Source organism: Neofelis nebulosa, chromosome 15 (genome assembly GCF_028018385.1).
Source record: "Neofelis nebulosa isolate mNeoNeb1 chromosome 15, mNeoNeb1.pri, whole genome shotgun sequence".
Lineage (NCBI taxonomy): Eukaryota > Metazoa > Chordata > Mammalia > Carnivora > Felidae > Neofelis > Neofelis nebulosa.
Window position 1 is genome coordinate 72,477,731 of NC_080796.1, and position 287,146 is coordinate 72,764,876.

General features: G+C 44.7%; 10 protein-coding genes, 3 long non-coding RNA genes and 1 pseudogene across 18 annotated transcripts in view; 3 read left to right on the top strand and 11 right to left on the bottom strand.

The window, feature by feature from the left end:
- Positions 1-2,503: 2,503 nt before the first annotated feature.
- Positions 2,504-4,168, top strand: LOC131496398 (uncharacterized). Its single transcript, XR_009254474.1, has 2 exons — positions 2,504-3,193; positions 3,332-4,168. It is a non-coding gene; the product is annotated as an uncharacterized LOC131496398 (long non-coding RNA).
- LOC131496387 (T-cell surface glycoprotein CD1e, membrane-associated-like) lies at positions 3,697-7,246 on the bottom strand. The gene is made up of 6 exons (XM_058701907.1): positions 7,054-7,246; positions 6,491-6,787; positions 5,575-5,853; positions 5,079-5,357; positions 4,571-4,664; positions 3,697-4,446 (listed from the first exon to the last, which is right to left on the bottom strand). The coding sequence occupies exons 1-6, from the start codon at positions 7,187-7,189 to the stop codon at positions 4,272-4,274; spliced, it is 1,260 nt and encodes a 419-aa protein (XP_058557890.1). The 5' UTR covers positions 7,190-7,246; the 3' UTR covers positions 3,697-4,271.
- Positions 7,247-20,698: 13,452 nt separating this feature from the next.
- LOC131496394 (T-cell surface glycoprotein CD1b-like) lies at positions 20,699-24,222 on the bottom strand. The gene is made up of 6 exons (XM_058701921.1): positions 24,076-24,222; positions 23,561-23,827; positions 22,745-23,023; positions 22,260-22,538; positions 21,925-22,018; positions 20,699-21,001 (listed from the first exon to the last, which is right to left on the bottom strand). The coding sequence occupies exons 1-6, from the start codon at positions 24,134-24,136 to the stop codon at positions 20,983-20,985; spliced, it is 999 nt and encodes a 332-aa protein (XP_058557904.1). The 5' UTR covers positions 24,137-24,222; the 3' UTR covers positions 20,699-20,982.
- Positions 24,223-32,412: 8,190 nt separating this feature from the next.
- On the bottom strand, positions 32,413-36,643 carry LOC131496389 (T-cell surface glycoprotein CD1c-like). The gene is made up of 6 exons (XM_058701913.1): positions 36,382-36,643; positions 35,711-35,974; positions 34,811-35,089; positions 34,325-34,603; positions 33,889-33,979; positions 32,413-33,758 (listed from the first exon to the last, which is right to left on the bottom strand). Exons 1-6 carry the CDS (start codon positions 36,614-36,616, stop codon positions 33,737-33,739), a joined length of 1,170 nt encoding a protein of 389 aa, XP_058557896.1. The 5' UTR covers positions 36,617-36,643; the 3' UTR covers positions 32,413-33,736.
- Positions 36,644-51,153: 14,510 nt separating this feature from the next.
- Positions 51,154-166,339, bottom strand: LOC131496388 (T-cell surface glycoprotein CD1a-like). 4 transcript variants are annotated; one of them, XM_058701910.1, is made up of 6 exons: positions 166,142-166,309; positions 53,684-53,950; positions 52,730-53,008; positions 52,253-52,531; positions 51,835-51,925; positions 51,154-51,691 (listed from the first exon to the last, which is right to left on the bottom strand). In XM_058701910.1, the coding sequence occupies exons 1-6, from the start codon at positions 166,200-166,202 to the stop codon at positions 51,595-51,597; spliced, it is 1,074 nt and encodes a 357-aa protein (XP_058557893.1). In that variant the 5' UTR covers positions 166,203-166,309; the 3' UTR covers positions 51,154-51,594. The 4 variants fall into 4 exon arrangements, with proteins under 4 accessions (XP_058557893.1, XP_058557891.1, XP_058557892.1 ...); XM_058701908.1 differs by lacking the exon at positions 166,142-166,309 and adding an exon at positions 58,914-60,004; XM_058701909.1 differs by lacking the exon at positions 166,142-166,309 and adding an exon at positions 54,498-54,959.
- Positions 60,083-82,311, bottom strand: LOC131496390 (T-cell surface glycoprotein CD1a-like). 2 transcript variants are annotated; one of them, XM_058701915.1, is made up of 6 exons: positions 82,140-82,310; positions 81,301-81,567; positions 80,336-80,614; positions 79,857-80,135; positions 79,434-79,524; positions 60,083-60,601 (listed from the first exon to the last, which is right to left on the bottom strand). In XM_058701915.1, the coding sequence occupies exons 1-6, from the start codon at positions 82,198-82,200 to the stop codon at positions 60,556-60,558; spliced, it is 1,023 nt and encodes a 340-aa protein (XP_058557898.1). In that variant the 5' UTR covers positions 82,201-82,310; the 3' UTR covers positions 60,083-60,555. The 2 variants fall into 2 exon arrangements, with proteins under 2 accessions (XP_058557898.1, XP_058557897.1); XM_058701914.1 differs by lacking the exon at positions 60,083-60,601 and adding an exon at positions 78,746-79,289 and having other exon boundaries at positions 82,140-82,311.
- LOC131496397 (uncharacterized) lies at positions 107,099-108,304 on the top strand. Its single transcript, XR_009254473.1, has 2 exons — positions 107,099-107,259; positions 107,903-108,304. It is a non-coding gene; the product is annotated as an uncharacterized LOC131496397 (long non-coding RNA).
- LOC131496393 (T-cell surface glycoprotein CD1a-like) lies at positions 109,078-112,840 on the bottom strand. Its single transcript, XM_058701919.1, has 6 exons — positions 112,414-112,840; positions 111,582-111,848; positions 110,626-110,904; positions 110,149-110,427; positions 109,726-109,816; positions 109,078-109,582 (listed from the first exon to the last, which is right to left on the bottom strand). Exons 1-6 carry the CDS (start codon positions 112,472-112,474, stop codon positions 109,519-109,521), a joined length of 1,041 nt encoding a protein of 346 aa, XP_058557902.1. The 5' UTR covers positions 112,475-112,840; the 3' UTR covers positions 109,078-109,518.
- On the bottom strand, positions 109,078-240,663 carry LOC131496392 (T-cell surface glycoprotein CD1a-like). 2 transcript variants are annotated; one of them, XM_058701918.1, is made up of 7 exons: positions 240,300-240,647; positions 239,482-239,748; positions 238,522-238,800; positions 238,038-238,322; positions 237,620-237,710; positions 237,022-237,475; positions 109,078-109,168 (listed from the first exon to the last, which is right to left on the bottom strand). In XM_058701918.1, the coding sequence occupies exons 1-6, from the start codon at positions 240,358-240,360 to the stop codon at positions 237,430-237,432; spliced, it is 1,029 nt and encodes a 342-aa protein (XP_058557901.1). In that variant the 5' UTR covers positions 240,361-240,647; the 3' UTR covers positions 109,078-109,168; positions 237,022-237,429. The 2 variants fall into 2 exon arrangements, with proteins under 2 accessions (XP_058557901.1, XP_058557900.1); XM_058701917.1 differs by lacking the exons at positions 109,078-109,168; positions 237,022-237,475; positions 237,620-237,710 and having other exon boundaries at positions 237,733-238,322; positions 240,300-240,663.
- LOC131496391 (T-cell surface glycoprotein CD1a-like) lies at positions 193,183-196,981 on the bottom strand. The gene is made up of 6 exons (XM_058701916.1): positions 196,834-196,981; positions 195,727-195,993; positions 194,763-195,041; positions 194,290-194,568; positions 193,865-193,955; positions 193,183-193,719 (listed from the first exon to the last, which is right to left on the bottom strand). Exons 1-6 carry the CDS (start codon positions 196,895-196,897, stop codon positions 193,641-193,643), a joined length of 1,059 nt encoding a protein of 352 aa, XP_058557899.1. The 5' UTR covers positions 196,898-196,981; the 3' UTR covers positions 193,183-193,640.
- Positions 216,216-220,300, bottom strand: LOC131496396 (T-cell surface glycoprotein CD1a-like). The gene is given in 6 exon segments (XM_058701923.1): positions 216,216-216,759; positions 216,904-216,994; positions 217,327-217,605; positions 218,024-218,290; positions 218,977-219,243; positions 219,810-220,300. Coding segments are annotated over 6 exon segments (1,065 nt in total). The 5' UTR covers positions 219,874-220,300; the 3' UTR covers positions 216,216-216,662.
- Positions 240,664-257,472: 16,809 nt separating the features above from the next.
- On the top strand, positions 257,473-261,107 carry LOC131495589 (deoxycytidylate deaminase-like; annotated as a pseudogene).
- Positions 261,108-278,943: 17,836 nt separating this feature from the next.
- On the bottom strand, positions 278,944-280,665 carry LOC131495647 (uncharacterized). The gene is made up of 2 exons (XR_009254041.1): positions 280,328-280,665; positions 278,944-279,371 (listed from the first exon to the last, which is right to left on the bottom strand). It is a non-coding gene; the product is annotated as an uncharacterized LOC131495647 (long non-coding RNA).
- A 5,133-nt stretch (positions 280,666-285,798) lies between these two features.
- Positions 285,799-287,146, bottom strand: part of CD1D (CD1d molecule) — a 3,324-nt gene continuing 1,976 nt past the window's right edge. The window contains exons 3-5 of the mRNA XM_058700696.1: positions 287,090-287,146; positions 286,280-286,367; positions 285,799-286,169 (exon numbers count right to left, since the gene is read on the bottom strand). The exon at positions 287,090-287,146 is cut by the window's right edge and continues 222 nt beyond it. Coding sequence (XP_058556679.1) covers positions 286,148-286,169; positions 286,280-286,367; positions 287,090-287,146 — 167 coding nt within the window. The 3' untranslated portion in view covers positions 285,799-286,147. The remainder of the gene's footprint in view (positions 286,170-286,279; positions 286,368-287,089) is intronic.

A 287,146-nucleotide genomic window follows, 5' to 3' on the forward strand; every position in this document is an offset into this window, starting at 1 on the left:
AAAAATAAATAAGTAAACGTTACAAAATGATAACAAAATAAAGCGAAATGGGAATGACGGTGCCTACCTGAGAATTGTCGTGAGGATCGCGTGAGTTAATATGTATAAAGCATGTAGGAGAGTGTCTTCTCTCCAGCAGGATCCATTTAAATGTTTATTATTTTTCAATCAGTTTTAACCATACCATAAAATAGCTACTTCTCCTATTTGCTGTAAGAATTGAGCTTATGGTCAGTGTGTGGTCATTAGCACATTATCAACAACGGGATTGTTAACTTACATTACATTTTGTTCACACTTGGACCAGGGTCATGGAAAGGGGAATGGCATGTAAGAGAAGTCATAAAGAAGGTTTTGCTGCCTCACTGTTCAGGAACAATGATGAGGCAAAGAGAAGAAAGTTTAGATCTTAGGAACCAACAAACGACGGGCCCATTTACAGAAGAAAGTGAGAGAGGGGGAGGAGTCAACAAAGAAAAGATCATAAACTAATTTTAATTCCTTAGGGGCAAAGTCCAAGTCCCCAAAATCTATAGGTCCCTCCTGTGGGTAACCCGAAGAAGCCTTCAACATGGCCTCTCCCCCCGAACGCAGGCTCCAAAGCAGGTTGTGCACAAATACCTTTCTTCCCCCGCAGGGGATATTCTTGGAGACTGGATCTCTGTCCCACTTTACCTCACTCCACTTAATCAAGTGGTGCACATGCTGACCTTTCTCCATGCATTAGGTGAAAGATGGAAGATGGGCATCCTTTCAGTCATGGTTGGCCGAGGGCATATGACTCCTGAGCTCCGCCAGGCCTGGCCCAGCATGTACCGATCCCTCCCGTCCTACTGAAGCTCCAACAATCGCTACCGCTTCTGGAGAAGTCAGTAACAACCCAGAGTAGTGCCTTCATTTCTTTTTTCAAAAGATCACCTAGTGTTTCTACTGCACTTGTGCGCATAACAGAATACAGTAAGCTCTGGGTTTGTACCAACAGCAAAGCAGATTTCCTTCCTGGTTTCATAGCTCATGGGATGGAAAGTGTTATCCTGAACTATTGAAAACACCACCCTGGCCCTTTATAGAAATAAGCTTATGTTCCAGGGTTTCAGCCAGAATGACACGGTTAATAGTACTAGGTGACAACTCTCGTCTGGGGTGATTTAGTGGCACACTTTGGTCTTGGATACTAACCAGATCCTCACCCTGTAGCTTAAATTCTATTAAACTACCCAGCCCAAAGGTCTACACCACAGGGGTGACACAGAGCTTTTCTGACAACCTCCTGAACCAATCCTTAAAACCTCCCTAATGCCTGGCATTTCTGGCCACGTGGTCATACACCCTCAGGGCTCTCTTTGAACCCACTTATGCCAATTTGGGGGAAGAGGATGCATGTGTGTAGGTGGCCCAGATCCGTCTTCTTTGGGGGTATATCTTGTGCCTCACCCAAATATACACTCACTTCTCAACTACAGTATCTTGTGACAAGTAGAGCGAGGACATGTTAGGGTATCATGTTCAGGACCCCAGAGTTTCCTGAAAATTGCTGTGTTCCACAATCATCCTTCCCTAAGAGATTCCCTCAGCTTCACTACAATTCAGCAGCAGAGAAACCCAGAGCAAACCTTTGTGGTTAACGGGGGTCTTTGCCTACAGTATAAAGGACTCTGACCAGATTTACTGATATCTCCTCCCTCCTTCCTTCCTTTCTATCGGCAGTTTAGGGTCTAGCCACACTTATAAAGACAATAACCTGAAAGAAAGAGAGAGCTTCCAGTGACCATATTGCCACAATATGTAATATATCTTACCACGATATCAATTTGCACAATATCAATGATCAGTCTGCATCCTTCAGCGACACCAGCACAATGGAAACATGTCAGTTCCTGAAAACCTATGGCCGAAATAGGGAACTGGCGTCTCTAAGATGTTTCCTGGAAAGCCAAAGTTTATACCATCTGTTCACTCAACAAAAATAATTTTGGTCACCCACTATATGTCTAGCTACAATCTAGGCATTGTGACACACATGTGATCAAGACAGATAATACACATGATGTCACAGTGCTCACATTTTAGATGGAAAGGACACTAAGACCTAAAAGCAAATGAGAGAATTGCAGCCAACTCCAGTATTCAAAACAAATAAAGAACGTTCAACTAGAATGTGATGGAGATAAAGTGGCCACCTTGACCACACTGACCGCAGAAGTCCTCTCCACGAAGGCAGTGCTTGAGCTCAGAGCCAACAGCTGTCCCAAAATCATCCATAGGAGATCACGGTGAATGAAGAATGTCCCGGGTGGAGGAAAGAGTAACTATAACGGCCTTGGGCTGAGAAAAAGCTCGGCTCAAGGGAAGGACAGAAAGAAGAAATGTGTCATGGAGGCACAACACACAGTTGGGTGAAGATTGGGTGAGAGGCCAGGCAAGTTAGCCCAAGGCATCGTAGGAGTTCAAGAACTATTGTGACCACAAAATTAAAGTAGTGGAGAGTAGTCCTCCCAGATAGGAAACATCGGAAATACAGTAAGACCTTGGTTTGAGAGCATAATATGTTCCAGAAACATGCTTGCAATCCAAAGCACTTGTATATCAAAGTGAATTTCAAGAACCAATGGGCTCAGTTGTAATCATGTGACGTTGTGGCGTCCTGTACTATTCATATTGCAAGACATCACTCTTTTATCAAGTTAAACTTTATCAGAAATGTTTGCTCACCTTGTGGAACAAGTCACTAGCAATCCAAGGTTTTACTGTATATTTATTTGCACCGTGCACTTGAGCTAGAAACTGACAAGTCCTTACATGAGCCTCTTCGTTTCAATAGAGGCCACCGCCTATGGCCTTCTGCCATGTGAGGGAACCTTGAAGTTCATCACAGAGGGCTCCAAACAGCCCTGTAAAATTCTGCCTTCCTCCCCAGACACTTGGTGTATAAGCCGTCTGAGCACGCGATGCAGAAGGTGATGGCCTGACCCTGAGACCTTGTTCATGGGTAAGAGTACAGCCTGGGCACAGGGTCACAGAACCCTGTTTCTTAACCTGAAAATGCCCCCATATAAAGAGAGACACGTGTCCACTAAGAAATCTGCACAATCTGCTCAATTACCTACGGGAAGGTGTCGGCCGGACATCTGCGTGAACTCAGTGCCTGAACAGCTTCCCGCATCCCAACGGGCTCGGCCACAGGGGTCTCAAAGTAAGTAGATAATTTTAAAATCCATATTTTAAAAAGTGAGGGGAAAACTGTAAATAACAATGACAATAATTATAAGCCAAACTAATAAAGAAAACTAAACACGTAGTGTCTGATCACTCTCTTCCTTCTCTACCTTAGCTCTGCCCGTCCTCGGTCCCCATGTCCTCTTACTGACCGACCACTCAAAGTGGGAATTTCTTCCCTGGGTACATACAACACGAAGACACACGTAGTCACAACACAGTCTCCGAGAAATGGGAACCACAGGCCAGCCCCGCCCTCATTCTGACGGGAGACATCTCCTGTGTTATTATTTTCTTGAAAAATCTCTGAAGACGCACAGACACCCCAATCACTGTGAAGTCTGGAGCCCTCGCCTGCCTCCCTCAGCTTTGGTGAGAGACACAGGGAGACAGAAGGAGTTTTAATAAGAACATGGCCAGGCGATGCAGTGATGTCAAAGGGGAATAGATTAAGAAAGCATCATTCAACTTGACAATGGATTCATTTCAATCAACATTTACTGACAAACATCTTGCTCTAAACCAACTACATAATTTGTGGGGCCAGTACAAAATGAAAATACAGTCTCTCCAAGTTTTACTAAGGATTTCAAGACTGCAACGCCCACGGAACGGGCCCTGAATTTTGGTCACAGGTACCAGTACAAACACCTGTATCCTGCTTTCAAGCAACTGAGGAAAAAAAAAAAAAAAAAAAAAAAACAGAAAAGCAAAAGCCTCAGTAATCACTTTTCAGAGCAGGAAGAGATGAACGCATTTGGGTCCATCTTTCCAATCCTGGAAGATCTTTCAATTGGGCAATCTAGGGAAACTTCCATGAGAAAGAAGCTTCTGAATTAGAGTTTGAAGAATCCAAAGCAATGAAGACACGGCCAATGCAGAAAAAGATATTGCTGGCAGACGGGAAAAAGCAAAACATAAAATAAAATAAAGATTTCTGAAGGGGTCAAGATGCCCGCCACAATAAGCCTTTTTTTAATCAAAATTATGCTTTGTTTATGGGTATGAACCATGCATAAGAAGCAGCAGAAACGGGTTTTCTGTGGGAGGGAAAGCTAACGTCGCCAGAGTGGGTTTAGGCTTGCTTTCAGTTTCTTGAAAAGTCTGTTCTTGATCCAGGATTCCCGGGGCACGTGGAGCTGGCGTCCAGAAGTTCCGGGTCCCCGGGCGCTGGCCGCTGCAGCGGAGTCAGGACTGGGTGCACGGGGCGCCACGGCTTTCCCATTTGAGCTGTAGGACAGGAAGAGGGTATTGATCCCGATGAAGGGAAATCCGAGAGAAAGAGGGGAGGATGGGGGCAAGAAGAATGGGTTGACAAGAAGGGGACGAGACAGCAGGAGAAGAAGAGGTTCACCTGAGCTTTTTAAGCCGGGAGCACAGGACCAGCAGCAGGAGCAGGGTGACCAGCACGGCGAGACACATCAGCGTCAACGGGGACCATTCTCCACCTCGTTGGGGGTAAAACAAGGACGTCAGTCGCAGGCCTCGGGGTTCTCTATGCAGCGGCCACCGTGGATGCCACTCATTCCACGGGGCCGCGGGGGCGCGGTCCTTCCTGAAACTTCCCTCTGCATTTTCTGGAGCTCTCAACTCAGCTCCTCCTACGTCTGTGCCCCCATCGTCCTGCCACATCTCTTCCCCCAAATCGCCAGGTCCTTCTTTGTCTCTTGAGCGCCTCAAATTCTCTACTTCCATTTTGCTTGGAATTTAACAGCAGCCTTTCTCTGCCCGGTTTGGATCCATCCTCCTGCTTCTGTTCTCTTGTGCGTGGCATCCCCACCTGTCTCCCAAGCACCTCACTCAGCGGCCCCAGGACCCGGGGACAACTGTCACTTCCCAGCCAGGCCCCAGCTCCTTCTCACCCCAGTGGATGATTATGTCCTGGCCTCCTAGGCTGCTGTGTCTCACTCGGCAAGACAGGCCGGCCGCCTGCCCGGCCGCCACGTCCAGGGTCACCCGAAGATACCACGTGTCGTCAGCGTGGGGCAGGACGTCGCCTCGCCGGGTGCCCCGTTGCTCCTGGTCACCCCGCATCCACATGACCCACACAGGCTTCGGGTGGAAGCCGGACACATGGCACACAAGGAGCAGACGGCCAGGACCGGGACTGGGGCCACTGGACAGCCAGGCCTCGGGCTTCACTAGAGAGAAGATAAGGAGACGTGGATCTTAGGGGGCACCTGGGACCCAGCTGAGCGACTCAGTGGTCGTAGCAGGTGGATTGATCACTTCCTTCTCTCGTCTGGGAAACAACCTGAAACCCACATAGCCTACTCTCTAGCCTCTTGTCATACGTTTCGAAGGGACGGTAAAGAGTGCAAAGTCCCATAGGAAGCTCTAAGCCCTGGGGGTGCTCACCTTGTCGTCCCAGCTCGGATTTCCCTGCTTCAAGGATTCCTGCCAGAAACCGGGGGCAGGTGTGGCTGAGAAGGCTCAGCACGATCTCCTTAATATCTCGGTAGCGGTTGAGCACGGCACAGACCTTCCGAGCCCGACTCCCTGCTCCTGGAGATGGCTGCCAGGAGTTTCCTTGGAAACTCAGGAAGTCTGAGCCTTGATAGGCCCCGTTGAAGAAGCTTCCCGAGGGCTTCCCGGCGTGCCATGTACAGCCAGCTAACACCTGGAGCTCGAAGGGGTCTGGGGGTGGACAAGGAGGACAGAGTCTATGTGGAAAGCGTCCCAGGGAGGAAGCGTAAGCCGTCTAGAAGTAAAGGGATTCAAGGGAAGGGGAATCTGCTGGGGAATCACACGGCACACTGGAGTTGGGCCGGGGAAGGGAGGGCAGTTGTGGGAAGAAAACGTGAAGGTGAGAAGGTCTTGAGGAATGACGAACGTGCAGGTGCCTGATGGGCAGGTGCTGGAAGTTGGGGGCTGGGCTGGGAGGGCTCACTTGGAAGGGGTTAGATACACCCGGGCCTGGTGGACTCTCAGGCCAGAGAGAAAAGAGGGCAGAGTTCTGGCTGGGAAAGTCTTCTGAGGGTGGGGGGTGGGGGGTGGGGATGGGAGGGGTGTAGGGCAGAAGATCACAAGGAGACAACCATCCAAGGAACCAGAACGCGAAGGTGTGTGCGGTGGGGGGACGGGCTGTGTCCTTGCAAGGCGTCAGGTGCATACGGCGGGGGGGGCACAGAAGGGAGAGCATGATCCCCCCCCCCACCCCTGGGGGGAGGGGGCAGGGATAGGGAACAAGTCTGGAAGGTCGGAGGAGGTCAGAGCCCCTCTGCAAGGGGGCCGGAGCCTTGAGGCAAATCCCGGCTGGGAACCCCGAACTCACATTCAAACTGGAACTCGTGTGCAAAGGCCTGAACCTCAATGGTGACCCCGCGGAAGTAGAGCCGGAACAGGCTCTGGAGGTTGTTCAGCTCCTGGGTGCTGAAGTTCCCCCGCGACCAGGGCCACAGGAAGCGGATGGTGCCCGAGGCCGTGTCCCAGCCGTGCGTCTGCACGTCGCCCAGCCAGCCCGAGCCCTGCGAGTGTGCCCAGCTGTGGTTGGCAAATGAGGAGGCCTGGAGTACGTGGAAGGACAGCGGCTCCTCTGCGGCGGGACCAGGGGGACGCGGGGCCTGGGATGCTGGGGATGGGGATGGGGATGGGGGGGAGGGATGGAGACCGTTGCACGGATGGCACGCACTCCCTTACCCCAGCCGCTCTTGGGCCAACCAGCCCTCCCCAAAACCAGAAGGAGAGAGCGAGGTGGGGCAAGAGAAGGTGTCAGGAGCCAGCCTGGCGCGCGGACGCCCAGGGTATCTTGCGGGAGCACAGGCCCCACCCGCAAGGCCCCCCAGAAGGTCACCCTGCAGCCCCTGGCCCCTGGGGTCTTCCCAGGGCCCTTCCTACCCCCAGTGCCTGCTGCACGGTGGAGAAGAAGTCCCTGGAAAGTCAGGAGCAGCGGGAGCAGCATTGCGGCGCGGCAGGAGAAGGATGCCTCAGCAGGACCCGGATGGCACTGCCCTCCAGGCCCTCCCGCCTTCATCTGACTTCCCCTGCCGCCCGCACAGGCAACCCTCACCCTCTGCCCACTTCCCTGTCAGAGAAACCCTCCCGCCTCCCCACTGTGGGCCCACGGGGCTCTCATTTCCCCTCCCTCTCTGCCACTCTCTGGCTTCCAGATTTTTCTCCCCGAGTTCCCCACCCCTGGGCACAGCCACGGTCACAGGACTCCAGGCTGCAGCCTGTGGTCCCACTGGAGAACGTAGACCTTTCCGGCCTTGCAGAAACCCAGTCCGCACTTGGGCTCTCTGTGTCCCCCCTCCCCGCCCACCCCCGTGGAGAGAGGGCATGGCAGGTGATCTGAGCGGCCGTGGCCTTCAGCCCTTTGTCCTGCCACTGCAGCTTCTCCCTCTTCATGACCCCCGACCCCCATCTTCTATTAACCCCGGTTTCCCCTCTCCAGTCTGCTCTCGCCTCTCTTGCTGCCCTGCTTGGTCTCCCTTTCTGTCTCCACCTTCCGCTCTTCTCAAGCCACTGTCAGAAGACACAGGGCACCTCGGGTGCAGCTGTACCACCACCATGAAGAGGGGCATCAGTGCCAATGCAGGCGACCCAATAACCTAAGAGAAGTCCCTCGTGCTCGGCTTCCGCCATCAGACCATTGGTGGCTGTTGGCGGGGGTCTGAGGGTGGGCTTGCCCTGGCACTGGGGAGTGAGTGGGTCTGGAGGGAACACACAGGGGTCTTGGAGCCCTCCCACACTCCAGATTAGTCTACAGGTCTGTGGCAAGCCTCACTCTGGGTGTGAAGGGCTCTCAGCTCACGGCCTGGGAGCACTGGTGATCCCTGGGAGGAGTCTGACGAGAGCAGGGAAGGAACGCTAGGGGCCTGGCGTGTTGCTGGGAGAATTGACTACCGTGTGCGGTCTCTATTTTTGTTGCCTGCATTGGTGCTTGCTGGGGCAGCCTGGAGGCAGTTGGAATTCTGTTCTTTGTTTGGTTTTCCTGTATTCGCCAACTGACTTTATGTCAGAGCCCAGCTGGGGCCAAGAAATGTGCCAGGCACAAAGATGTTGGAGATAGAAGTCCTTTGGAGGAAACAAAACAAACCCAACCTAAAAGCTCTACTTTTCTTGTAGAGAGGACCAGAGAATAGTCGCCAATTATTGGAAAAGGCCCCCCCACACACCCCCCTTTCATCCTGGTATTATTTCTGAATTCTAAGGGTGAAGAAAAATCTGGCAAAGTTTCAGACAAAATGCTCGCCACTTTCATAGAAGAATCGTCCTGGCTTCAGATACGTCACATGCGAGGCCACGGGGAAATACTTCAGAACTCTGAGGTAATAAGGTCACCCAAAAGTTTTTTTTTACTCAGGTAAATTACCATTCTCTGACAAGGCCAAAACTAACCCATATTTCAACACTCAAAAACACAAAAAATATGCCACATACTCCTTTCATAAAACCAGTTGTCTGAGTAAAACCAAAATCAACCTGAATGGAAAACCCAAAAAATCATGCAAGACATACCAGTGTCAAAGTGTGTTAAAAATATATACTGAACTTTAAATAATTGCTTAAAATGTAATTGCAAAACTTAACACCTCCGTGGAATATTTCAGAAAAAAAGTTGGTAATAATCAAAGGATCAAGTTCCATATTACCTCACCAAAACCGGGACAGGGAGATGAAAAGAAAGAGAGAAACAGGCTTATTTCAAATCATATCTTATTGGCCAAGAGCACAATGCAAAATGGAGTCAGAAAAGTTGGGGAAATCATGACATTTATGGGAAACTAGATTGCGTCGAGTGGCAGGGAGCACCAACTCTTAGCTCCTAGTCCCGAGACACTTAAAATGTTTAAAAAATGTATGTAAGGAGAAGACACACAAATCCATTCCCATGCTGGAAAATGGTGAAAGGCCCAGCTTCCGAAGAGAAACTTGAAAGTCCGTCGAAAAAGAAAGCAAGAGAAAAGGGTTCAACATGCCAAGCCCAAGACACACACGGAAGAAACACAACACACCCGGAAGAACGTGTCTGCAAAATGTAACAAACACAGGACTTGATCGTACTTGACAGAGAATTACTAACACCAGCCTTCTTGAACCTTCCTGCTGGAGAAGCACTTGGTCGTAGGACAGTGACCCAGGACCTGCTCTCTTAGCGGAGCCACGTGTCCACCCGGGGAGGCGCAGGGGCACCGCACAAGCCCGTCGGGGACAAGGGTAACTAGACCCCCCCATCAGCAGCTCCTTTGTTCTTTCAAGAACCCCAAAGATCTGTTGCATCACAAACGCAGCAAAGTGGAAATTGGTGGGGTGTAATCTGAGTAGCAGCCTCCTCGTTCTACGGAAAGTCAGGTGGATCTGACAAGTTTATTTTAAATTTTATCGTAGGGGCGTCTGGGTGGCTTAGCCGGGTAAGTGTCCCACCCTTGCTTTCGGCTCAGGTCATGATCTCACGGTTAGTGAGTTTGAGTCCCGCACTGGGATTCTCTTTCTCTCACTCTCTGCCCCTCCGTCTCCCCCACCCCCCCCCACCACCCCACCAAAATAAATAGACATTAAACAAATTTTAATAAATTTTATCTTAAAAAATAAAAATGTAAGATCCTACGGGCGCCTGGGTGGCTCAATCGATTAAAGAGCCAACTTCGGCTCAGGTCACGATCTCACAGTTTGTGAGTTCAAGCCCCATGTCAGGCTCTGTGCTGACAGCTCGGAGCCCGGAGCCTGCTTCAGATTCTGTGTCTCCCTCTCTCTCTGACCCACCCCCACTCACACTCTGTGTGTGTGTGTCTCTCTCTCTCAAAAATAAAATAAACATTAAGAAAAATTTTTTTAAGTGTAAGAGCCTACATATTTCTGCTAAATAGTAATGAAGAGCGTATTTGCCTTACCACACAGTAGCACATACTAGAAAGTTAGCATCAACACAGATGTATAGAAATGTGTTCCATGAGACAGGTGGGTACTAACAGCTTGGGCACCAAAGGGCAAAAGGAGCCAAGCCAGCAGTCGTTGGTTGGTAAGCCCCTATGACGTGTGCCTCACTGAAGATCTGTCTCGTTTCTCCAGCAAGGGAAGGATTTTGAATGCGACAGGGATGTGGTTGAATGACATTTAGGAAAATTCCCTAAACCCCAATGAGAGTCACAGGAGAGTGTATCAGGGCCTGAGGCCACCACAATGGCAGAGGATGTCAGTGACCTGAACACAGGCAGGAAGAGTGAGTATGGAGAGGCGTGGGGATAATAGAGATAGCCTGGGGGTGACAGGATTACCCAAACCGGGGATGTGATCGGGAAGAGGGAGATAGTGCCATTCACGAAGGCAGACGACGCAGGTGTGACGGACCGTGTGGAGGTGCACAGTTGAGTCTGGGGCATGTGGAGACTGAGGCTCGGGACGCAGGTGCTGGGGTGGCTCACAGCATGTGCCTTGTTGCACAGGGCAGTTTCGGACCTCACAAAACCTGCTGACCGTGTGCCGCCATCCAAAGAGGTGTAGATGTCTAGAAATCTGTCCCTCTTTCAAATTATATCTTGAAGTTAAATTTAATGAGTGTTATTATCTGTGTCTTAGAAGATCTTTTAAGTCTCGGGGCGCCTGGGTGGCTCAATCGGTCAAGCGGCCGACTTTGGCTCAGGTCAAGATCTCACACTTCCTGGGTTCGAGCCCCGCATCGAGCTCTATGCTGACAGCCCGGAGTCTGGAGCCCGCTTCAGATTCTGTGTCTCGCCCTCTCTGCCACTCCCCTGCTCATTCTCTACACCCCCCCTCTGGAGCCCACTTCAGATTCTGTGTCTCCCCCTCTCTCTGCCACTCCCCTGCTCACTCTCTCTCTCTCTCCCTCTCTCTCTCTCTCTCTCTCTCTCTCTCTCTCTCAAAAGTAAACATTAAAAAAACAATTAAAAATAAAAAAAGAGCAGGAAAGCAAGTTATCACCTCCTTGTCCTGGTAGAGTTTAGTGTGAATAAAAGACTCATACAAATAAATCTACTTCTGAGAGATTAGAATGACATGCCAACTACCCGTGTTATGAGTAACTGTACTAATTTGAGGGATTTTAGGATCACTTACAAAGTAAAATGAAGCAAAAATAAGTTAGAGATAAAACAATTGCAATATCCCACTGGAACTCACAGTTATGATGAGGGAGCATAAGGCAAGCTGAGGGCCAAGCACAAGCTAGCCGCCCCCCCCCCCCACCCCCAGGAGGGATTTGTGACATTCCTCAGGCTCTCCCAGCTGCCCAAGAACAAAGGAAAGGGGGGAAAATGGTTAGCTGACAGAGGTCACAGTCATGGGGGACAGGAGTCTCCATCAGTTCACAAATATCTTAGTAAATTACAAGAAAAAGGCGATCGTATCAATAGCCAAATCTCCAAGAACTTATAGACTCAGTTCCCTGGAGCCCCAACATCGCCCTCCCCTCCATAGTGTTGTGGGGAACAAAGGCAAGAAGGAAATGGCAGGCGAAATTAAATTTCTTTAGGACCTGCAGCCCATTGACAAATACTTGAGGCAAATACAGAGTATAACATTTCTCCAGGAACCCCCTCTGGTCTTAATGTTAATGCCTCACTAGAGGAAAACCAACCTTAGCTTGACCACAGCAAGGCCCCGGGCATCGTAAGAGTCCTCTTTAGCAGATGAAGGTCCTTCTGGAGGCCTCCTTTTGGCCTTTCTTTCCCCCAACTCCATAGTAGGTAACTACTTACTCCTCACAACCCCAGTGCAGCCCTTCCCGCCCAGGGGTCCTGTCCCCATACTTGAATAAAATCACCTTTTTTATACCACGGACATCTCAGGAATTCTTTGTCGGCCCTCAGCTCGGGGCCCCACCACCACTCCAGAACCTCATCAGTTACATGGGTGAAAATAACCACAAACCAGTCTGCAATTTGAGGGTTACCAAATCCACAAGTCACAGCAATGGACCGAGCATAGCAGAAGTAAATTCCTGATAGCAATCCAACAACAGGTAACAAAACGATCAAGGAGATTTCCTCTAAACTGAAATCATGCAGGAGATAAGTTCCGCAGGAAAAATATCTAACATTAATTTTATTTTGGGGCTACATAAAATGGTATAATTATTTCCTCCTCGCTTGACAAAATTTCCTTAGTGTGTAACCACAGTTTTTGACTAAAAACACTTACTGTTTGTGGCCAGGTCCCTTTTAAGAAGAAATTTCCCCTCCTACACTTCTGTCTGTCCCTCAAACTCCCAGATCCCTTTTGTTAACCTTCTTGCCCAAACTGAAACATTCCCTTGAAGCCATAAGATGTGGCTCTAGACAAATTAATCTTCCTAAGTAAGAAAATGGTTGGAGGGCAGCAGCGGGAATCACCTAGAAATGATTTAAAATAGTATTTGGGAATACATTTGTGGAAATGTTAAATCTACTCTGGAAACTCTGCCAACATCTGATGACCTTCCTGTTTTTCCTGCAAAGAAGTCTGATTTACAACTTCAGTGATTTTGGAATCAGCAATGCAAACTTAAGAAAACGTTGACAGAAAGTATAAAATAACATCAATTCTTACTGATGTCTGTCGCCACCCACAGTTTTGTGTAACAAAATCTCATCTTTCCATCCTGAGGGGCTGCCTTTCCGTCCCAGCTACAAGAGGAAGGTGGACCAGGGTGCAGACTGCCCTAGATGGTCACTTAGCTAAGCCTTTCCTGAGCCTTCTTTACCTATAAGGTATCAGCAAACGCTTAATCTTCTAGCTGCCCACACAGCCAGCTCCTTCCGATGGCTAATTTCCAGGAGGTTTATAGCTTACAGCTCTTTTCTTCCCTAATCTAATTCTAAAGCCCAGGGACATTTTCTCTCTGAGTCTGCTTCTTTTTCAAAGAGAGTCCCCTAGATAGCAATTCCATTCACATGAACTGAGGAAGCCGACATTGTCTCAGGTAACCGCAGTTAAAAGGACACGAAAAGGACCCTGGCCGTATTCATCCGCATGGCTCAGATCCCTGCCCTTACCTCTTGGTGCTGTGCCTTCAGGTCTCCCAAAAGCATGGTGGTGATTTTCTGTGAGCTCACCAATGTGTCCGCGTAGCCCCCACATTTTGAAAACCTGGGCGCAAGCTCCTCAGCCCCGTCATGTGCCAAGACAGTGGTGGCCGTTGACACGAACTGGGCTCACATGCTCCAAAGGGCAGTACACCGTGAGGCCCTCCAAGTGCTCGCTTCAAATGGAAATCTGTCTTTCTCCACACTTTCAGTTGCATTCTACTGATGCATCTTAAGAAGTCTTAGGTTATGCCAAGCACCTCTTACAGCCGTGGTCTCTAATAGAACTACCTCCACAATGGCCGTGTTCTGCTCTGTGCTATCTAGGACACCACGTTATCTGATTTCACTCTGGAAAGTGCAGTTTTAGGGTCTAAAGTACAAAGTAAGATTTTGCAGGTTTTATCCACATCGCTATGGCTTTCAGTGATTCAAAGGTGTCCAGCTCACAGAACAACCAGACCTTCCCCTCACGTCTGAATCCTGAATCCTGCCACTGTTCAGCCCAAACTGGAGCCCCCTGAAGACAGGCATGGGAACTGATGAGGGACCGTAAGGCAGGCTGAAGGCAAAGCACGAGCTAGTACACCCTCCCAGTCAGATGGGATACACATGACATTCCTCGGGCACTCCCAGCTGCCCAAGAACAAAGGAGAGCAAAGAAAACAAATGGTTAACTGACAGAGATCACAGTCATGCAGGAGACTCCATCAGTTTGCAAATGTCTTGGTAAATGACAAGAAAAAAGCAATCTTATCAATAGCCTAATCTCCTGGAACTTATAGACTCGGTTTCCTAGAGCCCCAACATCACCCTCCCCTCCATAGTGATGTGGGAACAAAGGCTAGAAGGAAATGGCAGGTGAAGTTAAATTTCCTTCTGACCTGCAGCGCATTGACAAATACTTGTGGCAAATGCAGAGCGTAACATTTCTCCAGGAAGCCCCTACTGTCGTAATGTTAATGCCTTCCTAGAGGGAAAACAACCTTAGCCTGATAATAGCAAGGCCCCTGGCATCCTATGAGTCCTCTTTAGCAGAAGAAAGTCCTTCTGGAGGCTTCCCTTTGGCCTCTCCCTCCCTCAGCTCCACAGTATATAACCAGTCACTCTTCACAACCCCAGTGCAGCTCTTTCTGCCCAAGGGTCCTGTCCCTGTACTTTAATAAAATCACCTTTCTGCTCCAAAGACGTCTTCAAGAATTCTTTCTTGGCTGTTGGCTGCAGACACCCCCCACCCCACATCACCCCCAAACTTAACCAGTAACCACAGTGCTTCATTTAAGGAGTCTGGAGGATTCATCACCACAACATCCTATATTTCTCCATCCCCACCACCAAGTTCATGATATCTCATACTCTATAGATAACGATGACTGTTTCTTCACCCCCTGCACAGTTAGTCAAGTAGAGTAGAAGACAGAGTGACCATTGCATAAAGCTGGCTTTTCGTGACCCTGCTTTCGTTCCTGCTTCTCTGACCATCTCCAGCCAGGACAACCGATACTTCTCAGTAGGCTCATGAACACTTCCAATGACAAAATTTCATTCATTTATTTATTCTTTTTTTTAAAATTTTTATTGTTTTAGTGCTATTTTATTTTACATTTATTTATTTTTTTGAAAGACATAGAGAGACAGAGCACAAGTTGGGGAGGGGCAGAGAGAGAGGGAGACACAATCCGAAGCAGGCTCCAGGCCCCCGAGCCATCAGCACAGAGCCCGACGCGGGGCTCAAACTCACAAACCATGAGATCACGACCTGAGCCAAAGTCAGACGCTTAACCGACTGAGCCACCCAGGCGCCCCTGTTTTAGTGGGGTTTTTTTTAATGTTTTTTCACTTTTGAGAGCAAGAGAGAGCAGGGGAGGGGGAGAGAGAGAGGGCGACAGAGGATCCGCAGTGGGCTCTGCACTGAGAGCCCTGTGCGGGGCTCAAACTCACAATCCACAAGATCGTGATCTGAGCTGAAGTTAGATGCTTGACCAGTTGAGCCACCCAGGTGCCCCTATTTATTTATATTTTATTTTATTTTTTTTATTTTATTTTTTTTTAAATTTTTTTTCAACATTTTTTATTTATTTTTGGGACAGAGAGAGACAGAGCATGAACGGGGTTGGGTCAGAAAGAGAGGGAGACACAGAATCGGAAACAGGCTCCAGGCTCCGAGCCATCAGCCCAGAGCCTGACGCGGGGCTCAAACTCACGGACCGCGAGATCGTGACCTGGCTGAAGTCGGACGCTTAACCGACTGCGCCACCCAGGCGCCCCAATTTATATTTTAGAGAGAAAGAGAAAGAGAGCATGTTAGTGGAGGGCAAGGACAGAGAGAGATAATCTTAGGTTTCACACTCAGCACAAAGCCTGATGCAGGTCTTGATCTCACGTTTGACATAAACCAAAATCAAGAGTTGGACACTCAACTGACTGAGCCACTCGGGCACCCCTCCAATGACAAAATACTTGAATAACAGGTTTAATACTGAATTTCAACTTGTGTGGTTTTTGTTCCAATTAATTCAATGTGTTGTCCATCTATTTCTAATTTAAATTTTTCTTTTTACTGGTCATGCTTTAGGAAATTTTTTTTCAGTTGTTCTTAGTTTTTATAACCCAGAGTATATACCCTCTCCAAGCAAGTGCTATTTCATGAGACACTTACACTTGTGTAAGACATCTTATCAGTGAATATACTTTAGGAACTGAACTCTGGATTTCTCAGGGCTTTCCTAAGACTGTACTAGAACTTTCTTTAATGTTTTATTTCAGAATAATTTCAGATTTAATGAAAAGGTGTAAAGATCATATGGAGTGTCCCTATATATCTTTTACCTGTTTTCCTCTAAAATGAGCATCTTACGTAACTGTGGTAAATTTGCCTAAACTAAGAAATTAACCTAATTAATTTCCCAATTAATAAAGGACAGATTTACTCAGATTTCACCAAGTTTCCCACTAATTTCTATTTTCTGTTCAAAGTTTCAATCCAGGGAGCCACACTGCATTCAATGTCACATCTCCTTAGTCTTCTCAGACTGGTCTTGTTTTCACGACTTTGATGATTTTGAAAAGTACTGGTCAGATTTTGTAGAATTTCCCTCACTTTGGGAATATTGGATGTTTTTCTCGTGACCAGTTTGGGTTTGTGGGTTTGAAGGAAGACTACCACAGAGGCGGCATGCCCTTGTCTTCACGTGATCTTAGAGGAAATGCGCTATCAACTTGACTTGTGACTGGTAATGTTCACGTTGATCACTTGACTAAGGTCATCTGCCGGGTTTTTCCACTGTAAAGTTACTCTTTTACCTGTCCACACTCTGTCCATTGGAAGTGAGTCCAGCCCATGTTCCAGGGCAGGGAATCAAGCCCCACCTTCTGGAAAGGAAATATCTACATAGATAATTTGGAATTCTTCTGGAAGGAAGATGCATCCCTTTTCTCCCATTTAAAATTTTATTCATAACTTGTTATGTTTCTGGGCCTTGTGCATATTTATTTTGCACTTTGGGTTTCACCAGGAATTTTTCAATGTTTATTTGTTTATTTTTAGAGACAGAGCATGAGTGGGGAGGGGCAGAGAGAGAGAGAGAAAGACAATCCCAAACAGACTCCATGCTGCCAGTGCAGAGTCCAAAGTAGGGCTCAAATTCATGAACCATGAGATCATGGCCTGAGCTGAAACCAAGAGTTGGATGCTTGACTGACTGAGCCACCCAGACACCCTGGGTTTCACTAGGATTTTTAAGACCTACTATCACCTCTTCTCCTACCCATGTCAGTGACCACTCCTGTCTCTGTTATCCATTTCCATACTTTTCCTTGTAAACCACCTTCCCAAATTGAGAGTGATTAAAGCTCTAGAACCATCTCTATCCTTATTCCAATCCTACATTAAACATGTTGTAAGTTCATCTTTTCCCCAAGAGTCATTAAAAAAAAGAATTGAAATAAGAGAATTATTAGGCCATCTTGCTCTGTGTGGATGTAACGTGAACAAATTGCACAATTCCGTGAATTACAGCATCCACACGTGAAATGAGAACAATTACATTACTGCCCTCATAGGGCTATTATAAGGATTAAATGAGGAATGTGGGGGGCAAAAAGCACACATGAAACAATAAAAATTATCAGGACCCTCTTGATCATGATCATGATCATCACCATCACCACCATCACCACCGTCACCATCATCACCATCATCATCGTCGTCATCACCATCACCATTATCATCATCATCACCATCATCACCATCATCATCACAATCACCATCATCATCACCACCATCGCCATCATCACCATCATCATCATCATCACCATCAACATCACCATCATTATCATCATGATCACCAACATCATCATCATCACCATCACCATCACCACCATCACCATCACTGTCACCATCACCATCATCATCATCGCCATCATCATCATCGCCATCATCACCATCATCACCATCGCCATCACCATCACCACCATCACCATCATTGTCACCATCATCATCACCACCATCATCATCACCATCATCATCACCACCATCGCCATCATCACCATCATCATCATCATCATCATCAACATCACCATCATTATCATCATGATCACCATCATCATCATCACCATTGCCATCATCACCATCATCATCATCACCACCATCGCCATCATCACCATCATCATCATCACCATTGCCATCACCATCACCACCATCACCATCACTGTCACCATCACCATCATCATCATCACCATCATCATCATCACCACCATCGCCATCATCACCATCACCATCACTGTCACTGTCACCATCACTGTCACTGTCACCATCACCATCATCATCGCCATCACCATCACCACCATTACCATCACTGTCACTATCACCATCATCATCATCGCCATCACCATCACAATCATCATCAACGATGATCTCTGCAGCTTGAGAAAACAATAATGTCTCCCCCAAATGTGCTCATGTCATGAATCAATCAGTTTCCATTTGCTTCCTTGATTACTAAATCTTTATTCTTTCAAGGTCAATCCTAACCAATTTTATTGACTTCTAGAATAACACTGGCAATGATGAGTTATATTGTTTGGGGAAAATTACCCTGCTCATAAGAACAGCTCATAAGACAGATTTTGAAAAATATAATCTATTTAAAGACATCTGAGAACTCTCAAGACAGTGAAGCATGGAAAGACTATGATCCATGAAAGGAAAGAAGTCCTGGGAGGTAAACCCAGCATTCGGGACCATTGTCTTCTCCTACAAGTGTCATACCCAGAGGGAGGTCAATCTGCAGGCACAGCTGATCTGGTCTTTGGCCCTGTTTTCATTGCTCAGTTTTATTTGTGAACTTCAACCCTGGGCCAGCCTAACTTTGGGAAGAAAACTCCATTGCAACCTTGAGCTTTGCAGGCAACGTACCATCCAGACAAAGAGAGAGCCCCTCTTCACTCAACCACCAAACAGAAACTCAGGCTTCAGTTGGATTGGATGAAATTAGGTCACATACACACTATGAACCAATTATTTTAACTAAGCAGGGGGATGAAATTGTATTCATTATCTTAGACCTCGGTTCTCATCTATAGTCAGTTTTGCCCCATAGGAGTCATTTGGCAATGTCTGAAGATGCATTTGGTCATTAAAACATTGAGGGGATTTTTTACTGGCATCTACCCAGTAGAGGCCAGAGATGGTAGTAAAAGTCCCACCGTACACAGGACAACCCTCCATAACAAAGAATTATCTGGCCCAAAATGTCAATAGTGCAAAGGTTGAGAAACCTTTAGAGAAGGATTTTTCAAACTTAAATATATACACCAGAATAACCAGAAAGGCTTGTTGAAAATACAGATAATCTGGTTCCCATTCCTGGCTTTGCTGATTCAATAGATTTAGGGTGGGTCTGAGAACCTCTTTTGCCTAACAAGCTTATAGGCACTATTCCTGCTGCTGATTCACAGTCCACACCAAAAACACATGCATCAGGGCCCTGGGTGATAGCTGAAGGTGCCTCTGCTCTAAGGTGAGGTAAGGTTTAATGCATTCTGGAGAAGTAACCAGTTGTGCTAAAGGAGAGGAGAGAAAGCTATATACCTCAGCCATTTCCTATCTTTGCTCAATCCTAAAGTTCGTATTGTCCTAACATTTCCATATGGGAGAATTGCTTCCAGTACCTTCCACTTCGCCAAGGTCTCTGCTTGCTCTGACGTCCCCTCCCAAAGTCCTAAAAAAAAAAATATATATATCTCCTTGGGGCACCTGTGTTGCCCAACCTGTTGAGCATCTGACTCTTGATTTTAGCTCAGGTCATGATCTTGCAGTTCATGAGATCGAGCCTCATGTGGGGCTCTGCACTGACAGCTCAGAGCCTACTTGAAATTCTCTCTCTCTCCCTCTCCACCCACCCCACTCACGCCCTCTATCTCAAAATAAATCAATAAATAAACATTTTTTTAAAATATCCTCGGGGCACCTGGGTGGCTCAGTCAGTTGAGTGTCTGACTTCAGCTCAGGTCACACTCTCACAGTTCATGCATTGGAGCTCTGCATCTGGCTTGTGCTTTGACTCCTCTGTCCCTCTATCTCTGCCCCTTCCCTGCTCATGCTCTCTCTCTCTCTCTCTCTCTCAAGAAAAAATAAACATTTAAAAAATAAATAAACATGATAAAATAAAAATATCCTCAAAATCTCCCCCTCCTCCTCCTGCTGTTTTAATCAAAATGAGTTTAATCTTTTTCTTAATGGAGTTTCTTGAAAACTATGGAATAAGCAAAAGAATGAGTAAGTATAAAAGTAAATAGAAATATGACTAAATTGCGACAGCGCAGGTATTTTTTAAAAGCCCTCTTGATCGTTTTGCATGAATATTTAACAGCCCCTCTGTGCTATTACCCTCCCCCCATCCTGCCTAATCATTCTCACTGGAAAATCGAGGAGCAGGATCCTGTCCAGATGAAGCTTTGCCAGTGGGCTATAGTCACAGCAAGGGAGCAAGGGGTTTTCTCTAGAAGGCTTCGGCACAGATGAGAGGATTGCTCAGTGAGAAATATCTTAGAAAGAGGGAAATCTAGAATATTAACTAAGGGGTTGTGGACAAGCATGGGGAAAAGACCATCAACGTGGCAGTTATATCCACTTAGGCCATTTTTACTGAGCAAATGCGTAGGCACAGAAGAGATCATGCCAGAGATCCATCTGGAGCAAGCCCTTCTCCCAAAGAACTCACAAGTAAAGGGGAAAGAAAACCAAAAATAACTCAATGTTGTGGGTACAGAGTGAAATAGGTCACTGCATGACACCACTCCACCGCTAAGGAAAGCTTCCTAGAGGAAGAGACATCCCAGCTGGACCTCGAGGGTTAGAAAGTCATCCAGGCAGAGACAGAGAAACGGTGTTAAACATGCTCAGCATCTCTGCAAATACGATGATCTCAGCATAATTGTAGTTAGCTTCCTTTGGCAAATGACATTTCAGCAGAAGCAGAAAAAAAGTTTTATAATAGGAAACCAAAGGGACGTCACCGTAAGGGGTATACCACGTGTCATTTATTCTGAAACACATTCTTTCCCACGTCTCACATGTAGGAGATCAGGGTGAATCGTACTATTGACACCATCTCATAATAAATTTGTGGTTTTCTATTATTTGTCTGTCAGTTATGAATAGTGATTTATCTCGCATCGTACGGGAACTCTGATGTGACCAACCAAGAGGATTATTTGATGAAATATGACGCGATCATCTCCCAGGCTGACAACTTGAGCTTCTGGGCTTCTGAGCGTTTATTCCAAATGGAAGAGGAGTCCATTAGATACTCTGATACGACCTATGAAGAACACAACCAAAACTTAGCTCTACGTGAGAGGTACTCACACTCCCATGTTCATAGCCACATTGTTCACCAGTAGCCAGAACGTGACATCAACCCCCGTGTCTGTCGACAGATGAATGACAAACAGAATGTGTCCTGTTCGTGCCCCAGAACATCATTCCTCAGCCTTGAAGAGGAAGGAAATTCTGACGCGTGCAACCACACGCATGAACCTTGAGGGTGTTGTGTTGAGAGAAAAAAGCCAGTTACAAAAGAACAACGACTAATGACTTCACTTAGGTGAGGTCCCCAGAGTCACCAAATTCATAGAGACACAGCACAAAATGGTGTTTGCCCGGGCCTGGGGAGCAGGCGCTGAGAAGGGCTTGTTCATTGGGTAGAGGTTTCATTTTTCAAGGTGAAAAGAGCTCTAGAAATTGCTTGCACAAAAATGCGAGCACACTTCATACATTCTAAGCTGTGCATTTGAAGACCGTGAAGAAGGCAGATTTCTTTTAAAATTTTTTTTCTTAATGTTTATTTATTTTTAAGAGAGAGAGAGAGAGAGAGTGCAAGTAGGGGAGGGGCAGAGAGAGAGGAAGACACAGAATCGGAAGCAGGCTCCAGGCTCCGAGCTGTTGGCACAGAGCTCTACGCGGGGCTCGAACCCAAGACCTGTGGGATCCTGACCTGAGCCGCAGTCGGACGCCAACTCACTGACCACACCCTCCCCCCCCCCCCGCCCCCGGCGTCCCGAGAAGGCAGGTTTTGTGTCGTGCACATTTCACCACAACTTAAACAATGGATTGACATAAAGGAGATGGGACTGGGGAGAAAGGGGAGGGTCTGGTGGAAAAGAACTGAGGCTAATGTGTAAATCAATAAAATGGGAGGATGGACAGATGCACAGAAAAGAAAGACTAAAAGTAAAAACTCACCGGCGCCTCAAAAACCACAATGTAGGAACTGTCAAAAGGATGAACAAGGGCACTATTATCGCCAAAGACATCAAGCTGATGGAGAGGGGGTTTCCTGAAAATGGGGGAAGGACACAGGACGTCCCTTGAAAACCCATTCTCTGATTCTCCTGACCTTCCTTTGCCTACTTGATGGTCACGTGCTCCTGATGCTCAAGCCTTCCATGCCTCCCCCGCCGTGTCCCTCCTTCCCTCTCCCTCCTGGTCATGGATCAAGCCCCACCCCCAGCCAGTGCTTCCCTCTATGCCTGAGGACCCTCTTCTCCGGGCCCTGCGGGGCACCAGCCCTTTCTCACCCCAGTAGAGGACCATGTCCCGGCCTCCTAGACTGCTGTGTCTCACTCGGCAAGACAGGCCGGCTGCCTCCCCGGCCGCCACGTCCAGGGTCACCCGAAGATACCACGTCTCGTCAGCGTGGGGCAGGACGTCGCCTCGCCGGGTGCCCGGCTGCTCCTGCTCACCCCGCATCCACGTCACCCACACTGGCTTTGGGTAGAAGCCGGACACATGGCACACAAGGAGCAGACGGCCAGGACCGGGACTGGGGCCACTGGACAGCCAGGCCTCGGGCTTCACTGGGGCAGGAAGGAACAGGGAGAGCAACGGATTATGACTCTAGTCTAGAGGGATTTGGAAACTCAAGTTTGGACGGTGGCCCTTTCTTCTCCTTTGGAAACCAAATAATTTATTAAGCCCTCTCTTGGGTACATCCTACTCCTGAACTTAAAGAAAGTGGTGGCAGGTGAAACAGAAAAGCCTCAGTGGGGGGGACAGGACTAACCTTGTCTCTGCAGTTCTGCCTTCCCCACATCAAGGACACCCAGGAGATACTGAGGGCAGGTTTCAAAGAGGAGCTTCCCCGCGATGTCCCGGATGCCCGCGTACTGATGGATGAGCGCACAGATGCGCTGTGCCCGGCTTCCACCCTCCGGGGCGGGCACACAGGAGTAATTCTTGATGCTCAGAAAGTCCACTCCTCCTAAAGCTCCCCGCAGGAAGCTCACCGTGCCCCCACCGGAATGCAGACTACAGCCTGCTATCCCCTGGATCTCAAAGGGATCTGGAGAGAAGGAAAACAGAGAAGAACCTGGGATTTGCGATTTGGGTGGGGCAAAAGGTGTGAGGCGTAAAAGGATGAGCCAGGGTCTCGGAGAGCTTAGGACCAGGGAGAGGCACACGTGTCACCAACGGTGGAGAGGCAGTTGTGATGGTGTGTGTGTGAACAGGGAAAGGGGGGCAGCTGGGCAGAGTGAACGGGAAGAGTGCCAGGGAGGAGGCAGGAGGCTCGAGGAGAGGGATTGCAGGTAAAGATGTCTCAAGCATCAGGGCAGGGAAGTGGGGCTTCTTGCTTGGGGTGTGAGAAACGCAAGTTATACCCAAGCCAACCAGGAGATGTTGCAAAGGGGACCTTCACCCATCAGCAGAGCGTGTGAACGCTCTGTGGGGTGTGGAATCTGAGGCTGTGGCTACTCCAGGCCAGCTTGTGGGTGCAGCTGGGCACCGAGGGAAGGAGGGGCAAGGTCAGAGGCAGTAGTGGCCTACAACAGGAGAGAGACAAGTCGTTGAGAACCTCCCTCGACGAGAGCCCCGGACTCACATTCCATCTGGAACTCATGGGCATGGTCCTGTACTTCCAGGATGAACCCGTTGAGGTAGACCTGGAACACCTCCTCCAGTCCGGTCACCTCCTCCTCACTGAAGTTGCCCTTGGACCAGGGCTTCAGGAAAACCGCCCTGCCCGCGTCGCTGTCCCAGCTTTGAAGCTGTAAGTCACCCAGCCATCCTGAGCCTTGGTTCTGCGCCCAGCTGCTGTTGGCAAAGGACGAGATCTGGATGACGTGGTAAGAGGTGGGCCCTTGAAAGGCTGTGGGTGACGGAAGGTTAAGAAAAGTGAGCAGAACGGCAGAAGCCAGGGACAACGAAAGAATGAAACTTGGAAAGATCCGGAGAAAAGGAACCCGGAGTCTGAGGAGCGACACAGAGCCCGAGACCTTTGCCCCCAAGGCCTTGGGCGCCCACCCCCCCTCCGGATGGGGGGAGCAGTGGTGCTAGGATCACCCGACCCTCCGGGGCTTTATCCACAGCCCCTCCTGGTGCTGGCCAGTCGCCCACCTGCCTCGCCGCCGCCCCCCGGGCAGAGGACCACAAGCCACAGGAGCCACGGAAGCAGCATCTCCCCGGGGACCCAGCTGCTGCTCTTCTGGCTCTGGCTCAGCAGTTTCGCTCAGAGGTGACTTCCTCTGTCTCCCAGCTGGCAGATCTCTTCCTGGTCCAGGCTGCCCAGCAGAGAACAGCCGCCCCTCCCGCAGCCCCGGGCCTCCCACTCACCGCTCGTTTTCACCCCAGCCGATCTGATGTCTGGTTTCTTGTCTCCTTGGCCCCCGGGGGCCAGTTCCCTTTCTGCTTCCTACCTCGGAAGACCCCCACCCCCATGTGGTTCTGAAGGGCCGTTTCACCTCCCCACGCAGGTCCTTCCACGGCATTAAATAAGGGGGAAATGGCGGACAACTCCTCCGGCTCGCCTGGATCTAGAAGGATGCTTTGGGTTTAGCCACCCCGCTGGACCTTGTCCCGCCTCCCTGCTCTGCAATTCTGTCACTGCTCCCAGCATCCTCAGTGGTTCCTGTGGCTCATCTCACCCCCCTTGTCTGGACCCTCTCACCCACATTCTCATTTCTGGGGTGCTGTATATATTGACAGTCATTTACAACAAGGCAAAGCATTGAAAACCCCACCCGGGCTGTAGTGCCACAGACCCAAATCCCAGAATCAAGTATGATAAATACTGCCGTTTAAGAATCCAAACAAATTTGTCTTATGCCACAGCCATTTTTCACGGGTAAAGATGACACTTTCTACTGGCATATGACCTTCTTTTCGGTGGCGCTCAGGCTTTGGAGTTTAGAGTAACAAATCTTCTGCATGGAAACCAACTTGACAAGAAGTTATATTTAAAAAAAATTATTTAGTTAAAAAAATAGAGTAACAAAGCTTCTGCATGGAAACCAACTTGACAAGAAGTTATATTTAAAAAAAATTATTTAAATTTTTTTTCAACGTTTTTTATTTATTTTGGGGACAGAGAGAGACAGAGCATGAACGGGGGAGGGGCAGAGAGAGAGGGAGACACAGAATCGGAAACAGGCTCCAGGCTCCGAGCCATCAGCCCAGAGCCTGACGCGGGGCTCGAACTCACGGACCGCGAGATCGTGACCTGGCTGAAGTCGGACGCTTAACCGACTGCGCCACCCAGGCACCCCCAAAAAAATTATTTAGTTAAAAAAAATAGAGTAACAAAGCTTCTGCATGGAAACCAACTTGACAAGAAGTTATATTTTAAAAAAAATATTTAGTTAAAAAAATAGAGTAACAAAGCTTCTGCATGGAAACCAACTTGACAAGAAATTATATTTAAAAAAATTATTTAGCGAAAAAAAAATAGAGTAACAAATCTTCTTGAGCCCAGGAGAAACTGGGGAGTCTCCTGTGTGTAGCTTCAGTCTCAGAGACAGATTTTTGTAAGAGGGTCCCAGGCCAGAGAGCGTCCTTCTTCTCTCGCAGCATCTCACAGCCTCACTCTACCTTTCGGCATTTCCGACAGCAAATAAACGATTGCTAGGTGAGCAAGGAGCTTGTCACTTTTCACCAAAAGTTCCAAGATATGGGTCCTGAGTTGTCATCCCCTGTCTTCTCTACGAATGCCCTTGGCACATCGCAACAGTACATTGAGCATCCACAGAGGGAAATATATGGGCGCTAGTCAACATGTTGCCCGTTACGATAATTCTTGGATTTCCTCCAATCAGGAAAACATGACCCACTGGCATAGATCCACGTATCATCTAGCAGAAACGGGGTGGTAGAAGATTCCAAGCATGAGGGGCTTTCACTCACCGATCTTACGGCTGTCGATAAGCAAATCCAAAATGAGGGCTGTCACCATCTCTACGCCTGGAAATCAGTGGCTCCCGCCACGAAGAGTGGCCTTTATCTGAGCCTGACCTCAAAGTCCGAATTGTGAAGTATGTAAGTCACCGTTTGGGTGACAGCCAGACGACAGCAGAGACTGGACACCTCCCACCATTAACATGGTGGGTTTTTTATTTCTTCGTGAGCCTTGAGTTTGAGGGAGAACACCCAAGACTCCATCTGCGGGATGTGGTGTTGACTCGCTGACCGGCCCAAATGGTAAGAACTTAGTAGGTGCGTGAGCGCAGTGAGTAGATTAATTCTCCCACACAACAAACATCCCGCTGACAGCGATGTGGCAGCACCGAGAGCCGGTGGAGTTGGCCTTGGAGGGGACCCTGGCTGAGCAGTGTGGGCCGATCGGGATGCTGGCCCACGGCGTCCTGCGTGGACTCAAAGAGAGACTGGGAACGGCAGCCTCCGTTTCCGGGTCAGACACCTGACAGGTGCTCTCGTGCCCTCTTGTCCACCGTCACGGTCGCCGCCACCACCACCCCTGCTCGGATGCAAACCCGACCGAAGGCGCTACCGCACCCGCTGGGACGGGAGGTTGGCGGCCGTGAGGAGGCACCTGCCACATCAATCCACCCTCCGGCCGTAAAATCCCCTCTCCCAAATGTCCCGCACCTCTGAGACAAAAGCCTGAGTGGACACAAATCTTCGGACACCCAGATGACTCCAACCAAGAGACTCAGAAGACAGGGTCCTGCCTTTCCTGGTAAAGAGGAGAGAGAGCAGGATTAACGGGTGAAAACGTCCCTGATTCCTCCAAGATCCCAACAACAAGAAATACAACAAAGATCCTCAAGTTCCACCCCAAAAGCAAAGAGCACAAACACCTCGGCGGCAAACGTGAGATGTCCGCAGACCCGGGGCCAGTCGGGGCCCCTCCACCTAAATGCAGGCGGCGGCCCAGCGAGCTGGCCTCCAGCAGCCGCCTGAGGCCCAGCGCCGTCCGCTTCCCGCAGCCCGAGCCGAGGTCACGGTACCTGCGGGCCGAAGCCGGGCAGAGGAAGCAGGCAAGTGAGCGGCCCGTAGCTGTATTGCTTTCTTTCAAACTTTGCGATTTTAACCGAGGCATAAAAGTTAGCAACAGATCCGAAAACGGCAGGCGTCTTGCCCTACTCGTTCATTTATCCGGCGAGTATTCACGGGGCACCTGCCATTCGCACCTTTTTCAGCTCTGCGGTACCTGTTTAGCATCCAGACTCTCTTCCCCCAGCCCACCTTATCCCAAACTTGGAAGTGAGTTCACAGACTTCCTTTTAGCTCAGGAACCTTGGCTGGCTGAACTTTGCCCAGAACACACAGGTTCTTAAGGGCCACAAAGAACCTCAAATTTGAGCTGGAAGGGGCAATTTCCAGTGAAATGTACCTGCCTCCCCAGTACTGGGACACAGAGAGGTTGAAACTTCTTTTTTTTTTTTTTAGCATTTTAATTTTTTTTTACTGTTTATTTTTGAGAGAGAGAGAGAGAGAGAGCGATCAGGTAGGGGCAGAGAGGGAGGGAGACATAGAATCTGAAGCAGGCTCCAGGCTCCGAGCTTTCAGCACAGAGCCCGACGAGAGGGGCTCGAACTCAGGAACTGCAAGATCATGACCTGAGCCTAAGTTGGATGCTTAACTGACTGAGCCACCCACGTGTCCCTCTTGAGAGATTTAAACTTCTGAGACAGACTGATTGGAAAACCCGCTGCATTTTTGACTTAATTGGTCTTTGAATCCAAACTATATGTTTTGGGGTTTCAATTTTTTTTTTGTACACACCTTTGTTCCTGTAGGTTTACTTTGCTTTTTGTTGTTGTCTATCTTTTATGAGTGCATATGTTGGGGTCCGTACAATCCTTCTATCTATAGAGCAGACAGAGGTCCCAGTAGGTCTGGATTTCAAATTCTAGTGTCAAATTCTAATTTACTATTTTCCCACATCTACTGTTGAAAAGGAAACGTCTATTATTCTATTTGTTATTACCTTGTAGGCTTTTTTTTTTTCTCCAAAGATTTTCCATCTTTCCTTCCATTCTTTTCCAATGGAACATCTCATACTTAGACTCCAAAATTTCGGATTATCTAATTGCGTATCTGTTTTGCTGTTGAGGTGAAACACAATATAAAACAGCCAGCTCAATGGAATTTAGTACATTACAATGTTGAGCAACCACCAGCTCGAACAACTTGCCCAAAATTTATATTACCCAAGGGACTATCCCATAGCCATTATGCGGTCACCTACCCCCCACCCTTCCCCCAGGCCAATCCCCTATTAGCTCATAATCCTCTTTCGGTCTCTGTGGACTTACTGTTGTATTTCATATGAACAGAATTACGCAACCTGGTTTCTTTTCCCCCAAACATCATGTTTTTGAGGCACATCCACGCTGTGTTATTTTTCATTCCTTTTTATGGCTGAATGATGTTCCATTCTGTGTATCTGCCACATTTTGTGCAGCCATTTACTCACCGATGGGTATTTGGGCTGTTTCTTCCTATTCACTCTTCATTATTGCGAATAGTGCTGCCATGAACTTTTGCGTACATTTATCTGAACATCTGTCTTTAGGTTTTACGGGGATATACCTAGAAGTGGAAGGTCTGCGTCATATGGTTAATTCTACGCTTAGCTTTTTGGGGAAATGCCAAACCATTTTCCACAGAGGCAGTGCCACTTTGCATTCCCACCGGCGATATGAGAGGGCTGAAATTTTACATAGATAGATACTCTACTAGAAGTAAGAACTAATGCATTTTTATTTTTAGTGTTCTTTTAAAATTTTTTAAGTGTTTATTTATTTTAGAGAGAGAGAGGGAGGGAGGGAGCACAAGTGGGGGAGGGGCAGAGAGAGAGGGAGACCCAGAATCCGAAGCAGGCTCCAGGCTCCGAGCCACCAGCACAGAGCCCGATGCGGGGCTCGAACCCACAAACCGTGAGATCGTGACTTGAGCCGAAGTCGGACGCTTGATGGACTGAGCCACCCAGGTGCCCCTGATTGTCAAATTTTACGCGACTTATTATCTCTAATCGCAAAGTGAGCTGGTCAGCACCCACAAAGAGCTCTCATGCCTTTGACATCTTCAGCCTTCTTTTTTGTTTGTTTGCTTTTGCTTAGTTTCTTTAGAATTTCTCAATCCTTCCAGGTTGTAATCTCCTAAAATTTTAATAACAATGTTTCCAAATGCCGCACTTAAACTTTACATTTTAACCGTCCCTTCATACCATTATCTGTGGAACACAGCATCACCTGTCCCCAGCACCCCCACCCCTGGCCCTGAGGACGACTGTCCCCGCGTGGGGGCCATGGGGCTGGACCACCGCTCTCCCCATAAGCCGCTCACAGGGAGCACCCCTCACGTTCCCTGCTCCCGGCCTTCCTGCAAGAACACGCTTGACCAGCTGCCGCTCTCGCTCATAATCTTGAAAAATAAAAGGTGTTTGTGACTTCAGAGCCTGGATTCCTGTCGGCCACTAAAGCTTGAAGGGAGGGGTAGTTGGTGTTTCTCTCTTTCCCCAAGTGACTTTAACTGTCATTTTAACCCAGGGGATTAATAAAAGTCCTTCCAGCATTCCGTTCTAGGACCTTCGCCTTTCGCTGAAAGGGGGGCCTCCGCACACAGACTATATTTTTGCAAAGACCCTGGTTTGAGCCACTCCTTGCCTGATGGCAGTTGGGGACAGCAGCACATGCCTTATTTCTTTGAAGACATACCATTTGTGACACTCGCTTCCTGGCCTCTCCCTTACCATCTGCCCACTCTGTGTCTGCCGTAACCCTCACGGTTCAGACCAAAATGTCTGTTCTGGGAGCCAATCCCGTGGCTACACGGGGGCCTCTTAAAATCGTCCTGTGGGCTCCGAGCCCCCGGGTATAAAGGACGCTGACAGTGACGTTCTTACAGCTTCCCCTCCGGATAACAACACAAGCTTTGCTGGTTATTCTCTCCCCTCTTGGTTCAGAAGGAAGAGGCAAAGCGGAGGCCCGAGAAGTTCGGCTTCGCTCACCGCATGCTCTGATTCTACGGGAGGTAGGGGGGCTCAGCCTGGAGGTGACAATGGAGCAGGGGCTGCCCTGACTTCACGCCCAGCTGTGCAGTTTGCCAGAACGGCTACTTGTAACGAATGATCTCTGCTAGGCCGACGGAAAGCTGTTTTCTGGTTGGCCATTTTCTTATGTCTCGACATTAAAAGATTGATACGTGAAAAAAAAAAAAAGAATACCATAATGAGTTCACATTTGTATAAATTTCATTTCAATTCCAGAACCACAGAGTTTTATTCCTTTAACTCATAGCAACTTCTTCTCCCACGAGGAAAAACTGGCCGCCGATGAACCAACACAAATACGTCCTCACCCACCCCACTCTATGCTACATCCCATAAGACCACACACGCAAGATGGTCTTAGGACAATACCAACACCATCATGAACAATATGATTACCGGAAACAAGGTAAGAATTGTTTTCTGACCCTGGGGTAGATCCCCTGTAGATAAGTAAACTGTTATGCTTTAAAAAAATTTTTTTTAAACGTTTATTTATTTTTGAGAGAGACAGAGACAGAATGTGAGTGGGTTAGGGGCAGAGAGAGGGAGACACAGAAGCAGAAGCAGGCTCCAGGCTCTGGGCTGTCAGCACAGAGCCCGACGCGGGGCTCGAACTCACAAGCTGTGAGATCATGACCTGAGCCGAAGTCGGACGCTCAACCGACTGAGCCACCCAGGTGCCCCAAGTAAACTGTTATGCTTTAAAGGAGCTTGAAATGGTTCTAGACTTACGGCTTGTCACCATCTTACAAGTGGTTATGAGTAGTGTTGCATTTTGCTTTCAATGGTTAGGAATGGAAACTCTTGCTTGTTTGATTTATAATATTACACAGGGAGCAAGGTGTTCAGAGTGGCTGGGTAAGGGGCTCAGCACGTTCTTTCCCTAACTATCGGTGATAACAAGGGACATGATTTTCTAAATAGGCAATTTCAGAATTCTGGAAAATGACTGAAGGTATACAACAGATTGAGAAGTACTTACTCCAGAGCTACCTTACCCTCAGCAAGAACAACAGAGTGACTGACGTCGGGCTGCTCCCATCTCTCCCCTGGCTTGGTGATTCTGGAAGCCGAGGACCTACGGTTTTGCTGTCACCGGAAGGGTGTACCCAACCTGGAGCTCTGCAGAGAGGCCTCATGCCCAGGGAGGTTGTAGGAAATAATAACAATGGGTGGCAAATATCAAAGGTCAACATGACCGCTGCCTAGGGCTGCAATACCCGTTAAGGCAAAGAATAGAGCGGCCAAAATTTAACAGATATCGGGGAAATGAGTCAGCCATGGTGGGGCCTGATGAGCTGCCATGTATTCCTAGAAGTGTGGAACGTTGCACACCTACTAAGGAGAGAGCAAAGCGGGCCACAGTTCTCCGCTTATCCCTGGCCAGACACGAAGCTTTGCACAGAAAAAGTAGAGGCCGGGGCAGATTTGCAAGCTGCTTGAATGGTAAATGTGTGTGTGCTCCAATCCATATGTGTCCCCTCGACAAAAGATGTAACCCTTACCAGTGCTGCTAACACACAAATTTCAACCAAAAGAATTTGAAGATGTAATCGGCTTTATGAAACGATTCATGAATCGCGCAGCATCCCATCTAGGAAGTCGAGATGGGAGTGACTTCCAGGGAGGCAGGAAGTAGGAAGAAGGACAAGAGGGGAGGGAGGGAAGGAAGGAAAAGAGATCTTCTTGCGGTGACCACTTTGCAGTGTAGACAAAGACCCAAGGATTACATTTTACGCCTGAAACTAATATAACACCAGTTGTCAGCTCGATAAAAAAGCAAAGTGAGGAGGGCAGCCAGAATCCACAGAACTAGCCCAGGCAGGTAATGAAATAAACAAAACCACAATCAAAGAGCCTCGAATAACCATCAAAGAGTGGATGAATAAAAAAAAAAAGATAGTATATTCATACCAGAGATCTATTGAGTAATAACAAGAAATATGGAATGACTTACAACCATATACTAGGTGGAAAAAAAAAAAAGCCCAGATACAAAGAGTACATATAAGTGATTCCGTTTTTTCCTTTTTTTAATTTTTCTTTTTTCTTTTTTAATTTATTTTTGAGAGAGAGAGAGCTAGAGAGGAAGTAGGAGAGAGAGAGGGAGGGAGATAGAATCCCAAGCAGGCTCCACACTGTCAGCACGGAGCCCGATGCTGGGGCTCGAACTCACAAACCGTGAAATCATTACCTGAGCCAAACTCAAGACTGAGCCATCCAGGTGCCCCTTTTCCTCTTTGTTTTAAGTTAAATTTAATTTTCTTAATATACAGTGTCATCTTGGCTTCAGGAGTAGAACCCAGTGATTCATCTCTTACATAGGACACCCAGTGCTCATCCCCTAAAGTGCCCTCCTTAATGCCCATCACCCATTTAGCCCATTCCCCCCACCCACCACCCTACAAACCCTCAGTTTGTCCTCTGTATTTAAGAGTCTCTTATGGTTTATATAAGTGATTTTATTTTAATAAAATTACAGAAAAGACAAATCAAAGCTTAGCCATATCAGTAAGCATACCAGTATTTGCAAGGATTCCTGGTTGGCGGTAGGTTTAGCTGCCAGTGGGTATGGGGGTAACTGGGGTAATGGGATGTGCTGTATCTTGACGGTGGTCTTGCTTACATAAGTGTATATGTATGCCAAAACGAATAGAATTGTATGCTTAAAATAGATGCATTTTATGGTATGTAAATTACACATTCATAAAGTTGATTCAAAATTTCTAAAATGAAACCAAAAAAATGTACCGAGTACAAAGGGCATCGACAGACTGAAGAAGGTGGGCATTGCATCTCTAGTCAAGTGGATACGGTCCCCACTGTTTCTTCCTCGACCAGTTCACGAGTGTGCCTGTCCCGTGTTTCACGGTTTGACAAGTGTTACTTGCATTAGTGAATGAGTCTTGAAGAAAACAAAGTCCAGACAAAGGTATCTGAGAGAGCGCCACCCTCGGGGGGGTTTGTCTTCCATATACATCCTGTGCCTTGATCCCACCCCAATCCCGGGGACTGGCTCTCTTGTTCCGTTTTGTTAACCATCCGCGACACGTCTGCCCCACTGCACACGTGGCCTGCTCACTCTTTCTCTCTTCGTGTTTGGAATAAGTTGGAAAGAGTAGCATCGTTGTATTTGGGGGGCGGGGGGAAAGCTTGGCAAGGAGCAACGCTGCATTTTTCCTTAAGAGTTTAGGGAAAAAATGAGGGCGCTAAAGGGATATGGGATTTGGGGGCCACTTAAGAAACATTTAAAGAAAAAGGGAAACACCAATCCTTCAAAACCTATAACCACGTCAGGAGTAAACATATGAGGAGAGACTGTCAATAGAACAGTGAGTCCAGCTTGGATATGGTTTGTTTGGGTTTGATTTTCACTGAGCACGTCTTAGCCGCAGAAAACACATCTTCATCATGATCACCGTCCTAGAGGAGTTTGCATATTGGAAGGGGAAGAACGACCTAGGGAGCCGCTGTGCAGGGAGAAATGAGATGCACACGGAACGGAGTTGAAGGGCTTCCCACCAATGGGTCAAGGAAGACTCTGGAGGCTGTGAACCATAATGGGCTTTGAAAGTTGAGGACTATGGAACGAATGGAGATTATAAGGGAGGCATTCCATAGAGGGTTACACAACTAGACCGGTTTGTGTGAACTGATGATCGTAAAGCAGAAACAGGAAAAACAAATTCAACGGAGGGTGGAAAGAAGGGTATCACTCTGATGTCCTAGGCTCCCGGGCCCTTGGGGGAGGCGTGGCGAGGAAGCTCACGGGATGTCTTGATAGGAGCTGTGGAAGACAGATGGCAGCCTCTGGGTGCATTGGAGGAGCGAGGAGTCAGGAGACAGAAGCTAAGACAGGTAAAGCTGGAATGTGAAAGAAGAAACTGGGGAGAGAGGAGGAAACCCGGAGAACTCACCGGCGCTTCTTAAACCACAATGCAGTGACTGTCAGAAGAATGAGGGGCACTATCACAGCCAACAGGATCAAGTACATGGAAAGGTGGTGTCCTGTGGGTATTAGAGAGGCCCAACAGACGTCATTTTTGACCCACTGCCGGTTCGACTCTGTCCGCTGATTCCCCATCTCGACAGGTGCACCGGATATGAATGCCGTCTTCAAACAACCTTGTCACTCTGTTCTCACGCCTGCCCGGAGGAGGGTGCCTCATCTCTTCCCCAAGCCTCTGGCATCCGAGCCCCCCTCGTGGTCCACCCTTACTTTCCTGAAATCACTTGTATTCATTCTTTCCTGATACCGCGCTCCCCTCGTTCTGGCGCCACGAAACTTTCCTCTGCCCAACCCTCTAGGCTCCAGAGCCACCTTCTCACACCTACAGGCTCTACCTTACTCACCCCAGTGGAGGACCATGTCCCGGCCTCCTAGGCTGCTGTGTCTCACCCGGCAAGACAGGCCGGCCGCCTCCCCGGCCGCCACGTCCAGGGTCACCCGAAGATACCACGTCCCGTCAGCGTGGGGCAGGACGTCGCCGCGCCGGGTGCCCGGCTGCTCCTGCTCACCCCGCATCCACGCCACCCACACTGGCTTTGGGTAGAAGCCGGACACGTGGCACACCAGGAGCAGACGGCCAGGACCGGGACTGGGGCCACTGGACAGCCAGGCCACTGGCCTCACTGCAGAGGGCATGAAAGGTATTCAGACGGAGACTCTAACACACAGCTCAAGGGGGTAACCGCATCAGTATGTACATATTATCCTGCCCTAGGAAACTTGTACCCAGAAAATCCTAACCTCCTTGAACTCGTCCTTGTCTTAACTTTGAAAGGGACGGCGGGAAGGGGCATGTATAGAAAAATCTTAGAGGCAGGGGCCGTCCAAACCTTGCTTCTGGAGATCCACCTTCCCTGCATCGAAGAGACCCAAGGCAAATCGGGGACAGGTGTTTGCGGTGAGGCTGTGCACCGTTTCCCTGATGGCTTCATACTGGTTCATGAGGTCACAGGCGCTCTGGGCTCTGCTATCACTCTCTAGAGATGGCACCCAGGACATGTTTTGGAAGCTCAGGAAATCTGATCCTTGATAAGCTGCCTGTAAGAAGCCTTTTGCAACGTCACTAGAATGTAGCTCACAGCCAGCTGCCACCTGTATTTCCATGGGATCTGGGAAGAAGGAGGAAGGAGAAAGACAGATTTGTGGGTGGGAAAATGAGACAAATGACATAAGGGCTTGATTGAAAAGTGGAGCTGGAAGGTTTCGTAGAGGTGTGGGCGTCAGCCAAAGATGTGTTTGATCAGGAAGAAGGAAGAGAATTCGGGGGATGGGGAAGGGGCCATAGGGATACATGCCAAGAATTAAGAATTTGATTTGAAGAAGTCAGGGAAATGATAGTAAAGTGGAGGTCAGAGTCCACGCGAAGGGTCTCCCGCAAGTAGAGGGCACATGACACGGGTCGTAATGGTTGCTGGGCTGTAGCATAAACCTTGGAAGCGCCTGCATGGAGGAAGAGATCACAGTTTAAGGGAGTCAGGCACAGAGGGGCACGACTATGTGTCTCTGTGTTTTAGGCCGCAGAACAGAGACCACTGAGGAAAGCTAAAAATGAACAAGAAAAAAGGAGTCAGAAGAAGAAAGAGTCTAGGAAGTCTTGAGGAGCCCAAATCCGGAAGGACCCCCGAGTTGATTCATGAAGATGTTTATCCTGGGACAGGAACAACAGGCAATGGTCCCGAAGGGTGTGCGCATGCTTCCTGGAAATCGAAGCACCTTCTGAGGGAACTTACATGTTAAGTGCAATTGATCGGCATACTCTTCAGTCTCCCGAGTTAATCCGATGAAGTAGACGCGGAACAGAAGCTCCAGGTCGATCAACTCCTCGTTGCTGAAGTTGCCTTTAGACCACGAGCGCAGGAAAATTATCGTTTCGGACTTGCTGTCCCAGCCGTGAGTCTGCATGTCACCCAGCCAGCCTGAGCCCTGATGCTGTGCCCAGGATTGGTTGGCAAAGGAGAAGATATGGGCGACATGGAACGAGAGGGGTTCCTGGGCTGGTGTGGGTAGTAGAGCATCAGGTCGTTTAAGAGAAAAAAAGAAGCAAGCAGGAAAGAGAAGTTGGGAAGTGAAGCAGTAGTGAAGGAGGAGAGGAGAGACAGAGAGGGCAGGGGGAGAGGGAGAGGAGGAGCGAGAGGAGGGGGTAGAAGGAGGGAGAAAGAGGGAAAGAAGGAGAGGGAAAGAGGGAGAGAAGGGGAGAGAGGGGCAAGCCACAACGAGGTTAATGATGACATTTCCCTGACTCGGGGCCCCACGCTCGCCACCTGTCAAGGAGCGGACCTAACCCGGGCTGGGACCTCTCAGGGTGCGGACGCTCCAGCCACCTGAGAATCCCGATCGTCTTGGGAGAGGCCGCCGGGCTCTGCCCGGAGCTGGGGACCGGGCGGGCGGCAGAGGCTCTTACCTCGTGCACCGTGACCTCCCAGGAGAAGGGCAGCCAGCAGGGTGACCTGTAGAGACACCATGTCACCTGGAGAGGTTTCCCCACTCCCCTCTGTTTTCAGCCAACCTGCCTGGCACTGTCTCTGCTCTGACTTCCTTCTTCCACCGACAAGCCGTCCTCCCCCCCAACTGCTGATTGAAATAAAAAAGCTCTGCTGCTCCCTCTCCAGCCTCCAGCCTCCTACGCGGGCTCTCATTTCCCCTCCAGCTCCCACCAAGACTGTCCCCCTGCCTGGCTTCCAGCTCCTCTCCTTGTCTCCACCCCCCCACCACGCCCGCTTCCCTCTGCCAGGATCCTGCAGGGAGTTGTGTGTGACACTGGAGCGTCACCGCGCCTCCCTGGGACTCACGTCTCATCGCTACAGCAAAACACAGAAACCGCACCATTTGGCTGCGTCCTGCTTGTTCTAACAGATCAGGGGTCCAGCTCTGCCTCTGTCCCATCCAGCCCCCTCTCTGGATGGTCCATCCCTCTCCTCCCCTTTCCAGAATCTTCAGAGTCTGCTCTTTCCCGCCTCACCCCGTATCCCCCCACCTTTCTCCTCCCCTCATTCTCGCAGGCACCTTTGTAAGTTGGAGGATTTGTGTTCTCAGGTCTGCGCCACCTCCCCAGGCACCTTGATAAGCCATCGCCGGCTCCCCCTTCCCCCGAGAGAGGAAAGTGCAGCCACCCCAGAGTGCACAGGACCATGAAAAGTGTAAAGAATTTGCCCGCCTGTTGAATCTAACTCATACATCCATTCACCAAAAAGTCACTCAACACATGCTTGATTCCAAGCATCTTAACGGAGTCGTGAACGGATAGAGCCTGACAATGCGTTCAGCCAATGCAGAAGTGTATTTTCAGCCAAGAATTGAATTCGGGGACATGTTTGTCAGCATTGATAACAAGGCTGGAAATCACACTCAGTGAGTTCTTTCTTTCTTTCTTTTTAAAGTTTATTTATTTGTTTTGAGAGAAACAGAGACAGCGTGAGTGGGGGGAGAGGCAGAGAGAGAGAGGCAGAGAGAGAGAATCCCAAGCAGGCTCCCCACTGTCAGCACAGAGCCTGACTTGGGGGCTCGAACCCGCGAGGCCATGAGATCATGACCTGAGCTGAAACCAAGAGCCGGACGCCTAACCGACTGAGCCACGCAAGAGCCCCTCAGTGAGCTCTTTCTATTACGGCCACAGATACATGGCGATTTCCACATGCCACCAACTTCCAAGAGCCACCGTCCACAATTTCAGCCCCAGCCAGATCTCACTCACGTCCCAGATCCTGTCATCGCCCAAATCTTCTTATTAATGGCAAACTCTGGTTTTAGGAGGCCACAGTCCACATAATGCTGTGTGGTTATTACGTTTTTTCCCACGGGCTCGTAGGAAAACTACAGCTCCCTGCTTCCTCGCCTTGGAGCTGGGGCCGCTGAGCTCTGGGCATGGAATGTGTTGTGCTTCAGACGTGGCCTCTGACCACCTTCCCTGCAGGATTCTGAGAACCGCTGCCTCCAATAGGAGTTTCCAAGGCAGAGGCCACGGGCCATTGGCTGGCATCAGAAATCAACCGTGTTGTATTTGGTCTCTAAGATTCTCAAGTTCACTTATTTTTTTTTTAAAGTTTCTTTCTTTTTTTTTTTTAATTTTTTTTTAATGTTTATTTTTGAGACAGAGAGAGACAGAGCATGAACAGGGGAGGGTCAGAGAGAGAGGGAGACACAGAATCTGAAACAGGCTCCAGGCTCTGAGCTGTCGGCACAGAGCCCGACACAGGGCTCGAACTCATGGACAGCGAGATCATGACCTGAGCCGAAGTCGGCTGCTTAACCGACTGAGCCACCCAGGTGCCCCTACTTTATTTCTTTGACAGGGAGAGAGAGAGACAGATGGCAGGCAGGGCAGAGAAAGAGGGAGAGAGAGAGGATCCCAAGCAGGCTCCGCACTGTCAGCACAGAGCTGGAACTCTTGAACGGCATACTCTTCAGTCTCCCGAGCTGGAACTCTTGAACTCTGGAACGGGGCTTGAACTCACGAGCTGTGAGATCATGACCTGAGCAGAAGCCCAGAGTCGGACGCTTAACCCGCTAAGCCACCCAGGCGCCCCTCTCACGTTTACTTATCACTGGGACCCAACCTGGCCACAGCGGTTAGTATTATAGAACCTGTAACCCTGGAACTTGCCCCCCTCCCGAACTCAGAACAAAGTGAGGTAAAGACACAGAGCGTAAGATCTATCGATCAAATCGTCCACATCACTTCTGATGAAGCTTCTAGAGAACTTCCCTTACGCGTGTAATCCAAGTACTCTTGGTGGCCTTGACCTCCAAATGAAGTGGTCTTACTGTTATAAACCGAGTACTTGTGTCCCCTCCCCCACCAAATTCATACGTGGGAGACCTACCCTCCCCCTCCCCCTCTGCAGGGTGGTCCTATTAGAAGATAGGGCCTCTAGCAAGGCAGTCATTGTTACACAGGTGCTAACAGGGTGGCCTTACAAGGAGAAATGCCAGAGAATGAGCTCGATCTCTCTCCCTCTGTCCTCACGCACCAAGGAAAGGTGATGTGAGGACACATCAAGAAGGCAGCCGTCCGCAAACCAAGAAAGAGAGACTCCGCCAGAAACCAAACCCTTGCTCTTCTAGCCCCAAGAACTGGGAGAAAGTGACGGTGTGGGGGTCAGGCCCGGGCAGCCGAGCTCGCCCAGTGCGGACCGAGCCCCCGTGCAGAGTGAGCACAGGCCGGAGGAGAGCAGACCGAGCCTGTGGGCGTGGGACAGGTTCTACCCTCGCTTTTTCTCCCGGAGTCACTCGTGAGACAATCCACGTGATTGCCACGGGAAAGAGCACAGACTGATGAAAGAAGGGAGGAGAACGTGGGAAAACTCGGCCTCAGGGGAACGAGAAGAGCAGGGACAGCCCAGCCCAGGATGTGGCCGTGCCGGGCCAGTCACCCCAACAGAAGCTGGAAACCCGTGTTCCTGGGACCCGTCCTCTCCTTGCTCCCTGTCACTTGTCTGTGTGACCTGCATAGTATGCCTCTTCCCGTGGGGGCCAGGGGCAGCCGTGACCCCCGCTGCCTCCCGCAGCCCACGCCCCCTCCACATCTGCTGGGCACTCTGCCTCAGCGGCCCCATAAAATGTAGACCTGATTACGTCAGGCTCGTTCTTAAAATATTTCGGTTACTTCCACGAAAAGCCAGCTAAACTCATCCTAAATTGGTCAGTTTTATGCCCGGAGGCTCACGTGGCTGGCACCCCAACAGAAAGGCAGGGGGGGTGGGCAGGGGGCTCTGTGAGGAGGGGACTGAAGCTATTTGCAGTAGTGAATGCTCAGGAACACAGACCCCAGGGTCTGGAGTCTGTAGAAAAGGCATCGGGGAGAGGAAGTGGGTACAGGTGAGCCTGTAGACACACACAGCCCAGATGGGATAATCTGACAGGGGAGCGGCCTCCTGAGATAAGAAGGTTGTGGTTGTGCTGCGGGCCCCCTGCTCTGCCTCTGGCGACAGCCTTCCCCAGGCGCCCTCTGCTCGCCCGGAAGTCCCGGTCCTTGGTCCTCCCAAATTCACCTCCATGGGTGATGTTTGCCCCTCAGAGAGCTCTCCTGGGTTCCCTGTGGTCGCGGCCAAGTTCACGGGACCTGCCCCCTGCCCTGCCATCCCCTGCCTGGTAAGCCTCACCCTCTGCCCCGTTCCCTGTTGGAGAAACCCCACAGCCACATGCCCTTCCTGGCCTTTTCACTTCCCCATCAGCACGCCTGCGGGCTACCCCCTTCCTCCGGGTCCCAGCAGCAGCCCTGCCCCCTTCCCCGTCCTCCACCTGCCCCCCACCCACAGCACTGAGGGCGGGATAGTCCCCCAGGAGGACCACCTGCAGAATGCTTCCCCCACAAATAACTTCTCTGATGGAGGGGAACTGACGTTCTCTAGCCCGCCTTCAACTGCAGCAGTGTCTGACTTGATCCACGTTCACATCCATTTCTACTTACAGAGTCTTTTCTTTCTCTGTTTCCTGGGTCTCATTTCTTACTTTTCTAGCTTGAGTCCACATTGTCTTCTACTCACCCTCATGTGAGTTCCCAGGCCCTCCTCTCTTTTACCACCCCTGCTGCCTTCCCTCCTCATCCATTCGTTCAAAGACCCACCACCCCTTGGCTAAAATCTGAGAGCTATGGCATGACCTTATCACGTTGACCCTTAGATTTCTGTGTGTAATTATATATGAACCACGTGCTTTTTTTTTTTTTTTTTGCAAGACAGAAGTAGATATTTTTTGCAAGGTGAAGGTTTGCATAATCCATTTTTACAGTCCCACACTCTCATGCAAAGCAAAGACTGACTATACCACAAGATTTGGAGTCAAAATTTGAACAACGGCAATTTGTTGGCATTGACGACATCTTCTTATTGATATCATAACTTCATTTTTATTTTATTTTTATCTTTTTCAAATTGTTTACTTCATTTTTCTTTTTAAAAATCCCCTTAATCCTTTGAAACTTGCAAGGAATTAAGTACATTCAGTTGGGATTCGAATATCATTCTGCGTTTACTAAGTTTACGAAAATGTCGTGCCACATTAGGACTGAGGGCGTCAACGTAAAGGATATTTGGAAGCCCACGTTTGGCTTTTGTTTTATTAAAAGTTCAAATTAGCAGTATCTTTAAAAATATACGGTTGTATTTCTGTCCCTTGAGAAAAAAACTAGAAGTAGGCAGTTCAGGGTGGTGGTGGCATTTCATTGCATCAGGGGCTTGGGTGCTGGTTTCCTCTTTTGTTTGGGGCTTTTTTTTTATTATTTTTTGTTTTACCTTATTTTGTCCTATCATGGTCTTCACCACTCCAGGTCCTCATTCTGAAGGTCACCCCATGCTCCGAGATGGTTGCTGAAGGTCGTTCCTGCAAACGCACCTTTCCACCAGCCATCAGGAAAAAAGGAGGGGGCTGGGCACACCCACCTCCTGCTATCTCAGCACACTTCACGGAGGTTGTACAGTCCATCGGTCAGAGCACAGTCACGCAACCACACCAGCTACAGGGTGCCTAACGGTTGCAGCCTTTCTGCTGCCCAGCTAATAACTGGAGGGTTGATTTATTCCAGAGAAGGTAGAGAATAGATTCTAGAGACAACCGGTGGTCTCTGCGAGGAGCCCAATCCACCTATCCATTTAGGCACGTAGGTATGATATATGGTTGGTCAATAGTTTGCTTGAGTAATGCTGCTCAAAGCTCAAAGACCAAGCGTTCTTTTCTCAGGACACGTTATGCCCAAATTAGGGATGGTACTGGCTCCTGTCGACAGTCATCTCTGGCTTTCTTGCTGAAGCAGAATGTGTTGTGCTCTGGGAATGGAAGGAGTCATAATCAGGCCAGCTGGTGCCTCTGTCTTAGAACAGAACCAAAATTGGGTCTCAGGAAGAATCTTCGTATTCCCTGTGGACGCTCTCAGTCCCCTGGGAGCAAATCCCGGATTCAAGCGACAGTCTTTGACCAGATCTCCAAAAGCCACGAGAAATGTCCAGTTCCTAATTCTACCCACAGCTCAACTGATTATTGGCTACCGCTCTGCATTTAGCAGGTGATATAAAAATTGTGGCACATGAGGTGGATGTTAGAGTACATAGTCTAAAAGTCGCTGCCGCTCAAGTTCAACATAGGAGGTATTTACAAGAGACGTAAAGTATGCTCATTCCTACAGATAATGGAAAATCAAGCCTTGAGTTTGCCAGAGCGTGGGAGACCTACACGCGGGCCCGGATGCTGTCATGTTGTGTAGGGTTGTCTCCTCATCTTTCACGTAGCCTGATATCATCCCCTTACGTTAAGAGACTTAGCAAACTGGTGAAATTGACCGAACAAATTTCTCGAGAACGTTGTTCACCGCACCACATAGGAACTGATGGGAGAAATTTCCGTGTGGCCTGAGGACCAGGAAAACCTATACTTATCCTGAATGACTCACCTTTCTATATCTTCTAGGCCCTTCTAGACCCTGCCTCAGTCACTGCAGAGTCCTCCCGTGACTTAAAACTCACAGCCAGTGTTTAGGAGGCCATCATGATGCTTTTTTTAAATTTATTCCATTCTTGGTGTCATCTTACTCTACCAGCCAAATATTCCCTTGGATTCTATTCCCGTGTTACTGTTGATAAACTTTTCATCTTATATGCATGTTTTTACAAGTAATTCCAATGACTAACTAACAAGTTAGTGTGAATTTAAGCGTGGGGTTTGTAAGCCACTTGTTCCTTCAGGAACAAGGACACAGAAATTTTGTTTTAATCTCCACTGCCACCCAGAGGTAAAATATAGAAATTTATCCCAATCTGTAGCCTTGGGCGATTACAAAAAACCCTCACATTTCTAACCAGAGGGTTTTGATGTTGCACATTTTGATTCTGTGCTTACAAATGAAAGTACTTGATACAATATTTTATATTTTTATGTCTTTTTTTCCCTGGCGTTTTATCCATGGTGCAACCCATTATCCCAATTCAGTCTCTTTATTCTGTAGAACATGATTTTAAAACGTTTTCCAATATTTGTTTTGTCCTGTTGTGTTTTGCCTGTAGAATCGTAAGCGCAGATAGTTGAGCAAATATTCTCCTTCATTTGTAGCCCCCGGACATTTCTTGGTCTGAGCAGACCACCTCTGTAAACTACCTGATCTGTTCATCCCCCTACTCCCTTCTCGCCACATTTTACTGTCTTGATGGGCTGTCCTTCTGTTCCTGTGTGTTCTTAGAAAACGTGGTGTTTTTTGACGTATACAAGTTCAATTTCCACAAAAGGTATTAAACTGTATGCTTTATTTACTAGCATATCTCATTGAGCACTGTTTTAAAGACGTTACCACAGTGCTCTGTGTACATGCGTATTTTATTTTTAGAATTCCAAATACTTCTTTCAGTCGTCCACCATTAATTCTGTCCAGTGTATACTTGGTGGACAAGAAAGCTTTGATTTTGTAAAGGAAAATGCAACAGTGTTTACTTTTTGTGTATTTGTTTTTTCAAAAAGCCCATCCATTCTATACACTTCGTGGTACAGAAGCAACAATTTGCAAAACAGCGAAATCGTCCGTGTTGCCCCCACTCCTCCTGGACAGGCCCGTCTCCTAAGGGAGGAGAACCCAGGACTCTTGCCTGGCAGGACCCCCCCTTAGTTCCGGGTCCCTGGGAAGGACCAAGCCCTTGGAGCCTGCCCCGCTGCTGAATGGGGGCCGTGTACATGTATATGGCAGGCGGGTGAATGACCACCCTGGGCCATTTCTCGCCAAGGCTCTGCAGCCTCCAATTAGGGAACTTAATTTAAGAAATAATTCCTCACCAATAGGTCATAAAAATATTCTGCCTTGTTCTATGCTGCTAACTTTGTAGTACTGTCTTTTACATTTATGACTTTATTCCATTGCGAATAAATCTTTGCTCTACTCTTTCAAATCTATTTGTAGTCATTTATTCTTCCATATAATATAAAAATTAAATTGCTATGTGCCTCCAAAAATCCAGCTGGAATTTTAATTAGGAATTTACTGATGCTATAGAATAATTTAGAGAGAAGTATGCTTTTTTATAATGATAACTCCTTCCATCCAACTCTGATGAATTAGAAATACTGTTAGGATCTTTAAGCGTTTTTATAATTTCTCTGTAGAATTCTCATATATTCTTTCTTTAGCTAATTCTTGGCTATTTTATAGATTTTGTTGCTATTATAAGTGGCATTTAATTTTACCTTATTTTCTCTTGTTGCTTATATAAAAAATGCTGTTGACTTTTTAATATTTATTTTGTGGCTAAAGAACTTGCTAAATTTTTTAAATCTTTTTCTATTTTTTTTTAATTTTAGAGAGAGAAAAGAGCGGTTGTGAGCAGGGGAAAGGGGCAGAGGGAAAGAGAGAGAGAATCCCAAGCAGGATCCACACTCAGCGCAGAACCCAACTCCGGGCTTGATCCCAAGACCCTGGCATCATGACCTGAGTCAAAATCAGATGCTCAACCGACTGAGCCACCCAGGCGCCCCAAGAACTTGCTAAAAAAAATTTTAATGTTTCTTTTTGAGAGAGAGAGACCGACGGACAGAACACAAGCAGGGGAGAGACAGAGAGAGACGGAGACACAGAATCTGAAACAGGCCCCAGGCTCCGAGCTGTCAACGCAGCGCCTGCTGCGGGGCTCAAACTCACTAACCGTGAGATCATGAGCTGAAGTCAGATGCTTAACTGACTGAGCCCCCCAGGGGCCCCAGAAATTGTTATATTAGCTCCAGTTGTTTACTTTTAATTCCAATTAAATTCCAATGCCTAGAATTCTAATTCTAGGTAGAAATCATACTATCTCAAAAAAAAAAAACAAACCCACCAAGAATAAAAAGATACTCATTTTCTTGAAATCCTTACAATTTTTATTTATACGTTAAATTTTTACCTAGCTAAGTTCCTAAACTCTCTTATTATTCCCATTATTTTGCTTATTTTTTAATTCTCTTGCATACAATTGTATGATCTGCAAATAATAATAATTTTTCTTCAATTTCTATTTCCATGCCTCCTTGTTTCCCTTGCCTTCCTGGGTTAAGGATGGCTTGTAGTATTCTACAGAAGAGCGAAGATTCCAGTAGGTGGTCATCTCGTCCTTGGTTCTCACTGGAATACTTTTAAACCTTCAGAAGCAAATAAGTGCCCTGCAGGCTGCTTGCACCCACATTCCCTCCATTCTGGGCTGGTCAGGTTTTATCAGAGGGGACATTTCAAGACATCAAATGCTCTTTTTGTAACTCTGGACGTGATTATTTTTTTTTATTTTTTTATTTTTTTTAAAAAAAAAATTCTTTTTAACGTTTATTTATTTTTGAGACAGAGAGAGACAGAGCATGAATGCGGGAGGGTCACAGAGAGAGGGAGACACAGAATCTGAAGCAGGCTCCAGGCTCTGAGCTGTCAGCACAGAGCCCGACGCGGGGCTCGAACCCACAGACCGTGAGATCATGACCTGAGCCGAAGTCGGACACTCAACCGACCAGCCACCCAGGCGCCCCTGGACGTGATTATTTATATAGATGTGGTTTTATTTTCTTCATCTGTTCAAGTAAGGGATTCTATGGAGAGATTTTTAACGGTAGACACTCCTTACGTTGTGTGGGTAAATCCCACTTCGTCGGGTGCTGGATTCCGTTTATAAATATTTTGAGTCTGTGCACCTAATTTCCCGGAACGTGTGCCTAAATGAGGTCAGCAGATAGTCACTATTTTAATATTTGTTTTATTGTTTTCCGGAAAAAGTCTCGCTGGCTTTGGTGTCACGCAGATTTTGCCTCAGGGGACCGGTTGCGGTTGTTTTCCATCTTTCCCTCTGCCTGGAACAACGAGCAGAGTTCCCCGCTGCGCCTGCAGTCTGCGCCCAGGACCCTGTGCAGCTCACAGGAACTGGTTGATGCTCCTTCCTTCTCTGTAGCAAGGACCACGCCCTCAGGCGTTTTCCCTCTTCTTGTTTCTCCTTCCTTCTCGCTCATGAGGAAGTATGTCTTTGTGGGCAGTCGTGCGCAGCCCCGGTTCAAGAAGAAATGCCCTTTGCCTCGTTATTCACTGCAAGTGCTCATTTCCGCTCTCAAGTTCCATTTCAATCTTCTTTTCAGAACGGAGACATTCTCTAGATGCTCGCAGCTTGCTGTGGACTTGGCCAGGTAAACTTCCTCTCATGTGGGAATAAGAAAAGGAATTTTGAAGGTCACCAAAACGGTTAAAATAGTTAAAAATGAAAGGGTTCATAATGAAATCATTATAAATAGTGAACATAAAGATTCATAAATGGGATCAGGCGGTGATCAGTTAACTCTTCTCTCATGGACAAAACTGACTGTAGTCATCTGGTCACATGTCTGGATTTCGGAAAAAGAAAAAAAGAAGAAGGAGGAGGAGGAGGAGGAGGAGGAGGAGGTTTTTACATGCCATTAAAAAGTTCTAGGTAAGTGATGAGTCACTTAATTCTACTCCTGAAACCAATACTACACTATATGTTAACTGACTTGAATTTAAAAAAAAATGTCGGGGCACCTGGGTGGCTCAGTCAGTTAAGCGTCCAACCTCAGCTCAGGTCATGATCTCACTGCTCATGGGTTTGAGCCCCACGTTGGGCTCTGTGCTGACAGCTCAGAGCCTGGAGCCTCCTTCTGATTCTGTGTCTCCCTCTCTTTCTGCCGCTCCCCAGCTCGTGCTCTGTCTCTCTCACTCTCAAAAATAAACATTGAAAAAAAAATTTTTTTAAGTTTAGAACAAGATGAAAAGCTAATGAATAAATTAGGAAAACATCAAATACTAACTAAGTTAAACACTTTTACTATGCAACACTTCACATTTTAAAACATCACACCTTTCAACCTGATCAAATAAATTTCGGTCCAGAAAGCAGGAGACGCACCTGGGGTGGGGGCACAATGCTTCTGCACAGTGGAAGCAAAATGCCACCACTCACTCATCTGCTCTCCCCATCTGCCCACGGATCTCATGGATTCTGCACAACAGCCCCTCCTTCCAACTGTCCAGGAAGTTTACTTTTCATTCAGCTTCTCCTTTCTCCCGTGTCCAATCACAAATGGAGTCACATTTGTACTACACTCTGGATCCTTCCATGAGGAGATTCTCCTAGCGGACACTTCCATCCCCTAAATATGAGCCCACTGTGGCCGAGGCAGAGCCACTATTTAGGAAACCAACAGGAATGCTTACAGGAAGAGAGGAAGGCTCTGTCCCCATCCCATGTGAGGGCTCATAAAGCCCACTGTAGACAAGATTTTTAGAGATTTTGTAGAGAATAACCTGTAAAGAGAAAAGTTGACACAGAAAGGCGACAAAGATTTCTGAGTTTTCACCTGGGAAATTAAAAACAGACATCAAAAAAGGACTGAGCTTGGAGGAAGAGATGATTCATTATATCTCTAATATCTTGACACACAGCTGCTCCTCAAGGGTTTTGGAACCAGTCTCAGAGAATATGGAACCGCACAAATAGTACAAGTTGAGTAAGAGGTGAAGGAATGAACTGATGTATTGGGTCTGGGGGAAATCCACTGAAAACGTCTTGCATTTCGAGTATTTAATGCCATTGCCACAACACTTCCTGGTTCATGATGGCTGGTGAGGCTTGTCCTCTGGTCTGTAGGAAAAACCTGTAGTGAATTTTTACCAGTCACTTATTCAGCAGCAGAATCAGCACTCGATTCCCGACCAGTGGTTTATTAGAAACCCACCAAAACACCCAGGACAGGGCCTGATCCAGATGTCAGGATTAACAGGCCAAACAGGTAGGAGTGTCACAAGATGAGGACACATGAAGAAAAGGGCAAGCAAGCAAGCAAATGAATAGACGAACATTTTCAAGAATTGAGGGAAAGGAAGACAGAAGTGAGGAAGAACATTGTAAGAAAGAGAGATATTAGCCCAGCATCCCCAGGGGCCATGGCCACATCCATTAGAGGGAGCACCCAATCACAAAGGACAGAAATCCACCTTTTTGGGCTGAAACCGTACAGGAAATGAATGGGCTGATGGAACTGGGGATCCCAGGGTTATTGGGGGCTCCAGTCCCTTCTGTGGGTCTGTGTGTCTGCCTTCACTTTTGTGATGCTTTGGTTTTGTTGTTGCTACTGTTTTCTGCTTCACGGGAATATGATGACAAATGAAAACTGTACCTTTGTACAGCATGCAGCTTTCCAGCCACCCAGGGAGGAAGGCTGGGAGGCACCACGGGCGAGACGGGCCTTCGCCAGGTCCAACAGGTGCAGCACAGCCTGTGATGTGACAAGAACAAAAGTCCTCCTGATGAAAGTCTTCCAACAACTACTCCGAGAGGACGGCCTGAAGAACGTCGGGGGCCCAGTGCACACGGCAGGCAGGGAGCTGCAGGTGACGCTCAGGTCCTGAGCTGTGGAGCCTCCAGTTTGACATGCAGCATTTTGAAGGAAAATGAAGAATTGGTCAAGAAAACCTGAATTCAAGCAAACCATGAAAGTGAATTGTTATGCTGCATTTATCACACATTAGAATACTTTTAATTGCGAGGCAAGAATTCTGTTTTCTTTAAAAACCGTAAAAGGAAATACACACTTGATGTTTGGTATATGTTTGGAACAAGGTAACATGATGCCACAATCACTCTTGGTAACACGGCCACCACCTCACACCCGGATCCTCTCCTTTCTCTTTCTTTCTTTTCTGTTTCTTGTGGCGAGAACACTTTGGATCTACCCTCTCGGAAAACTTCGTGTGTAGAATTTCTCTGCCTTCTTGTACGTAGGTGTCATCCTCAGGCTTGCTTCCCTGACGCTGAAAAATGGGTTGAAGTTGTGTCAGGCTTCATGCCCGACCTTATCATCCAAGACGATAGAGACCATCTCTTTCCTTGCCATCAACCACAAGAATCGGAATGCCTGTGACCCGAGCCCCCTGGAGCCAGTGTCTGGCCCCAAACCATCGCACTGGGGAAGGACAAGTGGCTCCTGTCTGGTGAGTGGCCTCAACTGGATGGAACCTGTCCATGCTTCATCCCGTCGCATTGTCAAGGGTGCTTTCTCCTGAGGGACTCGGGGTGATCAGAGCCCAGGGCCACACACAAAGCTGAAATCAACCAACCCAAACCCACAAGGTGGCCATGAGGTAGACTAGACCCTAGATAAGAAGCCAAGGGGTCTCATCTAGGGGAGAAATTTGGGGAAGTGCCATGATTTGCTCTCTCCCTCCCAATATTTTTCACCTTTGCCACCTCTCCCATCTCAACATTATCTCCCAGAAATGTCCCCATGTGCAGCAGTGGGAACCTGCATTTGTTCCCTCTGGACGTTCTCCTGCCCTGAGCCTCTCCTCTCTGACCCTGAACAGATTAGAACTAAGTCTCTTTCGCCATTGAACACAAAGAGCTTCCTGTACTAAGAAACTATTAGAAACAACAATTAAAACCTTAAAAAATCAAGAAAGCAGAATTTTCAAACCCCAAAGGCTATAATAACCTTTTCCTCCCCACTACCTTCCACTCCAAATGTCCCTGCTGCATGGTCAGGGCTTGAGAAAGGTTTATTGAGTGAATTAATGAAATCTACAGTAACTGAAGTCTGTCCATGGATGTTTCCACTGCCTTTGGGGTCATAAGTCACAAAGAGTCCATGTTCATTATTCACGGAGTCTGTCTGTGCAGATTGGTCCTCCTACTGGCATTGATTTGTAACCCCAGACACATGTGCTCATTGCTGTTCATGGACACATAGAGTGGCCGACATGTGTCCCACACCCCACATGTTCCCCAGTGAGGCTGAACCAGGTACCACTCTGCCTTCCTGTGTGAATTCCCACACTGCAAACACGTGCCCTATTCACGATCCATTTGGTGCCACACTTTCCTCACTTACATGCTCTTTCTTGGTGATTTTGCATTTAAAATGACCCTGAATCCCAGAGCTACAAGGAGCATGGGGGGTCCTAAGCACAGAAGGCGGGATGTGCCTCACAGACAAAAACACCTGTGCGGGTAAGGCTCGCTCAGGCTCACAAGGCAGAGTTGTGGGCCATGAGGTCAGTGGTAATGAATCAATAATACAATAAATTCAGGAAAGGAACAGAAAATTTGTGATGGCCATGTGGAGCCACTCTAGAAAGTACTAAAGTCACATCTAGGATGCTATGATGACACCACAGAAAAGGGGAAAGGAAACTATATTCGTGGATTCATGAGATGATGACCATTTCTTGTTTGTTTCTAAAGCATCATGGGCAGCACAGCTTTGGGGCTGCAAGCCAAAGACCCTGGATATCACAGTACCCATGCAGGGGAATATTACAAACTTCTGAGCTGGTATTTCCGTATAGGGAAATAGAGCATGCAATCAATTATTTGGAAATATATATATATATATATATTTATATATAATATATATAGATTATTTATTTATTTATTATTTATTATTTATTTATATATTTATTATTATTTATTTATATATATATATATATATATAAATAGAGCATGCAATCAATTATTTGGAAATATATATATATATATATATATATATATATATGAATAAACTCTACTTAAACACAAACACACGGGAAACAAGGCTGTGTATTCATCAGTGGGCAAGTGTTGCGGGCAGAGGCTCCCATGATCCCAACCCCCTATTAACTCCAGGAGCAACGGCTCACTGTGGCTGATTCCGTGTCCTCAGGGACTGGGACACAGCAGCCACGAATGTGAGGATGCTCTGTATGCCCTCTCCCTGCCGGACCCCATTCATTCCCGAGCACAACACTCTTCCTGTCTTTTCTGGACCCACTCGTTTCCCTCCAGGGACGCACTCACACTGCTACCTCTCAGGCACCACATTTATGCACCTGTGAATCCCCTGCTGGTTTTGCTAAAATGCAAATTGTGATGCAGTGAACCTCAGCTGAGGCCAAGCCCCTATACTGCCAACAAGCCCCCAGGTGACGTCTCTGCTGCTGTCCCGGGGGCCTCAAACAACCAGGACCTGCATCTGCCCTCCTCCTTTCTTCCACAACAGGTCCACTCCAACAGGTGTCTGTGTTTAAATAATAGAAATATCCACAGACAAAACTGTATTCTCCTCAGAGGCTCAGAGATGTTACCAAGGAACCATGACACTATCAAGTCTCCAGGCAAAGTGAAAAGACTTTTAACAAGAAGAACATCAAACGTCTCAACTACTACAAACACGACAGGAGGCAAAAGAAGAAAAACCTATGAAACTGGCATCAATTCAACACAGACTTTTATTGAGGACATATTCCATGCAGGCGAGACTCCTTGCCAAGGATACAAATATTAGAAAGACATGGACTTTACTCTCAAGAGGCCTAAGAATTAGGATGGAAAAGGGACCCAACTGGGGACAATAAGGGATGGGTAGTGAGTCATACGTTTGCCAAAGAGAAACTATGGACGTTGGAAATTCTCAGCAGGCAGAGACTGCTTCCCCTTGAAAATCAGGGAGGGCTCCCTGGAGGAAGTGACATCTGATGCCTGTGACCCAGGGAGGTACTCACGCTTCATTTTACTTGGAGAAAATGTAGAATTTAACTCCAAGAATCAGGTGAGAACAACAAAGCCCGCCAAATTATTCTTGGCCGATATTGACAACTGATCATCGAGCAGAAAGGAAAGACAAAAGTTGCACACAGAGACTTGCAAATCCATCACCACTGAGCTGGGTTTAGGTAAGTGCTGGAACTGGGGCTGCTGGGATCTCTCTCCGGAGGGAGGCCAGTGCACTGAGGTCTCCAGTGTGATTTCCTGGGAGGAACAGATTGGAAATGCTCTGCAGCAGGTGGAGGTGAGGACTCCAGGGGAAAGGGCATGGTGAGGAGGAGGGCTGAGGACAGACAGGAAGATGGAGACACAGTTGGGAAAGAGCAGAAACACGGTTTCAGACTTACCAGCGCTTCCAGAGCCAGAACGCAAGACCTGCCAGAAGCACCAGGGGCACGACCACGGCCAGGAAGACCAAGCCCACGGGGCGGTGCTGCTCTGTGGGTTTGGTGCACAGAGGGTGTCAATTCCCATCCACCCCGGGTTGACCTGCACCTACCTGGTCCTTTTTGCTCCCGTCACCCTCTGCCTCACCAACCACCCTTCCTCTTTCTCCTCTCCCATCCCTGCTCACAGATGGACCCTTCAACCAACCCTCTGCTTCCTGCCGTATCTACAGGACCCTCACACCCAGCTCTCCATTTCTTAGGTCACTAAATTTTAGTCCTTTATGGTCTGGAGTCCCTAGAATCCCAACTTTGTATCTGTCTCTCCTGCACTGCTGGAGGACCACCCTTTCCCTGCTGGGCACCAGCCCTTTCTCACCCCAGTAGAGGACAATATCCTGGCCTTCTAGACTGCTGTGTCTCACTCGGCAAGACAGGCCGGCTGCCTCCCTGGCTTCCACATCCAAGGACGTCTGAAGATACCATGTCCCATCAGCATGGGGCAAGACCTCGCCTCGTCGGGTGCCCTGGTGCTCCTGTTCACCCCGCATCCACGTCACCCACACTGGCTTTGGGTAGAAGCCAGAGACGTGGCACACGAGGAGCAGATGGCCAGGCCCCGGACTGGGGCCAGTGGACAGCCAGGCCTCGGGCCTCACTGCAGAGACAGGACAGGAATTCTCAGACTGAGAGGGAAGATCTTCACATCAGTTGAGATACATATATCGCTCCACCTCTAGAAACCTGTCAGCATCATCCCCTCTCCCTCCTGGACCCCTCTTACCCTGAAGCTGAGAAATGGTGCGAATTTATGAATGCACAGAGAGAATGCTTGGAGGTTGGGAGCAGAACTGACCTTGTCGCTTGAGATATGCCTTTCCTGCATCAAGAAGACCCAAGAGGAACTGAGGGCAGGTGTCACTGAGAAGTGTGTGTATAATTTCATTGATCACATAGAACCGATTGAATAGTGTGCAGACTTCTTCGGTCCTTCTGCCTCCCTTTGGAGATGGCCACCATGACGTGTTCTGGAAGCTCATGAGATCTGATCCTTGATATGCAATCTCCACAAATCCTACTGATGCTTCTCCAAGGTGCAGCTCACAGCCTCCTTCCAGCTGGACCTGAAACGGATCTGGAAAGAGAGGTTGTGAGATACAGGAATAGAGAAGGGAAAGTGTTGACATGAGGTGAGTGGAAGCCATGGATGGAGGAAGGAGAAGTTGAGGGTATTGGAAGGAATCAAGCAAAGTGTGCTTTGAGTGAAGGCTCAGAGAGAGGGGAAGTGGTGGTCACTGAGGCAGAGGAGGAGGTGAATGCGGAAGAAACAAATGTTGGAGGAGTGACTGGAAGGGTGTGGGCAGAGAACAGGGAAGGCCTCCACTGGAGAGCTTGGATAAAATCATCTAGGGTGAGAAGAGAGAAGTGGATACAGGGAACACATAGACAGAGCTCATTGAGGGGACTGAACAGGGAGAAAAGCACATTTCAAGGATCTGTCACAGAGTGAGGGAGAGGTGGACGTCTGGCTGCAGGCCAGGGAATAGGGTGGTCACTGAAGACATTACTGAAGGCCTCAGAGCACAGCCTGAGGTCAATGAGAGGAGGGGAAGGAGCAGAAGACATAAGGCTTTTCGAGAATTAGGGTCTGGCTTCTGCCCCGTGAACAGACAGGTGTGATTCAGTTTTACGATGGGGAATCGAGAGGTTCAGCAGCCAGTGGAGGCTCTTTCCTGGAGGAAGAAGGAACTCATGGCTACACACACACCGGCCACCTCCATCCCACCTGCCCTGAGGGACCTGAACTCACATTCAAGCTGCCATTGACTGACATGGTCCTGAAATACCTGAAGAAATCTAATGGAGTATGAATAGAATAACTTTTCCAGTTCCATGAACTTCTCATTGCTGAAGTTGCCCCTGGACCAAGGCCGCAGGAAAATGAAAGCTCCGGTCTTGCTGTCCCAGCCATGAGTCTGCAGCTGTCCCAGCCAAGCTGAACCCTGATTTTGTGTCCGGGCACGGTTGTAAAAAGATGAGGTCAGGATGATTCGAAAAGTGATTGGCTCCTGGAAGTCTGTGCCAGAAGAACAGATAGACTGAGAAAGAGGAGGGCAGAGGGAAGGAGAGAGAATCAGCAAAAGGGGCCAGGGAGGGGCACCGAAATCTGGAGGACAGGGAGCCGTAGTTCCCTCTGGAGACACGTGCTGCCCCAGAGCCCCGAGCTTGGCACCCACCATTCAGAAGAGCACAAGGCCCTGGGGTCAGGGAGGCTCAGGGAGGAACCAGGTGGACATGCCTCACTCCCCAGGAATGTGCTGGGGAACCCACACCATGTGTGCACGTGCGCACAGACACCAATGCACACATGTACACACACATTCAGAGTTACACGTGATATGCACACACATAGACACCGATGCAAACACAGACATACAGACACACACCCACACACGTGCACACACGCAGAAACACACAGGGATACACAAGCACCTATACACACATACTCATACACATATACACACATGCACACATGTACACAACAACATATGTGCACACATGACACACATCACACAAATGTAGACAAACACTCTTGCACCGACCAGGCAGGGCCACATCCTCACCATCGTCACTGTCACCACCTGGGACGAGAACCGTGAGCAACACCAGTTGCAACAACAGCATCTTATGTGCAGATGTTCTTTCTTTCTCTCGGAAAGTGGGTCTTTGGCGTCTGTTCTCACAAACCTCCCCACACTCAGCCTCTCTCTTCTGACTTCCTTCTTGACACACCCGCCTTCCCTGAGTCTCCGCGACAATGCAAATGGGCTCCGCCCTCAACCCTGGACACCTACTCAGACTCTCACTTCCCCTCCGGGTCTGACCCTCCTCTCGGCTTCCAGCTTCTCCCTGTCACCAGCCTCCGTCGTGCTCCCTGAGGCCCTGATTCAGGCCCTGTTCAGGCTGGGGAACAAGTCTCGTGTGGCATGGAAAAGGGACCCTACCTCTCGTGCCTTTTCTCCTCATCCAGACAGTAACCCATGAAGACACATGGCTCCCCAGGACCCAGCCCTGGACCCTGCTGTCACCTTCTCGTGACCCTGGGACACCCCACAAGGGCTTCCGTCCATGTCTCACCCCCACCCCAACCCATTCCCATCTATGCCTTCTCACTGTCTGCATTAAAATTCAAAATCCAGGGGCGCCTGGGTGGCGCAGTCGGTTAAGCGTCCGACTTCAGCCAGGTCACGATCTCGCGGTCCGTGAGTTCGAGCCCCGCGTCAGGCTCTGGGCTGATGGCTCGGAGCCTGGAGCCTGTTTCCGATTCTGTGTCTCCCTCTCTCTCTGCCCCTCCCCCGTTCATGCTCTGTCTCTCTCTGTCCCAAAAATAAAAATAAAAAACATTGAAAAAAAAAAATTCAAAAAAAAAAATTCAAAATCCACCAGATAAGTTTGAAGGTCACCTTCTTTTAATTGAGGAAAAGGGTCTAATCATGCATATGACTTCCTCTCTTGGGGGATGGAGAGGGTCCATGTGAGAGAGGTCCTCACTTGTGATGAACAGATAATTCCTCAATGACGGGGGAAGACTTACATTTCTGGGGGAGGTTGGACTGCACTTAGGTTAGGTGAAACAAGGTTTGGGGAGTTGGCCTGCCCAAGGCACCATTTTGAGTCCATGGGTTTCTTTTAACACTTACTCTATTCGCTTTTCCAAATTTCGCCATGATTGCCTGTGTAACAGTATCAACAACCACCAGTTCACCATTATTTTAGGGGAGAATCAGTTGCCATCAGAGAGACCACAGGATATTGAAACATCTGAAGAATACCTCCTCAGTCGGACTTGCATTAATATATATTCACTCACCAAACAGTCGCTTAACAGCTTCCTGGATCCAAGCACCTCACTACGCACATGACAATACAGTGTTCACAATGCAACCACTATTCAAGGAGCTTTTAGTCTACTTGGGAAGAAAATCACATCAACCAAGAACTAACCATTTTGGTGTGCTGAGTTTTCTCTTAATGTGCAGACTCTAGACTCTAACAAACCTGCCTGAAACAATATTTACTAAAGTGGTGACCTTTACAGGTGTTTGCCCTCTCAGAATCTTGACTCAGTTGTTGGCTCAGGTGTTTCTAATCCCCTGGAACCGGATCCCAAATCCAACAGGGCCTGGCAAGTGGTAGGCGCTCGATGATTAACTCTGAGTGATTGGATAATTCAGTTCAGGCATCAAATTATTCTTAAAGGTTATGGATTTCTTTGACATAAAAATGTTTTTAGTATCCAAAAGTATTAGTTGTAATCCTACTTGATGAAATCTGAATCTACACAGTTATCTTTTGGATTCAAGCATATGCTAATAACCATGAAGTTCACACCGATTGGTACGGCAAATCTACAACAAGAAATCCTGGGAATTTATAGTGTGTGCACTTAATAGAGTGTTCTGGAATCGTGTATCCAGATTCCCTTCCTACTGTTCCTGCTAGAATGTTCCATGCTTGTCTTATCGTGAGTTGGCTGTGCTGGACACGCTGACCTTCTACCTCCTTGGTGTTCCTAAGTGTTTAAAAGCCCTTAAGTATTTGTGCTTTATGTCATCTGGATAATGTGTTTGGGCTATTTGTCTTGTTATTTCTTGGATCACCAGTAAACTGAAATAAACTCAGGCTGTTGAGAGAAAGATAATATTTTTGGCAAGTTCAGACTGAAACATAGAAAATTGGAAAGAGCTCACTCCCACACATAAGATTTTGAAAAGCTGGATGGTCCAAATCACTTCTCTGGAATCCATCAAAGTTGAAGGGTGAGAGCATGTTGTCAACCCAAAATCTAGGGAAATACAGACTCCTCCAAGGAAATCAGGGATTCAGATGCCAGAGGCTTTATAAACCAGAATGAATAATTCAGCTACAATTGTTAACAAATGACTGAAGGCTCATTGAGGACTGGGAGGCCCTGAGAGTCACAGACTTAGCAAATTTGATATATCTCTAGGCTTTTGCCCATTGGCCTCCCAGGGTCCTGACAAACTGAAGTCCAGGATACAGACTAGAGAACTGGTTTCTGGTGGTACAAGCCTGACGTCTGACAGCAGCTCCCTCCTAAGAAGGGCAGGAAGACCACCATCCCCCACACAGGAAGGAGCCTTCACTGGGTGTGGGAAGGGCAGGGAGCCCCACTACCTCAGGGCACAGTGAGCCACTCTGCAGCTGGGGGGAGGGGCAGAGGGGGAAGGGACAGGAACACACCTTGTCCCAGACTAAGAAGTTCCATCTGCTGAGGCAAAGTGGGGAACTCTCGGAAGGCCCAGTCCCCAAACTGAAACACAAGACACCTGGCTGAGGAGGGGACTGGACCAGAGCAGAGGTAGCGTCCCCCTCTCTGTCCCAAGCAGACCAGCCAGCAGGGAACCAAGGGCAGCTCCTGCTGGTGGGGGTTCAAGACGATGAAGATACATGCCCATGAGCCACATCCTGTTAGAAAAAGAAAATCGCAGACCCAAAAGGATGTCATCAGCTGAGTTCCCACCCTGGGACTTCATACCCAATTGAACAAACTACAACCACCCAGAAATGTAGCCTTACCCAGTCATCACCAGTAAATTTTTCTTTCCATCAGAGCAATGAGTCTGTCACCTGGTTTCTCTCCAGCCCCCAAAGACAGATGAGGTCATATGCATGATAAGAGCCCTTACTCTTCCCCCAAGAAAGAGGCCTGCTTCCTGGAACAATCCTTCACTTTTGCTGCTATCTCCCCGGCCCCACCCTCCTTCTATAAAAACCTTCCATTTGGGGCGCCTGGGTGGCGCAGTCGGTTAAGCGTCCGACTTCAGCCAGGTCACGATCTCGCGGTCCGTGAGTTCGAGCCCCGCGTCAGGCTCTGGGCTGATGGCTCGGAGCCTGGAGCCTGTTTCCGATTCCGTGTCTCCCTCTCTCTCTCTGCCCCTCCCCCGTTCATGCTCTGTCTCTCTCTGTCCCAAAAATAAATAAATAAAAAACATTAAAAAAAAAATATTCTTTAAAAACCTTCCATTTGTACAACTTCTCTAAGTGCCTACCTGAGGGCCACATGGGGTGATGTGTGATTCATGGATCATTTAATAAAGCAATTATTGCTGAAATCTATGAGGTTAAATTTTCTTATTTACCAATTCTAAAGTTTGCTCTGGATGATTAAATGTACATATCAAAAAAAAAAGCTTGGAGGACAAGATTATTCGTTATGTCTTAAACACCTGTACACACAGCTGCCTCTCATACATTTTAGAACCAGTCTTAGAGAACATGTTTACCATACAAATAGGAAAAGCTGACTAAGTCATGAATGAATGAATGAATGAATGAATGAATAACAGAATGTACGTGTGAATGAATGAATGAATGAATACATGTGTTGGGAAGAAATCCATGGAAAATTTCTCGCATTTTGAGTATTTAATGCCATTGCCATGACAGCTCCTGGTTCATGAAGGCTGGTGCAGCTTACCCTTCCATCTCTAGGAAAACCCTGGAGAAAATTTTTACCAGTCACATACCCAGCAGCTGAACCAGCACTCGATTCCTGATCAGCGGTTTGTTAGAAACCCACGAAAACACCCAGGATAGGGACTGATCCAGATGTCAGTGTCAATAAGACAGGGTAAGAGTGTGACAGGTGAGGACATGTGAAGAAAAAGGCAAGCAGGTAAGAAAAAGAATAGAGGAATATTTTCAAGAATTGAAGGCAAGGAAGAGAAAAGTGAGGAAGAACACCGCAAGGAAGAGAGATATTATCCCAGCATCCCCAGGGGCCACGTCCACGTCCATCAGAGGGAGCATCCAATCACAAAGGACAGAAATCTACCTTTTTGGGCTGAAACCGTACAGGAAATGAATGGGCTGATGGAACTGGGGATCCCAGGGTTATTGGGGCTCCAGTCCATTCTGCGGGTTTGTGCGTCTGCCTTCACTTTTCTGATGCTTTGGTTTTGTTGTTGTTACTGTTTTCTGCTTCACGGGAATATGATGACAAATGAAAATTGTACCTTTGTACAGAGTGCAGTTTTCTACCCCTGAGGAAGGATGGCTGGGAGGCCCCATGGGCCACATGGGCCTTCGCCAGCTCTGACAGGTGCAGCAGAGCCTGTGATGTGACATGAACAAAGGTCCTCCTGATGAAGGTCTTCCAACAGCTTCTCCAGGAGGACGGCCTGAAGAACGTCGGGAGCCCAGTGCACACGGCATGCAGGGAGCTGCAGGTGACGCTCAGGTCCTGAGCTGCCGAGCCTCAAGTGGCATGCAGCATTTTGAAGGAAAACGAAGAATTGGTCAAGAAAACCTGAATCCAAGCCAACCATGAAAATTAACATTTTATGTAGCTTTCATCCCACATTTGAATACTTTTAATTGCTGGGCAATAAACTCTGTTTTCTCCAAAAAAAAACATAAAACGAAGTACACACTTGATGTACAGGGTGACGTGATGCCCACAACAACACTACCCCACCACCTCACATCTGGGTCCTCTCCTTTCTCTTTCTTTTCTCTTCTTCTCATTCTTGTGGTGAGAACACGTTGGATCCAACCTCTTGGAAAAATTCACATGTACAATTTCTCTGCCTTCTTGAATGCAGGTGTCATCCTCAGGCTTTCTGTTCTGCTGCTGAAAAATGGATTGTAGTTGTTTATGCTTCATACCCCGACCTTATCATCCGGGACAAGAAAGATCATCTCATTCTCTGCCATTGACCACAGGAACCAGAATGCCTGCGACCTGAGCCACCTGGAACAGGTGCGTGGCCCTGAACCATCACTCTGGGCAAGGACAAGTGGCAGCTGTCTGATGATTGTCATGAACTGGAGGTTACCCGTCCATCCTTTGTCCTGTCACATTGTCAAAGATGCTTTCTCCTGAGGAAGTCAGGCTGATTAGAACCCAGGGCTACACACGAGGGTGGAGTCAACCAACCAAAAACCACAAGGTGGCCATGAGAGCATGACAGGTGGACTGGACCCAACAGAAGCAGGCAAATAGTCCAATGTAGGGGAGAAGTTTGGTGAAGTGCCATGATTTGCTCTCCCCCTCCCAATGTTTTTCACCTTTTCCATCCCTTCTATCTCAACGTTGTTTTCCAGAAATGTCCACGTGTGCAAACATCTGAACTACTACAAACTTGTCAGGAGGCAAAAGAAAAAGACAAACCTATGAAACACAGGTATTTATTGAGGACATATTCCATGCAGTGGGGCTCCTTGCCAAGGATACAAATATTAAAAAGACATGGACCTCATCTCTAAAGTCCTAAGAATTAGAAGGGAAAGGACCCTAACTGTTGGCAACAAGGGCTGGGGGTCAGGAATAGATTTGCCAAGTGCAGGAAAATGAGGTGCTAATTCTCACCAAGCAAAGACTGCTTCCAGTTATGAATAAGGGACGGCTCACTGGAGGAAGTGATGTCTGATGCCTGTGACGCATGGACGTTGCTGGGACTTCATTATACTCTGAGATAATTTTGAGATTTAAGTCCCAGAGTCAGGTCAGAACAACAAATCCCCTTAAATTACACTTAACTCATCTTGACAACTGATCACTGAGCGGAAAAGAAAGACAACAGTCACATAGAGACTTGCTGGTCCATCACCACTGAGCTGGGTTTAGGGACGTCCTGGTCCCGGGCTGCCGGGATCTCACTCCAAAGGGAGGCCAGTACACTGAGGTGTCTTGTGTGATTTCCTGGGAGGAACAGATTGGAAATCATTCTGCAGCAGGGGGAGGTGAGGAACACAGGGGGGACGGCACTGGGATGAGGAGGGCTGAGGACAGACAGGAAAGTGGGGAGACTCTTCGGAAAGTGCAGAAAGGTGGCTCCAGAGACTTACCGGCGCTTCCAGAGCCAGAACGCAAGACCTGCCAGAAGCACCAGGGGCACGACCCCCGCCAGGAAGACCAAGCCCACGGGGCGGTGCTGCTCTGTGGGTTTGGTGCACAGAGGGTGTCATTTCCCATCCACCCCGGGTTGACCTGCACCTACCTGGTCCTTTTTGCTCCCGTCACCCTCTGCCTCACCAACCACCCTTCCTCCTTCTCATTTCCCATCCCTGCTCAGAGATGGACCGTTCACCCAATCTCTGCTTCCTCCCACATCTACAGGACCCTCACACACAGCTCACCACTTCCTGGGTTACTAAATATATGTACTTTTTAGTCTGGAATCCTAGAATCCCAAGTTTCTCTTCAGGCTCTCCGGCTCTGAGGACCTGCCACTGTCTTTCCCAGAGGGGACCCCGCCCTTTCTCACCCCAGTAGAAGACCATATCCTGGCCTTCTAGACTGCTGTGTCTCACTAGGCAAGACAGGTCAGCTGCCTCTCTGGCTTCCACATCCAAGGACGTCTGAAGATACCATGTCCCGTCAGCATGAGGCAAGACCTCGCCTCATCGGGTGCCCTGGTGCTCCTGCTCACCCCGCATCCACATCACCCACACTGGCTTTGGGTAGAAGCCAGAGACGTGGCACACGAGGAGCAGATGGCCAGGACCCGGACTGGGGCCAGTGGACAGCCAGGCCTCTGGCCTCACTGCAGAGACAGGACAGGTATTCTTAGACTGAGAAGGTAGATCTTCACATCGCTTTAGATACACACGTCTTTCCACCTCTAGAAACCTGTCAGCATCACCCCTCTCCCTCTTGGCCCCTTTTCACTCTGAATTTGAGGAAATGTTGCAAATTTATGAGTGCAAAATAGAGAATGCTTGGAGGGAGGGAGCAGGACTGACCTTGCCGCTGAAGATCTGCCTTCCCTGCGTCTAGAAGACCCAAGAGGAAACGGGGGCAGATGTCAATAATATGTGCTCGTATTCTTAAGTTGACCACATGGTACTGATTGAATAGTTTGGAGACCTGCTGAACCCTCCTTCCTCCTTTCGGAGATGGCCACCATGACGTGTTCTGGAAGCTCACAAGATCTGATCCTTCATATGCAATCTTCATGAAGCCTACTGATGATTCCCCAACATGTAGTCCACAGCCTTTTGCCACCTGTACCTGAAAGGGATCTGGGAAGACAGGCTGTGTGTTATAGGAAAGGGGGAGAGAAAGAAATGAAATGAGGTGAATATAAGTGAAAGGCAAAGAAAGCAGAGGGAGATATTGAGTGTATTGGAAAGAATGGAGCAAAGTTTGGTTTAGGTGGAGGCTCAGAAAATGGGTGGTCACTGGAGGCAGAGAAAGAGGTGAATGACTGAGGAAGGCACAAATGTGGGAGAAGATACTGGAAGGGTGTGGCAGAGAACAGGGAAGGTCTCCAATGGAGAGCTGGGATAAAATCATCTAGGGTGAGGAGAGAGCAGTGGGTACAGGAAACGCATAGATTCACTGAGCGATCTGGATTGGGTGAAAAGCACATTTCAAGGATCAGTCACAGAGTGAGGGAGAAGTGGGTACCTGGCTGGAGGCCAGGAAATGGGGTGGTCATGGGAGATACCAGTAAAGACATGACAGCACAGCCTGTGGTCAATGAGAGGATGGGAAGTAGCAGAAGACATGAAGGTTTTCAAGAATCGGGGTCTAGGTTCTGCCCCCTAAACACATGTGGAATTCAGTTTTACGATGGGGAGAGACATGAAGTTCAGAAGCCAGGGGACGCTCCTTCCTAGAGGAAGAAGGAACTCAAGGAGGAGGCCCAGAGTCCTCACCATCGTCAGTGTCACCACCTGGGACAACCGTGAGCAAGACCAGTTGCAACAACAGCATCATATGTGCAGATGTGCTTTCTTTCTCTCCGAAAGTGGGTCTTTGGCGTCTGTTCTCACAAACCTCCCCACACACAGCCCCTCTCTTCTGACTTCCTTCTCAACACACACGCCTGCCCTGAGTCTCCGCTACAATGCAGATGGACTCCGCCCTCAACCCTGGGCACCTACTCAGACTCTCACTTCCCCTCCAGGTCTGACCCTCCTCTCGGCTTCCAGCTTCTCCCTGTCACCAGCCTCCGTCGTGCTCCCTGAGGCCCTAGTTCAGGTGCTGCAGAACAAGTCTTGTGTGGCATGGAAAAGGGACCCTACCTCTCGTGCCTTTTCTCCTCATCAAGGCAGTAACCCATGAACATGGCTCCCCAGCATCCAGCCCTGGACCCTGCCTTCACCCTGCCTCTCCAGTCCTTGGGACACTGCCCAAGAACTTCCTTCGTGTCTCACCCCCAGTCCAGCTGATCAGTGTTAGTGGTCTTCTGTTTGGTTGTTGTTGTTGTTTTAATTCCAGTATAGTTAACATACAGTGTTGTATTCATTTTACGTGTACAATAGAGTGATTCAGCACCTGTACACCTTACTCAGTGCTCATCAATATAAGGGTAATCCTAATCTCCTTCACCTACTTCACCCACCTGCCACCCACATCCTCCTTGGTAACCAGCGGTGTGTTCTCTACAGTTCAGGGTCCAGTTCCTTTTGTTCTTATCTCTTTTTTTGTTGTTTGTTTCTCTCGTTTCTTAAATTCCACGTATAAGTGGAATCGTATGCTATTTGTCTTTCTCTGACTGACTTCTTTCACTTACCATCATATTCTCTAGATCCATCCCTGTGGTTGCGAATGGAAAGGTTTCGCTCCTTGTTACAGCTAGTGATATTCCACTGCATGTGTATACCACATCATATATGTCCATTCATCTATCCACAGACACTAGGGCTGCTTCCGTATCTTGGCTATTGTACGTAATGCTGCAATAAACATAAGGGTGCGTGTATCTTTTCAAATTGCTTTTTTTTTGTATTATTGGGGTACGTATACAGTAGTAGAATTAATGGATCATATGGTAATTCTGCTTTTAGTTTTTTGAGGAACCTCAATACTGTTTCCCTTAGTGGCTGTACCAATTTGCACTCCCACCAACAGGGTGCAAGACTTCCTTTTTCTCCACATCTTCCCCAACACTTGTTTCTTCTGTGTTTGAATTTAGCCACTCTGAATCAGGAGACTATAGATGCTGGAGAGGATGTGGAGAAACGGGAACCCTCTTGCACTGTTGGTGGGAAGGCAAATTGGTGCAGTCGCTCTGGAAACCAGTGTGGAGGTTCCTCAGAAAATTAAAAATAGACCTACCTTATGACCCAGCAATAGCACTGCTAGGAATTTACCCAAGGGATACAGGAGTACTGATGCACAGGGGCACTTGTACCCCAATGTTTATAGCAGCACTCTCAACAATAGCCAAATTATGGAAAGAGCCTAAATGTCCATCAACTGATGAATGGATAAAGAAATTGTGGTTTATATACACAATGAAGTACTACATGGCAAGGAGAAAGAATGAAATATGGCCCTTTGTAGCAACGTGGATGGAACTGGAGAGTGTGATGCTAAGTGAAATAAGCCATACAGAGAAAGACAGATACCATATGTTTTCACTCTTATGTGGATCCTGAGAAACTTAACAGAAACCCATGGGGGAGGGGAAGGAAAAAAAAAAGAGGTTAGAGTGGAAGAGAGCCAAAGCATAAGAGACTCTTAAAAACTGAGAACAAACTGAGGGTTGATGGGGGGTGGGAGGGAGGGGAGGGTGCGTGATGGGTATTGAGGAGGGCACCTTTTGGGATGAGCACTGGGTGTTGTATGGAAACCAATATGACAATAAACTTCATATATTGAAAAAATAAAAATTTAAATAAATAAATAAATAAATAAATAAATAAATAAATAAATAAATTTAACCACTCTGATTGGTGTGAGGTGATTTCTTGTTGTGGTTTTGCTTTGCATTTCCCTGATGATTAGTGATGTTCAGCATCTTTTCAGGGGTCTGTTGGCCATCTGGATGTCCTCTTGGGAGAAATGTCTATTCATGTCTTCTGCCCATTTTTTAATTGGATGATTTGTCTTTTTGGTGTTTTGTTGTACAAGTTCTTTACATATTTTGGATACTCATCCTTTATCAGATATGTTATTTGTTAATATCTTCTCTCATTCCATAGGCTGCCTTTTAGTTTTGTTAATTGTTTCCTTCACTGTGCAGAAGCTTTTTATCTTGATGCAGTCTCAACAGCTTATCTTTTCCTGTTGTTTCCCTTGCCTCAGGAGACATATCTAGAAAAACGTTGCTGTGGCTGATGTCAGAGACATTACTGGGCATGCTCTTTTCTACGATGTATATGATTTCAGGTCTCACATTTAGGTCCTTAAGCTACTTTAAGTTCATTTTCATGTATGGTGTAAGAAAGTGGTCTAGTTTCTATCTTTTACATGTAGCTGTCCAGTTTTCCCAACACCATTTGTTGAAGAGACTTTCTTTTTCCTATTGCAAATTCTTGCCTCCTTTGTCAAAGATGAATTGACCATAAGATCATTGATTTATTTCTGGGCTCTCTACTCTCTTCCATTCATCTATGTGTCTACTTTTGTGCCAATACCATACTGTTTTGATTACCATAGCTTTGTTGTGTAACTTGAAATATGGAATTGTGATACCTCCAGCTTTGTTTTTCTTTTTCCAGATTTCTTTGGCCATTTGGAGTCTTTTGTGGTTGCATACAAATTTTACATTGTTGGCTTTAGTTCTGTGAAAAATTCTATTGGGATTTAGAGTGGTATTGCACTAAATTTATAGATTGCTTTGAGTAGTATAGACATGTTCACATATTTGTTTTTCCAGTCCATGTGCATGGAATGCCTTTCCATTTCTTTGTGTCTCATTCAAATGTTTTCATCAGTGTGTTATAGTTTTCAGAGCACAGGTCTTTCGCCTCTTTGGTCAAGTGTATGCCTAGATATGTTATTATTTTTGGTGCAACTATAAATGGATGGTTTTCTTAATTTCTCTTTCTGCTGCCTCATTATTAGTGTATATAAATGCAAGGGATTTTTCTAAATTGAATTTGTATACTGTGACCATACTGAATTCATTTATTTTCTCTGGTAGTTTTGGAGGGATCTTCAGGATTTTTATATATAGTATTGGGTCATCTGCAAATACTGAATGTTTTTCTTCTTCTTGGTAAATCTGGATGTACTTTTTCTTGTCTGATTTCTGTGGCTGAGACTTCCAGTACTGTGTTGAATAAAAATGGTGATAGAGGATATCCTTGCCTTCTTCCTGAAATGAAGGGAAATGGTCTCAATTTTCCACTATTAAGTATGATGTTTGCTGTGGGTTTTTTATATATGACCTTTATTATGTTGAGTTGTGTTATCTCTAACTCTATTTTGTTGAGGGACTTTATCATCAATGGATGTTGTACTGTGTCAAACAAATTTTCTGCACCTATTGAAATGATCATACAGTTTTTATCCTTTCTCTTGTTATGTCATATATAATACTGATTGATTTGTAAATATTGGATGATACTGAATCTTAGGAATAAATTCCACATGGTCATTACAAATGAAATTTTTTTTTAATTTTTTTTTCAACGTTTTTTATTTATTTTTGGGACAGAGAGACAAAGCATGAACGGGGGAGGGGCAGAGAGAGAGGGAGACACAGAATCGGAAACAGGCTCCAGGCTCCGAGCCATCAGCCCAGAGCCTGATGCAGGGCTCGAACTCACGGACCGCGAGATCGTGACCTGGCTGAAGTCAGACGCTTAACCGACTGCGCCACCCAGGCGCCCCTACAAATGAAATTTTTAATGTATTGTTGGATTCAATCTGTTAATATGATGTTGTGGATTTTTGTATCTTTATTCATCTGAAGTATTGGACTGCAGTTCTCTCTTTTATAGTGTTTTTATCTGCTTTTGGTATCAGGATAATTCTGGCTTCATAAAATGATTTTGAAGCTCTGCTTTCCATCCAATATTGTGGAATAGTTTGAGAAGAATAGGTATTATTTCTTCTTTAAATATCTGGTAGAATTCTCCTGTGAAGGTTTCTGGTCCTGGACTTTTGTTTGTTAGGAATTTTTTCCTTACTGATTCAATTTCATTGCTGATAAATGGTCTGCTCCAAGTTTCTATTTCATCTGACTTCATTTATGGGAGATTATGTGTTGTTAGGAATCTATCCATTTCTTGTAGGCTGTCCAATTTGATGGTGTATAATTTTTCATAATAGTCTCTTAAAACCCTTTTTGTTTCTGTTGTGTCAGTTGTTATTTTTCCTCTTTAATTTCTGATTTTGTTTGAGTTCACTCTATTACTCGCTCCTTTTTTATGTACCTGGCAAAATGTTTATCAATTGTGTTGTTCTACTGAAAGAACCACCTCTTAGTTTCATTGGTCTGTTCTTTTGTGTCCTTTTAAAAATTTTTCTATATAATTTAAATTGTTCTAATCTTTATTCTTTCCTTTCTTCTGCTGCTTAAGGGTTTTATTTCTTCTTCTTTTTCGAGTTCCTTTAGTTGTAAGGTTAGGTTGTTTCTAGAGATTTTTCTTGCTACTTTAGGTAGGCCTGTATTGCTATAAACCTTCCTCTTAAAACAGCCTTTGCTATATCCCAGAAATTTTGGACTATTGTGTTTTCATTTTCATTTGTCTCCATGAAATTTTATTTCCTCTTTGATTTCTTGGGCTGATCCATTAATTGCTTAGCGCCATGTTATTTAAACTTCATGTTTTTTATGCTTTTTCCAGATTTTTTTTTCTTGTGGTTAATTTCTAATTTCATAGTGTTGCTGTCAGAACAAAATGCTTGGTATGATTTTCATCTTCTTGAATTTATTGAGACTTGTTTCATTGTGTAATATATGGTCTGTTCTGGAGGATGTTTCATGTGCACTTGAAGAGACTATGTATTCTGCTGTTTTAGGATGGAATGTTCTGAATATATCATTTAGATCTATCAGATTTGATGTATCATTCAAAGCCATTGTTCCTAGTTCATTTTCTCTTTGTGTTTGCTATTAACTGCTTTATGTATTTGGGTGCTTTCATGTAGGGTGCAGAAATATTTACAACTGCTGTATTTCTTGTTCCATTATCCGATTTATTAGTACATAGTGTTCATCTTTGTCTCTTGGTACAGTTTTTCCTTTAAACACTATTTGGCTTCCATTTCACATTCATTTGCTGGATAAATGTTTCTCCATCCCTTCCTTTTCAATCTACATGTGTATTTAAGTCTGAAATAAGTCTTTTGTAGTCAGTATAAAGATATGACTTGTTTTTTTCATCTATCTCATCACACTGTGTCTTTTTGATTACAGCATTTAATCTACTTACATTCAATGTATTTATTGTTAGGCATATGCTTACTCCCATTTTGTTACTTGTTTCATTGTTGTTTAGGTATTTTCTGGTCCTTTCTCCTCTTGGTCTCTTTTTTTGTGATTAGTTGTGTTCTTTACTAATATACTTGGATTGTTTTCTCTTTATTTTTTGAGTATCTACTATTAATTTTTTATTTGTAGTTATCATTTAGGTTATATATATCATCTTCTGTATATAGCAGTCAATATTAACTTATTGGTCACTTAACTTTGAAGTCATTCTTTATTCTCTCCCCACATTTTAGGGATATGGTGTCATATTTTACTTCCTTTATTTTGTGAGTCCTTTGACTCATTTTTATGTATATCCTTATTTTTACTATTTTTGTGCTTCCTTTCCTTTTGATCTTTCCTTTCCTTACTACTCACAGTTCCTTTCAGTATTTCTTGTATTGTGGGTTAGTGGTCATGAATTCCCATAACTTTTGTTTGTCTGGGAAACTCATTAATTCTTCAATTCAATTGCTGGGTACAGCATTCTTGTTTAGAGGCCTTTTTCTTTCTGCACTTTGAAGATATCATGGCACTCCCTTCTGGTCTGCAAAGTTTCTGATGAAAAATCAGCTGATAGCTTTATGGATTTCCTTTGTATGCAACTGTCTTCTTTTCTCTTGCTGGTTTTAAAATTCTCCCTTATCATGATTCTTTGTCATTTTCATTACTATGTCTTTTGGTGTGGACATAGTAATTTTGTAAGGTTCTCTCTGTGCTGTCTGATTCTTGATTTCTGTTTCCTTCAACAGATTTGGGAATTCTCCAGCTACTCGTTCTTCAAATAAATGTTTTGACCCTTTGCTCTCTTTTCTCCTTCTGTGATCCTGATAATGCAAATGTTACTATGCTTGCCTGTGCCTCTGAGTTCCATAAATCTATTTTCATTCTGTATTATTTTTTCTCTTCCCTGCTCAGCTTGATTGCTTTCCATTTACCTTATCCTCCAGGTTGCTGATCCATTCTTCTGCTTCGTATGGTCTACTCTTCATTCCATCCATGTATTTTTAATTTCATCTCTTGAGTTTTTCCTCTCTGATTCTTTCTTTTTTTTATCTTCTCTCCCCTTATTGAGGGTCTCATTGATGCCCTCCATTATTTACTCAAATCAGATGGTTTCCTTATGGTTTCCTTACTTTAAATTCCTTATCAGGTGGGAGTTAAGTTGGCAGAGTACTAGGGGAAACTTTGCCTCATTGCTCAAACATAGGTAGATGAATATCAAAACATTTTGAGTACACAAGAAATGATCTGGGTACTGAGAGAGCAAAACTGAACAACAATAGCTCAAAAACAGCCACAATGTGGCAGGTAGGAGCTTTGGGGGAGAAAAGAACTGTGGATACTGCAAAGGGGAGGGAGCCCTGATCACAGAAAGAGCAAAGAGGAGAGGGAGAGAGAGAGAGAGAGAGAGAGAGAGAGAGAGAGAGAGAGTTGGAGGGAGAGAAAGGGTGGATGCACACAAAGGGTATTTTACATTAAGAAATTTTCACCAAAACCACTGTGTGGAAAAAGAAGACAGACTGACTACCACATTATTTATAAGCAATGAAACACAAAGACTGAAGTTTTGGAGGTCAGAACAATCGCCAGTGTCCTGTTTGGTGGGCTTAAATGTGCTCTGGTGGGGAATAAAGGTAGAGACCCAGAAGCTGACAGCATGGTCTGAGGATCCCCTGGGTCACATGGGGAGAAACTGTTCTCCTGCTTGGAGTTCATTTGGGAGAGGTGGCATGGCCTGTAGGGGACAAAAGACCTGGAAGATGCCAATGTGCTGCTCTATTCACTGGCATAGAAATAGAGATGGCAGCTTAGGGTAGCAAACCTTGGTGCCAGGTTTTGGCTGAGCATTACCATATACTCCAAAACCTTGCATCATCAGGCAACTGATATCTGGGATGAACTGTCAAGCAGCAAAAAAGCAGCAAAACACTCTCCCAGAGGGTCAGAATGAATCTGAACCATGTGGATCTTTAAAATTTGGAGTTTTGAAACAGCTCTTCATCTGAGATAAAACCCAGGAGTACTGAGCCACCTGGCAGGCAGACAGCTTGGATGCAGGCAGAGTGAAGGCAGGGATCTGGAAGAAGCTGGGGACCCAAGATGGGTGATTATTTGCTCTTCTGTGTGGGCTTGCCGGGGAGCGGCAGGCTTGAGCTTCCCTTTCTGGGGACGAGAGAGCAGGGTAATGCCATTCCCACCCTCCCCCAGCATGATTGACCTCAGTGAGCAAAATAGCACCATCAAGTGGAGGTTGGAGCCTCTTACACCAAGCCCCCTCCACTGCACCCTGCAGGTACATCTCCACTAGGGCAAGTCCTCCAGAGAATCAGCAAAACCGGTCCAATCCCGGAAGACCAGCACAAACTTGTCTCACATACCAGATCTACTGATCATAGAATGCTGCAAAGAACCAACTGGAGGAGGAGCCAAGATGGCAGAACAGCATGGAAGTTTTTTTGCATCTCACATCCATGAAATACAGCCAGATCAACACTAAACCATCCTGCACACCTAGAAAACTGATTTGAGGATCAATGCAACAATCTGCACCCTGCACCACAGAACTCATCAGGTTCACGGTGCAGAGAGGTGAACTGGGGGAGAGAGAAGCCATGGAGGGCAGGGAGCTATTTTTGCTTGAGGAGAGAAGACGGAGATAGAGGGAGATTTCGGGAAAAGCGCCCCACCAAAAGCAGCTGGAGGGAAAGTGGAAAAGTGGAAACGGTCGCAGGGACTGAACTAAAAAGTGAGAAAGTAGAAAGGAGAGGGTTTAAATTCCATTAACACTCTGTAAACAGGGAGATCTCAGAGTCTGAAACTCTTCAGCTCAATACCTGGCAGTGCTCTGGTGGGAAGGGCAAATCTCCAGGAGCAGAGTGGGGTCTGGAAGGTTCTTGGGCCACATGGGGAGAAGTGGTTCCACTGCTGAAAGGACATTTGGTAGAGGTTGTGTGGCCACCCAGTCCCAGCAGACCCCAGAGAACAACCACATTCACTGGTGCTGGAACAAGGTCATTAAGGGTGAAGCCTGGTGCCAGATGTGTGTTGTGATTTTCCATAATCTCTGAAATGCTGCTGCTGTACGATCGCGTGAACTTTTTCTGGGGTGGGCACCCAGCTGGGCACCCAGCTGCAGTCTCTGGGCATCAACAGCAGCACCATCCCACAAATGTTCCCGGGCATGGCCGGCACCCAGCCACTGCTCGGTGAGACCCTCCTGCAGACGATCTGAATGGGTCAAAGCTGCAGTCCCTCAGAAGTGAGGGGTGGGGAAACACAGCCACATCTGAGATAAAACTCAGGAGAGAAGTGCCACCTGGTAAACTAATGGCTTGGTCACAGACAGTGTAAAAGCAAGGAGAGGATGGAAACCAGAGACAAAGGACAGGAGCAAGATTGCTAGTAGGGGAGAGCACTGGGTAGCTGGGTGACTCCATTTTCACCCCTTCTGCGCATGCACATACACACCTACAAGCACCACAACAATCCACCCCAGTAAGCTAAGCAGTGACATCTAGTGAAAAACACAGCTGATACACTAAGCCCCACCCAAGTGGGCCAATGTTGCTCTTCAGGAACACCAGAAACCTCTCTGCTTGCTTAGTCTATGGACTATAAAGTGCTTCATAGTTTGACTTCTAGGGGAAACTGATGTAATTTCAATCGTATTTCAGTCTGTTCACTGGTCCATTTATTCAATTTTCTTTCTTTTGTATTCTTTTTCATTTCTTTTCTTTTTCTTGAATACACAAAAAGAGAAATATCTATTTTTATTTTCAATTTTTATTAAAAATATTTTTCTTTATTTTTTCTACTATATTTTTTACTTTTTTGTAAAATTTTTATATTCCATCTTACTTCCATCATTTCATGTTATTCTATTTCATCTCAAATTTTCAAAGGTTTTCCTTTTTTCCCCTTTTTCTCTAATCTATCAAACTAGTTTCATTAACCAGACCAAAACACACCTAGAATCTAGCATCATTTATTTGATTTGTGTGTGTGTGTTGTTTTTAATTTTTTAATTTTAATTTTTTTTTACCTTATCAATTCCTTTCCTCCCTTCAAAATGATGAAACAAAGGAATTCACTCCAAAAGAAAGAACAGGAAGAAGTGACAGCCAGGGACTTAATCAACACAGATACAAGCAAGATGTCTGAACCTGAATTTAGAATCACGATAATAAGAATACTAGCTTGGGCCAAAAATAAATTAGAATCCCTCACTGTGGAGATAAAAGAAGTAGAAACTAGTCAGAATGAAATAAAAATGCTATAACTGAGCTGCAATCTCAAATGGATGCCACAGATGCAAGGATGGATGAGGCAGAACAGAGAATCAGTGATATAGAGGACAAACTTGTGGAGAATAATGAAGACAAAAAAGGAGGGAGACTAAGACAAAGGAGCATGATTTAATAATTAGAGAAATCAGTGACTCATTAAAAGGAGCAATAGAATCATAGGGGTCCCAGAAGATGAAGAGAGGGAAAAGGGGTTAGAAGGGTTATGTGAGCAAATAAGAGTGGAAAACTTTCCTAACCTGGGGAAAGACACAGACATCAAAATCCAGGAAGCACAGAGGACCCCCATTAGATTCAACAAAAACCAACCATCAACAAAGAACATCATAGTCAAATTCACAAAATACTCAAGCAAGGAAAGAATCATGAAAGCAGCAAGGGAAAAAGGTCCTTAACCTACAAGGTAAGACAGATCAGGTTTGCAGCAGACCTATCCACAGAAACTTGGCAGGCCAGAAAGGAGTGGCAGGATATATTCAATGTGCCAAATCAGAAAAATATGCAGCCAAAAATTCTTTATCCAGAAAGGCTGTCATTCAAAATAGAAGGAGAGATTAAAAGTTTCCCAAGCAAAAATTAAAGGAGTTTGTGACCACTAAACCAGCCCTACAAGATATTTTAAGGGGGACTCTCTGAGAGGAGAAAAGACAGGGGGAATAAAAGACCAAAAGCAACAAAGACTAGAAAGGGACAGAAAACACCACCAGAAACTCGAACTCTACAACAAGAAACATAATGGCAATAAACTCATATCTTTCAGTACTCGCTCTAAACGTCATTGGACTAAATGCTCCAATAAAAAAACACAGAGTAACAGAATAGATAAGAAAACATGATCCATCTATATGCTGTTTACAAGAGACCCACTTTAGACCTAAAGACACCTTCAGATTGAAAGTAAGGGGATGGAGAACAATCTATCCTGCTAATGATTGTCAAAAGAAAGCCAGAGTAGCCATACTTATATCAGACAATCTAGACTTCAAAATAAAGACTGTAACAAGAGATTAAGAAGGGCATTATATCATAATTAAGGGGACTATCCTCCAGGAAGACCTAACAATTGTAAACATTTATGTACCAAATGTGTTAGCCTCCAAATATATAAATCAATTAATTATTAACATAAAGAAACTCATTGATAATAATACCATAAAAGTAGGAGACTTCAACACCCCACTTAAAGCAATGGACAGATCATCTAAACAGAAAATCAACAAGGAAACAATGGCTTTGAATGACACACTGGACCAGATGGACATAACAGATATATTCAGAACATTTCATCCTAAAGCAACAGAATATGCATTCTTCTCCAGTGCACATGGAACATTCTCCAGAGTAGATCACATACTGGGACACAAATCAGGCCTCAACAAGTACAAAGAGATCAAGATTATACCATGCATATTTTCAGACCACAACACTATGAAACTCAAAATCAACCATAAGAAAACATTTGGAAAGATAGCAAATACTTGGAGACTAAAGAACATTCTACTGAAGAATGAATAGGCTAACCAAGAAGTTAAAGAGGAAATTAAAAAGTACATAGAAGCCAATGAAAGTGATAACACCACAGCCCAAAACCTCTAGGACACAGCAAAGGCTGCCATAAGATGGAAGTATATAGCAATCCAGGCCTTCATAAAGAAGGAAGAAAGGTCTCAGATACCCAATCTAACCTTACACCTTTAAGAGCTGGAAAAAGAACAGCAAATAAAACCCAAAACCAGCAGAAGACAGGAAATAATAAAGATTAGAGCAGAAATCAACACTATTGAAACCAAAAAACAAACAAAAAACCACAAAAAACAAAAACAAAACAACACAACAAGAACAACAACAAAACAGTAGAACAGATCAATGAAACCAGAAGCTGGTTCTTTGAAAGAATTAACAGAATAGATAAACCACTGACCAGTCTGATCAAAAAGAAAAAGGAAAGGACCCAAATAAATGAAATCAAGAATGAAAGAGGAGAGATCACAACCAACACAGCAGAAACTAAAACAGTAATAAAAGAATATTTTGAACAACTATATGCCAATAAAATGGGCAATCTGGAAGAAATAGACAAATTCCTAGAAATATATAAACTACCAAAACTGAAATAGGAAGAAATAGAAAATTTGAACAGACCCATAACCAGTAAGGAAATCGAATTAGTAATCCAAAATCTGCCAAAAAACAAGAGTCCAGGGCCGGATGGCTTTCCAGGGGAATTCTACCAAACATTTAAGGAAGAGTTAACACCTATTCTCTTGAAGCTGTTCCAAAAAATAGAAATGGAAGGAAAACTTCCAAACTCTTTCTATGAAGTCAGCATTACCTTGATTCCAAAACCAGACAGAGACCCCACGAAAAAGGAGAAATATACACCAATTTCCCTGATGAACATGGATACAAAAATCCTCAGCAAGATATTAGCCAATGGGATCCAACAATACATTAAAAAAAATTATTCACCACGACCAAGTGGGATTTATACCTGGGATGCAGGGCTGGTTCAATATCCACAAAACAATCAATGTGGTTTATCGCATCAGTAAAAAGAAGAACAAGAACCACATAATCCTCTCAATAGATGCAGAGAAAGCATTGGACAAAATACAGCATCCTTTCTTGATAAAAACTCTTAAGAAAGTAGGGATAGAAGGATCATACCTCGAGATCGTAAAAGCCATATATGAAAGACCCATATATCATCCTCAATGGGGAACAACTGAGAGCTTTCCCCCTAAGGTCAGGAACAAGACAGGGATGTTCACTCTCGCCACTGTTATTCAACATAGTATTGGAAGTCTTAGCCTCAGCAATCAGACAACACAAGGAAATAAAAGGCATCAAAATCGGCCAGGAGGAAGTCAAACTTTCACTCTTCACAGATGACATAATACTATACTCTATATGGAAAACCCAAAAGATTCCACCAAAAAACTGCTAGAACTGATCCATGAATTTAGCAAAGTGGCAATATATCAAATCAATGCACAGAAATCGGTTGCATTCTTATACACCAATAATGAAGCAACAGAAAGAGAAATCAAGGAATCGATCCCGTTTACAATTGCACCAGAAACCATAAAATACCTAGGAATGAATCTAACCAAAGAGGTGACAAATCTATGTACTGAAAACTATAGACAGCTTATGAAAGAAATTGAAGAAGACACAAAAAAAATGGGAAAAGATTCCATGCTCCTGGATAGGAAGAACAAATGTTATAAAAATGTAAATACTATCCAAAGCAATCTACATATTCAATGCAATACCTATCAAAATAACACCAGCACTCTTCGCAGAGCTAGAACAAACAATTCTAAAATTCGTATGGAACAAGAAAAGACCCCTAATAGCCAAAGCAATCTTGTAAAAGAAAACCAAAGCAGGAGGCATCACAATCCCAGACTTCAGGCTGTATTATAAAGCTGTAATATCAAGACAGTATGGTACTGGCACAAGAACAGACACTCAGATCAATGGAACAGAACCCAGTACCCAGAAATGGACCCACAAATGTATGGCCAATTAATCTTTGACAAAGCAGGGAGGAATATTCAATGGAATAAAGACAGTCTCTTCAGCAAGAGGCTGAAGTGCTGGGAAGACTGTATAGTGACATGCAGAAAAATGAACCTGAACCACTTTCTTACTCCACACAAAAAAATAAACTCAAGATGGATGAAACACCTAAATGTAAAATAGGAAGCCATCAAAATACTAGAGAAGAAAGCAGGCGAAAACCTCTCTGACCTCGGCTGCAGCAACTTCTTACTCAACTCGTCTCCGGAGGCAAGGGAAACAAAAGCAAAAATGAACTTTTTGGAGCTCATCAAAATAAAAAGCTTCTGCACAGCAAAGGAAACGATCAGCAAAACTAAAAGGCAAGCAATGAAATGGGAGAAGATATTTGCAAATACATATCAGATAAAGGGTTAGGATCCAAAATCAAAGAACTTATCAAACTCAACACCCAAAAACCAAATAATCCATTGAAGAAATGGGCAATAGACATGAATAGACACTTCTCCAAAGAAGACATCCAGATGGCCAACCGACACATGAAAATATGCTCGATATCACTCATCATCAGGGAAATACAAATCAAAACCACAGTGAGTTACCACCTCACACCACTCAGAATGGCTAACATTAACAACTCAGGCAACAACAGATTTTGGCAAGGATGCAGAGAAAGAGGATCTCTTTTGCATTGTTGGTGGGAATGCAAGCTGGTGCAGCCACTCTGGAAAACAGTATGGAGGTTCTGCAAAAAATTAAAAATACAACTGCCCTACAACCCAGCAATTACACTACTAGGCATTTATCCAAGGGATACAGGTGGGCTGTTTCGAAGGGGCACATGCACCACAATGTTTACAGGAGTGCTATCAACAACAACCAAAGTATGGAAAGAGGCCAAATGTCCATTGATGGATGAATGAATAAAGAAGATGTGGTGTATATATACAATGGACTATGACTCAGCAATCAAAAAGAATGAAATCTTGCCATTCACAACTATGTGGATGGAACTAGGGGATATTATGCTAAGTGAAATTAGTCAGAGAAAGACAAATACCATATGACTTCACTCATATGAGGACTTTAAGAGACAAAACAGATGAACTGAAGGGAAGGGAAACAAAAATAATATAAAAACAGGGAAGGGGACAAAACATAAGAGACTGTTAAATACAGAGAATAAAAAGAGGGTTGATGGGGGGTTGTGGGTGGGGGATGGGCAAAATGGATAAGGAACATTAAGGAATTTACTCCTGAAATCATTATTGTACCATGTGCTAACTAACTTGGATGTAAATTAAAAAAATAAATCAAATAAAAAATTTTTTAATTAAAAAAAAGTAAAATGTATTAAAATGAAAAATTAAAAAAAAAATTGAGAAACTGAAATCTAACCATGGACATCTCCACTAGCACTGCCGTTGAAATAATCAATTATCCACAGAGGCTGTCTGTGCTAATGGACCCACCTAGTGACATTGATTTGTAACCCCCAGATCCACCAGCTCACTGCAGTTCATGATGGCAGGGTGAGTGCTCTGACATGCGTCACCCATCGCATGTGTCCTATGAGGCTGAACGAGTTGCTGCTCTGCATTTCCATGGTAAGTCCCACACTGTAAACACGTGTCCTCTTCATAGTCTATTTGGTGCCACATTTTCTGCATTTACATGCACTTTCCTGGTGATTTCAGTGTTTCAAAAGGCCCTGAAGCCCAGAGCTGCAGGGCTGACAGGTGTTCCTAAGCACAAGAAAGTGAGATGAGCCTCACTGACAAAACTACGGTGCAGGTAGGTCCTGCTCAGGCTCGCGATGCAGAGTCCTGTGCCTTTGAGTTCAGTGGTAATGAATCAACAATGCGGTAAATCCAGGAAAAGGAAATTCTTGATGTCTATGTGGAGCCACCTAAGAAAATGTTAAAGTAACATCTAGGATGTTATGATGATGCCACGGAAAAGAGGGGGAAAGAGCTCAACATGAGGATTCATGAGATGATGATGATGATTTCTAGCTGTTTCTAAAGGCATCATGGGTGGCACAGTTGTGAAGTTGAAAGCCAAAGACACTGGGGATCAAAGTAACCAGGCCTGGAAACGTCACAGTTCTGAGCTGGTATTTCAGGATAGGGAAATACAACATACAATAAATTATTTGGAAGTGTGTGTGTATGTGTGTGTGTATGTGTGTGTGTAAAATAAGGTGTCTTTAATCAAAAACACACAGGAAACAAGGCTGTGTATTCATCAGTGGGCAAGTGTTGCAGGCAGAGGCTCCCATGATCCCAACCCTCTATTAACTCCAGGAGCAACGGCTCACTGTGGCTGACTCCGTGTCCTCAGGGACTGGGACACAGCAGCCACGAATGTGAGGATGCTCCATATGCCCTCTCCCTGCTGGACCCCATTCATTCCTGAGCACAACACTCTTCCTGTCTTTTCTGGACCCACTCGTTTCCCTCCAGGGACGCACTCACACTGCTACCTCTCAGGCACCACATTTATGCACCTGTGAATCCCCTGCTGGTTTTGCTAAAATGCAAATTGTGATGCAGTGAACCTCAGTTGAGGCCAAGCCCCTATATTGCCAACAAGCCCCAGGGAGACAGCCTGGACCTGCATCTGCCCTCCTCCTTTCATCCACAACAGGTCCACTCCAACAGGTGTCTGTATTTAAACAATAAGACTGTTCACAAACAAAACTGTGTTTTCCTCAGAGGCTCACAGATGTTCCCAAGGAACAATGAGAGTGTCAAGTCTCCAGGCAAAGTGAGAGAAGACTTTTAACAAGAAGAACATCAAACATCTCAACTACTACACACATGACAGGAGGCGAAAGAAGAAAAAACTATGAAATTGGCATCAATTCAACACAGACTTTTATTGAGGACATATGCCCTGCAGGTGAGATTCCTTGCCAAGGATACAAATATTAGCAAGACACGGGCTTTGCACTCAAGAGACCTAGGAATTGGAAGGGAAAAAGGATGTAAATCTGGGGCAAAAAGGATGGGAAGTGAGGCGCAGATTACCCACAGTGCAGGTTAGAGTGACGGAAATTCACACCAGGCAGAGACCGCTTCCTCTTGTGGATCAGGGAAGGCTCCCTGGAGGAAGTGACACAGATGCCTGTGACCCATGGAGGTACTCAGACTTCATTTTACTCTGAGATAAATTAGAGATTTAAGCCCCAGCATCAGGTCAGAACAAGAAATCCTGCTAAATTACACTTAACTCATCTTGACAACCCATCATCGAGCAGAGAGAAAAGACAAAAGTTGCACACAGAGACTTGCAAATCCATCACCACTGAGCTGGGTTTAAGTATGTCCTGACTCCTGGGCTGCCGGGATCTTGCTCTAAAGGGAGGCCAGTGAACCGATGTCTCCAGTGTGTTTTCCTGGGAAGATCAAATTGGAAATTGCTCTGCAGCGGGTGTAGGTGAGGACAGCAGGGAGAGGGGCACGGGGAGGAAGAGGGCTGAGGACAGAGAGGAAGGTAAGGAGACTCATGGGAAAGAGCAGGAAGGTGGTTCCAGACTTACCGACGCTTCCAGAGCCAGAACACAAGACCTGCCAGAAGCACCAGGGGCACGATCACCACCAGGAAGACCAAGCCCACCGGGTGGTGCTGCTCTGTGGGTTTGGTGCAGACGGTGTCAATTCCCATCCACCCCGGGTTGACCTGCACCTACCTGGTCCTTTTTGCTCCTGTCACCCTCTGCCTCACCAACCACCCTTCCTCCTTCTCGTTTCCCATCCCTGCTCAGAGGTGGACACTTCACCAAACACTCTGCTTCCTCCCACGTCTGTAGGATCCTCACCTTCAGCTCTCCATTTCTTGCGTTATTAATTTTATGTCCTTTATGATCTGCAGTCCCGAGAATCCCAAATGTTTCATCTCACTCTCCTGCTCTGCTTCAGGACCACCCACCCCCTTTCCCAGCTGGACCCCTACCCTTTCTCACCCCAGTAGAGGACCACGTCCTGGCCTCCTAGACTGCTGTGTCTCACTCGGCAAGACAGGCCAGCTGCCTCTCTGGCTTCCACGTCCAAGGACGTCTGAAGATACCATGTCCCTTCAGCATGGGGCAAGAGGTCGCCTCGCCAGGTGCCCTGTTGCTCCTGGTCACCCCGCATCCACGTCACCCACACTGGCTTTGGGTAGAAGCCAGAGACGTGGCACACAAGGAGCAGATGGCCAGGACCCGGACTGGGGCCAGTGGACAGCCAGGCCTCTGGCCTCACTGCGGAGACAGGACAGGCATTCTCAGACTGAGAGGGTACGTCTTCACATCACATTAGAAATACACATCTTTCCACCTCTAGGAACCTGTCACCATCATCCCCTGACTCTCTTGGCCCCTACTCCACCAAATTTGAGAATATGGTGCAAATTTATGAGTGCACGGAGAGATAATGCTTGGAGAGAGGGAGCAGGACTGACCTTGTCGTCGAAGGTCTGCCTTCCCTGCCTCAAGAAGACCCAAGGGGAAACGGGGGCAGATGTCATTAATATTTGCTTGTATTCGTAAGTTGACCACATGGTACTGATTGAATAGTTTGGAGACCTGCTGAGCTCTCCTTCCTCCCTTTGGAGATGGCCACCATGACGTGTTCTGGAAGCTCACGAGGTCTGACCCTTGATACACATTCTGCATGAAGCCTGCTGATGCCTCTCCAAAGTGAGAATCGCAGCCTCCTGCCAGATGTACCTGAAAGGGATCTGGGAAGAGAGAATGTGAGTTACAGGAAATGGAGAGGGAAAGAGATGAAAGGAGATGAGTGGAAGCAAAGGACAGAGGAAGCAGAGGAGAAGTTGAGGGCTTTGGACAGAATGGAACAAAGTTTGGTTTGAGTGGAGACTCAGACAGAGGGGAAGTGGTGGTCGCTGGAGGCAGAAGAAAGGTAAATTACTGAGAAAGGAGCACATGCTGGAGGAGAAACAGGAAGGATGTGGGCAGAGAACAAGGAAGGGCTCCACAGGGGAGCTGTGATAAAATCGTCAAGGGTGAGGGGAAGGCAGTGGGCAGAGGGAACACGTAGACAGACAAATGTCTCTGATGGGACTGAATGGGGAGAAAAGCACATTTCAAGGATCAGTCACAGAGTGAGGAAGAGGAGAGTCTCTGGCTGGAGGCCAGGGAATGGGGTGGTCATGGGAGACTCTGGTGAGAGACAGGAGAACACAGCCTGGTGTCAAGGAGAGGAGGGGAAATAGCAGAAGGCGTGAAGCTTTTCAAGTTCGGGGTCTGGCTTCTGCCTCCCGAACACAGGGGTGTGATTCTGTTTTATGATGGGGAGCCGAGAGGTTCAGCAGCCAGGGGAGGCTCTTTCCTGGAGGAAGAAGGAATTCATGGTGACACACACAGGCCACCTCCATCCCACCTGTCCTGAGGGACCCGAGCTCACATTCAAGCTGCCATTGACTGGCATGCTCCTGAAATATCAGAGGAAATCTCGTGGAGAATGTGTGAAATGACTTTTCTTGTTCCATGAGCTCCTCATTGCTGAAGTTGCCCCTGGACCACGGCCACAGAGAAATGAAAGCACCCGTCTTGCTGGCCCAGCCACGAGTCTGCAGTTCATCCAGCCAAGCTGAGCCCTGATTCTGTGTCCAGGAACGGTTGCAAAAGGATGTTGTCAGGATGGTTCGAAAAGAGATTGGCTCTTGGAAGTCTGTGCCAGAAGAACAGATAACATTGGGAAGGAGAGAGAATGCCAAAGAAAGTTGCCAGGGAGGGGCCCAAAAATCTAGAGGACAGGGAGCCGTACTTCTCTCAGGAGACATGTGCTGCCCCGGAGCCCCAAGCTTCATCCCCATCCTTCAGAAATGGGATCAGGGATGTTCAGGAACAAACAAGGCTGACATCCCTCACTCCCCAGGAATGTGCTTGGGAACCCACACCACAAGTGCACACATGCACACGCACACACACACACAGATAAATGCACATATGTACACACACACACTCAGAGTTGCATGTGTATGCACAAACATAGACACGTATACAAAGAGCCGTACGGACACACACAGAGACATGCAAACAGGCACCTATATGCACATGCTCATACCTGCTAACACTTGCATGCAGACACACAAGCACAGGTACACACATCACAAACTCGTGCACCCATGCAGACACACATGTGCACGCATGCAAACACACATGATTCACATGAGCACACACAGGTATGCATATGTAAGCGTGCATGCTTGTGCTCCCACAGGGCGTGCCCAGAGTCCTCACCGTCGTCAGTGTCACCACCTGGGACGAGAACCATGAGCAAGACCAGTTGCAACAACAGCATCTTATGTGCAGATGTGCTTTCTTTCTCTCCGAAAGTGGGTCTTTGGCGTCTGTTCTCACAAACCTCCCCACACGCAGCCCCTCTCTTCTGACTTCCTTCTCAACACACGCGTCTTCCCTGAGTCTCCGCAACAATGCAGATGGACTCCGCCCTCAACCCTGGACACCTACTCAGACTCTCACTTCCCCTCCAGGTCTGACCCTCCTCTCGGCTTCCAGCTTCTCCCTGTCACCAGCCTCCATCCTGCTCTCTGAGGCCCTGATTCAGGCCCTGTTCAGGCTGGGGAACAAGTCTCGTGTGGCATGGAAAAGGGACCCTACCTCTCGTGCCTTTTCTCCTCATCCAGACAGTAACCCATGAAGACACACAACTCCCCAGCACCCAACCCTGGGCCCTGCTGTCACCCTGTCCCTCGTGCCCTTGGGTCACTGCCCATGGACTCCCTTGCCTGTCTTACCCCTTCTGCAACCCATTCACATCTCTGACTTCTCACTGTCTGTGTTCAAATACAAAATGAAGCAGCTTGATTTGAAGGTCACCTTCCCTTAACTGGGGGGACAGGAGTCTAATCATGCAAATAATCTCGCCTTCCAGGGGGATAGAGAGGGTCCATGTGAGAGAGGACCTCACTTGTGATGAACAGAGAATTCCTCACTGATGGGGGAAGAGTTACATTTCTGGGGGAGGTTGGACTGCACTTAGGTTAGGTTAAACAAGGTTTGGGGAGTTGGCCTGCCCAAGGCACCATTTTGAGCCCATGGGTTTCTTTTAACACTTACTCTATTCGCTTTTCCAAATTTCGCCATGATTGCCTGTGTAACAGTATCAACAACCACCAATTCACCAATGTTTTTAGGGGAGAATCAGTTGCCATCAGTGAGACCACAGGACACTGAAACATCTATGAATACTGGTGTGAGGTGACATCTCATTGTGGTTTTGATTTGCATTTCCCTGATGATCAGTGATGTGGAGCATATTTTCAAATGTCTGTTGGCCATCTGGATTCCTTCTTCAGAGAAACTTCTATTCATGTCTTCTGATTATTTGTCCTTTTGCTGTTGAGTTGTACAAGTTCATGATATTTTTTTTGGATACCAATCCTTTATCAAACATGTTATTTGTTAATACCTTCTCCCATTCCATAGGCTGCCTTTTAGTTTTGTTGATTGCTTCCTTTGCTGTGCAGAAGCTTTTTATCTTGATGTAGTTTCCATAGCTTATTTTTTCTTTTTGTTTCCCCCACTTCCTGAGACATAATAAGTTAGAAATAAGTTTCTGTGTATAATGTCAGAGACATTACTGCCTGGATTTTCCTAGGATGTGTATGATTTCAAGTCTTACAGTACGGTATAAGAAAGTGGTCTAGTTTCTATCTTTTACATGTGGCTGTCCCATTTTCCCAACACCATTTGTTAAAGAGACTTTCTTTTTCCTATTGCATATTCTTGCTTTCTTTGTCAAAGATTAATTGGCCATAAGATTGTTGGTTTATTTCTGGGCTTTCTAGTCTCTTCCATTGATCTCTGTGTCTACTTTTGTCCCAATACCATACTGTTTTGATTACAGCTTTGTAGGATAACTTGATATCTGGAATTGGGATATCTCCAGCTTTGTTTTTTTTTTTTTTTTTTTTTTTTTTTCATTTTTCTCTCATGATTGCTTTGGCCATACAGAGTCTTTGGTGGTGGCATAAAATTTTATGATTGCTTGTTTTAGTTTTGTGAAAAATGCTATTGGTATTTTGAGACTCATTGAACTAAATCTGTAGATCACTTTGGGTAATATATCCATGTTCCCAATATTTGTTTTTGCATTCCATGAGCCTGGAATATCTTTCCCTTTCTTTGTGTTACCTTCAATTGTTTCATCAATGTGTTATAGTTTTCAGAGTATAGGTCTTTCACCTCTTTAGCTAAGTGTATTTCTAGATACGTTATTATTTTTGGTGCAACTGTAAATGGGATGGTTTGCTTAATTTCTCTTTCTGCTGCTTCATTATCTTTGTATAGAAATGCAAAGGACTTCTCCATACTGATTTTGTATCCTGTGACCTTACTGAATTCATGTATTGGTTCTTGTTGTTTTGGGGGAGGCGTCTTTAGGGTTTCTATATATAGTATTGTGTCATCTGCAAATCGTGAATATTTTTCTTCTTGGCCCATTTGGATGCCTTTTAGTCTTTCTCTTGTATGATTGCTGTGGCTGACACTTCCACTATTATGTTGAATGAAAGTGGTGACAGTGGTTAGTGGACATCCTTATCTTCTTCCTGACTTTAGGGGAAATGCTCTCAATTTTTCACCATTAAGTATGATGTTAGCTGTGGGTCTGTTACATACGATCGTTATGTTGAGTTATGTTACATCTACATCTATGTTGTTGAAGGATTTTATCATCAATAGATGTTGTACTGCGTCAGATGCTTTTTCTGCATTTTCTGAAATGGTCATATAGTTTTTATCCTTTCTCATGATGTCATATATCGTGTTGATTCATTAGTGAATACCGAATGACTCTTGTACAGCAAGAATAAATTCCACATCATCATGAGGAATGAATTTTTAATATATTGTTGGATTTGGTTTGCTAATATTTTGTGATGGATTTTGGATCTTTGTTCATCAGAAGTGTTGGCCTGTAGTTCTCTCTTTTTGTAGTGTCTTTAACTGCTTTTGGTATCAGGGTAATGCTGGCCTCATGGAATGAATTTGGAAGCTTTCCTTCCTCTCCTATTTTGTGGAATAGTTGAGAAGAATAGATATTATTTCTTTAAATATTTGGTAGAATTTTCTTGTGAAGCTGTCGTGGACTTTTGTTTGTTCAGAATTTTCTCCCTGCTGATTCAATTTCATTGCTGGTAATTGGTCTGCTCAAATTTTCTATTTATTCCCACTTCATTTGGGGGGATTGTGTGTTTCTAGGAATCTATCCATTACTTGTAGGTTGTCCAGTTGGAGGCCTATAGTTTTTCATAAAATTCTCTTAAAATCCCTTGTATTTCAGTGGTGTCACTTATTGTTTCCCGTCTTCATTTCTGATCTTGTTTGACTTTGCTCTATTGCTTGCTCTTTTTTTAATGAATCTGGCTACATTTTTATCAATTTGTGATCTTTTAAAGGACCACCTCCTGGTTTCATTGAACTGTCTTCTGTGTGTTTTTTTTTCCATATCATTATTTCTGTTCTAATCCTTATCTTTTTCCTTTCTTCCACTGCTTTTTGCTTTTATTTCTCCTTTTCCTACCTCCTTTAGTTGTATGGTTAGGTTGTTTCTTTAATAATTATCTTGTTTCTGGGGCGCCTGGGTGGCTCAGTCGGTTGAGCATCCGACTTTGGCTCAGGTCATGATCTCGTGATCTGTGAATTCAAGCCCCGTGTCCGGCTCTGTGCTGACAGCTCGGAGCCCGGAGCCTGCTTCGGATTCTGTGTTTCCCTCTCTCTCTGCCCCTCCCTGCTCATGCTCTGTCTCTCTCCCTCTGTCAAAAATAAATAAAACATTTAAAAAAATATTTTTAAATAATTATCTTGCTTCTTTAGAGAGCCATGTATTGCTATAAACGTCCCTCTTAGAACTGCCTTTGCTGCATTTCAAACTTTTGGGCCATTGTGTTTTCATTTTCCTTTGTCTCCATGTATTTTCTTTATTTCCTCTTTGATTTCTTGTTTGACCCATTCATTCCTTAGTAGCATGTTATTTAACCTCCATGTATTTTACGCTTTTTCCAGATTTTTTTCTTGAGTTTCATGTGTAGTTTCATATTGTTTATGTCAGAGAAAGATGCTTGGTATGATTTTGATCTTTTTCAATTTATTGAGACTTGTTTTGTTGCCTAATATATAATGCATTCTGGATAATCTTCCAGGTGCACTTAAAGAGTTGTGTATTCTGCTGTTTTAGGATGGAATGTTCTGAATATATCATTTAGATCTATCAGATCCAAGGTGTCATTCAAAGCCATTGCTTCTTTGTTGAATTTCTGCTTGGATGGTCTGCCCATCAATGTCATTGGGGTGTTAAAGTCTCCTACTAGTATTGTATTGCTATGGATTACTTCCTTTATTTTTGTTACTAGCTGCTTTATGTATTTGGGTACCTCCATGTGGGGTGCAGAAATATTTACAATTATTATATTTCTTGTTGGATTGTTCCCTTTAGTGGTCTATAGTGTCTCTCTTCGTCACTTGGTGCAGTTTTTATTTTAAAGACTATTCTGTGTGATACAAGTATTGCTACCCTGACTTTCATTTCGCATCCATTTGCTAGATAAATTCTTCTCCATCCCTTCACTTTGAATCTGCATGTGTCTTTAGGTCTGAAATGAGTCTCTTGTAGGCAGCATAGAGACAAGATTTGTTTTTTTATCTATCTCATCACACTATGTCTTTGGATTAGGGCGTTTAATCCACTTACATTCAATATATCTACTGATTGGTATGTATTTATTGCCATTTTCTTTACTCCTTTTGTGGTTGTTTTTGTATTCTTTGTTTCTTTCTCCTCTTGCTCTTTTCCTCATGATCAGTTGGGCTCTTTAATGATATGCTTGGATTATTTCCTCTTTATTTTTTGATAGCTATTCCTAATTTTTGATTTATACTTTTCATTCAGTTTCTACATAATATCTTCTGTATATAGCAGTCAATGTGAACTTATTGGTCACTTCACTTTGAGCCCATTCTTTATTCCTCTCCCTCTCGCAGCCCCCACTTTTTAAGTATATGGTGTCATAATTTACATCCTTTTATTTTGTAAATTCTGTGATTGATTTTTATGGATATCCTTATTTTTACTGCTTTTGTGCTTACTTCACTTTTGGTCTTTCCTTTCTACTCACAGTCCCTTTTAATATTTCTTGTACTGATGCTTTGTGGTCATTAATTCCTTTAACTTTTGTTTGTCTGGAAAAATCTTAATCTCTATTTCTATTCTGAATGATAGCCTTGGTGGATAGAGTATTCTTGCTTGCAGCTCTCATTCCTTCAGCAGTTTGAATACATCATCACACTTCTTCTGGCCTGCAAAGTTTCTGCTGAAAAATCAGCTGATAGCTTATGGGTTTCTGTTGTATCCAACTGTCTTCTTTTCTCTTGCTGGTTTTAAAATTCTCTTTTATCATGATGCTTTGTCATGTTCATTACTACGTGTCTTGATGTGGACCTCCTTGGGTGGATTTTGTGGAGGCTCTCTATGCCTTCTGATTCTTGATTTCTGTCTCCTTCATCAGATTTGGGAAGATTTATGCTATTATTTCTTCAAATGTCCTCCCCCGTTTCTTTCTCTTCTCCTTCTGTGATTTCGATAATTCCGATGTTATATGCTTAATGGTATCTCTGAGTTCCATAAGTCTGTTTTCATTTTGTTTTTATTTTCTCTCTCCTATTAAGCTTGATTGCTTTTCATTACCCTGTCCTCCAGGTTGCTGATCCATTCCTCTGCTTCCTATAGTCTACCCTTCATTCCATGCGTGTATTTTTAATTTCATGTATTGTGCTCTCTTTCTCTGATTCTTTTTTATGTTCTCTCTCTCTTTGTTGAGGGTCTCATTGAGGTCCTCCTCTATTTTCTCAAGTCAAGAGAGTATCTTTATGACAATTACTCTAGATTCTCTGTCAAGGAGGAGTTAAGACAACAGACTAATAGGGGAACCCTGAGCTTGCCTCATCCCTGAACACAGTTAGATGAATATCAAATCATTTGAATACCCAAGGAATTGATTTGAGAACGGAGAGAGCAACAATGCAGAAGTGGAGGTAGAAAAGTGACCACATCATGAAAGGTAAAAGCTGCAAAGAGTTGATTTGGGGGCCAAAACATCTGTGGGTATTGCAAAGGGAGGGAGCCCTGATCATGGAGAGAGGAGAGAGCAGAGAGAGTGTATGAGGGACAGAGAGAGAGAAAGTTGAAAGTCCCTGCAGGGGATTTCACAGTAAGAACCCTTCCCCAAAACCATTGACTGGGAAGAGAAGAGGGCTTGACCATCGCGAGTTTTTATAAGAGCAGAGTGTACAGTCTAAAGTTTTGGAGGCCCACACCATCTCCAGTGTCCTGCGTGGTGGGTTTGGTGGTGCTCCAGTGAGGAAGGAGGGTAGAGACCAGAAATGGTCAGCATAGTCTGAGTATGTCCTGGGGAGAAACAGCTCCCAAGCATTTGGGAGAAGTGGAACAGTCTTTCTGGGGACAGAAACCTGGTAGGCACCAATGTGCTGCCCTATTCACTGGCATAAGAACATAGACACCAGCTAAGGGTAGCAAACCTTAATGCCAGATTTTTGCTGAGTTTGATCATAAATTCTGAAATGCTACAGAGTCAGGCAACCGATATCTGGGGCAAACTGTCAAACAGCAAAAGCACAACAGACTCCCCCACAAGATTAGCACAAGTCCACACTAATCTCTAAACTTTGGAGTTTTGTAACCCAGCTGTGTGTCTTAGAGAAAACACAGGATGGGACACCTGGGTGGGTCAGTCGGCTAAGCATCTGAGTTTGGCTCAGGTCATGATCTCATGGTTCGTGTGTTCAAGCCTGGCATCAGACTCTCTGCTGTCAGCATGGTGCCTGCTAAAGATCCTCCATCCCCTTCTCTCTGTGACCCTCCTCTGCTCTCAATCTCTCTCTCTCTCTCTCTCTCTCTCTCTCTCTCTCTATCAAAAAGAAACATTTATGAGGAGGAGGAGGAGGAAAAGGAGGAGGAGGAGGAAGAAGAAGAAGGAGGAGGAGGAGGAGGAAAAGGAGGAGGAGGAAGAAGGAGGAGGAGGAGGAGGAAGGAGGAGGAGGAGGAGGGTGGAGGAGGAGAAGAAGAAGAATTGTGCTGTGACAGACAGACAGCTCTGACACAGTCAGGGTGAGGGCAGGCATCTAGAAGAAGCCAGGGGCATAAGAGTGGTGATTATTTGCTCTTCTGTGAGGGCTTCCCAAAGAGTGGCAGGCACCAGGTTCTCACTCTGGGGATGAGAGTGGGGCGATGCCATTCACCCCCCTTCAGCACTGTTTAGTCTCAGTAAGCAAAACAGTGCCACCCAGGGGAGGCTGGAGCCTCTGATACCAAGCCCCACCCTCCTGGACCCAGCAGATGCATTCTCCACTAGGACAAGTTCCCCTGAGAATCAACACAGATTGCCCCTTTCCCAGAAGACAAGCATAAATACCTCTCACATACCAAGTCTACTGATCATAGAGTGCTACAAAGCACTCTGTGAATCCAGCTTCCTTTTTATTGTTTTTTTTTTTACTTTTTTATTTTTTTTATTTTATTAATTTATTTTTCTCTTATTTTTTGATCAAACTTCTTTTAAAAAGAAGACCAAAACACACATAGAATATAGCTTCCCTTTTTAGTTTTATTAATTATCATCATTATTTGGATCTAGCTACTTTAGCAAGCAGACCAAAACACATATAGGATTTAGCTTCCTTTTATTTTTTTTTTATTTTTGGAATTTTTCTTAATGTACCCATTACTCACAGGAACAGAAATAATATAGACTTCATTAACAAAAAACAAAAAACAAAAAAGCAGTGACCCAGACTAAATGACAAAATGGAGTAATTCACCCCAAAAAGGAACAAGAAGAAGAAACAGCCAAGTATTAAATCAATACAGATACAAGTGAATCGTTGGAACCAGAATTTAAAACAATAATCATAAAAATTCTATTTGGTCTTAAGGAAAGTATAGAAGACATCAGAGAGTCTCTTACTGTAGAGATAAAAGAACTAAGACCTTTTAGGAAGAAATTTTAAAATGCTATAACTGAGATGCAAAGCTAAGTGGATGCAATGACAATGAGGATAGATGATGCAGAGAAACAAATAAGCAAAATAGAAGATAAAATTATGGAAAATGATGAAACTGAAAGAAAGTGGGAAATAAAGGTATTGGATCATAAATGGATACTTAGAGATCTCAGGAACATCTTAAAGCATAATATTCATATCATAGGAGTCCCAGAAGATGAGAAGAAAAATGAGCAGAAGGTTTATTTGAACAAAGTATAGCTGAAAACTTCCTTAATCTGGGAAAGGAAACAGACATCAAAATTCAAGAAGTGCAGAGAACTCCTATTAAATTCAACCAACCTGGCCATCACCAAGACATAGTCAGACTCACAGAAAACACAGACAAGGAAAGAATCCTGAAAGCAACAAGGGGGGAAAAATTCCTTAATCTATAAGGAAAACAGAGCAGGTTTGTAACAGCTCTGTACATACTAATGTGGCAGGCCAGAAGGGAGTGGCAAGATAAATTCAATGTGCTAATTCAGACAAATGTGCAGCCAAGAATACTTTATCCAGCAAGGCTGTCATTCAGAATAGAAGGAGATATAAAGTGTTTCCCAGACAGACAAACAAAGACTCAAAGATTCATGATCACTAAATCAGCCTTGCAAGAAATGTTAAAGGGGACTCTTAGAGTGGGGGAAAGGACCAAGCAACAAAGACTAGAAAGGGACAGAGAATACCACCAGAAACGCCAATTTTACAGGCAACACAATGGCACCAAATTCATCACTATCAATAATCACGATGAATGTAAAGAGAATAATGTTCCAATCAAAAGACAGGTTATCAGAATGCTTAAAAACAAGACCCATTTATAAGCTGCCTACAAGAGACTCATTTAATACCTAAAGACGTCTGCAGATTGCAAGTGAGGGAACGGAGAATGATCTGTCATGCAAATGGACGTCAACAGAAAGCCAGAGAAGCCATACTTATACAAGACAAACTAGATTGTAAACCAAAGACTGGAACAAGAGATGAAGAAGTGCATTGTATCATATATAAGGGGGTCTATCCATCAAGAAGATCTAATTTAACTACTTATGCCCCCACTGTGAGAGCACCCAAGTATATAAAACAATTAATGACAAACGTAAAGAAACTCACTGATAATAATACCATAATAGTAGGAGATATTAACACTCCACTTACAACAATGGACAGATCATATCTAAGTAGAAAATCAACAAGGGAATAATGACTTTGAATGACACGCTGGACCATATGGACTTAACAGATAATTCAGAACATTCCATCCTACAACAGCAGAACACACATTCTTTTCAAGGGCAAAGAGTACATTCTCCAAAAGAGATCACATGCTGAGTCACAAATCAGCCTTCAACAGGTATAAAATATTGAAACCATACCACGCATATTTTTAGACCCCAACACTATGACACTTGAAGTCAACCACGAGAAAAATTTTGTTAAGATCACAAATACATGGAGAATAAACAACATTCCACTAAATTTCCCAGAAAATTAAAGATGAAATAAGAAAAATACACAGGACCAAATAAAAATGAAAAGACGACAGTTCAAAACCTCAGGGATTCAGTAGTGGCAGTCCTAGAGGGTAGTATATTGCAATACAGGCTTATGTCAAAAGAAATAAAATACTCAAATACACAGCTCAATATTACACCTAAAGGAGCTAGAAAAGAAATAGCAAATAAAGCTTAAAGCCAGCAGAAAGGGGGAAATAAAATATATTAGAGCAGAACCAAACAATATAGAAACAAAGAAAAATACGGGTAGAACAGATCAAAAAAACTATGAGCTGGCCCTATAAAGAATTAATAAAATTGATAAACTCTAGCCAAACTTAGCAAAAAGAAAATAGAAAGGACCCAAATAAATAAAATCACGAATGCAAGAGGAAAGATCACAACCAACATCACAGAAATACAAACAATTATGAGACTACTATGAAAAATGATATGCCAACAAGCTGGACAATCTGGAAGGAATGGAAAGTTCCTAGAAACAAAACGGGAAGAAATAGAAAATTTGAACAGACCCATATCCAACAACAACAAAAAAATTGAATCACTAATAAAAAATCTTTCACCAGACCAAGGGACAGAGCCAGATGGCTTCCCAGGGGATTACTACCAGACAATTAAAGAGTTAAGACCTATTACCACAAACTGTTCCAAAAATTGGAAAGAAAACTTCCAAACTCATTCTAGCAAACCAGCATTACCTTGATTCCAAAATCACACAAAGACTCCACTGAAAAAAGAGAATTATAGGTCAATATCCCTGAAGAACATGGATTCAAAAATTCTCAACACGATAATAGCACATCAAATACAATAACACGTTAAAAGAATTATTAACCACAATCAAGTGGGATTTATTCCTGGGTTGCAAGGCTGGTTCAATATTCGCAAATCCATCAGTGTGATACAGCACCTTAATGGAAAAAAAGGATAAGAACCATACGATCATCTCAATAGATGCAGAAAAAGCATCTGACAAAATACAACATCCATTCATGGTAACAACCTTCAAAACAGTAGTGATAGAGGGAACATACCACATATCATAAAGGCCACATATGAAAGACCCATAGCTCATATCATCCACAATGGGAAAAACTAAGAGCTTTTCCTCTACAGTCAGGTACAAGACAGGGATATCCACCCTCACCATTGTTATTTAACCTACTAGTGGAAGTCTTGGCCTCAGCAATCAGATAGCACAAAGAAATAAATGGTATCCATATGGTCAAGGAAGAAGTCAAATATTCACCATTTGCAGACAACATGATACTCTATGTAGAAAACCTAAGACTCCACCAAAAGTTTGCTAGCACTGAATTCAGCAAAGTTGCAGGATATAAAGTCAATGTACAGAAACATGATGCATTTCTATACTCCAATAACAAAGCACAGAAATAGAAATCAAGGAATTGATCCCATTTACAATTGCACCAAAACCCATAAGATACCTAAGAATAAACCTAACAAAAGAAGTAAACAATCTGTTCTCTAAAAACAATAGAACACTTATAAAAGATATTGAACGGGGCACAAATAAACAGGAAAATATTTCATACCCATGCATTGGAATAACAAACACTTTTAAAATATCTATACCACCCAAAGCAATCTACATATTCCATGCAATCCTTATCAAAATACCACCAGCATTCTTGACAGAGCTGGAACAATCAATCTTAACATGTGTGTGGAACCATAAAAGACCCTGAATAGCCAAAATACTTTTGAAAAAGAAAAGCAAACTGGAGGCATCATGACACTGAACTTCACACTATATTACAAAGCTATAGTCATCAACACAGGAAGCTACTGGCACAAAAACAGACACATACATGAATGGAACAGATTAGAAAACCCACAACTATACAGTCAACTAAAGTTCAACAGAGCAAGAAGGAATATCCAATGGAAAAAATCTCTTCAACAAACATTGTTGGGAAAACTGGACATCAACATGCCAAACAATGATACTGAGCAACTTTCTTGCACCATACATAAAAATAAATTTGAAATGGATGAAACACACAAATGTAGGACAGGAAACCATCAAATCCTAGAGGAGAACACAGGCAGCAAACTCCTCTTGACATTGGTTATAGCAACTTCTTACTAGACAGGTTGCTGGAAGCAAGGGACAGAAAAGCTAAAATAAATTATTGGGACTTCATCAAAATAAAAAGTTTCTGTACACTCAAGGAAACTACCAACTAAAACTGAGAGCAGCCTAAGGAATGGGAGAGGATATTTGCAAATGACATATCTGATAAAGGGTTAGCATCCAAAATCTATAAAGAACTTATAAAACTGAACACCCATGAAACAAATAATTCAGTTAAGAAATGGAAAGAAGGGATGAATAGTCATTTTTCCAAAGAAGACATCCAGATATCTAACAGATATATGAAAAGGTGCTCAAAGTCACTCATCAGGGAAATACAAATCAAAATACCTCACAGCTATCAGAATGACTAAAATTAATAAAACACAGGAAACAACAGATGTTGGCAAGGATGCAGAGAAAGGGGAGCCCGCTGACACTGTTGATGGGAATGCAAACTGGCACAGTCACTATGGAAAACAGTGTGGAGGTTTCTCAAAAAGTTAACAATAGAACTACACCATGATCCAGCAATTGTACAACTATGTATTTGCCTAAAGGATACAAAAATACAGATTCAAAGGGGGTATTTATAGCATCATTATCAACAATAGCCAAATTATGGAAAGAGCCCAAAAATGATGAATGGATAAAGAAGATGTGGTGTGCGTGTGTGTGTGTGTGTGTGTGTGTGTGTGTGTGTGTGTGTGATGGAATACTATTCAGTAATAAAAAAAATGAAATCTTGCCATTGACAATGACATGGATGGAGCTACAGTGTATTATGCTAAGTGAATAAGTCAGTCAAACAAAGACAGATACCATCTGATTTCACTTGTGGACAAAACAGACATACATATGGGAAGGAAGAAAAAAGAAAAAACAGGGAAACAAACCATAAGACACTCTTTACGAAAAAGAACAAACTGAGGATTGATGGAGGAAGATGGGTGGGAGATGGGCTAGATGGGTAATAGGCATTAAATAGGGCATTTGCGATGAGCGCTGGTTGTTGTGTGTAAGCGATGAATCGCTGAATTCTACACTGACTCACCAAGTGTGCTGTTGCTCCTGCTGACCCCTATCCATGTCACCCACAATGGCTTTGGGTAGAAGTTGGAGATGTGGCACACCAGAAGCAGATGGCCAGGACCAGGACAGTGGCTACTGGGCAGCCAGGCCTCTGGCCCCACTGGAGAGACAGGACAGGTGTTCTCAGACTGAGAGGGAAGATGTTCACATCAGTTAAGATACACATCTTTCCACCTCTCGAAACCTGGCACCATCTTCTCTCCTTCTTGGCCTCTTCTCTTCTGAAGTTGAGAAAATGTTGCAAATTTATGAGCAGGGAGAGAAAATGCTAGGAGGGAGGGAGCAGGACCGACCTTGTTGCTGGAGATATGCCTTCTCTGTGTCAAGAAGACCCAAGAGGAGACAGGGGCAGATGTCATTGATGTGTGCTTGTATTCTTAAGTGTAGCACATGGAACTTATTGAATACTTTGCAGACCTCCCGAGCCCTCCTTCCTCCCTTTGGAGATGGCCACCATGACGTGTTCTGGAAGCTCATGAGATCTGATCCTTGAAACACAATCCACATGAAGCCTAGTGATGCTTCTCCAAAGTGCAACTCACAGCCTCCTGACAGCTATACCTTAAGGGGATCTGGGGAAGAGAGGTTGTGAGTTACAGGAAAAGGGAGGGAAAGAGATGAAACGAGATGAGTGGAAGCCAAGGATGGCTGAAGCCGAGGGAGAAGTTGAGGGTATTGGACGGAATGGAGCCAAGTCTGGTTTGAATGGAGGATAATACAGAGGGGAAGAAGTCAACAATTGAGGAAGGAACAACTGTTGGAGGAGAGATAGGAGAGGTGTGGACAGAGAACAGGGAAGGGTTTCACAGGAGAGCTGGGATAAAACCACCCAAAGTTAAGGGAGGGCCGTGGGTACAGGGAACACATAGACAGAGGCCACTGAGGGGATTAAATGGGGAAAAATGCAAATTTCAAGGATCAGTTACAGAGGGAAGGACTAGAAGGTATCTGAACGGAGGCCATGGAAAGGGGTGGTTACAGGGGACACAAGTTGGAGACATGAGAGCACAGCCTAAGTTCAATGAGAGGAAGGGAAGTAGCAGAAAACACGAAGCTTTTCAAGATCAAGCTCTGGCTTCTGCTCCCTACCCAGGCTGGTGTGATTCAGGTTTATGATGGGGAGACATGAGAGTCAGAAGCCAGTGGAGGTTTTTTCCTGGAGGAAGAAGAAACTGAAGGAAACACACACACACCTGCCACTTTCATCCACCTGCCCTGAGGGATCACAACACATATTCAAGCTGCCATTAACTGACACGGTCCTGAAATATCAGAGGAAATCTAATTTAGAATGTATGAAATTTCCTTTCATGTTCCATCGGCTTCTTGTTACCGAAGTTGCCATTGGACCAGGGCCGCAGGAAAATGACAGTGCCAGTCTTGCTGTCCCAGCCATGAGCCTGCAGCTCTTCCAGACAAGCGGAGCCCAGAATTTTGTGTTCAGGAATGGTTAGAAAATGATGTTGTCAACATGGTTCAAAAAGAGATGGGCTCGTGGAAGCCTGTGCCAGAAGAACAGATAGACCAAGAAAAGGAGGGCATTCGGAAGGAGAGAGAATGCAGAAGAAAGGTGCCGGGGAGGGGCACTGAAATCTGGAGGACAGGGAGCCATAGTTCCCTCTGGAGACATGTGCTGCCCCAGAGCCCCGAACTTGCCACCCATTATTCAAAAGACACAGGGCCCTGTGGTCAGGGATTCTCAGGAAGGAAGGAAGCTGACATCCCGCACTCCCCGGGTATGTGCTGGGGAACTGCACCACGAGTGTCCATACACACGGGCACAAGTGCACAAATGTGCACACACACTGAGAATCACACGCAAATGCATACACCTAGACATACATATAAACATGGAAATGCAGACTCACAGAGACGCACACACAGGCACCTACACACACATACTCATACATACTTACACACACAGGCAGACACATCACACACACATACACTCTCTGAGCAGGGCCACCGTCCTCACCATCGTCAGTGTCACCACCTGGGACGAGAACCGTGAGCAAGACCAGTTGCAACAACAGCATCTTTTTGCAGATGTGCTTTCTTTCTCTCGGAAAGTGGGTCTTTGGTGTCTGTTCTCACAAACCTCCCCACTCGCAGCCCCTCTCTTCTGACTTCCTTCTCAACACACGCGCCTGCCCTGAGTCTCCGCGACAATGCACATGGACACCGCCCTCAACCCTGGACACCTACTCAGACTCTCACTTCCCTTCCGGGTCTGACCCTCCTCTCTGGCTTCCAGCTTCTCCCTGTCACCAGCCTCCATTCTGTTTCCCGAGGTCCTAACTCAGGTGCTGGGGACCAAGTCTTGGGTGGCATGGAAAAAGGGACCCTACCTCTCGCGCCTTTTCTCCTCATCCAGACAGTAACCCATGAAAACACACAGTTCCCAGCACCCACCCTGGAGTCTGCTGTCACCCTGTCCCTCGTGCCCTTGGAACACCCCCATGGACTTCCTTCCCTGTCTCACCCCCGCCCCAGCCCATCCACATCTCTGACGTGTCACTGCTTGTGTTAAAAAACAAAACCAACCAGGTTAATGTGAAGATCGAATTGGTGGTATTGAGTGAGTCATTAGTCAGGCAGCATCTCATCTGGAAGAAAGAGGGAGGCTCCCAGAAGTTGTACAAATGGGAGGTTTTTGTCAGAAGGAATTTAGCAAAAGAAGAGAGAGCAATGGCTGAGGGAATGTCGCCTTCCCTTAATTGTGAAGATGAACTATACATTTTGGTGTGCTGACTTTTAGCGTGCAGACTCTAGACTAAAACAAATCTGCTGGAAACAATATTTACTCAAGTGGTGACTCTTGCTGGTGTTTGCCCTCTCACAATCTGGACTCAGTGTTTCTACCCGGATCTCAACATCCAACGGGGCCTGGCAAGTGGTAGGTGCCCAACGACTATCTCTGAATGATTGAATAATTCACTTCAGGCATCAAATCATTCTTAAGCTTATGGACTTCTTCGACATAAAGATCTTCGAAGAATCAAAAAGTGGTGGCTGTAATCTGACCTGATGAAATGAGAATCTTGCACATTTTCTTTTGGATGCAAGCATATGCTGATAACCATGAAGTTCACACAGAGGGTCCTACGGCAAATCTGCAACGAGAAATCATGGGAATTTATAGTGTGTGGACTTAATAGAGTGTTCTGGAATCATGTATCCAGATTCCCTTCCTACTGTTCCTGCTAGAATGTTCCATGCTTGTCTTATCGTGAGTTGGCCGTGCTGGACACGCTGACCTTCTACCTCCTTGGTGTTCTTAAGTGTTTAAAGGCTCTTAAGTATTTGTTTGTGCTTTATATCTTCCAGATAATGTGTTTGGGCTATTGGTCTTGTTGTTTTTTGGTTGACCGGTAAGCAGAAATAACCTCGGGCTAATGAGAGATAGGTAATATTTTTTGGAATGTTCAGATTGGAATGCAGAAAGAAGAGCTCACTCCCACACTTAAGATTTTGAAAGGCTGGATAATCAAAATGGCTTCTCCTGAGTCCATCAGAGCAGAAGGATCAGAACAACTTGTTAACGTAAATACCAGAGAAATACAGACTCATCAAAAAAATAGGGCATGCGAACCCTTGCTTACCTGGGACAGATGCCAGAGGTTCTATAAGCCAGAAGGAATAATTCAGCTACAATTGCTAACAATTGACTGAAAGCAAGCAGAGTCCTGGGAGGTCCTGAGAGTCACAGACTCAGGAAATTCACTATATCTCCAGGATTTTGCCCACCAACCTCCCAGGGGTTCCAGATGGAATGGAGACCAGGATACGGACCAGAGAGCTGCTTTCTGGTGGTACAAGCCTGAGGTCTGACAGCAGCTCCCTCCTGAAAAAGGCTGGAAGACTACTATTCCCCACACAGAAAGGAGCCTTCACTGGGTGTGGGAAGGGCAGGGATCCCCACTACCTCAGGGCACAGTGAGCCCTGCAGCTGGGGGGAGGGGCAGTGGGGGAAGGGACAGGAACACACCTTGTCCCAGACTAAGAGGCTCCATCTTCTGAGGCAAAGGGAGAACTCTCGGAAGGCCCAGTCCCCAAACTGAAACACAAAGCACCTGGCTGAGGATGGGACTGGACCAGAGCAGAGGTAGCGTCCCCCTCTCTGTCCCAAGCAGACCAGCCAGCAGGGAACTAAGGGCAGCTCCTGCTGGTGGGGGGACAAGACGATGAAGATACATAGCCTTGAGCCACATCCTATTTGAAAAAGAAAATCTCAGACCCAAAAGAATGTCATAAACCGAGTTCCCACCCTGGGACTTCATACCCAATTGAACAAATTTCAAAACCCCAGAAATGTAGTCTTACCCAGGCAGGCAGGAAAGTTTTCTTTCCATAGAGCAATGGGTCTGTCTCCTGGGTCCTCTCCAGCCCCCGATGATAAGACATGCACATTGTTCTTCCCCCAAGAAAGCAGGTTTGACTCCTGGAAGGCTTCTCATTTCCTGCTAATTCCCCGGCCCCACCCTCCCCCTATAAAAACCTTCATTTGTACAACCTCTCTGAGTGCCCACCTCTGTCCCAAATGGGGTGATGTGCGATTCATGGATCATTTAATAAAGCAATTATTGGTCAAGTTTATAAGGTGAAATTTTCTTATTTTAAGAGTTCTGAAGTTTACCTCTGGATGATTAAATATAGACATCAAAAAATAAATAAAATAAAAGCTTGGAGGACAATATTATTCATTATATCTTAAATATCTGGGCACAAGCTGCTTCTCATATGTTTTGAAACTAGTCTCAGAGAATATGTTTACCATACAAACAGGAAAAGCTGAGGAAGTCATGAAGAAAGGAAGGAAGGAAGGAAGGAAGGAAGGAAGGAAGGAAGGAAGGAAGGAAAGAAGGAAGGGAGGAACAGAGGGAGGGAATGAGGGTGGGAGGGAGGAAAGAAGGGAGGGAGGGAGGGAGGAAGGGAGGAAGGGAGGACAGGAGGAAGGAAGGGAGGGAGGGAGGAAGGAAGGGAGGAAGGGAGGAAGGTGAAAGAGCGGACCTACGCTGGTCAACTCCATCTTGTTCTGTGTCCTCCACCTTAAGTGACTATGTCCCCGACATGGCCCCCTTTCCAGGAAAATCGCAGAAACTTCAGACCACGCCTCCTCCCCTTGAGTAACCTCCTGCTTACCTGTTCAAACTTCCTGATCAAAACATGCCCAGCAACCTGCGTAATGGGACTCCGACCCTTCCCCAGCCAATCGGCTGAGGCCATGACCCTTCCCCAGCCAATCGGCTAAGGCCACAACCATTACCTCACCAACTGCCCCTAGACCCCTATAAAACCTTTGTGCTTTTGAAACTCGCTGGTTCTCTACAGCATCTCACCGCTGCGTCGGTGCAGGTAGGGGATTGAGCTCGAGCTAGCTCAAAGAAAGGCTCTTTGCTTTTGCATCAGACTCGGCTCCATGGTGGTCTTTGGGGATCGCGAATTCTGGGCATAACATTTGGGAGCTCGTCCGGGATCCCCAAGACCCCCGAGGGACCCCCCACCCGGAGAGCCTGACTGGCCACAGTTAGTGTATGTTCGTTCCATCTTTTCTGTGTGAGCTCATTTCTGAAATTCTGGTAGTGTCTGGCGTGGTCTAAGTGGACGCACTGGAGGACCACGGGCCAGGAGTTTCGGAAGACGTTCCAATCCTCCCTTCTGGAGGGATGTGGATTGCCCTCAAAGGTCTGAGACGAGACGGGTCGCTCCCGCCAGTCACCACGAGACCATCGTCTAGCTTTCAGTTTTGCTTCCACGGAGTTGGAAGACTGTCTGTAGGGGCCCTCTGTTTGTTTCTGTGTTTCTCTGTTTTGTTCTGTGGACTTACTGGACGGACGTTATGGGACAGACTCAGACTGCTTCTCTAAGTATTATGATTGATCACTTTAAGGATGTCAGAGGAAGAGCTAACAACCTCAGTGTGGAAGTCCGAAAGGGTCGGTGGCAGGTTTTTTGTTCTAATGAGTGGCCAGCTTTCAATGTTGGATGGCCACCAGAGGGAACCTTCGAGACCTCCCTACCATCCACCGAGTCAGGGATACCATCTCTCTGCCTAAGACTGGCCATCCTGATCAGCTCCCTTACATTATCACTTGGTGGGACCTTGTAAAAGACCCACCCTCTTGGCTTAAGCCCTTCCTAGCCCCACGCCCTCTGGAGCCAAAACCCATTCTTGCTTTGCAGGGGACAGAGAAGAAGGAAAACAAGAAAAGTTTTACCCAACCTTTAATACCCCTCTACCCTGTCTGACGGGGGGGAGGACTGAAGGCGAATTAATTTTTCCTCCCCCATATAACCCCCCTAGGATGCTGGAAGAACACCATCCTCCCCCTCCGGGGGAGGCAGACGCTGTTCTGAGAGCGGGAGGTGGAAATGCTCCAGTGGGAAGCCCGCCCTTTACCAGACAAAGGGCTCAGAGGGAGCAATCCGCCTCCGCCGCCGACTCCACTATTCTGCCCCTGCAAGCCACCAGACCCCCAGATGCGGAGGGGAATCCGCCCCATCACTATTGGCCTTTAGCCACTAGTGACCTCTACAATTGGAAAGCTCAGAATCCTAAGTTTTCCAAGAAACTGGCAGGGCTTATTGATTTATTAGACTCTGTTCTTTTTACTCATCAGCCCACGTAGGATGATTGCCAGCAGCTTTTGCGGGTCCTGTTCACAACTGAGGAAAAGAGAAAGAATCCTCAATGAGGCCCAAAAACTAGTTCCGGGTGCAGACAGGAATCCCACCACCAACCAGGCTCAGATAGATGCCTCCTTCCCCTTAACTTGGCCCCAGTGGGATTTCAACACAGCAGAAGGTAAGGATCAAAAAATACCCCATGTCTCAGGAGGCCCAGAAGGGGATCCAGCCACACAACCAGAGACTACGAAGCCTAGGGATACTAGTTCCTTGCCAGTCTGCCTGAACACCCCCCTACTGCCAGTCAAAAAGCCTCACACAAATGACTACCGACCGGTACAAGACCTCCGGGAAATAAATAAGAGGGTCACGGACTTACACCCAACTGTTCCCAACCCATATACTCTCTTGAGCCCCTTGGCGCCCTCCAGGGTCTGGTATACTGTACTAGATTTAAAGGACACTTTCTTCAGTCTGCCACTGGCACCCCAGAGCCAACCCTTGTTTGCCTTCGAGTGGCATGATCCGGAGGAGGGTTACAGCGGGCAACTCACCTGGACACAGCTGCCTCAGGGATTCAAAAATTCACCCACCATCTTCGACGAGGCACTACACGAGGACCTGGGTGAGTACAGAAGGGAGTACCCTGGCCTCACCCTCTTACAGTACATAGATGACATCCTGATTGCTGCCGACACGGCCAAAGACTGTGAGCGAGGGACCCAGGACCTGCTGGCTACCCTGGGGGCCTTAGGGTACCAGGCATCCGTGAAGAAGGCTCAGATATGCAGGGAGAGGGTAAGTTACCTGGGATATATCCTGGAGGGTGGACAGTGGCGGTTATCAGATGCCAGAAAAGAAACTGTCCTAAAGATCCCTACTCCCACCTCCTGAAGAGAAGTAAGAGAATTCCTAGGATCGGCCGGCTACTGCCGCCTCTGGGTTCCAGGTTTTGCTGAGATCACCAGGCCCCTATATGAAGCTACCAAAGAGGGGGAAACATTTAAATGGGCTGAAAAAGAAGAAACTGCCTTTAATCGGTTAAAAAAGCTCTCCTAAGTGCCCTAGCCCTGGGCCTGCCAGACATTACGAAGCCCTTCCACCTCTTTGTAGACAAACATAAGGGAATAGCAAAAGGGGTTCTAACTCAAGCCTTAGGCCCCTGGAACCGCCCAGTGGTTTACCTGTCCAAGAAGATAGACCCAGTGGCTGCCAGCTGGCCGCCATGCCTAAGAATTATTGCGGCAACAGCACTCCTAGTCAAGGATGTAGACAAACTGACCCTAGGACAGGAGATCTGGATCACTACCCCACACGCCATTGAAGGGGTCCTGAAACAGCTTCCTGATAGATGGATGAGCAACACACGTATGACTCATTACCAGAGCCTCCTACTCAACCTTCCGTGGGTGTGGTTCCACCCCAGTGTGGCCCTCAATCCTGCAACCCTGTTGTCCGATCCTGACCTAGGTGCTCCACTACATGACTGTGCGGGAATCCTGGAACAAGTACATGGATTCTGGACGGACCTGACCGACTGGCCCCTCCCTGATGCCGAGGCTACTTGGTTCACTGATGGTAGCAGCTTTGTACGAGCCGGACACAGGTATGCGGGTGCAGCGGTGGTCACCAAAATGGACACCATATGGGTGGAGGCTCTACCCTCTGGAATGTCAGCCCAGCGAGCAGAGCTCATAGCCCTCACCAAGGCGCTGACGCTGGGAGCTGGAAAATGGCTTAACATCTACACAGACAGCCGTTATGCGTTTGCCACAGCTCATATTCATGGGGCAATTTATCAGGAGAGGGGGTTACTGACAGCAGAAGGACAGACTATAAAAAATAAACAGGAGATACTTGACCTGCTTACGGCCTTATGACTTCCTGCCAAGCTAGCCATTACCCACTGCCAAGGGCGCTAGAAAACTGATAACCTGGTAGCTAGAGGTAATCAAAAGGCTGACCAGGCAGCCAAGGCAGTAGCCCTTACTTCAGTCCCCACCATGACCATACAACTACCAGACCCGGGAGACCCAGTTTTACCAGACCAGCCCAAATACTCCCAGGAGGAGTTACAGCGGATCAAGAAACTCCCCACGGCCCAGGGGATAAAGGGATGGTCGTATACACCTAACAAGGAGCTCGTGCTGCCAGACCAGCTCGGAGTCTCAGTATTAGAGCACATGCATCAGTCTACTCACATGGGGGCCCGAAAATTAAAAGACTTAATCCAACATGCCAGAATCAAGATGCACCAACAGGACACCAAAATAGAGCAAGTTGTATCTGCCTGCAAGACCTGCCAACTCACCAACGTGAAAGCCACATCAAATAAAAAAGGAACCAGGCTCAGAGGCACCAGACCGGGAGCCCAATGGGAAGTCGACTTCACTGAAGTCAAACCAGGAAAGTATGGTTATAAATATCTTTTAGTATTTACAGACACCTTCTCTGGCTGGGTGGAGGCATACCCAACCAAGCATGAAACGGCTCAGACGGTGGCTAAGTAGCTACTGGAAGACATTTTACCCAGGTATGGTTTTCCTGCCATGATAGGATCAGACAATGGACCAGCTTTATCTCGCAGGTAACACAGGCAGGAGCCAAGGCGGTGGGGGCAAACTGGAAATTACCTTGTGCTTATAGGCCCCAGAGCTCAGGACAGGTAGAAAGAATGAATAGAACCCTAAAAGAAACCCTTACCAAATTAACCATGGAGACTGGCGGGGACTGGGTGACCCTCCTACCGTACACCCTTTACCGGGTTAGAAACATTCCTCACACTCTGGGTTTTACTCCCTACGAGATCATGTTTGGCAGGCCACCCCCTATTATTCCCAACCTTCTTGCTGAGTTTAAAGATCAAGAACTTTTTCTTTCCTTGAGAGGGCTCCAGAGGGCGCACGAAGACATTTGGCCACGCCTCCGTGCCATCTATGAGGCTGGCCCAACCCCGACACCTCTTCAGTACAGGCCGGGAGACTGGGTCTACGTCAAGAGGCACCATCGAGAGACCCTCGAGCCGCCCTGGAAGGGACCCTACATCATGGTGCTGACAACCCCCACTGCTCTCAAAGTGGACGGCATCGCGACCTGGGTCCATCACACCCACGTTCGGCCAGCGGACCCCTCCTCGATCCGGAAGGACTTCGTCACGCGATGGGCTGTCAATTGGGACCAACACAACCCGCTCAAGCTCAAGCTACAACGCATTCAACCCACCTAATTTGGTAACTCTGTTAGCTCTGTTTGGCACTGCTCATGCTGCCGAGAGTCCCCATGCCCCCTAAAACATCACCTGGCAGATCATAGACACCAGCTCAGGGACAATACTTAATCAGACTTCCCAGAGCCACCCCAGGGACACTTGGTTCCCAGAACTTTGTGTAGATCTCCAAACTCTGTTCCCCTTGTCACCATATGCCCCCAGATTCCATGCACAGAACCTTTATTTCTATGTCTGCCCTGGCCACTCTCGCTCGAGCACATGCAGGGATGTGGCTGACTATTTTTGCGCCCCCTGGTCATGTGTCTCGATGGGCCACATCTGGTGGACCCCACCACGCACCAGAGATCTCATCGTGGTAAAGCAGCCCAGTGGCCCCCAACCACCATATGTCTGGGAGCGCGGTAATCCCATAGTTATATCCTTTAGAAGCCAAGGTAAAAAAAACAACAGGATGGGAGAGTGGAAAAACATGGGGACTCAGGATATAAGACCGGGTTAGGTCGGGAGCCAAAGACAAGGGAGCATTATTTACCCTCTGAATGCAAGCGAGTCCCCTTACCCAGCAGTCCACCACGAGGGTAGGACCCAACCAAGTACTAGTTCCCCAACCTGCCCCCACCCGGACGGCCACTCCCAGAAACACCCAGGCCCCAGCCACACGGCCCTCCACATCCCCTGTCCCTACTAGAGAGTCACCTGCATCTCCTGCCCCGGGTCACAACTTACTATCTGATGCAGACCTCCTGTGGAGCACGGTTGTCAGAGCATACCAGGTACTAAACACTTCTAGGCCTGACCTGACCAAGGCCTGTTGGCTCTGTCTAGATGTCTGGCCCCCATATTACGAAGGTATTGCCGTTAAAGGCAATTATACAACAGCCTCCAACTCTAGCTCCTCCAGATGGCAGCAGGCTACTGCAAGACTAACCCTCCAGGCGGTAACGGGGCAAGGCACTTGTATAGGCCACGTACTCCCCAAGCAGTCACATCTCTGTAATGAAACCCAAACAGTCCCCAGGGAGACAGTGTATCTACTCCCCCCCGAAAATGCATGGTGGGCCTGTTCCAACGCCCTTACTCCCTGCGTCCACTCCCAGGTCCTTAACTCCTCGAAAGAAAGCTTCTGCATACTCATGCAGTTGATCCCCAAGTTAGTGTACTATTTGGGGGGAGAAATACTTAACAGGTTAGGCTCTGCTAACCCCCAAAGTAAAAGAGAGCCTATTACAACCTTAACTCTGGCTGTGCTCTTGGGATTGGGATTAGCGGGTGCGGGGACCGGAATATCCTCACTCATCATCCAGGACAAAAACTACGGAACCCTAAGGGCAGCCATGACTTAGACATAGAAAGAATTGAAAAATCAATTTCTCATTTACAGGAATCCCTTACTTCCTTATCAGAAGTAGTACTCCAAAACAGAAGGTTATTAAACTTATTATTCCTGCAGCAAGGAGGACTATGTGCAGCCCTAGGGGAAGAATGTTGCTTCTATGTTGATCACTTGGGGAGTCGTAAAAGAATCTATGGCCCTCATAAGGGAAGGGCTGCAAAAACGGAAGTTAGAGAGAGAACAATCTCAGTCCTCATACGAGTCTTTGTTCAACTGGTCTCCCTGGTTAACTACCCTCATCTCGGCCCTTGCCAGACCCCTCGCCATCCTGCTCATACTAGCAACCCTTGAACCCTGTATAATCAACAGACTGGTCCAGTTTGTCAGGGACCACGTGGAGTCCATCAAACTAATGGTCCTCCGTGCTAAGTGCGAGCCCCTAATAACAGAAGAGGACAAAATAGAAATGCAGCCAGTCCCATGATTGGGTCGGTAAGCTACATGATAAGGGGGAATGAAAGAGCGGACCTATGCTGGCCGACTCCATCTTGTTCTGTGTCCTCCACCTTGAGTGACTATGTCCCTGACATGGCCCCCTTTCCGGGAAAATCGCAGAAACCTCAGACCAGGCCTCCTTCACTTGAGTAACCTCCCGCTCACCTGTTCAAATTTCCCGATCAAAACACACCCAGCAACCTGCATATCGGGACTCCAACCCTTCCCCAGCCAATTGGCTGAGGCCACAACCCTTCTCCAGCCAATCAGCTAAGGCCACAACCATTATCTCACCAACTGCCCCTAGACCCCTATAAAACCTTTGTGCTTTTGAAACTCACTGGCTCTCTCCAGCATCTCACCACTGCGTCGGTGCAGGTAGGGGATTGAGCTCGAGCTAGCTCGAATAAAGGCTCTTTGCTTATGCATCGGACTTGGTTCCCTGGTGGTCTTTGGGGATCGTGAATTCTGGGCATAATGGAAGGAAGGAAGGAAGGAAGGAAGGAAAGAAGGAAGAGAGGAAGGGAGGAAGGAAAGAAGGGAAAAAGGGAGAGAGGAAGGGAGGGAGGGAGGAAAGGAGGAAGGGAGGAAGGGAGGAAGAGAGGGAGGAGGGTAGGAAGGAAAAAATGAACATATTGTATGTAAAGGAAATCCATGGAAAATTTTCTGCCCTTTGAGGATTTAACTGCCATTGTCACAACATTTCCTGCTTCATGGAGGCTGGTGCAGCTTGTCTGTCATCTGTAGGAAAACCATGGAGTGAATTTTTACCAGTCACTTACTCAGCAGCAGAACCAGCAATGGATTCCTGACCAGTGGTTTGTTAGAAACCCATGAGAACACCCAGGATGGGGCCTCACCCAGATGTCAGGATTACCAAGCAAAACAGGGTAAGAGTGTGACAGATGAGGACACATGAAGAAAAAGGCAAGCAGGCAAGAAAAGGAATATTTTCAAGAACTCAGGGAGAAGAAGAGAGAAGTGAGGAAAAACATTGCAAGAAAAAGAGACATTAGCCCAACCTCCCCATGGACCACATCCACATCCATCAGAGAGGAGTGTCCAGTCACAAAAGACAGAAATCCACCCTGTGGAGCTGAAGACATACTGGGAATATATCAACTGATGGAACTGCGGAGCCCAGGGTAGTTGGGGCTCCAGTCCCTTCTGTGGGTCTGTGTGTCTGCCTTCAGTTTCCTGATGTTTTGGTTTCATTGTGGCTGCTCTTTCTGGCTTCAATGAAGTATGATCACAAATAAAAATTGGGGAGGGGGGGTGGGGCGCCTGGGAGGCTCAGTTTGTTACGTGCCTGATCTCAGCTCGGGTCATGACCTCACCGTCCATGAGTTTGAGCCTTGTGTCCGACTCTGTACTGACAGCTCAGAGCCTGGAGTCTATCTCGGATTCTATCTCCCTCTCTCTCTGGTCCTCCCCACTCAAACTTTGTCTCTCTCTCTCTGTCTCTCTCTGTCTCTCAAAAATAAATAAAAAATATTTAAAAACGTTTTAAATGAAAATTGTACCTTTGTACAGCATGCGGCTTCCTGACCAGCCAGGGAGGAAAGCTGGGAGGCACGATGGGCCACGTGGACCCCCGCCGGCACTAACAGGAGCAGCAGAGACTACGACGTAACATGAACAAAGGTCCTCCTGATGAATGTCTTCCAACAACTTCTCAGAGACGACGGCCTGAAGAACTTTGGGAGCCCAGTGCACACGGGGCGTGTCGGGAGCTGGATACGAATGCCTCCGTGCTTAGCTGCAGAGCCTCCAGTGTGCCATGCAGCATTTTTTAAGAAAATGAAGAATTGGTCAAGAAAGCTTGCATTCAAGCAAACCATGAAAATCGATATTTTATGTAGCATTCCTCCCACATTTGAATACTTTTCATTGTTGAGCAATAAACTCTGTTCTCTCTAAAGAGCATAAAATGAAGTACACACTTGATGTGTGGTGTGTGTGTCCATGGTGACACGAGGCCCACAAGCACAGCAGGCAACACAGCCACCAGCTCCCATCTGGATGCTCTCCTTTCTCTTTCTTTTCTTTTCTTCTCATTCTTGCCATGAGAACGCTTCGGATCCACTCTCTTGGAAAAGTTCACGTGCGCAACTTCTCACCCTTCTTGCATGAAGGTGTCATACTCAGCCTTGCTTCCCTGATGGTGAAAATTGGGTCGTAGTTGTTTCAGGCTTCATATCCCCACCTACTATCCAGGACAAGAGACACCATCTCTTTCCCTGCCGTTGACCACAAGAGTCATAATGCCTGTGACCTGAGCCACCTGGAGCAGGCATCTAGCCCTGAACCATCACTCTGACCAAGGGCAAGTAGCTTCTGTCTTGGCCTGAACTTGATGTAACCTGCCCATCCGTCATCCTGTCACATTGTCAAGGATACTTTCTCCTGACAGACTCAAGGTGATCGGAGCCCAGGGCTACACCTGAGGATGGAGTCAACCAACCAAACACCGCATGGTGGCCATGCGAGGGTGACAAGGTGGACTGGACCCTAGAGAACCAGTCAACAAGTCTAATTTAGGAGAGAAGTTTGGGGAAGTCCCATAATTTGCTCTCCCTTTCCCAATAATTTTCACCTTTGCCACCTCTCCCATCCTCTACGTTATTTTCCGTGAATGTCCACATGTGCAAATGTCTCAACTACTACAAACATGTCACGAGGCAAAAGAAAAAGAAAAACCTATGATATTGACAAAACTTCAACACAGATTTTATTGAGGGCATATTCCATGCAGGGGAGATTCCTTGCCAAGGATACAAATATTAAAAAGACATGGACCTCATCTCTAAAGTCCTAAGAATAAGAAAGGAAAGGACCCTAACTGTTGGTAACAAGGGCTGGGAGTCAGGAATAGATTTGCAAGTGCAGGAAAACGTGGGGCTAATTCCCGCCAAGCAAAAATTTCTTGACTTGTGAAGGAGGGACGGCTCACTGCAGGAAGTGGCTCATGGAGGTTTCTGGGACTTCATTTTACTCTAAGATACTTTTGATATTTAAGCCCCAGAATCAGGTCAGAACAACAAATTCTGCTAAATTACACTTTCCTTGTCTTGACAACTGATCACTGAGCAGAAAGAAAAGACAAAAGCTGCACACAGAGACTTGCAAGTCCATCATCTGAGCTGGGTTCAGGGACGTCCTGGTCCTGGGCTGGCTGGGAGGCCAGTGCACTGAGGTCTCCAGTGTGATTTCCTGGGAGGAACAGATTGGAAATGCTCTGCAGCAGGTGGAGGTGAGGACTCCAGGGGAAACGGTGTGGTGAGGAGGAGGGCTGAGGACAGACAGAAAGGTGGGGACATAGTTGGGAAAGAGCAGGAAGGTGGTTCCAGACTTACCAGCGCTTCCAGAGCCAGAACGCAAGGCCTGCCAGAAGCACCAGGGGCACGACCCCCGCCAGGAAGACCAAGCCCACGGGGCGGTGCTGCTCTGTGGGTTTGGTGCACAGAGGGTGTCATTTCCCATCCACCCCGGGTTGACCTGCACCTTCCTGGTCCCTTTTGCTCCCATCACCCTCTGTCTCACCAACCACCCTTCCTCTTTCTCTTTTCACATCCCTGTTCAGTGATGGACTTCACCCAACCCTTTACTTCCTCCCACATCCATAGGACCCTCACCCTCAGCTCTCCATTTCTTGGGTTCTTACATTTCTGTCCTTTATGGTCTGGAGTCCCTAGAATCCTAAATGTTTCATCTCACTCTCCTGCTCTGCTTCAGGACCACCCACCCCTTTTCCCAGCTGGACCCCTACCCTTTCTCACCCCAGTAGAGGACCATGTCCTGGCCTCCTAGACTGCTGTGTCTCACTCGGCAAGACAGGCCAGCTGCCTCTCTGGCTTCCACATCCAAGGACGTCTGAAGATACCATGTCCCATCAGCATGGGGCAAGATGTCACCTCGCCGGGTTCCCTGGTGCTCCTCCTCACCCCGCATCCACGTCACCCATACTGGCTTTGGGTAGAAACCAGAGACGTGGCACACAAGGAGCAGACGACCAGGACTGGGACTGGGGCCAGTGGACAGCCAGGCTTCTGGCCTCACTGCAGAGACAGGACAGGAATTCTCAGACTGAGAAGGTAGATTTTCACATCACTTTAGATACACACATCTTTCCACCTCTAGAAACCTATCACCATCATCACCTCTCTCCCTTGCCCCCTTCTCCCCTGAATTTGAGGAAATGGTGCAAATTTATGAGTGCAGAGTGAGAATTCTTGGAAAGAGGAGGCAGGACTGACCTTGTCGCTGAATTTCTTCCTTTCCTGCATCAAGAAGACCCAAGAGGTAACGGGGGCAGGCGTCATTAATACTTGCTTGTATTCGTAAGTTGACCACATGGTACTGATTGAATAGTTTGGAGACCTGCTGAGCCCTCCTTCCTCCCTTTGGAGATGGCCACCACGACGTGTTCTGGAAGCTCACGAGATCTGATCCTTCATATGCAATCTGCATGAACCCTACTGATGGCTCCCCAGCATGTAGCCCACAGCCTTTTGCCACCTGTACCTGAAAGGGATCTGAAAAGGGAGGCTCTGGGTTACAAGAAGGGGGAGGGAAAGAGATGAAATGAAGTGAGTAGAAGCCAACGATGGGTGAATCAGAGGGAGAAGTTGAGCGTATTGGAGGGAATGGAACAAAGTTTGGTTTGAGTGGAAGTTCAGACAGATGGGAAGTGGTGGTCACCGGAGACAGAGGTAGAGGTAAATTACTGGAGATAGAACAAATGTTTTAGGGGAAACAGGAAGGATGTGGGCAGAGAACAGGGGAGAGCTCCGTGGGAGAGCTGGGATAAAATCATCTAGGGTGAAGGGAGAGCACTGGGTATAGGGAGCACGTAGACAAAGTTTGCTGACGGGATTGAATGGGGAGAAAAGCACATTTCAAGGATCTGTCACACAGTGAAGGAGAGGGATGTGCCTGGCTAGAGGCCAGGGAATGGGGTAATCACAGGAGAAGCTAGTGGAGAAACTCGAGCACAGCCTGAGGTCAATGAGACGAGGGGAAGTAGCAGAGAACATGCAGCTCTTCAAGATCAGTCCTAGTTTCTGCCCCCTGAACACACGGTTTGATTCCATTTTATGATGGGAATATGAGGTTCAGAAGCCAGTGGAGGCTCTTTCCTGGAGGAAAAAGAAACTCAAGACACATACACCGGCCACCTCTATCCCACCTGCCCTGAGGGAACTGAACTCACATTCAAGCTGCCATTCACTGACATGGTCCTGAAAGATCAGAGGAAATCTGATGGAGAATGTATAAAATGACTTTTCTTGTTCAATTAGCTCCTCATTGCTGAAGTTGCTCCTGGACCAGGGCCGCAGAAAACTGAAAGCGCCCGTCTTGCTGTCCCAGCCATGAGTCTGCAGTTCATCCAGCCAAACTGAGCCCAGATTTTGTGTCCAGGAATGGTTGTAAAAGGATGTTGTCAAGATGGTTCGAAAGGAGACTGGCTCCTGGAAATCTGTGCCACAGGAACAGATAGACTGAGGAAGAGAATGGCATTGGGAAGGACAGAGAATGCAGAATTGAGGTGCCAGGGAGGCCACCAAAATCTGGAGGACAGGGAGCCATAGTTCTCTCTGGAGACATGTGCTGCCCAGGAGTCCTGAGCTTCATACCCTTCATTTAGAAGGGCAGAGGGACCTGGGGTCAGAGACGCTCAGGAAGGAACCAGGCTGACATCCCTCACTCCCCAGGTGTGTGGCGGGGAACCTACACCACAAGTGCACACACAGGTATGTGCACAAACGCACTGACACACTCACACACTCAGATTTATACATGTATGCACACACATAGATAAATATGCAAACAGACATACATACATGCGGACACAGAGACTCACACACAGGGACCTATACGCACACACTTACACACACATGCAGACACACAAGCACACACATGCACACATGTGTACACACTTGCACAGGACGCACAGACTTGCACACGTGTGCACGTATGACACACATGCGCACGCGCACACACACACACACACACAGACACACACTCCCACCGGGAGTCCTCACCGTCGTCAGTGTCACCACCTGGGACAAGAACCGCGAGCAAGACCAGTTGCAACAACAGCATCTTATGTGCAGATGTGCTTTCTTTCTCTCTGAAAGTGGGTCTTTGGCGTCTGTTCTCACAAACCTCCCCACACGCAGCCCCTCTCTTCTGACTTCCTTCTCAACACACACGCCTGCCCTGTGTCTCCGCGACAATGCAGATGGACTCCGCCCTCAACCCTGGACACCTACTCAGACTCTCACTTCCCCTCCGGGTCTGACCCTCCTCTTGGCTTCCAGCTTCTCCCTGTCACCAGCCTCCATCCTGCTCCCTGAGGCCCTAATTCAAGTGCTGGGGAGCAAGTCTTGCATGGCATGGAAAAGGGACCCTACCTCTCGTGCCTTTTCTCCTCATCCAGACAGTAACCCATGAAGACACATGGCTCCCCAGCACCCAGCCCTGGAGCCTGCAGTCACCCTGTCCCTCGTGCCCTTGGGTCACTCCCCATGGACTTCCTTCCCTGTGTCACCCCCACCCCAGCCCATTCACATCTCTGACTTCTCACTGCCTGTGTTCAAATACAAAATCAAGCAGATTGATTTGAAGGTCACCTTCCCTTAATTGGGAAGATAGGGGTCTAATCATGCAGATGACCTCCCCTCCTTGTGGGATGGAGAGGGAGAGGGTCCATGTGACAGAGGACCTTATTGGCACTAACCAGAGGATTCCTCACTGATAGGGGAAGACTTACATTTCTGGGCAAGTTTGGAACTGCACTTAGGTTAGCTGTTCAACAAGGTTTGGGGAGTTGGCCTGGCCCAAGCCGCCATTTTGTGCCCATGGTTTCCTTTTTAACTCTTGCTCTATTTGCGTTTCCAGATTCCCCCACCATTGCCTGTGGAACAGTGTCAGCACCCATCAATACGCCATTATTCTGAGGGAGGAACCAGTCGCCACCACAGAGACTGTAGGACATTGAAACATCTAAAGAATTCCCTGTCTGTGTGATTTGCATTAATATACTCACGCGCCAGGGGCGCCTGGGGGACTCAGTCAGTTAAGCGTCTGACTTTGGCTCAGGTCATGATCTCAAGGTCTGTGAGTTCGAGCCCTGTGTCCAGGTCTGTGCTGACAGCTCGGAGCCTGGCACCTGCTTCAGATTCTGTGTCTCCCTCTCTCTCTGCCCCTCCCCTGCTCGCTCTCTCTCTCTCTCTCTCTCTCTCTCTCAAAATAATATTTTTTTTAATTTTAAATAACAAAATTAAAAAATGTATTCACTCACCTGCCACTTAGCACCAGCCTGGATCCAAGAACCTTGCTGCACTCATGAAAATACAGTGTTCACAATGCAATCATTTTATTCCTGGAGCTTTTAGTCTACGCTGGAGGAAAAAACACATAAACCGAGAACTATACATTTTGGTGCGCTGAGTTGGTGTTTTCTTTCCCTTTGGTTGGTTTTTCAAAATTCCATTGAACGTACAGTGTTATATTAGTTCCAGGTGTACAATATAGCGATTGAAAAATTCTATGCATTACATAGTGCTCATCAATATAAGGATAATCCTACTCCTCTTCACCCATTTCCCCTGTCCCCCACCCACCTCCCTTCTGGTAACCAGCAGTGTGTTCTCTATTATTAAAAGTCTGAGGGGCACCTGGGTGGCTCAGTTGGTTAAAAGTCTTCGACTTGGGCTCAGGTCATGATCTCGGAAGTTCATGAGTTCGAGCCCTGTGTCAGGCTCTGTGCTGACAGCTCAGAGCTTAGAGCCTGCTTCAGATTCTGTGTCTTCCTCTCTCTCTGCCCCTCCCCTGCTTGCACTTTGTCTCTCTCAAAAATAAAATAAACATTAAAAAAGTCTGTCTTTTCATTATTCCCTTTCTTGTTTCATTTGTTTTGTTTCTTAAATTCCACCAATGTGTGAAATCATAGGATATTTGTCTTTCTCTGCCTTATTTCACTTACCATCATATTCTCTAGCTCCATCCATGTTGTGGCAAATGGTGAGATTTCTGTCCTTTTTGTGGCTTAGTAATACTTCCTTGTGTATATATATATTTCCTTGTACATATATATATACACCACATCTTCTTTTATTCATCTATCCATGGCCCCTTGTGCTGCTTCCATATCTTGGCTAGTATAAATAATGCTGCAGTAAACTTCAGGCTGGATGCATCTGTTCATTATAGTGTTTCACATTTTTGAGTAAATTTTCAGTAGTAGAATTGCTGGATCATATGCTAATTCTGTTTTTAGCTTTGGAAGAACCTCTATACTGTTTCCATAGTGGTCCCATCAATTTGCACTCCCACCAAGAGTGTACCAGGGTTCCTTTTTCTCCACAATCTCGCCAACACTTGTTATTTCTTATGTTTTTTTTTTAATTTTAGCCATTCCAACAGATGTGAGGTGATATCTCCTTACGGTTTTGATTTGTATTTCCCTGATGATGAGTGATAGTGACCAACTCTTCATGTGTCTGTTGACTATCTGGATGTCTTCTTTGGAGAAATATCTGTTCATATCTTCTGCCCATTTTTAAAAATTTTTTTTAACGTTTATTTATTTTTGAGACAGAGAGAGACAGAGCATGAACAGGGGAAGGGCAGAGAGAGAGGGAGACACAGAATCGGAAGCAGGCTCCAGGCTCTGAGCCATCAGCCCAGAGCCTGACGTGGGGCTCAAACTCACGGACCGTGAGATCATGACCTGAGCTGAAGTCGGACGCTTAACCAACTGAGCCACCCAGGCGCCCCTCTTCTGCCCATTTTTTAATTGGATTATTTGCTTTTTGGGCTGTTGAGTTGTACAAGTTCTTTATGTATTTTGGATACTAACCCTAGATCACACATATCACTAGCAAATATCTTACTCACATTCAATGGATTTTCTGTTAGTTTTGTGAATAGATTTTTTTACCTGTGCAGGTTTTTTTTTATATTGATGTAACCCCAATAGTTTGTTTTTGCTTTTGTTTCCTCAGGAGACATATCTAGAAAAATATTGCTGTGTTTCTCTGCCTGGCTTATTTCACTTACCATAATACCCTCCACTTCCATCCATGTTGCTGCAAATGGCCAGAGTTCATTCTTTCTCATTGCCAAGTATTACCCCATTGTATATATAAACCACATCTTCTTTATCCATTCATCAGTTGATGAGCATTTAGGCTCTTTCCATAATTTGGTTATTGTTGAAAGCACTGCTATAAACATGGAAGTACATGTGCCCCTATGCATCAGCACTTCTCTGTCCCTTGGATAAATTCCTAGTAGTGCTATTGCTGGGTCACAGGGTAATCCTAGGTTTTAATTTTTTTAGTAACCTCCACACTGTTTTCCAGAGCAGCTGCACCAGTTTGCATTCCCACCAACATTGCAAGAGGGTTCCCATTTCTCCACATCCTGGCCAGCATCTGTAGTTTCCCAAGTTGTTCATTTTAGCCACTCTGTGTGAGGTGGTATCTCAATGTGGTTTTGATTTGTATTTCCCTGATGATAAGTGATGTTGAGCATTTTTTCACGTGTTTGTTGGCCATGTGGATGTATTCTTTGGAAAAGTGTCTATTCATGCCTTCTGCCTATTTTTTCACTGGATTATTTGTTTTATGGGTGTTGAGTTTAGTAAGTTCTTTATAGATTTTGGATACTAACCCTTTATCAGACATGTCATTTGCAAATATCTTTTCCCATCCTGTTAGTTGCCTATTGGTTTTGTTGATTGTTTTCTTTGCAGTGCAGAAACTTTTTATCTTGATGAGGTCCCAATAGTTCACTTTTGCTTTTAATTCCCTTGCCTTTGGAGATGTGTCGAGCAAGAGATTGCTGCAGCTGAGGTCAAAGAGGTTGTTGCCAGCTTTCTCCTCTAGGGTTCTGATTCTTTCCTGTCTCACATTTAGGTCTTTCATCCATTTTGAGTTTGGTTTTGTGTATGCTGTAAGAAAGGTGTCCAGTTTCATTCTTATGCATGTTGCTGTCCAGTTCTCCCAGCACCATTTGATAAAGAGACTGTCTTTTTTTCCATTGGATACTCTTCCTGCTTTGTCAAAGACTAGTTGGCCATACATGTGTGTGTCCAATTCTTGGTTCTCTATTCTATTCCATTGGTCTATGTGTCTGTTTTTGTGTCAATACCATACTGTCTTGATGCTTACAGCTTTGTAGTAGAGGCTGAAGTCTGGGACTGTGATGCCTCCCGCTTTGGTTTTCTTTTTCAATATTACTTGGGCTATTCAGGGTCTTTTTGTGGTTCCATGCAAATTTTAGGATTCTTTGTTCTAGCTTTGAGAAGGATGCCAGTGCAATTTTGATTGGTATTGCATTGAATGTGTAGATTGCTCTGGGTAGTATTGACATTTTAACAATATTTATTCTTCCAATCCATGAGCATGGAATGTTTTTCTATTTCTTTGTGTCTTATTCAATTTTCTTCATAAGTTTTCTATAGTTTTCAGCATATATATCTTTTACATTTTTGGTTAGGTTTATTCCTAGGTATTTTATGGTTTTTGGTGCAATTATGAATGGGATCAGTTTCTTTATTTCTCTTTCTGTTGCTTCATTATTGGTGTATAAAAATGCCACCAATTTCTGTTGCCCCCTTAATGTCCTGCTCTCACAATATAGTCACATCCCTTTTTAGGCTAATCTGTGTCTTTCTCATCATAACCTTCTTTTGGTTTCCTCCCTCTGGGACCATGCAACATAAGGATGGTTTTCCTGGAAAGAAATCTGTTCATGGCTTTCCTGGATTATTTCCTTTTTAGAATCCCTGGCCTCAATATTTTTACTCCTAATTATTGGTCTGCTACTATTTAACCTTTTTGTTCAACTTGTCTCTTCTAGAATCCAACATTTCCACATTCGAATGATGGTTCAACAGGGATTATACCCCTACCATCAGAGAGCTCCCTCCCCCAAATACCATGAACCTGACCACCAGGGAATATTCAAATCACCTATCAGTATGTTAGTATAATACCATACTCTGGTATATAATTGCACAGAACCCCTTGTTCAACAGGAAGAAACACACACACAAAAATGAGACCTCTCCCAAAATGTCAAAGATCTGTCGTTGTGGATGTGTCAGGGGGAAGGTAGAGGCCACTCTGGGTCAGCACCTGGTGTGTGGAAACCTGAGTAAGAAAGGCCCACAGTGACCCCCTGGCTGAATGCCAACTGGCCCACTAGGAGACCCACCTCAAAATACCCATAAGCCCATCTGACCAATGGGTTACTCATGCCTGAACACAGGTACCAAAAACGTAAAATTCCTTGCATTCCCATGCCTGCTCATCTTCCCCCTTAACTACAGCCCCCAATGCCACCGCCTTCTTGCCGACCATCTCTCCTGTCCTGCTCCCTGCCCTCTTGCAGTGTATTTGAGAAACTTCTATGTCCTTTGTTCTACCTTGAGTGAATTCTTTCACCACCGGCAATGCTGCCTCCTCCTGATCAGGTCACCCCCTGTTTCGCAAATTCTTGCTTACTTAGGACAGATGCCAGAGGCTCTATAAGCCAGAAAGAACAATTCAACTACAATTGTTAACTAATGACTGAAGACTACTTGAATCCTGAGAGGTCCTGAGAGTCACAGACTTAGGAAATTTCCCGTATCTCTAGGTTTTCTCCCACTGACCTGGCCAGGGGGTCCTGACAGACTGGAGTTCAGGGTACACACCAGGGAACTGCTTCCTGGTGGTACAAGCCTGACTCCTGAGAGCAGCTCCCTCCTGAGAAGAGGAAGAGGGCCACCATTCCCCACACAGAAAGGAGCCTTAACTGGGTGTGGAGAGGGCAGAGAGCCCCACTGCCTCAGGGCACAGTGAGACACAGAGTGCAACTGGGGGAAGAGGGAGTGCCAGTGGGGGAAGAGACAAGAACACACTTTGTCCCAGACTAAGAGTCTTCATCTGCTGAGCCAAAGGGGGGAACACTCAGAAGGCCCCTAGTCCACAAACTGAAACGCAAAGCACCTGGCTGAGGACGGGACTGGACCAGAGCAGAGGTAGCGTCCCCCTCTCTGTCCCAAGCAGACCAGCCAGCAGGGAACCAAGGGCAGCTCCTGCTGGTGGGGGGACAAGAGGATGAAGATTCAACCCCTTGAGCCACATCCTGTTTGAAACAGAAAATCTCAGACCCAAAAGGATGTCATAAACCGAGTTCCCTCCCGGGGGCTTCATACCCCATCTAACTAATTTCAGTGGCCCCAGAAATGTAGCCTAAAGGAGTCAGGCAGGATATTTTTCTTTCCATCAGCACCAGTGAATCTGTCAACTAATGCAACTAAAACCCACTAAAAAAGATGAGGTCATGTGCATGATGAGACCCCTTGCTCTTTCCCCAAGAAAGCATGCCTGACTCCTGGAACAACGCTTCTCATTTGCTACTACTAATTCTCCGCCCCCACCCTCCCTCTAAGAACCGTCATTTGTACAACTCCTCTGAGTGCCGACCTGCGTGCCAAATCGGGTGATGCCCAATTCATGGATCAATTAATAAAGCCAATTAGATACTCAAATATACACGGCTGAATTTTTTTTTTTACTCACAGTTCTATAGTTTGCCCCGGGTGATTAAATAATACAAATTAAAAAAAAAAAAAAAAAAAAAAAGAACTGGGAGGGGAGGAGCCAAGATGCAGAAACAGCATGGAAGTTTTTTTGTGTGTCTCGCGTCCACGAAATGCAGCCAGACCAACACCCAACCATCCTACACACCTAGAAAACTGATTGGAGGATTCACACAACAATCCGCACAACCTGAACCACAGAATTCAGCAGGCACGTGGCGCGGAGAGGTGAAGCTGGGGAGAGAGAGGCCGGCGACGGGCAGGGAGCCGCTTTTGCAGGCAGAGAGAGGACGGAGACTGGGGAGGGGGGGAGAATACGGGAAAAGCACCCCTCCCCAAAAGCAGCTAGAGAGAAAGTGGAAAATTGGAAACGGCCGCAGGGACTAAACTGAAAAGGGAGAAAGGAGAAAGGAGAGGGTTTCAATTCCACTAAGACTGTAAGCAAGGGGAGCGCAAAGGCTGCAACTCGCAGCTCCCTACCTGGCGGTGCTCTGGTGAGAAGGGCGAATCCCCAGGAACAGAGTGAGGGTCGGGAGGTTCTCAGGCCACAAGGGGAGAAGCGGTTCCGCTGCTGGAAGGACATTTGATGGAGACTGTTGAAGCCACCTGGTCCCGGCAGACCCCAGAAAACGGCCACAGTCACTGGTGCTGGAACAAGGTCGTGGAGGGTGAAGCCCGGTGCCAGATGTGTGTTGTGATTTTCCATCATCCCTGAAACGCTGCTGCTGCACTAGCTCGTGAAGTTTTTCTGGGCCGGGCTGGCACCTCGGCGCAGTCTCGGGGCACCAGCAGCAGCAGGGTCCTGCAAGCAGTCCTGGGTGCAGCCGACATTCGGCCATTGCTCATTTGACTATTGCTCGGGGAGACCCTCCCTCAGAGGGGCAGAACGGGTCAAAGCCGAGGTCCTTTGGAAGTAAGGGTCCGGGGAAAACAGCCGCATCTGAGACAAAACCCGGGAGAGAGGTACTGCCTGGGGCCTGGTCACGCAGAGTGAAAAAGCGGGGAGTGGAGGAGAGCTGAAGACAGGACAGGTGCACGATTGTTGATCTGGGAGAACAGAGCGGGTAGCTGGGTACCGCCATTTTAACCGCTCCCAGGCATGCGCATACGCACCTACGAGCTCCACAACAATCCAGCCCAGTAGACTGGCAGCGCCATCTAGTGGAGAGTGGAGCCATTACACCGAGCCCCGCCCAACCGGGCCAACTTCGTTCTTCAAGAACACAAGTCTCACCGCCAGCTTAGTTGATGGACGATAAAGCGCTTCATAGTCTGACTTCTATGGGAAAACGAAGTAATTTCAGTCCTATCTCAATCTGTCAGCAGATCCAGCTATACAATTTTTTTTTCTCTTTTACCCATCTTTTTCTTGACTACAGAAAGAGAAAACATTTTTATTTTCAATTTTTATTAAAAATATTTTTCTTTATTTTTTCACTATATTTTTTACTTTTGTGTAAATTTTTTTCAAATTCTATCTTACTTCCATCATTCTATTTTATTCTACTTCACTGTATTCACCTTTTCAAATTTTCAAACGATTTCCTTGTTTTCTTTTTTCTTTTTTCTGTTTTTCATTTCTTTTCTTTTTCTTGAATGCAGAAAGTGGAAAACCTCATTTTTACTTTCAAGTTCTATTAAAAATATTTTTCCTTAATTTTTTACTATATTTTTTGCTTTTATGTAAAAGTTTTCAAATTCTATTTTATTTCCATCATTTTATTTTAGTCTACTACAGTGTATTCACTTTTTCAAATTTTCAAATAATTTCCTTTTTTCCTATTTTTTCTCTTTTTTGTTTCTTTTCTTTTTCTTGAATACAGAAAGAGAAAATTTCATTTTTATTTTTAAGTTTTATTAAAAATATTTTTCTTTGGGGCGCCTGGGTGGCGCAGTCGGTTAAGCGTCCGACTTCAGCCAGGTCATGATCTCGCGGTCCGTGAGTTCGAGCCCCGCGTCAGGCTCTGGGCTGATGGCTCGGAGCCTAGAGCCTGTTTCCGATTCTGTGTCTCCCTCTCTCTCTGCCCCTCCCCCGTTCATGCTCTGTCTCTCTCTGTCCCAAAAATAAATAAAAAACGTTGAAAAAAAAATTTTTTTTTTTAAAAATATATTTTTCTTTAATTTTTTTTCTACTATAATCTTTACTTCTCTGTAAATTTTTTCAAATTCTATTTTACTCCCATCATCTCATTTTGGTCTACTTCAATGTATTCATTTTTTCAAATTCTCAAACAATTTCCTTCCCCCCCCCCAAACATTTTTTTTCTCTAATCTGTCAAACCACTGTCAACACCCAGACCAAAACACACCTAGGATCTAGCATCATTTATTAGATTTTGTGTGTATGTGCGTGCGTGTGTGTGTTTAATTTTTTAATTTTAATACTTTTTAATGTTAATTTTTCTACCTCATTAATTCCTTTTCTCCCTCCAAAATGACAAAATGAAGGAATTCAGCCCAAAAGAAAGAGCACAAAGAAACGACATCCAGGGATTTAACCAACACAGATATAAGCAAGTTGTCTGAACCAGAATTTAGAATCATGATATTGAGAATACTAGCTGCAGTCGAAAATAGATTAGAATCCCTTTCTGCAGAGATAAAAAGGGTAAAAAAAATAGCCAAAATGAAATTTAAAATGTAACTGAGCTGCAATCATGGATGGATGCAGCGGTGGCAAGGATGGACGAGGCAGAACAGAGAATCAGCGATATAGAGGACAAACTTATAGAGAATAATGAAGCAGAAAAAAAGAGGGATATTAAGGCAAAAGAGCATGATTTAAGAATTAGAGAAATCAGTGACTCATTAAAAAAGAACAACATCAGAATCATAGGGGTCCCAGAAGAGGAAGAGAGAGAAATAGGGGTAGAAGGGTTATGTGGGCAAATGATAGCAGAAAACTTTCCTAACCTGGGGAAAGACACAGACATCAAAATCCAGGAAACACAGAGGACCCCCATTAGATTCAACAAAACACGACCATCAACAAGGCATATCATAGTCAAATTCACAAAATACTCAGGCAAGGAAAGAATCATGAAAGTAGCAAGGGAAAAAAAGTACCTAACCTACAAGGGAAGACAGATCAGCTTTGCACCAGACCTATCCATAGAAACTTAGCAGGCCAGAAAGGCGTGGCGGGATATATTCAGTGTGCTAAATCAGAAAAATATGCAGCCAAGAATTCTTTATGCAGCAAGGCTGTCACTCAAAATAGAAGGAGAGATGAAAAGATTCCCATACAAACAAAAACTGAAGGAGTTTGTGACCACTAAACCAGCCCTGCAAGAAATTTTAAGGGGACTCTCTGAAGGGAGAAAAGATATATATACATATATACAAATATATATTTATATTTATATTTATATTTATATTTATATTTATATTTATATTTATATCAAAAGCAAGAAAGATTAGGAAGGACCAGAGAACACCACCAGAAACTCCAACTCTACAGGCATCATAATGGCAATCAATTCATATCTTTCAGTACTCACTGTAAATGTCAATGGACTCAATGCTCCAATCAAAAGACACAGGGTAACAGAATGGATAAGAAAACAAGATCCATCTATATTCTGTGTATAAGAGACCCACTTCAGACCTAAAGACGCCTTCAGACTGAAAATAAGGGGATGGAGAACCATCTATCATGCTAATGGTCAACAAAAGAAAGCCAGAGTAGCCATACTTATATCAGACGATATAGGCTTTAAAATAAAGGCTGTAACAAGAGATGCAGAAGGGAATTATATCATAACAACGGGTCTATGCACCAAGAAGACCTAAACAATTGTAAACATTTATGTGCCAAATGTGTTAGCACCCAAATATATAAATCAATTAATCACAAACATAAAGAAACTCATTGATAGTAATACCATAATACTAGGAGACTTCAACACCCCACTCACAGCAATGGACAGATCATCTAATCAAAAAATCCACAAGGAAACAATGGCTTTGAATGACACACTGGACCAGATGGACTTAACAGATATATTCAGAACATTTCATCCCAAAGCAGCAGAATATACATTCTTCCCCAGCGCACATGGAACATTCTCCAGAATAGACCACGTACTGGGACACAAATCAGCCCTCAGCAAGTACAAAAACACTGAGATCATACCATGCATATTTTCAGCCCACAACACTATGACACTCAAAATGAACCATAAGAAAAAATTTGGAAAGGTAACACATACTTGGAGACTGAAGAACATCCTGCTAAAGAATTAATGGGCTAACCAAGCAGTTAAAGAGAAAATTAAAAAGTATATGGAAGGGAATGAAAATGATAATACCACAACCCAAAATCTCTGGGACGCAGCCAAGGGGGTCATAAGAGGAAAGTATATAGCAATCCAGGCCTTCCTAAAGAAGGAAGAAAGATCTCAGATACACAACCTAACCTTACGCCTTAAGGAGCTGGAAAAAAGAACAGCAGATAAAACCCCAAACCTGCAGAAGACAGGAAATAATAAAGATTAGAGCAGAAAGTAATGCTATCGAAACCAAAACAAAAAACAAAAAACAGTAGAATAGATCAATGAATCCAGAAGCTGGTTCTTTGAAAGAATTAACAAATTTGATAAACCACTAGCCACTTTGATCAAAAAGAAAAAGGAAAGGACACAAATAAACGAAATCAAGAATGAAAGAGGAGAGATCACAACCAACACAGCAGGAATTAAAACAATAATAAGAGAATATTACGAGCAATTATATGCCAATAAAATGGGCAATCTGGAAGAAAGGGGCCAATTCCTAGAAACATACACTGCCAAAACGGAAACAGGAAGAAATAGAAAATTTGAACAGACCCATAATCAGTAAGGAAATCGAATTAGTAATCCAAAATCTGCCAAAAAACAAGAGTCCAGGGCCAGATGGCTTTCCAGGGGAATTCTACCAAACAATTAAGGGAGAGTTAACACCTATTCTCTCGAAGCTGTTCCAAAAAATTGAAATGGAAGGAAAACTTCCAAACGCTTTCTACAAAGCCAGCATTACCTTGATTCCAAAACCAGACAGAGACCCCACTAAAAAGGAGAACCATAGACCAATTACCCTGATGAACATGGATGCAAAAATCTTCAACAAGGTATTAGCCAACCAGATCCAACAGTACATTAAAAAAATTATTCACCACGACCAAGTGGGATTTATACCTGGGATGCAGGGCTGGTTCAATATCCACAAAACAATTAATATGATTCATCATATCAATAAGAGAAAGGACAAGAACCATATGATCATTTCAATAGATGCAGAGAAAGCATTAGACAAAATACAGCATCTTTCTTGATAAAAACCCTCAAGAAAGTAGGGATAGAAGGAGCATACCTCGAGATCATAAAAGCCACATATGAACGACCCAAAGCTAAAATCATCCTCAATGGGGAAAAACTGAGAGTTTTCCCCCAAGGTCAGGAACAAGGCAGGGATGTCCACTCTCGCCACTGTTATTCAACATAGTATTGGAAGTCTTAGCCTCAGCAATCAGACAACACAAGGAAATAAAAGGCATCCAAACCAGCCAGAAGGAGGTCACACTTTCACTCTTCGCAGATGACATGATACTGTATATGGAAAACCCAAAAGATTCCAACAGAAAACTGCTAGAATTGATTCATGAATTCAGCAAAGTTGCAGGATATAAAATCAACACACAGATATCGGTTGCATTCCTATACACCAACAATGAAGCGACAGAAAGAGAAATCAAGGAATCGATCCCATTTACAGTTGCACAAGAAACGATGAAATACCTAGGAATAAGTCTAACCAAAGAGGTGACAAATCTATGCGCTGAAAACTATAGACAGCTTATGAAAGAAATTGAAGAAGACACAAAAACATGGAAAAAGAGTCCATGCTGCTGGATAGGAAGAACAAATTTTGTTAAAATGTCGATACTACACAAAGCAATCTACATATTCAATGCAATACCTATCAAAATAACACCAGCATTCTTCACAGAGCTAGAACAAATAATCCTACAACTTGTATGGAGCCAGAAAAGACCCCAAATAGCCAGAGCGACCTTGAAAAAGAAAACCGAAGCAGGAGGCATCACTGTCCCGGTCTTCAGGCTGTATTATAAAGCTGTAATCATCAAGACAGTATGGTACTGACACAAGAACAGACACTCAGATCAATGGAACAGAATAGCGAACCCAGAAATGGACCCACAAACGTATGGCCAAATAATCTTTAACAAAGCAGGAAAGAATATCCAATGGAAGAAAGACAGTCTCTTCAGCAAGTGGTGCTGGGAAAACTGGACAGCGACATGCAGAAGAATGAACTGGATCACTTTCTTACACCATACACAAAAACAAACTCAAAATGGATGAAAGACCGAAATGTAAGACAGGAAGCCATCAAAACCCTCGAGGAGAAAGCAGGCAAAAACCTCTTTGATCTTGGCTGCAACAACTTCTTACTCAACACGTCTCCGGAGCCAAGAGACACAAAAGCAAAAATGAACTACTGGGACCTCATCAAAATAAAAAGCTTCTGCACAGCAAAGGAAACGATCAGCAAAACTAAAAGGCAACCGACAGAATGGGAGAAGATATTGGCAGATGACATACCTGATAAAGGGTTAGTATCCAAAATCTATAAAGAACTTTTCAAACTCAACACCCAAAAAACAAATAATCCAGTGAAGAAATGGGCAAAAGACATGAATAGACTCTTCTCCAAAGAAGACATCCAGATGGCCAACCGACACATGAAAAATGCTCAACATCACTCATCATCAGGGAAATACAAGTCAAAACCACCATGAGATACCACCTTACACCTGTCAGAATGGCTAACATTAACAAGAACAGTTGTTGGCAAAGATGCGGAGAAAGAGGATCTCTTTTGCATTGTTGGTGCGAATGCAAGCTGGTGCAACCACTCTGGAAAACGGTATGGAGGTCCCTCAAAAAACTAAAAATAGAACTTTCCTATGACCCAGAAATTGCACTGCTAGGCATTTATCCACGGGATACAGGTGTGCTGTTTCAAAGGGACACATGCACCCCCATGTTTATAGCAGCATTATCAACAGTAGCCAGAGTATGGAAAGAGCCCAAATGTCCATCAATGGATGAACGGATAAAGAAGATGTGGTATACATATACAATGGAGTATTACTCAGCAATCAAAAAGAATGAAATCTTGCCATTTGCAACTTTCTTTCTGTCAGAAAGTGGGTCTTTGGCATCTGTCCTAACAAACCTCCATACACACAGCCCCTCTCTTCTGACTTCCTTCTCAACACACACGCCTGCCCTGAGTCTCCGCGACAATGCAAATGGGCTCCGCCCTCAACCCTGGACACCTACTCAGACTCTCACTTCTCCTCCAGGTCTGACCCTCCTCTCTGGTTTCCAGCTTCTCCCTGTCACCTGCCTCTGTCCTGCTCCCTGAGGACCTAGTTCAGGTGCTGCAGAACAAGTCTTGTGTGGCATGGAAAAGGGACCCTACCTCTCGTGCCTTTTCTCCTCATCAAGGCAGTAACCCATGAACATGGCTCCCCAGCATCCAGCCCTAGACCCTGCCTTCACCCTGCCTCTCCAGTCCTTGGGACACTGCCCAAGAACTTCCTTCGTGTCTCACCCCCAGTCCAGCTGATCAGTGTTAGTGGTCTTCTGTTTGGTTGTTGTTGTTGTTTTAATTCCAGTATAGTTAACATACAGTGTTGTATTCGTTTTACGTGTACAATAGAGTGATTCAGCACCTGTACACCTTACTCAGTGCTCATCAATATAAGGGTAATCCTAATCTCCTTCACCTACTTCACCCACCTGCCACCCACATCCTCCTTGGTAACCAGCGGTGTGTTCTCTACAGTTCAGGGTCCAGTTCCTTTTGTTCTTATCTCTTTTTTTGTTGTTTGTTTCTCTTGTTTCTTAAATTCCACGTATAAGTGGAATCGTATGCTATTTGTCTTTCTCTGACTGACTTCTTTCACTTACCATCATATTCTCTAGATCCATCCCTGTGGTTGCGAATGGAAAGGTTTCGCTCCTTGTTACAGCTAGTGATATTCCACTGCATGTGTATACCACATCATATATGTCCATTCATCTATCCACAGACACTAGGGCTGCTTCCATATCTTGGCTATTGTACGTAATGCTGCAATAAACATAAGGGTGCGTGTATCTTTTCAAATTGCTTTTTTTGTATTATTTGGGTACGTATACAGTAGTAGAATTAATGGATCATATGGTAATTCTGCTTTTAGTTTTTTGAGGAACCTCAATACTGTTTCCCTTTGTGGCTGTACCAATTTGCACTCCCACCAACAGGGTGCAAGACTTCCTTTTTCTCCACATCTTCCCTAACACTTGTTTCTTCTGTGTTTGAATTTAGTCACTCTGACTGGTGTGAGGTGCTTTCTTGTGGTTTTGTCATTTCCCTGATGATTAGTGATGTTGAGCATCTTTTCAGGGGTTTGTTGGCCATCTGGATGTCTTCTTGGGAGAAATGTCTATTCATGTCTCCTGCACACTTTTAAATTGGATTTTTTGTTGTATTTGGTGCTGAGTTGTACAAATTCCTTATATATTTTGGATGCTAACCCTTTATTGACTATGTTATTAGCAAATATCTACTATCATCAGTACATTTTCTTTAATTTCTTGATTATTTCCTTTGCTGTCCAGAAGCTTTTTATTTAGATGTAGTTCTAATATGTAATTTTTGCTTTTGTTTCCATTGCCTCAGGAGCCATTTATAGAAAAATATTGCTGCAGTTGATGCCAGAGATCTTACTGCCTAGACTCACTTCTAGATTTTTTATGCTTTCAGTTCTCACATTTGGGTTCTTAATCGAGTTTGAGTTTACTTTTGTGTATCGTGTAAGAATTGGTCCAGGTTCTTTCTTTTGCATGTTGCTGCCCAGTTTACCCAATGCCATTTTTTTAATACTGTAATTTTTATTTATTTTTTAAACTTTTTTTATTGTTTATGTTTTTAAATATACATCCAAATTAGTTAGCATACAGTGCAACAGTGATTTCAAGAGTAGATCCCTTAATGCCCCTTACCCAATTAGCCCATCCCCCTTCCCACAACCCCTCCAGTAACCTTCTGTTTGTTCTCCATATTCAAGAGTCTCTTCTGTTTTGTCCCCCTCCTTGTTTTTAATAATTTTTTTTACATCTTTATTTATTTTTGAGAGACAGAGCACAAGTGGGGGAGGAGCAGAGAGAGAATGAGACACAGAATCAGAAGCAGGCTCCAGGCTCTGAGCTGTCAGTGCAGAGCCAGATGCAGGGCTCAAACTCACAAACTGTGAGATCACGACCTGAGCCGAAGTCAGATGCTTAACCGACTGAGCCAACCAGGCGCCCCCCTCCCTTGTTTTTATATTATTTTTGTTTCCCTTCCCTTATGTGCATCTGTTTTGTCTATTAAAGTCCTCATATGAGTGAAGTCACATGATTTTTGTCTTTCTCTGACTAATTTCACTTAGCATAATACCCTCCAGTTCCATCCACGTAGTGGCAAATGGAAAGATTTCATTCTTTTTGATTGCTGAGTAATAGTACACATCTTCTTTATCCATTCATCCATCGATGGACATTTGGGCTCTTTCCATACTTTGGCTAGTGTTGATAGTGCTGCTGTAAACATGGGGGTGCATGTGTCCCTTCGAAACAGCACACCTGTATCCCGTGGATAAATGCCTAGCAGTGCAATTTCTGGGTCATAGGAAAGTTCTATTTTTAGTTTTTTGAGGGACCTCCATACCGTTTTCCAGAGTGGTTGCACCAGCTTGCATTCGCACCAACAATGCAAAAGAGATCCTCTTTCTCCGCATCTTTGCCAACAACTGTTCTTGCCTGAGTTGTTAATGTTAGCCATGATAACACAGCCACTACAGGCATAAGGTGGTATCTCATGGTGGTTTTGACTTGTATTTCCCTGATGATGAGTGATGTTGAGCATTTTTCATGTGTCGGTTGGCCATCTGGATGTCTTCTTTGGAGAAGAGTCTATTCATGTCTTTTGCCCATTTCTTCACTGGATTATTTGTTTTTTGGGTGTTGAGTTTGAAAAGTTCTTTATAGATTTTGGATACTAACCCTTTATCAGGTATGTCATCTGCCAATATCTTCTCCCATTCTGTCGGTTGCCTTTTAGTTTTGCTGATCGTTTCCTTTGCTGTGCAGAAGCTTTTTATTTTGATGAGGTCCCAGTAGTTCATTTTTGCTTTTGTGTCTCTTGGCTCCGGAGACGTGTTGAGTAAGAAGTTGTTGCAGCCAAGATCAAAGAGGTTTTTGCCTGCTTTCTCCTCGAGGGTTTTGATGGCTTCCTGTCTTACATTTCGGTCTTTCATCCATTTTGAGTTTGTTTTTGTGTATGGTGTAAGAAAGTGATCCAGTTCATTCTTCTGCATGTCGCTGTCCAGTTTTCCCAGCACCACTTGCTGAAGAGACTGTCTTTCTTCCATTGGATATTCTTTCCTGCTTTGTTAAAGATTATTTGGCCATACGTTTGTGGGTCCATTTCTGGGTTCGCTATTCTGTTCCATTGATCTGAGTGTCTGTTCTTGTGTCAGTACCATACTGTCTTGATGATTACAGCTTTATAATACAGCCTGAAGACCGGGACAGTGATGCCTCCTGCTTCGGTTTTCTTTTTCAAGGTCGCTCTGGCTATTTGGGGTCTTTTCTGGCTCCATACAAGTTGTAGGATTATTTGTTCTAGCTCTGTGAAGAATGCTGGTGTTATTTTGATAGGTATTGCATTGAATATGTAGATTGCTTTGTGTAGTATCGACATTTTAACAAAATTTGTTCTTCCTATCCAGCAGCATGGACTCTTTTTCCATGTTTTTGTGTCTTCTTCAATTTCTTTCATAAGCTGTCTATAGTTTTCAGCGCATAGATTTGTCACCTCTTTGGTTAGACTTATTCCTAGGTATTTCATCGTTTCTTGTGCAACTGTAAATGGGATCGATTCCTTGATTTCTCTTTCTGTCGCTTCATTGTTGGTGTATAGGAATGCAACCGATATCTGTGTGTTGATTTTATATCCTGCAACTTTGCTGAATTCATGAATCAATTCTAGCAGTTTTCTGTTGGAATCTTTTGGGTTTTCCATATACAGTATCATGTCATCTGCGAAGAGTGAAAGTGTGACCTCCTTCTGGCTGGTTTGGATGCCTTTTATTTCCTTGTGTTGTCTGATTGCTGAGGCTAAGACTTCCAATACTATGTTGAATAACAGTGGCGAGAGTGGACATCCCTGCCTTGTTCCTGACCTTGGGGGAAAACTCTCAGTTTTTCCCCATTGAGGATGATTTTAGCTTTGGGTCGTTCATATGTGGCTTTTATGATCTCGAGGTATGCTCCTTCTATCCCTACTTTCTTGAGGGTTTTTATCAAGAAAGATGCTGTATTTTGTCTAATGCTTTCTCTGCATCTATTGAAATGATCATATGGTTCTTGTCCTTTCTCTTATTGATATGATGAATCATATTAATTGTTTTGTGGATATTGAACCAGCCCTGCATCCCAGGTATAAATCCCACTTGGTCGTGGTGAATAATTTTTTTAATGTACTGTTGGATCTGGTTGGCTAATACCTTGTTGAAGATTTTTGCATCCATGTTCATCAGGGTAATTGGTCTATGGTTCTCCTTTTTAGTGGGGTCTCTGTCTGGTTTTGGAATCAAGGTAATGCTGGCTTTGTAGAAAGCGTTTGGAAGTTTTCCTTCCATTTCAATTTTTTGGAACAGCTTCGAGAGAATAGGTGTTAACTCTCCCTTAATTGTTTGGTAGAATTCCCCTGGAAAGCCATCTGGCCCTGGACTCTTGTTTTTTGGCAGATTTTGGATTACTAATTCGATTTCCTTACTGATTATGGGTCTGTTCAAATTTTCTATTTCTTCCTGTTTCCGTTTTGGCAGTGTATGTTTCTAGGAATTGGCCCCTTTCTTCCAGATTGCCCATTTTATTGGCATATAATTGCTCGTAATATTCTCTTATTATTGTTTTAATTCCTGCTGTGTTGGTTGTGATCTCTCCTCTTTCATTCTTGATTTCGTTTATTTGTGTCCTTTCCTTTTTCTTTTTGATCAAAGTGGCTAGTGGTTTATCAAATTTGTTAATTCTTTCAAAGAACCAGCTTCTGGATTCATTGATCTATTCTACTGTTTTTTGTTTTTTGTTTTGGTTTCGATAGCATTACTTTCTGCTCTAATCTTTATTATTTCCTGTCTTCTGCAGGTTTGGGGTTTTATCTGCTGTTCTTTTTTCCAGCTCCTTAAGGCGTAAGGTTAGGTTGTGTATCTGAGATCTTTCTTCCTTCTTTAGGAAGGCCTGGATTGCTATATACTTTCCTCTTATGACCCCCTTGGCTGCGTCCCAGAGATTTTGGGTTGTGGTATTATCATTTTCATTCCCTTCCATATACTTTTTAATTTTCTCTTTAACTGCTTGGTTAGCCCATTAATTCTTTAGCAGGATGTTCTTCAGTCTCCAAGTATGTGTTACCTTTCCAAATTTTTTCTTATGGTTCATTTTGAGTGTCATAGTGTTGTGGGCTGAAAATATGCATGGTATGATCTCAGTGTTTTTGTACTTGCTGAGGGCTGATTTGTGTCCCAGTACGTGGTCTATTCTGGAGAATGTTCCATGTGCGCTGGGGAAGAATGTATATTCTGCTGCTTTGGGATGAAATGTTCTGAATATATCTGTTAAGTCCATCTGGTCCAGTGTGTCATTCAAAGCCATTGTTTCCTTGTGGATTTTTTGATTAGATGATCTGTCCATTGCTGTGAGTGGGGTGTTGAAGTCTCCTAGTATTATGGTATTACTATCAATGAGTTTCTTTATGTTTGTGATTAATTGATTTATATATTTGGGTGCTAACACATTTGGCACATAAATGTTTACAATTGTTAGGTCTTCTTGGTGCATAGACCCGTTGTTATGATATAATTCCCTTCTGCATCTCTTGTTACAGCCTTTATTTTAAAGCCTATATCGTCTGATATAAGTATGGCTACTCTGGCTTTCTTTTGTTGACCATTAGCATGATAGATGGTTCTCCATCCCCTTATTTTCAATCTGAAGGCGTCTTTAGGCCTAAAGTGGGTCTCCTGTAAACAACATATAGATGGATCTTGTTTTCTTATCCATTCTGTTACCCTATGTCTTTTGATTGGAGCATTGAGTCCATTGACATTTAGAGTGAGTAGTGAAAGATAGGAATTTATTGCCATTATGTTGCTTGTAAAGTTGGTGGTGTTCTCTGGTCCTTACTAATCTTTGTTGCTTTCGGTATTTATTTATTTATTTATTTATTTATTTATTTATTTATTTATATTTTCATCTTTTCTCCCCTCAGAGAGTCCCCCTTAAAATTTTTTGCAGGGCTGGTTTAGTGGTCACAAACTCTTTTAGTTTCTGTTTGTGTGGGAAACTTTTTATCTCTCCTTCTATTTTGAATGACAGCCTTGCTGGATAAAGAATTCTTGGCTGCATATTTTTCTGATTTAGCACACTGAACATGTCCTGCCACTCCTTTCTGGCCTGCCAAGTTTCTGTGGATGGGTCTGCTGCAAATCTGATCTGTCTTCCCTTGTGGGTTAGGGACTTTTTTTTCCCTTGCTGCTTTCATGATTCTCTCCTTGCCTGAGTATTTTGTGAATTTGACTATGATATGCCTTGTTGATGGTCGGGTTTTGTTGAATCTAATGGGGGTCCTCTGTGTTTCCTGGATTTTGATGTCTGTGTCTTTCCCCAGGTTAGGAAAGTTTTCTGCTATGATTTGCTCACATAACCCTTCTACCCCTATTTATCTCTCTTCCTCTTCTGGGACCCCTATGATTCTGATATTGTTCCTTTTATTTTTTTAATTTTTTTTAACGTTTATTTATTTTTGAGACAGAGAGAGACAGAGCATGAATGGGGGAGGGTCAGAGAGAGAGGGAGACACAGAATCTGAAAGAGGCTCCAGGCTCTGAGCTGTCAGCACAGAGTCTGGCGTGGGGCTCTAACTCATGGTCCACGAGATCATGACCTGAGCCGAAGTCGGATGCTCAACAAAATGAGCCACCCAGGTGCCCCTGATGTTGTTCCTTTTTAATGAGTCACTGATTTCTCTAATTGTTAAATCATGCTTTTTTGCCTTAATATCCCTCTTTTTTCCTGCTTCATTATTCTCTATAAATTTGTCCTCTACATTGTTGATTCTCTCTTCTGCCTCACCCATCCTTGCCTCTGCTGCATGTATCCATGATTGCAGCTCAGTTACAACATCTTAAATTTCATTTTGGCTATTTTTTCACTCCTTTTATGTCTGCAGAAAGGGATTCTAATCTTATTTTTTTTTAATTTTTTTTTTAATGTTTATTTATTTTTGAGACAGAGAGAGACAGAGCATGAACGGGGGAGGGTCACAGAGAGAGGGAGACACAGAATCTGAAACAGGCTCCAAGCTCTGAGCTGTCAGCACAGAGCCCGATGCGGGGCTCGAACCCACGGACCGTGAGATCATGACCTGAGCCGAAGTCGGACGCTTAACCGACCGAGCCACCCAGGCGCCCCTCTAATCTATTTTTGACTGCAGCTAGTATTCTTACTATTGTGATTCTAAATTTTGGTTCAGACATCTTGCTTGTATCTGTGTTGGTTAAATCCCTGGATGTCGTTTCTTCGTGCTCTTTCTTTTGGGGTGAATTCCTTCATTTTGTCATTTTGGAGGGAGAAAAGGAATTAATGAGGTAGAAAAATTAACATTAAAAATATTAAAATGAAAAAATTAAACACACACACACATACACACAAAATCTAATAAATGATGCTAGATCCTAGGTGTGTTTTGGTCTGGGTGTTGACATGGTTTGACAGATTAGAGGAAAAAAATGTTGAGGGGGAAGGAAATTGAGAATTTGAAAAAATGAATGCATTGAAGTAGACTAAAATGAGATGATGGGAGTAAAATAGAATATAAATAAATTTACAGAGAAATAAAGATCATAGTAGAAAAAAATTTTTAAAAATATTTTTAATAAAACTTAAAAATAAAAAGGAATTTTTCTCTTTCTGTATCAAGAAAAAGAAAAGAAATGAAAAGAGAAAAAATAGGAAAAAAAGAAATCATTTGAAAAAGTGAATACACTGTAGTAGACTAAAATAAAATGATGGAAGTAAAATAGAATTTGAAAATTTTACATAAAAGCAAAAAATATAGTAAAAATATTAAAGAAAATATTTTAATAGAAATTGAAAGTGAAAATGAAGTTTTTTTCCTTTCTGCATCCAAGAAAAAGAAATGAAAAAGAGAAAAAAAAAACAGAAAGAAGAAAAAAGAAATCATTTGAAAATTTGAAAAGGTGAATACACTGAAGTAGACTAAAATAGAATGATGGAAGTAAGATAGAATTTGAAAAAAATTACACAAAAGTAAAAAATATAGTGAAAAAATAAAGAAAAATATTTTAACAAAAATTGAAAATAAAAATCAATTTTTTCTTTTTCTGTATTGAAGAAAAAGAAAAGAAGTGTAAAAGAGAACATAAAAAGGAAAATTGAATAGATGGACCTGCTAACAGATTGAAATAGGACTGAAATGACTTTGTTTTCCCCTAGAAGTCAGACTCTGAGGCTCTTTACAGTCCATAAACTAGGTGGTGAGACTTGTGTTCTGAAAAGCGAGGTTGGCCCAGTTGGGCGGGGCTCAGTGTAACGGCTTTGCTGTCCAGTAGATGGCGCTGCCAGCCTGCTGGGGTAGATTGTTGCGGCGCTGGTAAGTATGCGCGTGCGCGGGAATGTGAAAATGGCGTCACTCAGGTACTCCGTCTGTTCTCCTGGATCAGCAATCGCGCTCTGGTCCTCTGTCTTCAGCTCTCGTCCACTCCCCGCTTTTTCCCTCTCCGTGACCAGCCCCAGGCAGTACCTCTCTCTGAGTTTTGTCTCTGAGTTTTGTCTCAGACGTGGCTGTTTTCCCCCACCCCTTACTTCCGACGGACTGCGACTTTTCGGGAGGGTCTCACCGAGCGATGGCCGAATGAGCAATGGCCAAATGTCGGCTGCACCCAGGAACGCCCGCTGGACCCTGTTGCCGGTGCCCTGAGAATGGAGTCAGGTGCCAGCCCGTCCCAGAAAAAGTTCGCGGGACAGTGTAGCAGCAGCGTTTCAGGGATGATGGAAAATCACAACACGCATCTGACCCCGGGCTTCACCCTCCACGACCTTGTTCCAGCACCAGTGAATGTGGCCTCCTTCCGGGGTCTGCTGGGACCAGGTGGCTTCAACAGTCTCCACCAAATGTCTTTCCAGCAGCGGAACCGCTTCTCCCCTTGTGGCCTGAGAACCTCCCGGACCCCACCCTGCTCCTGGGGATTCGCCCTTCCCACCAGAGCACCGCCAGGTAGGGAGCTGCGAGTTGCAGCCTTTGCGCTCCCCTTGTTTACAGTCTTAGTGGAATTGAAACCCTCTCCTTTCTCCTTTCTCCCTTTTCAGTTTAGTCCCTGCGGCCGTTTCCAATTTTCCACTTTCTCTCCAGCTGCTTTTGGGGAGGGGTGCTTTTCCCGTATTCTCCCCCCCTCCCCAGTCTCCGTCCTCTCTCTGCCTGCAAAAGCGGCTCCCTGCCCGTCGCCGGCCTCTCTCTCCCCAAGTTCACCTCTCCGCGCCACGTGCCTGCTGAATTCTGTGGTTCAGGTTGTGCGGATTGTTGTGTGAATCCTCCAATCAGTTTTCTAGGTGTGTAGGATGGTTGGGTGTTGGTCTGGCTGCATTTCGTGGACGCGAGACACACAAAAAACTTCCATGCTCTTCCGCCATCTTGGCTGCCCAACACCATTTTTTTAAAGTGACTTTCTATTTCCCATTGCACATTCTTGCCCTCTTTGCCTAAGATAAATTGAACATAAAGCCTTGGTTTTGTTTCTGGGCTCTCTGCTCTCTTCCACTTTGTGGTTCCATACAAATTTATGATTGTTTGCTCTAGAAATGTGAAAAATGCTGTTGGTACTTTCAGGGGTATTGCATTAAATCTGTAGATTTCTTTGGATAGCCTAATACGCACATGTTAACAATATTTGTTCTCCAATCTATGAGCGTGGAATTTCTTTCCAGTTCCTTGTGTTACCTTCCATTTTTTAAAGCAACGTTTTATAGTTTTCAAAGTACAAGTCTTCCACTTTGGTTACGTGTATTCCTAGGTATGTTATTATTTTTGGTGCAATGGTAAATGGGATGGTTTTCTTAATTTCTCTACTTGCTGTTTTATTATCAGTGTATAGAAATTCAAGGGATTTGTCTATATTGATTCTATGTCCTGTTACCTTCCTGAAATCATTTATCAGTTCTAATTGTTTTTTGGGGGGTGAAATCTTATGGTTTCTGTATATAGTATCATGTCATCTGCAAATAGTGAAAATTTTACTTCTTCCTTGCCAATGTGGATTCCTTTTATTCCTTCCTCTTGTCTGATTGCTATGACTTCGAGCACCATGTTGAATAAAAATGGTGAGAGTGGATATCCCTCACTTCTTCCTGACGTTTGGGGAAATGCTCCCAATTATTCACTATTAAGAATGATGATAGCTGTGGGTTTCTTTTATATATGTGAGCTTTATTATGTTGAGTTATGTCTAAATCTATTTTCTTGAGGGATTTTATCATCAATGGATGTTGTACTGTGTCAGATGACTTTTCTGTATCCTTTGAACGGTCAGGCAGTTTTAATCCTTTCTCTTGTTGGTGTCATATAATGATTGATTTGTGAATATTGAACAACACTTGTATCTCAGGAATAAATTCCACTTGATCACGATGAATGATTTTCTTTAATGTATAGTTGGATTCAGTTTGCTAATGTTTGTTGAGAATTTTTGCATCTTTGTTTATCAGATGTATTGGCCTGTAGTTCTCTCTTTTTGTAGTACCTTTATCTGCTTTTGGTATCAGGGTAATACTGGCCTCATAGAATGAATTTGGAAGCTTTCCTTCCTCCTATTTTGTGGAATAGTTTGAGAAGAATAGGTATTATTTATTCTTTATATTTTTGGTAGAATTCTCCTGTGAAGTTGCCTGATCCTGGACTTTTGTTTGTTGGTAATTTTGTCTTTACTGATTCCATTTCATTGCTAGTAATTGGTCTGTTCAAAATTTCTATTTCTTTCCACCTCACTTTTGGGAGGTTATGTGCTTCTAGGAATCTATCCACTTCTTGTAGGTTTCCAATTTGGTGGCATATAATTTTTCATAATGTTCTCTTAAAATCCTTTGTATTTTTGTGGTTCCAGCTGTTATTTCTCCTCTTTCATTTCTAATTTTGTTTATGTGAGTTGCTGTGTCAATGGCTCGTTTTTTAATGTCTCATTTAATGTTTATCAAATTTGTTGATCTTTTCAAAGAACTGCCTCCTGCTTTCATTGATCTGTTCTGTGTTTTTCTTTTTTAATTTCCTATATCCTGTATTTCTGCTCTGATTTTATTATTTCCTTACTCCTACTGGTCTGGGGTTTTATTTGTTCTTCTTTTTCTCTCCCCCTTAGTTGTAAAGTTAGGATGCATATTTGAGATTTTTCTTGCTTCCGTAGGTGTGCCTGTACTGCTATAAATGTCCCTGTGATAACAACTTTTGCCGCATCCCAAATATTTTGGACATTGTGTTTTCATTTTCATTTCTCTCCATGTATTTTGTGATTTCCTCTTTAATTTCCTTGTTGACCTACCCATTCATTGTTTAGTAGCATGTTATTTAACCTCCATGCATTTTATGCCTTTCCAGAATTTTTACTGTTGTTAATTTGTAGTTTCATAGTGTTCTGGTCAGAAAAGATGCTTGGTATGACTTTGATCTTTTTGAACATGTTGAGACTTGTTTTGTGGCCTAATTCATGACCTATTCTGGAGAATGTTTCATGTGCACTGATAAAGAATGTGTATTCTGCTGTTTTAGGATGGAATGTACTGAATAGACCACTTAGATCTATTTGGTTGAATGTTATTCAAAGCCCATGTTTCAATGGTGACTTTATTCTTGGGTGGTCTGTCCATAAATATAAGTGGGTTGTAAAAGTCCCCTACTATTATTGTATTACTAACAATTTCTTCCTTTATGTTTGCTATTAGCTGCTTTATATATTTGGGTGCTCCTATGTAGGTACATAAACATACAACTGTTATACCTTCTTGTTGTATTATTCCCTTTATTTTTACACAGTGTCCTTCTTTTCTCTTGGTAGTCTTTCTTTTAACTCTATTTTGTCTGATACAGGTATTGACATCCTGGCTTTCATTTCACATCCATTCGTTTGATATATGCTTTTTCACTCCTTCAATTTGAATCTTCATGTGTCTTTACGTCTGAAATGAGTCCCTTGTAGGCAGCAGAAACATTTTTATCCATCTTATCACAGTATGTATTTTTATTATTGCATTTATTTCAATTACATTCAATTATTTATTGATAGGTATGATTTATTGCCATTGTGTTACTTGTTTTATGGTTGTTTTGGTATTCTCCATTCCTTTCTCCCTTGCTCTCTTCTTTCATGGTTAGTTGAGTTTCGTTCATGATATACTTGGATTCTTTTCTCATTTTTTGTGTGACTATTACTAATATTTTTGCAACTTCATTGAGGTAAAACTGATATATCAAGAACTGTACAAATTTAACATGTACAATTTGATGAGTTCAGAGATAGCAAATATTTATGTTATCATCACCACAACCAGGGAATAGACGACTCCAAGATCTTGACAAGTTTTCTTGTGTCCCTTTGTTTTGTTTCATTTTGTATTGTGATAAGGGCACTTAACAGATCTGCTCTTGTAACAAGTCTTGAAGTGCGCAATATGGTTGTAATAACCATAGGCACTATTCACAGGACATCTCTAGAACTTACTCACTAACATAAGTGAAACTTTATACTTTTTGAATAACAACTTCCCAATTACCCACCATCAAACTTCTAGCAACTACTACTCTGCTTCTATGAGTTCCATTATTTTAGATAACTCATGTAAATGAAATCACACAGTGTTTATCTCTCTGGGACTAGCTTATTTCACTTAGCATAATACCAAGTTTCAATCATATTATCACAAGGACAGTATTTCCTCTTTTTTTTGAGGCTGAATACGATTCCATTGTATGTATATACCTCTTTTTTTTTCTTTTTTCATCCAAGTGTAGTCAGACACTTGACAAAAAGGAAATAGAAGAAAACTCCAAGAAGAGGAAAGAGCAAGGAAAAGGTAGATAGCAGAAAGAAGCGAAGCAGGTAGAAGGAATAAGATGGGATCACCGAGGCCCTGTTTTCTACCTCTTTGTTGAGAGTCTCACTGAGGGTTTCCAGTTTTTTCTCAAGTCAGTGAGTATCTTTGTGACCATCACTTTAAATTTTCTGTCAGAGACAAGTGAAGATGGCAGAGGAGTAGAGGGACCCTGGGCTGCCTCTTCCCTTGACCGCAGCTAGATGAATATGAAATCATTTGGAACACGCAAGAAATTGATCTGGGGATTGAGAGAACAAAACCGAACAACCAGAGCTAGACAAGTGGCCACACTGTGGAAGGAAGAAGCTGCAGAGATTTGATGTGAGGGAGAAAAGAACTAGAGGGTAGGGAGCCCTGATCACAGAGAGAGGAGAGAGAAAGAGAGATAGAGGTAGGAGGAGAGAAAAAGTGGAGGCGCACTCAGGGGATTTCACAGTAAGAAGAACTCTTTCCCAAAACCATTGAATGGCAAAAGGAGAGGGGCTGTCCACTGCAAGTTTTTAGCAGTGGGGGTGTACAAATTCTGAAATTTTGGAGGTCCGGGCCAGTTTCGCGCATGGAGAGCTTGGTAGTGTGGTGGATGCTTTGTAGTGGGCAGTGTAGACTTAGGATCCCCTGGGTTGCACAGGAAAAAAACAATACCTCTGCTGGAGTGCACTTGGGAGAGGTGGCATGGACTGTCTGGGGACAAAAGACCCTGCAGGCATCAACATGATGCCCTACTCACTGGCCTGGGAACAGAGATACTGAATGAGGGCAGCAAGCCTTGGTGCACGGTTTTGGCTGCACTTTACTATAAACCCTGAGCCAGTGCACAGTTGTATGATGAATTTCCATGACGAAGCGGCAAACACCGAAAGAGTGGCCAGAAGGTCTTCCGGATGATACGCATGGGTCTACTGGGAGGGGGTCCCTAAAAGTTAGAGTTTTGAAACACAGCCGCATGCTTGAAGTACAACGTAGGATGTTGTGGAAGACTGTGCGTTCTGCCAGGCAGACCGCTCTGATGCCTACAGGGTGAAGGCAGGGATCTGGCAGAAGCTAGGCACACAAGTGGGGTGATTATTTGCTCTTCTGTCAGGGCTTCCTGAAGAATGGTGGCGGCAAAATCCTGCTCTAGGGACACAGGAGTGGGGAGAAACCATTTTCCCCTCACATACGCCTCAGCTCTGACTGACCTCAGTGGGCAAAACAGTGCCACCCAGTGGATTTCAGAACTACCTACACCAAGTCCCACCCACTGAGCCCTGTGGGTGCATCTGACTAGGGCAAGGCCACCTGAGGATCAATGCAACAGGACCCCGGAACACCAGCACAAACCCTTCTCATGCAGCAAGTCAACTGATTTTAGATTGCTGCAAAGCTTTACTTCTAGGAGAAATATGATCTAGCTTACTTTTTAATTTTTTTATACTTTAACTTTCTAAAATTTTTGTTTTATGAATCTAGCCTCTGTTAACAAGGAGTCCAAAACATAGGATATAGCTTCCTTTTTTTTATGGACCTCTTTTTAACATAGACATTACTCTCAGTAGCAAGAACACAAATGGCTTTACTAACACAAAAACAGTGACCCAGATAAAATTACAAAACAGAGGAACTCACCTCAAGGAAAGAACAAACAAAAAGAAGTCAAACATAGGATTTAACCAATACAAATACAAGTAAGATGTCTGAACTAGAATCTAAAACAGTTATCATAGGACAGTATTTGAGAATGAGAAAAGCATAGAGGACACTAAAGAATCCCATACAGCATATTAAAAAAAAAAAAAAAAAGCTAAAAACTAGTCAGGCCAAAATAAAAATGCTATAAACAAGATGCAAAACCAAATACAAATGGCAATGAGGATGGAGTAGATACAGGAATGAATCAGTGATATAGAAGATTAAATTATGGGGGGAAAATGAAGCTGAAAAAAAGAGGGATAGAAAGGTAGGGGAATATGAATGTAGACTTAGGGAACGCAGCAACTCCTTAAAGCATAGTAACATTTGTACCATAGGAGTCCCAGAAGAAGAGAAAGAAAAAGAAACATAAGGTTTATTTGAGCAAAGTATAGCTGAAAACTTCCCTAATTTGGGGAAGAAAACAGACATCTAAATCCAAGAAGCACAGACTACACCCATTAAATTCAACAAAAGTCAGCCATCGCCAAGACATATAATAGTCAAATTCACAAAATGCACAGCCAAGGAAAGGATCCTGAAGCAGAAAGGAAAACAAAGTCCTTAACTAAAAAGGAAGACAGATCATGTTTGCAGCAGATGTGTCCACAGAAATGTGGCAGGCCAGAAGGGGTGGCATGATATTCTACATGCCGAGTAGGAAAAATGTGTGGTCAAAAATACTTTATCCATCCAGCAAAGTGATCATTCACAATACAAGGAGAGATAACAAATTTCCCAGACAGACAAAAACTAAAGGAGTTGTGACCACTAAACCAGCCCTGCAAGAATTATTAAAGGAGACTCTTTGGGGGGGGGGGGGGGGGCAGAGATCAAAAGTAACAAACACTAGAAAAGAACAGAGGACATCACCAGAAACACCAACTGTACAGGTAACTCAATGGCACTAAATTCATATCTGTCAATAATCGCTCTGAGTGTAAATGGACTAAATGCTCCAATCAAAACACATAGGGTATCAGAATGGATTTTAAAAAAAGAAAACAAGACCCATTTATATGCTGCTAACAACACACTGACTTGAGACATGAAGACACCTGCAGATTGAAATTAAGAGGATAAAGAAACATTTATCATGCTAATGGACATCAAAAAAAGAAAGTTGAAGTAGTAGTCATACTTTCATCAGACAACCTAGATTTTAAAACAAAGAAAAGGTTGTCTTATGTAACAAGAGATGAAGAAGGTCACTACATCATAATCAAGGAGTCTATCCAACAAGAATATCTAACAATTGAAAATACTTACACCCCCAACTTGAAAGAACCCAAATATATAAATCAATTAGTAACAAACATAAAGAAACTCGCTGATAATAATACAAAAACAGTAGGATACTTTAATGCTCAACTTAAGCAAGAGACAGGTCACTTAAGCAGAAAACCAACAAGGAAACAATGGATTTCAGTGACACACAGATGAGATGGACTTAACTGATATCTGCAGAACATTTCATCTTAAAGCAGCACAATACACACACTTTTTGAGTGCAAATGGAACATTGTCCAGGATAGATCATATACTGGGTCATAACTCAGGCCTTGACAGTGCTCACAGTTAGGAAGAACAAATATTGTTAAAATGTCTATACTACCCAAAGCAATCTACACATTTCATGCAATTCCTATCAAAATACCAGCAGTATTTTTCACAGAAATAGTACAAACAATTCTAAAATTTGTGTGGGACCACAAAAGATCCCAAAGAGCCAAAGCAATCTTGAAAACGCAAAGCAAAGATGGAGGCATCATAATTCCAGACTTCTAACTCTAATACAAAGCTGTGGTGAACAAGACAGTATCATAGGAACACAGAAACAGACACATAGTTCAATGGAACAGAATAGAAAATCCAGTAATGGACCCACAACGATATGGTCAACTAATGTTGAACATAGTAGGAAAGAATATACAATGAAAATATTCATCTCTTCAACAAGTGGTGTTGGGAAAACTGGACAGCAATATGCAGAAGATTGAAACTGGGCCACTTCCTTACACCAGACATAAAAATACATTCAAAATGGATAAAAGACCTAAATGTGAGACAGGAAACCATCAAAATCCAAGAGGAGAAGACAGTCAGCAACCTCTTTGACCTCAGCCTCACCAACTTATTAGACATGTCATGAGTGTTATGGAAACAAAAACAAAAATAATATGTTGTGAGATTCTCAAGATAACAACCTTCTGGGCGCGCCTGGGTGGCTCAGTCGGTTAAGCGTCCGACTTCGGCTCAGGTCATGATCTCACGGTCCGTGAGTTCGAGCCCCGCGTCGGGCTCTGGGCTGATGGCTCAGAGCCTGGAGCCTGCTTCCGATTCTGTGTCTCCCTCTCTCTCTGCCCCTGTCCCGTTCATGCTCTGTCTCTCTCTGTCTCAAAAATAAATAAAAAAATAAAATCTTAAAAAAAAAAAAAAACCTTCTGCACATGAAGAAAACAATTGGCAAAACCAAAAGGCAACCTTCAAAATGAGAGAACATATTGCAAATGGCATATGCGACAAAAGGCTAGTGTCCAAAATCTATAACAAACTTATCAAACTCACCATCCCCCCCAAAAAAGCTAATAATTCCATTAAGAAATAGGCAGAAGTCATAAATAAACATTTTTCCAGAGAACACATACAAATGGCTACAGACACATGAAAGGATGGTCATCAATACTTATCATCAAGTAAATAGAAATCAAAGCTACAATGAGATATCACTTCACACTGGTCAGAATGGCTAAAATTAACAATACAAGAAACAACAGGTGATGGGGAGGATGTGAAGAAAGGGGAATACCTCACACTGTTCCTGGGAATGCAAACTGGTGCAGGCACTCTGGGAAACAGTGTGGAGCTTCCTCAGAAAGTTTAGAATAGAACTACCTATGACTCAGCCGTATCACTACTAGGTATTTACCCAAAGGCTACAAAAATACTGATTTCAAGGGATACATGCACCCTGATGTTTATAGCAGCACCATCAACAATAGCCAAATAATGGAAAGAGCCCAATGTCCACTGACTGGTGAATGTATCTTCGTATCTATACACAATGGAATGTCATTCAGCCATAAAATAACGATAACTCGCTGTTTACAATTCCATGGATGGAGCTAGAGTGTATTATGCTAAGCAAAATAAGTTGGTGAGAGAAACACAAATACCATCTTTAATCACTCACATGAGGAATTGAAGAAACTAAACAGATAAGTATAGGGGAATCAAAGAGGGAGGCAAACCATGAACCAGACCCTTACCTACAGAGAACAGACTGAGGGTTCCTGGAGGGGATTGGGTGGGGGATGGGTGAAATGGGTGATGGGCATTGTTGTGATGTTGTATGTCGGTGATGAAATTGCTAAATTCTACCCCTGAAAGTAACATTACCTTATATGCTACCTAACAGAAATTTAAATTAAAACTTGATTAAAAAAAGGAAAAAAAGAAAAGGGTCGGGATGTGAGGTGATAGCCATGTTAACTAGCTTAGCTGTGGGCCTGATGTCACCATGTCCACATACACTAAACCATCAAGCGGTTACTTCCTTTTATGTTTTCAAAAGATAACAGAGTTTATGTTATGCCCAGAATTCATGATCCCCAAAGACCACTAGGGAGCCGGGTCCGATGCAAAAGCAAAAGAGCCTTTATTCGAGCTAGCTCGAGCTCAATCCCCTACCTGTACCGACGCAGCGGTGAGATACCAGGGAGAGAAAGGGAGTTTCAAAAGCACAAAGGTTTTATAGGGGTCTAGGGGCAGTTGGTGAGGTAATGGCTGTGGCCTCAACCGATTGACTGGGGAAGGGTCGTGGCCTCGGCCGATTGGCTGGGGAAGGGTCGGAGTCCTGTTACGCAGGTCGCTGGGCGTGTTTTGATCAGGAAGTTTGAACGGGTGAGCGGGAGGTTACTCAAGGGGAGGAGGCACGGTCTGAGGTTTCTGCGATTTTCCCGGAAAAGGGGTCATGTCGGGGACATAGTCACTCAAGGTGGAGAACACAGAACAAGATGGAGTCGGCCGGCGTAGGCCCGCCCTTTCATTTATTGCACAGCAGTTCAATGCATTCAAACAGGTGATGAATGCTACATAAAATATTATTTTTCACAGTTTGCCTCAATTCAACTTCCTTGACCAATGCTTCATTTTCCTTCAAAATGCTGCATGTCAAACTGGAGGCTCCACAGCTCAGGGCCTGAGCGTCACCTGCAGCTCCCTGCCTGCCGTGTGCACTGGGCTCCCGACGTTCTTCAGGCCGTCCTCTCGGAGAAGGTGTTGGAAGACTTTCATCAGGAGGACCTTTGTGCCAGAGTCCAGCTCCAGCAGGTCCAGGGATTCCCGAAGGATGAACGGCGTCTGCTGGAAGCTGAGCTATCCCAGCCTGAGTGGCAGGGCCCGGGCTCTGGACGGATTGGTGACTGCAGGGCGCCCGCCGACAGTGAAGCTTCTTGTCCTCCCGCTTCTAGGTAATTTGGCCTTAAAACTACCCGGGGTATTGTCTGTCGGGGAATTGCCCTCGGCAGGCCCCCTGGGAAAAGAACCATTAGGGAAGAAAATGAGGTTCCGCAAGAAATTGTGCGGCCTTACGTTTAGCCCTCGCCATCCCCTGTGGAGACTCCTGTACTTACGGGAAGGATAGCCTCATGCATTTGCCAGCAAAGAGGGCCTGTAAAGGAGAGACATATGGATTTGAAAGTCCCACTCCGGCGCTAAGGAGTGTATCTCTGGGCACAGGTGACTTCAGCCCCTAGGCCCACCTGGCCCCCGGAGGCATTCCAGATGATGACTGAACCTAGTCGCTTAAGCTACAGAATGGTTCATTGGTTCCTAGGTGCATTGTCTCTCTGAGAGTGTATGGGGCATGGGTTTCTAAGGCCTTTTCGGCCCCTTCCTGGCACCTCGGACCGAGGCAGACACATTGTTCTTCTGGCCTCATGTGGTTAGGAGGTCATGTCCCTGTAACTGTTCCCCTTGAGGTGCTGAGAAACGGAGGGCCTCTCACGAGAACAGCAAAGCAAATGCTTTCTGGATTACAGATAAACGCAGATGCATAATGGGATAATGTAAGAAATTAATCTATAATCAAAGGGTATGCGGGAAAACTAGGGGAAAACGTCCATGTTATTTCTAAAAGGTTGTTTACGCATAGGACCATTTTCAAAATTAGGTAATGTTAGAAAAACATAGATGACTGACGTATGTCACAAGGAAAACACTAGCAAATAAAATGCCACGTTTACTACAATAAATCGGCCAGTTCAACACACTGCTGTTGTCTGCATCCATTTTTATTTTTTGTTTTTATTTTAGTTTTTTATTTTAGTTTTGTTTTATTTTCACTTTTTCACCAATGCCGTTCATCCTTTGGGAACTCCTGGACCTGCTGGAGCTGGACTCCGGCAGGCGTCGGCAAAAAAGTGAAAATAAAACAGAACTAAAATAAAAAACTAAAATAAAAATGGACGCAGACAACTGCAGTGTGTTGATCTGGCCGATTTATTGTAGCAAACGTGGCATTTTATTTGCTAGTGATTTCCTTGTAGCATGTGTCATCTATGTTTTTCTAACATTACCTAATTTTGAAAATGGTCCTATGCGTAAACAACCTTTAAGAAATAACATGGACGTTTTCCCCTAGTTTTCCCGCATACCCTTTGATTATAGATTAATTTCTTACATTAATTATCCCATTATGCATCTGCGTTTATCTATAATCCAGAAAGCATTTGCTTTGCTGTTCTCGTGAGAGGCCCTCCGTTTCTCAGCACCTCAAGGGGAACAGTTACAGGGACATGACCTCCTAACCACATGAGGCCAGAAGAACAATGTGTCTGCCTCGGTCCGAGGTGCCAGGAAGGGGCCGAAAAGGCCTTAGAAACCCATGCCCCATACACTCTCAGAGAGACAATGCACCTAGGAACCAATGAACCATTCTGTAGCTTAAGCGACTAGGTTCAGTCATCATCTGGAATGCCTCCGGGGGCCAGGTGGGCCTAGGGGCTGAAGTCACCTGTGCCCAGAGATACACTCCTTAGCGCCGGAGTGGGACTTTCAAATCCATATGTCTCTCCTTTACAGGCCCTCTTTGCTGGCAAATGCATGAGGCTATCCTTCCCGTAAGTACAGGAGTCTCCACAGGGGATGGCGAGGGCTAAACGTAAGGCCGCACAATTTCTTGCGGAACCTCATTTTCTTCCCTAATGGTTCTTTTCCCAGGGGGCCTGCCGAGGGCAATTCCCCGACAGACAATACCCCGGGTAGTTTTAAGGCCAAATTACCTAGAAGCGGGAGGACAAGAAGCTTCACTGTCGGTGGGCCGCCCTGCAGTCACCAATCCGTCCAGAGCCCGGGCCCTGCCACACAGGCTGGGATAGCTCGGCCTCCAGCACCTTTGTTCACGTCACATCACAGGCTCTGCTGCACCTGCCAGGCCTGGCGAAGGCCCATGTGGCCAGTGGGGCCTCCCACCCTTCCTCCCTGGGTGGCTGGAAAGCTGCACACTGTACAAAGGTACAATTTTCATTTGTCATCATACTCCAGTGAAGCAAAAGGCAGCAGCAACAACGAAACAAAAGCATCAGAAAAGTGAAGGCAGACACACAGACCCACAGAAGAGACTGGAGCCCCAGTGATTTGGGGGCCCCCAGTTCCACCAGCCAATACATTCCCTGCATGCTTTCAGCCCAGCAAGACAGATTTCTGTCCTTTGTGACTGAATGCTTGCTCCTCTCTGATGGACGTGGACATGGTCCATGGGGATGCTGGGCTAATTTCTCTCTTGCTTGCAGAGTTTTTCCTCACTTCCCTCTTCCTTTCCCCTGATTCTTGAAAATATCCCTCTATTCTTTTTCTTTCTGCTTGCCTTTTTCTTTATGTGTCATCATCTGTCACACTCTTACCCTGTCTTGCTTGTTAACCCTGACATCTGGATGAGGCCCCATCCTGGGTGTTTGCATGGGTTTCTAACTAACCACTGGTCAGGAATCAAAGGCTGGTTCTGCTTCTGCATAAGTGATCTCTAAAAAATTCACTCCAGGGTCTTCCTAGAGGTGAAAGGGTAAGCTGCACCAGCCATTATGAACCAGGAAATGTCGTGGCAATGGCATTAAGTACTCAAACTGCAGGATATTTTCCATAGATTTCTTTCCAACACAATACATCTATTCATTTATTCATTCATTCATTCTATCACTCATACACTCATTTGTGACTTACTCAACTTTTCCTAGATGTATGGTAAGCATTCTCTAAGAGTGGTTTCAAAATGTATGAGAAGCTGCTACACGTAAAGATATTTAAGAAATAATGAATAATCTCATCCCCCAAGCTGCGTGTGTGTGTGTGTGTGTGTGTGTGTGTGTGTGTGTACATTTAATCACGCAGAGGCAAATTTTAGAACTCTTAAATAAGAAAATTTAACCTAATACATTTGAGCAATAATTGCTTTATTAAATAATCCATGAATCGCACATCACACCATCTGGCACACAGGTGGGCACTTTGAGAAGTTGTACAAATGGAAGGTTTTTATAGAGGGATGGTGGGGCCAGGGAGTTCCTAGCAAATGAGATTGGTTGTTGCAAGACAAGCAGACTTTCTTAGGGGAAGAGCAAGGGGTCTTATCCACATGACCTCATCTGCCTTTGAATGTTGAAGAGGACCCAGGTGACAGACTCATTGCCCTGTGGAAAGAAAAATTTACTTGTGATGACTGCTTAAGGCTACATTTCTGGGGTGGTTGAAATTCGTTTTGACTGGGTATGAAACCCCAGGTTGGGAGATCAGTTTATGACCTCATTTTGGGTCTGTGATTTTCTTTTTCTACCAGGGTGTGGCTCAAGGAGATATACTTTCATCGTCTGTCTCTGTGCCAGCACGAGCTGTTCTTGGTAGCCTGCTGGCTGGCCTGTCTGGGGTAGAGAAGGGGGCGCTTCCTCTGCTCCGGTCCAGTCTCATCCTCAGCCAGGTGCTTTGTCTTTCGGTTCCGGGACTCAGACTTTTGAGTGTTCCCCCCTTTCCCTCAGCAGATGGATTCTCTTAGTCTGGGACAAGGTGTGTTCCTGTCCCTTCCCCCATTGCCCCTCCCCCCAGCTGCAGAGTGGCTCACTGTGCTCTGAGGCAGTGGGGCTCCCTGCCCTTCCCACACCCAGTGAAGGCTCCTTCCTGTGTGGGGGATGGTGGTCTTCCTGCCCTTCTTAGGAGGGAGTTGTTCTCAGGCCTTGTACCACCAGAAAGCAGTTCCGTGGTGTTTACCCTGGACTCCAGCCTGTCAGGAGCCCCTGGTAGGTTGATGGGAAAAAATCTAGAGATACGGCAAATTTCTGGGCCTCATGCTAGCCTTCAGTCATTTGTTAACAGTTGTAGCTGAATTATTCTTTCTGGTTTATAGAGACTCTGGCACCTGTCCTAAGTAAGCAAGGAATTGGTTTGCATGTCCTATTTCCTTGGAGGCATCTGTATTTCCCTAGATTTGGGGTTAACAAGCTGCCCTGATATTCAGCTCTATAATGTGATGAGGCTTTTGGGGTGATGGTGTGGCGTTTGTGGGGTTCAGAGCCAAGGGCCAACAAAGAATTCTTAAGATGTCTTTGGTGCAAAAAAGTGATTTTATTAAAGCAGGGAGACAGGTTCCATGGCAGGAAGAGCAGGCCTGGACCCTGTAGATAGATGGCTTATATATTTGGGAGTGGGGGAGGTAAAAAAAAAAACTCACAGATTACTGGAGGCCTAGCTGTTGTCAAGCTTAGGTTCTTTTCCTTCTAGCACAGAATTAGCATTAAGACAGTAGGCAGTTCCTGGAGAACTGTTTTACTCAGCCTGCCTCAAGTATTTGTCAATGGGCTGCAGGTCATAAAGGAAATCTAATTTCACCTGCCATTTCCTTCTTGCCTTTGTCCCCCTTATCACTATGAAGGGTGATGTTAGGGCTCCAGGAAACTGAGTCTATAGGTTTTGGGAGATGAGGCTATTGATAAGGCTGCCTTTTTCTTGCAACTCACTAAGATATTTGTAAACTGATGGAGACTCATGTCCTACAGGACTGTGATCTCTATCAGTTAACCATCTGTTTTCCCCCTTTCCTTTGTTCTTGGGCAGCCAGGAGTGCCTGAGGAATATCACAGATATCCCACCTGGGGGTAGGAGGGTGGTGTTTGTGGCCTGTCCACTTGCCTTATGCTCCCTCATCATTATGGATTCAAGAAGTGATTTTGATCATCCAGCGTTTCAAAATCTTGAATATTGCAGTGTTGTTGTTTTGTTTTGTTTTTTTCCTATGTGACAATGAAACCTTTCCCCAGAACTACGTTCTTCTTTCACTTAGCTTAAAATTATATCTGGTCAACCAAGAAATAACAAGACACATAGCCCAAGCACATTATCCAGATGATATAAAGCACCAAGAAATATTGAAGAGCCTGTAAACACTCTAGAACACCATAAAGTAGTTCAGCATGTCTAGCAGAGGTCAGTTCATGATAAGACAACCACGGAACATTCTAGCAGGAATACTAAGAAGAGAATCTGGGAACACAATTCCAGAGCACTCTATTAACTCCATATGTTACAAATTCTCATGGTTTCTTATTACAAGTAATGGGAGATTTATATTAGGATCTTCTGTGTGAACTTCATGATTATTAGCATATGGCTTTTCTAAAGAAAATTGTGTAAGATTCTCAATCAAGTAAGATTACAACTAATTCTTTCTGATACTTAAAACAATTTTATGTTGATATCGCCATATTTTTGGGAATAATTGTATACCTGGACCAAATTATTCAATCATTCAGAAATACTCATTGAGCTCCTATCACTTGCAAGCCCTGTCTTAGATATTGGGGATCCATTACAAGACGGATGTTTATCTAACACCCTAAGGTGACCAATGAAGTCACAATTCTGAGTGGGCAAATATCAGTTAAGGGTCACCACTTTAAAATTTTTTAATATTTATTTATTTTTGAGAGACAGAGACCCAGGGAGGAGAAGAAAGAGAGGAAGACAGAACCCGAAGCAGGCTCCAGGCTCTGAGTTGTCAGGACAGAGCCCAATGCAGGGCTCAAACCCACGAACCATGAGATCATGACCTGAGACAAAGTCAGACACTTAACAGACTAAGCCACCCAGATGTCCCAAGGGTAACCGCTTTAAAAAATACTTCAATTCTGGGGCGCCTGTGTGGCTCAGTAGGTTAAGCATCCAACTTTGCTTAGGTCATGATCTCACAGTTCGTGGGTTCAAGCCCCACGTCCGGCTCTGTGCTGACAGCTCACAGCCTGGAGTTGGCTTCAGATTCTGTACCTCCCTCTCTCTCCATTCCTCCCCTGCTCATGCTCTTTCTCTCTCTCTCTCTCTGAAAAATAAATAAATATAAAAAATAAAATAAAAAATAAAATAAATACATATTTTATATATATATATAGATATAGATAGATAGATAGATATGTATGTATACACACACACACACACACACACACACACTTCAGTTCGATCTCTGCCTCAGGGTCCCCACGGCAGAGTGGAGCCTGCTTGAAATTCTCTCCCTCTCCCTCTCTGTCCTCCTCCCCTGCTCACATGGTCCCTGTCTCTCTCAAAATAAAATAAACTTTAAAAAAAGAAGAATATATTGTTTCAAGCAATCGTGTTGTTGGGTAGAGACAATCAAACTCAGCATATACATTATAATCAAACTCAGCATATGCAGTTCTGGGGAAGGTGGTGTTGTAGGTGTTGAGATCACCTCTTCCCAACTGGAAACCACCCATGTCAATTTAAATAACCCAGAAAATGACCCCAAAACTGACAGAACTAACTGTCCACAGAGATTCCATTGAACAGGGTATCATGGGTAGAGACGAGGTAGGGAATCCAAGGGACACAGAGGACGTCCAGTGTCTACAGGGGGAAGAGGTGCAGAGGTCCTGATAAAGGAGAGAAAGGGACCACACCAGGGAGCCACCTGGGAAGAATTCCCATAACACTTCGCATTGAAAACCAGAAAGGTACAGTTTCTGGAGTTCCTACACTCTGTGGGGCTTAACACCTGGAATATGAAAAACAGCAGGCTCAGCTCTGGGACAGCTCAAGGGTCAAGAGGAAACTGACTGCCCCTGCTCTTAAAGAAATGGCACAACAAACAGCTCCACAGAATTATAGCATAGAAGCAGCAGTTGGAAATACGCCTGGGGCACCTGGGAGGGAGACTTATTTACTAATCTCAGAGCATGCCCCATAGGGACAGAGATGGTTGAAGGACTCCTCAGGGATAAAGGAGCTGGCAGATGTCACTTACCACCTCCTCCCCCTATGTAACCACACAGACAGCTATGGGAACTCTAGAAGGCACAGGAGAACTGTGGAGCAAGGCAAGCTGACTGCCCTCACTATTCCGTGAGGACTGTCTGAACAGCATGGTTTGAGACACCCAGTCCAGGGAGGAGAGACTGGGGTGTCACCATGTTTTTCACTACCACCAAGACAGTGGGACTTCAAAGAACAGCGGCCCCCAGTGGAGGCAAGACCCGCTTGACCAAGTATCGCCCCTCCATTCCTGGCAACTGCTTATCTAGTGGAGCAAGACTGACAGTGAGACAATCAGACAGCCTCTCCTCTAGTCGCCAGTCCCAGATGCCAACAGACAACTGTTTCTGTTTGTTTGTTTGTTGGTTGGTTGGTTGGTTGGTTGGTTGGTTCATTGGTTTTCCTTTATTTTTCTTTTCTTTTTAATGTTTTTTAAGTTTCATTTATTTATTTTGAGAGAGACTGAGACTGTGTGAGTGGGGGAGGGGTAGAGAGAAAGGGAGGGAGAGAATCCCAAGCAGGTTCTGCACTTTCAGCACAGAGCCCGATGTGGGGCACAAACTCACAAAACTATGGGATCATGATCAGCCAAAACTGAGAGTTGGACCTATAACTGACTGAGCCACTGAGGGGCCCTTCTTTTCTTTTCTATTTCTTTCTTTCCTCTTCTTTTTTTCTTTTGGAATCAGGCTCATAGTTTCTGGTTTGTTTTTGGTCATTTCTTTTATTGATCAGGCATTCTTATTCTATTCATTTTCCACATTCTCTCTTTCTTATTCTTTATTTTCTTCTCCCTTTCTCTGGATTTAGCCTTATAGTTTTTTAATTCTCTGTTTGTATTTCTTTTCTCCCCTTTCATTTTACTCTTTTATGGGATCAGTCTTCACCTCCACACACCTTTCACTTTCCTTTTTCCAGGCATACTTGAACAAACAAATTAAACCACATCTGGTTGAAATTGAAACACTCCACACTGCAAGCAAAGAGGATCTCTGCAGAAGATTGAGCAGTGGAACAGAGCAGTCAAAACACAAAGCAGAGTGCACACAGCATACACCAAAAACATTTCCTGGAGTGTGATACCCTGGATGGTGTATGACCCTTTTTTAGTATAGTCATACTCTATGGTGAAGGACACATAACAAGCTTTTAAAACACACAAAAGACAGAAACCTAGCCAAAATGACAAAAGAGGGAAATTCTCCCCAAAAGTAAGTTCAAGAAGAAATCACACCAGAGAATTGCTCAAAACACACATAAATAATATATCTGAACAAGAATTTAGAATAACAATCATAAGACTAATAGCTAGCCTTGAAAAAAAGTATAAAAGCCACCATAGAACTCTTGCTGGAGAGACAAAGACCTAAGAACCAGTCAGGATGAATTTAAAAATGCCATACCTGATATGCAAAATAAACTAGATACAGGGACAGAGATGATGGAAGAAGCAGAGACAAGAACAGATGAAATAAAAGATAAAATTATAAAAAATAATGGAGGTTAAAAAAAAAAGGAAAAGAAATTACTAGATAACCTGTGGAGAAATAGAGAACTAAGTTATTGCATGAAACAAAACAATATCCATATCATAGGAATTCCAGAAGAAGAAGAGCAAGAGAAGGGGGGAGAAGGTTTATTAGAACAAATTATAGCTGAGAACTTCCCTAATCTGGAGAAGGAAACAGGCATGCAAGCCCAAGAGTACAGAAAACTCCCTTCAAAATCAACGAAAACAGGTCAACACCATGACAAGAACCATGAATAAAATTGGCAAAATACAAAGATAAAGAGAGAATTCTGTAAGCAGCTTGGGGAAAATGGTCCATCACCCATAAAGGTAGGCATTTAAGGGTGATAGCAGATCTGTCCATTGAAACGTGGCAGGCCAGAAGGGAGTGGCAGGAAATATTCAAAATGCTGAATAGGAAAAAATATGCAGCCAAGAATCCTTGATCCAACAAGGCTGTCATTCAGAAAGGAAGGCTTTCTCAGACAAACAAAAACTAAAGGAGTTTGTTACCACTAAACCAGCCCTGCAAGAGCTCCTAAGGGGGACTCTGTGAGTGGAAAGTACCAAAAATTACAAAGGATCAGAGGACAGCACTACAAACATGAAATCTCCAGATAACACAATGGCATTAAATGCATATGTTCAATAATCACTCTGAATGTAAACAGACTAAATGCCCCAATAAAAAAACATAGGGTATGAGAATGGATAAAAAAAAAAAAAAAAAAGATTCATCTACATGCCCCATACAAGAGAGGGGCTCGTTTCAGACCTGAGGACACCTGCAGATTGAAAGTGAGGGGATGGAGAACTATCTATCATGCTCCTGGATGTCAAAAGAAAGTATGGAGTAGCCATACTTTTATCAGACAAACTAGATTTCAAAACAAAGGCTGTAACAAGAGATGAAGAAAGGCATTATATCATATTTAAAGGGGCTATCCAATAATAAGGATAAAAAAAGTATACATATTTATGCCCTCAACAGGATAGCACCCAAATAGATAAATCAGTTAATCACAAACATAAGCAAACTTATTGATAATAACACTGAAATGGTAGGAGAGTTCAATACTCCACTTACAACAATGAACAGATTTTCTACACAGAAAATCAATAACGAAACAGTGGCTCTGATGGACACATTAGACCCAATAGACTTAACAGATATATTCACAACTTTTCATCCTAAATTTTTTTTTATCTTTATTTATTTTTGAGAGAGAGACAGAGTGTGAGCAGAGGAGGAGCAGACAGAGGGAGACACAGAATCCAAAGCAGGCTCCAGGCCCTGAGCTGTCAGCACAGAGCCCAACGCAGGGCTCGAACTCATGAACTGTGAGATCATGACCTGAGACAAAGTTGGACGCTCATCCGACTGGGTCACCTAGGTGCCCCCACAACATTTCATCCTAAAGCATCATACTACACATTCTTCTCAAGTGGACATGGAACATCCTCCAAAATAGAATACTTATTGGGTCACAAAATGGCCCTCAACAGGTACAAAAAGATTGAGATCATACCATGCATATTTTCAGATCAAAAATTGAAATCAACCACAAGAAAAAAATCGGAAAGCCTCCAAATAAATGGACATTAAAGAATATCTTTCTTTAGAAGGAGTGGGTTAACCAGGAAATTAAAGAAGAAACTTAAAAATACTTGGAGGCAAATGAAAATGAAAACACGACAGTCCAAATGCTTTGGGATGCCGCAAAGGCAGGCTGAAGAGGAAAGTATGTTGCAGTCCAGTCCTATCTCAAGAAACAAGCAAGATCCCAAATACACAACCTAATATTATACCTAAAGGAGCTAGCTACAAACACAGCAGCCAATAAAAACCAAAGCCAGCAGAAGAAGGGAAATAATAAAGATTACAGCAGAAATAGACTATGTAGAATCAAAGAGAGAGAGCGAGAGAGAGAGAGAGAGAGTAGAACAGATCAATGAAATTAAGAGCTAGTTTTTTGAAAGGTTACTCAAAATTGATAACCTCCTAGCCAGATTTCTCAAAAGAAAAGAAAGAGGACTCTAATAGATAAAATCATGAATGAAAGAGGAGACATCACAACCAACACCACAGAAATACAATTAAAAGAGACTACTATGAAAAATTATATTCCAATAAATGGACCATCTGGAAGAAGTGGACACATTCCTAGACACTCACACACTACCAAAACTCAAAAAGGAAGAAACAGAAAATTTGAACAGACCCATAACCAGCAAAGTAACTGAATTGGTTATCAAAAATCTCCCAACAAATAAACGTCCTGGTCAGATGGCTTCCCAGGGGAATTCTACCAGACATTTAAAGCAGAATTAATACCTATCTTTCTCAAGCTGTTTCAAAAAATAGAAATGGAAGGAAAACTTCCAAACTCATTCTATGAAGCCAAAATTACCTTGATTGCTAAACCAGACAAAGACACCCACTAAAAAGGAGAATTACAGGCCAATATCCCTCATGAACATGGATGCAAAAATTTTCAACAAGATACTAGCAAATTGAATTCAACAGTACATTAAAAGAATTATTCACCATGACCAAGTGGATTTATTCCTGGCCTCCAGGTGTGGTTTAATGTTCACAAATCAATCAACATGATACACCACATTAATAGAAGAAAGGATAAGAACTATAGAATCCTGTCAATAGATGTAGAAAAAGCATTTGACAAAATACAGAACCGTTTCTTGATAAAAATGCCCAAATAAGTCAGGATAGAAGGAACATACCTTAACATCATAAAAGCCATATATGAAAGAACCACAGCTAATATCATCCTCAATGGGGAAAAACTGAGAGGTTTCACCCTGAGATCAGGAATAGACAGAGATGTCCATTCTCACCACTGTTGTTCAACATAGTGTTGGAAGTCCTAGCAAAAGCAATCAGACAACAAAATGAAATAAAAGGAATCCAAATTAGCAAAGAAGAAGTCAAACTTCCACTCTTCACAAATGACATGATATTCTAAATGGAAAACCTGAAAGACTCTACCAAAAACCTGCTAGAGCTGATACATGAATTCAGCAAAGTCCCAGGATATGAAATCAATGTACAGAAATCGGTTGCATTTCTATACACGAAAATGAAGCAACAGAAAGAGATATCAAGGAATTTAACCTGTTTACAATTATACCAAAAAAAAAAAAAACATAAAATACCTAGGAATAAACCTAACCAAAGAGGTAAAATATCTCTACTCTGAAAACTATAGAAAGCTTATGAAAGAAATAGAAAAAGTACAAAGAAATGAAAAGTATTCCATGCTCATGGAAGGGAAAAACAAATATTGTTAAAATGTTGATACTAACCAAAACAGTCTACACGTTCAATGCAATTCCTATCAAAATAACATGAGCATTCTTCACAGAGCCAGAAAAAACAATCCTAAGTTTGTATAGAACCACAAAAGACCCTGAATAGCCAAAATAATGTTGAAAAGGAAAACCAAATCTGGAGACATCACAATCCCAGACTTTAACCTGTATTACAAAGCTGTAGTCATCAAAAAAGTATGGCATTGGCACAAAAATAGACACATAGATCAATGGAGTAGAATAGAGAACCCATATGGATCCACAAACATATAGCCAACTAATCTTCAGCAAAGCAGAAAGAGTATCCAATGAAAAAATGACAGTCTCTTTGCAAATGGGAGAACTGGGAGAACTGGACAGCAACATGCAGAAAAATAAACGGATCACTTTCTTGCATCATGCACAGAAATAAATTCAAAATGGATGAAAGACCTAAATGTGAGACGGGAAATCATCAAAATGCTACAGGAGAGAACAGGCAGCAACTTCTTTGACCTAGGCCACAGCAACAATTTACTTAAAGATTAGTGGACCCTGTTGTGGGTTCATTTCTGGGTTTTCTGTTCTGTTCCATTGATCTATGTGTCTATTTTTGTGCCAGTTTCATAGTCTTGGTGACTACCTTTGTACTTTACCTTAAGTCCAGAATTGTGATGCTACCAGCTTTGCTTATATTTGTCAAGATTGCTTTCACTATTTGGGATCATTTGTGGTCCCCTACAAATTTAGGCTTGTTTGTACTAGCTCTGTGAAAAATGCTGGTGTTATTTTGATAGGGATTGCATGAAATGTGTAGATTGCTTTGGGTAGTATAGACATTTTAATAATATCTGTTCTTCCCATCTGTGAGCATGGAATGTTTTCTTTTCTATTTCTTTGTGTCCTCTTCAGTTTCTTTCATAAATTTTTTATAGTTTTCAGACACAAATCTTTTACCTCTTGTTTGGATTTATTCCCAGGAATCTTATGGTTTTTGATGTAATTGTAAATGGATTGATTCCTTGATTTCTCTTTCTCCTTGTTCATTATTGTTGCATAGAAATGGCAATAGATTTCTGTAGGTTGATTTTGTATCCTGCAGATTTACTGAAGTTGTGTATCAGTTCTAGCAATTTTTCAGTGGGGTCTATCAGGTTTTCCACAGAGAATCAGGTTGTCTGTGAATAGTGAAAGTCTGACTTGTTCCTTGTGAATGTGGATGCCTTTTATTTCTTTTGGTTGTCTGATTGCTGAGGCTAGACTTCCAGAATTATGTTAAATAACAATGGTGAGAGCGGACATCACTGTCTTGTTTCTGACCCTAGAGGAAAAGCTCTCACTTTGGCTCCATTGAAGATTAGCTGTGGGTCTTTCATATATGACTTTTATGATGTTGGGGCTGTTCCCTCTATCCCTAATTTTTGAGGGCTCTTATCAAGAATGGATGCCGTCTTTTGTCAAATGTTTTCAGCATCTATTGAAGGGATCACACGGATATTATCCTTTCTTTTACTAATGTGGTTTTATCACATTGATTGATTTACAAATATTGAACCACCCCTGCAACCCAGGAATAATTCCCATTTGATCATGGTAAACACTTCTTTTAATGTTCTGTTGGATTCAATTTTCTAGTATCTTGTTGAGAATTTTTGCATGCATGTTCATTAGGGATCTTGGCCTGTAATTCTCCTTTTTAGTGGGGCCCTGTCAGGTGTTACAAGCAAGGTAATGCTGGCCTTGTAGAATGAGTTTGGAATTTTTCCTTCCATTTCTTTTTTTCAAACAGATTGAAAAGAATAGATATTAAATCTTCTTTAAATGTTTCCTAGAAAACACATGGGAAACCATGTAGTTCTGGAATTTTGTTTATTAGATTTTTCATAACTGATTAAATTCTTTGCTGGTTATGGGTCTGTACAGGTTTACTATTTCTCTTTCAGTTTTGGTAGTTTCTATGTTTCATTTCTGCTGGTCTTCTTGAGGAGGGGCTCACTGCTCTGGTTCTCAGGCACATCTGCCCAAGAATAGCAGCACCTGCAGAGCACAGAGGGGCGGGGCTTGATGCCACTAGTTAATGCTGCTGCTGTTGGTACTGTGCTGCTTGCTCAACTTAGTTGATGCTGGGGGGGGGGGGGGACAAAGAGAAATGCCACCAACCCCCTCCCTCATCCCTGGACTGGGTACTCCGTGCTAGCCATTCACAGGGCACTCCCAAAGCAGCAAACAGTCTCCTCTCATGTGTCCCAGGCATCACTCAGATTCCTGCTTTCACCCTACCTTTCCCAGACTATCTGTGTACCCAGGAGTTCAATGCCCCTATGCTCTATCGCTGGCAGGAAGACTGAGTTTTAAAACTGCAAACTTTAAGGACCTGGCATGAAGTGGACCCACACTGGTCTTGGGGGGATCTCGCCATGCTGGGACTGGTGCAGGTTTCTCCCAGAAGGGCAGCCACACCAAAGAACAGGGTGTGTATTTGGACTAAAATGCAGCAAAGAGCTGGCATCTAGATTACACGCCCTCTGTAGGTATCTCTGTTCTATGCTAAGAGGTGGGATAGGGTAATGGTGCCGGCCAGTACTGTTGTCCCCAGAGAGACAATTCTACCTCTCCTAGATACACTACAAGAAAGGGGAACAGTCTCTCCCAGTGTGTCCCAAGGACTCCTCAGTGCCTTCACTCTGCCCCTGGGGCTTCTGTCCTTCTCCACAGGATGACTGCAAAACCCACTGTGTTTCACACCAGCAACAGCATGTACTTCCAACACTCCAGTCTTTGACCTCCAGTGGCTATAAAACTCATGAAAATCAGCCCCTCTCCTTTTTCTGGTCAATGGCTTTGGGGAAATGTTTTCCTTCTGTGTATCCCTATATATTTCTCTCTCTCTCACTCACTCTCTCCTCTGTCTGAGACCAGGGCTCCCTCCCCTCCCCAGCACCTATGATCTGTATCTCCCCCAAACACAACTCCACACCTCACCTCCTACCTTCCAAGATGTAGTCTCTTCTCCCCCTTTAGTTGTGCAATTTGTCCTCTCAGTCCTCAGATTGACTTCTTGAGTATTCAGAATAATTTGATATCTATCAAGTTGTGTTCAAGGGATGAGGCAAACCTGTGGTGCTCTTACTATTCTGCCATCTTAGCTCTTCTTCTCTGACCATCTTCTTCCTTTTTCTTTTCTTCTCTTTATCTTCCATGTAGTGAGAACCTCTTGGATCTATCTCTTGGCAAATTTCATGATAAAACTTTTCTGTCTTCTTCCATACAGGTTTCATCCTCAGCTTTGCTTCTCTTGTGTTGAAAAATGGATTTTAATTGTTTCAATGTTTATATCCCAATGTTATCATCCAAGACAAGAAAGAGGATCTCTTTCCCTTGCCATCAACTAAAAGAATCAGCCTTCTAGTGACCTGGTCACCTAGAGTCAGTCATGGCTCTGAACCATCATTCTAAATGAGGACAAGTGGCATCTTTATGATGATTGATGTGAACCGATTGTGTCCCGTCCATGCTTCAGCCTGTAACATGGTCTAGGATGCTTTCTCCTGATGGCCTTAGGCTGATCAGAGCCCAAGCCTATGCATGAGATGCATGAGGGTAGGGTCAACTAACAAAAAACCACATGCTGGCCATTTGAGAATGACAAGGTAGACAAGAACATAGACAAGAAACAATTAGCCTAATTCAGATGAGAAGACAGAAGTCCTGTGATTTGCTCTTCTCCATCCTATATTTTTCACCTTTCCTACATCTCCTATCTCAACTTCATTTTCCAGAAGGTCCACATGTACCATGGTGGATTCCTGCACTTCATCCCTCTGGATGTTCTCCTGCCCTGGGCTCCCTCTTTCAGTCCCTAAACAAATTAGAAGTTGTGCCTTTCCCAACGTTGGACTGAAATAAGTTGCTACACTAAGAAAGTAGATAGAAACAGCAATGAAAACAGTAATCAAATGAGGAAAGCAAAAATTTTAAGCTCCAAATACAGTGATGGTCTTTTCTTCCCCTGCTAATTTCCACTCAAAATGTCTCTTCTGCATGATCGGGGCTTGAGAATGATTTGTGGAGGTAATTAAAACACTAGAGTAACTGAAATCTAACCATGGACATCTCCACTAGCACTGCCATTGAAACAATCAGTCACAAAAGTCCATATTCAATATCTACAGACTGTCTATGCTAATGGACCCACCTAGTGACATTGATTTGTAACCCCCAGACCCACCAGTTCACTGCTATTCATAATGAATGGCAGGGAGAGTGCTCTGACATGCGTCACTCATCGCATGTGTCCTGGTGAGGCTGAACCAGTTGCTGCTCTGCATTTCCATGGTAATTCCCACACTATAAACCTGTGTCTTTTTCATTGTCTATTTGGTGCCAAATTTTCTGCATTTACATGCACTTTCTTGGTGATTTCGGTGTTTCAAAAGGCCAGACGTGCAAGGTTGACTGGGCAAAAGCCCAGACGTGCAAGGTTGACTCGTGTTCAAGAGGGTGTGATGTGTCTCACAGATAAAACACTTGTGCAGGTAGGTCTCTCTCAGGCTCAAGATGCAGAACTGTGGGCCTTGAGTTCAGTGGTACTGAATCAACAATGTACAAATCCGGGAAAAGTAAAAGGTCTATGTGGAGCCACCTCAGAATGTTCTAAAGTAACATCTAGGGCACTATAATGATGTTACAGAAAAGGAAGGAAAAGAGCTAAATATGTGGGTTCATGAAATGACAACCATATCTTCTTTGTTTCTAGAAGCACCATGGGCAGCACAGCTGTGGGACTGAAAGTCAAAGACACTGGAGATCACAGTAACCAAACCTGGAAATGTTATATATTTCTGAGGTGGTATTTCAATATAGGGAAATACAACATAAGATAAATTACTGGGATATACATGTGTATATATAAGATGTCTTAAAACAAAAACACACATGAAATAAGGCTGTGTATTCATCAGATGGCAACTGTTCTGAGCAGAGGCTCCAAAAACTGAACCCTGTATTTCCCCCAGGAGCAGGTATTCTTCTGTTTTCAAGATCATCTCGTTACCCTTCAAGGAGACACTTGCACTGCTACCTCTCAGTCACCACATTTATGCACCTGTTACTCCCCTGTTGGTTTTGCTAAAATGCACATTGTTATTCAGTGAACCTCAGCTGAGGCCAAGACCCTATATTGCCAACAAGCCCCAAGGTGATGTCCCTGCTGCTGTCCTGAGGGCCTCAAACAGCCAGGACCTGTATCTGCCCTCCTCCTTTTATCCACAACAGGTCCACTCCAATAGGTGTCTGGTTTAAATAATAGAAATATTCACAGACAAAACTGTATTCTCCTCAGAGGCTCAGAGATGTTACCAAGGAACCATAACAGTATCAAGTCTCCAGTCAAAGTGAAAAGACTTTTAACAAGAAGAACATCAAACGTCTCAACTACGACAAACACGACAGGAGGCGAAAGAAGAAAAAACTATGAAGTTGGTATCAATTCAACACAGACGTTTATTGACATATTCCATGCAGGCGAGACTCCTTGCCAAGGATACAAATATTAAAAAGACGTGGGCTTTGCACTCAAGAGACCTAGGAATTAGAAGGGAAAAGGGACCTAAATGCAGGGCAAAAACAAATAGGAACTGGGTGTAGATTATCCACAGTGCAGGTTAAAGTGGTGGAAATTCCCACCAAGCAGAGACTGCTTCCACTATGCAGACCAGAGAAGGTGCATGGGAGGAAGTGACACAAGATGCCTGTGACCCATGGAGGTCCTCAGACTTCATTTTACTCTAAGATAATTTTGAGATTTAAGTCAGAGACTCAGGTCAGAACAAGAATTCCTGTTAAACGACACTCAGCTTATACTGACAACTGATGCCTGAGCAGAAAGGAAAGACAAAAGCTGCACATAGGGACTAGCTGGTCCATCACTGCTGAGATGGGTTTAGGGACGTCCTGGTCCTGGGCTGCTGGGATCTCTCTCCAAATGGAGGCCAGTGCACAGAGGTCTCCAGTGTGATTTCCTAGGAGGAACAGATTGGAAATGCTCTGCAGCAGGTGGGGGTGAGGACTGTAGGGAGAGGAGAACTGAGAGGAGGAAAGGTGAGGACAGACACAAGGGGAAAGACACAGTTGGGAAAGAGCAGAAACATGGTTCCAGAGTCTTACCAGCGTTTCCAGAGCCAGAACGCAAGACCTGCCAGAAGCACCAGGGGCACGATCACTGCCAGGAAGACCAAGCTCACAGGGCGGTCCTGCTCTGTTGGTTTGGTACACAGAGGGTGTCAATTCCCATCCATCTTGGGTTCAACTGCACCTTCCTGGTCCTTTTTCTCCTGTCACCCTCTGCCTCACCAACCACCCTTCCTCTTTCTCCTCTCCCATCCCTGCTCACAGATGGATCCTTCAACCAACCCTCTGCTTCCTGCCGTATCTACAGGACCCTCACACCCAGCTCTCCATTTCTTAGGTCACTAAATTTTAGTCCTTTATGGTCTGGAGTCCCTAGAATCCCAACTTTGTATCTGTCTCTCCTGCACTGCTGGAGGACCACCCTTTCCCCGCTGGGCACCAGCCCTTTCTCACCCCAGTAGAGGACAATATCCTGGCCTTCTAGACTGCTGTGTCTCACTCGGCAAGACAGGCCGGCTGCCTCCCTGGCTTCCACATCCAAGGACGTCTGAAGATACCATGTCCCGTCAGCATGGGGCAAGACGTCGCCTCGCCGAGTGCCCTGTTGCTCCTGGTCACCCCGCATCCACGTCACCCACACTGGCTTTGGGTAGAAGCCAGAGACATGGCACACAAGGAGCAGATGGCCAGGCCCCTGACTGGGGCCAGTGGACAGCCAGGCTTCTGGCCTCACTGCAGAGACAGGACAGGAATTCTCAGACTGAGAGGGAAGATCCTCACATTGCTTTAGATACACACATCTTTCCACCTCTAGAAACCCACCACCATCAGCCGTCTCCCTCTTGGCCCCTTTTCTCCCTGAGTTTGAGGAAATGTTGCAAGTTTCTGAGTGCAGAAAGAAAGCTTGGAGGGATGGAGCAGGACTGACCTTGCCGCTGAAGATCTGCCTTCCCTGCATCAAGTAGACCCAAGAGGAAACGGGGGCAGATGTCATTAACATGTGCTTGTATTCGTAAGTTGACCACATGGTACTGATTGAATAGTTTGGAGACCTGCTGAGCCCTCCTTCCTCCTTTCGGAGATGGCCACCATGACGTGTTCTGGAAGCTCACAAGATCTGATCCTTCATATGCAATCTTCATGAAGCCTACTGATGATTCCCCAACATGTAGTCCACAGCCTTTTGCCACCTGTACCTGAAAGGGATCTGGGAAGACAGGCTGTGTGTTATAGGAAAGGGGGAGGGAAAGAGATGAAATGAGGTAAGTAGAAGCCAATAACAGAGGAAGCAGAGGGAGAAGTTGAGGGTATTGGAAGGAATGGAGCAAAGTTTGGTTTAAGTGGAGGCTCACACAGAGGGGAAGTGGTGGTCACTGCAGCAGAGGAAGAGGTGAATGACTGAGGAAGGAACAACTGTTGGAGGAGAGACCGGAAGGCTGTGGGCAGAGAACAGGAGAGGGCTCAGCAGGAGAGCTGTGATAAAACCATCCAGGGTGAGGGGGGGTAGTGGGTACAGGGAACACATGGACAGATGTTGATGAGAGGACTCGAGGAGTAAAGCACAATTCAAGGATCAGTCACAGAGTGAAGGAGAGGAGAGTCTCTGGCTGGAGGCCAGGGAATGGGGTGGTCATGGGAGACTCTGGTGAGAGACAGGAGAACACAGCCTGAGGTCAAGGAGTGGAGGGGAAATAGCAGAAGGCATGAAGCTTTTCAAGTTCGGGGTCTGGCTTCTGCCTCCTGAACACACGGGTATGATTCTGTTTTATGAAGGGGAGTCGAGAGGTTCAGCAGCCAAGGGGAGGCTCTTTCCTGGAGGAAGAAGGAACTCAAGGCAACACACACCGGCCACCTCCATCCCACCTGTCCTGAGGGACCCGAGCTCACATTCAAGCTGCCATTGACTGACGTGGTTCTGAAATATCAGAGGAAATGCAATGGATGCTGCATGTAATGACCTTTCCTGTTCCATCAGCTCCCTGTTGCTGAAGTTGCCCTTGGACCAAGGTCGCAGGTGTATGAGAATACCGGTCTTGCTGTCCCAGCCATGAGTCTGAAGCTCATCCAGCCAAGCTGAGCCAAGGTTTTGTGTCCAGGAACGGTTGTAAAAAGATGTTGTCAGGATGATTCGGAAGGAGTTCGGCCCCTGGAAGTCTGTGTCAGAACAGATAGAGTGAGGGAGGCATTGCAAAGAAGAGAGAATCAGAAAAGGTGCCAGTGAGGGGCACTGAAATCTGGAAGACAGGGAGCCATAGTTCTCTCAGGAAACACGTGTTGCCCAAAGCTCTGAGCCCATTATTCTGAACCCATCGTTCAGCAGAGAAGAGGGCCCTGGGGTCAGGGATGTGTAGAAAGGAACCGGGTGGACATTCTCATTCCCCAGATATGTGCTGGAGAACCCACACCATGAGTGCACACACAGGCGAGTGTGCACAAACACAGTGACACACCCATGCAAACTTATATTACACACTCTTGCACAAACTAACATACACAGATACACATGCACACCTTCACACACAAATACACACATACACCTATTAAAACACAACCATACAGACACACAAGCAGTTGTGCACACATGTCACACACAGACTTGCACACATACAGACACACATGCAGATACACTCAGAGAAACAAACACAGGCACCTATCCGCACACACTCATACATACTTGCACACGTGTAGGCACACAAGCACATGGACATAACTGATGCACACGTGCACGCATGCAGACACAGATGCACACATGGGCCTCTAAAAGCACACATTTATAACACACACATGCAGGCACAGAAGCACACATATGACACACATGTTCACACACTGACACACAAATATATGCACATCACACACGTGTAGGCACAAACATGCACACATGACACGTGAGCACACATGATACACGTGTGCATGCACATGTACGCATTTGCATGCACACATGTACACACATCACACATACACCCTCTGAGCAGGGCCACCGTCCTCACCATCGTCACTGTCACCACCTGGGACAAGAACCGTGAGCAAGACCAGTTGCAACAACAGCATCTTATGTGCAGATGTGCTTTCTTTCTCTCCGAAAGTGGGTCTTTGGCATCTGTTCTCACAAACCTCCCCACACGCAGCCCCTCTCTTCTGACTTCCTTCTCAACACACACGCCTGCCCTGTGTCTCCGCGACAATGCAGATGGACTCCACCCTCAACCCTGGGCACCTACTCAGACTCTCACTTCCCCTCCGGGTCTGACCCTCCTCTCGGCTTCCAGCTTCTCCCTGTCACCAGCCTCCATTCTGTTTCCCGAGGTCCTAACTCAGGTGCTGGGGACCAAGTCTTGGGTGGCATGGAAAAGGGACCCTACCTCTCGCGCCTTTTCTCCTCATCCAGACAGTAACCCATGAAAACACGGCTCACCAGCATGCAGCCCTGGAGCCTGCTGTCACCCTGTCCCTCCTGCCCTTGGGACACTCCCCATGGACTCCCTTCCCTGTCTCACCCCCACCCCAGCCCATCCACATCTCTGATGTGTTACTGCTTGTGTTTAAAAACAATCAACCAGGTCAATTCGAAGATCTAATCGATTGCATTAAGGGATACAAGTTTGAGGGAGCATACAATTTGGCATGGGAAAGAGGAGCCCCTAGGAAGCGTACAAATAAGAGGTTTTTTATAGGAAGCAAGTTGGAAAAATACAAGAAACAAATGTTTCAGGGAAGCTCACTTTCCTTGCATTGGGAGCGCAGGGGTCTAGCCATACAGATGACCTCCCCTCACTGGGGGATGGAGAGGACCCACGTGACAACGGACCTCACTGTGATGAACAGAGAATTCCTCGCTGACAGGGGAAGACTTACATTTCTGGGGGAGGTTGGAACTGCCGTTAGCTTAGGCATCAAACAAGGTTTGGGGACTTGGCTTGGCCTGAGACACCATTTTGAGTCCATGGGTTTCTTTTAACACGTTCTATTTGCTTTTCCAAATTTCCCCATGATTGCCTGTGTAACAGTATCAACAACCACCAGTTCACCATTATTTTAGGGGAGAATCAGTTGTCATCAGAGAGACCACAGGACATTGAAACATCTGAAGAATACCCACTCAGTCGGACTCGCACTAATGTATATTCACTCACCAAACACTCACTTAACACCAGCCTGGTCCAAGCACCTTGCTACATGCACGAAAATACAGTCTTCACAATCCAATCACTTTATTCAAGGAGCTTTTAGTCTCTTTGGGAGGAAATAACACATACACCAAGAATTATGTATTCTGGTGTGCTGAGTTACTTTTTCTTCCTTTTGTGTTTTTTTTTTAATTCAAGTTAACGCTATGCATTACTCAGCGTTCATCAATATAAGTACAAAACTATTCCCTTCACCATCTTCTCTCATTCCCCACCTGCCTCCCCTCGGGTGACCAACAGTGTGTTCTCTATTGTTCCCATTCAGTTTTGGCCTTTATCTCTCTTTTGTCTTTTTCATTTGTTTTGTTTCTTCAGTTCCACACGTGAGTGAGACAATAGGTGTTTGTCTTTCTCTGGAAGACTTACTTATTTCATGTAGCTTAAAACTCTCCAGCTCTATCTATGTCATTGCATATAGCAATATTTCAGTCCTTTACTTGACTGAGTAACATCCCAATTTACGTATATACCACACTTTGTCCTTCTTCACCCATCATCCGTGGACACTGGGTGGCTTCCATAATTTGGCTACCGTAGATAATGCCGCAGTAAACATAGGGGTGCGTGCATCTTTTCAAATTGCCATTTTCATGTTACTTGAGTAAATATACAGTAGTGGAGTTACGGGATCACGTGGGAAATCTGTTGTTGTTGTTTTTTTAATTTTTTTTTCAACGTTTTTTATTTATTTTTGGGACAGAGAGAGACAGAGCATGAACGGGGGAGGGGCAGAGAGAGAGGGAGACACAGAATCGGAAACAGGCTCCAGGCTCCGAGCCATCAGCCCAGAGCCCGACGCGGGGCTCGAACTCACGGACCGCGAGATCGTGACCTGGCTGAAGTCGGACGCTCAACCGACTGCGCCACCCAGGCGCCCCGGGAAATCTGTTTTTAACTGTTGAGGAAACTGCATACTGTTTCCACAGGGGCTGCACCAGTTTGCATTCCTACCAACGGGGTACAAGGGTCCTTCTCCACATCTTCCCCAACGCTTGTTTCCTGTGTGTCTGAATTTAACCGAACTGACAGGAGTGAGGTGGCACCTCATTGTGGTTTTGATTTGCATTTCCCTGATGAAGAGTGATGCTGAGCATCTTTTCATGTGTTTGTTTGGCCATCTGGATGTCTTCTCTGGAGAAATGTCTATTCATGTCTTCTGCCCTCTTTTTAAATGGATTATTGATTTTATTGGTGTGGAGTTGTACAAGTTCCTTGTATAGTTTGGATACTAACCCTTTATCAGATATATCATTAGCAAATATCTGTTCATATTCTGTACATTGTCTTTGAATTTTGTTGATTGTTTCCTTTGCTGTGCAGAAGCTTTATATTTCCATGTAATCCCATGTAATTATTTTTGCTTTCTTTCCCTTGTCTCAGGAGCCATTTCTAGAAAAGTATTGCTGCAGCTGATGGAGAGACAAACCTGCCTGTGCTCTCTTCTGGCATGCTTATGATTTCAGGTTCCACATTGTGGGGTTTTTTTGAACATTTATTCATTTCTGAGAGAGAGAGAGACAGAACACAAGCAGAGGAGGGTGAGAAAGAGAGGGAGACACAGAATCCAAAGCAGGTTCCAGGCTCTAAGCTGGCAGCACAGAGCCCAACGTGGGGCTCAAACTCACAGACTGTGAGATCATGACCTGAGCCGGAGTAGGAAGCTTAATCAACTGAGCCACCCAGGTGCCCCACACGTTTTGATCCTGAATCCACATTGAGTCTATTAGGGCATATAGTGTAACAAAGTGGTCCAGTTTCTTTCTTTTGCATGTTGCTGTCCACTTTCGCCAACGCCGCATTTTATTTTTTTAATATAATTTATTGTCAAATTGGTTTGCATACAACACACACTGCTCATCCCAACCAGTGCCCTCCTCCCTGCCCATCACCCACTTTCCCCTCTCCCCCCCCCCGCATCTACCCTTAGTTTGTTCTCGGTCTCATAAGAGACCCAGTCTTAAGAGTCTCCTCTCTCTCTGTAACTTTTTTTCCCCTTCCCCTCCCCCACGGTCTTCTGTTTAGTTTCTCTAGATCCAAATATGAGCCAACACCACATTTTAAAGATACTTTCTATTTGCCATTGCATGATCTTGTCTCTTTGTAAAAAAATTAATTGGCCATAAAATCCTGGGTTTATTGCTTAGTTCTCTGCTCTCTCCCATTGATCTGTGTCTACTTTTGTCCCAGTACCGTAATGTTTTTATTACTACAGCTTTGTAGTGTAACTTGAAATCTGGAATGGTGATACTTCCAGCTTTGTTGTACTTTTTAAAGATTGATTTGTCCATTCAGAGTCTTTTTGGTTCCATACAAACTTCAAGATGGGTTGCTCCAGTTCTGTGAAAAATGCTGTTGGCATTTTGATGGGCATTGCATTAAATCTGTAGATTGCTTTGTGTACTATGGACATGTTAATATTATTTTTCTTCCAATCCATGAGCATGGAATATCTTCCCATTTCCTTGTGTCACCTTCAATTTGTTCATCAGTGTTTTATAGTTCTCAGAGTACATGTCTTTCACCCCTTTGGTTAAGTGTATTCCTAAGTATTCTCTTATTTTTTGGTGCCATTGTCAATGTGATGGCTTTCTTAATTTCTGTTTCTGCTGCTCCGTTATTGTATAGAAATGCGTGCATTTCTATATATTGATTTTGTATCCTGTGACCTTACTGAATTCATTTATTGGTTCTGTATGTTTGGGGGGAGTGTCCGTAGGGTTGTCTATATGAAATATTGTGTCATCTGCAAACAATGAACATTTTACTTCTTCCTTGCCAGTTTGGATAACTTTTATTCCTTCCTCACATCTGATTGCTGTGGCTGGGACTTCCAGTATAATATTGAATAAAATTGGCAAGAGAGGAAATCCTTGTCTTCTTCCTGTCCTTAGGGCAAATGCGCTCAATTTTTCACTAATAAATATGATGGTAGCTGTGACATCACTGCTATATATGTGACCATCTGTTCTATTGTACTTTTTAAATTTCCTATATCATTTATTTCTGCTCTAATCTTTATTCTTTCCTTTCTTCTACTGCTTTGGGGTTTTATTTGTTCTTCCTCTCTAGCTCTTTTAGTTGTAAAGTTAGGTAGTTCTTTGAGATTTTTCTTGATTCTTGAGGTGTGCCTATATTGCTATACTCTTCCCATTTAGAACACCTTTGGCTGAACCCCAAAGATTTTGGGCCATTGTATTTTCATTTTCATTTCTGTCCATGTATTTTTTCATTTCCTCTTTGATTTCTTGTTTGACCCACTCACTGTTTAGTAGCATGTGATTTAACTTCCATGTATTTTATGCTCTTTCAAGGTTTTGTTTTGTTTTGTTTTTTTGTTTGTTGGGGTTTTTTGTTTGTTTTTTGGGTTTTTTTACTGTGGTTAATTTGTAGTGTCACAGTGTTCTGGTGACAAAAGATGCTGGCTACACTTTGAACTTTTTGAATTTGTTGAGACTTGAGACTTTCTACTTTCTTTAAATTTACTTTTTCCTTTTAAGTTCTTTATATTATTATTATTATTATTATTATTATTATTATTATTTTGGATCTCACTTCTTTTACTGAGCAGATTAAAACACACCTAGGATCTAGCTTCTTTTTTTGTCTAGACTTCCTTGTAACATAGATATTACTCTCAGTAGCAAGAATACAAAAGTCTTTACTAACATCAAAATAGTGACCCAGATAAAATGAAAAGACAGAGTAATTCACCTCAAAGAAAGAAAGAACAAAGTAAACAGAACCATTTATATGCTGCTAACAAGAGAATGATTTGAGAGCTAAAGACACTTGCAGATTGAAATTGAAGGATGAAGAAAGATTTATCATGCTAATGAACATCAAAAGAAAATAAGAAGCTGGAGTAGTCATTCTTGTATCACACAAACTAGGTTCTAAAGCAAAGACAAAGGCTGTCTTATGTAGTAAGAGATGAAGAAGGTTACTACATCATAATCAAGGGGTCTATCCGACAGGAATATCTAACAATTGTAAATATTTATGCTCCCAACATGAGAGCATGCAAATATATACATCCATTAGTAACAAACCTAAAGAAACTCGCTGATACTAATAGAAAATAGTAGGAGACTTTAATACTCAATTTAAGTGAGAGACAGATTACTTAGCAGAAAAATCAACAAGGAAACAATGGCTTTCAGTGACACACGGACCAGATGGATTCAATTGATATACGCACAACATTTCATTATAAAGCAACGCATACACGCTTTTCAAGTGTAATTGGAACATTCTCCAGGATAGGTCACATGCGGGGTCATAAATCAGGCCTTGACAATACTCATGGATAGGAAGAACAAATATTGTTAAAATGTTATTTACTACCCAAAGCGATCTACACATTTCATGCAATTCCTATCAAAATACCAGCAGCAAAATACAACAAAGATAGTACAAATAATTCTAAAATTTCTATGGTACCACAAAAGATCCCAAACAGCCAAAGCAATCTTGAAAACGCAAGGCAAAGCTGGAGGCATCACAATTCCAATCTTCCAACTCTATTACAAAGCTGTGGTGAAAAAGACAATATCATAGGGGCACAGAAACAGACACATAGATCAATGGAACAGAATAGAAAATCCAGTAATGGACCCACAACCATATGGCCAACTAATGCCCAACATAGTAGGAAAAAATATCCAATGAAAAAATGAGTCTCTTCCACAAATGGGGTTGGAAAAACGGGACAGCAATATGCAGAAGAATGAAACTGGACCAATTTCTTACACCATACACAAAAATAAAGTCAAAATGGATAAAAAGACCTCTGTGACACAGGAAACCATCAAAATCCTAGAGGAGGACTCAGGCAGCAACCTCTTTGACCTTGGCCTCAGCAACTTCTTACTAGACATGTCATGGGAGGCATGGAAACAAAAGCAAGAACACAATATTGTGAGTTGCTCAAGATAAAAACCTTCTTCACAGTGAAGAAAACAATCAACAAAACTACAAGGCAACCTTCAAAATGGGAGAAGATATTTGCAAATGACATATGTGATGAAAGGCTAGTCTCCAAAATCTATAACAAACTTATCAAACTCAATACCCCAAAAGAAGCTAATAATTCCATTAAGACATGGGCAGAAGTCATGAAAAGACATTTTTCCAGAGAACACATGCAAATGGCTACAGACACATGAAAGGATGGTCATCATTATTTATCATCAGGCGAATACAAATCAAAGCTACAATGAGCCATCACATCACACCGGTCAGAATCGCTAAATTAACAACACAAGAAACAACAAGTGATGAAGAGGATGTGAAGAAAGGGGAATATCTCACACTGTTCCTGGGAATGCAAACTGGTGCAGGCACTCTGGGAAACAGTGTGGAGCTTCCTCAGAAAGTTAAAATAGAACCACCTATGACTCAGCAATGTCACTAGTAGGTCTTTACCCAAAGGCTACAAAAACACTGATTTGAAGGGGTACATGCACCCTGATGTTTATAGCAGTACCATCAACAATAGCCAAATAATGGAAAGAGCCCAATGTCCATTGACTGGTGAATGGATCTTGGTATCTACACACAATGGAATGTCATTCAGCCATAAAATAACGATATCTTGATGTTTACAGTTCCATGGATGGAGCTAGAGTGTATTATGATCAGCAAAATAAGTCAGTGAGAGAAACACAAATACCATTTTTATTCACTCACATGAGGAATTGAAGAAACTAAACAGATAAGTATAGGGGAATCAAAGAGGGAGGCAAACCATGAACCAGACCCTTACCTACAGAGAACAGACTGAGGGTTCCTGGAGGGGATTGGGTGGGGGATGGGTGAAATGGGTGATGGGCATTGTGGTGATGTTGTATGTCGGTGATGAAATTGCTAAATTCTACCCCTGAAAGTAACATTACCCTACGTGCTACCTAACAGAAATTTAAATTAAAACTTGATTAAAAAAAGGAAAAAAAGAAAAGGGTCGGGATGTGAGGTGATAGCCATGTTAACTAGCTTAGCTGTGGGCCTGATGTCACCATGTCCACATACACTAAACCATCAAGCGGTTACTTCCTTTTATGTTTTCAAAAGACAACAGAGTTTATTGCACAGTAGTTCAATGCATTCAAACAGGTGATGAATGCTACATAAAATATTATTTTCCACAATTTGTCTCGATTCAATTTCCTTGACCAATGCTTCATTTTCGGCCAAAATGCTGCATGTCAAACTGGAGGCTTCACAGCTCAGGGCCTGAGCGTCACCTGCAGCTCCCTGCCTGCCGTGTTCACTGAGCCCCCGACGTTCTTCAGGCCGTCCTCTCGGAGTAGTTGTTGGAAGACTTTCATCAGGAGGACTTTTGTTCTTGTCACATCGCAGGCTGTGCTGCACCTGCCAGGCCTGGCAAAGGCCCATGTGGCCAGTGGGGCCTCCCAGCCTTCCTCCCTGGGTGGTTGGAAAACTGCACACTGTACAAAGGTACAATTTTCATTTGTCATCATACTCCAGTGAAGCAGGAAAAGCAGCAACAACAAAACCAAAGCATCAGAAAAGTAAAGGTAGACACACAGACCCACAGAAGGGACTGGAGCCCCAATGATTTGGGCGCCCCCCAGTTCCACCAGCCAGTACATTCCCTGCATGCTTTCAGCCCAGCAAGGCAGATTTCTGTCCTTTGTGACTGGAAGCTCCCCTCTGATGGACGTGGATGTGGCCCCTGGGAATGCTGGGCTAATGTGCCTCTTCTTTACAATGTTCCTCCACACTTCTCTCTTCCTTTCTTTAAAATATTCCCCTATTCCTTTTCTTACCTGCTTGCCTTTTTCTTCACGTGTCCTCACCTGTCCCACTCTTACCCTGTCTTATTGACACTGACATCTGGATCAATCCCTATCCTGGGTGTTTTCGTGGGTTTCTAACAAACCACTGATCAGGAATAGAGTGCTGGTTCAGCTGCTGGATAAGTGACTGGTAAAAATTTCTTCCAGGGTTTTCCTAGACATGAAAGGACAAGCTGTATCAGCCTTTAATAAACCAGGAAATGTCATGGCAATGGCAGTGAAATACTCAAAATGCAGGAAATTTTCTATGGATTTCTTTTGAACACAATACGTCTATTCATTCATTTATTCATTCTTTCATACATTCTATCATTCATTCATTCATTCATTCATTCATGACTTACTCAGGTTTTTCTATTTGTATGGGAAACATGTTCTCGGAGAGTGGTTCCAAAATGTATGAGAGGCAGCTGTGTGTCAAGATACTTAACATATAATGAATAATCTCATCCTTTAAGCTTTTTATTCTTTGATGTCTACATTCAATCTTCCAGAGGCAAACATCAAAACTGTTAAATAAGAAAATTTAACTTCATACATTTGAGCAATAATTTCTTTATTAAATGACCCATGAAATGCGCATCACCCCAGCTAGCACACAGGTAGGCACTTTCAGAAGTTGTACAAATGGAAGGTTTTTACAGAAGGAGGGTGGGGCCAGGGGGCTGGTAGCAAAGGAGAAGGGTTGTTCCAGGATTCAGGCCTGTTTTCTTGTGGGAAGAGCAAGGAGTCTTATCCTGCACATGACCTTGTCTTCCTTAGGGGGTTGGAGAGTTGCCAGGTGACAGATTTAGTGGTACTGATGGAAAGAAAAATTTCCTGCCTGACTCATTTAGGCTACATTTCTGGGGTCACTGAAATTAGTTAGATGGGGTATGAAGCCCCAGGGAGGGAACTCAGCTGATGACATCATTTTGGGTCTACGATTTTCTTTTTCTAACAGGATGTGGCTCAAGGGCATGTATCTTCATTGTCTTCTTCCCCCACCAGCAGGAGCTGCCCTTGGTTCCCTGCTGGCTGGTCTGCTTGGGACAGAGAAGAGGTCGCTACCTCTGCTCTGGTCCAGTCCCCTCCTCAGCCAGGTGCTTCGTGTATCAGTTTGGAGACTGGGCCTTCTGAGAGTTCCCCCCTTTGTCTCAGCAGATGGAGCCTCTTAGTCTGGGACAAGGTGTGTTCCTGTCCCTTCCCCCAATGGCCCTTCCTCCAGCTCCTGAGTGGCTTACTGTGCCCTGAGGTAGTGGGGCTCTCTGCCCTTCCCACACCCAGTGAAGGCTTCTTTCTGTGTGGGAGATGGTGACCTTCCTGCCCTTCTCAGGAGGGAGCTGCTCAGAGGCCTCAGGCTTGTACCACCATAAAGCAGTTCTCTGGTCTGTGTCCTGGATGCCAGTCTGTCGGGAGCCCCTGGCCAGGTCGATGGGAAAAGCCTAGGGATACAGCAAATTTCTGGGACTCATGCTAGCCTTCAGTCATTTGTTAACACTTATAGCTGAAGTAATCTTTCTGGTTTGTAGAGACTCTGGCATCTGTCCTATGTAAGCAAGGGTTTGCATGCCATATTTCCTTGGAGGCATCTGTATTTCCCTAGATTTTGCATTAGCAAGCTGCCCTGATCCTCAGCTCTGTAATGTGATGAGGCTTTGGGGCGATGGTGAGGTGTTTGTGGGGTTCAGAGCCAACAGCCAACAAAGAATTCTTGAAGACGTCTTTGGTGCAAAAAGGTGATTTCATTAAAGTAGGGGGACAGGACTCATGGGCAGGAAAAGCTGCCCCAGACCCTGTGGAGAGACTGGTTATATATTTGGGAGCTGGGGGAGATAAAGTGGAGGGGATGTTTCCAATGAGATTGTCATATGCTAAAGAACAACTCACAGGATACTGGAGGCCTAGCTATTGGCAAGCTTAGGTTGTTTTCCTTCTAGCAAAGAATTAGCATTAAGACAGTAGGCAGTTCCTGGAGAAATGTTTTACTCTGCCTGCCCCAAGTATTTGTCAATGGGCTGTAGGTCATAAAGGAAATTTAATTTCACCTGGCATTTCCTTCTTGCCTTTGTTACTTATCACTATGAAGGGTGATGTTGGGGCTCCAAGAAACGGAGTCTATAGGTTTCTGGAGATGAGGCTATTGATAAGACTGCATTTTTCTTGCAACTCACTAAGATATTTGTAAACTGATGGAGACTCATGTTCTACAGGATTGTGATCTCTATCAGTTAACCATTTGTTTTCCCCCTTTCCTTTGTTCTTGGGCAGCCAGGGGTGCCTGAGGAATGTCACACATATCCCACCTGTAGTTTGGGGGCGGGGGTTGCTGATTGCTGCCTGTCAGCTTTCTTTATGCTCCTTGGTGATAATGGCTTCAACAAGTGATTTTGATCATGCAGCTTTTCAAAATCTTGAGTCTTTGGAATGAGTTTTTTCTTTCTATGTTACAGTGAAAACTTTCCCCACAACTATTTTCCTCCTTACATTAGCCTGAGATTATATCCATTTACTGGTCAACGAAGAAATAACAAGACACATAGCCCAAACACATTATCCAGATGATATAAAGCACCAAGAAATATTGAAGAGACTGTAAACACTCTAGGACACCATAAAGTAGTTCAGCATGTCTAGCAGAGGCCAGTTCATGATAAGACAACCACGGAACATTCTAGCAGGAATACTAAGAAGAGAATCTGGGAACACCATTCCAGAACACTCTATTAACTCCGTGTGTTACAAATTCTCATAGTTTCTTATTACAAGTAATGGGAGATTTGCACTAGGATCTTTTGTGTGAACTTCATGATTATTAGCATATGGCTTATTCTAAAGAAAAATGTGTAAGATTCTCATTTCATCAAGTATGATTACAACTAATGCTTTCTTAAGCTTAAAAAAAATTATGTTGATATCTCCATAATTTTCAAGAATGATTGTATGCCGACACAAAATTATTCAATCATTCAGAAATAATCATAGAACTCCTATCACTTGCTGGCCCTCTCCTCGATATTGGGGATCCGTTACAAGAGGGATGTGTATCTAACACCCTAAGGTGACCAATGAGGTCACAATTCTCAGTGGGCAAATATCACTTAAACGTAACCACTGTAAAAAATATTAGTTCAGTTCGATCATCTCCCCACGGCAGTGTGGAGTTGCTTGGATCTCTCTCTCTCTCTCTGCTCCTCCCCTGCTCACAGTGTCTCTGCCTCCCTCAAAACAAAATAAATAAACTTTAAAGTAGTAGAACATATTGTTTCAAGCAGTTGTGTTCTTGGGTAGAGTTTGTACATTATAATCAAACACAGCATCTGCAGTTCTGAGGAAGGTGGTGTTGTAGGTGTTGATATCACCTCTTCCCAACTACAAAACCCCCATATCAGTTTAAATAACCCAGAAAATGACTCAAGGAGTGGCAGCACTAACTGTCCACAGAGGTCATATAGAACAGGGTAGGATGGATAGAGGCGAGGTAGGGAACTCAGGGGACACACAGGATGCCCGGTGTCCACAGGAGGAAGAGGTGCAGAGGCCCTGATAAAGGATAGAAAGGGACCACACCAGGGAGCCCACCTGGGAAGAATTCCCATAACACTTGGCGTTGAAAACCAGAAAGGTATAGTTTCTGGAGTTCCTATACTCTGTGGGGCTTAACACCTGGAATATAAAAACCAGCAGGCTCAGCTCTGGGGCAGTCAAGAGGAAACTGAGTGCTCCTGCTCTTAAAGAAATGGCACAAGAAACAGCCCCACCGAGTTATAGCAAAGAAGCAGCAGTTGGAAATACGCCTGGGGCATCTGGGAGGGAGATTTACTAATCTCAGAGCAGGACCACCAACACCAAACGCCACCCCTCTGTGCCTGGCAACTGCTTATCTAGTGGAGCAAGACTGACAATGAGACAACCAGACAGCCTCTCCTCCAGCTGCCAGTCCCAGGTACCAGCTGACAACTTTCTTGTTGCTTGTTTGTCTTCCTTTCTTTTTCCTTTTCTTTTCTTTTTAATTTTTTAATGTTTTAGTTATTGATTTGGAGAGAGACAGAGACAGAGTGAGAGGAGGAGGGGAAGAGAGAAAGAGACAGGATCCCATGCAGGTTCTTCACTTTCAGCATAGATCCACCACAATGAAGGGCACAAGCTCATGAAACCATGAGGTCATGATCAGCCAAAACTGAGAGTTGGACGCTTAACTGACTGAGCCACCCGGGTGCCTCTCTTTTTTCTTTTATTTTCTTTCTTTTTTCTTTTCTTTTCTATTTCTTTCTTTCCTCTTCTTTTTTTCTTTTGAAATCAAGCTCATAGTTTCTGGTTTGTTTTGGTCAATACTTTTATTGATCAGGCATTCTTATTCTATTCATTTTCCACCTTCTCTCTTTCTTATTCTTCTTTATTTTCTTCTCTCTTTCTCTGGATTTAGCCTTATACTTATTTGATTCTCTGTTTGGATTTATTTTCACTCCTTTCATTTTTCTCTTTTAATGGGATCAGGCTTCCGCCTACCCCAACCTATACCTTTCTTTTTTTTTTTTTTCCACGCACACTTCAACAAAGTAAAGCACATCTGGATGAAGGTCCAGACACTCCACTGCAAGCAAAGAGGATCTCTACAGAGGACTCAACAGTGGGATAGAACAGCCAAAAAACAATAGCAGAGTCCACACAACATACACCAAAAACACCTCCTGGAGTGTGAGATCCTGGACAGTGTATAACCCTTTTTTAATATAGTAGTACTCTCAGGTGAAGGACATATAACAAGCTTTTGAAACACACACAAGACAGAAATATGGCCAAAATGATAAAACAGAGGAATTCTCCCCAAAAGTAAGTTCAAGAAGAAATCACTGCCAGAAAATTACTCAAAATTGATATAAATAATATATCTGAACAAGAATTTAGAATAACAGTCATAAGACTAATAGCCAGGCTTGAAAAAAAAAAAAAAAGCATAGAAGACACCAGAGAAAACTCTTGCTAGAGAGATCAAAGACCTAGGAACCAGTCAGGGTGAATTCAAAAATGTTGTACCTGAGATGCAAAATAAACTAAATACAGGGACAGCAAGGATGGAAGAAGCAGAGGAAAGAATAGGTGAAATAGAAGATATGATTAGAAAAAAATAACGAAGCTTAAAAAAGAGGGAAATGAAATTACTAGATCACCAGCAGAGAATTAGAGAACTAAGTGATTCCATGAAGCAAAACAATGCCCACATCATTGGAGTTCAAGAAGAAGATAAAGAGAAGGGGGCAGAAGGTTTACCTGAACAAATTATAGCTGGGAATTTCCCTATTCGGGGGAAGGAACCAGGCATCCAAGTCGAAGAGACACAGAAAACTCCTGTCAAAATCAACAAAAACAGGTGAACATCATGACATGAACCACCAGTGAAACTGGCAAAATATAAACATAAAGAGAGAATTCTGAAAGCAACTTGGTAAAAACGGTCCTTCACCTACATGGGTAGACACATAAGTGTGGTCGCAAATCTGTCCACTGAAAATGGCAGGCCAGCGGGGAGTGGCAGGAAATATTCAACATGCTGAATTGGAAAAGTATGCAGCCAAGAATCCTTTATCCAGCAAGGCTGTCATTCAGAATGGAAGGACAGATAAAGACTTTCTCAGACAACAACAACAACAAAAACTAAAGGAGTTTGTGACCACTAAACCAGCCCTGCAAGAGCTCCCGAGTGGGATTCTGTGAGTGGAAAGCACCAAAATTTACAAAGGACTAGAGGACATCACAACAAACATAAGATCTACAGATAACACAATGGCATTAAATTCATATCTTTCAATAATTACTCTTAATGTAAATGAACTAAATGCCCCAATCAAAAACATAGGGTATAAGAATGGATTAAAAAAATAAGATTTTTCTATACACTCCCAACAAGAGACTCATCTCAGACCTGAGGGCACCTGCACATTGAAAGTAAGGGGATGGAGAACCATCTGTCACTCTCCTGGATGTCAAAAAAAGAAGAAGAAAGAAAAAAACCTGGAGTAGCTATACTTATATCAAACTAGATTTTAAAAAAGACTGTGACAAGAGATGAATAAGGGCATTATATCATAATTAAGGGGGCTATCCATTAGGAAGAACTAGCAATTATAAATACTTATGTCCACAACATACAGCACCCAAACAGATAAATCAGTTAATCACAAACATAAGCAAACTTATTGATAATAACACCGAAATGGTAGGAGATGTTAATAGTTCACTTACAACAATGGATAGAGCATCTAGGCAGAAAATCAATAAGGAAACAATGGCGCTGAATGACACATTAGACCCAATGGACTTAACAGATATAATCACAACATTTCATCCTAAAGCAGCAGAATACACATTCTTCTCAAGTGGACATGGAACATTCTCCAAAATAGATCACTTACTGTGTCACAAAATGGCCCTCAACAGGTACAAAAATGTTGAGCTCATACCATGCATATTTTCAGATCACAACACTATGAAACTTGAAATCAAACATCAGAAAAAATTTGGAAAGCCTCCAAATACATGGAGATTAAAGAACATCCTTCTTTAGAATTAATGGGTTAACCAGAAAATTAAAGAAGAAATTTAAAAATACTCAGAAGCAAATGAAAATGAAAACATGACAGTCCAAGTGCTCTGGGATGCAACAAAGGCAGGCTGAAGAGGAAAGTACACTGCAATCCAGGCCTGTCTCAAGAAGCAAGAAAGGTCCCAAATACACAACTTAATATTACACCTAAAGGAGCTAGAAACACAGCAGCAAATTAAGCCCAAAACCAGCAGAAGCAGGGAAATAATAAAGATTAGAGCAGAAATAAACTATATGGAATAAAAAAAAAAAAACAACAGTAGAACAGATGAATGAAACTAAGGGCTGGTTTTTTGAAAGAATACACAAAATTGATGAACCCCTAGCCAGACTTCTCAAAAAGGAGAGGACCCAAATAGATAAAATCATGAATGAAAGAGGAGAGATCACAACCAACACCACAGAAATACAATTGTAAGAGATTACTATGAAAAATTATATGCCAACAGATGGATAATCTGCAAGAAATGGACAAATTCCTGGACACTCACACACTACCAAAACTCAAAATGGAAGAAATAGAAAATTTGAACATACCCATACAAGCAAAGAAATTGAACCAGTTATCAAAAATCTCCCAACAAATCAGAGTCCAGGACCAGATGACTTCCCAGGGGAATTCTACCAGTCATTTAAAGCAGAGTCAATATCTATTCTTCTGAAACTGTTCCAAAAAAATAGAAATGGAAGGAAAGCTTCCAGTCTTATTCTATGAAGCCAAAATTACCTTGACTGCAAAACCAGACAAAGATGCCTCTAACAAGGAGAATTACAGGCCAGTATCCTTGAAGAACATGGATGCAGAAATTCTCAACAAGATACTAGCAAATTGAATTCAACAGTACATTAAAAGAATTATTCACCATGATCAGGTGGGATTCATTCCTGGGTTCCAGGGATGGCTCAATGTTCACAAATCAATCAACGTGATACACCACATTAATAGAAGAAAGAATAAGAACCGTAGGATCCTGTCAATAGGTGTAGAAATAGCATTTGACAAAATGCAGCATCCTTTCTGGATAAAAACGCTCAAGAAAGTCAGGATAGAATGAACATACCTGAATATCATAACAGCCATATATGAGAGGCCCACAGATAATATCATCCTTGATGGTGAAAAACTGAGAGGTTTCATCCTGAGATCAGGAACACGACAGAGATGTACACTCTCACCACACTTATTCAACATAGTGTTGGAAGTCCTAGCCTCAGAAATCAAACAAAATGAAATAAAAGACATCCAAATTGGCAAAGAAGTCAAACTTTCTCTCTCTGCAAATGACATAATACTCTAAATGAAAACTGGAAAGACTCCACCAAAAACCTGCTAGAGCTGATCCATGAATTCAGCAAAGTCATGGGATATAAAATCAATGTACAGAAATCAGTTGCATTTCTATACACCAAAATGAAGCAACAGAAAGAGATATCAAGGAATTTAGCCCATTTACAACTGCACCAAAAAACATAAAATACCCAGGAATAAACCTAACCAAAGAGGTAAAAGATCTGTATGCTGAAAAGTATAGAAAGCTTATGAAAGAAACAGAAGAAGTACAAAGAAATGGAAAAACATTCCATGCTCATTTAAGGGAAGAACAACTATTGTTAAAATGTCAATACTAACCAAAGCAGTCTATGCATTCAATGCAATTCCTAACAAAATAACACAAGCATTCTTCACAGAGCCAGAACAATCCTAAATTTGTATGGAACCACAAAATCCCAAATAGCCAAAGTTGTGTCAGAAAAGAAGATCAAAGCTGGAGGCATCACAATCCCAGACTTTAACCTGTATTACAAAGCTGTAATCATCAAGACAGTAGGGCATTGGCACAAAGACAGACACATAGATCAATGAGATAGAATGGTGAACCCAGAAATGGACCCACAAACATATGGGCAAATAATCTTCGACAAAACAGAAAGAGTATCCAATGAAAAAATGACAGTCTCTTTAGCAAACGGTGCTGGGAGAACTGGACAGCAACATGCAGAAAAATATACGGACCACTTTCTTGCATCATACACAAAAATAAATTCAACATGCGTGAAAGACCTAAGTGTGAGACAGGAAGCCATCAAAACCCTACAGGAGAGAACAGGCAGCAACTTCTTAGACCTAGGCCATAGCAACTTTTGACTTGACATGTCTCCAGAAGCAAGGGAAATAGAAGCAAAATTTAACTATGGGGACCTCATCAAGGTAAAAATCTTCTGCACAGCAAACAATCAACAAAACTAAATGGCAACCAATGGAATGGGAGAAGATATTTGTAAATGACCTGTCAGATAGAGGGTTAGTATCCAAAATCTATAAAGAACTTACAAAACTCAACACACAAAAGACAAATAATACAGTGAAGAAATCAGCAGAAGACATGAATAGACACTTTTCCAAAGAAAACATCCCAGTAGCAAACACACACATGAAAAGATGCTCAACATCACTCATTATCAGGGAAATGCAAATCAAAACCACAGTGAGATACCACCTCACGCTGGTCAGAATGGCTAAATTAACAACTTAGGAAACAAGGCTATGGAGAAAGGGGAACAATTTTGCACTGTTGGTGGGAATGTAAACTGGTGCAACCACTCTGGAAAACAGTATGGAGGTTCCTCAAAATATTAGAAAATAGAACTACCCTATGATCCAGCAATTGCACTACTAGGAATTTATCCAAAGGATACAAAAATGATGATTCAAAGGGGAACATGAACCCCAATGTTTATAACAGCACTATCAACAATAGCTAAATTATTGGAGGGCGTGGATGGCTCCGTCGGTTAAGCATCTGGCTTCGGCTCAGGTCATGATCTCACAGTCCGTGAGTTCGAGCCCCGCATCAGGCTCTGTGCTGACAGCTCGGAGCCTGGAGCCTGCTTCAGATTCTGTGTCTCCCTCTCTCTCTGCCCCTCTCCCGTTCATGCTCTGTGTCTCTCTGTCTCAAAAATAAATAAACATTAGAAAAAAAAATTTTTTAATAGCTACATTATGGAAAGAGCCCAAATGTCCACCAGCTGGTGGATAGATTAAGAAGATATGGTACATATATACAATGGAATACTACTTGGCAATAAAAAAGAATAAAATCTTGCCATTTGCAACAATGTAGATGGAACTGGAGGGTATTATGCTAAGTGAAATAAGTCTGTCAGAGAAAGATACTTATCATATGATTTCACTCATATGTGGAATTTGAAAAACTCAACAGATGAACACGGGGAAGGGAAGAAAACTATATGGTAAAAACAAAGAGGAAGGCAAACCATAAGAGACTCAAATACAGAGAACAAATTGAGGGTTGCTGGAAAGGGGGTGTGTTAGATGGGTATCAGTAATTAAGGAGAGTACTTTTCAGGATGAGCACTGGGTGTCATATGTAACAGATGAATCACTGAGTTCTACTCCTGAGGCCAAGGCTACACTGTATGTTAACAAACTTGAATATAAAAAAATTCCACATATAAGAGAAAACAGATGGTATTTGTCTTTCTCTGACTTATTTTGCCTAGCATAATACACTCTAGCTTCATCCACATTGTTGCAAATGGCAAGGTTTCATTCTTTTTCATGGCTGAGGAATATTCGTGTGTGTGTGTGTGTGTGTGTGTGTGTGTGTGTGTGTGTGTAGGTATATAAGAAGTCAAACTGTCACTACATATATATATCACATCTTCTTTATCCATTCATCATCAGTCAATGGACATTTAGGCTTTTTTTGTACTTTGGCTATTATTGATAATGCTGCTATAAACATGGGGACCATGCACCCCTTTGAATCAGTATTTTTGTAGCCTTTGGATAAATACCTAGTAGTGCAATTGCTGGATTGTAGGGTAGTTCTATTTTTAACTTTTTTCAGGAAGTTCCACACTGTTTCTCAGAGTGGCTGTATGACTTTGCATTGCCACCAACAGTGTAGGTGGGTTCCCCATTCTCCACTTCCTTTCCAGAACTGTTGTTTCCTATGTTGTAAATGTTAGCCATTCTGACAGGTGTGAGGGGGTATCTCATTTTGATTTGTACTTCACTGATGATGAGTGATGTTGAGCTTTTTTATTCACGTGTCTGTTGCCCATTTGTATATCGTCTTTGGAAAAATGTCTATGTCTTCTGCCCATTTCTTAACTGGATTATTTGTGTTTTGGGTGTTGAGTTTGGTAAGTTCTTCCTAGATTTTGTATACAAACACTTTATCAGATGTGTCATTGACACATATCTTTTCCCTTTCCATAGTCTGCCTTTTAGATTTATTGATTGTTTCTTTTACTGTGCAAAAGCTCTTTATCTTCATGAATTCCCAATTGTTCATTTTTTGCTTTTGTTTCCCTTGCCCCTGGAGATGCATCTAGTTAGAAGTTGCTATGGTCAATGTCAGAGAGGTTGCTGTCTGTGTTCTCTTCTAGGATACTGAGGTCTTTTTGTGTATGGAGTAGAAAGTGGTCTAGTTTCATTCTACTGCATGTTGCTGTCCAGTTTTACCAACAGTATTTATTGTACAGACTGTCTTTTTTGCTTTGAATATTAATTCCTGCTTTGTCAAAAATTAGTGGGCCCTGTAGTTGTGGGTCCATTTCTGGGTTTTCTATTCTGTTCCATTGGTCTATATGTCTATTTTTGTGTCAGTACCAAAGATGACTATCTTTGTAATGTAGTCTATAGTCCAGAATTGTGATGTCTCCGTAATTGCTTATCTTTTTCAAGATTGCTTTTGCTATTTAAGATCTTTTGTGGTCCCATACAAATTTTAGGATTGTTTGCACTAGCACTGTGAAAAATTCTGGTGTTATTTTGATAGGGATTGCATGAAATGTGTAGATTGCTTTGGGTAGTATAGACATTTTAACAATATTTGTTCTTCCCATCCATGAGCATGGGAAGTTTTTCCATTTCTTTGTGTCTTCTTCAATTTCTTTCATAAATTTTCTATAGTTTTCAGTGTACAAATCTTTTACTTATTTGGTTAGATTTATTCCCAGGTATCTTATGGTCTTTGGTGTAATTGTAAACGGGATTCATTCCTTGATTTCTCTTTCTACTGGTTAATTATTGGTGCATAGAAATGACAATAGATTTCTGTAGGTTGATTTTGTGTCCTGCAATTTTACTGAAGTTGTGTATCAGATCTAGCAATTTTTCAGTGTGGTCTTTCAGGTTTTCCACATAGAAAATCAGGTTGTATTCAAATAGTGAAAGTTTGACTTCTTCCTTGTGAATGTGGATGCCTTTTATTTCTTTTGGTTGTTGATTGCTGAGGCCAGCACCTCCAGTATTATGTTCAATAACAATGGTGAGAGTGGACATCACTGTCTTTTTTCTGACCCTAGAGGTAAAGCTCTCACTTTGGCCCCCATTGAGGATTAGCTGTGGGTCTTTCATATATGGCCTTTATGATGTTGGGGCTGTTCCCTCCATCCCTAATTTTTGAGGGTTCTTATCAAGAATGGATGCTGTCTTTTGTCAAATGTTTTTCAGCATCTATTGAAGAGATCACACGAATATTATCCTTTCTTTTACTAATGTGGTTTATTACATTAATTGATTTGCAAATATTGAACCACCCCTGCAACCCAGGAATAATTCCCATTTGATTGTGGTAAACACTTCTTTTAATGTTCTGTTGGATTAAATTTGCTAGTATCTTGTTGACAATTTTTTGCATACATGTTCATTAGAGACCTTGGCCTGTAATTCTCCTTTTTACTGGGGTCTTGTCTGGTGTTAGTAGCAAGGTAATGCTGACCTTGTAGAATTTGTTTGGAAGTTTTTTCTTCCATTTCTATTTTTTGGAACAGATTGAAAAGAATAGATATTAAATCTTCTTTAAATGTTTCATAGAAAATCCATAGAAGCCCTCTGATTCTGAAATTTTGTTAGATTTTTGATGACTGATTCAATTTCTTTGCTAGTTGTGGGTCTGTTCAAGTTTTCTATTTCTTCCTGTTTCAATAGTTTGGGTAGTTTCTATGTTTCTAGGAATTTATCCATTGCTTCCAGAGTGGCCACTTTGTTGGCATATGCTTTTTCATAATATTCCCTTATAAATTCTGTTTCTGTGGTGTTGGTTACATCTCTTTTCTCAATCATGATTTTATTTATTTGAGTCTTACCTCTTTAGATAAGTCAACGTATGGGATTATCAATTTTTAAAAATTCTTTCAAAGAATCAGCACCTGATTTTGTTACTTTATTTTACTGTACGGTTTTTTTGTTGTTGTTAGTATGTAACTTATTTCTGCTCCAATCTTTATTATTTCCATTGTTGTTTCTGCTGACTTTAGACTTCATTTGCTGTTCTTTTCTAGATCCTTTAAGTGTAAGGTTAGGTTGTGTATTTGAGATTATTCTTGTTCTTGAGCTAGGCTTTTATTGCTGTGTATTTTCATCTTGTGACTAGTTTTGCCACATCCCAAAGAGTATGGACAGTCGTGTTTTCATTTTTATTTGTTTCCATGTATTTTTTTTTCTTTTTTACTTTCCTCGTTGACCCAAACATTCTTTAGTAGGATGTTCTTTAACTTCCATGGGTTTGTGGTCTTTCCAAATTTTTTCTTGGGGTTGACTTCAAGTTTCTTAGTGTTGTGGTCAAAAAATGTGCATTGTATGATCTCAATCTTTTTATGTTTGTTGAGGCCTGATTTGTAACCCAATATGGATCTATTCTGGAGAATGTTACATTTTGCATTCAAAAAGAATGTATACTCTGCTGCTTTAGGATCAAATGTTCAGAATATGTCTGTTAAGTCCATCTGGCCCAAGGTATTCTTAAAAGTTATTGTTTCCTTGTTGATTTTCTGCCAAGATGATCTATTCATTGTTGTAAGTGGGGTATTAAAGTCCCCTCCTATTTTTGTATTATTCTCAAGCATTTCTTTATGTATGTTACTAATTGATTTACGTATCTGGGTTGTGCCAAGTTGGGGGCATAAAAATAATTGTTAGATATTCTTATTGGATAGTCCCTTTTATTGTTTTGCAATGCCTTTCTTCCTCTCTTGGTACTGTCTTTGGTTTAAAATCTGGTCTGTCTGATACAAGTATGTCTATTCCAGTTTCCTTTTGATGTCCATTGGTATGGTAGATGGTACACCATCCCCTGACTTTCCTTCTGCAGGTGTCTGTCTTTGGGTCTAAAATGAGTCTCTTGAAGGCAGCAAATAGACGGGTCCTATATTTTTACCCTATGTCTTTGAATGGAGCATTTAGTCTTTATATTCAGAGTGGTTATTGAATAGATATGGATTAGTTCCGTTTTACTACTTGTTTTGTTTTTGTTTCTGGACATTTTCTATTTCTTTCTAGTCTTTGTTGCTTTTGGTCTCTCTATCCCCAAAGAGTCCCCTTTAATATTTCTTTCAGTGCTGGCTTAATGATAACAAACTCCTTTAGTTTTTCATTGTCTGGGAAACTCTTTATATCTCCTTCTATTCTGAATGATACTGTTGCTGGATATAGAATTCTTGGCTGCATCTTTTTCCCACTCAGCACATCAAATATATCATGTCATTCCCTTCTGTCCTGCCAAGTTTCCACTGAGAGATCAGCCACTAACCTTATTTGTCTTACAATGTAATATAGCGACTTATTTTGTCTTGTAGCTGTCAGGACTTATTCTTTATTACTATATTCCGCAGTTTTAACTATGATATGTTTGGTGTTGGCCTGCTTTTGGTGATTTCGGTGGGAGTTCTCTGTGCCTCCTGGATTTAGATGCCTGTTTCCTTCCCCAGATTAGGGAAGTTTGCAATTATAATTTGCTCAATCAAAACTTCTGCCCCTTTATCCCTCTCGTCTTCTTCCCAGACTCCTAGGATAATAATGTTATTGTGCTTTATGCAGTCACTTAGGAATCTAAGTCTACATTCATGATCCAATATTTTTCTTTTGCTCTTCTTTTCTGCTTCAGTATTTTCCAAAATTTCATGTTCTATATCACTTCTTCTTTCCTCTTCTTCCATCCTGTGGTTATTGTGTCCAGTCTGTTTGAATCTCAGCTACTGCATTTTTCATTTTGGCCTGACTAGTTTTTTGGTCTTTTATACCTGCAGTAAGGGATTCCTGGTATTTTCTCTGCTCTCCTCTAGGCCAGCGGGTATCCATATGATTGAAGCTTTAAATTCTGGATCATGCATATAACTTGCATCTGTTTCTATTAGATCCCTGGCCATGACCTTTCCTTGTTCTTTCTTTTAGGATGAATTCCTCCTTCTTGGCATTTTCTCTAGGTCTCTGTCTTCTTCTGTGTATTAGGAAAGCCTATTATGTTTCCTGCTCCTGAGAGTAATGGATTTATTCAAAAGAGGTCGACACTCTCCAGGGCCTGTTCTTTCAGGGAACGTCTCTGTAACATGCTGCGTGTATTCTGCTGCTGTATGTTGGCTGCTTTTCCTCTCAGATCTGTTGTTGGCAGATCTCCTTGCCTGCAGTTGGGAGTATTTGGACTTTGTCCAGATTGTTACAAGTTTTATCTAGATGTGTTCTGGTCTGCTTATTCAATGAGATGTTATTTGCACTATAGCTGAAGATCTCCAGGATGCTATGGTCAGTAGATATGGTGAGTGCAGAAGTTTCTGCTGGTCTTCTTGAGGAGGGGCTCACTGCTCTGGTTCACAGACACACCTGCCCAAGAATAGCAGCACCTGCAGAGCACAGAGGGGAGGGGCTTGGTGCCACCAGTTTATGCTGCTGCTGTTGGTACTGTGCTGCTTGCTCAACTTAGTTGATGCTGGGGGGACAAAGGGAAATGGCACCAACCCCCTCCCTCATCCCTGGACGGGTACTCCGTGCTTGCAGCTCTCAGGGAATCGCTCTCAGAAGAGCAAACTGTCTCCCCTCATGTGTCCTAGGAATCACTCAGATCCTTGCCTTCACCCTACCTTTTCCAGACTATCTGTGCACCCAGCAGTGCAATGCCCCTGTGCTCTGTCTCAGGCAGGAAGACTGAGCTTTAAAACTCCAAACTTTAAGGACCTGGCATGAAATGGACCCACACTGGTCCTGGGAGGTTCTCACTATTCTGGAACTGGTGCAGGTTTCTCCCAAAAGGTCAGTAGCATCAAACCACAGGGTGTGTATTTGGACTAAAGCACAGCAAAGACCATCTATGTTAGCTGCCCTGTGCAAGTATCTCTGTGCATATGCTAAGAGGTGGGGAAGGGTAATGGTGCCTGCCAGCACTATTATCCCCACAGAGACAATTCTACCTCTCCCAGATGCACTCCAAGAAGGGGGAACTGTCTCTCCCAGCATGCCCCAGGGACTCCTCAGCTCCTGCCTTCTGCCGCCAGGTCTTCTGTCTTTGTCCACAGGAGCACTGCAAAACCACTGTGTTTGACACTGGCCACAGCATGTATTTCTAATGCTCCAGTCTTTGAGCAACAGTGGTTGTAAAAATTCATGACAATCAGCCCCTCTCCTGTTCCCAGTCAATGGCTTTGGATAAATGGTTTCCTTCTGTGATACCCTGTACCTCTCTCTCTCTCTCTCTCTCTCTCTCCCTTGCTCACTCTCTCCTCTGTCTGAGACCAGGGCTCCCTCCCTTCCACAGGACCTGTGATCTGTATCTCCCCAACACAACTCTACACCTCCCACTTTCCATGATGTAGCCTCTTCTCTCCCTCTAGTTGTGCAGTTTGTTCTCTTAGTCCTCAGATTGATTTCTCGAGTAATCGGAGTAGTTTGATATTTATCTAGTTGTGTTCAAGGGATGAGGCAAACCTGTGGTGCTCTTACTATTCTGCCATCTTAGCTCTTCTTCTCTGACCATCCTCTTCCTTTTTCTTTTCCTCTCTTTATCTGTCTTGTAAAGAGAAAACTTGGGATCTATCTCTTGGCAAATTTCATGTATAAAATTTCTCTGCCATCTTCCATACAGATTTCATCCACAGCGTTCCTTCTCTGGTGCTGACAAATGGATTTTAATTATTTCAAACTTTATACCCCAATGTTATTATCCAGGACAGGAAAGAGGATCTCTTTCCCCTGACATCAAATGAAAGAATCAGGCTTCGTGTGACCTGGTCACCTATAGCCATCTGAACCATCATTCTGAATGAGGATAAGTGACATCTATCTGATGACTGACCTAAACTGAATGTCACCTGTCCATCCTTCATCCTGTCACATGGCCAAGGATGCAACCTCCTGATGGACTCAAGCTGATCAAGGCCCAGGGCTATGCATGAGGGTGGGGCCAATCAGCAAAAAGCACATGGTGGCCATTTGGGAATGACAAGGTAGACAAGAACATAGAGAAGCAGCAGCAACTCTAATTCGGATGAGAAGGCAGAAGTCCTGTGATTTGCTTGCTCACATCCTGTATTTTTCACCTTTGCCACATCTCCCATCTCAACGTTATTTTCCAGGAAGTCCACATATGTACTGTGGTGGATTCATGCACTTGGTCCCTCTGGATGTTCTCCTGCCCTGGGCCCCCCTCTCAGCCCCTAAACAAATTAGAACTTGTGGCTTTCACCCATACTGAACCAAAATAAGTTGCTATGCTAACAAACTAGATAGAAACAACAATGAAAACCATAATCAAATAGGGAAGCAAAATTTTCAATCTCCAAAGAAAGTAATGATCTTTTCATTCCTCACTACTTTACACTCAGTTTCCCTTCTGCATGGTGAGGGCTTGAGAATTATTTGTTGAGGTAATTAAGAAACTAGACTAACTAAAGTCTACCCATAGATATTTCCACTAGCACTGCCATTGAAATAATCACAAAGGGTCCATCTTTGTTATCCACAGAGGCTGTCTATGCTAATGGACCCACCTAGTGACATTGATTTGTAACCCCCAGGCCCACCAGTTCACTGCTATTCATAATGAATGGCAGGGAGAGTGCTCTGACATGCGTCACCCATTGCATGGGTCCTGGTGAGGCTGACCCAGTTGCTGCTCTGCATTTCCATGGTAATTCCCACACTGTAAACATGTGCCCTTTTCATCGTCTATTTGGTGCCACATTTTCCGCATTTACATGCACTTTCCTGGTGATTTCAGTGTTTCAAAAGGCCCTGAAGCCCAGAGTTGCAGGGCTGACTGGTTTTCCTAAGCACAAGAAGGTGAGATGTGCCTCACTGACAAAACTCCTGTGCAGTTAGGTCCTGCTCAGGCTCGCGATACAGAGTCGTGTGCCTTTGAGTTCAGTGGTAATGAATCAACAATGCGGTAAATCCAGGAAAAGGAAAAGGAAATACTTGATGTCTATGTGGAGCCACCTAAGAAAATGTTAAAGTAACGTCTGGATGCTATGACGATGCCACAGAAAAGGGGAAAAAAGAACTTAATATGTGAACTCATGAAATGACGACCATATCTTCTTTGTTTGTTTCTAAATAATGGACAGCACAGCTGTGGGGCTGAAAGCCAAAGACACTGGCGATCACAGTAACCAAGCCTGGAAATGTTATATACTTCTGGGCTACACTTCTGGGTATTTCAATATAGGGAAATACAGCATACATTAAGTTATTAGGAAATATATATATAATAAACTGTCTTTAAACAAAAACACACATGAAACAAGGCTGTGTATACATCAGTTGGTAATCATTGTGAGCAGAGGCTCTCAGGAACTCAACCCTATATTTCCCCTAGGAGCAACAGCTCCCAGTGGCTGAACCTGTCCTCAGTGACTGTAACACAGCAGCCATGAATGTGAGGATGTTCTGTATGCCGTCTCCTTGCTGGATCCCCATTCATTCCTGAGCACAACACTCTTGTTCTCCTTTGTGGACCCACTCATTTCCCTGCAGGGACACACACACTGCTACCTCTCAGGCATCCCATTTTATGCACCTGTGAATGCCCCGATGATTTTGTTAAAATGCACATTGTGAGGGGCGCCTGGGTGGCTCAGTTTGTTAGGTGGTTGACTTCAGCTCAGGTCATGACCTTGTGGTCTGAGAGTTCTAGCCCTGTGTCAGGCTGTATGCTGACAGCTCGGAGGCTGGAGCCTGCTTCAGATTCTGTGTCTCCTTCACTCTCTGCCCTCCCCCACTCATGCTCTGTCTCTCTGTCTCTCAAAAATGAATAAATGTTTTTAAAAAAAATAAAAATAAATCAAATGAAATGCAGACTGTGATTCAGTGAACCTCAGCTGAGGCCAAGACCCTATATTGCCAACAAGCCCCATGATGATGTCTCTGCTGCTGTCCTGAGGGCGTCAAACAGCCCGGACCTGCATCTGCCCTCCTCCTTTTATCCACAACAGGTCCACTCCAACAGGTGTCTGTGTTTAAATAATAGAAATATCCACAGACAAAACTGTATTCTCCTCAGAGGCTCAGAGATGTTACCAAGGAACCATAACAGTATCAAGTCTCCAGGCAAAGTGAGAAGACTTTTAACAAGAAGAACATCAAATGTCTCAACTACTACAAACACGACAGGAAACAAAAAAGAAAAAACTATGAAGTTGGCATAAATTCAACACAGACTTTTATTGAGGACATATGCCATGCAGGCGAGACTCCTTGCCAAGGATACGAATATTAAAAAGACGTGGGCTTTGCACTCAAGAGACCTAGGAATTAGAAGGGAAAAGGGACCTAAATGCAGGGCAAAAACAGATAAGAACTGGGTGTAGATTATCCACAGTGCAGGTTAAAGTGGTGGAAATTCCCACCAAGCAGAGACTGCTTCCACTATGCAGACCAGAGAAGGTGCATGGGAGGAAGTGACACAAGATGTCCGTGACCCATGGAGGTCCTCAGACTTCATTTTACTCTAAGATAATTTTGAGATTTAAGTCAGAGACTCAGGTCAGAACAAGAATTCCTGTTAAACGACACTCAGCTTATACTGACAACTGATGCCTGAGCAGAAAGGAAAGACAAAAGCTGCACATAGGGACTTGCTGGTCCATCACTGCTGAGATGGGTTTAGGGACGTCCTGGTCCTGGGCTGCTGGGATCTCTCTCCAAAGGGAGGCCAGTGCACTGAGGTCTCCAGTGTGATTTCCTAGGAGGAACAGATTGGAAATGCTCTGCAGCAGGTGGGGGTGAGGACTGTAGGGAGAGGAGCACTGGGAGGAGGAAAGGTGAGGACAGACAGGAAGGTGGGGAGATAAGCGGGAAAGAGCAGAAATATGGTTCCAGAGTCTTACCAGCGCTTCCAGAACCAGAATGCAAGACCTGCCAGAAGCACCAGGGGCACCAGCACCACCAGGAAGACCAAGTCCACGGGGCGGTGCTGCTCTGTGGGTTTGGTGCACAAAGGGTATCAATTCCCATCCATCTTGGGTTCAACTGCACCTTCCTGGTCCTTTTTGCTCCTGTCACCCTCTGCCTCACCAACCACCCTTCTTCTTTCTCTTCTCTCATCCCTACTCAGAGAAGGATCCTTCACCCAACCCTCTGCTTCCTCCCACATCTACAGGACCCTCACACGAAGCTCTCCATTTCTTGGGCTATTAATTTTATGTCCTTTATGATCTGGAGTCCCTAGAATCCCAAAGTTTTCAGCTGGCTTTTCTGCTTTGCTGAAGGGCCACCCACCCACGTTCCCAGCCAGCCCCCACTGCTTTCTCACCCCAGTAGAGGACCATGGCCTGGCCTCCTAGACTGCTGTGTCTCACTCGGCAAGACAGGCCAGCTGCCTCTCTGGCTTCCACGTCCAAGGACGTCTGAAGATACCATGTCCCGTCAGCATGGGGCAAGACGTCGCTTCGTCGGGTGCTCTGCCTCTCCTGCTCACCCTGCATCCACGTCACCCGCACGGGCTTTGGGTAGAAACCAGAGACATGGCACACAAGGAGCAGACGGCCAGGACCCGGACTGGGGCCAGTGGACAGCCAGGCCTCTGGCTTCACTGCAGAGACAGGACAGGTATTCTCAGACTGAGAGGGAAGATCCTCACATCGCTTTAGATACACACCTTTCCACCTCTAGAAACCTGTCACCATCAGCCCTCTCCCTCTTGGCCCCTTTTCTCCCTGAGTTTGAGCAAATGTTGCAAGTTTCTGAGTGCAGAAAGAAAGCTTGGAGGGAGGGAGCAGGACTGACCTTGTCGCTGCAGAGCTGCCTTCCCTGCATCAAGTAAAGCCAAGAGGAAACGGGGACAGAGGTCATTAATATGTGTCTGTATTCTCATGTTGACCACGTGGTACTGATTGAATAGATTGCAGACCTGCTGAGCCCTCCTTCCTCCCTTTGGAGATGGCCACCATGACATGTTATGGAAGCTCATGAGATCTGATCCTTCATATGCAATCCGCTTAAATCCTACTGGTGCCTCTCCAAAGGGCATCTCACAGCCTTTGACCACCTGAACCTGAAAGGGATCTGGGAAGAGAGATTGTGAGTTACACGATGGGGAAATGTGGGGAAAGAGATGAAATGGGATAAGTGGAAGACAAGGACAGACAAAGCAGAGCACGAAGTTGAGAGTTGGACGGAATGGAGCAAATTTGGTTTGAGCAGAAGCTCAGACAGGGGGAAGTGGTGGTCGCTGCAGCAGAGGAAGAGGTGAATGACTGAGGAAGGAACAACTGTTTGGGGGGGGGAGACAGAAAGGGCATGGGCAGGGGACAGGGATGGGCTCAGTAGGAGAGCTGGGATAAAACCATCCAGGGTGAAAGGAGGATAGTGAATACATGGATACATAGATAGAGTTTGCTGAGGGGACTGAATGGGGAGTAAAGCACAATTCAAAGATCTGTCACAGAGTGACGGAGAAGTAGGTATCTGGGTGGAATCCAGGGAATGGGGTGGTCAAGGAAGACACTAGTGGAGGCATGAGAACACAGCCTGAGGTCAATGAGAGGAGGGGAAGGAGCAGAAGACATAAAGCTTTTAAGAAGTGGGGACTGCCTTCTGCTTCCTGCCCAGATGGTTGTCATTCAGTTTCACAATGGGGAGTGGAGACTTCAGAAGCCAGTGGAGACTCTTTCCTGGAGGAAGAAGGAACTCAAGGTGACACACACACCAGCCACCTCCATCCCATCTGCCCTGAGGGACCTGAACTCACATTCAAGCTGCCATTGACTGACGTGGTCCTGAAATATCAGAGGAATTCTAATGGAAGCTGCCTGTATTGCCCTTTCCTGTTCCATCAGCTCCTTGTTGCTGAAGTTGCCCTTGGACCAAGGGAGCTTGTTCACGAAAATTCCCTTCTTGCTGTCCCAGCTATGAGTCTGAAGCTCATCCAGCCAAGCTGAGACGTGATATCGCGTCCGGGAATGATTGTAAAAGGATATTGTCAGGATGATTCGGAAGGAGCTCGGCTCCTGGAAGTCTGTGGCAGGAGAACAGATAGAGTGAGGAAGAGGAGGGCAGAGGGAAGGAGAGAGAATCAGAAAAGAGGCCAGGGAGGGGCCCTGAGGACAGGGAGCCATGGTTCTCTTAGGAGACATGTGCTGCCCCAGAGCCCCAGGCTTGGCACCCATCATTCAGAAGAGCACAGGGCCCTTGGGTCAGGGATGCTCAGGAAGGAACCAGGCTGACATCCCTCACTCCCCATGTGTGTGCTGGGGAACCCACACCATGAGTGCACACACAAGCGAGTGTGCACAAACACATGGACACACCCATGCAAAGATATAGTCACAATCTTGCACAAACTAACATACACAGATAAACATGCACACATTCACACACAAATACAAACACACACATATTAAAATACAAACATACAGACACACAAGCACTTTTACACACAGGACACACACACAGACACATGCAGATACACACTGAGACACACACAGGCACCTATACACACACATTCATACATGCTTACACTCATGGAGACACTCAAGCACATGTACATACATGATACACACATGCACAAATGAAGACACAGAGATACACACATGGGCATTATATGCACACCCTCATAATACTTATGCACACATGCAGACACACAATCACATACATGACTGCACATTCACACACAGGCACATCTGTCAGCACACATACATGTGTGACACGCAAATGTAAGCACATCACACGTGCAGACACAAACATGTGCGCACATGTGCACATACTACACACATGCAGGAACCCATGACACAAACACACATGCACGTATACATATACCCATACCCACACACCCCCTCAGCGGGGCCACCGTCCTCACCGTCGTCACTGTCACCACCTGGGACGAGAACCGTGAGCAAGACCAGTTGCACCAACAGCATCATATGTGCAGATGTGCTTTCTTTCTCTCCGAAAGTGGGTCTTTGGCGTCTGTTCTCACAAACCTCCCCACACGCAGCCCCTCTCTTCTGACTTCCTTCTCAACACACGCGCCTGCCCTGAGTCTCCGCGACAATGCAGATGGACTCCACCCTCAACCCTGGGCACCTACTCAGACTCTCACTTCCCCTCCGGGTCTGACCCTCCTCTCGGCTTCCAGCTTCTCCCTGTCACCAGCCTCCATTCTGTTTCCCGAGGTCCTAACTCAGGTGCTGGGGACCAAGTCTTGGGTGGCATGGAAAAGGGACCCTACCTCTCGCGCCTTTTCTCCTCATCCAGACAGTAACCCATGAAAACACGGCTCCCCAGCATGCAGCCCTGGAGCCTGCTCTCACCCTGTCCCTCCTGCCCTTGGGACACTCCCCATGGACTCCCTTCCCTGTCTCACCCCCACCCCAGCCCATCCACATCTCTGATGTGTTACTGCTTGTGTTTAAAAACAATCAACCAGGTCAATTCGAAGATCTAATCGATTGCATTAAGGGATACAAGTTTGAGGGAGCATACAATTTGGCATGGGAAAGAGGAGCCCCTAGGAAGCGTACAAATAAGAGGTTTTTTATAGGAAGCAAGTTGGAAAAATACAAGAAACAAATGTTTCAGGGAAGCTCACTTTCCTTGCATTGGGAGCGCAGGGGTCTAGCCATACAGATGACCTCCCCTCACTGGGGGATGGAGAGGACCCACGTGACAACGGACCTCACTGTGATGAACAGAGAATTCCTCGCTGACAGGGGAAGACTTACATTTCTGGGGGAGGTTGGAACTGCCGTTAGCTTAGGCATCAAACAAGGTTTGGGGACTTGGCTTGGCCTGAGACACCATTTTGAGTCCATGGGTTTCTTTTAACACGTTCTATTTGCTTTTCCAAATTTCCCCATGATTGCCTGTGTAACAGTATCAACAACCACCAGTTCACCATTATTTTAGGGGAGAATCAGTTGTCATCAGAGAGACCACAGGACATTGAAACATCTGAAGAATACCCACTCAGTCGGACTCGCACTAATGTATATTCACTCACCAAACACCCACTTAACACCAGCCTGGTCCAAGCACCTTGCTACATGCACGAAAATACAGTCTTCACAATCCAATCACTTTATTCAAGGAGCTTTTAGTCTCTTTGGGAGGAAATAACACATACACCAAGAATTATGTATTCTGGTGTGCTGAGTTACTTTTTCTTCCTTTTGTGTTTTTTTTTTTTAATTCAAGTTAACGCTATGCATTACTCAACGTTCATCAATATAAGTACAAAACTATTCCCTTCACCATCTTCTCTCATTCCCCACCTGCCTCCCCTCGGGTGACCAACAGTGTGTTCTCTATTGTTCCCATTCAGTTTTGGCCTTTATCTCTCTTTTGTCTTTTTCATTTGTTTTGTTTCTTCAGTTCCACACGTGAGTGAGACAATAGGTGTTTGTCTTTCTCTGGAAGACTTACTTATTTCATGTAGCTTAAAACTCTCCAGCTCTATCTATGTCATTGCATATAGCAATATTTCAGTCCTTTACTTGACTGAGTAACATCCCAATTTACGTATATACCACACTTTGTCCTTCTTCACCCATCATCCGTGGACACTGGGTGGCTTCCATAATTTGGCTACCGTAGATAATGCCGCAGTAAACATAGGGGTGCGTGCATCTTTTCAAATTGCCATTTTCATGTTACTTGAGTAAATATACAGTAGTGGAGTTACGGGATCACGTGGGAAATCTGTTGTTGTTTTTTTTTAAATTTTTTTTTCAACGTTTTTTATTTATTTTTGGGACAGAGAGAGACAGAGCATGAACGGGGGAGGGGCAGAGAGAGAGGGAGACACAGAATCGGAAACAGGCTCCAGGCTCCGAGCCATCAGCCCAGAGCCCGACGCGGGGCTCGAACTCACGGACCGCGAGATCGTGACCTGGCTGAAGTCGGACGCTCAACCGACTGCGCCACCCAGGCGCCCCGGGAAATCTGTTTTTAACTGTTGAGAAAACTGCATACTGTTTCCACAGGGGCTGCACCAGTTTGCATTCCTACCAACGGGGTACAAGGGTCCTTCTCCACATCTTCCCCAACGCTTGTTTCCTGTGTGTCTGATTTTAGCCAAACAGACAGGAGTGAGGTGGCACCTCATTGTGGTTTTGATTTTCATTTCCCTGATGAAGAGTGATGCTGAGCATCTTTTCATGTGTTTGTTTGGCCATCTGGATGTCTTCTCTGGAGAAATGTCTATTCATGTCTTCTGCCCTGTTTTTAATTGGATTATTGGTTTTATTGGTGTTGAGTTGTACAAGTTCCTTGTAATTTGGGTACTAACCCTTTATTGGACATGTCATTAGCAAATATCTGTTCACATTCTGTATATTGCCTTTGAATTTTGTTGATTGTTACCTTTGCTGTGCAGAAGCTTTATATTTCCCTGTAGTCCCAATATTTTATCTTTGCTTTCTTTCCCTTGTCTCAGGAGCCATTTCTAGAAAAGTATTGCTGCAGCTGATGGAGAGACAAACCTGCCTGTGCTCTCTTCTGGCATGCTTATGATTTCAGGTTCCACATTGTGGGGTTTTTTTTTAACGTTTATTCATTTCTGAGAGAGACAAACAGAGCACAAGCAGAGGAGGGTGAGAAAGAGAGGGAGACACAGAATCCAAAGCAGGTTCCAGGCTCTGAGCTGGCAGCACAGAGCCCAAGGTGGGGCTCAAACTCACAGAGCGTGAGATCATGACCTGAGCCGAAGTAGGAAGCTTAATCAACTGAGCCACCCAGGTGCCCCGCACGTTTTGATCGTGAATCTACATTGAGTCTATTAGGGCATATAGTGTAACAAAGTGGTCCAGTTTCTTTCTTTTGCATGTTGCTGTCCACTTTCGCCAACGCCGCATTTTATTTTTTTAATATAATTTATTGTCAAATTGGTTTGCATACAACACACACTGCTCATCCCAACCAGTGCCCTCCTCCCTGCCTATCACCCACTTTCCCCTCTCCTCCCCCATCTACCCTTAGTTTGTTCTCAGTCTTTAAGAGTCTCTTATGAGACCCAGTCTTAAGAGTCTCCTCCCTCCCTCTCTGTAACTTTTTTTCCCCTTCCCCTCCCCCATGGTCTTCTGTTTAGTTTCTCCAGATCCAAATATGAGCCAACACCACATTTTAAAGAGGCCTTCTATTTGCCATTGCATGATCTTGCCTCTTTGTAAAAAAATTAATTGGCCATAAAATCCTGGGTTTATTGCTTGGTTCTCTGTGAAATGATCTGTGTCTACTTTTGTCCCAGTACCGTAATGTTTTTATTACTACAGCTTTGTAGTGTAACTTGAAATCTGGAATGGTGATACCTCCAGCTTTGTTGTACTTTTCAAAGATTGATTTGTCCATTCAGAGTCTTTTTGTTCCTTACCCACTTCAAGATGGGTTGCTCTAGTTCTGTGAAAAATGCTATTGGTATTTTGATAGGCATTGCATTAAATCTGCAGATTGCTTTGGGTACTATGGACATGTTAACATCACTTTTCTTCCAATCCACGAGCATGGAATATCTTTCCATTTCCTTGTGTCACCTTCAATTTGTTCATCAGTGTTTTATAGTTCTCAGAGTACATGTCTTTCACTCCTTTGGTTAAGTATATTCCTAAGTATTCTCTTATTTTTTGGTGCCATTGTCAATGTGATGGTTTTCTTAATTTCTTTTTTTGCTGCTTTGTTATTGTATACAAATGCAACGCATTTCTATATATTGATTTTGTATCCTGTGACCTTACTTAATTCATTTATTGGTTCTAGTAGATTGGGGCGGGGGGGGTGGTCTTTAGGGTTGTCTATATATAGTATTGTGATCTGCAAACAGTGGACATTTTACTTCTTCCTTGCCATTTTGGGTAACTTTTATTCCTTCCTCTCGTCTGAGATGCAGAAGTATTTACAATGGTTATATCTTCTTGATGGATTGTTTCTTCTATTATTTTATAGTGTCTTCCTTTTTCCTTTGGTACAGCCTTTCTTTAAAAGTCTATTTTGTCTGATACAAGTATTGCCACCCTGGATTTCGTTTCACATCCATTTGCTTGATGCATGATTCTCCATCATATCACTGTGTATCTTCATGTGTCCTTAGATCTGAAATGAGCCTCTTGTAGGCAGCATAGAGATACGACTTGCTTTTTTCTTCATCCCATCACAGTATATCTTTTTATTAGAGCATTTATTCCATTTACATTCAATGTATTTATTGAAGGGTATGACTTATTGCCATTTTGTTTCTTGTTTTATGGTTGTTTTGGTATTCTCCGTTTTTTCTCCTCTTGCTTTTTTCTCTCATGATTACTTGGGTTTCTTGATATACTTGGATTCTTTTCTCTTTATTTTTTGCACAACTATTACAATTTTTAATGGCTTTATTAGGATAAAACTGATATATAAAGAACTGTACAAAAGCATAAGCAACTCTTAAATATAGAGAGCAAACAGAGGGTTGCTGGAGGGGCTGTGGGAGGAGGATAGGCTAAATGGGTAAGAAACGTCAAGGAATCTTCTCCTGAAATCATTGCTGCGCTATAGACTAACTAACTTGGATGTACATTTAAAAAGTAATTAATTAGTTAATTAATTAATTTTAAAAATTATTATACACATTAACAAAAATAGAAATGGATGTGGAGAGTGATCATCTAATGTTCATTAGGAGCGTATGTATGTGTATAAAGTTTGGTTTACAATAATTGTAAAAATAAAGAACTGTACAAATTTCACATGTACAATTTGATCAGTTCAGATATACCAAACATTTCTGATACCACCACCACAATCAAGGTAGTAGACAACTCCAAGACCTTAAAGAGTTTCCTTGTGGCCCTTTGCTTTGTTTCATTTTGTGTTGTGGTAAGAGCACTTAACAGAAGATCTACTCTCTTAACTCTTGGAAAATACGGTATTATTAACTATAGGAACTATGTTATACAGAACATCTCTAACATACCCAACTGACATAATTGAAACTTTCAACACTGAATAACAAGTCCTCAATTACTCACCATCAAACCTCTGGTAACTACTACTCTCTGCTCCTATGAGTTTCACTATTTTAGATAACCCACATATATGAAATCATACACTGTTTTTCTGTCTGGGACTAGACTATTTCACTTAGCATAAAGTCTTCAAGTTTCAGCCATGTTATCACAAGGACAGTATTTCCTTTTTTGCGGCTAAATATCATTCCATTGTATATACATACCTCTTTTTCTTTATTCATCCATCTGTAGACAGACACTTAACAAAAGGGAAAGAGAAGAAAATCCCAAGAAGAGGAAAGAGCAAGGAAAAGATATATAGCAAAAGGAAGCACAGCAGATACAAGAACAAAATAGGATCCCTGAGGCTCTGGCTGGAACAGATATCAATCAGTGTGTATATTTACAGATTCCGTGTAGAGCAGTCAATATTAACTTATTGGTCACTGAACTTTGAATCCGTTCTCTATTCTTCTCCTCTGCGTCCACATTTTAGGTATATGGCATCATACTTTACATCCTTTTATTTTGTGAGTCTCTTGACTGATTTCTATGATATTTTTATTTTTACCACTTCGTGCTTTCTTTCCTTTTGGTCTTTCCTTTCCCTTCCCCTCACAGTCCCTTTTAATATTTCTTGTAGGGTTGGGTTAGTGGTCATGAATTCCTTTAACTTTTGTTTGTCTGGACAACTCTATCTCTCCTTCTCTTCTGAATGATAGCCTTGTTGGATAGAGTAATCTTGGCTGCTGATTTTTTCCTTTCAGTACTTGAATATATCATGCCACTCCCTCTGGCCTGCACAGTTTCTGCTAAAAAGTCAGCTGATAGCCTTATGGGTTTCCCATGTATGTAGCTATCGTCTTTTCTCTTGCTACTTTTAAAATTCACCTTTATCACTACTTGTGCCATTTCAATTAATAGGTTGTGGACCTCGGTGGGTTGATTTTGCTGGTGGCTCTCTGTGCCTCCCGATTCTTGACTTCTATTTCCTGCATGAGATTTGAGAAGTTTTCAACTATTATTTCTTCAAATAAATCTTCTTCCCCTTTTTTTCTCTCATCTCCTGTGATCTATAATGCAAATGTTATTTTGCTTGATGGTGTCCTTGAGTTTCCTAGGTCTATTTACATTTTGTGTTATTTTTCCTCTCCTGTCTGGCTTGATCATTTCCCATACCCTGTGTGCCAGGTCACTGATCCATCTTTCTGCTTCCTCTAGTCTATTGTTCATTGCATCTAGTGTACTTTTGATTTTAGTTATTGAGTTCTTCATCACTGTTTGATTCTTTTTTATGTTTTCTACCTCTTTGTTGAGAATCTCACTGAGGGTTTCCAGTTTTTTCTCAAGTCAGTGAGTATCTTTGTGACCATCACTTTAAATTTTCTGTCAGAGACAAGTGAAGATGGCAGAGGAGTAGAGGGACCCTGGGCTGCCTCTTCCCTTGACCGCAGCTAGATGAATATGAAATCATTTGGAACACGCAAGAAATTGATCTGGGGATTGAGAGAACAAAACCGAACAACCAGAGCTAGACAAGCGGCCACACTGTGGAAAGCAGGAGCTGCAGGGAATTGATTTGGGTGAGAAAAGAACTTCAGAAGGTAGGGAAACTGATCACAGAGAGAAGAGAGAGGAAGAGGGACAGAAGGAGAGAAAAAGTGGAGGCGCACTCAGGGGATTTCACAGTAAGAACTCTTTCCCAAAACCATTGGCTGGGAAAAGAGGGGCTGTCCACCATACGTTTTTATGAGAGCGAGTATGCAAATTCTGAAATTTTGGAGGTCCAAGCCATTGCCTGTTTCATGACTGGATAGCTTTACAGTACTCCAGGGGAAAGGAGGGTAGTTGCCTTATAGTGGTCATTGTGGTCTGAGGGTCCGCTGGATTGCATGGGGAGAAAGAGTTCCCCTGCTTGGAGACCACTTGGGAGAGGCAGCACGGGCTCTCTGGGGACAAAAGACCCTGCAGGCATCAATATGGCGCACTACTCACTGCATAGGAACAGAGATGCCAAATCAGGGCAGCAAACCTTGATGAGAGGTTTTGGCTGTGTTTTACCATAAACTCCAAATCAGCGCACGGTGGCATAACCAATTTCCATGACAAAGTGGCAAATGCCAAAAACGTGGCCACAACCTCTCCCAGAGGATGAGCAGGGTTCTGCTGGCAGCAGGCCCCTAAAATTTGGCGTTTTGAACCCCCCCCCCCCCCCCCCGCCATGTGCCTGAGGGAGAGCATAAGGGTACTGTGGAGGACTGTGCGTCCTGGCAGGCAGACCGCTCTGATGCCTACAGGGTGAAGGTAGGGATCTGACAGAAGCTGGGGACACAGGAAGGGTGATTATTTGCTCTTCTGTCAGGGCTTCCTGAAGAGTGGAGGGCATGAATTCCTGCTCTAGGGACACGAAGGTGTGGAGACACCCTTTCCCCACACACACCCCTCAGCACTGACTGACCTCAGTGAGCACCACAGCCCCACCCAGTGGACTGCGGAGCTACACCAAGCCCCACCCCTCTGAGCCCTGCAGGTACACCCTTACTAGGGCAAGGCCACCTGAGATCGATGCAAGAGACCCTACCTCCAGAAGACCAACACAAACCCTTCTCACGCACTTAGTCCGCTGATTATAGATTGCTGCAAATCTTCAACTCTAGGAGAAATATGAGCTAGCTTACCTTTTCAATTGTTTTATATTTTAATTTTTTAATTATTATTTTATGAATCTAGTTTCTGTTAACAAGAATTCCAAAACACACACAGGATCTAGCTTCCTTTTTTTTTTTACTTTTACTTTTACTTTTTAAATTCTTTGTATTTATATTATTCATCATCATTATTATTATTACTATTATTTTGGATCTCGCTTCTTTTATCAAGCAGACTAAAACGCACCTATGATCTACCTTCTTTTTTTTCTAGACTTCTTTATAACATAGGCATTACTCTGGTACCAAGAATACAAATGTCTTTACTAACATGAAAACAGTGACCCAGATAAAATGACAAGACAGAGGAATTCACTTCAAAGAAAGAAGGAAAGAAAAGAAGTCACAGCCAGGATTCAATCAATACAAATCCAAGATATCTGAACCAGAATATAAAAAAATTATCATAAAGACACCATTTGGGATTGAGAAAAGCAGAGAAGACACTAAAGAATCCCCTCCTGCATGGAAAAAAAAAAAACACTAAAACTAGACATGCCAAAAAATAAAAATAAAACTACAAACAAGATATAAAACCAAATATGCAATGACAGTGAGGATGGGCAAAGTAGAAGAAATGCACTGACTCCTTGAAGCATCATAACATTTGTATCATAGGAGTCCCTGAAGAAGAAGAGAGAAAACGGAACAGAAGGTGTATTTGAGCAAATTGTAGCTGAAAACTTCCCTCATTTGGGGAAGTAAACAGACATCTAAATCCAGGAGGCACAGGGAACTCCCATTAAATTCAACAAAAGCCAGCTATCACAAGACATATGATAGTCAAATTCACAGGATACCCAGCCAAGGAAAGGATTCTGAAGCAGAAAGGAAAACAAAGTCCTTAACGTATAAGGGAGGGTAGATCAGGTTTGCAACATCTGTCCTCAGAAATGTGGTAGGCTACAAGACAGTGGCATAATATATTCAACGTGCTGAATGGGAAACATGTCTAGACAAATCTACTTTATCCATCAAGGCAGCCATTCATACACATAGACCAATGGCATAGAATAGAAACCCCAGAACTAGACCCACAAACGTATGGCCAACTCATCTTTGATGAAGCAGGAAAGAACATCCAATGGAAAAAAGACAGTCTCTTTAACAAATGGTGCTGGGAGAACTGGACAGCAACATGCAGAAGGTTGAAACTAGACCACTTTCTCACACCATTCACAAAAATAAACTCAAAATGGATAAAGGACCTGAATGTGAGACAGGAAACCATCAAAACCCTAGAGGAGAAAGCAGGAAAAGACCTCTCTGACCTCAGCCGTAGCAATCTCTTACTCAGCACATCCCCAAAGGCAAGGGAATTAAAAGCAAAAGTGAATTACTGGGACCTTATGAAGATAAAAAGCTTCTGCACAGCAAAGGAAACAACCAACAAAACTAAAAGGCAACCAACGGAATGGGAAAAGATATTTAAAATGACATATTGGAGAAAGGGCTAGTATCCCAAATCTATAAAGAGCTCACCAATCTCCACACCCGAAAAGCAAATAACCCAGTGAAGAAATGGGCAGAAAACATGAATAGACACTTCTCTAAAGAAGACATCCGGATGGCATGGCCAACAGGCACATGAAAAGATGCTCAACGTCACTCCTCATCAGGGAAATACAAATCAAAACCACACTCAGATATCACCTCACACCAGTCAGAGTGGCCAAAGTGAACAAATCAGGAGACTCTAGATGCTGGAGAGGATGTGGAGAAACGGGAACCCTCTTGCACTGTTGGTGGGAAGGCAAATTGGTGCAGCCACTCTAGAAAACAGTGTGGAGGTTCCTCAGAAAATTAAAAATAGACCTACCCTATGACCCAGCAATAGCACTGCTAGGAATTTACCCAAGGGATACAGGAGTACTGATGCATAGGGGCACTTGTACCCCAATGTTTATAGCAGCACTCTCAACAATAGCCAAGTTATGGAAAGAGCCTAAATGTCCATCAACTGATGAATGGATAAAGAAATTGTGGTTTATATACACAATGGAGTACTACGTGGCAATGAGAAAGAATGAAATATGGCCCTTTGTAGCCACGTGGATGGAACGAGAGAGTGTGATACTAAGTGAAATAAGCCATACAGAGAAAGACAGATACCATATGTTTTCACTCTTATGTGGATCCTGAGAAACTTAACAGAAACCCATGGGGGAGGGGAAGGGGAAAAAAAAAAAAGAGGTTAGAGTGGGAGAGAGCCAAAGCATAAGAGACTCTTAAAAACTGAGAACAAACTGAGGGTTGATGGGGGGTGGGAGGGAGGGGACGGTGGGTGATGGGTATTGAGGAGGGCACCTTTTGGGATGAGCACTGGGTGTTGTATGGAAACCAATTTGACAATAAATTTCATATATTGAAAAAAAAAAAAAGGCAGCCATTCATAATAGAAGCAGAGAAAAAGAGTTTCCCAGAGAAACATTTTGTTTAGATTTTCTAAAGGAGTTGTGACCACTAAGCCAGCCCCACAAGAATTATTAAAGGGGACTCTTTGAGGAGGGAAAAAAGATTAAAAGTAACAAACACTAGAAAGGAACACAGGACATCACCAGAAACACCAGCATCACAGGTAACACAATGGCACTAAATTCATATGTTTCAATAATCACTCTGAGTGTAAATGGATTAAGTGCTCCAATCAAAAGACATAGGGTATCAGAATGTATTTTAAAAAGTAAACAAAAAACATTTATATGCTGCTAACAAGAGAATGATTTGAGAGCTAAAGACACCTGCAGAATGATTGAGAGGATGAAGAAACAGTTATCATGCTAATGAACATCAAAAGAAAATAAGAAGCTGGAGTAGTCATTCTTCTATCACACAAGATAGATTCTAAAGCAAAGACAAAGGCTGTCTTATGTAGCAAGAGATGAAGAAGGTCACTACATCATAATCAAAGAGACTATCCGAGAAGAATATCTAACAATTGTAAATATTTATGCTTCCAACATGAAACAATGCACACATATACATCAATTAGTAATGAACCTAAAGAAACTCGCTGATACTAATAGAAAATAGTAGGAGACTTCAATACTCAATTTAAGCGAGAGACAGATTACTTAGCAGAAAAATCAACAAGGAAACAATGGCTTTCAGTGACACATGGACCAGATGGATTCACTTGATATACGCAGAACATTTCATTCTAAAGCAACACATACATGCTTTTCAAGTGCAAATGGAACATTCTCCAGGATAGATCACATGCTGGGTCATAAATCAGGCCATGACAATGCTCATGGATAGGAAGAACAAATATTGTTAAAATGTTTTTACTACCCAAAGCGATCTACACGTTTCATGCAATTCCTATCAAAATACCAGCAGCAAAATACCACAAAGATAGTACAAACAATTCTAAAATTTGTATGGTACCACAAAAGATCCCAAACAGCCAAAGCAATCTTGAAAACGCAAAGCAAAGGTGGAGGCATCACAATTCCAAGCTTCCAACTCTATTACAAAGCTGTGGTGAACAAGACTGTATCATAGGGGCACAGAAACAGACACATAGATCAATGGAACAGAATAGAAAATCCAGTAATGGACCCACAACCATATGGCCAACTAATGCCCAACATAGTAGGAAAAAATATCCAGTGAAAAAATGAGTCTCTTCCACAAATGGGGTTGGAAAAACGGGACAGCAATATGCAGAAGAATGAAACTGGACTAATTTCTTACACCATACACAAAAATAAAGTCAAAATGGATAAAAAGACCTCTGTGACACAGGAAACCATCAAAATCCTAGAGGAGGACTCAGGCAGCAACCTCTTTGACCTTGGCCTCAGCAACTTCTTACTAGACATGTCATGGGAGGCATGGAAACAAAAGCAAGAATACAATACTGTGAGTTGCTCAAGATAAAAACCTTCTTCACAGTGAAGAAAACAATCAACAAAACTAAAAGGCAACCTTCAAAATGGGAGAAGATATTTGCAAATGACATATGTGACGACGGCTAGTCTCCAAAATCTATAACAAACTTATCAAACTCAATACCCCCAAAAGAAGCTAATAATTCCATTAAGACATGGGCAGAAGTCATGAAAAGACATTTTTCCAGAGAACACATGCAAATGGATACAGACACATGAAAGGATGGTCATCATTATTTATCATCAGGCAAACACAAATCAAAGCTACAATGAGCCATCACATCACACCGGTCAGAATCGCTAAATTAACAACACAAGAAACAACAGGTGATGAAGAGGATGTGAAGAAAGGGGAATACCTCACACTGTTCCTGGGAATGCAAACTGGTGCAGGCACTCTGGGAAACAGTGTGGAGCTTCCTCAGAAAGTTAAAATAGAACCACCTATGACTCAGCAATGTCACTAGTAGGTCTTTACCCAAAGGCTACAAAAACACTGATTTGAAGGGGTACATGCACCCTGATGTTTATAGCAGTACCATCAACAATAGCCAAATAATGGAAAGAGCCCAATGTCCATTGACTGGTGAATGGATCTTGGTATCTACACACAATGGAATGTCATTCAGCCATAAAATAACGATATCTTGATGTTTACAGTTCCATGGATGGAGCTAGAGTGTATTATGCTCAGCAAAATAAGTCAGTGAGAGAAACACAAATACCATTTTTATTCACTCACATGAGGAATTGAAGAAACTAAACAGATAAGTATAAGGGAATCAAAGAGGGAGGCAAACCATGAACCAGACCCTTACCTACAGAGAACAGACTGAGGGTTCCTGGAGGGGATTGGGTGGGGGATGAGTGAAATGGGTGATGGGCATTGTGGTGATGTTGTATGTCGGTGATGAAATTGCTAAATTCTACCCCTGAAAGTAACATTACCCTACATGCTACCTAACAGAAATTTAAATTAAAACTTGATTAAAAAAAGGAAAAAAAGAAAAGGGTCGGGATGTGAGGTGATAGCCATGTTAACTAGCTTAGCTGTGGGCCTGATGTCACCATGTCCACATACACTAAACCATCAAGCGGTTACTTCCTTTTATGTTTTCAAAAGACAACAGAGTTTATTGCACAGCAGTTCAATGCATTCAAACAGGTGATGAATGCTACATAAAATATTATTTTCCACAATTTGTCTCGATTCAATTTCCTTGACCAATGCTTCATTTTCGGCCAAAATGCTGCATGTCAAACTGGAGGCTCCACAGCTCAGGGCCTGAGCGTCACCTGCAGCTCCCTGCATGCCGTGTTCACTGGGCCCCCGACGTTCTTCAGGCCGTCCTCTCGGAGTAGTTGTTGGAAGACTTTCATCAGGAGGACTTTTGTTCTTGTCACATCGCAGGCTGTGCTGCACCTGCCAGGCCTGGCGAAGGCCCATGTGGCCAGTGGGGCCTCCCAGCCTTCCTCCCTGGGTGGTTGGAAAGCTGCACACTGTACAAAGGTACAATTTTCATTTGTCATCATACTCCAGTGAAGCAGGAAAAGCAGCAACAACAAAACCAAAGCATCAGAAAAGTAAAGGTAGACACACAGACCCACAGAAGGGACTGGAGCCCCAATGATTTGGGCGCCCCCCAGTTCCACCAGCCAGTACATTCCCTGCATGCTTTCAGCCCAGCAAGGCAGATTTCTGTCCTTTGTGACTGGAAGCTCCCCTCTGATGGACGTGGATGTGGCCCCTGGGAATGCTGGGCTAATGTGCCTCTTCTTTACAATGTTCCTCCACACTTCTCTCTTCCTTTCTTTAAAATATTCCCCTATTCCTTTTCTTACCTGCTTGCCTTTTTCTTCACGTGTCCTCACCTGTCCCACTCTTACCCTGTCTTATTGACACTGACATCTGGATCAATCCCTATCCTGGGTGTTTTCGTGGGTTTCTAACAAACCACTGATCAGGAATAGAGTGCTGGTTCAGCTGCTGGATAAGTGACTGGTAAAAATTTCTTCCAGGGTTTTCCTAGACATGAAAGGACAAGCTGTATCAGCCTTTAATAAACCAGGAAATGTCATGGCAATGGCAGTGAAATACTCAAAATGCAGGAAATTTTCTATGGATTTCTTTTGAACACAATACATCTATTCATTCTTTCATACATTCTATCATTCATTCATTCATTCATTCATTCATGACTTACTCAGCTTTTTCTATTTGTATGGGAAACATGTTCTCGGAGAGTGGTTCCAAAATGTATGAGAGGCAGCTGTGTGTCCAGATACTTAACATATAATGAATAATCTCATCCTTTAAGCTTTTTATTCTTTGATGTCTACATTCAATCTTCCAGAGGCAAACATCAAAACTGTTAAATAAGGGGGCGCCTGGGTGGCTCAGTCGGTTAAGCGGCCGACTTCGGCTCAGGTCATGATCTCACGGTCCGTGAGTTCGAGCCCCGCGTCAGGCTCTGTGCTGAAAGCTCAGAGCCTGGAGCCTGTTTCAGATTCTGTGTCTCCCTCTCTCTGACCCTCCCCCATTCATGCTCTGTCTCTCTCTGTCTCAAAAATAAATAAATGTCAAAAAAAAATTTTTTTTAAAAAAACTGTTAAATAAGAAAATTTAACTTCATACATTTGAGCAATAATTTCTTTATTAAATGACCCATGAATCGCGCATCACCCCAGCTAGCACACAGGTAGGCACCTTGAGAAGTTGTACAAATGGAAGGTTTTCACAGAGGGAGGGTGGGGCCAGGGGGCTGGTAGCAAAGGAGAAGGGTTGTTCCAGGATTCAGGCCTGTTTTCTTGTGGGAAGAGCAAGGAGTCTTATCCTGCGCATGACCTTGTCTTCCTTAGGGGGTTGGAGAGGTGCCAGGTGACAGATTTAGTGGTACTGATGGAAAGAAAAATTTCCTGCCTGACTCATTTAGGCTACATTTCTGGGGTCACTGAAATTAGTTAGATGGGGTATGAAGCCCCAGGGAGGGAACTCAGCTGATGACATCATTTTGGGTCTACGATTTTCTTTTTCTAACAGGATGTGGCTCAAGGGCACGTATGTTCATTGTCTTCTTCCCCCACCAGCAGGAGCTGCCCTTGGTTCCCTGCTGGCTGGTCTGCTTGGGACAGAGAGGAGGTCACTACCTCTGCTCTGGTCCAGTCCCCTCCTCAGCCAGGTGCTTCGTGTTTCAGTTTGGAGACTGGGCCTTCGCCTCAGCAGATGGAACCTCTTAGTCTGGGACAAGGTGTGTTCCTGTCCCTTCCCCCACTGCCCCTCCCCTCAGCTGCAGAGTGGCTCACTGTGCCCTGAGGTAGTGGGGCTCTCTGCCCTTCCCACACCCAATGAAGACTCCTTTCTGTGTGGGGGATGGTGGCCTTCCTGCCCCTCTCAGGAGGGAGCTGCTGTCAGACCTCAGGCTTGTACCACCAGAAAAATCTGGCATCCTGGATGCCAGTCTGTCGGGAGCCCCTGGCCAGGTCGATGGGAAAAGCCTAGGGATACAGCAAATTTCTGGGACTCATGCTAGCCTTCAGTCATTTGTTAACACTTATAGCTGAAGTAATCTTTCTGGTTTGTAGAGACTATAGTATTTGTCCTATGTAAGCAAGGGTTTGCATGCCATATTTCCTTGGAGGCATCTGTATTTCCCTAGATTTTGCATTAGCAAGCTGCCCTGATCCTCAGCTCTGTAATGTGATGAGGCTTTGGGGCGATGGTGAGGTGTTTGTGGGGTTCAGAGCCAACAGCCAACAAAGAATTCTTGAAGACGTCTTTGGTGCAAAAAGGTGATTTCATTAAAGTAGGGGGACAGGACTCATGGGCAGGAAAAGCTGCCCCAGACCCTGTGGAGAGACTGGTTATATATTTGGGAGCTGGGGGAGATAAAGTGGAGGGGATGTTTCCAATGAGATTGTCATATGCTAAAGAACAACTCACAGGATACTGGAGGCCTAGCTATTGGCAAGCTTAGGTTGTTTTCCTTCTAGCAAAGAATTAGCATTAAGACAGTAGGCAGTTCCTGGAGAAATGTTTTACTCTGCCTGCCCCAAGTATTTGTCAATAGGCTGCAGGTCATAAAGGAAATCTAATTTCACCTGGCATTTCCTTCTTGCCTTTGTTACTTATCACTATGAAGGGTGATGTTGGGGCTCCAAGAAACTGAGTCTATAGGTTTCTGGAGATGAGGCTATTGATAAGACTGCATTTTTCTTGCAACTCACTAAGATATTTGTAAACTGATGGAGACTCATGTCCTACAGGACTGTGATCTTATCAGTTAACCATTTGTTTTCCCCCTTTCCTTTGTTCTTGGGCAGCCAGGGGTGCCTGAGGAATGTCACACATATCCCACCTGTAGGGGGGGGGGGGTTTGCTGATTGCTGCCTGTCAGCTTTCTTTATGCTCCCTGGTGATAATGCCTTCAACAAGTGATTTTGATCATGCAGCTTTTCAAAATCTTGAGTCTTGGAATGAGTTTTTTTCTCTCTATGTTAAAATGAAAACTTTCCCCACAACTATTTTCCTCCTTACATTAGCCTGAGATTATATCCATTTACTGGTCAACGAAGAAATAACAAGACACATAGCCCAAACACATTATCCAGATGATATAAAGCACCAAGAAATATTGAAGAGCCTGTAAACACTCTAGGACACCATAAAGTAGTTCAGCATGTCTAGCAGAGGCCAGTTCATGATAAGACAACCACGGAACATTCTAGCAGGAATACTAAGAAGAGAATCTGGGAACACCATTCCAGAACACTCTATTAACTCCGTGTGTTACAAATTCTCATAGTTTCTTATTACAAGTAATGGGAGATTTGCACTAGGATCTTTTGTGTGAACTTCATGATTATTAGCATATATGGCTTATTCTAAAGAAAATTGTGTAAGATTCTCATTTCATCAAGTATGATTACAACTAATGCTTTCTTAAGCTTACAAAAATTTATGTTGATATCTCCATAATTTTTAGGAATAATTCTATGCCTGGACCAAATTATTCAATCATTCAGAAATACTCATTGAGCTCCTATCACCTGCAAGCCCTGTCTTAGATGCTGGGGATCCATTAGAAGTCGGGTGCATATGTAACACCCTAAGATCTTAGTTCCTCTTCCCTAACCATCCTCTTTCTTTTTCTCTTCTTTTCTTTTATCTTCCCCATAGTGAGAACACTCTGGATGTACTCTCTGGGAAATTTTCATGTATAAAATTTCTCTGTCTTTTGCATACAGGTTTCTTCCTCATCCTTGCCTCTCTGGTGTTGCAAATAGATTTTAATTGTTTCAAGCTTGATTCCCAGATGTTACTGTCCAAGACAAAAAAAAGAGGATCTCTTTCCCCTGATCAACTGTAAGAATCTGTCTTCTAGTGACTTGGTCACCTAGAGCGAGTGCCTGGCTCTGAACCATCACTCTGAATGAAGACAACTGGCATCTCTCTGATGATTTAGCTGAACTCAATGTTTCCTGTCCATCCTTCAACCTGTCACATTGGCAAGGGTGCTTTCTCCTAATTGACTCGAGGAGATCGTAGCCAGGGCTGTGAATGAGGATAGTGTCAACCAACAAAAAACCACATGGTGGCCATGTGAGGGTAACAAAGTGGACAAGAACAAAGAGAAGAAGTAACTAGTCTAATTCAAATGAGAAGAGAGAAGTCCTGTGATTTGCCCCCATCCTGTATTTTTCATCTTTGCCACCTCTTCCATCTCAACTTAATTTTCCAGAAGGTCCACATGAGCAGCAGTGAGAGCCTGCACTTGGTCCCTCTGGATGTTCTCCTGCCCTGAGCCCTTTCTTTAAGCCCTTAACAAATTAGAACTTGTGCATTTTCTCAAGTTGAATCGAAATAAGCTGCTACACTAGGGAAGCAGATAGAAACAACAATGAAAACCATAATCAAATAGGAAAGCAAAACTTTTAAGCTCCAAATACAGTGATGATCTTTTCTTCCCCGGCTACTTTCCACTCAAAATGTCCCTTCTGCATGATCGGGACTTGAGAATGATTTGTGCAGGTAGTTAAAACACTAGAGTAACTGAAGTCCAACCATGGACATCTGCACTAGCACTGCCATTGAAACAATCACTCACAAAGATCCATCTTCAATATCTACGGAGGCTGTCTGTGCTAATGGACACACCTAGTGACATTGATTTGTAACCCCCAGACCCACCAGCTCACTGCTACTCATAATGAATGGCAGGGTGAGTGCTCTGATATGTGTCACCCATCGCATGTGTCCTGTGAGGCTGAACAAGTTGCTGCTCTGCATTTCCATGGTAATTCCCACACTGTAAACACGTGTCCTTTTCATAGTCTATTTGGTGCCACATTTTCTGCATTTACATGCACTTTCCTAGTGACTTCGGTGTTTCAAAAGGCCCTGAAGCCCAGAGTTGCAGGGCTGACTGGTGTTCCTAAGCACAAGAAGGTGAGATGAGCCTCACTGACAAAACTCCTGTGCAGGTACGTCCTGCTCAGGCTCGCAATGCAGACTCCTGTGCCTTTGAGTTCAGTGGTAATGATCAACAATGCGGTAAATCCAGGAAAAGGAAAAGGAAATTCCTGATGTCTATGTGGAGCTGACTCAGAAAGCGCTAGAGTAACATCTAGAATGCTATGATGATGCCACAAAAAAGGGGGTAAAGAGCTAAATACAAGGATTCAGAAGATGATGATTTCTAGTTTGTTTGTTTCTAAAAGCATCGTGGGCAGCATAGTTGTGAGGTTGAAAGATGAAGACACTGGCGATGACAGTAACCAGGCCTGGAAATGTCACACACTTCTGAGCTGGTATTTCACTATAGGGAAATAGAGCATACAATACTATTTGGGGAAAAAACGTGTATATAGATATAGATATAGATATAGATATAGATATAGATATAGATATAGATATAGATATAGATATAGATATAGATATACTGTCTTAAAACAAAAAGACACATGAAACAAGGCTATGTGTGTATCAGTGGGCAAGTGTTGTGAGCAGAGGTTTCAAAGATCGGAACCCTGTATTTCCCCCAGGAGCAACGGCTCATGTGGCTGACTCCATGTCCTCAGGGACTGTGACACAGCAGCCACGAATGTGAGGATGCTCTGTATGCCCTCTCCCTGCCAGACTCCCGTTCATTCCTGAGCACAACACTCTTACTGGCTTTCGGGACCCACTCGTTTCCCTCCAGGGACGCACTCACACTGCTACCTCTCAGGCACCACATTATTTATGCACCTGTGAATCCCCTGCTGGTTTTGCTAAAATGGAAATTGTGATGCAGTGAACCTCAGCTGAGGCCAAGCCCCTATATTGCCAACAAGCCCCAAGGTGATGGCTCTGCTGCTGTTCCTGAGCCACTCAAACAGCCAGGACCTGCATCTGCCCTCCTCCTTTCATCCACAACAGGTCCACTCCAACAGGTGTCTGTGTTTAAATAATAGAAATATCCACAGACAAAATTGTATTCTCCTCAGAGGCTCGGGGATGTTACCAAGGAACCATAAAAGTATCAAGTCTCCAGACAAAGTGAAAAGACTTTTAACAAGAAGAACATCAAACGTCTCAACTACAAACACGTAGTCTTACTACGTCGTGCGTTTGTTGTACTACAAACACGACAGGAGGCGAAAGAAGAAAAAACTATGAAATTGGCATCAATTCAACACAGACTTTTATTGAGGACATATTCCATGCAGGTGAGACTCCTTGTCAAGGATGCAAATATTAAAAAGACACGGGCTTTGCACTCAAGAGACCTAGGAATTGGAAGGGAAAAAGGATGTAAATGTGGGGCAAAAAGGATGGGAAGTGAGGCGCAGATTACCCACAGTGCAGGTTAGAGTGATGGAAATTCACACCAGGCAGAGACCGCTTCCTCTTGTGGATCAGGGAAGGCTCCCTGGAGGAAGTGACACAGATGCCTGTGACCCATGGAGGTACTCAGACTTCATTTTACTCTGAGATAAATTAGAGATTTAAGCCCCAGCATCAGGTCAGAACAAGAAATCCTGCTAAATTACACTTAACTCATCTTGACAACCCATCATCGAGCAGAGAGAAAAGACAAAAGTTGCACACAGAGACTTGCAAATCCATCACCACTGAGCTGGGTTTAAGTATGTCCTGACTCCTGGGCTGCCGGGATCTTGCTCTAAAGGGAGGCCAGTGAACCGATGTCTCCAGTGTGTTTTCCTGGGAAGATCAAATTGGAAATTGCTCTGCAGCGGGTGTAGGTGGGGACAGCAGGGAGAGGGGCACGGGGAGGAAGAGGGCTGAGGACAGAGAGGAAGGTAAGGGGACGCATGGGAAAGAGCAGGAAGGTGGTTCCAGACTTACCGACGCTTCCAGAGCCAGAACACAAGACCTGCCAGAAGCACCAGGGGCACGATCACCACCAGGAAGACCAAGCCCACCGGGTGGTGCTGCTCTGTGGGTTTGGTGCAGACGGTGTCAATTCCCATCCACCCCGGGTTGACCTGCACCTACCTGGTCCTTTTTGCTCCTGTCACCCTCTGCCTCACCAACCACCCTTCCTCCTTCTCATTTCCCATCCCTGCTCAGAGGTGGACACTTCACCAAACACTCTGCTTCCTCCCACGTCTGTAGGATCCTCACCTTCAGCTCTCCATTTCTTGCGTTATTAATTTTATGTCCTTTATGATCTGCAGTCCCGAGAATCCCAAATGTTTCATCTCACTCTCCTGCTCTGCTTCAGGACCACCCACCCCCTTTCCCAGCTGGACCCCTACCCTTTCTCACCCCAGTAGAGGACCATGTCCTGGCCTCCTAGACTGCTGTGTCTCACTCGGCAAGACAGGCCAGCTGCCTCTCTGGCTTCCACGTCCAAGGACGTCTGAAGATACCATGTCCCGTCAGCATGGGGCAAGAGGTCACCTCGCCAGGTGCCCTGTTGCTCCTGGTCACCCCGCATCCACGTCACCCACACTGGCTTTGGGTAGAAGCCAGAGACGTGGCACACAAGGAGCAGATGGCCAGGCCCTGGACTGGAGCCAGTGGACAGCCAGGCCTCTGGCCTCACTGCAGAGACAGGACAGGCATTCTCAGACTGACAGGGTACGTCTTCACATCACATTAGAAATACACATCTTGGGGCGCCTGGGTGGCGCAGTCGGTTAAGCGTCCGACTTCAGCCAGGTCACGATCTCGCGGTCCGTGAGTTCGAGCCCCGCGTCAGGCTCTGGGCTGATGGCTCGGAGCCTGGAGCCTGTTTCCGATTCTGTGTCTCCCTCTCTCTCTGCCCCTCCCCCGTTCATGCTCTGTCTCTCTCTGTCCCAAAAATAAATAAAAAATGTAAAAAAAAAAAAAAAAAGAAATACACATCTTTCCACCTCTAGGAACCTGTCACCATCATCCCCTGACTCTCTTGGCCCCTACTCCACCAAATTTGAGAATATGGTGCAAATTTATGATAATGCTTGGAGAGAGGGAGCAGGACTGACCTTGTCGCTGAAGGTCTGCCTACCCAAGAGGAAACGGGGGCAGATGTCATTAATATTTGCTTGTATTCATAAGTTGACCACATGGTACTGATTGAATATTTTGGAGACCTGCTGAGCTCTCCTTCCTCCCTTTGGAGATGGCCACCATGACGTGTTCTGGAAGCTCACGAGATCTGACCCTTTATATGCAATCTGCATGAAGCCTGTTGATGCTCCTCCAAAGTGAGAATCGCAGCCTCCTGCCAGCTGTACCTGAAAGGGATCTGGGAAGAGAGAATGTGAGTTACAGGAAATGGAGAGGGAAAGAGATGAAAGGAGATGAGTGGAAGCAAAGGACAGAGGAAGCAGAGGAGAAGTTGAGGGCTTTGGACAGAATGGAACAAAGTTTGGTTTGAGTGGAGACTCAGACAGAGGGGAAGTGGTGGTCGCTGGAGGCAGAAGAAAGGTAAATTACTGAGAAAGGAGCACATGCTGGAGGAGAAACAGGAAGGATGTGGGCAGAGAACAAGGAAGGGCTCCACAGGGGAGCTGTGATAAAATCGTCAAGGGTGAGGGGAAGGCAGTGGGCAGAGGGAACACGTAGACAGACAAATGTCTCTGATGGGACTGAATGGGGAGAAAAGCACATTTCAAGGATCAGTCACAGAGTGAGGAAGACGAGAGTCTCTGGCTGGAGGCCAGGGAATGGGGTGGTCATGGGAGACTCTGGTGAGAGACAGGAGAACACAGCCTGGTGTCAAGGAGAGGAGGGGAAATAGCAGAAGGCGTGAAGCTTTTCAAGTTCGGGGTCTGGCTTCTGCCTCCCGAACACAGGGGTGTGATTCTGTTTTATGATGGGGAGTCGAGAGGTTCAGCAGCCAGGGGAGGCTCTTTCCTGGAGGAAGAAGGAATTCATGGTGACACACACAGGCCACCTCCATCCCACCTGTCCTGAGGGACCCGAGCTCACATTCAAGCTGCCATTGACTGGCATGCTCCTGAAATATCAGAGGAAATCTCGTGGAGAATGTGTGAAATGACTTTTCTTGTTCCATGAGCTCCTCATTGCTGAAGTTGCCCCTGGACCACGGCCACAGAGAAATGAAAGCACCCGTCTTGCTGGCCCAGCCACGAGTCTGCAGTTCATCCAGCCAAGCTGAGCCCTGATTCTGTGTCCAGGAACGGTTGCAAAAGGATGTTGTCAGGATGGTTCGAAAAGAGATTGGCTCTTGGAAGTCTGTGCCAGAAGAACAGATAACATTGGGAAGGAGAGAGAATGCCAAAGAAAGTTGCCAGGGAGGGGCCCGAAAATCTAGAGGACAGGGAGCCGTACTTCTCTCAGGAGACATGTGCTGCCCCGGAGCCCCAAGCTTCATCCCCATCCTTCAGAAATGGGATCAGGGATGTTCAGGAACAAACAAGGCTGACATCCCTCACTCCCCAGGAATGTGCTTGGGAACCCACACCACAAGTGCACACACGCACACGCACACACAGATAAATGCACATATGTACACACACACACTCAGAGTTGCATGTGTATGCACAAACATAGACACGTATACAAAGAGCCGTACGGACACACACAGAGACATGCAAACAGGCACCTATATGCACATGCTCATACCTGCTAACACTTGCATGCAGACACACAAGCACAGGTACACACATCACAAACTCGTGCACCCATGCAGACACACATGTGCACGCACGCAAACACACATGACTCACATGAGCACACACAGGTATGCATATGTAAGCGTGCATGCTTGTGCTCCCACAGGGCGTGCCCAGAGTCCTCACCATCGTCAGTGTCACCACCTGGGACAAGAACCGTGAGCAACACCAGTTGCAACAACAGCATCATATGTGCAGATGTGCTTTCTTTCTCTCCGAAAGTGGGTCTTTGGCGTCTGTTCTCACAAACCTCCCCACACGCAGCCCCTCTCTTCTGACTTCCTTCTCAACACACACGCCTGGCCTGAGTCTCCACGACAATGCAGATGGACTCCACCCTCAACCCTGGGCACCTGCTCAGACTCTCACTTCCCCTCCGGGTCTGACCCTCCTCTCCCGCTTCCAGCTTCTCCCTGTCACCAGCCTCCATTCTGTTTCCCGAGGTCCTAACTCAGGTGCTGGGCACCAAGTCTTGGGTGGCATGGAAAAGGGACCCTACCTCTCGCGCCTTTTCTCCTCATCCAGACAGTAACCCATGAAAACACGCAGTTCCCCAGCACCCACCCTGGAGTCTGCTGTCACCCTGTCCCTCATGCCCTTGGGACACTCCCCATGGACATCCTTCATGTCTCACCCCATGCTAGCTCATTCACATCTCTACTTCTCACTGCTTGTGCTAAAAAACAAAATCAACCAGATGAATTTGAAGGTCACCTTCCCCTAATTGGGAAGGTAGGGGTCTAATCATGAAAATGACCTCACCTCTTGGGGGATGGAGAGGATCCACGTGAGAGAGGACCTCACTGTGATGAACAGAGAATTCCTCACTGACGGGGGAAGACTTGCATTTCTGGGGGAGGTTGGACTGCACTTAGGTTAGGTTAACAAGTTTTGGGGAGTTGGCCTGCTCAAGGCACCATTTTGAGTCCATGGGTTTCTTTTAACACTTACTCTATTTGCTTTTCCAAATTTCGCCATGATTGCCTGTATGACAGTATCAACAACCACCAGTTCACCATTATTTTAGGGGAGAATCAGTTGCCATCAGAGAGACCATAGGACATTGAAACATCTGAAGAATACCCCCTCAGTCAGACTTGCATTAATGTATATTCACTCACCAAACAGTCACTTAACAGCTTCCTGGATCCAAGCACCTTGCTACATTCATGAAACTATAGTGTTCATGGGGTGCCTGTGGGCTTACTTGGTTGAGCATCTGACTTTGGCTCAGGTCATGATCTTACAGTTTGTGGATTCAAGCCCTGCATCAGGCTCTGTGTGACAGTTCAGAGCCTGAAACCTGCTTCAGATTCTGTGTCTCACTCTGTCTCTCTGGCCCTCCCCTCCTCATGCTTTGTCTCTCTCAAAGATCTCTCTCGCTTACTCTGTCTCTCTCTCAAAAATAAATAAACATTAAATTTAAAAAAATAAGGTAAGAAAATACAGTGTTCATCATGCAATCACTTTATTCAAGGAGCTTTTAGTCTCTTTGGGAAGAAAAACACATAAACCATGAACTATTCATTTTGGTGTGCTGAGTTAGTGTTCCTTTGGTTGTTTGTTTTTTTTTTTAATTTCCAGTATAGTTAACATACAGTGTTATATTAAGTGTACAATATAGTGATTCAGCACTTCTATACATTACCCAGTGCTTATCAATATATGGGTAATTCTAATCCCCTTCACCTACTCCACCCATTGCCTACCCACCTCCCCTCTGGTAGCCGGCAGTGAGTTCCCTCCTATAGCTAAGAGTCTGGGGGGGGGGGGGAGGGGGTGCGGTTGTTTGTGTCTCTTATTTGTTTGCTCATTTGCTTTGTTTCTTAAATTCCACCTATGAGTGAAATCAAATGGTATTATGTCTTTCTCTGACTAATTTCAGTGACCATCATACTCTCTCGATCCATCCATGTGGTTGCATGGCAAGATTTCAGTCCTTTTTATGGCTAGTCATATCCCATTGCATGAACAGACATCTTATTTGTCCATTCATCTATCCGTGGACACTTGGGCAGCTACCACATCTTGGTTATTGTAAATAATGCTGCAATAATCATGTGGGTGCATGTATCTTTCCAAAATGCTGTTTTCATAAATACCCAGCAGTAGAATTAATGGATCATATGGTAATTCTGTTTTTAAGTTTTTGAGGAACCCCCATGCTGTTTTCCACAGTGGCAGCACCATTAGCATTCCCACCAACAGTGTTCAGGACCTCCTTTTTCTCCACATCTTCTCCAACACTTGTTTCTTGTGTGTTTGGATTTAGCCACTCTAACTGGCATGAGGTGACAGCTCATTGTGGTTTTGATTTGCATTTCCCTGATGATCAGTGATGTGGAGCATCTTTCCAGTATCTGTTAGCCATCTGAATGCCTTTTTCAGAGAAATTTATATTCATGTCTTTTGATTAGTTGTCCTTTTGCTGTTAAGTTGTACAAGTTCTTTATATAATATGGATACTAATCCTTTATCAGATGTTATTTGTTAATATCTACTCCCATTCCATAGGCTGCCTTTTAGTTTTGTTGGTTGTTTCCTTTGCTGTGTAGAAGCTTTTTATCTTGATGTAGTGTCAATAGCTTCTTTTTCCTTTTGTTTCCCTTGTTTCCAGAGACATATCTAGAAATAAGTTTCTGTGTCCGATGTCAGAGACATTACTGCCTGGGATCTCCTAGGATGTGTATGATTTCAGGTCTTACATTCAAGTCCAATCCACTTTGAGTTCTTTTTTGTGTATGGTGTAAGAAAGTTGTCTAGTTTCTGTCTTTTACATGTAGCTGTCCCATTTTCCCAACACCATTTGTTGAAGAGACTTTCTTTTTCCCATTGCATATTCTTGCTTTCTTTGTCAAAGATTAATTGACCATAAGATTGTTGGTTTATTTCTGGGCTCTCTAGTCTCTTCCATTGGTCTCTGTGTCTACTTTTGTCCCAATACCATACTGTTTCGGTTACAGCTTTGTAGGATAACTTGATATCTGGAATTGGGATACCTCCGGCTTTGTTTTGTTTTTTTTTTTTTCCTTTTTCTCTCATGATTGCTTTGGCCATACAGAGTCTTTGGTGGTGGCATAAAATTTTATGATTGCTTGTTTTAGTTTTGTGAAAAATGCTATTGGTATTTTGAGACTCATTGAACTAAATCTGTAGATCACTTTGGGTAATATATCCATGTTCCCAATATTTGTTTTTGCATTCCATGAGCCTGGAATATCTTTCCCTTTCTTTGTGTTACCTTCAATTGTTTCATCAATGTGTTATAGTTTTCAGAGTACAGGTCTTTCACCTCTTTAGCTAAGTGTATTTCTAGATGTTATTATTTTTGGTGCAACTGTAAATGGGATGGTTTGCTTAATTTCTCTTTCTGCTGCTTCATTATCTTTGTATAGAAATGCAAAGGACTTCTCCATACTGATTTTGTATCCTGTGACCTTACTGAATTCATGTATTGGTTCTTGTTGTTTTGGGGGAGGCGTCTTTAGGGTTTCTATATATAGTATTGTGTCATCTGCAAATCGTGAATATTTTTCTTCTTGGCCCATTTGGATGCCTTTTAGTCTTTCTCTTGTATGATTGCTGTGGCTGACACTTCCACTATTATGTTGAATGAAAGTGGTGACAGTGGTTAGTGGACATCCTTATCTTCTTCCTGACTTTAGGGGAAATGCTCTCAATTTTTCACCATTAAGTATGATGTTAGCTGTGGGTCTGTTACATACGATCGTTATTATGTTGAGTTATGTTACATCTACATCTATGTTGTTGAAGGATTTTATCATCAATAGATGTTGTACTGCGTCAGATGATTTTTCTGCATTTATTGAAATGGTCATACAGTTTTTATACTTTCTCATGGTGTCATATATCGTGTTGATTCGTTAGTGAATACCGAATGACACTTGTACGGCAAGAATAAATTTCACGTGATCATGAGGAATGAATTTTTAATATATTGTTGGATTTGGTTTGCTAATATTTTGTGATGGATTTTGGATCTTTGTTCATCAGAAGTGTTGGCCTGTAGTTCTCTCTTTTTGTAGTGTCTTTAACTGCTTTTGGTATCAGGACAATGCTGGCCTCATGGAATGAATTTGGAAGCTTTCCTTCCTCTCCTATTTTGTGGAATAGTTGAGAAGAATAGATATTATTTCTTCTTTAAATTTTTGGTAGAATTTTCCTGTGAAACTGCTGTTCCTGGACTTTTGTTTGTTTAGAATTTTCTCTCTACTGATTCAATTTCATTGCTGGTAACCGGTCTGCTCAAATTTTCTATTTATTCCCACTTCATTTGGGGGGATTGTGTGTTTCTAGGAATCTATCCATTACTTGTAGGTTGTCCAGTTGGAGGCCTATAATTTTTCATAAAATTCTCTTAAAATCCCTTGTATTTCAGTGGTGTCACTTATTGTTTCCCGTCTTCATTTCTGATCTTGTGTATTTGACTTTGCTCTATTGCTTGCTCTTTTTTTTTTTTTAACGTATCTGGCTAAATATTTATCAACTTTCAATATTTTAAAGAACCAACTCCCGGCTTCGTTGACCTGTTCTTCTGTTGAGTTGTTTTTTTTTTTTAATTTTTTTTTTTCCAACGTTTTTTATTTATTTTGGGACAGAGAGAGACAGAGCATGAACGGGGGAGGGGCAGAGAGAGAGGGAAACACAGAATCGGAAACAGGCTCCAGGCTCCGAGCCATCAGCCCAGAGCCCGACGCGGGGCTCGAACTCACGGACCGCGAGATCGTGACCTGGCTGAAGTCGGACGCTTAACCGACTGCGCCACCCAGGCGCCCCTGTTTTTTTTTTTTTTTTATTCTATATCGTGTATTCCTGTTCTAATCTTTATTTTTCCTTCTACTGATTTTTAGTTTTATTTGTTCTTCTTTTTCTATCTCCTTTAGTTGTAGGATTAGGTTGTTCATTTGATATTTATCTTGCTTCTTTAGAGTGATCTGTATTGTTATGAACTTTCCTCTTAAAACTGCCTTTGCTGTATCCCCAAATCTTGGGCCATTGTGTTTTCATTTTCCTTTGTCTCCATGTATTTTTTAAATTTCCTCTGTGATTTCTTGTTTGACCCATTCATTCTTCAGTAGCCTGTTATTTAACCTCCATGTATTTTATGCTCTTTCCAGATTTTTTTTCTTGAGGTTCATGTGTAGTTTCGTATTCTTTTCTGTCAGAAAAACATGCTTAGTATGACTTTGATCTTTTCTAATTTATTGAGACTTCTTTTGTTGTGTAATATGTGATTTATTCTGGAGAATTTCATGTGTACTTGAAGCATTGTGTATTCTGTTGTTTTTGGATGGAATGTTCTGAATATATCATTTAGATCTATCAGATCCAAGGTGTCATTCAAAGCCATTGCTTCTTTGTTGAATTTCTGCTTGGATGGTCTGTCCATCATTGTCAGTGGGGTGTTAAAGTCTCCTACTAGTATTGTATTGCTATGGATTACTTCCTTTATTTTTGTTACTAGCTGCTTTATGTATTTGGGTGCCTCCATGTAGGGTGCAGAAATATTTACAATTGTTATATTTCTTGTTGGATTGTTCCCTTTAGTGGTCTATAGTGTCTCTCTTCGTCACTTGGTGCAGTTTTTATTTTAAAGACTATTCTGTGTGATACAAGTATTGCTACCCTGGCTTTCATTTCGCATCCATTTGCTAGATAAATTCTTCTCCATCCCTTCACTTTGAATCTGCATGTGTCTTTACGTCTGAAATGAGTCTTTTGAAAGCAGCATAGAGATAGGACTTGCCTTTTTATCTATGTCATCACACTGTCTTTTGATTAGAGCATGTAATCCACTTACATTGAATATATTTACTGATAGGTATGTATTTCTTGCCATTTTATTACTTGTTTTATGGCTGTTTTGGTATTCTCTGTTTCTTTACCCTTTTTGCTCTTTTCTTCATGATCAGATGGGTTCTTTAGTGATATCCTCAGATTGCCTTCCCTTTATTTTTTGAGTCTATTCCTAATTTTTGATTTGTGGTTTTCATTCGGTTTCTACATAATATCATCTGTATATAGCAGTGAATATTAACTTATTGTAAAGTGACCCACGTTTTAGGTATATGGTGTCATACTTTATGTGTTTTTATTTTGTGAATCCCCTGATTTTTATGGATATCCTTATTTTTACTGCTTCTGTGCTTACTTCACCTTTGGTCTTTCCTCTCTTTTCTACTCACGGTCCCCTTTAATATTTCTTGTACTGATGGTTTTGTGGTCATTAATTCCTTTAACTTTTGTTTGCCTGAAAAACTCTTCATCTCTATTTCTATCCTGAATGATAGCCTTGCTGGGTAGAATATTCTCATTTATAGTTCTTGTTCTTTCAGCACTTTGAAGAAATCATGGCACTCCCTTCTGGCCTGCAAAGTTTCTGCTGAAAAATCAGCTGATAGCTTATGGGTTTCCCTTGTATGCAACTGTCTTCTTTTCACTTGCTGGTTTTAAAATTCTCTTTTATCATGATGCTTTGTCATTTTCATTACTACATGTCTTGATGTGGACCTCCTTGTGTTGATTTTGTGGAGGCTCTCTCAGCCTTCTGATTCTTGATTTCTGTTTTCTTCACCAGATTTGGGAAGTTTTCTGCTATTATTTCTTCAAATAAAAGTTTTGCCTCTTTTTCTCTCTCATCTCCTTCTATGATTTCAATAATTCCGATGTTATTATGCTTAATGGTATCTCTGAGTTCCATAAGTATGTTTCGTTTTCTTTTTTCCTCTCTTCTGTTAAGCTTGAATGCTTTTCATTACCCTGTCCTCCAGGTTGCTGACTCATTCCTCTGCTTCCTATAGTCTACCCTTCATTCCATCCATGTATTTTTAATTTCATGTATTGAGCTTTTCTTCTCTGATTGGTTCTTTTTTTATGTTTTCTCTCTCTTTGTTGAGTGTCTCATTGAAGTCCTCCTCTATTATCTCAAGTCAAGTGAGTATATGACAATTACTTTAAATTGTCTATCAGGGAGGAGTTAAGATGTAAAAATGGTGGGGGGACTTTGAGCTTGCCTCGTTCCTTGAACACAGCTAGATGAATATCAAATCACTTTTTAATACACAAGGAATTGATCTGGGGACTGAGAGAGCAAAATTGCAGAAGTGGAGGTAGAAAAGTGGCCACATCATGAAAGGTAAAAACTGCAAAGAGTTGATCTGGGGACAAAAGAACTGTGGGTGTTGCAAAGGGAGGGAGCCTTAATCATGGAGAGAGGAGAGAGCTGAGAGAGAGTGTGAAGGACAGAGAGAGAGAAAGTTGAAGGTGCCCGTAGGGAATTTCACAGTAAGAACCCTTCCCCAAAACCATCGACTGGAAAAAGAAGAGGGGTTGACCATCACGAATTTTGATAAGAGTGGAGTGTAGAGTCTAAAGTTTTGGAGGTCCACACCATCTCCAGTGTCCTGCCTGGTGGGTTTGGTGGTGCCCCAGTGAGAAAAGAAGGCAAAGAAACCAGAAATGGTCAGCATAGTCTGAGTATCCCCTTGGTTATAAACAGCTCCCCTGCTTGGAGTGCCTTTAAGAGAAGTGGCACAGTATCTCTGGGGAGAAAAACCTGGTGGGCACCAATGTGCTGCCCTATTTACTGGCATAGGGGCACAGACCCCACCTAAGGGTAGCAAACCTTGGTGCCAGATTTTGGCTGAGCTTTACCATAAATCCTGAAATGCTGCACAGTCATGCAACTGATCTCTGGGACAAACTGTCAAACAGCAAAAGCACAACAGACTCTCTTCCACAAGATTACCACAAGTCCACAATCTCTAAACATTGGAGTTTTAAAACTCAGCTGTGTGTCTTATATAAAACACGGGATGGGACACCTTGGTGGCTCAGTTGGTTAAGCATCTGACTTCAGCTCTGGTCATGATCTCATGGTTGCTGTGTTCAAGCCCGGCATCAGGCTCTCTACTGTCAGCATGGTGCCTGCTTCAGATCCTCTGTGACCCCTCTCACTGACCCTCTCCACTGCCTTTCTCTCTGCCTATCAAAAATAAATGAACATTTATTTAAAAAAGAAAAGTGTGCTGCCTGGTGGACAGACAGCTCTGACACAGGCAGCATGAAGGCAGGCATCCGGAAGAAGCGAGGGACACAAGAGTGGTGATTATTTGCACTTTTGTGAAGGCTTCCCAAAGAGTGGCAGGCACCAACTTCTCACTCTAGAGATGAGAGTGTTGCCATTCACCCCCCTTCTGCACTGTTTAACCTCAATAAGCAAAAAAGTGCCACCCAGTAGAGGCTGGAGCCTCTTACACCAAGCTCCACCCTCCTGTATGGAGCAGGTGCATTCTCCACTAGGGTAAGTTCGCCTGAGAACCAGCACAGATGACCTGTTCCCAGAAGCCTCTCACATACCAAGTCTGCTGATCATAGAGTGCTGCGAAGCATCTGCTCTAGAGGAAATGGAATCTAGCTTCCTTTTTATTTATTTATTTATTTATTTCTCTTATTTTTGAATAAGCCTTCTTTTATTTTTTTATGAATATAATTCATTGTCAAATTGGCTTACATATGACACCCAGGGCTCATCCCAAGCCCAGCAATTAATTTTATGACTATTATTCTAAATTCGCTTTCTGTTATATTATTTAAATCCTTTTTAATCAGTTCATTAGCTGTTGTTATTCCCTGGAGATTCTTCTGAGGGGAATTCTTCCGTTTGGTCATTTTGGATAGTCCCTGGAGTGGTGTGGACCTGCAGGGCACTTCCCCTGTGCTGTGGTGTATAACTGGAGTGGGTGGGCGGAGCCGCAGTCAGACCCGATGTCTGCCCCCAGCCCACCGCTGGGGCCACAGTCAGACTGGCTTGTGCCTTCTCTTCCCCTCTCCTAGGGGCGGGATTCACTGTGAGGTGGCGTGGCCCGTCTGGGCTACTTGCACACTGCCAGGCTTGTGGTGCTGGGGATCTGGCGTATTAGCTGGGGTGGGTCGGCAAGGTGCACGGGGGCAGGAGGGGCAGGCTTAGCTCGCTTCTCCTTAGGTGATCCACTTGAGGAGGGGCCCTGTGGCAGCGGGAGGAAGTCAGACCCGCTGCCGGAGGTTTGGCTCCGCAGAGGCACAGAGTTGGGTGTTTGCGCGGAGCGAGAAAGTTCCCTGGCAGGAACTGGTTCCCTTTGGGATTTTGGCTGGGGGATGGGCGGGGGAGATGGCGCTGGTGAGCGCCTTTGTTCCCCACCAAACTGAGCTCTGTCATCCAGGGGCTCAGCATCTCTCCCTCCCTTTGTCCTCCAGCCTTCCCACTTTCCGAGCAGAGCTGTTAGCTTATGACCTCCCAGATGCTAAGTCGCGCTTGCTGTGGGAACACACTCCATCCGGCCAGGGCTCATCCCAACAAGTGCCCTCCTCAATGCCCATCACCCACTTTCCCCTCTCCCCCACCCCCCCATCCACCCATCCACCCTCAGTTTGTTCTCTGTATTTAAGAGTCTCTTGTAGTTTGCCTCCCTCCCTCTCTGTTTGTAACTATTTTTTCCCCTTTCCTCTCCCATGGTCTTCTGTTAAGTTTCTCCAGTTCCACATATGAATGAAAACATATGATATATGTCCTTCTCTGCCTGACTTATTTCACTCAGCATAATACCTTCCAGTTTATCCACGTTGCTACAAATGGCAGGATTTCATTCTTTCTCATTGCCAAGTAGTATTCCATTGTATATATAAACCACATCTCTTTATCCATTCGTCAATGGGTGGACATTTAGGCTCTTTCCATAACTTGGTTATTGTTGAAAGTGCTGCTATAAACATTGGGATACGAGTGCCCCTATGCATCAGCACTCCTATATCCCTTGGGTAAATTCCTAGCAGGATAAATTCCTATTGCTGGGTCATAGAGTAGTTCTTATTTTCATTTTTTTGAGGAACCTCCACACTGTTTTCCAGAGCGGCTGCACCAGTTTGCATTCCCACCAACAGTGCAAGAGGGTTCCTGTTTCTCCACATCCTCTCCAGCATCTATAGTCTCCTGACTTGTTCATTTTAGCCACTCTGACCAGTGTGAGGTGATATCTCAGTGAGAATTTGATTTGTATTTCCCTGATGAAGAGTGACGTTGAGCATCATTTCATGTGCCTGTTGGCCATCTGGATGCGTTCTTTGGAAAAGTGTCTATTCATGTCTTTGGTGCATTTCTTTGTGTCTTCTTCAATTTCCTTCATAAGCTTTCTATAGTTTTCAGCATACAGATCTTTTACATCTTTGGTTAGGTTTATTCATAGGTATTTTATGGCTGTTGGTGCAATTGTTGTAAATGGGATCAGTTTATTTCTCTTTCTGTTGCTCATTATTGGTGTATAAAAATGCAGCCAATTTCTGTACATTGATTTTGTACGCTGTGACTTTGCTGAATTCATGTATCAGGTTCTAGGAGTATTTTTGTGGAGTCTTTCAGGTTTTCCATGTACAGTATCATGTCATTTGCAAAGAGTGAAAGTTTGACTTCTTTGCCAATTCTGATGCCTTTTATTTCATTTTGTGTCTGACTGCTGATGCTAGCTAGGACTTCCAACACTAGGTTAAACAACAGTGGTGAGAGTGGGCATCCTTGTCTTGTTCCTGATCTCCGGGAGAAAGCTCTGTTCTTCCCCATTGAGGATGATATTAGCTGTGGGCTTTTCATATATGGCTTTTTAAAGTATTTTTTAAGTATTTTTTAAGATATTTAAGTATGTTCCTTATATCCCAACTTTCTTAAAGGTTTTTATTAAGAAAGATGTGTTTTGTCAAATGTTTTTCTACATCTATTGACAGGATCATATGGTTCTTATCCCTTCTTTTATTAATGTGATGTATTAATTTGCAAATATTGATTTGCAAATATTGAACCAGCCCTGTAGCCCAGGAATGAATCCCACTTGATCATGGTGAATAATTCTTTTTACATGCGGTTGAATTCAATTTGCTAGTATCTTGTTGAGAATTTTTGCATCCATGTTTATCTTTTAAAAACCATTCTTTTAAAAACCAGACACCCATAGAATCCAGCTTCCCTGTTTATTATTATTAATTATTATCATCATTATTATTATTTGGATCTGGCTTATTTAGCAAACAGACCAAAACACATGTAGAGTCTCATTTCCTTTCATATTTTATTTTTGGAATTTTTCTTAATACAGCCATTACTCACAGAAGCAGAAATACTATATTCTTCATTAACAAAAAAAACCAGTGACCCCGACTAAATGACAAGATGGAGGAATTCACCCCAAAAGAAAGAACAGGAAGAAGTTACAGCTGAGTATTAAATCAATACAGATACAAGTAAGTCGTTGGAACAAGAATTTAAAACAATAATCATAAAAATTCTGCCTGGGCTTGAGAAATTATAGATGACACCAGAGAGTCCCTTACTGCAGAGATAAAAGAACTAAAATCTATTTAGGAGAAAATTTTTAAATGCTATAACTGAGATGTGAAGCTAAATGGATGCAGTGACAATGAGGATAGATGATGCAGAGGAAGAAATAAGCAAAATAGAAGATAAAATTATGGGAAATAATGAAGCTGAAAGAAAGTGGGAAATAAAGGTATAATATCACAAATGTATACTTAGAGATCTCAGGAACTCCTTAAAGCATAATAACATTCATATCATAAGAGTCCCAGAAGATGAGAAAAAAAATGAGCACAAGGTTTATTTGACCAAATTATAGCTGAAAAATTCCCTAATCTAGTGGAGGAAATAGACATTAAAATTCAAGAAGTACAGGGAATTCCCATTAAATTCAACAAACCTGGTCATCACCAAGACATAGTCAAACTTACAGAATACACAGATAATAAAAGAATCCTAAAAGAAGCAAGAGAAAAAAAAACTCCTTAACCTATAAGGAAAAGAGAGTAGGTTTGTAGCAGATCTGTACACACAAATGTGGTGGGCCAGAAGAGAGTGGCAGGATATATTCAACGTGCTGAATCAGAAAAATACGCAGCCAAGAATACTTTATCTAGCAAGGCTGTGGTTCAGAATAGAAGGAGACATAAAGAGTTTCCCAGACAAACAAAGACTCAAAGATTCATGATCACTAAACCAGCCCTGCTAGAAATATTAAAGGAAACACTTAGAGTGGGGTGAAAGAGCAAGCAACAAAGACTAGAAAGGAACAGAGAACATCATCAGAAACACCAACTTCATAGATAACACAATGGCACTAAATTCATACCTATCAATAATTACTATGAATGTAAATAGAATAATGTTCCAATCAAAAGACATAGGTTATCAGAATGGATACAAAACAAGACCTATTTATATGCTGTCTATAAGAGACTCATTTAAGACCTAAAGACACCTGCAGATTTGTCACAGACTTTGGGTCTGGAGTTCTCTCTTGTCCAGCAGGAGAGCGGATACAGATTTGAATATGAGAGAGGCTAATGTCCAGGAGGAGAAAAGAGCCCCAAGTAAGGGTCCTTGCTCCATAGTTAGTAGGATCAGAAGACTTACATACATCATGGACGTGCAGAAAGAGACAATAAAACACTGATCATTAACTCATGTGTGAGAGAAAGGGGGTCTCAAAGCTATGCAGTGTTAGGGGTTAGGGTCAATACAAATCAAAGTCCCAGCACCAAGCACATAGCCATTTACCACAGGCACCAGACACTGCGTCTACTTATCTTAACTTTTCTAAGGGCGAAGACATATAGAGCATGCTACCTCAGGTTTAACAAGGCATTTTTCTTGCTAACTGGTTCTGGTTGCTAACTGTTTTTGCCCTGCTGCGGTGGTTTTCTGCCTCTACCTGCTCTCGGTCACTTTTGTCCTGTGGAGGGGCTTTCCTTTCCATGCTTTGTTCTACACTAGGGTGCTTTTGCCCTGTGGCAGCTTTCTGCCTAAGCCTGGTTAACCCATTAGTGCAAGCTCAGAGAACTCTTAAACTTATTCCCCACACAGATTGAAAGTGAGGGAATGGAGAATCATCTATCATATAAATGAATGTCAAACGAAAGCCTGAGTAGCCATACTTATACCAGACAAACTAGATTTTAAACCAAAGACTGTAACAAGAGATGAGAAAGAGCATTATATCATATATAAGAGGGTCTATCCATCAAGAAGATCTAATTTAAATATTTATGCCTCCAACTTGGAAGACCCAAATGTATAAGTCAATTAATGACAAACATAAAGAAACTCACTGATAATAATATAATAATAGGAGACAGTAACACCCCACTTACAACAATGGACAGATCATCTAAGCAAAAATTCAACAAGGAAACAATGGCTTTGAACGACACACTGGACCAGATGGACTTAACAAATGTATTCAGAATATTCCATCCTACAGCAGCAGAACACACATTCTTTTCAAGGGTACAGAGTACCTTTCCAGAATAGATCACATGCTGTCACAAATCAGCCTTCAACAAGTACAAAGTATTGAGACCATGCATATTTTTAGAACTACGCTATGATCCAGCAATTGTGCAACTAGGTATTTACCCAAAGGATACAAAAATACAGATTCAAAGGGGTACATGCACCCCGATATTTATAGCAGCATTTTCAACAGTAGCCAAACTGAGGAAAGAGCCCAAATATCCATTGACTGATGAATGGATAAAGAAGACGTGGTGTGTGTGTAACATGGGTGGAGCTAGGGCGTATTATGCTAAGCGAATAAGTCAGGCAGAGAAAGACAAATACCATCTGATTTCACTCATATGTGGAATGTAGGAAACAAAACACAATAACTTATGGGAGGGAAACAAAGGAGAGAGAGAAGGAGGCAAACGGTAAGAGCCTCTTAACGAGAGAACAAACTGAGGGATGGTGGAGGGCGGTGGATGGGGGGATGGGCTAATTGGGTGATGAGTATTAAGGAGGGCACTTGTGATGAGCACTGGGTATTGTGTATAAGGATGCATCACTAAATTCTACTACTGAAACCAATGTGATGCCATATGTTAACTAACTACAATTTAAATAAAAATTTGGAGAAAAAAATAAATCAAATCTCTATCAGGCATATCATTTCTCTCCTTTTCACTTACCGCTCTTGCTGTTATGTTGTACTGTTCTTTCATTTGGGGACATATTCCTCTGTCCCCTCATTTTCTCCAAGTCCCTGGGTCTGTCTCTGTGTGATAGGAAAGTTAACTATGTCTCCTGCTCCTGAAAGGAGTGGCCTTATGAAGAAAAGTTCCTGTTGTGACCCGCAGCGTGGTGTCCCTGTTCACCAGGACCTGGTACTTCAGGGGTGTCTCTCTCGTGTGTGTGCGTGTGCCCTGCTGTGGTGGATGATCTACTTTGTCCTTCGGTCAGTCATCTGCAATAGCTGTCCTTGCCTGTTGTGGGCAGGTTTCGTCCCTGTGTTGTTAGTGAGCCATTCTGGGGCTGCCTTGGGCTCATGTGGCGCATGCAGCATTTTGGAAGGAAAATGCAGAATTGATCAAGAACACATGAATTGAAACAGATTATAAAAATTAATATTTTATTTACATTGATCCACGTTTAAATACTTTTAATTGTTGTCCAATATATTCTGGGTTTTTTTAATGTTTATTATTTTTGAGAGAGAGGGACAGAGCGTGAGAGGAAGAGGGCCAGAGAGAGAGGGAGACACAGAATATGAAGCAGGCTCCAGGCAATGAGTGAGGTCAGCACAGAGCCCGATGCAGGGTTCAAACCCACAAACCATGAGACCATGACCTGAGCCAAAGTCCAATACGCAACTGACTGGGCCACCCAGGCGCCCCACTCCGTTTCTTTTAAAAACATAAAATGAAGTACCATTTGATGTTCAGTGTGTGTGTTCATGGTGACATGAGGCCCACAATCCCACTAGTTAGCACAGCCACCACCTCACGTCTGGATCCTCTGCTCTTTCTATTCTTTTCTTTTTCATTCTTGTGTTGAGAACACTTTAGATCCTACTTTCCAGGAAAATTTCATGTATACAATTTCTCTGCCTTCTTGCATGAAGGTATTATCCTCAGCCTTGCTTCTCATATGCTGAAAAATGGATCATAGTTTCACACTTCATACCCCAACCTTCTTATCCAGGACAAGAGAGACCATCTCATTGCCTGCCATTGACCACAAGAATCAGAACACCTGTAACCTGAGCCACTTGGAGCCAGTGCCCATCACTCTGGGCAAGGATAAGTGGCTTCTGTCTGATGATTGGCCAAACTGGAAGTTACATGTCCATCTTTCTCCCGTCACATTGTCAAGGATGCTTTCTCCTGATGGACTCGGGCTGATAAGAGTTCAGGGCTACACATGAGAGTGGAGTCAACCAGCCAAAAGCCACAAGGTGGCCATATGAGGGTGACAAAGTAGACTAGACCCTAGAGAAGTAGGCCAACAGTCCAATCTAGAAGAGAAGTTTGGAGAAGTCCCATGATTTTCTCTCTCCCTACCAATATTTTTCACCTTTGCCACCTCTCCCATCTTAACATTATTATTCCAGAAATGTCCACATGTGCAACAGTGGGAGCCTGCACTTGGGTCCCTCTGAATGTTCTTCTGCCCTGAGCCTCTCCTCTCAGACCCTGAACAAATTACAGCTAAGTCCCTTTCCCCTAAGTAAACCCAGAAAATTCCTGTACTAAGAAACTATTTAGAAACAACAATTAAAATCTTAAAAAATCAAGAAAGCAAAATTTTCAAACCCCAAAGACTATAATGACCTTTTCTTCCCACTACCTTATACTCCAAATGTCCCTGCTGCATGGTCAGGGCTTGAGAAAAGTTTATTGAGTGAATTAATGAAATCTACAGTAACTGAAGTCTATCCATGGATGTTTCCACTGCTTTTGGGGTCATAAGTCACAAGTGTCCATGTTCATTATTCACGGAGTCTGTACAGATTGGTCTTCCTACTGGCATTGATTTGTAACCCCAGACACATGTGCTCATTGCTGTTCATGGACACATAGAGTGGCCGACATGTGTCCCACACCCCACATGTTCCCCAGTGAGGCTGAACCAGGTACCACTCTGCCTTCCTGTGTGAATTCCCACACTGCAAACACGTGCCCTATTCATGATCCATTTGGTACCACACTCTTGGTACATGCTCTTTCTTGGTGATTTTGTATTTAAAATGACCCTGAATCCCAGAGCTACAAGGAGGGTGGGTGGTCCTAAGCACAGAAGGCGGGATGTGCCTCACAGACAAAAACACCTGTGCGGGTAAGGCTCACTCAGGCTCACAAGGCAGAGTTGTGGGCCATGAGGTCAGTGGCAATGAATCAACAATGCAAAAATCCAGGAAAATGAACAGGAAATTTGTGATGTCCATGTGGAGCCACTCCAGAAAGTGCTAAAGTCATATTTAGGACACGATGATGACATAACAGTAAAGGAGCTATGTTCATGGAGGCATGAGACGGTGACCATTTCTTGCTTGTTTCTAAGAGCATCATGGGCAGCAGAGCTGTGAGACTGAAAGCCAAAGACACTGGTGACCACAGTACCCAAGGCTGGAAATGTGAAACACTTCTGAGCTGGCATTTCAGTATAGGTAAATAAAGCGTATATATATATATATATATATATATATATATATATATATATATGCTGTCTTTAAACAAAAACACACATGAAACAAGGTGTGTATTCATCAAGGGGCAAAAGCTCCAAGATCTGTAACCCTGTATTTCCCCCAGGAATAACAGCTCATGTGGTTGACTCCGTGCCCTCAGCGACTGTAACACAGCAGCCACGAATGTGAGGATGCTCTGTATGCCCTCTCCCTGCCAGATCCCCATTCTTTCCTGAGCACAACACTCTTGTTCTCTTTTATGGACCCACTCATTTCCCTCCAAGGACACACTGGCAGTGCTACCTCTCGGGCATCGTATTTTATGCACCTGTAAATCCCCTGCTGATTTTCTTAAAAAGAAAATTGTGATGCAGTGAATCCCAAGCCCCTATATTGCCAACAAACCCCAAGGTGACGTCTCTGCTGCTGTCCTGAGGGCTTCAAACAGCCAGGACCTGCATCTGCCCTCCTCCTTTCATCCACAATAGGTCCACTCCAACAGGTGTCTGGTTTAAATAATAGAAATATCCACAGACAAAACTATGTTCTCCTCAGGGGTTCAGAGATGTTACCAAGGAACCATGAAGGTATCAAGTCTCGAGGCAAAAATGAGAAGACCTTTCACAAAAAGAGCATCAAACATCTCAACTACCACAAACATGACAGGAATCACGAGAAAAAGAAAAAAGTATAAAATTGGCATAAATTCAACACAGGTATTTGTTGAGGACATATTCCATGCAGGTGAGACTCCTTGCCAAGGATACAAGTATTTTTTTTTTTTTTGAGGATACAAGTATTAAAAAGACATGGACTTTGCCCACAAAATGTCTACAAATTAGAAGGGAAAATGGACCTAACTGCGTGGTCACAAAGGATGGGAAGGGAGGCATATATTTCCAAAAAGAAACTAAAGGTGGTGTGAAACTCTCACAAAGCACAGACTCCTTCCACTTGTGAATCGGGGAGGGCTCCCAGGAGGAAATGACATCTGTTGCCTGTGACCCAGGGAGGTACTCAGACTTCATTTTACTTTGAGAGAATTTTGAGATTTAAGTCCCAGAAAGAGGTGAGAACAACACATCCCACTAAATGACACTCAGCTGATATTGACAACTGATCATTGAGCAGAAAGGAAAGACGAAAGTTGCACACAGAGACTTGCAAATCCATCACCACTGAGCTGGGTTTAGGTAAGTGCTGGAACCAGGGCTGCAGGGATCTTACTCCAAAGGAAGGCCAGTGCACTGATGTCTCCAGTGTGATTTCCTGGGAGGAACAGATTGGAAATACTCTGCAGCAGGTGGAGGTGAGGACTTCAGGGGAAGGGGCATGGATTTGGAGGAGGGCTGAGGACAGACAGGAAGGTGGGGACACAGTTGGGAAAGAGCAGAAACACGGTTTCAGACTTACCAGCGCTTCCAGAGCCAGAACGCAAGACCTGCCAGAAGCACCAGGGGCACGACCACGGCCAGGAATACCAAGCCCACGGGGCGGTGCTGCTCTGTGGGTTTGGTGCACAGAGGGTGTCAATTCCCATCCACCCCGGGTTGACCTGCACCTACCTGGTCCTTTTTGCTCCCGTCACCCTCTGCCTCACCAACCACCCTTCCTCTTTCTCCTCTCCCATCCCTGCTCACAGATGGACCCTTCAACCAACCCTCTGCTTCCTGCCGTATCTACAGGACCCTCACACCCAGCTCTCCATTTCTTAGGTCACTAAATTTTAGTCCTTTATGGTCTGGAGTCCCTAGAATCCCAACTTTGTATCTGTCTCTCCTGCACTGCTGGAGGACCACCCTTTCCCTGCTGGGCACCAGCCCTTTCTCACCCCAGTAGAGGACAATATCCTGGCCTTCTAGACTGCTGTGTCTCACTCGGCAAGACAGGCCGGCTGCCTCCCTGGCTTCCACATTCAAGGACGTCTGAAGATACCATGTCCCGTCAGAATTGGGCAAAACGTCACCTCGTCGGGTGCCCTGTTGCTCCTGGTCACCCCGCATCCACATCACCCACACTGGCTTTGGGTAGAAGCCAGAGACGTGGCACACAAAGAGCAGATGGCCAGGCCCCTGACCCTGACTGGGGCCAGTGGACAGCCAGGCCTCTGGCCTCACTGCAGAGACAGGACAGGAATTCTCAGACTTAGAAGGTAGATCTTCACATCGCTTTAGATACACATGTCTTTCCACCTCTAGAAACCTGTCAGCATCATCCCCTCTCCTTCTTGGCACCTTCTCACCCTGAATTTGAGGAAATGTGGCAAATTTTTGAGTACAGAGAGAGAATGCTTGGAGGGAGGGAGCAGGACTGACCTTGTCGCTGCAGATCTGTCTTTCCTGCGTCAAGAAGACCCAAGAGGAAATGGGGGCAGATGTCATTGATTTCTGCCTGTGTTCTTACATTGACCACATGGTACTGATTGAAGACTGTGCAGACCTGCTGAGCCCTCCTTCCTCCCTTTGGAGATGGCCACCATGACGTGTTCTGGAAGTTCATGAGATCTGATCCTTGATATGCAACCCGCGCAAATCCTACTGATGCTTCTCCAAGGTGCAGCTCACAGCCTCCTTCCAGCTGGACCTGAAAGGGATCTTGGAAAAGGGGGTATGAGATACAAGAAAGGGGGAGGGAAAGAGATGAGATGTGGTAAATGGAAGCCAGGGACAGTGGAAGCAGAAGGAGAAACTGAGGGTATCAGAAGGAACGGGAGATTTTGGTTTGAGTGAAGGCTTAGAGAGAGGGGAAATGGTGGTCGCTGGAGACAGAGGAAAAGGTGAATGACTGAGGAAGGAATAAATGTTGGAAGAGAGATGGGAAGGTGTGGGCAGAGGACAGGGAGGGGTCCTCAGAAGAGCTGGGATAAAACCGTCTGGGGTGAAAGGAGGGCAGGGGGTACTGAAACACACAGACAGAGGTCACTGAGGGGATTGAATGGAGAAAAAAGCACATTTCAAGGATCAGTCACAGAGTGAGGGAGAGGAGGACGTCTGGCTGCAGGCCAGGGAATGGGGTGGTCACTGCAGACATTACTGGAGGCCTCAGAGCACAGCCTGAGGTCAACGAGAGGAGGGGAAGGAGCAGAAGACATAAAGCTTTTCGAGAATCAGGGTCTGGCTTCTGCCCCGTGAACAGAGGGATGTGATTCAGTTTTACGATGGGGAATCGAGAGGTTCAGCAGCCAGTGGAGGGTCTACCCAGGAGGAAGAAGGAACTCAAGGTGACACACACACCGGCCACCTCCATCCCACCTGCCCTGAGGGACCTGAACTCACATTCAAGCTGCCATTGACTGACATGGTCCTGAAATACCTGAAGAAATCTAATGGAGTATGAATGGAATAACTTTTCTTGTTCAATGAGCCTCTCTTTGCTGAAGTTGCCCCTGGACCAAGGCCGCAGGAAAATGAAAGCTCCGGTCTTGCTGTCCCAGCCATGAGTCTGCAGCTGTCCCAGCCAAGCTGAACCCTGATTTCGTGTCCGGGCACGGTTGTAAAAAGATGAGGTCAGGATGATTCGAAAAGTGATTGGCTCCTGGAAGTCTGTGCCAGAAGAACAGATAGACTGAGAAAGAGGAGGGCAGAGGGAAGGAGAGAGAATCAGCAAAAGGGGCCAGGGAGGGGCACCGAAATCTGGAGGACAGGGAGCCGTAGTTCCCTCTGGAGACACATGCTGCCCCAGAGCCCCGAGCTTGGCACCCACCATTCAGAAGAGCACAAGGCCCTGGGGTCAGGGAGGCTCAGGGAGGAACCAGGTGGACATGCCTCACTCCCCAGGAATGTGCTGGGGAACCCACACCATGTGTGCATGTGCGCACAGACACCAATGCACACACGTACACACACGCTCAGAGTTACACGTGATATGCACACACATAGACACAGATGCAAACACAGACATACAGACACCCACCCACACACGTGCACACACGGCAGAAACACACAGAGATACACACACAGGCACATATACACACATACTCATACACATATACACACATGCACACATGTACACAACAACATATGTGCACACATGACACACGCACACAAATGTAGACAAACACTCTTGCACTGACCAGGCAGGGCCACATCCTCACCATCATCACTGTTACCGCCTGGGACAAGAACCGTGAGCAACACCAGTTGCAACAACAGCATCTTATGTGCAGATGTTCTTTCTTTCTCTCGGAAAGTGGGTCTTTGGCGTCTGTTCTCACAAACCTCCCCACACGCAGCCCCTCTCTTCTGACTTCCTTCTCAACACACACGCCTGCCCTGAGTCTCCCCGACAGTGCAGATGGACTCCGCCCTCAACCCTGGACACCTACTCAGACTCTCACTTCCCCTCCGGGTCTGACCCTCCTCTCGGCTTCCAGCTTCTCCCTGTCACCAGCCTCCATCCTGCTCCCTGAGGCCCTGATTCAGGCCCTGTTCAGGCTGGGGAACAAGTCTCGTGTGGCATGGAAAAGGGACTCTACCTTCCATGCCTTTTCTCCTCATCCAGACAGTAACCCATGAAGACACACGCTCCCCAGCACCCAACCCTGGACCCTGCTGTCACCCTGTCTCTCCAGTCCTTGGGACACTGCCCAAGAACTTCCTTCATGTCTCACCCTCACCCCAGCCCGTTCACATCTCTGATGTGTCACTGATTGTGTTAAAAAATAAAATCAACCAGATAAATGTAAAGGTCACCCTCCAGTAATTGGGAAGAAGAGGGGGTCTGATCATGCAGATGACTTCCCCTCCTTGGGGGAGGGAGAGGCCTCATGTGACAGAGGACCTCATTTGTAAATTCCTCACTGATGCATGAAGACTTACATTTCTGGGGGAGGCTGGAACTGCACTTAGGTTAGGTATTAAACAAGGTTTGGGGAGTTGGCCTGGCCCAAACCGTCATTTTGAGCCCGTGGTCCTTTCCTTCCTTCCTTCCTTCCTTCCTTCCTTCCTTCCTTCCTTCCTTCCTTCCTTCCTTCCTTCCTTCTTTCTTTCTTTCTTTCTTTCTTTCTTTCTTTCTTTCTTTCTTTCTTTCTTTCTTTTTTAATTTACATCCAAGTTTGTTAGCATCTAGTGCAATAATGATTTCAGGAGTAGAATCCAGTGATTCATCCCCTACATATAACACCCAGTGCTCATCCCAACAAGTGTCTTCCTTAATGTACCTTACCCATTTAGCCCGTCTCCCCACTCACAACCCTTCCAGAAATCCTCAGTTTGTTCTCCATATTTAAAAGTCTCTTATGTTTTGTCCCCCTCCTTGTTTTTATGTTATTTTTGCTTCCCTTCCCTTATGTCCATCTATTTTGTTTCTTAAAGTCCTCATATGAGTGAAGTCATATGAGATTTGTCTTTCTCTAATTTTGCTTAGCCTAATACCCTCTAGTTCCATCCACATAGTTGCAAATGGCAAGATTTCATTCTTTTTGATTGCTAAGTAATACTCCAGTGTGTGTGTGTGTGTGTGTGTGTGTGTGTGTGTGTGTGTGTCTGTGTTTGTGTGTGTATCTCACATCTTCTTTATCCATTCACCCATCGATGGACATTTGGGCTCTTTCCATACTTTGGCTATTGCTGATAATGCTGCTATAAACATTAGGGTGCATGTGCCCCTTTGAAACAGCACACCTGTATCCCTTGGATAAATACCTAGTAGTTCCATCACTTGGTCGTAGGGTAGTTCTATTTTTAGTTTTCTGAGGAACCTCCATACTGTTTTCCAGAGTGGCTGCACCAGCCTGCATTCTCACCAACAATGCAAAAAAGATCCTCTTTCTCCACATCCTCACCAACAACTGTTGTTGCCCGAGTTGTCAATTTTAGCCATTCTGACAGGTGTGAGGTGGTATCTCCTTGTGGTTTTGATTTGTATTTCCCTGATGACGAGTGATGTTGAGCATTTTTTCATGTATGGGTTGGCCATCTCGATGTCTTCCTTGGAGAAGTGTCTATTCATGTCTATTGCCCATTTCTTCACTGGATTATTTGTTTTTTGGGTGTTGAGTTTGATAAGTTCTTTATAGATTTTGGATCCTAACCCTTTTTCTGGTATGTCATTCACAAGTACCTTCTCCCATTCCATTGGTTGCCTTTTAGTTTTGATGATTGTTTCCTTCACTATAGAGACTTTTTATTTTGATGAGGTCCCATAGTTCATTTTTTGCTTTTGTTTCCATTGCCTTCATAGACATGTTGAGTAAGAAGTTGCTGTAGCTGAGGTCAAAGAGGTTGCTGCCTGTTTTCTCCTTAGGATTTTGATGGTTTCCTGTCTTACATTTAGCTCTTTCATCAATTTTGGGTTTATTTTTGTGTATGGTGTAAGAAAGTGGTCCAGTTTCATTTTTCTGCATGTCTCTGTCCAGTATTCCCAGCACCATTTGCTGAAGAGACTGTCTTTATTCCATTGGATATTCTTTCCTGCTTTGTCAAAGATTAGTTGGCCATATGTTTGTGCGTCCATTTCTGGGTTCTCTATTCTGTTCCATTTCCCTGAGTGTCCTTTCTTGTGCCAGTACCATGCTGTCTTGATGATTATAGCTTTGTAATACAGCTTGAAGTCTGGGATTGTGATGCCTCCATCCTTGGTTTTCTTTTTCAAGATTGCTTTGGCTATTAGGGGTCTTTTCTGGTTTCATACAAATTTTAGAATTGTTTGTTCTAGCTCTGTGAAGAATGCTGGTGTTATTTTGATAGGGTTTGCATTAAATATGTAGATTGTTTGGGTAGTATCCACATTTTAACAATATTTGTTCTTCCAATCCATGAGCATGGAATATTTTTTCATTTTTTCTGTGTCTTCTTCAATTTCCTTCATAAGCTTTCTATAGTTTTCAGTGTACAGATTTTTCACCTCTTTGGTTAGGTTTATTCCTAGGTATTTTATGGTTTTTGGTGCAATTGTAAATGGAATTGATCCCTTCATTTCTCTTTCTGTTGCTTCATTATTGGTATATAGGAATGCAACCAATTTCTGAGCATTGATTTTTGTATCCTGAGACTTTGCTGAATTCATGGATCAGTTCTAGCAGTTTTTGGTGGAATCTTTTGGGTTTTCCATATAGAGTATCATGTGAAGAGTGAACGTTTGACTTTCTCCTTGCTGATTTGGATGTCTTTTATTCCTTTGTGTTGCTGATTGTTGAGGCTAGGACTTCCAATATATGTTGAACAACAGTGAGCCCTTGTTGTTGTTTTTTTAAACACTTGCTCTATTTTCTTTTCAGGATTTCCCCATGATTGCCTGTATAACCGTATCAGCAACAACCAGTTCACCATTATTTTTAGGGGAGAATCAGTTGCCATCAGAGACACCACAGAACATTGAAATATCTGAAGAATACCCCCTCTGTGTGTCTTGCAGTAATATATATTCACTCACCAAACAGTCACTTAGCACCAACCTGGATCCAAGCACCTTGCTCCATGCATGACAATACAGTGTTCACAATGCAACTGCTTTATTCAAGGAGCTTTTAGGCTACTTGGGAAGAAAAACACATCAGTCATGAACTATACATTTTGGTGTGCTGTCTTCTTTTAATGCGCAGACTCTAGACTAAAACAAGCCTGCTTGAAACACCATTTACTCAAGTGGTGACCCTTCCTGGTGTTTGCTGTCTCAGAATCTTGACTCAGTGGTTGGCTCAGGTGTTTCTATCCCCACTGGAACTGGATCCCAAATCCAACAGGACCTGGCAAGTGGTAGGCACTCGATGATTATTTCTGAATGATTGAATAATTCAATTCAGACATCAAATTATTCTTAAAGGTTGTGGATTATTACTGTGACATAAAGTGTATTAAGTATCAAAAAGTAGTAGTTGTAATCCTACTTGATAAAATGAGAAGATTACACAGTTTTCTGTAGGATACAAGTTTATGTTAATAATCATGAAGTTCACACAGGACCCTAAAGCAAGTCTCCCATTATTTGTAATATGAAACTGAAAGGGCGGGCCTACACCGGCCGACTCCATCTTGTTGTGTGTCCTCCACCTTGACCATGCCTCCTCCCCTTGAGTAACCTCCCGCTCACCCATTCAAACTTCCTGATCAAAACATGCCCGGCGACCTGCGTAACAGGACTCCGACCCTTCCCCAGCCAATCAGCTGAGGCCACAGCCATTACCTCACCAACTGCCCCTAGACCCCTATAAAACCTTTGTGCTTTTGAAACTCGCTCTCTCTCCCCGGCATTTCACCGCTGCATCAGTGCAGGTAGGGGATTGAGCTTGCGCTAGCTCGAATAAAGGCTCTTTGCTTTTGCATCGGACTCGGCTCCCTGGTGGTCTTTGGGGATCACAAATTCTGGGCATAACAAAACCATGAGAATTTGTAGCACATGGAGTTAATAGACTGTTCTGGAATCATGTATCCAGATTCCCTTCTTACTCTTCCTGCCTGAATGAGCTGGCCTTCCGGGACATGCTGACCTTCTACTTCCAGGGTGTTCTTAAGTGTTTAAAGACTCGTAAGTATTTGTTTGTGCTTTATATCATCTGGATAATGTGTTTGGGCTTGTCTTGTTATTTCTTGGTTGACCAGTAAAGAGAAATAATCTCAGGCTAATGAGAGAAAGACCATCTTTTTTGGAAAGTTCTGACAAGAACATAGAAAATTAGAAAGAGCTCACTCCCACACTTCAGATTTTGAAAAGCTGGATGATCAAGATCACTTCTCCTGAATCCATCAGAGCTAAAGGATCAGATCAACTGGTTAACCCAATATCTAGGGAAATACAGACTCACCCAAGAAAATAGAGTATGCAAACCCTCGCTTACCAAAGACAGGTGCCAGAGGCTCCATAAGCCAGAAAGAATAATTCAGCTCCAACTGTTAACAAATGACTGAAGGCTCGTTGAGTACTGGGAGGCCCTGAGAGTCACAGACTTGGGAAATTCACTGTATCTCTAGGCTTTTGTCCATCAAACTCCCAGCACTCCTGACAGGCTGGAGTCCAGGATACAGACCAAGGAACTGCCTTCCTCTGGCACAAGCTTGAGGCCTGACAACAGCGGCAGCATGAGAAGGTCAGAAAGGAGCTTTAACCTGGTGTGGGAAGGGCAGAGAGCCCCACTACCTCAGGGCACAGTGAGCCACTCTGCAGCGGAAGGAAGAGCCAGTGGGGGAAGGGACAGGAACACACCTTGTCCCAGACTAAGAGGCTCCACCAGTTGAGGCAAAATCAGGAACACTCAAAAGGCCCAGTCCCCAAACTGAAACACAAAGCACCTGGCTGAGGAGAAGACTGGGCCAAAGCAGAGGTAGTGCCCCCTTCTCTGTCCCAAGCAGGCCAGCCAGCAGGGAACCAAGGGCAGCTCCTGCTGGTGGGGGGAAAAGAGGATGAAGATATCAGAGAGCAAGAATTTCCTTTGCCCTTCAAGTTCCTTCTAGCTACACTAAAACTCAGATTGACACGGGGTAGATTAACAGGAGAAAATCAAATTTAATTGCATATGTATGGGGAATCCACACTGACACAGAATTCTAAAGACAGTGTGGTGACCCGAAGCATATGTGAGTTCAGGAGGTGTAGGAGCCTGAAGATACAAAGGAAAGGAAGACCACTGGCAGGACAGTGAGAGGAGAGGTTTGGAAAACAAATAGGTGCCCTATTATGCAGATACATTTCTTAGGAAAAGAGGAATCTCTCTTAATAGCTCTCTTCCTGCTACAAGCAGGCAGGTGAGGGAGAGGTAAAGACCTTTTCTGGAATTTGCTGGGTTTTGGCTGCTTTTAACTCAAAATAATGCTAGGGGCAAAGTAGCCCATCTGGGGAAGGCCTGCTCTGGGCGCCTATAAAGATAAATCATCCTGAAGCATATCCCAAAGAGAATACTCACAGTGAATAGGAACAAAGCCCTCAGGCCAACAGCCCTACCTACAAAGAAAGAGAGGAGAGAGGGGAGAGGGCTGTGAAAGCAGCAGCAGACACAAACCCAGGCCTCTAGATGAGACAGACTGAACGCCCTCCACCACACTGAACAAAAGAACAGGCACACACATTTCCATTCCAAAAAATATATATCCTAATTACCTCAGTGTCTTAGCCTACTGACATGTCTGCATTTTGATCAAAAATTATTAAACACATGCAAATAAGAGGGGGTGGTGCCCCCAGGCCCCTAAAACAGTCCACACTTGCCTTCTGAGTCCTTGTGCCCACAGGAGAGCAACAGTTAGCACATTCAACAATAACAAAAAACCACAGCGGTGACAAGAAACTCCGTCACAGGTTGAGTGATAAAGACTTCAAAGAAAGGAGAAGTTTTCTATTTTGAGGCCTTGGAAAGCACTTTTCTTCCTGCTGTTTAAGTAGGAGGCCTCCCATTTGCCTTTTGCACTGGACCCTGTAAATTATAAGCCTCCAAAAATTTACAGCCATGAGTGTAGTGTGGGGAGAGTGGAGGGGCTGGGGTCTGGCGTGGGTTTGGGCAGGAAGGAGAACGAAGAATGACAAGGAAACGAGGAATGTCATTTTGGGACCAAAGTGTTGGGACCTGGGCAGAGACACCAATGGTCATAACAGATGCAGAAGGAGAAGGGGGCCAGAAACAGACCATCAGCAAAAAGATTTAGGGGTCCCTGTGGGCAAAAAGACAAAACATAGCTTTCCTGACACAAGAATAGTCGTTTTAGGCCCCCAGCCATCCTGTAAAAGAAGGTAAGAACAGCCACTATCAGGCCAGGAGATAGCCTAATCCTATCACAAGAAATCAGTGGTAAAATTCCCAGACCTTCAAAAGTCAAGACTGACCTGACACACGCTCTTGAGTTATCTTTGTAGGATGTGAACTCCTCAGAGCACCCAGATGCTGGAAGCTACTGGAGCCAGGGAATCGGTAATGCCCACTCCTGCTGGCCTCATGACTGACCTGAACTCTGTCACCTTCAGATGACTTTTGCCCCAGTACCATGCTGAATTCCCCATTGCACAACCCTCTTCATGAGAATGCGTGCATCACCCTCATTTAGAACTTCCTCAATTTTGTTGTTCAGGGAAGCACTGCTTTGGGAAATCTCCCCGGCATTCTCCTTACTTGTCGCAAGTAAAACCCTTCCTTGTCCTATTCTTTGGCTCAGTTGTGTCTTTTGGCTCAACACCCACCAACAGGCAAGTACAGTTTGGGGTAATAGAAGGAGGAGGAAGAGAATGTGGAGGAGGAGAAGGGAACGGAAGAGGGTTGGAAGTTGAAGTGGAGCAGAGCCACTCAATCTTCAGCTCAGCTCCTGTGGGCAGAGGTGAGACACAATTAGGGGTGCAGGAAACAGCTGGCACATGAGTCATGGTTCCACTGAGGATCTGTGACTTTCTCAGCATAGGGATCGATGGCAGGCCACGCCCAAGAGGGGCCACTTTGGCATGAATATTACTGTGAGTTAAAAGTAATCAAAACCCAGCAGATCCAGGAAAAGTTCTTGCCTCCCCTTGAACTGTCTACATTTACATTGGAAAAAAGAGCCTGTACCAGGAAGAGAACTATTAAGAGAGATTCCTCTTTACCTAAGAAACTTATCTGCATCTGCATAATAGGGCACCTTTGTTCTCCAAAGCTCTCCTCTCACCTTCTCACCAACGTTCTTCCTCCCCTTTGTATCCTCAGACCTCTACCCCTTTCCTGAGCTCACATAAACTTCATGTTGCCTCACTGTCTTTGAAATCCTATGTCTGTGTGGATCCCCTGTATATACAAAACTAAATTTGATTTTCTCCTGTTAACCCGTCTCCTGTTAAATGAGACAGTTTAGTCCAGCTAGAAGAATCTTGAAGGGCAGAGGGAATTCTTCCTCCCCAACACTAGCCAGCTCCACTTCGGCATGAACGCTCACCTTCAGTGGACAGAAGACAAGTTCTGAAGGAGGAGAAAGGAGGGGGGCTTCTCAAGAGAGACAGCAAACTGGGGACAAGAAGGAGTGGCTGTCGGGTCACTGACAATCGTGTGCTCCCTGGACACAGGAGTCCCAAAGGAGAAACAGGGGAGGTGTTTGGAGCTCAGCTAGCAGGGTGCCCACCCTCAGGGAGCAGGGCATCTTCCGTGTCCCCAGACCTCCCTGAGGCCCTCCTGTGGCTCGTTGGTGTTCAGGCCTTGAGCACCCTCGTGTTTCTCTAACAGCCTTTGCTGGGTGCCCCCCAAATACCATCACGGCTCTTGAATTTCTCCCTCCTCAGGACCCAGATGTGAGCGCTGTCCCCACACAGCCCCACACACTCATCCGATGTGCCCTCCCCCACAGAAACGTCAGCTTCCCTGCGGTAGAAATCCACTATCCCTGATGCCCACATGCCTCCTGTTTCTCTTCTGTCTGGCTGACCTCCAGCAACATTTCCTGCATCTACTCTGTGTGCCTCTCGCCCTTCACACCAAATCTCTCGTGCTAAGAGAGCTTTGGACCGGGCAGCAAGATAATTCCAGGCCGGGACACCCACTGGATGCAGTGAGTTGGTGAAATCACATCAGTATCTGGCCTCCGTTTCCTCATCGGCAACATGGCTGTGCCGAAAGAACTGAATATTTTCTAACAGCACTTCGGGATCTGAAATTCTTCCTGTGTCTTCCTGTGCTCCTGTCTCCTTCCATCCATGTGTTCTGCTCCTCCCCACTCGGTAGCCATGGTTCACCGCACCTTCATCTCAGCTCCCCTCCCTGTCCTCCTACTCCCCACCCATTCAATCCAACTTCGGTCCTTCCTTCCACTTTCACACCGAAGGCATTGTTTTCTCATATGACCCTTGGATTCCTGTATGCAAATATACCGAACGGTTATGGATTCTATTTCTGGCAAGAAGGCATGCTCCACAGTTTGCAAAGGGGATATAACAAAAGCCCTCAGAAATGCAAGATTTTTAAAAGTCTTTTGGTTCTTTTTTAATGCAGAGCTGCATTCATAATGAAATAAGGGAAACACCCAGAGAATAAAACAAGAAGAAATGGGAACCTGGCCAAGACCAACATGGCACATGAGCGTATAAGACGCTGTGTGGGTCACCTGAAGGTTAGTTGTTCTGGCCGCTTTGCTTGAATCAGGTGACAAGGCCTGAGACCAGGCAAATAGGTGAAAGTTGCCACGGAGGTTTCTGCTGTCTCCTTCAGTGACAGGAGGGACCAGGAAAAACACACCCAATTGTACAGAAGAGGAAGTTGTCCATCTGTGTATTCCCTGAATGTTGGCTTGTTTGCTTGTTTCTCATTGTAAGAATTACTAATCACAAGTATGATATTGGAGTTCACAATATTCTACTTGTGTGACCCTGGAGTACACAACGCAGTAAATTAAAATAACAGATGATTCCTTGTGACACTTGGTGAATTCTAACACAAAGTTAATCTCATCAACAAGCTGCAAAGGATTCCCACACATAAAGCCTTTCCTAATATAAGGGCACAACCCAAAATTAAAGAACACGGAGAAAAATAATTCATCACAAAGTTAAGTTAGCAGACAGATAAGTAATACGTTAGATCCCTCAAGAAATCACACACAGGGGAAATTATATTTTAAAAGCTGAAAGATATAAAAAGAAATAATACCAGAAAAGAAAAAGCCGTTATCAAAACCTATGAGAAAGATTTTTTAATAGCAAATTAAAGCTTCTGGAAATAAAAATTCTAACCACTGTAATTAAAAGCTCAGTGGATGGGGACGCCTGGGTGGCTCAGTCGGTTAGGCATCCAAATTCAGCTCAGGTCGTGTTCTCACGGCTCATGGTTTGAGCCCCACGTCCGGCTCTGTGCTGACAGCTCAGACCCTGGAGCCTGCTTCTGATTCTGTGTCTCCCTCTCTCTAGCCCTCCCCCACTCACGCTCTGTCTCGCTCTGTCTCTCAAAAATAAATAAACATTTAAAAGAATTTAAAAACAACAAGCTCAGTGGATGGAGTAAGTAACAACTAGGGATGTACTGATCGCTTTTTTTTTTTTTTTTTTTTTTGATCTGGTTTATTTTGCCAGGACCCTTGTTATCAGATAGAAAGTAGGTAAGGATACGCTTTTGCTGTGTGTTGTTTACTCAAAGTTCTACTTAGAGCATCCTCTACAAAAACTATTTTAAGAAGGTTTTGCTTTTCCATAATATGTTCTGAAAATGCTATGTAATGTTCACTTATTATCCTGCAAGGACTGTTGTATGCTTGTTTACTTTGCTATCTTGCCCACTGCCCAATTCACTAGAAGAAAACTTTGTATTGGTCTGCTGGGGCAGCCATGACAAAGTACCACAGACTGCGTGGCTCAGACATGGATTTCTACTGGTTCCAGAGACCAGAAGTCTGGGACCAAGAGGTCAACAGGTTTGGTTCCTTCTGAGGCCTCTCTCTTTGGCTTGTAGGTGGACAGCCATCTTACCTCTGTGTCTGCACCTCATATTTCCTCTGTGCATCCCTGCTGTCTCTTTGGGTACAAATTTCCTCTTCTTTTAAGGACACCATTCATAGTGGACTAGGGCCCACCCTATGGCCTCATTTTAATTACTCTTTAAAGGCCTATTTCCAAATACAGTAGCATTCTGAGATACTAAGGGTTAGGGCTTTAACATATAAATTCCAGGGAGACACAGCTCAGCCCATAACACTGGATATTTTCACTTTTCAAAACCTTCACTTTCAAATGTGGTTTTTTTAAACAGGGATGTTGTTGATTTCTAGACTTCAGAGACTATTGCTCTGGCTTATGAAAGTAACCTTTAACCTCCCCAAAGCCTCTGTATTGTTTTCTTATTAATAACTATTGCCCTGATAGGTATGTTTAAGTCAACATCTGTTTTCTAAAATGTACAAGTAATTTTGGTTTTTCTTTATGGAACCCCCCCAAAAAAACTCATTTTTCCTCCTCTTCCACAAGGTGCACTTGAAGATGAAGAGTTACTCTTATGAGTATTAAGATTTCTTATAAATTTAAAATAATTAATGGCACAGGGATAGACTTCCAGAAGATAGGACCAGAATAACGAGTTCAGGAACAGATCCATATAAGGGTGCCTGGGTGGCCCAGTCGGTTAAACATTTGACTTCGGCTCAGATCATGAGCTCATGGTTCCTGGCTTGCATTGGGCTCTGTGCTGACAGCTCAGAACCTGGAGCCTGCTTCAGATTCTGTCTCCTTCTGTCTCTCTGCCCCTCCCCTACTCACACTCTGTCTCTGTTTCTCTCTCTCTCTCTCTCTCTCTCTCTCTCTTCCTCTCCCTCTCTCTCTCAAAATGAATAAACATTAAAAAAAAAGAAACAAAAACAGATGAACATAACGTAAGGGAAACAAAAATAATATAAAAACAGGGAGGGGGACAAAACAAAACAGACTCATAAATATGGAGAACAAACTGAGGGTTGCTGGAGGGGTTGTGGGAGGGGGGATGGGCTAAATGGGTAAGGGGCATTAAGGAACCTACTGAAATCATTGCTTCACTATATACTAACTAATTTGGATGTAAACTTTAAAAAATAAAAAATTAAGTTAAAAAAATTTTTAATGTTAATTAAGTCACTCATAAAAAAAACAGATCCATCTATATGGACACAATGTAATTGGTATTGCATATCGCTGGTATTAATCAAGTGACTAACATTGAAAAAAATAAGATGCTACTCCTATTTTACACCATGCACAAAAATCAGGTCCAGGTATATTGTAGATCTAAATGTAAAAGGTAAAATAATTAAGCTTCTCAAAAGTAAAATACTACGGTGGTTTTCACAGTGTGATCCCCAGACCAACAGAATCAGCATCATCTGGAAATTGTAAGAAATGCAACTTCTTGGACCTCTTTCGTGACCTAAAGAATGAGACACTCTGGAGAAAACGTGAGAAACATGAGAAAATTCTTAGCACAAAAACGCAGGAGATAGGCAGAGTGGCTGCAGCTAGATTCTCTAACCAGTTGCTTTTGCAACAGCTGGGCTGAGGACGTGTGAGGCAGGACACAGGAGGTGCCTGAAACCGTCAAGTTTGTATAAGCAAACAAACAAAAGATATATACACAAAGTCAATGAATTCTTTCATAGGGAGACTTCAAGACCTCCGGTCTGTTCTGTAACTAACTCCCAGTGACGTCTAGTGGTGAAATACAGACATTCACCACCATCAAGTTCCCACGCTTCGATAGTGTCTAAAGAGAGTCCCCACCGAGAATTCTATGCTGTTCAGACTCACCGGTTCGGAATTAAAACCTCAGTGCCTGATGTGGACAGTCACCTGCAGTGACATCTGTTCATCTGCTGGGAATCTTATCTGAACCCATCACTTTAAGGAGAGAAGGCAAACATGATCTGGTACCTTGAAAGTGAACTGCATTGATGTGGGGAGCTTTGTAGTAAGACTTTGCCGTAAGCAGAGGATTTTATCTATCTGTGGGCTACTTCCCCCATATTTTTTCCCACAGTTACAGTTAGCCTTAAATGAGATCTCTTTTTCACATTTGTAATCTAAAAGTCCTAATTTCTCTGGCTTTGGAGAAGCATTCTGCTTAAATCTCCAAATTAAAGTATCTATGAAAAAGTATACCAAGTAAATTCCATTAGGCCAGTTTAATTCCCTTATTTTAAAACCACAATAAAATGATTTCTTTTTTTTCCCAATTTTATTTATATTTTATTTAAACAAAATATTATATTTATATTTTATTTATATTTTATTAAATATAAATATATTTATATTCACTGGATCAACTCTTTTTCATATGAAAGAAATATATGTACATGGTAAAAGCTAACTGGCAATTCAGAGGTTGAATTTTACCTGTAAAGGATTTGCTTCTGTGGTTTTTCTTTTGTAGCCATTATTTACACCAAAATGGAACTTTCCCAAATGGAATTGTACAGATCTAAATGTTATTATATACAGTTTTAGCCACTATAAATTTTCTTTTGTGTTGGTTTTGCTGCTATTTACGTTTATTTTAAAATTTAGATGAAGCAAAAATAGTTGAGCTCGTTGATTTACATTTTAATGAGATAATCCATGATCTTCCTTTGTCCCAGATTAGTTTATTATGTTGCTAATTGGTCTGTGTACTTTGCAGACTGTATACTACCTGGGCAGGTTCTGGGCTGAGAAAAGAGCCCCCAACAGGAGTAAATGTTCTCCATTATATAAATTATCATGTCACCTCCAAACAAAGAGAGCTAAACTTCTGGTTTGACAGTTTATGGCTGTAATTTCTTTCTTTGCCTTATTAGCTCTTAGTTAATAAGGATGGGACAACCAGTGCAATGCTGAATACAATCAGCATTTCCTGGCTCCGATCTTAGAGGAAAAGCATACAATGTCCCCGTTTAGTCAGATGGCTCTGGTGACGTCCTTCATCAAATTGAGAACGTTCTCCTTTATTCCTAGATTACTGGAAGTTTTTATCATGAGGAGGTGGTGGGTGTTTCAAATGTTTTACCTGTATCTGTTGAAATAATATGACCACCCTCCTATATTCTGCCAACATGGCGAATTCAAATGTTCGATTTTCAAATATCAAGCCGATCTTCCTCATCTGGGGTAAACCCCACCTGTTCAATACACTGCTAGATTTTATTAAATTGTGTTAAGGGTTTTTGTGCCTGAGTTTATAAGAAATAGTGGTGTTAATTTTTCTTTTCCTATCATTTCTTTGTAAGTTTTTCTTATTAGGGATACACAGAGATCATAAATAGGGAACTTTTTGCTTTTAATCCACATTTTCAAATATATTGGCATAAAGTTTTCCTACAAGTCCCACTATATTCCTTTAATAAGGATGTGTGGTAATATCTTTTTACACTTAATACGGATCATTTGTTTTTTCTCTCTCTTTTCTTGATCATGTTGGATAAGTATCAATTCAATTAATATGTTGGGTTTACTTTGTTCTGTTCTTGCCTCTTTTTTTTTCTTTTTTTTTTTTTTAACGTTTATTCATTTTTTTGAGAGACAGAGAGAGAGCGAGTTGGGGAAGGGCAGAGAGAGAGGGAGACACAGAATCCAGAGCAGGCTCCGGGCTCTGAGCTGTCCCCACAGGGCCTGACGCGGGGCTTGAACTCATGAACCGTGAGATTATGACCTGAACCGAAGTCGGATGCTTAACTGACTGAGCCACCCAAGCACCTCTCTCTGTTCTTGCTTCTTAAGAGGCACGCCTAGATCACTGATTTTAAATTTTCTTTACTGTTGTTTTAATACAAGCATTTGAACTCTGTGGCTCCTTGCTTTGCACCACTTCTGAAGAATCTCATGCATTCTGATAGGCTATGTCTTTATCACCCTTCAGTTACAAATATTTTCTAATCTCCCTTTTGAATCCTTCATTAACCCATGAATTATTTGGAATTGTGCTGCTTAACTTTCAAATATTTGAATTTTTTTAGATGTCTTATTATTATTGATTCCCAATTCAATTCCATGGTAATCAGAGAATACACTCAGAGTGATCTCAATTCTCTCATATTACTGAGACTACTTTATGGCCTCGCGTGTGGTCTCCAATGATTAGCGTTTCGTGTGTGGTGGGAAAAAGCATATATTTGGAATTTGTAAGATGGAATTAATGCTCAATAGGTCATGTTGGTGATAGTGTTGTTTGAATCTTCTACACCCTTATTGATTTTTGTTCATTTATTCTATCAGCTACTGAAAACAGGTGTGTCAAAATCTCCAATCATGATTTTTATTTATTTGTCCCTTTGATTCTACCAATCTTCCCATCATGAATTATGGAATTCTGTTACTAGGTGCATTGACAGTTAGGATTTGTTTGCCTTCTTTATGAATTGATCATTTTATCATTATGAAATGTTCCTGTGACTTACCATTCCCAGATCTGTCCAGTCCCTCTTTTATATCTGAGCTACAGTTGGTATCATTCCTTTTTATCCTGAAAGTCTGCCAGGTGCATTTCTTAGTAAGTCTACTGGCAACAAATCCTCTCAGCTCTCATTTATCAGAAAATATCTTTACTTGACCTTTAGTTCAGAAGGATAGTTTTGCTGGGTATTTCCAGCATTCTGTAGAATTTTAAGTCTACAGCTTTGTGTCTCAACACTGGAAAGATACCATTCCATTGTCCTCTAGCTTACCTTTCTAGTGGGAAGGCAATACTCTTCTTACCTTTGTCCTATACACACTGGCTTTTTGTCATGACCGCTTTTAGGATTTTCTCTTTATTTTTGGTTTTCTGCATATTCGCTATGACATACATGGGTGTGGTTTCCTTGGAAGGTATCCTGCTTGGGATTTACTAGGATTTTTTAATTTTGTGAACTCATATTCTTCCATCCACACTGGGGAAAATTTGACCATTATTCCTAAAAACAGTGTTCTGTCTCTATCCAATTCTTATAACCCAAGTCAAAGATATTGTTCAGTTATTTTAGCTTTTCAGCCTTTTTCCCCAGTGTTTTCTTTCAGAAAATTTTATGACCCTTTCTTCCAGGTCACTGACTCTTTCTTCTGCAGTGTTTATTCTGTTGGGAAGGTCCTCCAATACGCTTTTCTTTTTCCAGAACACATCTGTGCATTATTAAATTTTTCATACATTCTATGAGATTCCCCATATGTTCACCCATTCTTTTTAGCTTGACTTATAAATTTCTAAATGCATATATGTATTTTGAATGGAAAAAGGCTTCATTTGGAAAAAGGCTTCATGTATTTTGAGTGGAAAAAGGCAGTGACACAAGCCAAAACATATTGATAATACTAATTTTAAGCTTCTTTTCTTCTGGTTTCAACATCTGGGTTATCAGTTGATCTGTTTCTTCTTCTTATTATTTTTTATGCATCTCAATTTCCTCACATACCTCATGATGTTTTATGACGTGCTAGACATTGTCCATAGACAATGTGGAGATGGAATTACTCAGTTCCTCTGCTTTGTTTCTATTTCTTTTTCTAAATTTTTTTTAATGTTTATTTATTTTTGACAGAGAGAGACAGAGCATGAGCGGCGGAGGGACAGAGAGAGAGGGAGACACAGAATCTGAAGCAGGCTCCAGGCTCTGAGCTGTCAACATAGAGTCCGACGTGGGGCTCAAACTCACGAACGTGAGATCCTGACCTGAGCGGAAGTTGGAAGCTCAACCAACTGAAACACCCAGGCGCCCCTCTATTGCTTTTTTTAAATAACTTTCTAAATAACTCTGTTTTAACATTTATTTACTATTTTTGAGAGAGAGTGTGTGTGAGCAGGGGAGGGATAGAGAGAGAGGGAGACACAGAATCCAAAGCAGGCTCCAGGCTCCGAGCCATCAGCACAGAGCCCGATGCGGGGCTCAGATCCATGAACTGAGAGATCGTGACCTGAGCCAAAGTCATATGTTTAACCAACTGAGCCACCCAGGCACACTTCTCTGTTTTTATTTCCAAGACTGTGTAATCTCTTTCCAATACATGACTGCTAAAGCAAGGAGGTGATTACTCAGATTGCCCCAAGTATGAAATTAATCTTGGCTTAGGTGGCAGTTTTTAAAATTGACCTCATCTCTTAGTCTACCTCCTAGAGTCACAGCGGTTCCTGCCAAGTCTGACTACTTTGGTCTCATCAGTGTTTGATCCTGGAACCTGGTGGGAGTTGAACGTGTTTCATTTTTTGAGTCTGTGGTAGAAAAGCCATCTGTTTCTAGAAATTGCAAGGACACATGAGGCCAGAGTCTTTTCTGCTTTACGGCCCCACCCACACTGTCCTTTTCTCAGCACAACAGGAGTGGGAAGCCAGGGAGAATTGTTCAGTCAATTAAATTATTGCTGCATTTCAGGGTCTCTGAAACCACCGACCGCAGCTCACCTCCACCACTTCCGGCTCATCTCTCTGAGGGCTGGCAGGCTTTCTCCTCCAATGTTGCCTCCATAGCTGTGCCTCTCTCTGGAAATCAGTCCGTTGGGGGTTTCCTTGTTTCTATCTCTCTTCAATAGTTTCACAGATAAGTATAATTTTTATAATATCTGAAATTATTGGTGTTACTATGGAAACAAAGATCTTCCACATCCTTTCATATCCCAGCCAGAAAATTGCTCATTGTGTATAAACCGTAGCCACTGCAAGGAAAACTATAGTTTCATCATTTTTTTTTCTCTAACTGATCTGGTTCTCCCCATACTTATCTCCTGCTTGGTGAAAAGAACGGAAGAAAGAAAAGAACACAGTTATGTTTAAATCTCCGTGTGAGATCAAGGACTCCGTTTTTCTTTCATGAGGCTAGTTGGTCCTACTGTGCAAACAGAGCACAGACAGGACATATTCTTAGAGGCTGTGACACACAAAGGTCAGGATCTCTCTAACTCTACTTCTTCCAAAGCAAACAGACAGAGAAAATGTATGACAGATGAAAAGCCAACACAAGCAGAGCCTGGAGTTGCTGCAGCAGAAGAGGCAGAAACTGGGCTTCCAGGATGCCGAGGGGATGCCAGAGAAGTGTATGGCTGACACCAGAAAAGCAGGAAACGGGGCAGTGGGGAACCAAGGGTGACAGGGTCCAGCCTAGGGGTGCAGAAGCAGAGCAGGGCATGGTATCCCTGGGATGAGTTCCAGAGGAAGTGTGCTGCAAGGAAGTGAAAACTGGGTCTGAAACACCCAGTCTGAGGCCAGATCTCAATAGTGGTCAGGGCAAAGGCAAATTGTCTTTGCAGGAAAGATTTCTTCAATTATACTGGCCAAATTCACATAGATTAAAAACAATTATGACCTCAAAGATTACCAAGCCCTTATGCCAGTAGAAACACAAAACAATATAAGTCAATTACCTAGGACTAAAATATTGTGGTTGTTGGAATTGGAATGTGGAATTCTGAAAGACAACTGAGAATGTAATTACAAAGACAACTGTACATAAAAACGTATTAGAAGTGACCATGGGGGAGGGGAAGGAAAAAAAAATAGAGAGAGAGGGAGTCAAACCATAAGAGACTCTTAAAAACTGAGAACAAACTGAGGGTTGATGGGGGGTGGGGGGGGAGGGTGGGTGATGGGCACTGAGGAGGTCACCTGTTGGGATGAGCACTGGGTGTTGTATGGAAACCAATTTGACAATAAATTTCATATTTTAAAAAAAAGAAGCGACTATCTAGAAATTAAAGGTAAACTGATGATGTAATGAACTCCATGGATGTGTCAAAGAGCATAATAGATACAGCTGAGGAATGATTTAGAGGGAAGGAAGATACTTCTGAGGCACTTGTCCTGAATGCAGTAAAAAGATAAGGAATGGAAAAATACAAAAGAGAGGGTAAGAGATACAGAGGAGAAAAGATGAAAAAGAGAGAAGACAGCTTACAGGATTTATGGAACATGATCAAGCAGACTCATATACACGTTATTACGCGGGTCTCAGAAAGAGAGGAGAGAGAAAAGGGGGCAAAAACTTGCTCATAGAAATGAGCAGCAACGTGCATGGCATGGAGGAAGAAACGAACATCCAGATCCAGGAAGCCCAAAGCAATCACCAAATAAGATAAATCCAAAGTGACCCACACCAAGATGCATAATAATTATATTGTCAAAATGTAAAGACAAAGACGTTAATGAAAGGAGATAAAAAGCAACAAAAGAAAAAAGCAATTTGTTATACACCCAGAAAGCTCCGAAAGATCACGGGCAGATCATCCAACACAGACTGTTGAGCTTTCTGTGAGCTTCACGGAGACGGCAAAGCCAAGCCACTAGTAGGTACCAGAAAGATAGAGAGGAATCAAGGCATACCAGCATCCGCAGAAAAAGGTAAATGTTTATAGCTGCACGTATACTTGGTATAAAAACCTACTTCTGGGGAACTCATTGGTCCAAGGAGAAATCATGCTAAAAATGTACAAGAATTTAGGACTAAAGAACAATAAAAACACAACATATCAGAACCTGCGAGACGCTCGGCCCAGTTTCGGACAAGAGTCTACCCGTCAGCGGCTCGATTCGTATCTTTACTTTGTTGCTCAAACCTTGCAAAGCTGTGATGTGTTTGCTACTCTACTTTCTAAATTTCTTTTTTAATGTTTATTTACTTTTGAGGGAGAGAGAGAGAGAGGCAGAGACAGAGCATGAGTGGGGGAAGGGGAGGGGGAGGGGCAGAGAGAGAGAGGGAGACACAGAATCCCAAGCAGGCTCCAGGTTCCGAGCTGTCAGCACAGAACCCGATGTGGGGCTCGAACCCACAAACTGAGACCGTGACCTGAGCCAAAGTCAGTGGCTTAACCGACTGAGCCACCCAGGTGCCCCTGGCTACTCTACTTTCTAAGAATAGTGAGAACTGTATTGAAATCACCCCTGAAGTTCCCTCCATTTTTGCCTAGACTTGAAAACGCTTCTGTTTTCAGAATGAAACGCTGAAAATCAATGCGCTAAATGGCTAATTTAAGAGATCACTGAATGGCCTGGATGTGCTTTGGTGGCAGTGGCTGGGGACCAGAACCAGCCTGCAGGCTTGCAGACCCAGTGTGGTGGCTGGGAGGGGGTCTAGCCAAGCAGGTTTAGCATTAATGGGGTTTTCTGCACGAAAGGGGCAACTATGTGGGATGGGCTGAGTATTTCATGGCAGTGGCCTTCTTTTTTTTTTATATATATATTTTTAAATGTTTATTTATTTTTGACAGAGAGAGAGAGAGAGAGAGAGAGACAGAGCATGAACGGGAGAGGGGCAAAGAGAGAGGGAGACACAGAATCCGAAGCAGGCTCCAGGCTCTGAGCTGTCAGCACAGAGTCAACGCGGGGCTCGAACTCACAGACTGCGAGATCATGATCCTGAGCCGAAGTCGGACACTCAACCGACTGAGTCACCCAGGCACCCCTTGGCAGTGGCCTTCTTATCGACACCAAGAAGCAAAGATCCCAGCTGCCAGGTCAGAGAGTGATTCATGAGTACAGAAAACATGATTATGGGGACAGGATACAGTGGGATGCCAAGCAGGTTCCGTGACGACCAGATCCCTTGGAGGGAAATGGCGGACAGCAAGCTAAATACCAAACACCCTGACGTGTGCCACGCAGAGCTGAATGCCTTCATGAACACAGATTGCACACCACAGGTGTGAAAGGTACGTTTCCTTGTTCCTATGTAACGAATGTGCTAAGCTTATCATCCAGGCAGGTATGAAAGGAGTTATTTTGATGTCTGATGATTTACACCGTGACAGTGATGAGACAGTAGCTACGAGGCTCCCATTTGATTTGGCTGGGGTTACATTCGGGAAGCATAGGCAAGACTTTCATCGATTTTGATTCAGTGAACAGCAGACCTAGGCAGAAGCTTCGGTGAGTCACGTCTCATTAAAGCTCCGGGAGACTGGACTTTTCACCTGCTAAGAAGATGCTGATGCCTTCATCTTGAGGTTACAATAACTTTTTAATAATCAATACGGCAAAAGTAGACATCTAAACAATAGGAAGCCACACATCTTCCTGTCTCTTCTGTCACATGGAATCTACATTTGTTTAAACTATTGATTTAGGGCTTAAAACGAAGGAGGCTGTAGATGGCCTGCCATGTAGGTGTGGGATGCCTCCCCCCTTTGTCTCCTGGTTTGCTGGGGGGCCATGCTTCCGCAGAAAGGCACCTGCTCTCTGTCATCACCTGCTCTTTACCTGCTACATTGCTGGAAAGACCAATAAATTCTTGTGTGTTCTTAGTGGGCATGAGCAGACACATCGATTTGAACATCTGGCCCCAATGAGGCACATGGTGTCCTTGGGCAAAAAAAGTGAAACCCGAATGACAGTAGCCTTAAAGTCTTTGCTTTCGAGGGTCAAGGAGAACACCCACGCACCTACCCACCCAAAATCCCAGATAAGAAGGCGCATCTGCCCTTACAGATGATGACCATAACTGAGCCAAGGACCCCTTCTCTGCTCCTGCTATCCTGCCACACACAGGGTCATGGCCCCTTGTCCCTCTAGGGGTGGGGACCCTGCTCCTGCTACCCTGCCACACACAGGGTCACAGCCCCTTGTCCCTCTAGGGGAGGGGACCCCTGTTGTCCGGCTGCTTGTTTTGGTTTGTTGGTCGCAGAGGTCCTCCCTTTATGAATTCCTCCTGTTGCGGAGATGCTGTACGGATGGAAGGAGCAGAGCACCCCCCTCCTTCCCTATGCGTGTGGTCTTCCACGTGCCAGAAGACCTACTCTATAGGACCCTCCACGACAGGAGAGTGTGAGTGAAGAATGAGAAACAGGGGCCACGGGAGCAGCTTATTCCGGATCGGTAGGTGGAGGGAGCTCACGGGTGCTCCTGGAGCTGCGCCTTCATTAACATCAATTCCAGTTCCTGACCACTGTGTGCTGGGGAATCCGTGCCGTGCCCTCCTCTATAATCTCACTTAATCTTTCATTAAACACACCCAGTACCTTTGCTGAGACAATGTTTCTGTATCCTAAAGATTACGGCCTTATTATAGTGCCCATGTGTTCATGTCCATGAAGGAATAAGCACGAGTCTCCGCTCTGGGGCATCAAAGGTGACTTGGGTCCCGCAAGGGGAGTGACGGATGCTGTGTGGTGGACATGTCACATTGTACAGCAACTGTAAACAGCAGGTTAGTTGCACACCTGGCAGAGTCTTCGAGCAGGTGTTTGGGGGAAAAGAGCAAGAAGATGCTGACATACCCTGAGCTGAGGAACCTGATTCCCTCGACCCTCTGTAACTGAGGTCCAACACATCAATAACTGAATCCCTGGGGTGCCTGGGTGACTTCATCGGTGAAGCGTCCGACTCTTGGTCTCAGCTCAGGTCATGATCTCACGGTTCGTGGTTTCGAGCCCTGCATCCGGCTCTGCCGACAGCTCGGAGCCTGGAAACTGCTTGGGATTCCATGTCTCCTTCTCTCTCTCTCTGCCCCTCCCCCACCCGCATTCTGTCTCCCTCTGTCTCAAAAATAAATAAACATCAAAAAAAATTAAAATAGTTGTCTAGGTATGAAATTGGGAATAGAAGTGATTAATGAGGATAAACACAATAAATGAATATGCGGAAGAAAATGTCCTTGCCCCAACCAGAGATGCTGACATACCCTGAGCTGAGGAACCTGATTCCCTCGACCCTCTGTAACTGAGGTCCAACACATCAATAACTGAATCCCTGGGGTGCCTGGGTGACTCCATCGGTGAAGCGTCCGACTCTTGGTCTCAGCTCAGGTCATGATCTCACGGTTCGTGGGTTCAAGCCTCAAGTCAGGTTCTCTACTGACTGTAATGCCTGAAGTCCCTAAACCTCCCACAAAAGACCTCCAGAGTCGTAAGTCAAAGCCAAGCGGCAAGGGTCGTTTATTGCAGGTTCGAACCTGGTCCTCTGCGCACTCGTCGCCGGTGACGCAAGAGGCCACGATTAGGGTTGGTATAGCGTTTTTATAGACAGAGACAAATCGCACAGGGGAGGTTTTTACTTGTGGCGGGAGGAAAAAAGGGGGAAGGGGGTAGGTGAGGAATGTGCTAAGCAAGCAGGTTTACAGAAGCGAGAAATGCCGGTTAGTTTGTATACAATCACTCATTCCATTACATATCAGACTACATTTAGGAAGTTTTACAGCCCATTCTACTACACAGCGGGTTCCAATCAGGAAAGGTCTCACAATGCTCAGGAAAGGTCTCACAATGCTCGTAGCAAACAGCAAGCAAAACAAACTTCTCAGCAATTGTATTTCTTATCAAACATCCATAATAAGCAGAAAAGAGAACCTAGCTTTAAACTAAGGCGGGGCTGTCATTTGGATTCAAAGCTGTTCCTTTCATTCCCCCCTTTTCCTTGTGCCTAAAGAGCCAATCTTGGATCTTCAGCTTTCTATTTGTAATGTCTCGAGCGGTTGGTACTGAGTTCGTAAGACCATTAATTGTACAGCATTGAACCTGTCTTGGATAAAATTAATAATTTTGTTTATGATGCAGGGGCCTAATGTGAGAGCGAGAAGTAGAATGGCCAGAGGCCCGAGTAAAGCGGAGAGCAGGGTAGTTAACCAAGGGGACGCGTTGAACCAGGATTCAAACCACCCTGCCTCCTGTTCTCTTTCTTTTTTTCATTTGGCTAGTCCTTCTCGGATCTTGGCCATAGAATCCCTTACTATTCCTGTGTGGTCAGCATAGAAGCAACACTCTTCTCCTAGTGCTGCACAGAGACCACCCTGCTGTAGGAACAGCAGGTCTAATCCTCTCCTGTTTTGTAAAACTACCTCCGAGAGGGAGGTTAGGGATTTTTCAAGCGAAGTGATGGCAGTCTCAATTCTTTCTATATCTTTCTCAACCGTTTCTCTAAGTATACTAAAGCCCTTGTTTTGTATAGTTAAGGCCGAGATCCCTGTCCCTGTTCCGATGGCCCCGAGTCCGAATATGGTGGCTAGAGTTAGGGCCCCTGCAGTAATGAATGCTCTCTTAGTTACTCTTTTGGGTGCTATCCACATCTGGTCTACATACTCAGTTGTGTGGTATATGATTTTTGGGAACACAATTACCATTATACAGAATTCTGACTGATTGAACATATCCTTATAGAGGCAAGGGGTTAATCCCGCATGAGAACAAAGCCACCATGAGTTATTTGGTGGAATAATCCAGTTTTCTGAAGTATTGAATATATTTCTGTTACTTATGCATAAGTGGCTATATTTTGTTGACACTGTTCCTATACATGTCCCATTTCCCGTAAGCACTGGTAGCGTGAGGCCGGGTCTTTTCTGTCCCCAACTGCAAGCGTCTGAGTTGTTTGCAGTGCTATAATTTCTTACTATTGCTACTGACTCGTAAAATGGAGGTTTTGTGGAATAGCACAGCCAACAAGCTTCTGTTTCATTGGGTTTAGTATGGTTTAAGGCCTTATAAGTGGCATTCATCATTACCCATAAGGGGTCATCTTTGAATGGGATTTGAATTTTTTGGGGTTTTCTTGGGGTCCTGGTTACTGTGGTCACCTGAGTGGCAGAAGAGCTAGGACCCTTGCCCATGGTATTAGTAGGCTTACTTGTGGGCCCTGGAGTAGTAATAGTAGTAGGCTCACTTGTGGCCCTTACTGCTGGATTCGGTCCTACTAGCACTGGTGGAATCTTGGGTTCTACCTTTAGTTTTATCTGAATAACAGTTGCATAGTGGGGTGGTCCCTGATATAAATAGATTCCCCAAGTAAGCCCATTGGTCCATCTAGTTTCTTTTTTTTTTCCATCTTCTAGAAATTTGTTTGTTTTTTTTTTTTTTTTAATGTTTTTTATTTATTTTTGGGACAGAGAGAGACAGAGCATGAACGGGGGAGGGGCAGAGAGAGAGGGAGACACAGAATCGGAAACAGGCTCCAGGCTCCGAGCCATCAGCCCAGAGCCTGACGCGGGGCTCGAACTCACGGACCGCGAGATCGTGACCTGGCTGAAGTCGGACGCTTAACCGACTGCGCCACCCAGGCGCCCCATCCATCTTCTAGAAATTTGATACGGACAAGGTTACAATTTTCTGAGTAATATCCTCGGCCGGAAAAACCTATGTCATAGGGCTTGACAAATGACATGTCGATGTAAAGAGGTGTTACCTTCCATTTTGACTTACCGTCATTGGCGGTGACACAACTCCAGGACTTACAGTAGTAGCTGAGAATTCCTCCACATATGGAGCGAGCTTTTTGTCCAAACCCAGGGCATGCATAAAACCCTGTTTCGCTTAAGAAATTTTTTGTTTCTTTTCCCCTCCCGTGGTCTAGTCCGACTGACTTAGCCATCTGTTCTAAATTAAAATAGAGATCTGGCCACCAGGTATTTAAGGGAACATCTGTCTTTGTGGTAGTATTATAGACTTCATGGGTTTCCCAATTAGACACCTCCCAAGTTAAAGTATAGGGTATGTGGGGGTTGCCCGCAATACTTATCAGTCCGTAGGAGGTGAGCAGGAGCACGCTAGTGAGTGTTCCCCGATCATTGTGGGTCCGGAGCTGCTGCAACAGTCTTGGTATGGGACACCCAGGCCTTTGGTCTCAGCTGGTTTTCGGGGTCAGGTTTTCGACGCAGAGTCAATTTTAAAGGATGGGTCTCACTCTGGTCAACCGTCCAGGCGGTGTTGGCTTCCGGCACGAAGTCTTCTCGAACCGCAGAGGGATCAGCTGGTCGGGCGTGGGTGTAATGGATCCAGGTAGCAATCCCGTCGACTTTGAGAGCAGTGGGTGTGGTTAGGATCACAATGTAGGGTCCCTTCCACCGTGGTTGGAGGGTCTCTTGCTTGTGTCTCCGCACGTATACCCAATCTCCGGGTCGGTAGTGATGCGGCTCAGGAGGGGGCCCGTTTTCATAAATGGCTCTCAATCTGGGCCAAACTTCCTGGTGGGTGTGCTGGAGATCCCTCAGGGAAATAAGAAGTTTATGATCATCAAATTCAGTTAACACATTAGACTGTAGGTTGGGAATTATAGGGGGGGGGGCACTCCATACATGATTTCAAAGGGGGTTAATCCCAGTTTGTAAGGGGAGTTCCGCACCCTGAACAGAGCATAGGGGAGTAAGACTACCCAATTAGCGCCAGTCTCTATGGTCAATTTAGTTAAGGTCTCTTTTAGAGTTCTATTCATTCTTTCTACCTGTCCTGAGCTTTGGGGTCTATATGCACAATGTAGTTTCCAATCAGCCCCAATAAACTGTGCTATCCCTTGTATTACCTTTGAAATGAATGCTGGTCCGTTGTCTGATCCTATTAGGGTAGGGAATCCGTACCTGGGCATGATGTCTTCTAACATTTTCTTTGCTACTACCTGCGCAGTCTCATGCTTGGTGGGGAAGGCCTCTGTCCATCCTGAAAAGGTATCTATAAACACTAACAAATATTTATATCCATATTTTCCAGGCTTTACCTCAGTGAAGTCTACTTCCCAATAGGCTCCCGGCCTGGTTCCGCGGGTTCTGGAGCCAGGGTTTTTCCCGTGGTTGGTGGCGTTAGTTAATTGACAAGCTTTACAGCTAGTAACTATCTGCTCAATTTTTGTCCTGGAATCTTTAATGGTGATCCTAGCATGTCTTATTAAGTCTTGCATTTTTCTTGTGCCCATATGAGTGGCTCGGTGCATCTTGGATAAGACTTTATTTCCCATTTCTTCTGGGAGGATTATGCTACAGTCTGCTGCTCTCCACCATCCATTAAGGCACTGAGTTAAAGGTAATTTTTGGATCCAGTTTAGGTCTTCTTTAGTGTAGGCGGGATTTTCTGGTAAACTAGCTGAACCGGGGTCTGGTAGGGTGGTCATTAAAGCACAGTCCACCTGTAAGGCCGCCTCTCGGGCCACCTGGTCAGCCAAATTATTTCCTCTGGCCACCGGTGTGACCGGTTTTTGGTGGCCTGGGCAATGTATGATGGCTAGTCGTTTAGGCAGCCAGAGTGCCTTTAAAAGAGCCAATATTTCTTCTTTGTTTTTGATAGTTTTCCCCTCTGCGGTTAACAGTCCCCTCTCTCTGTATATAGCTCCATGTGTGTGGGCCGTAGCAAAAGCATATCTGCTATCGGTATACTCGTTTAGTTTCTTGTCTTTTTCCAAAGTCAGTGCCTTGGTTAAGGCCACAAGTTCAGCTCGTTGGGCAGAGGTGCCAGCTGGCAAAGGCTCTGCCCAAACAGTCTCAGTTTCAGTTGTGACTGCTGCCCCCGCATACCTTTGACCCTGATGTACAAAGCTGCTGCCGTCAGTGAACCAGGTAACCTCGGCGTCTGGTAGCAGGTGATCTTGTAAATCTTCCCGAACTCCATGAACCTGTGCCAATATCTCAGCGCAGTCATAGAGGGGGGTATCCAAGTCCGGGTCTGGTAACAGGGAGGCAGGGTTTAGTGTTTGGGGGGGAGCATAAATGATTCTGAGGGGATTTAATAATAGTCCCTGGTAGTGAACCAGTCGGGCGTTACTTATCCATCGGTCAGGAGGTTGTTTGAGGACTCCCTCGATGGCATGAGGGGTTGTAACATGTAACTCTTGTCCCATAGTTAACTTATCAGCATCCTTTACCATTAGAGCTGTAGCAGCGATCATACGGAGGCAAGGGGGCCAGCCAGCTGCTACTGGGTCTAGTCTTTTTGAAAGATAGGCAATGGGCCTGGGCCATGGACCAAGGAGTTGCATCAGCACTGCTTTGGCTACCCCCTTGTTTTCATCTACGAAGAGATGAAAGGGTTTGGAGACATCGGGGAGCCCTAAGGCTGGCGCCGACAATAGGGCGAGTTTGATTTGCTGGAAATCCTGCTCAGTTTTCTCTGTCCACTCAAAGGGAGCCTGTTCTCGGGTGACCAGGTAAAGAGGCTTAGCTATCTCGGCGAACCGAGGTATCCACAAGCGGCAGAACCCGGCCGATCCCAGGAATTCTCTTACCTGCCTTCGCATTGTGGGTCGGGGGATGCGGAGGACGGTTTCCTTCCGTGCATCAGTGAGCCATCGTTGGCCTTCTCTTAACAGATACCCCAAGTAGGTTACCTCGGATCTGCAAATTTGGGCTTTCTTTGCTGAGGCCCGGTACCCCAGGGCACCAAGTGTCCGGAGGAGATTTTTGGTGCCTTGCAAGCAAGCTTCGGCAGTCTCAGCGGCGATTAAAAGATCGTCAACGTACTGCAAGAGAGTCACTTTGGGGTTTTGATTCCGGTACTCACCCAGATCCTCGTGAAGTGCCTCATCGAACAAGGTGGGTGAGTTTTTAAATCCTTGGGGGAGCCGGGTCCAGGTCAGTTGCCCATTTATGCCTCTCTCAGGATCAGACCACTCGAAGGCAAAGAGCTCTTGACTTTTGGGGGCCAGAGGCAGGCTGAAAAAAGCATCTTTTAAATCAAGGACAGTATACCATTGTCTTTCTGGGCTGAGGGCACTTAGGAGGGTATAGGGGTTGGGCACTGTTGGGTGTATGTCCATGACTCGGCGGTTAACTTCTCTCAGATCTTGTACCGGACGATAGTCCGCACTGTTAGGTTTTCGTACAGGCAGCAGGGGGGTGTTCCAGGCTGAATGGCAGGGACGCAAGATGCCTAAGTCTAGGAGGTGACGGATATGTGGCGTGATGCCATTTCTGGCCTCCATTGACATCGGGTATTGTCGGACCCGAACTGGATCTGCCCCCGGTTTCAGCTCTATGAATAGAGCTGGGCGATGTTTAGCCAACCCCATACCCCCGGTTTCAGCCCATGCTCCTGGAAACTGTTGGAGCCAGGGCTCTATGTTTTAACTTTGTGAGGGTGGCCCCTGGTGGAGTCGATATTCATCTTCTAATCTTAGAGTAAGTGTGGTAATGGGCTGGTTGTGAGGGCCAGTCACTTGGGGGCCCCCTGGCGTAAAATGAATTTGGGCCTCCATTTTAGTGAGTAAGTCTCTTCCTAATAAGGGGCATGGGCTGTCGGGGATGACTAGGAAGGAATGGGTGAGCTTTCCATTTCCTAGGTCCACAGTCCTCTGGGTGGTCCAGGGATATTTTTTTATTCTGGTAGCCCCTTGGACCCAGGAAGATTTTTTAGAAATTTTTCCATGGGGCCTGATCAAGACCGAATGTTGTGCTCCTGTGTCAACTAGAAATTGAACTGGGTTCCCCTCCACTTGTAGCGTTACCCTAGGTTCGGGGAGGGGATCCGAACCCCGTCCCCCCTATTCTGCATCTTGAGTGAAGAGGGCGGGTGTGGTTTTTGGCTGCCACGGTTTTTGATCATGACGTGGCTTTTTCTTTCTAGGGCATTTTCGGGCCCAATGGCCTTTTTCTTTGCAATAGGCACATTGGTCCTTATCTAGGGGCTTTTGTTTATCCAGGGGCTTTTGTACAACAGCGGCCAGGACTTTGGTCATTTTCTCGGTGGCTTTAAGTTGCCTGTCCTCTGGAGTCTCTCTATTATTAAAGACACGCTGGGCAATGCGGAGTAAGTCCTGAATCTGTTTTCCCTCCAGGTCCTCTAGTTTCTGGAGTTTCTTTTTAATATCAGTGGCTGCCTGATTTACAAAGGCCATTACAACAGCAGCTTGATTTTCGGGGGCCTCGGGGTTCATGGGGGTATACTGTCTGAAGGTTTCCATTAACCTTTCTAAATAAGCGGCAGGGCTCTCTGTCTTACCTTGTATTACTGAATACACTTTTGCCAAATTAGTGGGCTTGCGTGCAGCAGCCCGGAGACCCGCCATTAGAGTCTGGCGATAAATGCGCAGCCGTCCCCTACCTTCTGCCGTGTTGTAGTCCCAGCCATCCTGTGGGGGTCGGGTCAAGGGAAAAGCTGCATTAATGAGATCAAGGTTAGCAGTGGGTTGGCCGTCATCTCCAGGAACCAGCTTTCTTGCTTCCAATTGAATTCTTTCTCGCTCCTCGGTGGTGAACAGGATTCGGAGGAGCTGCTGACAATCATCCCAGGTGGGTTGGTGGGTAAACATAACGCTGTCTAAGAGACTTATTAAATCTTTAGGGTTGTCGGAAAATCGGGCATTCTGGGTTTTCCGGTTATATAGGTCACTGGTAGAGAAGGGCCAGTATTGAAGTCGGGGGCTCCCCGTCTCATCGGGAGGCCCTATTTCCCTTAAAGGTAAAGCTATGGTGGAGTCAGGAAGGCGGAGTCCTGGCTCATGTGGGGCCCGCCTACGGGTGCGTCCGGCCGGCCCTTGGACTTCGCCCCCACTAGGCATAGGCGCGGGTTGAGCCTCCCTATTCTCTGGTTCTCCTATGGGCTGGGCTACGGGAGGCTCTGGCGGCGCAGCAGGGATAGGGGCAGCTTGCGGAATAAGAGGAGGAACCTGGTAAGGGGGAGGGTCAAGGGAAAGTAAATCTTGGTTGTCGGGGAGAACAGGGGGTGCAGTTGGAGTTGGCGGCTTGGGAGGGTTGATAGGTTTAGCCGCTAGGATTCGGCATGACTCTGCTATTAAGGAAGTGGCCACCCAAGGAGGTGGGTTTTCTACTAAATCTTGCCACACCAGAGTATAGGGAATCTGATCCGAGTGACCTTCTTTCCCTGGTAGGAAAATTTTTGATTTTACTTTAAGGACCACAGGGAGGCAGAAGGTTCCCTCTGTAGGCCAATTGACCCCAAAGGTGGGCCATTCAGAGCGGCAATAGGTGATCAACTTCCTTTTGCGAATGTCTAGGCTTAAGTTGTGTCCTCTAGCTCTTACGTCCCTGAAGTTGGCGAGAAGGAGGGAGAGAGGGGTGCTCTGCGTTTGGCCCATGTTATGATTCTGAGGAAGAGGAGAAGAGAAGGGGGCGGCACGGAGGGGGCCCTGAAGCGGCTGAAATCAGCGATGGAGTTCGCACAGGCGACCTCCGAGGGTGAGACCCCTGGCGGCCTGGCTGGGCCCCGGGCGGAGGGGCGGGAGGGAAAGCCGCAGGCAGCTGAGGAAGGAGGACAGAGGAACAAAGGATGGAATAATTAATTCTGATCAGCCGAAAAAACACTTAATTCCAATAAAACATCCGACGCACGAAAGAAAAACAAGAGCCAACAAGAATCTCTGACAGTGGTTTCAACTTTCTGGGGCCGTCTCGGCCAGCCCAACAGAAAGGGTCATGGCTAGGACGGCGGTCATTACAAGGGCCCAGGGGTGACAATACATTTAGACTGACATAGAAGCACTCGCGTACTCGCCCGTCCGCGTCCCTCGCGGGAACTTAGGTGCCTCTTAGCATGGGCGGGCAGGTATAAACCCCCTGCTTGGATCAAAATAAATTTTGACCGCCTTAAGCCGTATGAGGACCACCGCGGAAATCGGGTTAGAGCCCACTCGAATCCCGTAGCTTATGCCGTGGGACTACACATAGGGTAAGTCAGGCGCGTGCCCCTGACTCCCAACAATCATTCCAGTCGATTTAACAGACAGACACACAGACACACATCACATCAAAATACGGGTAACAATTGGCATGCCTAGATGGTTTTTTTTTTTTTTTTTTTCTTTTAGACGCCTAGAGATATTTCTTAGCACTCTGGAAGTTCATAGAGAAAATGAAAGTATTTAGTTCGCAGGCGCGTTGGGCGTAAGCAGCCCACAGAAAAGAATCCTGATGGGCCAAAAAGGCCCCCCGATGGACCAGGAAGGTCCCCTGATGGACCAAGAAGGTCCCCAGATGGGCCAAGAAGGCCCCCAGATGGACCAAGAAGGTCCCCAGATGGGCCAAGAAGGCCCCCAGATGGGCCAAGAAGGCTCCCAGATGTCAGTGGACGTCTCCAACTGACCCGGCCGGGTGCCCTATAGCGCGTCCGCCAGGGTCACACCAGCTTCCAGACAGAACCGGTTCTCCAGAGAAGAAACACAGATCAGAGAGAAAAGGAAGAACGTGCGAACCGGCTTACTTACCGATCGGAATCAAATACGACCCGTTGACCAGAAGTCTGGTGGGCTCGGGGGAGGTCTCGGTGGAACCTCCAAATGTAATGCCTGAAGTCCCTAAACCTCCCACAAAAGACCTCCAGAGTCGTAAGTCAAAGCCAAGCGGCAAGGGTCGTTTATTGCAGGTTCGAACCTGGTCCTCTGCGCACTCGTCGCCGGTGACGCAAGAGGCCACGATTAGGGTTGGTATAGCGTTTTTATAGACAGAGACAAATCGCACAGGGGAGGTTTTTACTTGTGGCGGGAGGAAAAAAGGGGGAAGGGGGTAGGTGAGGAATGTGCTAAGCAAGCAGGTTTACAGAAGCGAGAAATGCCGGTTAGTTTGTATACAATCACTCATTCCATTACATATCAGACTACATTTAGGAAGTTTTACAGCCCATTCTACTACACAGTGTGTTCCAATCAGGAAAGGTCTCACAATGCTCGTAGCAAACAGCAAGCAAAACAAATTTCTCAGCAATTGTATTTCTTATCAAACATCCATAATAAGCAGAAAAGAGAACCTAGCTTTAAACTAAGGCGGGGCTGTCATTTGGATTCAAAGCTGTTCCTTTCACTGACAAGGCAGAGCCTCCTTGGGATTGTCTCACCTTCCCTCTCTGCCCCTACCCCACTCGTGCTCCCTCTCTGTCAAAATAAAGAAATAAACTTTTAAAAATGAATTAATAAAATAAAGTAGATGAATCCCTTATAAAATAGTAAGAAAAGAATATTCTATTCACAGAGCCGTGAATGACGGCTGCCGTGTATGGGGCTTACAACTTGTGTTGGTGTGGATACTGTGAAATACGGGAGAGCAGGAGCCACAAAGGGAGTTCAGGCTGGGCACAGCATCGTATTCTCACCCTTAACGGCAAAGACGTGACTAGAGAAAGGAAATATTACAAGTAGGTGTAAGGACGATCCAGTCAGCCGTTTAATTAAACTCCTCAAAACAGTCCCCTAAATATACGTAACATTAGCAGTTGTCCTACACGGATCATTTTTGTCTTTCAATTATATTCTTCCGTGAAGCATGGTTTATCTTGGCAATGCTGTTCTGAGAAACTGGTAAATCTGCGGATTTGACGGAGTCTGCTTTCCTGTAAAATCAGGCAAATACGAATTCCGATCTCATCACAACTTCCACGTCAGGATAGATACGAGAGGCTCACCGTCTATCTGCCTCCCCGTGACCACCATCCGACGGCCACAGCCCAGAGCTCGGCCATAAATCTTGAGGAGCTTCTACCAAAACGGCTGTAACGAGGAGTGGTCTTTATCCCTTCGTGTTTTAGATCATCTGTGCGCTGGAAAGCTACAGCTGCCAGACGGGCGCTGGGACCAGGGCTCAGCAAACCCCTGCCGGGGCTCTGCACCTGGCCCGCACGTCTTTCTGAACGGCCGGTAGTGAACGATGGCTGTGGCCCCTCGGCCAGCAGTGTCTCCCGGCCACCGCGGCCAGCCTGGGAAGGACGGTGCTGTCCAGACCAGAGGGGGAGGCCAGCGCGCCAGGGCCTCTGGGCTCCCTCCACAAGCCCCTGGTGTCGAGTCCACAGCCTTCCAGCCTTTCTGGGGTTAAATGATGCTCCTGGGAGATGGGGGCTCGCGAAGGTTGAGGCCATTTGCCAAAAGGATGCTGCTCCTTGTTTGTTAGGCTGCATTACAGGCAATTTACACACACGCGGAAGTGGGCAGAATAGCCTGGGGAAACTAACTGGCCCACCTCCCTCTGGCCTGGCCTTCCCCTCCACACCCCTCCCCTCACTCACACCCCCTCCACACCCCTCCCCTCACTCACACCCCCTCCACACCCCTCCCCTCACCCACACCCCCTCCACACCCCTTTCCTCACCCACACCCCCTCCACACCCCTCCCCTCACCAACACCCCCTCCACACTCCCTCCCACACCCACATCCTCTCCACACCCCTACCCTTACCCACATCCCCTCCACACCCCTCCCCTCACCCACACCCCCTCCGCACCCCTCCCCTCACCCACACCCCCTCCACACACCCCTCACACCCTCCACACCCCCTCCACACCCCTCCCCTCACCCACACCCCCTTCACACCCCTCCCCTCACCCACACCCCCTCCACACCCCCTTCCACACCCACAGCCTCACCCCCACACTTACTCACACCGCCACCAAATTCCAGCTGTCCTATTCTTTTTTCTACAAGCATTGGGAGTGCATCACAATACTAGAGCCGCTCCCAAAACAACCAATGATTCTCTAATCCCATCAGAGGTTCAGCGTATTTTTTTAATGATTTTTACATTTTCAGATAGTTGGGAAAAAATCAAAAGAACGATAATTCACGACACGGGAGAATTACATGAAATTCAAACGTCGGTGTCCATAAATAAAGTTTTATTGGAACACAGACATACTCATTCAGTGCGGCCCACAGAGCCTCAATTATTTACTCTCTGGCCCCCGTCAGAACACAATTGCCGACCCCAGCGTCCTCTTCCGTGGTCTCCACCGCCTCCAACCTGGAAAGAACTCTGAGCCGCAGCCCTGCCTAAAATTGTGTGACGTCAGCAGAGGACGAGCCCACCACCTCCCGGGCCACAAAGGCACCAGCTCGGGGAGGGGGCCCCGGATGAGGGTGTTCATGGTGACCAGCGGAACGGGTGCTGCCACCAGAGGGAGCCGCTGCCTAGGGCACACCATTCGCGACTGAGTTTTTATTTTGGACTCAGGCTCACCCTTCGCACAGCGGTATCTCTATTTCCAAAATGTTTGAGTATCATATCGGCCCGAAAATCCATGTAATGACCGATTCCATAACATCAAATACTTTCAGGATTTGTGGATTTTACCCCATGAACTGACCCAACTCCCTGTCCTGTTGAACACTAAGGAACTCTGGTCATCCTAAGCCTTTTAAAAGACTCCAGGGGGGAGGCTTAGCGCCTCTAGGTTAACCCAGAAAAGTGAAGCCTTGTCTGGAGCCCTAAGACCCAAGCCCCCTCACGGCGAGCACTGTTCTCAATGTTCCCTGACCAGGCAGGACTTCCACCAAAGTGCTCCTGTATGTTCCCCACCCTCCAGCAAGACTCGGTTCCCTTCACCCGTGACTTTTAATAGCACGATGACAATTTGTCTTACAGAGCCTCCCCCGTGGGGCTGCAGGAACAGGCCGGTAAGAAAGAGAAAACAGCCGGGGTGTTTGGTGAAGTAAGAGGTGTAACACAGGCAAGAGGGAGTTGTGACATTGCTGGATAAGAAAGAAGCACGTGCAGGCCGAGAGCGGCAGAAGTGACTCCCCGGACGTGGGAACTCGTCCCAGGCTTTCCTGAGATCAGGTGCGGAAGGTGACAGACACAGACACCTGTCTTCGAAAGAAGAGTTTTATTACCTACAGACTCCAAGGAAAGAGTCCGCGTGGGAGAGCGCGAAGTTCAGCCAGGAGGCAGGAGTGAGGGAAAGCGGGGCCCAAGCGTCGACTGTGGTTTCCACGGCAAAGGCGAGGCAGGGCCAGCTCAGCGGCTCAGGGTAGGCCGGTGGGCTGCAGCCGGCAGGAGGGTCTCCAGTCGCTGGTACCTGGCCCTGGGTCAGTGAAGGACGGGGGAGATCTTGGCTTGGCGTTGAGTCAGAGAACGGGGGTGGCTGGGGACATGGGATGTGGGCTGGCTGGTGTGCCACATGAAAGGTGAGCGCCTAGGAGAGTCATTTGCTAGTTTCAGAATCAGCCCGCCCTAGAGGGACAGTCTCTCCTGGCCAGCAAGATCCTCAAGATGTCAAACATCATAAAATACAGAAAATTAAAAAATGAGGGGCGCCTGGGTGGCTCAGTCGGTTGGGCGGCCGACTACAGCTCAGGTCATGAGCTCGCGGTCTGTGAGTTCGAGCCCCGCGTCGGGCTCTGTCCTGAGCGCTCAGAGCCTGGAGCCTGCTTCAGATTCTGTCTCTCTCTCTGTCTCTCTCTGCCCCTCCCCTGCTTGCTCTCTCTCTCTCAAAAATAATAAACAATAAAAAAGATTTTTTTAGTTAAAAAAAAAAAAGAAAATTAGGGGCACCTGGCTGGCTCAGTCGGGTCGAGTGTCCGACTTCGGCTCAGGCCATGATCTCACGTTTGTGAGTTTGAGCCCCGCATCGGGCTCTGTGCTGACAGCTCGGAGCCTGGAACCTGCTTCAGATTCTGTATCTCTCTCTCTCTCTCTCTGACCCTCCCCCATTCATGCTCTGTCTCTCTCTGTCTCAAAAATAAATAAATGTTAAAAAAAATTTTTTTGAAGAAAATTAAAAAGTGATTAGTACAAGTGAGTCACAGTGGTGACTGGGGGACGGAGGGATCATTAGTCTGTCGAATTCAAGACTAGGTCACGGTGATGTACCCCAGGGCCCAGGACACCGGGGTCAGGAAGCGTCTGCGAGCACACACACATGCACAGAATGGAGACTGAAGTGCAGGTGCAGAAACCCTGACGTATCTACCTGCCTGTGGGGAAAATACAGTAGGAGGAAGTTCACTTACTTCTGCCTTCCACAGGTCACGTGAGTGGAGCCCCTCCCCCAGGCAGGACTTACCCGGTGGCCCGACGCAGGGACAGACGCTGGACGCCTGTCCAGGTCAGCCGGTGGTCTCTGAGACAGGGGTCATACGCAGGTGAGTCGCTCACCCTGGCCCAGGCCTTGCGGAGAATTTCTAAGCACGGCCAGGAGGGGGCAACTTGGGGAGCCTGGCGATGTCCCTGAGTTGAGAAGACACTGGGAGTTCGGAGGCCCCAGGGGAGGCAGCGTGGCAGCCAGGAGAATCGGACAGCTCGGGGGAGACGTGCCCCAGGCCCCCGGGCCTCGGGCAGAGTCCTCAGGCGGGTTACTTCAGCAGGGTCACACAATTTGCTCAGACGAAGGGCCACCCTCACCCTGCCTAAAACTTAAAGACCAGCCTTGGAAGGGCCACAGAGTTTCCCAAGTAGCAAAGGAAGCCGCCGTGTTAGGGTCGTAGCTCTCGTTTGGGGGTGATGACCCAGAGTGAAGGCCGTGCGCCACCTCTGGAAAGGACGCGGAGGTCTCGGCAGAGTCCCAGGCCACCTGCTGTCTTCGTGATGCTTCAGCCCACGTTAAGTTAAGCTATTATCCTATTTCCTCACTCGAGGATGTCCTCAAGCCCAAGTACGACAATGTGGTCTGTCCCCTGTAGGGAAGGGAAAGCTGACCGATGAACTGCCACACAACACTTAGCACCTCGTGTTTTAACTTTCACTTGTAAAAGCTCTCTTCAACCGCACACACGTGTTTATCGCATCGTTCTGGCAGAGAAAGGAAAGATACATGTAAGAGAAATAGGTTGGTTATGGATTCCGAAAACGTCGTAAAGCTGCCGTGACCCCTCCAAGTCGACTTTAAGAGACGTCATTCACCCCCACCACGGCAGCCTCCGTTCTGGTCCTCGGTGCAGGAGCCCGGGGCAGGCTGAGGGCCAGGCAGGAGCCAGCACACCCTTGCCCCCAGGTGGGATGTGAGACATTCCTCAGACACTCCCGGCTGCCCAAGAACAAAGGAAAGGACAGAAAACAAGTGGCTACCTGATAGAGATCACAGTCATGCCGGGTCTGAGTCTCCATCAGTCTCCGTTTGGAAATGTCGCAGTAAGTTACGCGAAGAAGGCAATCTCATCAACAGCCGAATCTCCAGAAACCTACAGACTCAGTTTCCTGGAGCCCCAACATCACCCTCCCCTGCACAGTGATGTGGGAACAAAGGCAGAGGGAAATGGCAGGTGAGATTAAATTTCCTCTGACCTGCAGCCCATCGACAAATACTTGTGGCAAATGCAGAGCGTAACATTTCTCCAGGAAGCCCCTACTGTCCTAATGTTAATGCCTCCCTAGAGGGAAACCAACCTTCGCTTGACCACAGCAAGGCCCCTGGCGTCCTAAGAGTCCTCTTTAGCAGATGAAAGTCCTTCTGGAGGCTTCCCTCTGGCCTTTCCTTCCCCCAACTCCATAGTATATAATGAGTCACTCCTCACAACCCCAGTGCAGCCCTTCCCGCCCAGGGGTCCTGTCCCCGTGCTTTAGTAAAATCACCTTTTTGCACCAAAGAACGTCTCAAGAATTCTTTCTTGGCTGTCGGCTGCAGACCCCCACCACCACGCCAAAACCCCATCACAGCCACCACTCCCGCCTCCCCAGATCCACCTGACACGTAGTGGGCGCCTTACCACCAGCAAACCGCCACCTGTCCCACCTCCCTGGCACGTGGCTGTGCCCCCCCGGGAACACGTACCCAGAACGGCTGCGTCGGTTGTGTCTGTCTTCCGCGAAGTCACCGGAAGGTGGGGAGAAGGGAGGTATCCCCTTCCTCCGTCCGGCCCCCCCGAAACTCTCACGATGGAAAAACCATGGCATCCCACACAGAAGCGTGACAGCGAGTGACAGCGGTGAGCTGGAAGGAACGGAGGTCCCTGTTCACTTCATGGGGCTGCCTTTGGGCGCCTGACGCTGGACGTCTAGTGAGAGAAATCAACTCTTACTCTGCTCCAACTGTGTTCTTCGGGCTGTTTCTGCCTCTAGCAGCCACGGCCGGTCCCGAGGGCCGCCCGTTGGCAGGTTTTTGTCACCGAAATGTAAGCATTCCTACATCCTTACCGGGAGAACCACCTTCTTGTACGCACAGCCTCACATTCTGGCACTTTCATTTTCGTAAAATGCAGTCTCTAGAGTCGGGTTTCTGAGTCGAGAGGCCTGTGGGTGTTTCACATGAAGAGATTTTGTCAAACAGCTTTCCGAAAGGCTGTTTTGAAAAAATCACGGGCTGTGCTCCCTTATTGTTGCGAATCTGGTGAGAATGGGTATCTCGGTTTTGTTTTTTTTTTTACTGTAATTTGCATTGCCATGAATACTAATGAGGATGATTATCTTTTCTTATGTTTATGAGCCACTTCTTTAGGAGCTATCTGTTCAATCTTAGCCCACTTACTGTTTGAGTGTGGAGCTTTCCTTTCTTTTTTTTTTTTTTAAATGTTTTTATTTATTTTTTTTAATTTTTTTTTAACGTTTTATTTTTATTTTTGAGACAGAGAGAGACAGAGCATGAACGGGGGAGGGTCAGAGAGAGGGAGACACAGAATCGGAAACAGGCTCCAGGCTCTGAGCTGTCAGCACAGAGCCCGACGCGGGGCTCGAACTCGCGGACTGTGAGATCATGACCTGAGCCGAAGTCGGCCGCTTAACCGACTGAGCCACCCAGGCGCCCCTGTTTTTATTTATTTTTGAGACAGAGCGTGAGCAGGGGAGGGGCAGAGAGAGGGGGAGACACAGAATCCGAAACAGGCTCCAGGCTCCGAGCTGTCAGCACAGAGCCCGACGCGGGGCTCGAACTCGCGGAGTGTGAGATCATGACCTGGGCTGAAGTCGGACGCTCAACCGACTGAGCCACCCAGGCCCCCCGAGCTTTTTCTTATAAATGAGCAAGAGACTTTTTCTCATTACTATCGTATTAGCTAGTGCTGTACGTAAATTGCAATATAGGTATGTTCCCCAATCTAGGGTCAATTTATGCTGTCTGTTGCCGTACAAAATATTAATTTTTTTAAGATGCGTATTTTTTAAAATATTTATTTATTTTTGAGAGGAGGGAGGGGCAGAGAGAGAAGGGGACAGAGGATACAAAGGGGACTCTGCACTGATAGCACAGAGCCTGACGCGGGGCTCAAACCCACGAACTGTGAGAGCCTAACCTGAGCTGAATGAAGTCCGATGCTTAACCGACTGAGCCACCCAGGCGCCCCTTAACATGTGTATATTTTATTTTATAGTTTCCCAGTTCCTATTTTGCTAAAACAAAAAAACAAAAAAAAACCTTCAAACTTCAGTCTTTAATACGTCTGGAACTTACTGATGCCGTCAGGTGGGGCTCCAACATTATCTGCTTTTCTAGATGGAGAGACGAGCCCTCACTGATCATTCTTCTGCAGTGACATGAGATCACACGCTCTTCCTCGTCTCCCTGTTTTACTCCTCGATCCAACTGTTGGTCAGTGTTATTAACAGAGTAGTCTCTTATTAGCTTTTCATTTTTTATTTTATTTGGATTCAGATATGTTTGACATATAACATTGTGTACATTTAAGGCATGCATGTGAATTTGAAACGTTTGCATATTGTAATATCATTGCCACTGTAGCAATAATTGGCGCATCTATCAGGTCACATAACTACTGCTTTTTAGTGGTTGGAATATATTTTTTTTAATGTTCACTTATTTTTGAGAGAGAGACAGAGCCAGAGAGAGACAGAGTGCGAGCGGGAGAGGGGCAGAGAGAGAGGGAGACACAGAATTGGAAGCAGGCTCCAGGCTCTGAGCTGTCAGCACACAGCCCCATGCAGGGCTCTAACTCAGGAACGGAGAGATCACGACCTGAGCCCAAGTCTGCTGCTCAACCGACTAAGCCACCAGGCACCCCAAGTGTCTGGAGTAATTGAAACTCAGTCTCTCAGCCAGTTTGATGACTGTGTGTGTATTCACTACACGGCGCATCAGAATCTCCATGACTTATTTTCCACCTGATGCAACTTTGTCCCCTAAACATCTGTCCCCTCCCCCCGCCCATTACCACAGTATTTTGGTGACGGTGTCTCTGAGTTTTAATATTCAGTATGGCAGATCCTATACCTGCACCATTTTTTTCCCACATTTTTGGCAGTTTTAATACTAAGAACTTCATTTAATTTACATGAACCCCCTTGGGGGGGTTGATATTTGATTATATCAAAGAATAGAGTACACCTTTCCATTAACTCAGAACACGTCTTTTGTCCTGAGGACCCTCTGCTTTTCCTTATTTGGGGCATGTGCCATTCTTGTGAAGTACATTCCTAAGAATCATAAACTTCTCTCGCTTTTTGGAATGTGCACTATTCTCATTTTCATTTCTAGCTGGTTCTTGCTAATAGAGAGATTAGCTTTGATTTTCATACACTTACCTTGTCCGCACGACAAAATTCCCATTCCGGTTCAAGTCCTTCTTTGCTTTGTCAAATATGAACGCTTGAGCTTTCCAGGTATGTGCTCATATCATCTGTGCAAAGAGCTAAGCTTAGCTCTTCTTGTCACATCTGCAAGGGACACATGGGTCACTCTGCCATGGCACCTGGCTCTGAGGCCCGACAGAAGGCGACTTTGGCTTGGTTTTCCGAAGGCTGCAAAGCCATCAGCACATCTCAACCCTCTTGGTTCTGTGGGCTCGCTCCCCTGGCCTGGCCCAGACCTCGGAGCACAAGCACATTCTCCGTGTCGGCGCCCTTTGATCACACGGCGAGACACCAGCTACACTTCCTGTCCCTCCTTCGCCCGAGTCAGGACATTAAAAGTCTGAAGTGCAGCACAGAACGTGTGACTTCACGCCTTTCAAAAAGTGTTCCCTGGGAGTCAGATTTACATTTCCGAGCCCCAGGAAGATGTTGGGCTCTCGTTGCTATGGGAGCTGTGGTTAGTGTTGTTGAAATATAAAATCTAAGATACAGGCCATGCGTGTGATTTTCCACTTTCTTCCATTTCGAGCTATTTTTCTGGAACTAACAGAAACGATCTTCTCAGGAAGTTCTCATAAGGCTCTGACCCTTGGTTTCTTCTATCCGCCGACCGCCGTGTGGCCACTTACAGGCTACACATCCCTCCGCGGCCTAACTTCACAGGGAGCTCATGGTAACCCGGAGGCATTTTAGGACCCAGTGTTAAATTCTGTGTCCATCTCCAGACTTCAGACGAATGTTCCAATACCATCACAGAGAGTGTCTCAACATGCCTTGGCTCCAGTGCCAAGGGTTATAATTTATCCAGGATGCAGACAATTCTTGGCCACCCACAGGTAGCAGGTGTAAATCTTCGACTGTAAGCTCAGTGTGCAGGAAATACCACTTTCCTTAGTTTCTACTGGTTAACCTGTCACTTCTCAGTCCGAGCATCGTCCCAGTCTGTGGTGGGGGAGACGTAACCTTAGTTGTCCCTGGTGTCTTCCCGCCCACCCCCTCCCTGGAGTCCTGACTCTAACACAACAACAGCCCCTGGTACTCATTCACAGAACCACACAGGTCACTGCTCAGATAGTCACCTCACTTCCCGTTCAGCCTCTCAGATCCAGTGTCCCCTCTGCCATTTCTGCACCACAATCAGGAGCGTGAGACGTTTGTCAGTTTCCCCCACTCTGCTGCCCCGTACTGCCACCTAGTCCTTGTCTCGGGGACCCTGCCGCCTCCCTGGGACAGGTGCTTTCTGCAGTTAGAGCCCCCCGACGCCTCCCCACCAGGGAGAACATCCTGTTCTAGTTTGGGAAGGTCTTCCTGTCTTGTCAGGATGTTCTGTTCAAGCACTGACATCCTATCCTGCCCGCAATCGCTAAACATTTGGAAACAGAACCTAGCATGACCCTGAAGGCATTTCTGTTTTCTGCTGTGCCCCATTCTTCCTCTGCGGTTCAGGGAAATGAGTGGGTATCTGACACGGATAAGGAGAACGGAAGAGAAAATTTCAGGGAAAGGACTAAAGACATATGTTAAAGTGTCAAACAGTATCCAGACACATAACTGCAGGGTTTTTCAACGCGAGAATTTTTTGCCCACAGGCCAGGTTTTTTGTTGCTGTTTTTAACCTTCACAGGCTGTGTGTGAACACTGGGGTGCTAAAGGTGGGGAGCCCGTGGGTGGCGGGACACTGGGCGGGAGCCCGGAGGCTGTGCCAGAAAAGCCCCGATGCGAGGGTCCGGCTTAGCAAAGACAGACATGTCTCTGCAGATGGGGTTGAGTGGAAAATCACTCACGCTGCGAGCCAGGAAGGAGGAAAGACGTAGGAACCGTTCCCGGATAATCCTGACTTTCGCCAGAAGATAGGAAAGGTGGTAATATGCAGGGTGAAAAGCTGGGGGGGGGGGGGTAAAAATGTGGAAGAATCCCTATAGGGACGGTTCGATAAAATCAGCAAGAGAATGCAAACCATGCAAAAACCCAGCGTGAGTTCAGAAAAAGAGGTTGAAGAGGGTACAGCCTCTCCCGGGCTGTATCGCACAGCAGGAGCCAAGCCGAGCCTGAGGCACGACAGTGCACACAAAGGTGAGCTCGGCAGCCACGGGACCAAAGTGACGGGAGAGCCTGGGGAGTGCGCGCTGGTGTGGGAAGGTGCGGTGGCCTTGGAACAGAGGCCACGCCAAGAGGAGGCACCGAGGAGGGGAGTCAGGGCTACAACTGGGCACGGCACACACAGGAGGCAGTAAATGGCCAGAAAGTTGGTCCCCGTTTACACCTGTCCTGGCTTATTAACAGCACGCCTCGAAGCCTGGCACAGAGGATGGCCTGACACAGAACATCAGATCGAAGCTCCAGGACGAAAAGTTAACGCCAAGTGGCTCGTCGCTGTGCCGTAGACCCAAGAGCAAGAGTGAATTCGCGTGATAGCCTTGGAGAGCTGGCCGATTCCTCTCTCCGGTCGGAGACGCACCCACGTGCGTCCACCTGAGTCCAATGAGGAAATAGAAACCAATCAGTGAGCCAAACGGGAGTCCAGTCGAATTAATAAACTATAAGAAAATAACTATGAGATAAAAGGAAACTCTACATAGGACCCCAGGGCCGGGGAGAATATCCAAGGAAGAAGAATACACCCCCAGAGGTGAGCCTCCTCCGCAGAGGCTGGAGTGCAGACCTCATCGGAGAAGGTGCAGTTCAGCCCCGTGGGTGGCAGAGAAGTTCGCTGGCTTCTTCGGGCCAGAGCTGGCCTGCAGTCACTGGACAAGCTGGAAGCAGCTCTCCAGACCTCTGCCCGGGGCTTGGCGACAGTGCGGCTCAGTGGGGACCTCCAGGCGGCAGGGGGACTAAGCACATACAAGTGTCTGCGGTGGGTATGGGGACGCCAGGAGGCGCAGGGAGTCCCAGTGGCACCTGGGAGTGTCCACATCAAGAGGGCATGGGAAGGTCATCCCCAGGCTGAGGCTGCGAGGTCCCCCAGTGCCCGTGAGCTCTGGGAAGGCGGGTGGGGCAGCGGCATGCGGGGTGCCTTCGTGCCCACTCTGCACACCCACCACGCCACGCAGGAGCTCGAACCTGCGGAGGGTCCCTTCCTCCAGCAGCATCTCTCCAGGGCCCTCTACTGAAAACTCTGCTGCTCACTTTAAAGAAGTGATCGGAGGGATTCCACCCATCATCCCCCAGCACAGACGAAGGATGGTTCTGGAGCCCAGCGACAAGAAAGTGACGAACAGCACTGCACTCAGCCAGGAGCGCGATATTCACAGAGAGAACATCAACCCCGTGGAGAATGAATCCTTCCGCGTTTCTGGAGATGTTTTAAACTGAGGATCGGAGGGGCGCCTGGGTGGCTCAGTCAGTTAAGCGTCTGACTTCAGCTCAGGTCATGATCTCAGGGCTCATGAGTTCGAGCTGCGCATCAGGCTCTGGGCCGACAGCTCGGAGCCTGGAGCCCACTTAGGATTCGGTGTCTCCCTCTCTCTCTCTTCCTCCCCCGCTCGCGCTCTGTCTCTCTCAAAAATAAATAAACATTAAAAAAATTAAAATAACCATAATAAATAAACTGAGGATTGGAAAGCAGGACAGATTTTCTCAAAGAGAGGCCTTTATTTCCACAGTAATAAATCGGTCGCTTAAAAACCGTAGCAGGGGTTACCGTAAATTCACACTGAAGCGTTTCCAGAAAGATTTCAGAAGGGGCTTGAACACGCAGGCACCAAGAAGGAGGAAGGCCAGTGCAAGGCGTTGGCGGCCTAACAGGGCTGGAAGTTAAGCTGAACGCATGGCCTGAGCCCACTGTCACACCAAAGGCAGTAGTAACACGGCCAAGGTTTGAAGGCACCATAATACCACCGCATATTTGCACACATTTGCTCCTTACCCTGTGGCGTAATCTGTCTCCACTCACTCGAGCTGTTGTAACAAAAGGCCACAGAAGGGGTGGCTGAGAAACAGCAGAAATGTATCTCTCACGGGCTGGAGGCTGGCGGTCCAAGACCAAGGCCCTGGCACATTCGGGGCCCGACTGAGGTTCTGCCTCCTGGTTCCGTCTGACACAGGAGGAAACTGAGTCTGAGGCCAGAACCCTGGTCTCCCGACCCAGGGCATCGGCTGGTTCACCTCATTGCCTCTTGGAGTCCTGTGCCAAACTCCCCTTCCAGGAAGCCCTTCCTGACTAACCCCAGGCCGGTATTTTCACTTGGCATTTCTGAGGAATTTGTAGCCCAGCGTTACCCAAAGCCTGAGCACAGCGGCTCTCTAACTTTCGCTGAACATCAGAATCATCTGAGGGCTTGTTAAAACACAGCTTCCGGGGTTGGGAGAGCACCCCCATTTCTCATTCTGTAGGTCTAGGGTGAGGTCTAGAATAACGTGCCAAGTTCCTGGTGGTGCCAAGGCCGCCGGTCAGGAGACCACAACTGGGAACCACGGCTTCAGGAGCAAGAGCTAAACCCACATCCTGGCTCAACCAGAGAGTTCAGCACACAAGACGCCAAATCTTCATTTTCTCAGGCAAAGACTCTCCAGCAACAGTGTTGTGCCACTTCCTCTGGACGCTCAAAGGTCAGACCCAGGAACAGGGCAGCCAGCTGGGCGGTGATCAGTGCAGCTCACACCTGCTCAGTGGGTTCACCCCTTCCTGAGCACCGTCGCATCTAACGGCCGTAAGCAGAAGAGCCTATTTGGGGAGACACCCTCGCGACCCTCTTCCAATGTGAAAAAAGCAACTGGCCCCTTGAGACAAATATCCCTACCCAGAGTAACTTTTTATCTACGCCACACACATCCACACTGGCTTCTCCTTCATAAGCCAGTTGCGGCAAACAAAAGCTTGGCAAACTTCTGCTTTTTCCATGAGCTAACTTTCTTTTAAAGGGAAAACATCCCCCTTTATAAGTCCAAATTCACATACGAGACCACGCCCTAAAACTACCAATACGACATTCAGGACAAACTTCCTTCCAAAAGAGACACAAACGAGGAGCCCCCCACATTGCCAGCAACCAGCAGAGACGTATCTGGGGTGTCCCGAATACCTTGTAACAGTTTGAGCGCACATTTGAACATCAGGGATGCTCACACAAAAATCCCCTTTCAAGAAAAGTGCCCTTTTCTTGAAAAGTGTGGGCTATAGCCAAGCCCAGGGTCTTCATCCATTCCTTCATTCCTTCATTCATTTTCTGGTCAGTCTTCCTTTATTTTTTTTTTTTTTTTTTAATTTTTTTTTCAACTTTTATTTATTTATTTTTGGGACAGAGAGAGACAGAGCATGAACGGGGGAGGGGCAGAGAGAGAGGGAGACGCAGAATCGGAAACAGGCTCCAGGCTCCGAGCCATCGGCCCAGAGCCCGACGCGGGGCTCGAACTCACGGACCGCGAGATCGTGACCCAGCTGAAGTCGGACGCTTAACCGACTGCGCCACCCAGGCGCCCCAGTCTTCCTTTATTCTTGACAAGAAGAAGCTGGACCAAGGACTTCCTGATTCACTCCCGATTCCACCGTGCAAACAACCAACGGGCACCCACTCCCTCCCGCCCCGGCCCTCATCCGCTTGCGCCTGAAGTCCACACTTCTATTTTTGTAGAACCACTTGGGCTTAGAAACTTGCAGTACAGTGGAAAAGAACTTAAATCTTCTTAGATGAAATGTCGAAAGGATGTGATGAGAGCAGCCTTGTGACAACTGCCTGCTTCTTCAGGGCACCTCTCTTTCACCCTCAGCGGCTGAGCTGCCGTCCTGGGAACTTGGGGTCCTGAGTCCCAGGCCAACAGGTGCCGTAAGCACAGTCACAGGATGTTTTGATAGGAGCTGCGAGAGCATAGGAAGGGAGAGCACATTAAGGAAAAGGGGAGAGGGGCTGGAGGAGGGAAGAAACGGGCAGAGGCTGAGGGAAGGAGGGGTCGGGAAGGGGAACCTACCAGCGCCTCTTGAGGGTTAAGTATACAACACACCCAGTGATCACAAGGGGCACCAGCACGGCCACGGCGATCAGCCCCGTGGGGGACCCTGCGTGGAGAACATAGGCTGTCAGCACAGGACCCCTCTCTATCCCAAGGCCCGCGGTCTAAGCCCGTGTGAAGGTGCCAGGTGGCCCACACAGGTGCCCATTTCCCTTCCTCTGTAGTCTGGAGACCCCATGTCGTCTCAGGGACTGGGCGCCCTGACCCCTTCGCTCCAGCACACGGCGGGACGGCACACAGGGGAAGGGCAACCGCTCTGTAGCCGGGACCTCAGTCTAGATCCAGTCTTCCACCTCCCACCATGAGACAGTGAACCTGACCCAGCTCAGTCTCCACATCTTCAACTATAAAATTACAAGAAGGGCACCCATTTCAAAGGAGCCGGGGACAAGTGGACACCACGCTGTGCACAGTCAGGAAGCTCTCAGGACCTGCTGCTCCCTTGTGCCCCCCCCCCCCGCCCCGGCGGTCTCCTGGGGATCACTCCTCTGAGATTCTTTATTCACCACCTACTTCTGGACCTGCAGGTGTTTGGTCTCTCTTTCTTCCTGTAGGTGGAACATTGGTCTCAATCCTTTTTGAGTTCCGACTTTGTTCCCCTCCTTCCTATATCTGGAATCCCCTCCTTCCAACCCTCCTGGTGGGCGGGGGCTCATCTTGGAAACTCCTCTATCCTTGTGTGTGTCCAAATCCACCCCCGGCCAGTGCCTCCCTCTATGCCTGAGGACCCTCTTCTCCGGGCCCTGTGGGGTACCAGACCTTTTTCACCCCAGTGGAGGACCATGTCCCGGCCTCCTAGACTGCTGTGTCTCACTCGGCAAGACA

What these genes read in the sequence shown, in the direction of transcription:
- LOC131496394 (XM_058701921.1), bottom strand. Translation starts at nt 24,136, where the DNA reads ATGCTGCTTCCGTGGCTCCTGTGGCTTGTGGTCCTCTGCCCGGGGGGC. An exon ending in GGGGGGCGGCGGCGAGGCAG is followed by an intron (nt 23,828 to 24,075) that starts GTGGGCGACTGG and finishes CGTCACCCACAG; the next exon opens with CCTTTCAAGGGCCCACCTCT. An exon ending in GGACATGGTCCTCTACTGGG is followed by an intron (nt 22,019 to 22,259) that starts GTGAGAAAGGGC and finishes CCCCATTTTCAG; the next exon opens with GAAACCCCCTCTCCATCAGC.
- LOC131496389 (XM_058701913.1), bottom strand. Translation starts at nt 36,616, where the DNA reads ATGAGAGCCCGCGTAGGAGGCTGGAGGCTGGAGAGGGAGCAGCAGAGC. An exon ending in GGTGGATCTCCAGAAGCAAG is followed by an intron (nt 34,604 to 34,810) that starts GTTTGGACGGCC and finishes TGCCCTCTGCAG; the next exon opens with TGAGGCCAGTGGCCTGGCTG. An exon ending in TTGTGGTTTAAGAAGCGCCG is followed by an intron (nt 33,759 to 33,888) that starts GTGAGTTCTCCG and finishes TGTCTTCCACAG; the next exon opens with CTCCTATCAAGACATCCCGT.
- LOC131496388 (XM_058701908.1), bottom strand. Translation starts at nt 59,112, where the DNA reads ATGCCGTGTGCACTGGGCTCCCGACGTTCTTCAGGCCGTCCTCCTGGA. An exon ending in CAGTCAATGGCAGCTTGAAT is followed by an intron (nt 53,009 to 53,683) that starts GTGAGTTCAGGT and finishes CTCTCTTTCCAG; the next exon opens with ATCCGTTTCAGGTCCAGCTG. An exon ending in GGCATATCTCAAGCGACAAG is followed by an intron (nt 52,532 to 52,729) that starts GTCAGTTCTGCT and finishes CTGTCTCTGCAG; the next exon opens with TGAGGCCCGAGGCCTGGCTG.
- LOC131496387 (XM_058701907.1), bottom strand. Translation starts at nt 7,189, where the DNA reads ATGAAGGCGGGAGGGCCTGGAGGGCAGTGCCATCCGGGTCCTGCTGAG. An exon ending in ATCCGAGCTGGGACGACAAG is followed by an intron (nt 5,358 to 5,574) that starts GTGAGCACCCCC and finishes TCTTCTCTCTAG; the next exon opens with TGAAGCCCGAGGCCTGGCTG. An exon ending in TCCCGGCTTAAAAAGCTCAG is followed by an intron (nt 4,447 to 4,570) that starts GTGAACCTCTTC and finishes CCTGTCCTACAG; the next exon opens with CTCAAATGGGAAAGCCGTGG.
- LOC131496390 (XM_058701914.1), bottom strand. Translation starts at nt 82,200, where the DNA reads ATGCTGTTGTTGCAACTGGTCTTGCTCATGGTTCTCGTCCCAGGTGGT. An exon ending in AGGTGGTGACACTGACGACG is followed by an intron (nt 81,568 to 82,139) that starts GTGAGGACTCTG and finishes CTTCTGGCACAG; the next exon opens with ACTTCCAAGAGCCAATCTCT. An exon ending in GGACGTGGTCCTCTACTGGG is followed by an intron (nt 79,525 to 79,856) that starts GTGAGAAAGGGT and finishes CCAAACCCACAG; the next exon opens with AGCAGCACCACCCGGTGGGC.
- LOC131496391 (XM_058701916.1), bottom strand. Translation starts at nt 196,897, where the DNA reads ATGATGCTGTTGGTGCAACTGGTCTTGCTCACGGTTCTCGTCCCAGGT. An exon ending in GGCAGCTCTGCAGCGACAAG is followed by an intron (nt 194,569 to 194,762) that starts GTCAGTCCTGCT and finishes CTGTCTCTGCAG; the next exon opens with TGAAGCCAGAGGCCTGGCTG. An exon ending in TTCTGGTTCTGGAAGCGCTG is followed by an intron (nt 193,720 to 193,864) that starts GTAAGACTCTGG and finishes TGTTCCTCCTAG; the next exon opens with GAAATCACACTGGAGACCTC.
- LOC131496392 (XM_058701917.1), bottom strand. Translation starts at nt 240,360, where the DNA reads ATGCTGTTGTTGCAACTGGTGTTGCTCACGGTTCTTGTCCCAGGCGGT. An exon ending in CAGTCAATGGCAGCTTGAAT is followed by an intron (nt 238,801 to 239,481) that starts GTGAGTTCAGGT and finishes CCCTTTTCCAAG; the next exon opens with ATCCCTTTCAGGTCCAGCTG. An exon ending in GACAGATCTGCAGCGACAAG is followed by an intron (nt 238,323 to 238,521) that starts GTCAGTCCTGCT and finishes CTGTCTCTGCAG; the next exon opens with TGAGGCCAGAGGCCTGGCTG.
- LOC131496393 (XM_058701919.1), bottom strand. Translation starts at nt 112,474, where the DNA reads ATGCTGTTGTTGCAACTGGTCTTGCTCGCGGTTCTTGTCCCAGGTGGT. An exon ending in AGGTGGTGACACTGACGACG is followed by an intron (nt 111,849 to 112,413) that starts GTGAGGACTCCC and finishes CCTGTGGCACAG; the next exon opens with ATTTCCAGGAGCCAGTCTCC. An exon ending in GGAAGAAATTCAGCGACAAG is followed by an intron (nt 110,428 to 110,625) that starts GTCAGTCCTGCC and finishes CTGTCTCTGCAG; the next exon opens with TGAGGCCAGAAGCCTGGCTG.